Genomic DNA, 283563 nt, shown 5'->3' on the forward strand with positions numbered 1-283563 from the left:
CAACCATTAACCCTGCACCACCATTTTCACCTCTAAACCCCATCCCCAAGTGCCACATCTACACATTTTTGACTGCTTTGAGGGATGGGGCAGCCACAGCTTCTCTGGGCAACCTCACTACCCTCACAAGGAACAATTCCTTCCCAATATCCCATCCATCCCTGCCCTCTGGCAGTGGGAAGCCATTCCCCTTGTCCTGTCTCTCCAGGCTCTTGTCCCCAGTCCCTTTCCAGCTCTTCTGGAGTCCCTTTAGGCACTGGAAGGGGCTCTGAGGTCTTTCTGGATCCTTCTCTTCTCCAGGCTGAGGAGCAGACTCTGAGGAGACTTTATAGGAGCCTTCCAATGGTGGGATCCAGGATACTCAACCCTCCCCATCCACTGCCCTTCACAGGACACCATCCACCTGCAGATAAAAATACCCCTGGTGGGAGCAGGCAGGGATGGTCCTGGCCTGGGACAGATAATACTGGGATCAGAGCAATGTGCCCCAGCGAGTTTCGGGTTACACATTAACAAGAAAAGAGGGAGAGCAGCGGTGATGGTGACGCACGACCAGGCAGGGAATTTATGGCAGGAATGCACATGGGACAGCCCCATCCTGACGTGCTCAAAACAGCAGCAGGGCTCTGTCACCTGCAGACACTGAGACTTCTGGGAGCAGATCTGTCTCCATTAGGCCAGAGCCAATTTACAGTAGGATTTGTCAGTCTGATAAACTTCTACTTCCAAGGAAAGGGTGGGAAACCCCCAAATGTGGAGAAGTTCTCATAAAGTCTTTCAGTTCTTAAATGGGGACTATAAGAAAGATGGGGACAAACTTTTAGCAGGCCCTGTTGTGATAGTACAAGGGGTGATGGTTTTAAACAAAAAATGAAGAGACTTAGTTTAGATATGAGGCAGAAATTTTGTATAATGAGGGTGGCAAGGCTCTGGCACAGGTTGCTGATCCCTGGAAGTGTCCAAGGCCAGGCTGGGTGGGGCTTTACACCAACAGAGAGGCCACATCCACTTCAAAGCAGCAAGAAGCACCTGGATAGCCTTGGAAGCACAGCCACATTGGAACGGGACAAAGGGCAGACACCGAGTCCTGCTCCAGATGTCCAGATGCTGCTGCATGTTCACATCTGTCACATGCAACCAGAGAAAGAGCAGGAAGGCTGCCAGTTCCTGGAGGAAAACAAACTCCATAAACCTGCCAAGCATCCCTGCTCAGAGATATTTACACTTTCAACGTGTTCTCATGGAAATTAATCCCAGTCTCACCCCTGCAGGTATGGTAAACATTAGAAGTGAGGAATGGGGAGAGGCCAGGACAGCAGAGCAAGGGGAACAAAGCTGCTGGGTGTACCAGCCTTCCCCAAAATGTGGTGCAACAGGCCCAAGCAGGACGTGGCAGGGCTGCTCGGGCTCGTTTCAGCCCGACTGGACCTCCAGCCCCCCGTGGCCATCCTGGCTGCAGAACGAGTCCTTCCACCCCATTGTGACTGGGAGGAGGCTGATTCCATCCCCTGGGCTCCCCAAGAGCTCCTTTGAGATTTCCTCAAGCTGCACCAGGTCACAACAAGCCCTGCAGAGGGATTTTTAATTCCGCTGGGCAATGCCAAAGCACGCAAGAAGCAAGGAATTCTACTGATGGGGGGAAATGCATCACGCCCTGTGAAACTTATTTTCCCCCATCTGTATAATTCTGTGCTTCCTGCATCTTGTACTCCCCTATCCACATATTTCTTTCCTATTTTTCTTTATATTTTAATATTTCTTTTTCTTTTTCTTTCCTGGCAAAAAGCAATGAGCAGTGTGAGTTGCTGAGGTGTCACTGTCCCCTTCCTGTGGCTGCAGGACCGGTGTGATTCGCATCCATATGGCACCCCCACGTGGGGAAAGCCTGGAGGCTCCAGCCCCAGCCTGACGTTTTCCTTTTCATGGAAGAAAGGAATGCTGGAAACACCTGGTCGGTGCCACCATGGGCTTTGAAGCCCTGGAAGAAACACTCAGAACGGAATAATGGATGTCAGATAATCTCAAACCCAGATTCTGGCTTTATCTTCTCCTTGGAGATGTTGGAGATGTGGAGATGTCCACATTATAGACATTATGGCTAATTATTCCAGATAATTCTGTCCTTTCTTCCTTTTTTTCTTTTAAACTTTCATTTATTTTTTTCCTTTTAAGTTTTTTCATCCTTTCATTCTTATCTGTATACAATCTTAGGTGTATTTTCCAATAAAAATGAATTTATGATTCTCTGTCTCTCTCAATCATTATATCCATTCAGTTTTTAATACTTATATATTCATTTAAATATAAAATAAATTCCTATGCATGTATATGTGTCCACACACAATATAAAATAAATATGCCTATATGAGAGAGCTGGAGAGGGACTTTGGACAAGGGATGGAGTGACAGGACAAAGGGGAATGGCTTCTCACTTCATATTGGGAAGGAATTGTTCCCTGGGAGGGTGGTGACACCCTGGCACAGGCTGTCCAGAGCAGCTGTGGCTGCCCCTGGATCCCTAGAAGTGTCCAAGGCCAGGCTGGACAGGGCTTGGAGCAACCCGGCATAGTGGAAGATGTCCCTGCCCATGGCAGGGGGTGGAACGAGATATTTTTTAAGGTTCCTTCCAACTAAGCTATTCTGGGATTCCATGATATTCCTAAATATTCATATTTACTACAATTAAACATAATACATTCCATATAAAAAGCTGACTTCCCCGGAGGAAGCTCCTCAGAAGCCACTTTGCTGGCAGCCCCCTCCCTCCACAGATTCCACAGGCGAGCAAAGCCTTCTGCCAGGAGCCCTCTGCCAGGTCAGCAGGCAAAATCCGCGTTATCAGCAACGCCTTGGATTTGCTGCTGGAAAAGCTGCTCTGCCAGGGCTCTGGCAGCCGGAGCTGCCGCGTGCGTTAATCACGGGCCCAGCGCGTGTTCCAGCTCGCTGGATTCCGCTCGGAAGCGCATCCTCGCCATCCAAGGGCCCTCAAACACAGCATGTTTTTATACTTAAAAAGGTTTAAATCCCTGCAGGGATTACATTCAGATGTGAAGAATGAAGAGGCCCAATGGGACCTCCCAATGGGAGCCGGGATCCCAGGCAATGCCTTCGCCTGAGGATGGGAATCAAGGGAGCTCCGTTCCTTAAAATTCCTCTCCAAATTTTGCATTTATGGCTGAAATGTTTTTCCCTGGATGAGGGAATATGCTGCTGTTTTCAGCTGTAGGTTGTCACCATCAGCTGGAATGTGGTTCTCAGGATTTCCAACCTTTGTCTCATCTCTGTTGGGGTTCCCTGAGAGTTGCATGTTGCTCTGGGACTGTGTACTGCACCCTCCTTCATATAACATGAAATAAAGTTAAATGAAATGAAATCAAATGAAATAAAAAGCAAAGAAATTAAATAAAATAAAACCAAATTAAATTAAATTAAACAAAATAAAATAAAAGGTCAATAAAATATAGAATAATAACTGGTCTAGTGGAAGGTGTCCCTGCCCATGGCAGGGGATGAGACTGGATGATCCTTAAGGGTTCTTTCCAACCCAAACCATTCTGGAATTCCATGAGACTCAACTGCCTTCAAATCCTGCGATCAGAAAGGAGAAACCCAGGGGTAAAGGCAGAACTCAAATTACACTGTGAAAACAAGTATTTTGATAAAATATACAACATTTAGACACTTATGCTATTGACTTTTTTATAATCTTCTTTATTTCACATCCTTTTTCTCCCGTATCATGATTATCAGCAGCATTATTAAGATGTGGAAGAGCCAAGGGCAATTACAAGAGGCAACTCCATCAGGATTTACCATCCCAGATGCAAATTCCTCTGGGTCTCACATAGAATCTGCAGTACTCCATGAGTCAGGCTTCAGGGAATCTGTGGTCAAATAGATAAAATATAATTATTCATGGAAGAATACAAGCAAATAGTGGAAAAACAATTGCCTGATAAGGGAGGATGATGCATCTGCCTGCAGGCCTGGTACCTAAAACGCTTCTCAGTCCTGCATGCAAAAGTCTGGGCACAATTCTTTGAGCAACCTGGGCTACTGGAAGGTATCCCTGCCCATGGCAGGAGGGTGGAACTGGATGAGCCTTAAGGTCCCTTCCAGCCCAAACCATTCCATGACTCCCTGAAGTGCTGCACACACAGATCCCATCCCCTTGCAAGCCAAAGAGAGAGATGCAATGTATTTTCACAGCATCTGCTGATGCACCAAGTCTCACTAATCATTTCTCCTTTCCTGGGGAGAAAGAGTTAAGACTAATTAGCAGCACTAAATAAACTAATAGCTGGAGGGGAAAGGAGAATTCGAGTTGCATTTTAGTTTTAAAGGTGGTTAAAGCATCTTTAAAGGCAAGGGGTCATTTTCTGGGAGCTGGAGCAAAGTAGCTCATCAATAATGAAGGAATCAGTGATGGAGCAGCGGCAGCAATGCTGGAGCACTTGGGAAAATGCAATTATGGGAATTGCCTGACGCTCTGCAAACTGCCCCGGTAATTTGCTTAAGGGAAACAGCCAAATGCACTTTAATATTTCAAAGATTTTGTTGCAGCAGAACTAATAAGCAAAGGCCAGGATTTTCAGTGCTGGGGAGAGGGCATAAAACCCCAAAAGCACCTCTAATCAGGGGGTTTTAATTCACACCCAGCAACACATGACAGGGCTGGGAGCATCAGTTCTGCCTTCTGAGCTCTCCATGTCTGCAATGCTCTAGGGTTCAGCTTTATTTTCCTTTGGTTAAAACCACTCCCCCAGCAAAGGCTCGTGTCTGGGTGCTCTGCTCCCAGTGTGCTGCCCTTGGGATGCACCAGGATCTGGGTGCCAGCATCAGGGGCTTTCTCCAGATACTGTCTGGGGGCGACGGTCCCTCAGGTACTTAACTCCAGCCGAAGTCCAGCTCTTGCTGCCCAGAAAGTGCTGGAGGGAAGGGGATGGATGCTTTGTGCTGGGGAGCCTCGCTGGAGTGCCAGGAGCTGTGTCCTGCACCCCAGTCCCAGTGCCTGGATCCTGCAGTGGACTCATGCCTTGGAGCCTGGCCTCCCTGCACTCCTGGGCACCCCAACCATTCTTGGGGTATCCCCCCTTCACTGCCTCATGCACGCCCTGCACCCTCCCTGTGCAAACCCCTGCACACTCCTTGTGCAAACCCCTTGTGTTTGGGTGTTTGTTTTGTGGTGTTGTGTTTTTGTGGTGCACACTCCTTGTGCAAACCCCAAACCCTTCGTGTACCCCCTTGGGCAGTCCCTACACACCCCTGCACCCTTATCGTGCCCCATTGCGCTCTCTCCCCTGCACACCCCATACACCCCTATCATGCCCCATCGCGCTCTCTCCCCTGCACACCCCATACACCCCTATCGTGCCCCATTGCGCTCTCTCCCCTGCACACCCCATACACCCCTATCGTGCCCCATTGCGCTCTCTCCCCTGCACACACTCACACACACCCCATACACCCCTATCGTGCCCCATTGCGCTCTCTCCCCTGCACACACTCACACACACCCCTATCGTGCTCCATTGCGCTCTCTCCCCTGCACACCCCATACACCCCTATCGTGCCCCATCGCGCTCTCTCCCCTCACGCCGCCCCCGTGTCGCCCCCTGGCGGCCGCCGCGCGCCCCTGCAGCCCCCGCGCGCGCCGGGGGCGTTCCCGCCCCGCCCCTGCCCATGGCGGCTGCCGGGAGCGGCGCAGGGCCCGCGGCGGCCGCTAGGGGGCGCGCGCGGCCGCCGCCCGCCCCTCACGGCGTTGATTTCATGTTTATTTCCTCCCTCTCCTTTTATTTCCCCCCGTCTTTTCCCGAAGTCTCTCCCCGCGCTCCCTCCGCCGCCTGCTTTCCCTCGCCGCTCCCCAGCGCCGGGACGCTGCTCCGCCGCCCGTGAGCAGGAGGCGGCCTCCCCCCGCCATCCCTCCCCGCCTCCATCCCTCCCTCCCTCCTTCCCACCCTCCCTTCCTTCCCCGCTCCTCCCGCCGACCGGGACTCGCCCCGAACCGGGAGACGGTCGCTGCCCGCTCCTCCTCCTCCTCCTGCTCCTCCTCCTCCTCCTCCTGCAGCGGGGGCCGCATCCTGCTGCCGGGGGGGAGGGAATTGATGTGGATACCCAGCGCAGCACCACCATGCAGCCGCCGCCGAGGAAGGTGAGCCCCCCGCCCGGCGCAGGGGGGCTGTGCATGGAGGGGCCCGGGGGGCGGCTGAGGGTGGTTCTGGGGGGCTGCGGCGTGGGGTGGGGTGGGTTTGGGGTCCGGCTGGATGTGGGGGGCGCGGGGTGGGCTGCAGGAAGGTTTGGGGAGGGAGCGCGAGTGTTGGGAAGGGAGTGGGGGGTGCGGCGGCGAGTCGGGGGCTGAGAGGGCTTGGGCGAGGGTGGCCCTGCAAGGTGGGTCGTGGGGAATGTCGGGGGGAGTACGGAGGGGTGGGATGGCTTTGGGAGCGAGCTCTGCAGGCAGGACGGGGCAGGGATGGGGAAGCACTGGTGAGGATGGAGGAGCAGGGGGGCAGCGCTCGGTCAGGGACCCTCATCCCCAGGGAAGGCTCTCCGAGGGAAGGGCCGGGAGGGGGTCAGCGGCTGCGGAGGGCTTGGCTGCATGGAGGCGCTGGGGTTGTGCAGCTGGTGGGGTGCTGCCCTCGGAATTTTGGGGGCTCCTGCGGTGTGTCGGTGGCAGCAGCGAGGTGTTGGTTGTCTCGGGGAAGAAGGTCAGGTCTGGAGTTGATCCAGGGACGCAGACTATCCCGGCGTGTGCCAGGAGCAGCCAGGAGCAGGGCAGCAGGAGGTGTACAGCGTTTTCACACACGTTCCCATGTGCGATGGGAACAACCTGCAGCTGCGCCGGGGAGGCTCTCTGGTCACCCTGCGGTCCGTGGGAATGTGGGCTGCTGCCCATCGGGGGCATTGCTGTGGGAACGGAGGCAAGCAGGGACGGAAATTTGGGAAAAAGGCTGTGACCAGTGTGGTTTGCCTGGGTAGGCAGGTTGGTATCTGGGAGACCTGAGCTGTGGCGGGGTGTTGAGCTGGTGCGTGGGGATGTATGGGTTGGTTATTTTGGGGGTTGTGCGGAATGCTCGGGGTGTGGGGAGAAGGAAGAGCTGGAGAGGATGGAGATGCTGCTGTGCAGGCACCAGGGAAAGGAGTTCGGTGGGGTTGAGATCTGTGCCTGTTCTGTGCTGCTGACGCTGCCTGCTTTGGGCTGCTTTGGGCCGTAAAGGTTTGCAGCCCCATGGAGATTGCCGCTGTGCTGCTGGGATTTCTCAGCGGGGAGAGGAGATTGCAGGGGTTTGCCAGGTGGAGAGCTGGATAACAGTGACCAGGAGAGGAGGGAACATAAAAAGAATTCCCTTGTCATGCCCAGAGCTCCCCAGTAGCCCTGGCAGGCAGCTGCAGTGAAGGTCTCTCCTTGGCTCATTCCTGTCTCCCAACCTCTTATTTTAGGGGTGGACTCTACTTTTGCCAAACAAAACCAATTTAATTTCAATTATTTTAATTTTAATCCACATGTGGCGGTTTATTTATTTTACATGTGTGTTGTTCTTTGCCTAAATTATTTCATCTGAGATTATTTCCATTACCTGGGTTGTGCCGTGTGGGTTTATTTATTTTGAGTTGGGCTTTTTAAATATACCGATAAAACCAAAGATGCTGAAAGTTCACGTTAAAAATAGACACTTTTTCTGCTTAAAGTCCGGGGCTTACGTGTGATTTATCTTTTTGGTGGCATGTGAAAAACTTGTCTTTATGTGATGCTGTGATTAAAGGGTGCTTGTTGCTGGGGGATGGTTTTGAGTTAAAATAGAGAAGCTGATGAGATCCAGGGTTTTTTGGGGTTTTTTTGCCTGGCTAATGAAGAAGAGGGAGATGGGTGCCCTCTTCTCTGTGAATTTCTCATCCCTCTGCAGTAAGAGTTTGGCATTTCTGTCCTCATGAATGCATAATGTGTTCAGAGATATTGGTGATCATTTTTTAGGCCTATTCGCAGTGATCACTAGAGGGCTTAAATGCCAAGACCTCTTGTTTTATAAAAAACAAGAACAAAACAACTCCCAGGTTCCTTTCCAAAATCAAATTATTCTCAGTACCTGTGCCATTGGTGCTCTCTGCCAGTTACCAAGTAGGTTCCCAAAGTATTGGAATTTTAGCTGCAGGATCACAAGGCTCAAAGGAGAACTACACTAGTACTAAAAAATGTAAAGCCAACCTTCTGAAGCCTTTTGCAGTTTGTTTGTTTCTTTTCTTGTTGAAATGTGACAAACTACAGAAAATACAAGTGGTCTGTAGGTTTGTTTGTTTGCTTTTCTTTTTGAAATGTGACTTAAACTATAGAAAATATAAGTGGTGTGTGGGTTTGTTTGTTTTTTTTCTTGTTGAAATGTGACAAACTACAGAAAATATAAGTGGTCTTTGGGCTTGTTTGGTTTTTTTTTTTTGTAGGTGAAAGTTACACAAGAGCTGAAAAACATTCAGGTTGAGCAGATGACAAAACTTCAGGCCAAGCATCAGGCAGAATGTGACCTACTGGAAGATATCAGGTAAGGCTACAGAAAATGTTACCAAAATTCCTTTAAGGTCCAGTTTTTGGAAGAACATTTGAGTTACAAAATTCAGGAACTGACGATGGAATTTCCTCTTTGGATTTCCTGCTTTTAGGCTGTTAAAGTTTTGACACAGCTGGAAATTATAACTGGAGCTAACACAATGCAAACCATTTTTTCTTCTCTTCAATGGGGGAAACGTTAAAAGAAAGTCACAAACAACATACAAAAAAGCATTGGACTTTTCACCAATATTTCTTTATATAATGTACTGAGGCTTTGATTTACCAGTTGTATAAGGCTGCTAAAATTACTAAAGTATTTTAAAGCCACCAATGATTTATGTCTCACTAGGGATAGCTTTGAAAAGCACTTTCAAGCAGATTGCATTTTTTACCAGAAAGTTACAAGGAGATATTTACATTTATAATTTAAAACTCTGCACGTGTTCAAAACAATAGAGAAAATCCACACAACATCAGTTGTGGGGGTTTCATTATTCATTTTACCTAATGTGATTTGCTTCTCTTGAAATTAAAAGTTTGCTTTTAACAAAATATGGTGGGAGTGGGTACCTGGCATTATGTGGAGGATTAATCATTCAGTTTCCTGTAAAATATTCAGCAGTAAGTCCATTGCTGCCCTGCTCTTTTTGGCAGTGGCTAGTCCACATGTTAATTATTTAAATGAGATTTCTTGCTTGATGTTTGTATATTAAATGCAAGTGTTTGGCTTTGACAGATGGAGTTCTGTTTGTCTCACTATCAGTGTCCTCCATAAATCAGAATGTCAAGGCTTGAGCCTTTTCTCCCCCTTGGTTTTTTTTTGAGTGTTGAAACACTTTTTTGTATGGGAAAGATCACAGCGTTCATTTCTTCAGATTAAAATTATTCTGGGGAGTGTGTAACTTGCAAATGCTGACTAATAAGTAACACACTGATCCAAGGAATTTTCCCCCCTTAGATGAAAACTTATTTTTAGAAGATCTAGGCCGGGTTCCACTGCTGCTCTAGCCCAGGTTTTGTTAGCACTTGCTGTTTTTCAGGAGCTTATGATCACTTCAGTCTGTATTCTGCTGAAAGATGTCATAAGCTTGTGGATACAAACCCAGGAAAACGTGAAAATGCCGGCTTAAAATATTTTCCTTTAATGTAATTTAATTTCTGCAGTTAATTAAATTTCTGAATTTTAATGCTGGGGATTAGGAAGCCGGGTTAATATGTTTAATTCACTGCCATGGTCGCTGAGTGTGTTCAGCACTCTGGTTGCAGAACTGCTGCGTGGATTTACAGATTAAACATTCTTTCCATGTGGGATGATGAGATGGGGTATGACAGCCCCGTGGTGTCAGTGATTTGTTCAAATATCAGATAAGAGAATCAGAGAGAAGCAGGGAATTCGAGGTTAAAAGCATTTGCTGAACAAGCCCTGCTCTTGGTGTGTGATGCAGAGGCCTTTGGGTTGGGAGGAGGGAAAGCTCTGGGGGCTCCATGGTCTTGGTCAGGGCGTGATGCTCCTGTGAGAAGTTGGGTGTCAACCTCATCCTAATATCCCGTGTAATTTATGGCTGGATTCAGGACGTGCAACCACTGTGCTTCTGGAGCATTCTAGAAAGCTGGAACCACACACAGGATCTTTTTGTCTCTGGAAGGAAGGTTTATTTTGACAGAAAGCACCCTGCAGTTATCCAAAAGTATGGAATTTTAGCTGAGCGCCATTTATTTATCAAGACTCAGAAGAATTTGGGTCCTTTGGTGGCATTTTTGAAGCTTTTGGGCACTGCAGGAGCACAGCTTTGTATTCGGAATTCCAGAAACTGAAGGGCTGCAATGGCAACAGGAAACACTGAATCAGGGCTTGCAAACTGGTGATTAAAAATGCATGTTTGAAAAAGTTACTTTATTGTGAATAATTGCTTCGTTTGTTGGCACATAAACGCAAGCATTCAAATGACATTTTTTGTATCACTTTGGTTGGGTTTTGTGTGCAACTAAAGAGAAGTGATAAGAGGAAAAGATCAGAAAGTTCTCCAGCAGAATACATCCATTGTCTGGTGCATTAGCAGATGATTTTTGGCAGTCTACCAGACCATAAAGCATGCTTGCAGTTCCAGTAGCTTTGATATCTTTATGCAAAACTGGGGATTCTTGGTCAGGGTTGAGGTATATGTGTGCAACTACCTTTTTTTTGGATGACTTTTGACTCTGTGAAATTCTGCATTTATTTTAAAAAATACCAAATACCTATTTCATTCTTAACAAACTATGTTGTGTTGCTCTGTGGAAGCTCAGTAGCACTAGAGCTGAAGTCTCTTTCCGTGACTCGACAAGGCTCTAAAAAAAAAGTGTTTGAAATGTGTTGGAAAATAGATTTAAAAATACATTTCTGTGTTTATAATCTCTGTTTGGCTCTTTGTGTTACATTTCTTCTTGCTCAGTGACTGGGGAATTTGTGAAACAACTGATTCAGGATGCTTTTAGGGTCTTTGGCTTAGTTCTAGGCATGACATGTTTATCTTCTGTAGCTCACTAAAGCTGTCTCATCCCTTCATGTGAGAGATCTGTGTTGGCATTACCATAAAAAAATACTTGTCTCTCTGCCACTGGGGTGGAGAAAGAGGTTTTTTTCCTTGACAGGTAAACGTAGGGTTTGTTGCTGTGATCCAGAAACCCTTCAACATTTATGGCAAGGAGTTCCTTCACTCCATCCACACTGGCTGCTTTTAGGCAGTGAGTTAATTACTTTTTTTCTGGGTTATGAATGGCTGAATTTATCGGAGGTGTTAGCATTCTTCATGTATTTTATTTTGGTTTTAAGATCCCCTTATTTGACTGCTGGTAATAAATAAGTCACAGCCAGAGTCTGCAATTGCTCTTGGTTTGCTGGGACACAGGGGTACTTTCCTTTTGAGTGTGCCTGCAGAATTGTAAAGAACTCTGTGTGATCCACATTTTAATTCAGCTTGGCATTTCTGTGAGGTATTTATGTGCTACAGACTTTATAAACTCATTAAGTGATAGTTGCTTTACCTTAAACATTAGGTCCTGCTCTTTCAAAGGCTTGAGGTCTGCTTTTCCAAAGCACTTGTTATGCCTTTTCAGGTTTTGCTAAGGTATCCTAAAATGTCCTTTTTAAAAGCTTCTTCTTGTGTCTCTTTTAACTTTAGTCTGGACTCAAGATTAGGGCCAAGTCCAGTGGCCCAACTAATTCTGCTGCAGCGCAGGCTGGGTGAGTTCTGTGGATCAGGGAACTCAGCTACCTGAAATCAAATCTTCCCTGGGTTTTCTCCAGGTTTTTTGATAAATCCAGTCCCTGATCCAGGGACTGAGATCCTCCTGAGAGGGAGGAGGAATGATGAGTACCTGAGGACAGAGAAAAGCAAAGCTGTGCAGCAGCAGCCCAGGTTCACATGGGTTTAAAGTAACTATGTAACCCCAGCCTGATGCCCCTGCAGAAGGCACAGCTGCTGCTTTGTGAGTTACAGCTCTGGAAAATTCACCTTATTTAAGTCTTAACTCATTTTGGCTGTCTGGATGTGTTGATCTATGTTGCCTCATCCTTTTAAGTCAGTTGAAATGAGATGTAAAGATTGCCTGATTTCTGGCTGAGATGGAATAACAATACAGTCCTTTCATTTGTTGGATCCTGAATTTACTTTTTTCAGGGTTTTTTTCACAGTTTATGTTTAAAAGGAATTGCCAAAGTCACAGGCTCACAATTTACTTGTGCTGCTGATGTGGATGCAAATCTATGTACAAATACTTCCTTCTGTTTCCTTCCCTTTTCTGTCCTTGTGGTTTCTGCCTCCTGACTTTCTCTTTTTGGCAAAGCTACATTTCTCTGTCATTCACTTTTCTCCTGCTGCTGCCTTGCCTTTGTGGGGTGTCCTTGTGGGTCCCTTCCAGCTCAAAATACTCTGTGATTCTGTGATTTTCTATCTTCCACCTTCTCCTCCAAAGCTCTGCCGTCTGATGATTCCATCTCCCTTCTAATTTGTCAACTTCTTTTTTTTTTTGTTTGGTTTTTTTTTTTTTCCTTCCCAGGTGCTCATCTCTTCCCTTTCTTTATCCATTTCTGATCTTGTGGATTTCAATTAGTTCACTATTTCTGCAATTGTTTCCTATTTGATGTTCAGCAGAGGGACTGAGGGTGTGTTAAGCCAAGTGGGGAGATCTTGTGGCTCTTTACCAGTCTGAGCCCTTCCCTGTCTCGGATGCTGTTGCTGAGCTGTCTCTTCTGCAGGTTAGATGTGTGTAATTCCAAGGAGGATTTGTGTTTCTGTGCTCAGGATGAGGACAGAGAGCTCCTTCGATGCCTCAGCCTGTCATAACAAGCCAGAGCGAGCAGTGGAGATATTTAAAAAAAGAAAGTAAAAGTATGAATGAATTTACATCTGTAGCCAGCCAGTTCCTGCTCGTTTTAACATGTCATTTTCTGTGCTCAATTATGCTCCGTGGAAGCTTTTGCTGTTGGATATACTTTGTACTCCCTGGTGGAATTTGTGCTCCTGGAATCTGGCTGGCTGTGTTGGCAGATTCCTGATAAGGTTTATGGCAACTGGGACTGAGTCTGGAGTAGAGACCAGCAGCAGTTCCAGTTCTAAATACAGCAAATCTACACCATCCTTTAAAAGAGTCTGTGTTAGGGAAGAGCCTTGTGGTGCTGCAGACGGAGGAGCAGCTGAGATGGGAGCTGTAAAATAATATGTATTTATATGTGTGTGTAGCCATATGTATTAGAATTCCATAAGAGATTCTGAATAATTTTGAGAAATCTTTGCTTTTCCTGCCCCCAGGCACGGTGGTGGTGAGGAGTTTACCTTTCTTCCTGTTCTTTCTGGTCTCCAGCTGCAGGGAATGCAATTTATTTGGATATTTCTGAACATGGGATCCAGAGCATGTTTGCCTCTGGCTAGTGGCTGTCTGATAAAGCCCCTTTTTAAAAAATTCATCTCTCCACAAGGAGGTCCATCTCTTTTCTCCCTTTATGCTGCTGAGAAATGTGTCCTTCCTTTTTCCTTCAAGGTCATTCCCTGCATTCAGCAGATGCAATTCTTGCCTCTGGTGTTTGGGGCTTTATTTAAGCAGGAGCAGGGTGCTTTGCTGTGCTTACAGGTTCTGAAATCTGCAGCCTGCCAAAGTGGAAAGCAGCAGAAAAATCAGAAAAAACCCTGAAAATGATATGTAAAATGTTATTTTATTCTGGGTTTGACTTACACTTGAGGCTTTCCTTTGTGTGACTGGAATATTTATTTCTTTAAAACTTTCAATTTTCTTATGAGTTGGTGACGTTTCTTTCCTCCTGGGTTGGTCTTTCTCATCACTAGTGAGTATTGTGACATTATTTTGTACTTTTCTTTTCCCAGTCTCTGTTAATTAGTTGAGGACACACATTTCTTTGCTATAACACTAAATAGGCAGAAATCTTGAGAGAAGTTGTTACAGTTACTTCTGAATAATATTCCATATAAAGATACCACAGAATCTGTGGTCTGGGCACGTTACCTATAATTAGGCAGGGCTTTAATGAGATGCTCACATTCTTGACGGAATTAAAATCTGGTGATGTTTTGACTGGAACTGTTTGAGGGAAGCTTGGAATGTACTTTAAAAAAAGCTGTTGCCTACTGGCCGTGGAAATCCAAGTTCTGAGCAAAAAAAGAAGAGTTTTAGTATAAACATGGCCACAGTGTAATGATTCAGGCCTGTCTTGGCACAGTGGAATTGAGGAATGGATCACATTCCTTTTTTTTTTTTTTTTTATCCTTGGCATACAAAAATTAATGGAGCTCCTGTTTTAGTATTTCTAAGTACCTTTTCACTGATTAAAGTTAAATAATCAAAAGATTTTTTTTTTTTGTTTGCTTTTTTGTAGCAGAAATAATAGTGTAACAAACCAACAAACCATTTCTCACAACAGGATGAAAATTAATTTTTTTCCCCATTTTTTTTCTCTGAGCTTTTTCTTAAAGCAATTCCAACACATGCTCTGGAAGTCTGATTTTTAAAGACTTTCAGGAGAACCAGGGCTTGTCTTGTTAAGCTGTGGCTTTAGCGTGAGTTTGTCTTCCAAGACATAACAAGAGCATTTGGGCTCTGAGTACGACAACTCCTTGCCAAAAGTTACATTTTCACTTTTGACTCAATGCCCCCTTTTAAAAAACCAAGTCTTCAGTTTGCAGAAAGTTGTGTGAGTTTGATTTTTTTTTTCCTGAGTTTTACCCGACCATGGTTTTTCCTGGAGCTAACTCTCATTTTTCACCACGATGTTACTTGGCAGAGCTCTGGGAAACCAGCAGCTGCCATGAAGTCCTGTGAAGTTGTCTTTAGTGCAGATTTTTTATGGGGACAACTGCAATATATATTAAAATATATACCATGGGGTAGTTTTAAAAGAACAGAAAGCTCTTCGTTTGAGCCACTTGTTCAAACTCAAGCTGCTTCTTGGTTTTCTTTCTTCATCACATCACTTCTGTGATGAAGGCTTTCCCTCAAGGTTTTTAATCCCAGCTCTTACTTGGAAAACCCTGGATGTAAGGGGAATTGAAGGCACTGGGGACATCCCACAAACACCATGATAAGCTGTGGTGGAAAGAGGAAGAGCATTCTTCCCATTCCAGGCACAATTAGTGTAGCCTGGGTGGATTTCCTATGGTGGTGTGTTGTCACAGAGTCAGTCTGGAATATCCTGATGGAATGGACCCATCAGGACCCATCACTGGATCATTTGGTCCAACTCCTGTCCAAAGTTAGACTTGGTGCTTTCACTGTTCCCTGGGGAGCCTGTTCAGTGCCACCCTCTGGGGGAAGACCCTTTTCCCAATATCCAACCTGAGCCTTTTGTTCTGTTTAGTTTGGTGCCAAAAGTTTTATTTTGCGGGTTTTGCTGCCTTTGCTAATCTCCCATCAGGAGACCTCGGAAACTTTGTGCCTTTTCAATGCTAGCATCCTGTAAAATGAGGGGAATGGGATTATCAAATCGTACACCATGTAAATATTCCATGTAGGGGAGGCAGAGGTAAAAAGAGAGGTTGTGGTTTTGTTTTGTTGTTTTTTTTCTCAGAAAAGGGCTGATGTGCCATGGTTATCTTGGCTGCAGAGAACTCTGTGTCCTTTTCTTGTCCTTCCCAGCTGGTCCTTGAGCAGCCTCTCCTGCCCCCAGTGAACTTTTAACCCAACTAATATCTTATCTTACACGTGGTGATTTTGGTTTTCTGATGAATATGCATCTGAATTTTTGCTTTCTTTTTTTTTTTTTTTGTCTTAGTAAAATCAGTGACCTTGTTTAATCATCTTGATTGCTTGCTGCATATGAAAGCACACAGAAAAGGTGTTCTGCATTTGTACTTTAAAAAACTGGCTGTTGAAAAAAAGGGTAAAACCATCTCAAATCCAAGTTGCTCCAGTCAAGTATTTGCAGTAAATGAAACTGGTTTATAATGACTCAATGTAGTGCTTTTCTGATTGGTTTTTATAGTAGGTTTTAAAATTTTAATAACATTTTTCCAAAATGCATGGTAGGAACATGTTAAGTTGGAGGCTTGTTATTGACTTGTAGCTTGGAAGTGTTGGGTTGTGTTTATTTATGGAGTAAATGCAATATTTCCAATTAAAACTTGAGGAAAGAGAGTGAAAGTATTGAATTAATGGTTGTAAGTGCTGGGTTGTGTTTACTTAGGAAGTAAATGGAGCATTTCCAATTGAAACTCGAGGAAAGAGAGTAACTAAAAAAATAATCTATCGAAATCTAGCTTTCCCCCCCCCCATGTGTCACTGTAAGTGTGGAGATTCCATTCTCAGACTTTAAAAATTATTCATAAGCTCGGAGATGTTCCTTCGAAGAGCCTTTGGAGTTATTTTAAGCGTTCCTTTCTTTGTGGCACTGTGAGAACAGTTTGGGCCAATCCCCAGTGGCTCTGAGAAGGTTGTTCACACACTCCTCGCTCCTCCTGCGCCGTCTCCAGCAAACATCCTTTTAATGAGACAGACAAAACGCGCTGGTGTCTAATTTTATGAGCAGAGCTCAGCCATGCAGAAGACTTTCGAAGATTTATGGTGGTAAAGCCACTAAGTATAGTTATTTCTAGCCAGATGCAAGCCAGTGTTAGTGTGGAAAATGTTGGCACTTGTGACCATGTTTAAATACATACAATCCTGAGCATAAATAAGGGTTTTTTTGGGGGGGGCTCTGCTGTGTTCTGTTTGGATTTTTGAGGGAGTGGAAAAAAAAAAAGGGAGGAGGCAAAAACCAGACCAAGCCACAGTTTTTCGTGAGGGTGTTATACTCTGAGATGAGCTCAGATCAGAAGTTTGTTTAAAGATCTTTGAATGTAGGAATGAATCAGAGATCTGTAGAATGTTTTTGGGTTGGAAGGGGATGTTAAAGCTCATCCTGTCCCACCCCCTGCTATGGGCAGGGACACCTTCCACTAACCCAGGATGCTCCAAACCCTGTCCAACCTGGCCTGGGACACTTCCAGGGATCCAGGGGCAGCCACAGCTTCTCTGGGCACCCTGTGCCAGGGCCTCAGCACCCTCACAGCCAGGAATTCCTTCCTGATATCCCGTCTATCCCTGCCCTCTGGATGGCCCCATCTTTCGGTTGTGTCAACTGCACTGCTCAGCTTGGTGTTGTCTGCAGACTGGAAATTTGAGAAATCAGTTAACTGTATAAAAGGTGGAATGACTTTGCTTTTGTTTCAGGGTTTGAGAGTGACAGAGATGAGGGTCTGAAGTTCTTGAAAAATGAAGTAAAATTGACCCCAATTTTTCAGCCTTTCAGCAGGGAATAAAACAGTTGTAATCTCTTGACATAATTGCGAATTTCTGTCTTGAAACATTGCCCTGTGTTAGGCTGCTGAATTTCAGTTAATGTTTGACCTGAAAATCATTGTCTTTCCCTCCTAAAGCCAGGCAGAGACTGAAAAGAGTCTGGATTGCCTTGTGAATTAAAAAGAATATTCAGAAAAGCAATAATAGGCAGTGTTACGGTGTCTTGATTTCTAGCAGCTGCTTTTCATAGTCCTGGTGTGTTCCCAGCCTGATTTTAGCCTGTCTTATCTCTAAATGTTCTTTGCTCATTTTCAGCTGTGTTGCCACTGGTGAGAGAGGGCGTAGATGGCAGTGGCTTCCCATGTTATTTTAATGTGCTTGTTGTTTATGAAGTTTTCTTTCATGTTAATTGATTTTGTGTGATTGTTTCTAATTATCTCTCTGTGATCTGAGCTGGCTGAGTAAGAGGACAAGTAAATATCACTGCCTAGTAACACCTAATTAAGAAAGAGGTCCTGCTTTTGAATTTTCTCTTCTCATTCTGCCCCTGTTCTTCTCAACTCTCTCACACAATGCTGTGGCTGAAGAGACACAGGACAGGGAACTACTGGAGAGGATCCAGTAGTTCTTTAAAAGTTCAGTAGATTCTTTAAAAGTAGATTTGTGTCCAGTGCGCCCCTCAAAAGACCATCTGTCTCATCTCTACGCGGCAAAGGGAGCCAGGGTGAGGTTACCTCACACTCTGTGTCTTGAAAACCTCCACAGTGAGGACTCTACACATCCTGGGGAAGTTGTTCCAGAGACTGATGCTCTCTTTCTAAAATCTGGGGAGTTGGGAGCAAAAGATTCAAGGCTCATGATTTGATTTCCTCTAGATCTCTGAGCAATCTCATCTTTCCTTTGCAGTTAAAACAACATCAGTTCTCTGTGTAGCAAACAGTAGTATTTTTGGGGTACTTGTAAAACTAGTATCTTTGGGATTGTTGGTGTGAGCTGCAGCTATTCCTTGTATCCCACATTTCCCACCCAGTAAGAGCAGAGATGAAAGGAAAGCAATTTATGCAGTTGCAGTAAGACTGGTTTGTAGCTCCTCCTTAGCTCTTCTGTGTGTGTTTCAAATCGAAGCGAAAAGCTCAGAATTGTAACAGTGTGGGAGGTGTTGAGTCTCTCAAATCACTATAAATAGTGGCAGACTTGGGAAGCGCACTAGCTCTCTTGGGGAATCTCATTTTTTGCCCTGTGCTTGCTGTGTAAAAGGTGCAGTGGGTGATGTGTAGGCTTTCAGGGGAGCATCTGCCTAAAAACTTCTGATCTGCTGAAATGGATGTGAAGCTTGAATGATGTGCATTATGTTCAAATAGGTTAAAAAAATGCAAACAAACTTTTTCTAGACATTGTTCGTCCGTATTTGTACTAATTGATGTGAAAGCAGATTGTAGTTAATTGCTATGAGCTAATCAGCTGCCTAGAAAACAAAGAAGGCCCTATATTCTAGCTTTTCTAAGAATTTGAAGCTTAGGCTTTTCTGCTGAGGAGGTGAATGTAATCTTTGTGATTACAGAAGATTTTCATTTGGAAATTGCAGAATTTTGATTGTAGTATTCAAAGACTGGTTGAAGTTGGCGGTTTGGTCTGCCTGTTGCTGGGGAAAAGTGTCTGGACTTGATCCCTAATGGCAGAGGAATTGAATCCTCTGTTTGTCTGTTGGGCATTTGGTACTTGAGACATAGTTTTTTTAAACTGCATAAAGACTTTGATCGTCCTCTAATGTGTCACTGATGAAAATGTCCTTCTTTCTTCTACACGTGCTTCCTGTGTGCTCCCTCTTCTTTCGGTAAGAGGCTGCTCTCTTCCTTTTCATCTTAACAAAGAGCAGCCCAAGGAGGAGAGAAGGTATGTTTCTTTTCCCTGAAACTGAGCGTGGCCATGTTATTATTCCCGATTTCCTGGGGAGACTTGGACTTGTGACTTGTGTGTCCTGCAGCCAAGGTTTGCTGTTCCTGCGGGGCTCTGCTGTGCCGCAGGAATGCGGCCGTCACAGCGCTCTTTGTTCCGGGCTTTGGGGTGGTGTTTGAAACACCCTGGGCCCGGGTTATGAAGTGCCTCGAGCTTTGATCTGCCCTGAAAAGTTCGAGTTGGTGGGGGTGCTTTGATGTTCTGTGCTTGCTGGGTGCCAGGGCCTTCTGGTGGAGGTGCAGTGCAGAGATGTTGTCCAGTTGAGAGCCAAGACCGTGTCTCTCCACACATCCAACTGCTTCTTTATTCTCAGGGAGCAAATGGATCTCTCTGCTGGAGGAGTTTATCCATTGTAGTTTTGATTCTTTTCGTTCTAAATTTAGCAGGTTAGCTCGATACTGTGCTAGAGGAGGGCTGGGCCCTTTTGTTGACACAGCTCGCTGGATGTTTGAAATGCCTTTTGCCTTCTCTGCACCCAGCTGTGCTGCTGAACTGGCAGCTCAGAGGCAGCAGACAGGAAAGGCTGGGAGAATTGGGATTGTTCAGCTTGGAAAAGAGAAGCTTTGAAGTGACCTAACTGTCCTTTAAGAACTTGAAAGGAGCCCACCAGAAAGATGGAGAGGGACTTGGGACGAGGGCATGGACTGCCAGGACAAGGGGAATCACTGCAGACTGCTGAAGAGCAGAGGTCGTTGGGTTTTGGAGGGCAAGTTCTTTCTGTGGGGATGCTGAGGCCCTGGCACAGAGTGCCCAGAGAAGCTGTGGCTGCCCCTGGATCCCTGGAAGTGTCCAAGGTCAGATTGGACAGGGCTTGGTGCACCCTGGGCTAGTGGAAGGTGTCTCTGCCCATGGCAGAGCACTGGATGATCTTGAAAGTCCCTTCCCACCCAAACCACTCTGTGAGTCTGTGATTATGATGAACCTGTATTAACAGCCCTGTTCTGGTTTTACTGGAGCTCACAAAGAATGGTCTTAACTACATTGTGCTCGTGCTTCCCAAAAGTACTGTTTTTGCTAATGAATTTCCAGTTTATTTGTATTTCAAAGGTGATTCTTAGTTTCCAGTTAAGCCCCTGAGCTGTGTTTTCGCTTGGGGAAGATGATTCTCTGTTGGGTTTCCTGTGCCAGGTGTTTGGAGCAGCCAGTGCTGCTGCGGCTGGTAAGCAAGATCAATATTCTTGTCAGTGGCTAGAAGACGACTTGTCCCCTTTCACATATCTTCTCCATATCTTTTTTTTTAGTTGGCAATAGACTGAAGTTTCTCCTTTTGGGAAAAGGTTTGTAAGGAATTAATGTGTTCAGGGAATGACTGGATGTGGCATTCGGTGGTGCCAAGGTGGTGATTGGTCAAAACTTGGGCTCTATGATCTCAGAGATCTTTTCCAACCTAAATGATTCTGTGATTCTGAGATATATCCGCAGATAGATTTTAGAAATTGGCCCACATATTTTCATTGAACTGTTACATTTTACATTTTGCTGACTGAAAAAACAACAGTGCATGTACTATGTTCTTATAAAGCAGGCCAATTGTTCTTTGAGGAAAAAACCCATTATAGTAATTATTATTACCTGTAGAATCCATTAAAATACAGAATTTGACTTACGTCAGTGTTAGTGACAATGAAACCTTGTGAAGGGCATCATTTAAAATTGAAATCCTTGTATTAAGACTGTCGGAAAAGAAAGGAGAAAAGTCTTTGTAATAAACCTGGGTGGCACTGTCAAGATTCCTAAAATGTGACAGATAAGTAAAGTCAGGTCTCCAAGGTGGTTGTTGCCTGCTGCAAAACCTTTTGCAGATCCAGGATGAAATAAGAAGCATGAATGATGAAATGTGTCTTGGCTTCTTGCTGTTAAACAAATGGGGATCAAAGAAACTCCTCATATTCCTGTTTTCTAAAAGCTCCTGGTAGACAGTCTGAATTATAACATGCTAGGCTGCTTTTTTTCTGAAAGGGAAATGCCTTGGATATGATGAATCAGGTCTGGGGAAGCTATAGAAAAGCACCCTTGTATTTGTCTAAATTGCGTCTCTCCCTAACGTTTGCCTAGTTTCCCATTTTAAAGCAAAAACTCATTAGTGATCATTTTAAATACACTTAAGCTCTGAAACCAATCCTTGCATTTGTTGTGAATGTTAATGCTATAAAGAGGGCACGCTTTTATTTTGAAAGGGTGAATGAAATGCTCACACTCACCAGCAGCTTTCTGGCGGTTCCTTTTTGTTTTCTTTTTTATTCTACTGAAGGAAAAACTATTGTTTTAGCATTGTTTTGTGTCTGGATGTCATGTTCCTCTGATCACATGCTGGACTGCTAATACTTCTCTGAGACAAATTGCTGAAAACATTGGCTGCGTTTGAGGTTGCAAGAATTCTCTATATATAGTGACAGAATTGATTTTTTTTGGCTCTGTTGCTAGTGGCAACTCATCCTAATCCCAAACTGTACGGTAATGTGATTTATGGGGAGTACATTGCTCGCTGGTGAATGTTGTCTGGAATTTTTTCCTCTGTGCATTGCTAGAGGGTCACTGTTCAGGCATGAGGTAAAGATATTTCATGGTTTATCATAGGTTGTGTGGATTAGAACATTTAAAATGGTGAATAAAATCATAGCTCCAAAGCAGACTTGGGAAAAAACTGCTTTGTTGTTTCTGATAGGTTTTTAAAGGAGAAATTTCTCATTAATTGGGAGCTTGTGCTGATAAAAATCACAACTATCTCCTGTTTAAGCCCCAGTTTGCTGAGGGGTAGTTTCGCACCAAGCATTTTGCATATGTGTTAATATTTTTTTGTTCAAATCAAATAAATTTTACTCAGCATTACAAAGTTGCCAAGATACATGTTATATATGTTCTCATAAGTTCTCTGTGTTGTAAAGAGGACTTAGAATTGCACCCCTGGCCTGTGCCAGTTGTGATTGACCTCTAAATGTCCTGCTAAAAATTACAACTTTATAAAACATTGTGTGTGGAAGTTTTGGATTTGAAGTGCATCAGTTAAACTACGAGTAAGCAATACACTCTTGAAAATCAAAATGGGCTTTTTAGGAAGGGATATTTTTGTAACAGCAGGAAATCATTCGTGGTTGGTCATGATGATCTTCAAGATCTTTTCCCACCTGAACAATTCTTTATGTGAGAACTTGTGAAGTCAAGAAGTTCAAAGTTAGACTGTCTGGCTTTTGTTTTTCCAAGCAGGATGTCATTTATCTGCTCTCTGTGATCATGGAAGACAGAGTATTTTACTCCTTTGAGTGCAGTGGGGTTAGAAGAATGGTAGTGTTTTGAAGAATGGTAGTTGTTTGAGCGGATGGCAGGAGGATGATCCAGGTACTGAAAATTGTGTGAAAACTGGACTAAAAACAACTGTAGATGAATGCTGACAGGACAGGCAGAAGACTACTTTGGCCACAGAGATACCCTGCACACCTTTGATTCCTTGATCATCTAGTTTGCTATATCCTGATATATTGAAATATTGGTTGAAATGTTTTCAGCTTTAATACCTCTGTTTACATTCAGGAGAATTTTTCTTCTATGTGCTTTTATCTTAGTTGAGGATAAGTGGAGATTTAAAGAGTAAACATTGCAGAGGACAAATGGTAGCAAAGCTGTCGGAGCTGATTAGTTTTAGGTGTGAGATGAGCAGACTTCTAATTGCAGGGTGGAGATACAGAATCCAATGCAGTTGTGAGTTACTGTAAATCCTCTGTGCAGCAGAAAGACAGAGCAGGACTCCTCAGGGTGGTAAAATGTTCTGTAATAGCTGAATCAACAAGGGATTACTGTGTACTTGGCTATAAAAGGGATGGGGATGTTTGCTTGGGGAAAAACTGTTAGAAAATCGTGAGATGCGTTGTAGAAAGGAATTTGTAGAGGAGAGGAGCTCTGCTGTGGTACAGGATGTTTGAACTGCCAGTTACTCCCTTTCTGCAGGCATTTACGGAGCTCGATTTGCAAGAGCTATTTTAAGAGTACGACTAAAAAGGAGACAGTACAGAGTATGTATATTAAAGTCAAGTTTAAAAAAAGGCCACTCGTTTTTTCTTTTGTACTTGCCAGAGAACTGGAGCAGTGCACTGAGGTAAGCAGAACATGAGGGCTGACTTGCCAGCAAGCTGCAGGAAGGAGAGCCGAATTCCTTGACTCAGCAAGCAGAGAGTTTCCTGATGTTACAAATATTTGTGCTTCGCGAGTTGTAAAGATGCCCTTCGCACGTCTGCTGAGATCGGGCAGACCTCAAGTGGATCCACAAGCAGGAAGTGTCACTGGCTTCTCGTGCTGGGTCAGAGAACTCCACTGTCGGCAAAAATTTAGGCTGTGGGCAGCCTTGCCAGTTTGGTTTTGAGTTTGTTCTGCTGCCTCGTGTGCTTTCACAGCTGGTGCGACCTTGGCCTGCCCAGCAACGTTCTTGTTAAAAATCTTGGCCTGGAGGCCACGTTTGCACTGCGTTGGGATGTTTGTGGTGTGAGAACTCCAAGTTGTCCGTACTTGCCTTGGGAGGGGAGGCTGGTGTTCGCAATCCTGCCCGGACTGGTGGTGGCTTGGGCTTCTGGGACCACAAATTGCCTTCAGGACCTGGAGATGCGCTGTCACGAGAGGAGAATTCAGCTCCTTCACGCAGCTGGTGGGCAGAGTCTCCTGGGAAGCAGCCAGGATTGATGGGTTTAGCTTAGTTTTCCTGAGGAGGACTTCCAGAAAGCTAAGAGCGGAGCATCCTGTTGTGTGGGAAGGTCAGGAATTTCAGCAGAACCCCCCCAGGACTGAGCAAGGACAGCGTGCGAGGTCAGTAGGGAGGAGGATGAAAGCTTTGCTTGGCTGCTCAAGGGCAAGATCAGTGACACCTCCAGCAGCTCAGGGACGTGAGGAGCAGAAAGAGGGATGCTCTGGGAATGGGAACAGCAAGACATTTTCTGAGGCAGCCTAGTGATGGGCTCTAGGGAAAGGACTGCAGTACTCAGCAGTTTTATTCCCCCTCAATCTTTGCAGGGAAAATCATTCCATTTACTGATGTCTAAGAAAACCTTAACATATAATTTTGGGAGGAAGAGACAAGGTAATGCTCTGGTGTGGATGTTGATAAACATATTTATACAAGACCTGGGTGAAGAATTCCACGTGTGTATCTCTGTGCTGAAGGGCATGGATGTGATGTAATGTGGGAGGTAGCAAGTTTAACTGGAGACCAGGTAAATAAAGCCAGCTCAAAATCCAGGCAGCAGAACTGTGTTTGAACAGTGCTATTAAATGCCCAACACACTACAGTAACTTCTTGTGGAGTTTATTTAACAGGTGGTGCAAAGTCTTCAGCAGGAAAGGCAGTAGTAGCAGTGCTGATATTATTCAAGCCTGGCATGGAACTTTTGCCCCTTGATAAAAATGCTGTTGAATTGCCTATTTATATCACTAATATAAACCTGGCAGGTGACAGTATGCATATAAAAGAGTCATCTTTCTAGGAAGGGATCTGTTTAATTCAGATGGTATAAAACCATTGAACAAAAGAGAGTTTGTTATTTTAAAAACCAAACATAAGGGCTGTGATTTGCTGTAATGTGACCTCTGGTGATTTTTTTCCTTGGAGTGGCTGAAAGGGAACCTAAAGTAGTATTCTGTGCCAGTGAAGACTCTGGTCTCAAATGAAATGAAAGTGACTTTCTCCTTGCTTACAACTTCTTAATTTCTTTGCCTCTTTGCAAGAGCAAGGGCATGAGATCAAATCTTAGAGTCAGCACTAGTTTGACTGAAATTTGGGGATGTTTAAATCGAATACAATTAGCCAGAAGGTAGCTGGAGGCACCTGGATTCCATGGTGAGGTGTCTTTGACTGCTGATGATTTTCAGGTTGTCTGACAGTACCAAGAGTTGTAATAAAGGAGTTAATTCTTTTACATGTTGTGATTAAGGTGAAACTTGACTTGCCACATTTTGTCCAAGGTGAAATTTTTGATGTGTAAATAATAAATATCATTAATGCTGTTCAGTGATCAATGTTGGAGGAGTTTTGCTGGGAAAAAGGAAAGTCCCTCTACAAAAGTCTCTGAATTTGAAGTCTTGGGAACTTTGTGATAGGGTGGACAAGGGGTATGGATATGGATTAAAAGGAGAGTAGGTTTAGATTAGATACTAGGAGGAAGGATATTAGGAGGAAGTTCTTCCCTGTGAGGGTGCTGAGGCCGTGGCACAGGGTGCCCAGAGAGGCTGTGGCTGCCCCTGGATCCCTGGATGTGTCCAAGGCCATGTTGGACAGGACTTGGATCAACCTGGGACAGTGGAAGGTGTCCCTGCCCATGGCAGGGGTAGCACTGGGTGAACTTTAGGTCCCCTCTGACCATAACCATTCTGGGATTCAGTTAAGTATGTTCCACATTTTAATAACCTGGTGGTTGCACTGCCATGGTTTCTGCAGCCTGTGTACAGATAATTTCAGAAATCAGTGCTTTTCTGAAAAATTATTTACACTTCAGACACTCAGAATTTTATGCAAATCTTTAAAACATTTCAGTAGTGGTAATTCTGTTTAGAAAACCACGAAGATGAGCTTATTACATGCAGTGTTTGAGAGTCTTGTAGTGATGAATAATTCCTCTAGATTAATTATTGCTCCAGGTATGTTGTCTTTGTCTCTGCTGGACACGGGGAGGGAATATTAATGCAGTGTGTCCCTGCATACACGGGTGTTCCCAGAGTCCCTCATTAGCCATGCAGCTGCTGCTGTGTTACCTTATCTCAGCATTTACTGCCAACCCCTGCCCTGAACGGAGCCACGGGGATGATTTATGTTGGCTGGAGTATTTGGGATTCAGTTGTGCCTTTGTTAGTGACACACCTGTCCTTAAATTAAAAACCAGGTAACAGCACTTATTCGCTTGTATGATATTGATTGATTGTGATGCATTTTTCATGTTGCTGGGGAAAAGTGGGAAGAGGCATACAGATAAAAGTATTGAATTAAACCAAACAAGGACATTGGTATTCCTTAATAAAACCTGTTTTTCTTCGAGGGGGGAAAATGTTTCCCTCTGCTCAAGTATTTCACGGTTGCTCCCCTTTTGATTTGGTAGAGGGAGCTGACATTCCAAAGGATGTTTGAATTCAGTGTTGTGGTCTGGGGAAGGGGCTGGAGCGCCAGGAGAGGCTGAGGGAGCTGGGAAAGGAGCTTAGCCTGGAGCAAAGGAGGCTCAGGGGGACCTTGTGGCTCTGCACAACTGCTGACAGGAGGGGACAGCCAGAGGGTCAGGCTCCAGGGAACGGGGACAGGAGGAGAGGGAACTGGGCCGGATTGGACATCAGGAGGGACTTCTTAATGGAAGTGATTGTCCAGCCTTGGAAGGAGCTGCCCAGAGAGGTTTGGTGTCCCAGTCCCTGGAGGTGTCCAAGGAATGCCTGGATGTGGACTCAGTGCTCTGGGCTGGGTGACAAGGTGGGGATCAGGCACAGCTTGGACTCAGTGATCCCTTGAGATTTTTTCCAACATTAATGATTCTACGACTTACTAAGACAAATGCCATCATTTTGAACATCCCTTCTTCCTTCTTCTTCCCCCAGCTTTTATTGCTAAGCATGATGCTGTGTGGTCTGGGGTCACTTGGGGTCAGCTGTCCTGACTGGGTCCTCTCCCAGTTTCTTGCACACCCCCAGCCTACTCACTGGTGGGAACAGTTTGCACAGAGAAGCTGTGACTGCCCCTGGATCCCTGGAATTACCCAAGGCCAGGTTGGACTGGGCTTGGAGCAGCCTGGGCTAGTGGAAGGTGTCCCTGCCCATGCTGGGGGCTGGAATGAGATGGTTATTAGGGTCCCTCCCAGCCCAAACCATTCTGTGGTGTGAGGAGCAGGAAAAGCTTTGAGCTGTGTATGCACTGCTCAGCATTAACGGGAACATCCCTGAGTTATCTGTCCTCAGAACTTCGTGTTCTCAGCACAAATCCCAGCTACTGTGCAGAAAATTAACTCCATCCCGGCCAAGCCCAGCACTCTGAGCTGTGACCTGTTAAATGGGACTGGACATGCAGATGCGGCTGAAGAACCTGGAGCTTACTGGGACTCCAGAGGTGCAGTGGGACAGTTCCCTGTCACCTTGGAAAGGTTGTGGCAGTTGGGAGAGTTTCCTGGTGACTGGAGAAAGGTGGACCCATTATCTAAGACTGCTGGAAGGAGTATCTGGGGAATGTCAGGTGCTCATCTTTACCTTAATTCCGGGGAAAATTACAGAGCAAAATCTCCTAGAAATAATTTTTCAGGCTTCTTTTCCATTCCTTGAAAGGACACAAAGGTGATTTGGAGCAGCCAGCATTCCAAGGGCAAACGGTGCTTGATTGCCTTCTGGGAAAGCTGGCAGTGTGCGTGTTGTACGCGGTGGCTTCAGTGAGACCTTTCACACAGTCCTGTAGCACCTTTATAGCCACGTTGGAGACACATGGTCTGATAGCTGGGTGGAAAATTGGCTGGGCTTCCCAAATCTAAGTGGTGGGGAGCAGTGCCAAGTCCAGCTGGCAGCTGGCGATCCCTCAGAGGTCAGTGGATCAGTGCTGGTCCATGGCTTCAGTCACAACCTGGATGCTGGGATGGGGCTTTGGCAAGTTGAAGGAGACAAACTGGGGGAGAACACTAATAGGCTGACAGGAGGTGGGGCTGTGTCCAGTGTCACCTTGGGCTGCGGGTCACAGGGGCTGTCCAGGGACACTCCAGCCTTGAGCAGCAGGCCAGGCTGGAACTCCAGGCTGGAATTTCAATGCCATCCTGGATAGAAATACTTCACTGTGTGTCTTCACTGTTAAAGAGATTGGTCAGGAGTGATTTGTGGACAGTAATTCCTAAATACCAGCTCTATCCTGCCAGCATTAATGCAATGCACTTATTTATTCCCCTTGCCCCACTAAGAATTGTTCAAAACCATTGAAAGTCTCTGATGGTTTAAAGAGGAGATGAGAAAGAACAAATACAAAGAAATTCAACAGTATTTGGGGTTGATTTGAGCTGATGGAGTGTTTTTTGTCATTAGGACAGCATCTGCTGCTCACCCTTTTCTTTTTTATAATGAGAGCTCTCTGTTTTCATGTTTTTAATGGAAAATTTTGGAGTGAGTGTATACTAAAAAAAACCAGCCTAGTATTACTTTGGACATGATTGCACACTGAGTGTGTGTGTTCCCAGTGTGCATTATAAGCACAAGTTGTAAAGTCATAATTTTCCACTCGCATGGGATTTATCTGTCAGGAATTATCCTTGATCAACTTTCTGGGAAGCTGGAATTTTTTGGGTATTTCAGAATTCAATGATTCATCTTCTTGAGTGTTGGTGGATTGAGCCAAGTTTAACCCAGCTGCAGTGTGTGCTCTACAATTCCTAGGGAGATTTACTTCAGGAATTTTTGATGGGGTGAATTAATTTCAGGTCAGGATTAGTTAAAAGGTGTATTTCTTTAGCCTAATGGTTTTGGATGTTTAGGATGTGATCCTAGTTGGTGTGTTTTGTGGTACTTTGTGTAAATTGTAATGATTGTAAAATTTCATTAAAATTTTCAAACAATTTGTCTGAATGCTCATAGCCAAAAAGAATGTATTAACACAAACTGCTGGTGTTAGGTGAGTTGTATGAATTTGCCAGTTAATACATTGGTTTTTTGATCATTATTGTGATCTTGCACAAGGAGTTGTTCCAAATGGGATTCAGGCCTTGCGTGGTTTGTTGTTGAATTTCTCAGCCTTTAAATAGAAATACATTCACTGATGCAAATTTAGCCTCTTCTTTTATTCAAGAGCCCTGCACATGAAGTGTATGTTTACGTTTTTGCATAGCTCTGCATGGAGTTAAATTTTTACACAGTGAGTAATTCACTTTCTGATTTTCAGGGTGTCACTGGGTTTAACTTTCTGCTGTGCAAGCTGTGACTTTGATCTTTGGATTTGTACAACTGCACAATATTGGCAAATGTAGCATTGTCTCATAAAACACTAATGGATATTTTAATGTTCTTCTATTGATTTTTTCATGAAGGTGTGAGCTTTACACATTTCCAGCCCAAGTGGACATCCCTGAAATAATTAAGCCCATCTGTTTCTCCTGTTTCCCTGTAGGAAAACTTAATGAAATACCATTCTCCACTGACCTGACTCCTTAATTCACATTGTTAGGCTCTTTTGCAATGGGAATATGAAAAGATACCTCGATATTTCATAGCATCTGTTACCTTAAATTGATGTGGGTAATGGAAATACATGGCAGTGGCTGAAATTTGGGGTTGGGAACTTGCAGTGACAGTGAGGGCTCAGCGCTAGAAAAAGTGAGAGTAGCAAAATGGGGATGACAAGAAGGGAGGTTTTCTTTCTCCTGCTCCCTTAGAATTCCCTGGTCTCACAGAGCCTGAGGGAAAATGGGGCAAAGGGAATAAATGTATTGCATTAACATTGGCAGGATAAAGGTGATATTTAGGAATTACTGTCCACAAACTAAGATACTTTTTTGGGGTGTGCAATTCTGGTGTTTCCTGGATTTAACAGTTACTTTGAGAAGAAGTTTTAATAGCAGATATTAATGGTCCCTAGTTTAAAGAAACACTAAATAATATCCCTGCTTTCTTGCAGGCTCACTAATTCATGTCTTAAAAGTTACCAGTAGTTAAGAGAACATTTTATTAATTCATGGATTCAAATGTTTCCTTATATGAATGGATTTGAAAGTCCATCCTGAATGACAATAAGGTTAAGACTATCCCAGCTTTTCACATAAAATCAGGATACATGCGTCAAAGTTTTCACAATGTCCAAGTTAAGAAATGATGATGCATTTATTAGTCAGACTTTTCCTCTGCTCAAAATAATTTTCTCCTGGGAAATGTGTTGACTTCAGTCTCCTCTTTCATCATGTTTTGTAATCCATTCATAGTTGTCATAGAAGGATTCCTGTATAAACTGTCCCAAGGTTAAAAGCAGCTTTGTGTTGGAGCAAGGGAGGGAAGTGCAGTCCCAAAGCCGCAGGGAACACCGACTCCAAGGAATGCAGACGGCTGATCCCGATGGCCTTTCTGTGCTTAACTGTTTTCTTCATCCATCAAAACAAATTTAAATATTGGATAAATCATCTTGCCAACTATTTCACCATTTAAAATACACACCAAAATCTAAAACTACTCTAAAAAATTTATAAGGACATTCTGCAGTACACTCTATTCTCTTCCTGCTGCTAGAGCTTGCCGTTGATCCAGCTCCAAGATTTTAGTTGGTTTTGGGCGTAAATTTGATTTCCATGTTATTTTGTAATTCTACATGAGGACCAGTTGAATGCTTTCAGTTTTTTTTTCCTCTGGTGTAACACTTCTAATGTAGAAAGTTTTTTGAGATATCTCAGGCTTCCTGCTTCATTGACAGTCATTGTTTTGTAATTAGGTTATGTGGAGTTTGGTTTGAGTGGGGTGGGAAAAAAACCTCAGGTGAAATACACTACTCCATTTCCAGGTTTGGTATAATTGAACTCTGATTCTGTATTTTCAAATGCAGTTAGCTGAGAATTGGAAAATAACTTTGCCTAAAGTATTCCCAGATTTATGTTCCAAAGACAGCTGTTTGTTTTCTTCTACCTTTTCAGTATTGATAACACATTTCGGTTATTCCTTGTAGTTCTTTCTTCAGTTCTTCATACTTCTGATAGAAAAGTAAGTCCTTTTAGGAGGATATTGTGGTTTCTGGGTGTTTGCTAAACTGACTGGGATATTGGAACAGGAGATCCTAAAAGAAATTTGTTTGTAATATTATGCTTTACAAAGGAAGGTCATTTACAAGCATCTCAGACAACTTCACCTGTTTCTATCGAGGTGTTTCATATGGGAGTCACACAAGCCTTGGAATCCACCTGGGCTACATGAGGGGGATTTAGGAAGTTTAACTGTTGGAACTGGGATGTGGACAGATCTTTTGGGCTGTCATTAATCTGGGAAGAATTTTAAGCAATCATGATGCATTTAAACTTATTTGTTTTACATCCTGTTAGGGAAGCTGAGCCTGCAGCATGTGGATACTCTCCATAGGTAAAATGGAGTAGACAGGAAGAAAAAGAGCCTGTCCAGAGCTCCTTTTTATTGAGTTAACTTTATTAGAGGACGTTCCTGAGGATTTTTTTTATTGGTGTGTCACCAGAATTATTGTGTAACTGATTTAAATACAATTAGACTTTCCTTGTGCTGATGGTGTAGCCTTAAGCTCAGTAGTTTATGGTATAGCTTGAAGAAAATAACTCTGAACAAAAATAACTCTGAGGAAAATAAGTCTGTCTAGATACATAAAGCCAAATCCTGTTCTGTGCTCCCAAATTCCTCCCTCGGCTGTACCACTGGGAAGCTGATGAGCCTTTCATGAAGAAAATGCTATTTATGCCAGCAGTCCTGGGAACTGAGTTGGCCCAATAAAACTTGGAAGTTTGAGCATCACATATGTGAAGTCCACACACGGTCGTTGCTGGGCTACTGATGTGCGCTTGTCAAACCATTTCCCTTTTTTGTTGCTCTTTCACTCTACACACTGTCCAGCAGAAGCTCCTTTTAAAGTAAATTATTGAATTTGTAGAGTTTTGCTGTCTGTGTTAATGGATTTTGACTAAATTATTGAATTTGGAATGTTTTGCTTTATGTTCTAATGGTTCTAATGGAATTTTTTTTTCACTTTCTTTCAGAGTGTTCAGTCAGAAAAGAGCTGCAATTGAGAAAGAATATGCTCAGGTAGGTTCTTGAATAATTTTGATGACTGTGGCATCATTCTCTTGGGATAATTTGTTAATCAGCAAATTTCCAGTGTGTTTTTAATTTCTCTTTTCCATAAGTTACTTACTATGAAAATATGTTGAAGTTCTGAATCAGTTTCATCTGTACAGGACTTAGGCCCATTCTGTGTTTTCATGTATTTTGACTTGAAGTTCTTGAGTACAGAAAACATTTTTAACATTTTTTTCCCAATTGTTACAAAGTCAAACTCCTTGTGGTTTCCTCAGAAGTCAGTGTGAAACCTGAGTGAAAGGTAAAATCAGGTCAGTTAGAGGGAGAGGAAATGTTCTGGCTTACTCGGTCCAAAATAAATTTAAATTCACATTCTTCAGTAAGAGCAGCTTCCCATTCATCTGAAATAAAAGCGGATTTGGCCTCATGCTTGTGATAGCGAGTGGAATGAATTTTGATTTGTTTGTGAGAAAAGAGGGAGGATTGCTTTTTCTCCCCTGTTCCAAAATTAGAAAGCATCTAATAAGGGGCAGCTGCCTGTTTAATTTACAGTAAAGGCTCTTGGAGCTTAAGTCCAAGTACAACAGATTAAAAATACATTAATTTATTTTAAAATAGATTAAAGGTAGAATAAAATCCAAGTGAGTGAGCTCGTGGAGCTCAGTATGCCATAAATCCAACTGGAGATGTGCCTGACGTGGAATGTGAGAACACAAGCTGTCACCAGGCTGCTTCCAAGTGCAGTTTGTAGGATGTCATGTTAAACATCCTTTTAGTCCTCAGTGCTGCATCACCCCCAAAATAAACAGAGCAAACGTGTTCTGGGGGCCAGACTTCACTGTTAGTTGGGAAAAGATGATTTCTGTGCCTGCAATGCATGGCTTTTTAATGCTGGATTTTCTGAGTGTCTTCTCACCCTAAAACTCATCTGAAAACCCTTTCTAAATCCCATGGACTTTGTACTGAATTTGGCCCTCTTGCTGATGATAGTGATGTAAGTTATTGGTGCTCCAGTTCTTTCCCTGGACATGAATTTACCTTGGCATGTATCTATTCCATTGGCAGCTGAACTAAATTTGATTAAATACCTGCATTTTTCAATGGCAGCGTCTCCTGAAACTGTGGTTAAAAATGTGTATTCTTGAGTGATTTTTTAACTGATGTAGAAAATTTAACATCAGTTCTTAATACATTTATCCATTAGATACTGGAAATGTCTTTTACATGCAGAGACACAACAGTAGCTGCATTTAGGGAATAGTCATGATAAGTTGGAAAAATAATTACACTCTGCGCTTCGGAAAGCTCAGCCTTAACAACTGAGGCTTTCAGCTCCTTGGTTTTAAACCCCCAACTCTGCAGCAATGCAGCTGCAGCATTTGAGATTCACTGAATGGCTGTTTATATGAATGAAGTCTTGTGGGATCGCTTCCTTGGATTGCTGATAAGTGCACAGCTCCAAAACAACGTTGGATGCTTCTTCGAGGGCCTCTAAAAGGATTTCTGTTTTGGAGGTGGTAATAAAATGTCACATAAAGCCTTTTGGGGAGAGAAGTTGTGCTCCACATAAATGGGAAGTCACATTCATCAGCAGTGGGATATTCCTTTTAAGCCACTTATAAAGGGAGCTGGAAATGCTCAGTAGTTTATGAAGCCAGATTTCTAAACCTTTTCACAGACTTGCTCCAAATGCCTCTTGTCACCTAAGGGAATTTGGAATATTCTGACATCTGACTTTTTTTTGGCAAGTTAAAAGCAGTGGAAGGGTGGCCAGTGAAAATAAGTTTCCCAGAACTGAAGGCTTTGTTGGTTTAAAAAAAAAATTGTAGGTTGGTGCCCTGCACTTGGGTGCCAAGTTTCTAAACACAGAGTGCTTTTGTTGGGAGCAGGAGAACCTGTCCAAAGGCAAGTGAAACACCCCAGCTCAGTGTTTATAACTTGCCCCTAATTACACGGTAAGTGCTGCAAATGTATGTGATGAATTACAGGGCCTGTATTTAAATTTCCCTGCTCTTACTTTGGTGAGTTTTTTGGGGAGTGTTTGCACCCTGTTGTACCTGTTGCCTTTAAAGTTTTTTGGAGCTGTTTTTTTTCCTTATTGTCTATGTCCAGTGGGTTCTTTTTTGGCTGTTCTAGGCTGTGCCATGGTATAAATGGGAATAGTGTCCAATGTACTGGCAATTCTGCAGTTTTCTAGATCAATTGGGATTCTGCACTCAGCTCTTCCACTTGTATTTTCAGTGCTGCATTATTTAAAATTTGCTTAGAGGCTTACCTTAATATTCAGAAATGAGAGCTCAGAAAGGTTTGCATTTCCCACTAATAGTATGCCTGCTAATAGCATTTAAATTGCAATTTTATATTGTTACTATTAGCTATTCTCCATGATTAATAAGCTACCTGAAATCAGTGGCTGAGAATCGCTTGTGGTGAAAGAACAGTTTACTGAATGTGTGCTTTTGCTGCTACCTGCCAAAAAACTGTTTTACCTAGCATGTTAAATAGGTAAAATGTTGGGTTTTGGGGTTTTTCTTGAGACTGTAATTACATCTCTGGTGCACTTACTATTATTTCACACTTTTGACTGAAGAGACCAGTCTTTTACAGTCTGGGAACACACAGATGACCTTCCTTGTCATGTTTTGGTTTTGCTTGATGTTTCATTATCATTGTTTCAGAGTAAAACGTGACTCCAGGCAATCAGCATGGCCTGGCCCCTTGGAATTTGCAAGTAACCTCAAGGAGGTTGAGTTTCCCTGCATGCTAATGAGTTTCTAATTGTAGTACCTCAACTAAAGGCGCTGATGTTGTACAAAAAAGGTGGTAGAGCCCATTCCCTGAGCTACATTTGAAGTGAGGCACAAGTAAAAGTGTCTGTTCATTTTTCTGGTTTTTTTTTTTTTTTAAAGAGGCAGTAATTGTTAGGATTTTTTTCTCTTCTCTGTGTTTTCTAGAGGTCAAATTAACATTGGAGGAGCTGTGGGTGCTCAGTAAAACCAGCTTATCTGTCATCAGGAGGGGACAGGGCACTTGGTGTGGATTGCTGTGTCTGTGGCAGGGAGAAACTTCATGCATTTAAAATGTGGAGGAAATAAAACCGAATGAAGTTTGTAGCCACACAATTCCATTGGCATCTCTTCATGTCCATGATAATGGTCAGGAGAGGAGCCTTAAATAAGATGAAGTGGATGAGAAAGGGAAAAGCAGCTGGAGGTGGAGCGAGAGGAGCAGGAAAGGCAAGAGGAAAGGTGGGGAGGTGGATGTAAGCAGATACCATTCACCTTCACCCATTTTCCTCACCCTGTGTCTCATCAGACCTGGAAAACACACTCATTTCAAGACATCAGAATATATGCATACATATTCCCTAAAAAAATTCCAATATTCCTACAGCAGTTTTTGTCTGTATAATGTGTGCTTATGTATACATAATATATAAAGCAGATATTTAATAAATAAACGTAGCATGATTTATTTTATATGTAATTTAGTTATACATATTTGGCCAACTGTACTGGTTTTCCATTGTTTAAAATCAAAAATAGAAGCTGACCATTTCTTTTACCTCTGATAAGGGTGCCAAGCTGCTTTATGGAAGGTAGAGGGGCCTTTTGAACAATTTTTCAGTGGGTTACAATTGTAAGGGTTAAAATCAGAGATTTCCCACCAGTGGCTCATTTTTTTCCTTTGCTGTTTTTTATCGTGTAGTCCAACACTTTGTGAACATGAACTGATTTATCTTTATCCTGTGAACATTGGAAAGGTGATGGTATTTCCCTCATAAAGGAATGAGAGACATTGAGTGAATTTTAGCCAAAATAACATGAGTCTCTGTGATAGAATGGAAACTAAACTCTTTTGAAAATACACTGGTTTATTGCAGTGTTTCAATGTGACTCCAGGAGTGGGGGGATGGCAGATACTCCACAGGAACAGCTGGGAGACTTGGGAATGGTGCTGGAGAGCTCTGTAAATAGAACCCTGTCAGCATGGAACACCAGTCACCTGGGTTGATTCCTAAATCCCACATGACAAAACAGCTGCAGTGTGGCAAACACAACCTTACAACAGGTTTGGAGTACAAAAAAAAGTTCCACGGTGAAGCAAAGTCTTTCCTCTGCCTCCCAGCTACAGAACCCCTGGAGCGGCAGGAAAAAATAACTTGAGGTATCTGCCCTGCAAACCCAACGAGCAGCTTTCCATGAGATCATTCCCTGCAGTCTGGGCAGAGTGGGTTGGATGTTTTAATCCCAAAGGATCCAGGAGGTTGCTGTGGGAGAGCAGGAAGAGATTGTGGACTTTAAGGGTGGGTCCCCGACTTGGGGACAAACAAGGAGCAGCCGTGGGTTGACTGCTCAGGAGCTGTTTTGTTAACAGATGAACTTAAGTTACTTGTTTCTTCCTCTGAGCATGAATTTGGATTTACTGCAGTGCTAAACCTCCCTCTAGAGTATTTCTGTATTATTTAAGACATTTGTCTTGGTTTTGTTTTCTGGTGAAATTGATGACTTTTGTAATCAAGCAGCAATGTAAAACAACTTGGGAAATAATTTTTTTGTCTGAGTGTGTATGGAAAATGTGTTTTTAAGACTTAGGACACTTCATATTTTAGGGAATTGGGAGCTTTGACTTCTGTACTCCAGATTCTGTGAGCAAGGTTTACTTTGTAATTAGCTCACATACAAAAACTAGTTTGGTTTTTTTTTTTTTTTTTTAATCTCAGGCTTATCTTTTGAAGGAATTTTGCTGTCATTCCATGGTTTCTCTGCAGAGAGACTTTCACCTGTAGTAAAGGAGTGGACTTTGTAGAAATTTCCATCCTGGGTGTCCTGAGCTGAATGGCTGCTGTATCTGCATGTGTTTGATAGCAATTAATTTGAAAGACACCAAATTGCTTTGAAACCTGTCTGTGTATTTATTGTGTTTTCAAGCTTTCTGGAGGAAACATTAGGAAGAGCTCAGAGTGAAATCTTTTTCCATGAGTGAGCCTACTGAATGTCTGCAGGTGTTGGTTGGTGTATTTTAAAAGAAAGACAAAATATTACAAAAAAGCCCCAAAAAACCAACCCAAACCCAACCTGTACAAAGTGACGCTGGAGGCCTGAGGTGCTCCATGTGCACCACCTAAAAGTGTGGCAGAGCTCTGAGGTACCTTCTTTCTACTTCATTGGTAGTATAGCAGGCATTCAGTGTGTTTTTTTAACTGAATATGAAAATCATGATTTTTGTCCATCAGCACTGGGGAATGTTCTCCACCCAGCCTGGAGGAGACTTTGTGCTGGTCTTTATCCAGTTCCTTTTTTTCCTAGTGGTGGCTGTGTGAATGTGGCACCTCTTTGACTCAGCAGAGTTCATTTCTTACCTGTACAGAGAGAACAGCTACTGAAATCCTGTGATCCAAGGTCTGAACTGAATATTCTGCCTTTCCCATTGTAGGAATTTCTATAGGAGAAGGCAGCAGACCCATGGAAGCTTAGTGTGGTTCGTGTGTGTCTTCCTTTTGGTTGTTAGTCCCTGAAGCCTGGTTGGCACAGCTGCTTGGGGGAGGGGGAAAAGCTGTATCCGAGAAACCTCTGGGTCCAATAGCAAAAATGCCAGAGCCATTCAGGTCTATTCCTGCACAGAGTGATATTCCTTCATGTGTCCTTGAGGGCTGTGAGACTCCTCTGTTTGTCTTCTTTGGAATCTTGCTGTGGTTGATCCCATCTGTCATAGACGACCGTGTCAGACAGGTTTGTTTGTAAACATTCTGTGCTGCTTTCCATGGACTTCCTCCTGCTCTCTTATGGACCTGGAAATCAGGGAGGATGTGAAGCCTTCAGAAGGAGCTACTGCTTGCTTGGAGATAGTGTCTTTGGTTGACACCTTGGAATTGTTCCCTGGGAGGGTGGGGAGGCCCTGGCACAGGGTGCCCAGAGAAGCTGTGGCTGCCCCTGGATCCCTGGAAGTCCCTGCCCATGGCAGGGGGTGGGACTTGATCTTCAAGGTCCCTTCCAACCCAAACCGTTCTGGGATCTGTGATTTAATTTAGGATATTTCTTTTGGATAATCACTGGTGTTTTCTAAATAGCCTTTGGATGCATTAGGTAAAAAATCTCAGAGGAAGACCTGCATTTCAACCTGGATTATGATGAATCACTTTAAAAGCCTTTGTTCCATGGCATAACCCTGAAAAATCTCATGTTTAGTGTGGAATGCCTGTGATTTCAGATTTACCTGGAGCGTGGACTGTTTTGTTAGTTTGTTTTAAACCTCGGTGTGACAGACTTTCCATTTTTTGGGAGAGGATCCATAGCACTTCCCAGTCACTTCATGGCGTGGAGATCATGCATATTGATGGCCTGGTTTGCTCCTTTCAGCCACGATGGTGCACAATACATCAACAGAACTTACTGCTTCCAGAAAAACACCTGCCTGGTACTACCTTTGGATTATGTTCTCCATTCAAAGCACTGGGATATCCATAAGGGGGACAGGAAAATGAAGTGCAGGACTCTGTAGCTATTCAGGCCATTCTTCCTGACAAAGCATGGAGAATCAGTGGCCGTGAAGGCCACAAAGACTGATCTGCTCCATTTCATAAATGGTTAGGAACACTATTGTGAATTTTAGAATAACTTGTAGAGACAAGTTTGACAAATCAGGTGTTATAATGGGATTATTGATACTATTCTGCACTTGTCACAGTTCAACCTCTTAGTGCACGTTTCCCTTTTTTCCCCCAAACAAGAAGCTCTTTAGAATTCTCGATATTAAATGTCCGTTTACCATTTAATATAATATACTTTGCCTGGAACAAAGACTGTGGGTCTATGAGTGACATTCCAAACAATATTATCGTTGACCTTCTCTTTTTATGTAGATTTTGCATTCAGTTGTTCGTGTACTTTTCTGTCTCCAAGAAACACATGTCAGAACTTAAAGTGGGGGGAGAAAGTGGGATGTCTGATTTTGGTCTTGTCTCACTGAGTGCTCTGTTAGAAGAAAAATGAAAATGCCCTACACTGCAGTATTAGTCCATTTAAAAAGAATTTTAAAAGACAGCCTTTTAAAAATGCTAAGCTATCTGCTGCCGTTTTTACGGAATTCTTTAGGTTAAAATAATATTTCTCCAAGAACAGAGGAGGACTGTCAGCTTCTATTTTCAGTGAAAACATCTAGTTCCTTATAAAGAGGCTGCTAAGCTTAGAATTACTCTATTCCTACAAAGAAAGCCCTTCATAAAGAAACCCCATTTTTGCTGAACTGATGCAAGCAAGTTTCTCTGAGCCTGCTTTTAGCCGTTATTTTTCTTTCCGATTACTGCGCTCAGAAGCATCCAGGGCCTGGAATTTGGATCCTTGTAAGTGGTTCTGCTTGCAGATGAAAAGCTTTATTCTTCAGAGCTGCTCTTTGCTTGGCCATTGAGCTCCACCAGTGAGCCAGGCAGTAGAACCTGCAACCTGTGGAGTTACCGTGAGTTACTTCTGTAGGCATCGTTTTTTCTCTGCTGCCTCAGTTTTTCTCGAGCTGCCTCAGCGTCTCAGCTCTTTCCTAACACATTCAACTCAGTCATCCTTCCCAGCAGCTGCTTTGCTCTTTCCTGGGATTTAAGAGGGCAGGCGAGTCACACCTCAAGGCTTTAAAAATAAGCAAAGTGGAAACTTTGGGCCTCTGAAGTAGCAGCAACGCCAGCGCTGAGTCATGAGTCCGTGCCGGCCATACCCTGCCAAGGCTTCTCCACCTCCTCTCTTTGGGTTCCTTTTCCACATCTTCCCTTACATCTTGTCCTGGGAATGCAATACTCTTTCATTTCCTAGCTTTCCATACCTCATATACAACTCACATTTATCTTGGAGTTCTTTGGGTGCAAGGGAGTCCTGGGTGTCACCTGTTCCAACCTCCTGGTCAAAACTCTAGCTTGGTGATGCCCTCATCCATTTTACACTTGGAAAATCTGCAAGCATGTTGATTCTCAAGCTGGAAAGATGAGAAAGGAATCACATCAGGAAAGATGTGTCTTTGTTCTCAGGGCTGTTTGGCAGCCCAGGCCCTGCCCGAGCTGCCTCCTTGGCTGTTTTCCCTGCTCTGTTGCCCCTGGTAATGGTTGTGCCATGTTCTCCTCCCAGCTTTTGGATTGGTATCAGTTCCTCAGGAAATGCATCCTGGTTTGCTGACCACTGCTGGACATGGCTGTGCAGGGATATACAAGCTGTCAATATGCCCATGAATGCTCTGCACGTGTGTTTGGGGGTTTTTAAATCCCCAAAGCTTTTAGGTAACAAGGCAAATACTAGGTGGATGAGCATCACCCATTATCCTTTCCTTATATTTTCTAGCAGGCCACAAACAGGTCAAAAGCTGTTTATCCCTTAACTTTCTCTTGCCTTCTCTCTGCATTTCTGCACCTTCTCTGGTAGCCCTGCATTTGTTCTGGAGCCATCAGTTAAAAAAAAACTCCTTTGTATTCCAACATAACTCTGATTCTTTACCTAATCAGCACCTTCTCTGTTATAATCAAAAGACCATAACTTAGGGAAAACCAGCATTCACTGGTTTGCCTGAGAATGGGACTCAGGAGAGTGTAATTAAAAAGAAAATGTTGGTTTAAAAAAATAACCCGCCTAGAAATGAGGGTATGGAGAGTTTCATTCTCTGTATAGTTCAGTTGGTTAATTCAGATGATTAGATTTTCTGCAATTCAGCTGGTTCAGCTGGCTGTCAAATGTTGGGCACACAGAGGTAATTCATAAGAGTTGGTGTTCCTTTTTTTCTCTGGGACTTGAAAAAAATGTTGGATTGCACCTTCTGCACAGTAACTAAAGTGGTTTAGGGCTGTGTGACTCTGTATTTTAGGTTGTGATATTTCTGAAAAGTTTTTCTTTGTTTTCATGTTTCTCAAACCACATTACTTCAATTTTACTGTTGAAAGGGTCTCCATTGGCTAAATTAAAAAATAAAAAAAGGGAAGAGCTCATTTTATTCACTGTTCAATAATTAAGCACATAAACTTGTGTGCACACTGTAAAAAGGCTTGAACATGGGTTAGCAGGAGCAGCCTGTCATCCTTTGCATTTTAGAGCAATCTCTGACCCCAGGGATCCAGATTTCATGTTGGAACCTCAAGAGATCATTAGATGGATGTAAGGAAAACTGGGCAGAGCTTCTTGGCTACTGAAGCTGTTTGCATTAGAGGATTATTTAAAGGGTACAGTAGATGTGTTCTTAACTATTTTTAAAAACTATACTCCCTTCTTCCTCTTTCCAGCCTTGGAAGTTTGCTTTCAGACCTGGATAAACCAGGACGTGTTGACAGCTCAAAAAAAACCCCAACGGAGAATGTTTAAGTCAAATCTCCCCTAAATGATTATTCAGTGTCAGACCCTGCATACACAGTGGGTGACTTGTTCAGTTTTGTACAGATAAAGGCTTTCTACCAGCCTAGGCTCCAAAAAAAAAAAAAAAAGAAACTCATCAGCTTCTAGAACTCTGATTATTTCTCAGAGTTCACCAAACTGTTGCCTCAAACATTTATTTTTCTGTTTTCTGGTGTGTGTGTGGCCAGCAGTGAAGCTTTTCTCAGCTGGGTCATTCTCTTCCCCAGCATTTTAGGAGGAATGAATAGCAATACCTGAACAGCTTGGTGCTTGGGAATGAGGGGAAAATGCTTGTCCAGCTGGATTCTTGAAAAATACAAGTGGTTGGTATCCCATATAGATGATGGGCTTCACTTGATCACTGGATTGGTGCTATCCTATTTTAGGAGTGTTTGTATCCTGTTACTCATTAAGTTACTCATTAATCAGTTTCCAGTTTTTTCCATGGAAAATAAGTCAGTGTAACAAGCTTGATGTTGGGGAAATTCCATATATTTAAAAATAAATTAACTTCCTTTTTATTGCAAGAAAAAATTAAAATGAGGTTTGATGGGTGACATTATAATCATCATCAGTAAATACTCATGAGGAGAAAATCCAGTGTAGGTGTAGTGCAGGAAAAGAACCTTAACATTGATTTGCATTTTAATTTACAGATGGAAAGCATTCTTTTAAGTCACCAGAATTGTGTTGATGATTGTATAGAGTTATTCCTGCTATCGCTTTTCTAATTTTCAATATTATTCTGTATTTTCTGCTAGGCAGATACCCTGCCTGCTGCTCATTTCTCTAGCAATGTACTCTGCACTGCCTTTTGCAGTTTAAAGAGTAATTTGTCATATTTTCAACAAAAATAAAAGCATATTTCATACTGGTTGCAAACAGAAACTAATTGAGTAGGAGGAAGCCTACAGATTTATGAAAAAACATCACAGCACTGGTTTTCTTAGCTTTGCTTGTGTCCAAATATGGCTCAGGGCTTTTTTTTTTTTACCTTCACAAGCCATAAAGAGGTAATTTAATAAAAATACTAAGGGCTGGTCACATTTTTTTGAGATGTGAAATTTGTGAGCTCCTGGGTTTCCTGGATTTATTTCTCTTCAGGATGCCAGGTACATCTGTGTTTGCTTTTTGATTGTCTATCCAAATAGGCTGGCCAAAAATTTGCATTTTCCTATCACATGGGGTTTTCTTGTATTTATAGCAGCATCTTGAAAGATATTTTCTGTCTCGTGTTAGCTTTCTGGTTTTGTTTTGCCTGATAATTTATGTTCACTTAAGGTGGAGCAAAGCATCTCTATGAATGCCCTCCAGTAAATGTGGTTGGGGGTGGAATTTGTAAGCAGGATTTTTTTTTTCTGTGGTAATAAAAGTGAATAATGCAGATAATACACTATCTACCTTTCCAAAAAGAGTTTTTAATTATACAGCTGTTACCAGGTGTAATGATGCTAAAATTTTTTGCTTTTATAGAAGAATAATAATATAATCTGTTATATTTATATATATCTAGATAAGGCTATTTGGTGAAAATTGAGGGGGGAAAACAAATTTTTGGGTCGATGCACCCACTTTTAGGGCTTGGGTTTTGGAAAGATGCTTTAAATATGCACCTGCTGCTGAGAATGAGATAGAAAATCCTTCAAGGTCATAACTCACCTCTGACATCCAAAGTCTGGGAGGTGAAGACACTCCACAGCCATGACCAAGTTTGTCAGTTGTTCCTCAGAGTTGGAAGCAAAAGGTTTTCTCCCAAACGGTGGCCAAGGGAGGCTTCTCAGAAAATCCCAAAGTTCCTTTAAACACAACTTTCCATTTATTCCATCATGTTTCCCTTGAAATGAAAGGTGAGGAGGTCTCTGTTCAGCAGCTGCTTAACCCTTGCTGTCGCTTAAAAGGGGTCATGGAGAGTCAGAAACAGCTGGAATACATCAAAATGTTGATTTTTGATTATTCTTGTGGCCTGCAGGTCATGTGTTAGACCTTTAGGAAGCAAAATCCCCCTCACATAACAAAATGTGGAAATGTGATCCAAGGGGCAGGCAGCTTCTGGGAAGTCTCTTCTGGAAGGTTTTTGGTTGAGTATTCCACCAGGAGTTCTTAGAAATACTTGGAGGAAATACTAAGATGTTGCTAAAGACTATATCCTGTCACTTTTTTCCCCTGCAAAAATCTCTGTACCTGTTCTATAGAAAAAGAACAAAAAATATATGGAATATTTAATACCTGTGGTAGAAATATGTCTTCTTTTCTTCCAAATATCAAAGAACCTGAAGATCCTTGTGAGTCCCTTCCAACACAGAATATTCTGTGATTCAAGATTCAGAAATGATAATCAGCTTTCAAGTCAAGAATTTCCTCTGTAGCAATAATTACACACCAATAAATGATAAAAATTGTGGGATTGGGGTGGGTGGGTAGTGTTTATTCATTTTAGTAGTGGGTCTTGTCACCAGTTTTTCTCCAGGTCTTGTCACTAGCTTTATGGTGACCTTCACACTTGTGCTGTTTCTTTAAATATCTTTCTGGGGAAAAATCTATGAGAAAAAGGGTTTTTGCTGTGTGTTAGTAAATTGAGCTCTTCAATCTTGAAAAAAACCCGTCACACTATGTGTTTTGCAAGTTTATATGGCTTATCTACTGTTTTTGTTTGGGTTTTTCCCTTATGTGTGTCAGGCATTAAGGAATGAGGCAAAGAACTTGTAAAGGAGAAATGCTGAAAACAACCTCCTGGGAAATAATTTGAGTTCCTAAAACGTGTGTTCTTTTTGGGAAGCCACAGAGCTGAAGAAGTCAGGCTCAGCTTCCAAATGCAGATATTGAAAGTAGCTAAATTTGAGTCGTAGCGTTAAAAATAAAATACTCTCTGCTTCACAAAAATTTCTTTTCACTGGACAGCGATACTTTCCTCTCTAAGCCAGCTGCAAAATTCCACCAACTCTAGTCCTCCCAAAGTTGTATATAACAGGAATAAACAGATTTACTCTTTCAGCCACTTGCTGATGTCGTGTTTGACAGAGTCTCTCCCTGATTATTCTTACAGTTTATCCAGGTTCAGGAGCGTGAAATGTTTGCTGATTCATGGCAGGATTAGGACATGCTGAGGAAGCACTGCTGGAATTTAAGCCTTGGTGGGAGCAGGGATGTGGCCTGGCTGGCTGATGGAATCAGCCTGTGTGTTCAGCAGGGGTAGGGCATATGGGAATTCTGTTGTTCTAATATATTCCATGAATTTGGGGTGTTTTATGATTTTTTTTTTCCTCGCAGTATCTAAAGCTTTAAGTGTTCAGCACATTTTAAAAGCGTTTTCCAGCAAAAATAAGAGAACATCTGAGTGAGTGTGTGTCCAAGCCCATCCCATAATTCTGTCTGGTTTTCCTTTTCCTGAAAGCACAGTGGCAGCTCCTCTAGCGGTATCACCTGTATTGCTTCTCTTTGTGAGCTTGAAATTCACTTTTCTTCACCAGTTTCAGGGAAGAATCCTCAGGAACTCGTTTGGCTGCTGCACTGAGCCATTTGGAGGTGGTTTTGTGGGCTATAAATCCCACAGCACTCGGGCTATCTGGGAGGCCACTCATCGTTTTTGATATGTCAGGTGTTTAAATCCATAACCAGGGGCTCCTGATAGGATCAGAGATATTTTTCCACCCTTTAAAAAGGAGTTAACCCAGCCCAGAAATAAAAAGAGCTGGTGAATTCTTCAGCCAGCCTTTATTATTCAAGAAATCCCTGTACCTTCCACTGGTGTGTACCTGTATAGGATGTGTTTAATCAGCCCTCTTTTGAGTGCAGGTGTCCTTTTAATGAAAGATCTTTTTCTTTCTTTTTGAAATCAGGCCTCAGCACAGGAATTGATGAATTATTGAGGTATTGATACTAAATTAATACTAAATAATTATTCAGGTACTGGGGGAGGCCTTGCTCTCTTGCTGAAGAAAACACTTTGGTTTGCCAAGTGATAAACTTGAATAAATAGCATTTGTACAGCATCAATGTGCCCCATTGATTAGGGCTTTTTCTGTCTCAACTTTTTCAGTGTTTTCCCTCTAACTGCACTGCCAGCTGTCTCCCCGCTCCAAATTATACTGTCACCAGTTCTGTAAACACGAGAGAAAACCACTTTTATATGAAATTCCTTTCCCTGCGTAAACGGTCGATGGAGCTGGTAACCAAGTTACTAAAGATTCAAAAGCAGAGGAGCTTTTAATTAAATATAATTTGGCAAGGTGCCCAGAAATTTCCCTGTTGTGGGAGTAGGGAATGACAAACAAAATGAAAAGCTGCCACTGCTGCCTTTCAGAGTGTCTAGAAGATATATTTGCTTGGACGTGCAGATCCACTACCAAATAGTAATAAAAATAAAAATCCACCGAGCAGCTCTAGTGCCAAGGTGACCTTGTGCAAGTGTTTTTTGTAAGCTTGGGATGAGCTGTGATCAGATTTCACAGGAAGCAAAAGAATGGGATACAAACCAAAATCCTGCATGGTTTTAGCATATTGTTTAAAGGTGAGAAGCAATTCAGTGCCATGAATTGCCCCTCATTTACATCAATAGCACACGATGCCACATTATTTTATTATTATCCCTGCTTGCATGTGGGCTCATTAAATCATTCATATTCTGCTGCTGAGGTGGGTTTCTGTCTGTGTGTTTTTTAGGTTGTGGCTTTGTTTTTATGGTTCTTGATTTTTCAGAAAGCTTTGCCATAGGTGGCGCAGTTTTTGGTGATCCCTGACTTTTCTTGCTCACATATTGAATATCTCATTGATGATTTCAGTGAATCCTCTTTTGCTGTTGTGATTTCAGTCCCCTTGTGGGTAGATCTTGCCTGCCTTTAACCAGCACTATATTTGTTTTTAACTTCTAAATCTGCCTTTCTGTCTTCCTTTCCCAAACAAATTAGATTCTGATGTGGAAAAGAGTGAGATGTCATCTTTCTTAGTGATGATTTTTCATATTTCGAGTTTGTTTTGATTAATTTTTGCCTCTTTATTAGTGCCAAGATGTCTTTTTCAGTTGGCAAAGTACTAAAATCTCTTATGTAGCAAAGAAATGAATTGAACTAAAACTTCCTTTCACTATTTACGGAAATATTTGATACAGAGCATTTTTCTCTTTAGTTTTTTACACTTCTTGTTTGTGAAACTCTAAAGCACCAAGCCCTTGTGTATGAAGTTTCCACAAGGTTTTAATTCAGCTCTCTAAATCTCTTGCCTGTTTTGCTCTCAGTGTCACTGTTCTGTGCCCCAGATTTCTGCACCTGCCAGGTCACACCAAACTCTGATTTACCCTGGTTATTGGCGGGTTTTTTTGTGTTCCAAGTGCTTCCACGTAGGAAATCTGTTTCCTTCTGTGTTTGTGGAGCTCTATGGAAATTTGCAACAATATATAAATGTTTTCTGATGACCCAGCCCTGTGGAAGTTAATTAAGTCACATCAGAACTGAGCTTGATGTCTTGTGTTCAGAAGCACAGGGTTTATTTACAGAAAAACTGGTTAAAAAAAGGCTGGAGTGGAGAGATGAGCCCAGACTGCAAATTCGAAGCTTGCCCTGGGCTAAATAAAAGTTGTTTTTTAAAATCTATTATCTACTAATGCTGATTTAAATATGAATGCCGTTCACTTTGGTTCTGATTCTGTTTCAGATCTTTTAAAACCAGATTTCATTGGTTTTCCTTAGCAGAAATTTGCTCTTGATGTGTTTGCTTAAAACAAGACTTGAGAAAGCCCATCTGCATTCTCCAGGCTCTGTGTCAGCACTAGCTTCTTTTTGGCTTCAGGCATTCCTGTGAAGAGCATTTTCCTTTGCAAAACCATGGAATTTTAAACACACATTGGCCACTGTGTAAAATACAGTTCCAAATGAAGTTAGTTTTATTTTTTCTGAGTGATCTATTTAATTTCCCTGCTTGATCTCAGTTTTAAAGCTTTATTCACATCTTTGTGTCTGGGATTAATTTGACTTGGCACACTGCAGTGTCTCTGTCTCCCAGGAGCAGCTGATAATTTACAATGAATTTCTTTTTCCTCTTCTCCCTATGACTTGTAGCAAAGGTTTTTCTCTGCACAACTCTGAATAATATCCAGAGAGGAAAAATATTTTAAGAATGAATAACTGAGTTACCTGTGATGACTGGAAACTCAAACATGACTCACCTTGTAATGAGTCCAAAACTGTTATTTACCAGAACATCTTTGGTTTGCAGCAAAGAAACCTTTGAGTAATGAATGGTGGCTCTATCTGTGTAGCTGTACAGAAAATATTGGGCTGGAGGCCTACAGTGAAACAAGGAGCTGACAAACGTGGGTTAATTGTATGCTAAATTAATCATATAATTCTATGCCAAAGAAGGAGAAAATGTGTTTTCTTTTAGGTATAATAATGGTGTAAATAAGAAAAAGCAGTGATTTAGAAATGACTTTCGAAAGATAATTTGTTACAATGTTTTATTACTGCTTCTTTTTCTTCTCTTTTTTAAGAGCCTGTTAATTTTTGGAAAAGACTGAGGTTGATGTGAGTGCCTGTAAGAGCCTGTGTGTCACTGGAGCCAGGACATGTCCCTGGCTGTGTAAATCACCAAGTGTCCTTTAACCACATGGATTTGGCAAGGAATTGCAAAGGAGGAGTGAGAGGAGTGTCTGTGTTATCATAAAATTATGAAATCATGGAATGGTTTGGATTGGAAGCAACCTTAAAGCTCATGGGTAGGATTACCTTCCACTATCCCAGGTTGCTCCAAGCCTCACCTGGCCTGGAACAATTCCAGGGATGGGGCAGCTGTAATTTAGGGATGTGCTTCTGGTGATGTACCTGTGGGATGGTTGAACAAACACAGTTCTGAGAGGGAAATTGAAAGCAGCATTGTGGTAACTTGGCAGTGGGATTTCTGGTCATGGTTGTGGGAATTTTGGGTAGGAAAAATGGCATGGGGAGAAGGCTTTGGGTTGTACTCTACTAAAGCAGGCTGGATTTGTTCCTCCTTTAATAAACAGTATTGTCTCTGTCCACCTATTTATATCCTAAATTCTTTCTTTCCTTTTGTCAGTATTCTGTATACCTGGAACAAAAGACAGTAATAATTAGTCTCTAAAATCTACTAAATGAAAGAGCAGAACTTTGAGTAAAATCCAATTATGTACCATCATATATTAAGCTGGTAAAGGTATTCTCCTATGCCAAAATCAATGGCATGGCCTGCAGGCATGCTTTAATTGAAGTAGGAAATGTGTATATTATTTTAGCTGTGCTTGTGCTTCCCATTTCAACTCTCTCTGAAATTCCTGATTATTTTCCTGAGCGAGTATAAAGTTCAGGCTCTGAATAAACCCCATCTTCTAAAGGCTCAGTGAATTGCACCTGACAGTGAACAAGGACTGGCAATCCAGAGGGAGTTTGCAGTAAATCAGGGAATGTTCCTGGGGCTGTCGAAGGCTTCCTCTCTCCCAGAGTTACCTCCAGAGCTCGAGTGAGTGTTGGCAGCAGCAGAGCTGAGAGCAACCAAAAAAGTGTCAGGGATGAAGATCTACGATAAGCACAGATGGGAAGAGCCAGATAGAGGAAAGAAAACAAAGGAGCTGGGGGGTGGAATTCTGTCCCTGGTGAAAGAAGAAGTGAATGGTGAAGAGCTGTGGAACAGCATAAAAAATGAGATTATGGCAGTGGCTGATCAAGTTTTGTGTTACCAGGCCAAGACAAAGAAATAGAGGTGGGAAGTGTTAGAAATAGAAGGGGGAAAGAAAAAAGATTCAAGAGATGGACCAGACAGTTGGTGCTGAAAATGAAAATACAGAAATGCCTGGGTGGGGTAAGAATGGTCAGAAAAGTGAGTGGAGAAACACTGAGTTGTATGGCAAGGTAAGGGAAGTCTGAAGTGGAATATTGGAATCGAAGATAGTGCTGAAAGACAAATAATAATTGAGAGCACAAACACAGAGGGTGAAAGATACTTGGAAGATCTACAGAGTGGCCCAGAAGCCAATGGTAGGCTGATCGTGGAGGAGATTCCTACAGGAAAGAGGGAAAGAGAGCAGTGGAATTGCTGGAAATGCATGGCATTCGATATCTTGGGGAAAAAAGGGAGAATATGAATTCTGGGTGTCACAATAATCCTGGAGGAATTGCAGCCAGGCAGGAGAGATGATAAGGCTGTGTACATGTGATGAACACATGAGCAAGAGTCTTCACAATCTATTTGTAAATTCTGTTGAATGGGGAAAAGTAACAGTAAGATCACTGATGGAGGGAGAATTTGATTAAATCACTTTAAAACAATGTCAGAAACTGCCCAAGAAATAATTTTGAAGTTCTGTGTGAAGTGTGTGAAGTCTTTAATTTGTTGGGAACTGATTGGAAAAGAAGTGGTGCTGGAAGTAGAGCCAAATTTCCATCAACTGGGAAGACAAAGCGTGGGCTTTGGAAACTTGCTTCAAGGATTAGGGGATGTGGAGGTGAAGCAAAAAGAAGCATGAAAAATAAGTTCTGTAAAGCTATACCTGTAAAATTAAAAAAAAAAAAAAAAAAAGCCCAAAACCACAAACTGCCTCCTATATAAACTTCTATCTTTACTAAATCAGATTACAGGGCTGGAATAGGGTGAAAACCTGTGAGGCAAAGGAGTTGTTGGTCTTGTCATATGGATTATCCTTAACACTGCTCCTGTATATTCTATTCAACAAACTTTGAGGCTCACCTTAACTCTAACAGATGTCTTTTTTTGGGAATGAGGGAAGATTTTAATTTTATTTCATTTTTATTGGAGCAAGGCTCAGATGATTATTTCTTATTTTAGTCTCCTGATACCAGCTGTAGAAACCTGGTTCCTTTGGAACCAGAGTCACAGACTGGAACGGGTTGGAAGGAGCCTTGAAGATCATCCAGTGCCACCCCTGCCATCGGCAGGGACGCCTTCCACTAGCCCAGGCTGCTCCAAGCCCTGTCCAGCCTGGCCTTGGACACTGCCAGGGATCCAGGGACAGCCACAGCTTCTGCAATAATAGTAAGAATAAAGAATTCAGCTGTGGAATGGAATACTCAACCTGTGTAAAAGTCAGTGCTAAGGGCACAAGTTGTTTATCCATGACAACTTCTGCCCCGTTAATACTGCTCTGCTTCCATGTCATACCCAGTGCTCTGTGGGAAGGGACAGTCCTGCCCTTGGAATTATAATTAGTCATGCCTTACTTTTAATTAATAAAGTTGCAAGCTGCTGGTTAGTTGGATCACATTCATTCGCCTGTGGTCTTTTTTTGTCCTACTGAATCCTGGGATTCAGTGGGACAGCAGGAGAGCTGATTTATCTAGATGAGTACTTAGGTGGAATTTGGGAGAGGTGAAGAGCATTTGATGTAAAAATGGGTGATTCAAGCCATGGGCTTTGAAGAGCTTTGCTTGAAATACAAGAAACATTCTAGTAGTTTTTGAGGATAAATTTTACATCCTTTTTATCAGTGTATTTTAGTAAAATACATTAAATTAATAATCACTGGAGGACTGAAGTGAAGCAAATTCATTCTCTTAGATTCCACATTTGTTTTATAATTACTCTGTGACCAAGATGAGGAATTGGAAAAAACTCAGCTGAAATCCCAGATGACGTCCTGCCCATCTTCTTCCCCAAACTTCCCGCTTGTCTTAGTGCTCCCACTGGAGTGATGCATTCCAGCTGAAGGAGAGCTGCCATCTCTCAGCTGCTTTGTCCCGTGGCAGAATACAAGGCAAATGTAGAATAGTATGAAGAATACATTTCCTGGGCTCTGAACTCGGGCTCTGACCCCTGCTATCCGCGCTCCGCCAGGATCATTCCAGGCATCTCTCAGCTCGGCGCGGCCTGGCGAGGAGATGTGTTGCTATCTTCCGTTCACATTCCCTCCCTTCTTTCTCTTGGTTTGTTTTCCACATGACTGGGAAACAATTGCTTCTTCCACATGGAGCCCTTCTCCCATTCCTGGGAAAATAGCAGGGAATGGGGAGCATTTGCATAATCGTCTTTAGTGCTATTGTGGGCGGGCTTTGGATGCCGGCACGGAGTTGCAGACTGGCCACCTGTCCAGAACAAATGAACTTAGCTTTTGTATAACGTTATCTGCTTTTCCACAGTGTTATTTTTGTGTAATGAATAACTCGATTAAAATATTATAAAACCCCATCATTCAATAAATGTTTGCATTGGGTTTAAATCCCCCCTTGCAGGGGCGGGGAGTGGGACAGAGTTTCCTCTTTCTCTCTTAGCACAACTATATCTTCAAGCTGCCTCTGACATAGTTTTATAACTGCTTTTGTGAAATTATCCTCATGAATATTAATTAGGGGTGTGGGAAGGAAAAAAAAAAACCAACCCCAAACCTCAAAATGATTTTCATTCATCCTTGTATAAATGATAAATTAAGTGTTGTCTAATGTTTTCTAATGGTCCATTTCACCTATGTAAAACAATTAATTAAACAATTGGGCACTTAGGGAAGGAAGAAGAGGAGGGTGCTGAGGACACCACTCCTGCCAGGGCTTCAGCACGAGAATTAAGCTTGTTCACTATTCACATATTTGACTTTTGCAGGTCTCAGTGTTAGTCCTTGATCTTTTGTACCCTTGTGATGGAAATCATAAAAAACTAATACTAATTTCTGCTGTTAAAGGGAGAAAAGAGACAGTGTGTTCTTTCGTGTAGGTTTGGTTTTGCCAGTCAAGGTGTGGGAAGGACAAACTGTGGGTGCCACATTTTATTGCACCTCAACCTTTGCCCCAAGACTGTTTCGATTGCTGTGCTCTGAGAAAGCAAAACAAACCCTTCCATGCTTTCTTTTGCCATAAATAACATGGATGAGTTCATCTGGGCAGTACGATTGCTATATGGCCCATTTGACTTTCATATTTGTATCTTCTATTGCCCATATTAAAAAACAATGGGCCAAAGTTTGGCCAAGTAATCATTGCTAAGTTACAAAACAGAAGGGCACAGTTTTATTCTTCCCTTGCATTTTTCTTTCTAAGTGCAGTTAAAAGTAAGAGCTGCACTGACGCAAAGCTCATTATTATTATTATTATTTTCACTGTTTTGAGCCCTTTCTCAGCTCAGCAGTGGCCTTGGCATTTCTGATTTGCTCTTTGGTGGCAACAAATAAGAGGATGGGAGTTTCTGTCAGTCGGAAACTTCTCTTGCAATTACATCCTGAGAGAAGAACATCCACCACGGACATTGTCCTACCTGGTTTGGCTCCTCTCTTGTTCCTGGTGCTCGAATCCCATGGATTGGGTCCAGAGCTCCTCCTGCTCTTTTATTTCCCTTGCTTAGCAATCAGTTGGGAATGCTCTTGGTGAACGTTGTACATTACTATGATTGATTCACGTGTGAGTGGCATCAGCTTTGGAGTATTATCAGAATTATTACGGAATTTGATGTGGAAACTGTTCATGAAGATTGCTGAGGTGTCCCTCATGTAGCTGTCAGTCAGCAGAGCTGGTTTGAAACAAGCTGGCAATGTCTGCCAAAGAATCTGCCATGGATCTTTTGCTGGGGGAGAAAATGAAAATCAGGCAGTTGTGTTTTGCTGGAATAAAAAATAATTTCATTATAGGCAAGAAGGAATAAACATTGAATGTCTGTAAATTAAGTTTAAAGCCAAGTCTTCCTACTTCAGCAGTTAAAATTTCCACATCCCTTTTCATTTAGTGCAAATAGATGATTTGTGTATGTATTTGATAAAATTATGAGTGCTGTTACCATAACCCAGATAAAAAAGAGCTGTTTTGTTTGATTTACTACCCCCCTGCTAAGGTTTGTAAACCCTGAGCCATTAAAGATGTGGTTTCTCTGCCTGAAATGTGGTGGTTAAAAACCAACAAACCAGTGAATTAGAAAATGGGGGCGTGTTGATGAACTGGACATATTTTTTTAATCTATTACTGTTTTTTTTTCCTGCTTTGCCTATCTCTCCTGTAATAACTGGGAATTGATTTCACATTTTATACTCTTACCCACTGAGTGAAGACCTGAAAGCTCCCTAATTCATAGCCTGAGTTTTTGATTTACAGCCATGGATCAGAGCAGTGTTTATAGGAGCATTTCTGCAGATATGACTGAATTTGGAGGATTTAAAGTCAGACTGTCGAGTGCAATCCAATCCCTTTTGCCATCACTTATTGATGAGGTTTCCTAGGTTTTCCAGTTGTCAGCTCTCTGATGGAGCTCCAAGATTTAGGATGTTATGTGGGTATGGGAATCTCACTCTTTGTTTTCTGATTAGGAGCCTGACCTCTGGTACCTCATTTTAACATTAGAGCGGACTCTGGTGAATAATGGTCTGTGTTGAAAGTGCATCCAGCTGGAATTGCATCTTGGGATGGGGGTAGGGGGGATTGGAATCTTTGGATGCCATCATGAAGCAATTAGACAAGCTACTTAATAATTTATAGCTTGCTGTCTTAAGGGTTGGAAGCGTTTTGACTGAAGAGGGTTTTGTTTAACCTTTCAGGGCTCTCTGTGAGGCCGAGATTGAGCTTAGAAATTATTTTCCTTTGAAGAGCGGCCGAGAATCCAGAACCAGATGACTTTGTCATCTATTAATTAATGCTTTGTCTTGCTACCTAAATATAAGAGTTTGCTCAGATCTCTCAGAGCTTCAGTGTGTTGAGAATACAGAAAAACCTTTGGGAAGCAGAAAGCAAACACAGGATTCTTTTGCAAATCTTGTCATTGTTAAATTCTTTTATGTAGAATTTGCTTGTGACTTGGTGACTTTTTAGTGTTCTTTCACCTTAGATATAATATTTAAATACAATATTTACTGGGGAAAATGCAGTGTTGGAGAGAGAGTAAAGCAATTGCATATCTACTAGATTTCAGCAATTTTGGTGTAATTTCAGTCTATTTGGTATTAATATGAGCAACTTAGGAATTATAGACACCTTCCAGCGAAATAAAATTCAATATTTAACAAAATACCAATATTCTCAATCTTTGGCGTATCAAAGGAAGAAAAGCTCCCCTGGGTTTTCGGGTGCAGGAGAATGAGGGGCTGTTGGACCCACTTGCCTGGAGATGTGCAAAAGCCAAGAACCAGAACTAAAGTGCAGAGCTCCTGGAACAAAATCCTGTCTGTAGGAACTGGCTCCACTGGCCCTTCTAGAAATGTTACAAAACTAAAAAGTTAGGAGACATCTAATGATAGTCAGTCAAGCATCTGTCTGGAGAGAAAAATATTTTTAAATATGTTGCTGCTGGTATTCTTGGATGTGAGTGTTTAATCTCCAGTTGATGATCAGCTGCTATATACATATATATATATATATATATACACACATATATATACATACAGACACTGGGAGATATTTTGATGACCAGATTCAATGGCTTTTTTTTCTTATTCCAGTTGTTGTAAGGATATTTTTCAGGGTTTTGACCTGTATTTTCTGTCATACTGCTTTGAATTCGGTTGTGAAGTGTAGTGGCACAGTTTCCTGAATTACAGTGTGGATTCATTTTTCTCTGCATTATTCTGTCTGTTCCCTTTTTGTCATCAAACTCATCTGCTTTTCCAAGGACTCTTCCTTTGGGGGAGTTCCACTGCACAGTGTCTCTTGGAATATCAGTGTTAAATTTCATTGTTTTCTCCTTAAAACTTTCAGCCTTCCAACTCTGTTTATTCCTGCTCACCACACCTGGGTATGCTTAGTAAAACCCTTTGGATAATACTATTTTTACTTTAAGGACTGGAATATGCAGTTTTCTCCTCTCCCTCCAGCTCATCTGCATCATTTCTGAGAGGAGCAGTTTGTGGTTTACTAAGTTTGTGCAGAATTATTCCTGTTGGAATAACACTGTAGTAGTTGCTAATAGTTTTCCATGGAAGTTGCAGATTTCTTTTTCCCCCGTTGTATTTTTTTAGATACAAGGATGAAAATAGTATCTACTGATCTCTGCAATGTGAAAGTTGCTGCTTGATACAAAACAGGAATTCTCAGTATTCATCAGGGCTTGACTTTGAGTACCTAATGATACTCAATGTACTGCAGTATAAAACAGTGCAACTTCACGTAACTGCTGTGTAATGTTGGATGAAATTTAGGTGCTGGTATGCTGAGATCAGTGTGGTGGGGAGTAACATGGTCTCATTCCCTCCTGGGCTTGCTTAATTTACATTAGGGTAATATTTGCATGTAATTTTATGCCTCAAACTTGAGCTGTTGCTGTATTTGATTTTGGGAGGTTTTGAGCTCTGTCCTTTTGCCTGGCCTGATGTTACAGAATACTCAGGGCACCAGTGCTCCCAGAAACTGCAGTAGCCATGTAGAAAAATCTGCTGCAATCTGCATTTTCCAAATTTAATTTGCTGATCTGAAACTACAATCAAGAAGCTTCATTTATCATTGTAGCAAAACATTGTGCTAAACAAACTGGACAAAACCACCTGAGATGCTGTCTCTTAACACTCATGTGAAATACAAACCTGTTTCCAAGGAACTCATTTCAGTCCTGCACTTGGCTAATTTTATGTTAAAATATATTTGTTAACAGCATAGACTTTGAATTTCAGGCTTCTCTGGTTTATTTTATTGATACATGAATAAACCTGGGGCTCAAGAGCTTGTCTTGTAGCTGTTAGTAAATACACAAATAAAAGATAGGCTTTGCTGTTTTAAGAATAAGAACCCAGAGAACTTGGGTCCAAATAATCTTAGTTTGCTTTCACTGGAAGATTTCAGTCTTCCTTTTTTTTTTTTTTTTTAATCTGCCCTGGAAGTGGTTTGGGAATTTGCCATATCCAATTTTGACAAAAGAAGGACATTCAATTTCTCTGGTGAAAATTAGCCCTCGATCCACTCAGAAAGCAGTGAGAATTATCAACACACCAATCTGAAAAGGTGGCAGAGATTTTTGTATTTCTCCTCCCCGCTCACCCTCCTTCGGAATAACCCCCCACGAAGGACCCTGCGCTCCTCTGTGCCTTCATTTCCAGCACAACAAAGCTTCACACAAACCCCACAAGGGCTGGGAAGGTTCTGACACAAAGTGAGGGAAGCCAGAAAATGCCCAGTTCAGAGGAAATGCACCATATGCTTCCCAATCCTGAGCTGCCAAACTCAACTCCTTCCCTATTGTGTCGGCGCGGTAGAGACCAGATGGTTCCTTTCCCCCAGCGCCGGGCACTGGCTTTTCTCACTTGTTCTGTTTGTCTGATAAAACCAAATCCACGAGTTTCACGTGTGAAATAGATGGATAAATCTCTATTAAAAACTTCCTCTGGGTGGACCTGTGCTTAGCAAACATTGAGCCTGAATAAATCCATGTTTTAAGCTCCCAGAGACAAGCTTTCCTTCTCTGTCTGTGTTTTCTGAGCGGAGATTGGCTTGATGATTTTTTGTTTTTCTGAACTGTTCCTGTTAAATTCTTTCTTAAATGAGCAGGAAGAAATTTCTTTTTTACTTTTTTTTTTACTTTTTTTTTTCATGTGAACAAAGTCAAACTGAGTTGGACTCTGATGTTCTTGGCAGCTCTTGTGGAGTTGGCTTGCCTTCTAACTTCAGAGAAAAATTGCTTTCTAATAGACTGTTTTTCCCCTTAGTGAGTGCTTTGGCACCTGTATCCTGGGTTATGGAAGGGGTTATTTCTTTCTACAGATGTTTGAACATGAGCACAACCTTTAACATCTTTGCATTATTGCTGCCAGCTTTTCTGTCCTTTTGAAAATACATGTTTTTTTCCTAAAAAATTATATCCCTGATTTAAGGTAATACCATACATTGAAACAGGAAATTTACCCTATAAAATCTTAGTAAAGACACTTTGAGATTGCTAAAATCTTATTTAAAGTACTGTATTATTTGCCTGTGTTCTTCAGCCTTAAATTTTGCTTTGTATCTCTGCTGCTGTTTGATTTAAAAAGGACAAAACAAACCCGTGGCAAATCCCAGAAAATAGAAGCCAATACTTTAAAGTCCAGCTAAAGGAATGAGGCTGTTGCATCCTGTGTCCAATAGGATATATGAGGGCAGGTGTTAAGGAATGTGCTGTGCGCTAGGTAATATTGTTGTTAAATTATTTCTTCAGGGTTAATGTGCAGTCTTGGAAAGGTGGGAAGTTTTATAAGTAAATTAAGGGAATTACAAAGGCTGCGATCCCTGGAAATCACTGCTGCTTCTGAAAAGCTGGATGTGAGCTTTGGAGCCACCTTGCTTGGGAATGTTGGTATCAGTGATCCCCTTTAGACCCTGTTTAATTATTAACAGTGCTTCTGGTGTGCTGCAGTCACCTGGGATCTTCTCATGGCAAACTTCCTGTGGCTTCCCTGGTGCTGTGGGCATTGTTCACTTTTTCCTATGGAAAAATAGCCCTCAAAGAGTTTTAGGATTTTCAGGGACCTGAAATGGATTTGTTTGAATGGCTTCTTTCCAAAAGCAAAACAAAACAAGGCAATCTCAACAAAAGCCAAATCAGATTCTGTCCCTTGTGCTGGCACTGCTGAGGTACCTCCAACCCTGGGGGCAGTTTTGGGCTCCTCACTGTAGGAAGGACATGGAGGGGCTGGAGAGTGTCCAGGGAAGGGTCTGGAGCACCAGGAGAGGCTGAGGGAGCTGGGGAAGGAGCTCAGCCTGGAGCAAAGGAGGCTCAGGGGGACCTTGTGGCTCTGCACAGCTGCTGACAGGAGGGGACAGCTGGGGGTCAGGCTGTGCTCCCAGGGAACAGGGACAGGGCAAGGGGAAGTGGCCTCAAACTGCTGGAAAAAACCTGTTCTTGTTTGCATTTCTTCCTGGCAACTTTTTGAGCTTAGGAGTTTCTTCTGTATTTCCCTGCGGGACACAGTCCCACCATTTTTTATGCCCTTTTTTGAATGTGTATTCTTAAAAAAAACCACTTACCTGGAATTCCCCTCACCCAGAAACAAATCTATTTATTTTAAAATATTTATTCTTTGTTTTCTCCACTGAAATGATTGATTCTCCAGTCCCTTTTCCTGCATCAAGTTTCAAACTTTACTAACCAGAAGAAGAATGTGGCTTTGGTGTCTGCTGACCTCAAAGGCTGAAAATGTTAGGTACAACTGTGTTCTTTCTTTCTTCCTCCTCAAGCTGGCTGATCAATCCAGCTGTTAATTTAGGAAGTCCAAACCTTTGTTTTCCATAGCTAGATTGTGGTGCCAAAATTCCTTGGCGGATGGAAGTATGCACGCTTGTCTTTCTGATTTCCAGGGAGCACTTGGGTTGTTTGTTCAGCTGAAAGAGTTGTCCAGCCAAGGTGAATCATCTTCATTTGTTTTTTAGAAATTGAGGTCTCTTTGTCTTCTACTCTTGACATTTGTAACTGTACTTTTAGTGTAGATTTACTGGTTCAGAACAAACCCAAACTGTTAGGTGAGGAATTAAATTTCCTGGCTGTTGTACTGTTTGTGCTACGATTAATTATTTTACTGACGTGAGCATAACTAGGCAAGCAGTGGCAAACCTTTCCTCAAAAAATCAGGGTTGGAAGGACCTTAAAGCTCACTGGCATCAAGGACAAGTTTCTTGGAGAAGATGGAACTGTTTAAATCACTGGTGGCTGTGGGGCAGGTTGAGGCATCCTGGTGCTGTGGTGTGGGACCAGTGACACTTGGAATGTGTGACTGGAGCATCCCTGGATTTCTTTTCCATGCCAATATGTGTGTCCTGAGGTACTTGAGGAAAAGGCGCTTTGCTAATTAGTCTCAAACTACATAAGTTAATAAAGTTGTAGAAACAGATTGGCTGTGCACAGCTTTTATTATCATCATTTTCTGTTAGAGGGGTTGATTTCAACATGGCTAAAAGTGGACCTTTAGGGGTTAGTGTTTAACAAAAATATGAATTAAATATATTTAATTAATAAATAGTGAATTTTGAATAGTGATAATGCTTTCCAGAGCAAAATTTGTTCATGTGAACTTTGCCAAATAGACCAAATACCCAAGTGTACCAAATTTTTAAAAATATAGCATTGTGTTTTGAAGGTGATTTTTAGGTTTTCCCCATATTAATGATGTACACAATTAAATTTCTGCCAAAACCTAACTTAATTATGAGATCCATATTCTAAAGATACATCAAGCTCCGAAGCTAATTACCAAATGCAAAATTAATTTTAAAACGGCAACAGGATAAACTTCAGAGCAGTAACACTTCCATTGTCACAAACTGATCAATAAATATGTGAAGCACAACCAATTTCAGAGTTATGTGCAGCTGTTTTAGGGTGAAAAAAAAGTCAGATTTGTGCTCCATAGAGCAGGAGCTGTGTCAGTGCTTTGTAATCATGTGAACCTTTAATTAAGAAGTTCCCACAGCATAGGAAATGCCAACCTGCTGGAGACACTTCAGGGAGTAACATGGAGCAGCTTCAGTGGCAGCACTGTGGAGAATAAAACAAATTCAAAAAAGTAAATATTTAAAAATTGAATCCTCCTGAATGGCATTATTTGAAAACCCTACACATCCTATGGTTTATTAATTATGGCCAGTATTAATTATTGTTTATTATTATGGTCAGTGCCAAGTTCCACAGTGAGGATGAGAGAACATCAGTGTTGCAGCCCCAACTTGTTGGTCTTGAATACATTTTCTTGTAACTGACTCTGGAACAGGGCAAAGAGGTCACTCACCAGTCCCTGGTTTAGTCTGACTTTTCCTTTGTAGCTCTTCTAATGCTTCCCTCCTTTCTGAACTGGTTCAAAAGTTTTGAACTGTTTCCATGAGTTGATACGGATGGTTAATATGGATTTTTAATCTTCAGTTCAGGCTTTGCTTCTGAGATCCTATCCTGATCCTTCTGTTTAGTAGAGCAGTGGTTGCACAGTGTTCTCCAGCCAAAAAATACTGTGAAAGGTGAGGTTTTTGCCATACTTCCATCAGCCACCCAAGATGTGAATTACAGGAAATTTGGAATTTAATGCTACACCCCTCACACGTTACAAAACTGGGAAGTGTCTGGTTTTGGTCTCTCTCAGCAAAACAGAACTCGTGGAGGTAACAATTATGGGGAAGGTGAGAATTTGAGAAGCTACTCTTCTTATTTTTTGGTCCTAACTGGGGCTTTGCTTTTTCCCAAGGCTCCAGATCATGATCCTGTGGTCTGTCTTTCTGTCCAGCAGCAGAGTTCCCACTGGGCTGGGGAGGAGGAGCTTATCAGCATTCCAGGAGTCCTTAGAGTCAGTTTGATGCTTGTTGAAAGTGCTATTTCTCAGCAGTTCTAACAGAGAAGAAAAATCTCCGTGCCTGACAGCAGCACAGTTAAAACCCCACAGAAGTTCCTTCAGATGGGAACTTCAAAAGGGTGCTCTTGGCTGGGATTTCTTAAACCAGCAGGAAATGATGGTGAGGAGGTGACAGACATGTCTCCCTTCCCCTGCTTCAGCTGAGGTTTGTGGAGGGGCTGGTGTGGGACAGAGGAAGGATGTGGCATTGTTGTCCCCAAGCAGGGCAGACTGGTGGGGCCAGGCTGTGTGCAGGTGGTTCCTCTTCTGAGGGGATGGCAGAAGTGCTGGCTTGCCATCACTTCTGCATGTGGGATTTGGGTGGTATTTTGTGTTTGTGTCCTGAGAAATTTGACTTTGAATTAACCCTGGAAGTCAGAGCTGTACCTGAACAAAAGCAGGTGTTTTGCCTTGACTTCACTCCAGTCTTTTCGTATCAGGAAGGGATCTTAAAAATCACCTCATTCTAACTCCCTGCCATGTTCAGGGACACCTTCCGCTATTCTCGGTTGTCCATCCTGGCCTTGGACACTTCCAGGGATTGCACAGCCACAGCTTCTCTGGGCATCCTGAGCCAGAGCCTCCCCACCCTCACAGGGAGGAACAATTCCTTCCCCGTATCCCATCTCTCCGTGCCCTCTGGCAGTGGGAAGCCATTCCCTATGTCCTGTCAATGTGCAAGACCTTGCTCTTGGCCTTGTGGAACCTCACAAGTTTTCCTATTCTGAAGCCTTAGAAGACCTGTCTAAATATCAAGGTCCAAAGTTGTTAAAAATTTACCTAAAAGTTAAAAATTAACTCAGCCAAAAATTATATTGTCTAGTGCAGTACAGTGGAAAAGAAATCTGTTTTATAAGGAGCTTTGTGAAGCAGTGGTTCCCCATCTGAAATGTGATCCAGGACTTTGGTTTATCTATTAGGAATGGGATTTGCTCAGGAAACACAGACTTTTGAACCAAAAGACAAACAAACTTCTTCTCCAGAGCTGCTAATGTGCCTTTGGCTCCAGAGAGAAGTGATGTGGTGGAAACCTCTTGATATCTTGTAATACAACCTGAGGCTCTGCCCCTTCCTGAGGTTTTCTAACTGTTTCATAGGGATTTCAAGAAAGCCAGCTCTGAAAAAGAACTCTGAGTTTATGTGGAACAGTTTCACAATCTAGGAAAAGTTATTTCAAGGGTAAGAGTAATTTTACATGGTTTGAACAGGACCTACATGTATTTTGAAGACTAAAAGCAATCTTTAGCAGTTTCCTATCTTTCACGCTCAAAGATGGGGGAGTTTTGCTCAGACTTCTTCACTTGGTGCCAGGAAGGCTGGGGGATGTCTGTTTGCTTGGCATGTTGTACCTCCTCAGGGGTTGTGGAGCTAAAAATCATGAGAAGAGAGTCCCTAAACTTCATGCTGCCTGAAATACACTCGCTGTATATGTACTCACTGGATGGTGCAGTAAGAACATCAACGCAGACATTTTTTAAGGAGTCATTTAGCAAAATGACTTAAAAATAACCTGGAATGTTTCCAAATGGCAGCATATCCCTAGTGTAGCAATTTAAAGTGTGTAATTTAGAAAGTGAAAATAATTTCTCTACATGAATACTTAGCTTGGTTGGTGTAACTGGATTTGTTCTGGTTTGTAACCTACTCAGAGGTGGAAGTATCTGTGGTCAAGTATGGCCATTGTGCTGTGTCATGGAGATCACAATTAATTATTTCAGAGAACTAAAATCCTAAATTTTGGAAGCCAAAGACAGGAGAATTTGGAGAAAAAGCTTAGTAAAATGTGGTTTTGTTACTTTAAAATCTGTCAGGATACTCATAATAAGGGAGACTCATAATAAGGCAGAGAAAGAAACTCCCAACATTGGTTTTGTGCCAAGTAATACAGAATATGAATCCCTAGGTTAGCTATGGATCTTGGCCTGATGAAAGGTCAGGAATATAATAGGTTAGAGGATATTTTGATGAATAAATCTGAATTGGCTCTAGGTCTAGTCAGCTTGGCTGCAGTGGATTTATCCTCTGATCATTTCCTGTCTTAGCACTGTGAGTGTTGCCTTTGCAAACTGTGAAACCTTTGGAAAAAAGGGGCAAACTTAGTGCCAGGGCTTTTTTTTTTAAGGAGTGCTGAGCGGGGAAAAGTTCAATTATATCTCATTCAGGTTGTTTTGTAGAGAATTAAGATGCTGCAAATGAAGCAACAGTTTTAACAAATGAACAAAGTGAATGAGAAGAGCTTTGACATTTCCTTTGCTAAGCCTAATTGCAGGAGTGCCTCAGGTGATACTTAACTGCTGTACATGAATTTTTCAGCTTTCCACTTTGTTTCCTTTGCTTTCTTGTCATGCTTCAAATATCTGAAAATAAAAAGAGAAATGAAGCAGCTTGGAAAAAAAATTGTGAGTGAATGAAAGAATGAAACCCCATATTTTCTGGAACTGGAGTCATCTAATGGTAGGAGGGAATATCCCATCTTCAGGAAGGGGAAGCAGCATGGTCAGGGATGCAGCTTTACTTTAGATAACCAGCCTTTCTTAATGTTTCCAGGGAATTTTGCAATTGATGCTGCAGGCACAGGCAAACTTGTTTTATCTCTCATTTAACCGTGTTAAAGGCAGTGCAGATGAACAGTCAGGGCACCTTTTGGAAAGTACCAGGAGGTGGTGGAGGAGTCCATGTGCTGCTGTTGCAGGGATTGTTTTCATTTTCATTTGTGGTGCCTAAGGCCCTGTGTGAGCTCTGAGCAAAATCATTGTGTCTGACAGTGCTTGTGTTGACAGCTTGGGATGCAAATGGAGCCACGTCACATCCTGCCTGGAATCCCTGCCTGGAATCCCTGCCTGAGTCCCTTCATTCTCATTAAACCCTTACTGAATCTAGCTCTGGTAAATAAAATACCACGTGAAATAATCACTGTAATAACTAGCTTAGAATTTAGGACTGATACTGAATTGTTCTGCTCTATTCAGGAACCAAAGTCCTAACCTCATAGGCTGCATTGCATTTTCTGTTTCCTTCTCCCTGTCCAAATGTTTCCAAGAGATTGGGCAAGGGTGTAAAGTATGTTCCAAGGTACTCCTTAAGCTTGTGAGGAAAACATCTGTGTGATTGATAAAGCTGCCTCCTAAATTTTTGGCCCCAAGTATCTGTGTTTGAGTGAGTCAGGCTCCCTGAGCTCGCACAAGTCATGTCAGATCTCACTGATTAAAAAAAAAAAAAAGCTGAAGGCATTGGGGAAGTGCCTGAAATGTCCTTTTTTTAATATGTCTCATTTCTTCATTTTTGTAGAACTGTTCTTCAAAATGTAGACATTTTGCATTTTGGTTGTGTGTGGGTTTCTTCTCCTGTTTTTGAGGAGTCTCTCTGTATGGCAATTTCCCTTCATCCTCAGCCAGTCCTCACAGACAACTTCATTCATTTCACAGAATATTCTGAGCTGGAAGGGACCCACAAGGAGCTTCATGGAATGGCCCATACAGTCTTATTCTCCTACAACTACAAATATGGGTTTAAAAATATCTGGTATCAGTCAAAATGCTGTTTTTACAGAGGCAGGAGAGTCTTGGTGTAACTGTCAAATTTATTTAGGAAGAACCAGCCATACTGAAATAAAAGAGAGTTTTCCACAGTGCCTGCACCTCACGATAATGACAATGGTACAACATTGCCAACGCTTTTGTTCCCATTTAAAAGTAAAACAAAGCAAAGCTCTTGCACATAAGCAATGGATGGGTCTGATAATTAGAATTTATACATAATAAAACTGCGACTTTTTGTTGCTGCTAATGGAGAGTGTTAATTTGCAGCTGTTGATTAGTAAAAGTGGCTTCCACACTTCCATGAAGTCAGTTTAATTAGGAGTAACCTTGCTTTGCCCAGAGAACACGCCATGTAAAAAGAGATGCTAAAATCTCTCCCCTGTGGAGTGTTTGCCTGCCGGAAGAAGACTTAGCAAGCAAAATAATAATTTTAAAAAATCATGACAGAAAGCTGCTGTGATAAAGAGAAGGGATCAAAATGATGCAAGATACAGAAACCACCTGAATGAAAAGCAGCACTGAATTTGCCTGATTAGTAGTCCCAAAACTCAGTGTTACATCAGCTGTGTCTGTCATGCTTTCTGCAACCAAGAATAACTTTTTTTGGGCACCTGCTGTCATCAGCACCTCTCAATTATTATTACAGATAAAAACCTTATGACTGCTTTTAAAAGCATTGTTAATATGACTTTTTAAAAGTCTTCAAACAACGATCTTTTAATTTGGGATGTCTCCCTCTTTCCTTTTCTCGTGGTAATTCCTTTTGCTACTATTACACCAAGTATTTTAAAATTTTTTCCTCCCCCAATACCTGTCACAATAGGTCACAATAGCTTCATTTGAAAATATCAGTAAATGGTTAATCCTGCTGGGTTTGTAGTTTATTTGCTGACATCAGTGATAGGATTTCTGTGGGCAAGTATAGCTTTATTTATCCCTCTTGTGACTTTTTTTTATGTCTTTAGTTTTGGCACAGCTTGTCCTCAGCTGCCAGTGGGCTTTTTTTATGTTTGTGAATGTTTGTTCAGCATCTTGAGGCAGATCTTGTAGTGGAGTCTGAGGCAGAAGGGGTGGAAAACATGGAAGTAGCACAAGGTGGAGGTATCTCAAAAAACTCCAAATCTCATCCCAAATTGCTCTGCCAGGGTTAAAGGAAATGTTATTTTTCCTTTTATCTGGGATCTTTTTAACAGCTATCTAATGGAATTTGTGAATTTAAAAAAAAAATATGAGGGACCATGACTTTGCTACTAATGATCTATTAGCAACATTTAATTTTTCTATGTGAGCACATCAGTCAAATAATGGTTTGGTAATAAATTTTTACTATTGTGTGGGCTGGTGAGACATGAATATAATCTTGTGCTATTTGAGCTACTTCTGATATTTTTTTCTAGGAGTAATTAAAGGGTTGTTGTCTCTTAAACATGGTATGAAAACTGGAAATAAATGACTCTGGGCCATGTGTCTTGTTGAGGTGATGTGAAGGTGTCTCAGCCCAGGCTCTTCCAAAATACTCTTGTGGGGTTGATTCTTAGCTGGAAAGGGACTTCTCACCCAGCTCTTCCACTTCTTTGCTGTGTTGACTAACAGGCAGGAGCTGGAGGGTGTTTGTGTGGTGATGGTTCTTTGGAAGGGCCAGCAGGATCTTCAAGGTCATGGAGTCGAGCCATTGCCCCCAGCACTGCCACATCCACAGGGCTTTTAAATCCCTCCAGGGATGGGCTCTCCACCACTGTCCTGGGCAGCTGGGCTGTCCTTTTCCTTGTGGGGAAGGAATTTCTTGTAATACCTAAACTGAACCCCCCTGTGGCTGCCCCAGATCCTTTCCCAGCCCCTCTGTCCCAGCCTGGAGTGTACATCGTGTTTTCCAGTTGGTGGAACCCAATTCCAAGGGCATACATGGTGGAAAATGGGATCAGCAGCTCCCCTTCCCTGGGTGGTTACAAATGAAATCCTGCTGCTTGCTGACCTTGAATATGAAAATGTTGTTATTGATTTTCCGAGGCTGTGGAAAATGAAACGCAGAGACTGGCGGGTGCAATTAACATTAATAATTAAAGATGAGCCGCATTTGTCCATCTCTTGTCTGGTGTAATCCTCTGAGTAATGGGGCTCCTCCTGGGAGCAGCAGAGCTCCTGCAGCCTTGGATGATCCAAGCTGGGCATTTCAGCTTGGGCTCATAGATGGGCAGATATTTCCTGGGTGCTGGGAAACCCCTGTCCTCATTCAGTGAAATACAAATAAAAACTGGGACTCTCACAGCTGGGACAAGTTCAGCCCTTTTCCTTCCAACATTCCCACCTCTGATTCTGCCCCTACATATGCTGGAACTGTAGGTTGTTTGCTTCTTTGGGTTTTCATTTGTCTGACATAAGAGCAGAAATATTATTTTAATTACTTTTTTTTTTTTAACTTTTTTTCCCCTTCTTTTAACAGAGCATTCAGAAGCTGGCTAGCCAATACTTAAAGAAGGACTGGCTTGGAATAAGAGCTGAGGAACGAAGTGATTATAGGTAATTTGCCAGTTGGATATCTCAAAATAGCTGTATTTATCATTTCAATTTGTGTCATTATTTTACTTAACAATGAACCACAGCTTTTCTGTAGTTAATGGTTTGTTTTTTTCCTTTGTAGTAGAGCACTGCCAGTTAAAAAAGAAGCTTTGTTTTCCTGAGATTAGTCTTAAATAGATGTTTATGACTTGAATATTTAGGAAGATGGGCGAAACAAAAAGCTTGACAAGACAACAACTGTAATTTGCATCTGTTTGGTTATTAATGCTTGTATCTGAATATAGATTTTAGTAAATAGCTTTAAGGTTAGAGGGATAAGTGTATGGATTTTTTCATAGGAAAAGACAGGAACAGATTTCATTTTAAGAGACTGTTCTTTGTGAAGATCAAATCTGACAGCAGGGAGGAGGCAAAGCAAGAGACAGTTGTTTACAAAACTTTTTTTCATTAACATGAAAGGTGGATAAAACATGAAACCAGAAATAACTTAGTTGCTGAAAGCCTTTGAACAGCACCTCCTAAATGCTTGGAATAAGTTTTCAGATACTTTGTTTTAATGTCTTCTTTGTGTTCTCACAAGTTTTATTTCAAACAGGAAGAAATGGTTGACCTATTTGTGTTTGGGGCTTTCAGTGCCCTCACACCATTTGTGTGTTGAGGCAGAAATGTACATAAAACACTCCCATAACACCCAGCCCCTCCTCCGTGTGGTTTGTTCCCTTCCATGCCAGGAGATCCCACAGTGCCCAGAGGTCTTCTCCAAACCTCTCCCTATTGCCAAGTGCTGAACCCAAAATGTTTGGCAAAAAGTTGAATCACGAGACAGGAACTTTATTTTTGGTACAACTTCCATTACAATTTTTGTTAAAAGTGGAGATACTTGCTAGCTCAGCACAGAGAGTTGTGCTTTGGATTTATTTTTAAAAGCAGTCTTTGGAAAAATGTGTGCTGCTGTTTTATAAACCAACCCAAGAGCTGGATTCTGATCCTTGTGGGTCTCTTGCAGTTCAGGAGATTGTATGAATCTGAATTTTCAGTGGAACACCTGACCTCCCTTTCTTCCTTCCCACACCCTCTCTGTGTTTCATTATTTTAGGAGCATGTACTCCGTGTGGAAATCACTTTTAGAAGGCACCATGCAGGTGGCCCAGTCCCGACTCAATATCTGTGAGAACTATAAAAACTTAATTTCTGAACCAGCCAGGAGTGTCCGGTGCTTTAAGGAGCAACAGCTGAAGAAGGTATTCGTGCTTTAAGAATTCCTTTTAACTTCTGTCATTTTTATGGAGAAAAAAAATGGTTTCTAGAAATCTTTTAGTGTGGCACTTCTAAAACACAGATGTGCTGTTCATCTTATAGATGTACATACCCAGCTTGGTAGAGAGGGATCAAAATTCTGAGCTGTCATCCCAAATTATAACTGCTTGGAAATGAGTCTTTTAAAAATGTGTTCCTCAGTGGGTCAAATGCATCGCAGCAAATCTCACGTTGTGCTGTAGCAATTTGGTTGGATTGGGTTTGCAGTGATAATTGCAAGCGTTTTTTGTTGGAATAGATTCTGATTTTAAGAAAAGATCCATCTGAAACCTGAAGGAATGGTTTGAGCAGTCTCCACGATGGAGAGTGGAGATTGTCCAGCCACCTCCTGTAACAGTATCACAAAGAAGTGCTCCAAAAGCTGCTTTAATTATCTGTTTAATTATCTGTAATTATCCCTGCAGAGAAAATAGTGTAGTTCCAGTGAGCTGGATATTAATTTAATTGCTTGTTGCATTTGAAAGTCATTTATGAGTGTGGGGAGGCCCTGGCACAGGTTTCCCAGAGAAGCTGTAGCTGCCCCTGCATCCCTGGCAGTGTCCAAGGCCAGGCTGGATGGGGCTTGGAGCACCCTGGGACAGTGGAAGGTGTCTCTTGAATGACAAAAAAAAAAAAAACCAACCCAAACCACAAACATTTGAACTTTGCTTGTTAAAAAGTGACAACAGAGACCCAGTTATGTGTGTTCTAGAGTAGGATTTTGTAAAATACTTGGTCACAAGTTTAAATAGATACTTGTGTAATATGAACTCCCAGTTTCTGAACAAATTATTCTGCAGCTCTTAGAAACATGTGCATTGTCTGTTTGCTGAGGGGGAAAATGAACTCGGTAAATGCTGTTTGATTTTCCTGTGGAATTTTATTTCCATTAACTTACCAAAACAGTGCTGTGGCAATTTCATATCATTCTTACTGGGTAAATAGTCTTATTTTTCTGCAAGTGTTAATAATTCAGCGTTTATGAGTCAGCAGTAGAAATGGGATCTTGAAATGTTTAAAAATCATAGAAGTTATTTTTTTCCTGCACTTTTGAATCAGCAGAACATTAAATGATTAATAATATTACATTTATCAGGGCAGTACTTCTGGTTCAGTCTTCTAATATTCTAACAGTGATATGCTTTTCCTACAACATGGAATAATCATCCACTTGGTGATATTAATTTTCCTCCACAACCAGTTTATTGTTTTACACAGTGCAGTATCTCACCCTTCCCTTTGAATTCCCAAGCAGATAAATAATGGACAGAGAAATAATTGTTCTGACCTCCAGCCAGACAAAAGCTTACCGAAATTAAAATTCAGAGTCAGCAAAATACTTGTAAGGTTACGCTGGAATACCCATCTTAAAGGGGCATTCAGTTCCTGACAATTTTTTATCCTACAGGGATACAAACCAAGATTATTTAACTCTTCTAAAATGATCTTTTTAACTACTGAGGTTATTTGATGTTTTAATTTTTTGATGCTTGCAGGAGATTTTCGGGATCAAAATCCCCACTGATGTTGCAAAACCCACATTCTTCTCACAGGCTTTTAGGTCTTTGTCAGCTGTCCATTATATACAGATTTTTTACCTTTCATGTTTCAATCATGCATCCAAAATCCCAATCCTGCCTTCCACCACTCCCCAAACCAGCCTCCAGGGAATGCACCCTATGTAGCCTTTTGCTTTATTGGTCTGCACACATCAAATAGTGGCTTTAGTGTGAATTTCGCTGGTTTTTTCAGTGCTTTATAACAGCTTCAGGGAGAACAGAATTGTGTGGTGAGAAGAGCAATTCCTGTTGGCTGCAAGTTTGTTTTTTAGAGGTGGCTGAGTGTTATTTTTTAACAGTGGGATACTGGGAAGTCAATGTTACAATGTTGGGTTACAGCAGTGCTCCTAAAGGAGGCTGCATGCATTAATAATCAGTGTCATGAAGAAGCTGAGCTGTTTTGGAGGGATCTTCACCTGGAATGAAAGCAGGCAGGGCTGTTATGATGATGTGAAAAGAGGTGAGACCTTTGGGTGGTGTTTGAGGGACTCAAAAGCAAATGGGTTTCCTTGAACTCACCCCTGGGTATTGCTGGAGCCTCCACTGACCACATCCAGCCTGTGATGTGTATAATTAAATAGAAATCCACTGGACTATCAACCTCCTGTGTATTTAATCCAGTTTGGGTAAAAGAAAGTCTTTAGTAATCTCTTCTAAAGAGAATTTTAATTCTAGACATTGATGATTCACATTGGTTTTCTTACCTAGATCCTGCTTAGCACAGATCCTTTCCCTGTTTGTTGGGTTTTTTCTTAAGCTGGCAGGGTGTCTGAAGAATTGCTGAATATAATCATTCTTCCTCTTGTTCTGTGTTTTATGTGGCAGCTTTTGCCTCATGTTTTAAATTTTAAAGAAGGGAAGATTAATCATTTTTTTTTGTATCACTTCCAGTAGATTGCCTTTGGATTTTTCCCAGTTGTATTCCGATTACTTCAACTAATTACCTCATCCAGAGCTTTCAGAACTTTTATGTTTAATGTGTGGGTTATCATTGATTTTGAACAGTTTAAACAGCAGCAGAAAGAAAAGAAGAGAGAAGGTTTTATATTCTGATCAGTTTTAAAAGACCTGCATGAATAATTGACCAGGAGTGACTTGAAGACTGCATCCTTCCCTATAAAATGCCATAAAAAGCAATAAAACAATGATAACATTATTTGGATGCAAAAAGAAGTAATATTTTGTTTCCTGAATGCTTTTTTTCAGTGCGTGGACCAGCTGACAAGGATCCAAGCTGAATTACAGGAGACAGTCAAAGATTTAGCTAAAGGCAAAAAGAAATATTTTGAGACTGAACAGATGGCTCAGGCGGTGCGGGAGAAAGCTGATATTGAGGCCAAGTATGTTTTTATAATGGCATATGTAGAAATAATTGCAGCCCCAAAAAGCACATTTGTATTAGGTTTTGCACTTGATATTTGGCTTTGGATGAGCTTGTGCCAGGTTTTCTTTACTTTTTGCTTATATACATTTTTGTAGCTGTTTCAAGCACACCCTGAGAGGAAATTAGAACTTGTTTGTGTTGGTTTCTTTAGGAAGGAAGTTCAAGTAACAGCTTTAATTTGGCATTTTCTAAGGTGTGTGTCAGCTGGCACTTTTTTGATATTAAAGCCCCCTGACTTCCTTTTCTGTCCACACATCTCAAAATTGGTATCACTCCATTTAGAGGGGGAGAGGCAACAGGACACTGTTTTTCATTTTTCAAGATATGGTTTTGGGGCTTTAGGTTTTTTCCGTTCCATGATATCCTAAAGAGGGTGATTTCCTTCCTTCCAGGAAAACAAGTAACACATGTTCTGGTTTTGGAGTCTGGCCTGTCTTATGGGAGTTTGCCACACCCTTTTTTCTTTTTCTTTAATTTTTGTTTTTAGAAGCTACTCAGAATTTCTCACAGGGAGTGAAATTATGGTTCATTGGAGATCTTTTCTGTCTTTCACTTGCTGAGGGATGATGAAAAGAACTTTAATAAAATTACTTACAATACCTGAAGAAAGTAAACAAGTACACATAAACAACCAAAAATTTGAGCTTGGGAATTTTGGAGCAGGGTCATATATAATATGCAGGTGCATATATAACACTGCAGTATTATTCAGATTAAAATAGGTATTGACTTGATTTTGTTTTCTTATTTACTTTATAAACCACCATCCTTCAGACAGCTAAAAAATACTTTTGCAGAAGTGGTGTAAAGCAATAATTTAACTTGTTGTTTTCATTTCTGTTCCAGGTCCAAACTTAGTCTTTTTCAGTCAAGAATAAGCTTGCAGAAGGCAAGTGTAAAAGTAAGTATAAAACTTGGATTTTGCTGCTCATTTTGTGAGGCAAATGCCCCAAATTGTCTGGAATCCAGAGGAGAGGGACAGCTTAGAAGGGAAATTGGTGGGATGAGGGATGAGCTGAGAGCACTGTTTGGGCAGAGTGTAGAATTCTGTGTGGAATATACACAAGGAATTTTTTTTCTAATTAGAGTTAGAGCTGTTCTTTGAAGACCACATGTGAAATTCCAGGTGCAGGAGAGAAAAATGCACCAGAAATCCCCTCACCATTAGGAAAACTTTAAATCAATGAATGCCCTAAATTTTTCTCTGTATTAACACATATGCAGACAGTTAATTTCCTATTAATGTGTGTTTGGGCATTCAGATTCTCATGATGAGCTCTGTTTTAACTTGTTGCAGTTAAAAGCTCGCCGATCCGAGTGCAATTCCAAGGCTATCCATGCCAGGAATGACTATCTCCTCACTTTAGCTGCTGCCAATGCACACCAGGATCGCTACTATCAAACAGACCTAGTAAACATCATGAAGGTAAGGAGGCTGGATTGTGCCTGCCGTTGGAAATTGGGAAAATCTGGGAAGCAGAGGGAGGGAACAGAGTCCTGCTTTGACTTTTCCAGTGAGCTGCCATGGATGAGAGGGAAGGTAGAGCCTGCAGTGATGTCTAAAAAACTTGGAACCAGCTTTCAGTCCCAAAACTAAACTGTAACCTTAATTTTATCATTCACTTATTTTCTGAAAAACTCCCTTGGATAAAGGAATCAGGTTTGTCAAACTAAGCCCTGTATTTTCCTGTTGTAAGGAAACTGGAGATTTTTTAGTTCTTTAGTACCATATTCCAAAATCCTTTTTTTCCTGTATCTGATCAGAACACTTCTTTATGGTGTGATTAATGAACTAGAATTATTAAATATCTTGATTTCCAAACTATGGATTTTAGGGAACAGCAATCAGTGTTCCTGTTCTCACCTGTGGCAGTTTGCCAGGTCAAGGCAGGAGTAGATACTTGAACTCAGAGGAAATGACACACTTAAAAAGTTCAAATTTGATTGCTCACAGTTATTTTTGCTTAAATATCACCCTAGAATTAATTAAATGTTCACTATTTCTGTGGCTTTGAATTAGAGAGTTACAGATAAGTTGTAAAATCAGCTAATTCACATTTTATCTGTTTGCATTTCACATGTTGACATTTTTGAACTTTAATTTCCTCTTTACAAACTATTTCCAGGCAGGGTGATACAGAAGTCTGTCATTTGCATTTTAAATTGCTTTCTTGGAGAACTAGCATAGAGTTATGACAAATCCCTGTGTTATCAGCATTCCTTTGCATTTTGAGGAGGAAATACTGATGTGTTGATGTGAAAAGTGCATGAGATAAAAAATGAGAGCACCAAAGGCATCCTCCTGCTTTTCCCTCTGTGTGTGTGTGTGGTTGTGCTGTTCTGATAGTAAAACACGAGTGTTTGTGCTGACTGAATGTTTAGTGCATGGAAATGCTCATAAAGAATTTCCCTGTGGTGGTGGTGGAGATAAAATTACTAATTGATGCTTACATATGATAATTCCATACTTACATGCGTGGTTGGCTGTCATCACTTAATGCTCCTACTTGGAAGCAATTCCAGAAGTGAATTGAATATGCTCACAACAAAACAAACAAAAAGGGTGTTTGTAATAATTTTTAAAAATGAACAAATAGCCCTGGTATATTTTTTTTCAAGCCTCTCTCAAGCTGAACCTTTCTTCCATACAGAGAAAAACTTGTAACTTATCCTTTTATATAAATAGTTGTGGTTCACTGAAAGCCTAAGTGCTTTCATCCAGCCAAATTGCTCTGGAAGGAAAGGACAACACTCAGGGTTTATTTTTTTGCATCTCTCAGATATTTATAGCAGTTGAATCTCTTTGTCTGGTAAACAAAAGTGTGTTTTTAATGAAGAGCTGTAAATTTGGGTCTCTTGCACTGTTGGTCATGAGCTAAACTCTGTGGGAACAAACCCAGATGGCCTGAAAATGGGGTCATTATCTGGAGCAAGTCAAAGGCAAGGTCCCAAATTGATGTGGCTACTGGAGATTTTAGGAGAGAGGGGGAAAATCTTCAGGAAAACCGAGGATAATGCATCACTGGGCTCCAATTCCTTCATCCAGGAGCTCTAATGTAAATTCAAGTGTGACACTGCTTAAATATATAAATAAATACAATGGAAGCAGCACTTTGTAATATGGAAGGAGATTTGCTGGCAGAGTCCTGGTTTCTCCTGTCTCCTGCTGAAATGCATGGGGGAACCACACTCTATGAAGTACAGAAAAAATGATTATTTTATTTAGCAGAATGATTTAATTCAGATAGAGAAGGAGCTGGAAGAAAGCAGACCATTTGAAGGTGAAGAATCATCCAGTATAAGGAAATGTACAATGACTGAGAGATGGAGCAAGATCTTGCCAATTTTGGTTGACCAGGCAGAAAAGAGCATATGAAATTAATGTTAAAATAGAAATGCAGTAACTTGGGGAAAAAATCGCTTCCTAGAGAATAAAGAACTCTGAATAGCCATTAGCATTTTTGAAAGAGATGCTAGAACTGGAAAATGGAATGAAAGATAAAGAAATGGAGACATCTGTGAAATGTTTCTAATCTCCAGGTGACATCAGTGGGAAGGGAGGATTTTGGAAGCATATTCCACCCTTCCAGCACAGTTCTTGTTTCATTAGGTTGAGCGTTGGTTTGAGCCAGTATATGTTACATGCTATAATGCAGTTGTAGTATCTAAACTAAACATCTTTGCTAATGTGTTGTGATTAATATTCTAAAAATGTGTTTTATCTCAATATTAGTAAGTCCTTAGGTATTCCTGTAGTGCCACGTGATGTCTGTGTTTCCCCATTTAGCTGTCCTGGAGCTGATCTTTGATCTGCTCAGGGCTCTCCACATTTCTAAATCACATCAAGTATCTCCTCAAACTGTCCAGATTCTGGTCCCACTGCCTGTTTTTCTAGTTGTTACCCAAAGATGATAAAATCTTCAGAGATGGAACAAACACATGAAAACTTTCCAGCTGATCCTTGACTATATTACTGTATATAACATCTACAAATGTTTCAGAGATTTGGCTGCCTCTTCCCATCCTTATATTAAATTACCTTTTATGTCAGTAGGCTAAAAGCTGACTTACTTATTATAAAATAGGACCATGGAATGTTATGGGATGTGGACATCAAAGGGTGGTCCTGGCATCCTGTGTGAGTTGAGCTGGACACAGGCAGAGTCCTTGCCCACCTTGTCTTGCTGACAGGCTGGACAGTGGATCTTGAGTGGTTTTCAACAATAAAATCCAATAATGAAAGGCTGGTGTTAAGAGAAAGGAGGGGTGGAGGTGTTTTGCAGCCACAATGTTGGTTTATGCCTGCACGAGGTGTTTGCAAACTGTTGGGAAAGTATGACATGTGCTGGCCTGAGCCACCTTGGGCTGCTCCCAAGAGGAAGCTGCTGCTGGCTTTGTTCCTCTGTCTGGCTCTGGAATGTGCTGCCCCGTGACAAGTGAATCACAAATGCACCTTGTGGCCTTCTTTCATTTTCTGTCACAGGCAACAAAAGGACCTTTTCATAGCCAGGGTTCCTGGTACACACAGCTCCTGCTCATTTTCTGTGGTTTAGAGTATGTTACTTTATTTTGCAACATTTTTATGCAGAGAAGAAAAAGTGATGGCTCTGCTGTCTTTGTAACTGTGAAAGCCAAACAGGGATGCTTGAAAATACGAAATGCTTCCAACATTTTTAATGGAATGAAGAATTGTTCCTACTGTGCCATCCTAGTTTTCCAGTTACACCACTAAATAAGGAGTAAAGCCATTCTAGGTCTCCATTTAGAAAATATTTAAATCCTTTCTTTTTATCTGTCTTTTTATGTCCAGAATTTACATCTGGCCAACTTAGGTCACAGACCTGAGCTCTGCATTACAATCTCTGTAGTGAAATTAAAACTCCCCCAAAGCACAGACTAAATAAAGCTTGGCAATGTTTAATTCTTTGCCAGTTTCCTGACAAGCTGCTTAGGAAGAGTTGCCATCACCTGAGTGTGAAAGTACAGTCCACAAATCCTTTTTTTGTTGTTGACAACAAATAAGTTGTCTGCCAGGTGTTTAGGTTTTTACTTTAAACTGAGGTGAGAAGGAGGTCTAAGATAATGTCAATTCAGGGCTGTTTTGATACCCATCCTTTTATAAACATCATCATTTTGTAATGCTCTACTCTTAATTCTGTAAGTTACCCTCATCAACCACCTCAAGGAATGACTTTACACAGCAACTTATGATGAGGAAATGTTGGCATGAAAAGAAAAAGGCAGGTGTGCTGGACACTTTAAATAGTTCTGAGATTATCTAAAGAAAGAAAGAGGGAACAAAAACTTAGATTTCAGAATCACAGAACAGTTTGGATTGGAAGGGACCTTAAAGCCCATCTAGTCCCACTCCCATGGGCAGGGACACCTTCCACTGTCTCAGGTAACTCCAGCCTGGCCTGGAACAATTCCAGGGATCCAGGGGCAGCCACAGCTTCTCTGGGCAGCCTGTGCCAGAGCTGAGGAACTGGTTACAAGTACTGCTGCGTTTTTTATGAACACAGAAAATTTTTTTGTAAGGTAGTACCAGCAGGTATTTCTAAATTAGGCTCTTTTAAAAAAATAATTTCATATCATGGCTCGTGTGGGCTTTTGTGTTTGAGGGAGAACAGTGTCAAAAGCTGGTGTGCTTTGTCTTTGTGGTTTCAGTGGTTTCTTTTATCGTGTTGTGATTGTCAGGCTGCTTTTCTGGCTTTTTCTGTACTTTCCAGTTTGCTTGACACAAGGAAGTGGATTTGTGTAATTTGGCTCTTGTTCTTGATCAGAGTTCTTGTGATGTTTTGAATGAAAACTTTGTTACATCATTTCCCTGCAACAGCCCTGTGCTCACGTGTGGGTGACAGTAAGAGCACAAGTTACAGCAGTGCTTTGTTAATTTCAGAGGTTGATTTTTAAAATTACAGGTGAGGTGTGGCTTTTCCACATCCTTGCCTGTTTTTAAGGATTCTGATAGAGGAAGACATCTGGCTGACTTCCAAGTGATGAGCAACCTGATGTATCTGACCCTGCTCTGAGTGCAGAGGTTGAACCAATAACTCTCTTGCAAATCTGAATTATTCTGTCATTCCTTAAAACTACATTATTTGGTAGGAAGGTTCTCCTTGGCATTCCATGCCTTCTGCTTTCTGGGGTTTTCTTTCTGCTGTTAACTGGAGTAATTGCATGACCCAGCAGTGCTGGAACCTTCATGTTCTGGTGAGCCCTGGTTTTTATTTGTTAGAATGGTTGGGAGTTTTTGTGAAGCTGTGTTGACTTCTCTGTTTTCAGCATAGTCATCCATCACTTTTCCCTAGCACTTTCAATGATCATTTCAAACAAATGTAAATGCAGGCTCCAAACATGACTTGCACAAATGAGATTCAGCTGGAGCTGGCAGTGTTTATAAAAATGACCCCAAATTGAGGACTTGGTGGCTTTCAGTTAATAATTTGCTTTATGCCTTGAAATTATTAGGATGTGTGTGGCAAAGGGTTCTTTCCCCTGGTGGCTCTGTCTGAATTGAAAAATAAGTTGACATGGTAGCTGAAAGTCTTAAATTGGCTCAGGAACGTTGTCCCAGCGCTGCTGTGTCCTGTATAAATAAAAGGGTACCATTTGCATCAGCATGTATTTCTGTAGCCTCTGGAACAAGCAGAACCAATATTATCACTGGAAGAAATCAATTTACGTCCATGTTATTGTTTTAGACTTTCTGGAATGATTTTGAAGCACCCAGGGGATTCCTTCTTTAAAATGGAAAGTCTGCCCCTCAGTGAAAAAAACAGCATTAAGATAAAGTAATTCTGAAGTCACCAGAGATTGCCATTTGCTTCTATAAATCCCTTTTATTATTTCAGTGCTACCAATTCTTTCAAGATCCTGTAAAACTCCCTAAAAATGCAGCAGGGACTTGTGCAAGTGAAAGAACTATTGTTTCACTTCTGGTTCTTGTCAGCTGCAAGCCACAAATATTTTGTAATCCCAGTTAAGCCAGGCGTGGATGGCGTTATCTCCAGAATCAGATGGGCACTGGAGCTTTCCTTCCCAGGCAGATGAGAGTGCTTGGCTCCCTCATGTTCATTCCCACAAGGGAGGGTGGCTGAGGGGAGCATGCCCAGCACATGATCCCAGTGTTCCAGAAGATGCTCATTGTAGCCTCCACAGCAGCTGATCCTCATCCCACGCTGTTTTCCCATCCAGGGACATGGGGCTGTGTGCTGATGTGCACATAAAACCTGGGGGAAAAAATTCCAGGTTGTAGTGTGATCATGCATCCAACATGAATTATTGGATAATTAATACACAACCGTGCTGTCTTGTTCAGTGCTTTTCTTAAATGTTTATCTCTGTCATTCCTAGTTCGTACCTGAGCAGGGCCTTAGAGAATTTCAGCTCCTTCACAGTCTGTGGAATATGTGCTAAATAGAGTTTGGAGCACTTGGATTCCAGCTGACTGTGAGTTAAAGTTTGTAGGGAAGTGAAAAGAGGATTTGCAGTGAAAGTGCAATTTGTTGTGCTAATTTGGGTAAAATCACAGTCAGGGGAGGTTCACTGGCCTTAACAATAAGTGGTATTTTCACCATCAGCCATGGTATGTAAATGTCATAGAGTCACAGAATGGTTTGAGTGGGAAGGGATCTTAAAGCCCATCCAGTGCCACCTCTGCCATGGGCAGAGACACCTTCCACTGTCCCTGGTGTTCCAAGCCCTGTCCAGCCTGGCCTTGCACACTGCCAGGGATGCAGGGGCAGCCACAGCTTCTCTGGGCAACCTGTGCCAGGGCCTCCCCACCCTCCCAGGGGAGAATTCCTTCCCAATATCCCATTTAACCCTGCCCTCTAATTCTTATATTTCCATTTATATTTTAAATTTTTCTTAAACAGAATATGTGTTTTCAGTTTCAAATCCACCACTCACCCCCTGAAAAATTACATTGCTCACCACACAGCCTTTCATGCGACCTTGAGACACAGGAGTGGGTCTGAGTCACAACTATTTCTGTTGTAAAGATGAAAAAGTGTGATGGTCACATTGGCCTGGTGACAGTCAGTTTGTCCCACCTCGTGTTTTAATCACAATCCCTTGGTAAAGCATTTGACCCAAAGAAGCACATTTATTTCAGGGATCCAAGTGTTCATTCCGCCTTGGCAGGGGAGTGTAGTGTAAAGGCAGCATGGCAAAGTCTGATATGGAACTCAGGGAATTTAATTATCTTAAAACAGTGACCATTGTTTTATGGTGAAATAAATTATTTCTTGATCATGCTGCTGACTTTTCAGTGTGGTTTCCTTTGGTATTTTTTCAGAAATTACTTCAGAAGGGGGTTGATTATAAAAGTGCAGAGTGTGATTTTACAGATACTTAGGAGAGAAAGGTATTCCCCCTGGTCCTGTCCCTCCATCCCTTGTCCCCAGTCCCTCTCCAGCTCTCCTGGAGTCCCTTTAGGCCCTGGCAGGAGTCTAGTTGAGGAAGGTGGCAGAAAAGTTTAAAACAGTTTTTTTCCCATTTAAAGATTTTTATGTAGAAACTGTTTAGGATTTGAATGGGGCTTCAAGGTATTTTTGTCAGCTGTCGTAAACCCGCTCGCTCTGAGCAGGAAATGAAACTGCCATCTTGTTTCAAAGCCACACTGTAACACAATGAGAACAGTTCCCAAAATACCTCCCTGTGCCAGACAGCAGCCTTGGGGCTGCTCCGGAGGCATGGTCCAGCTCAGGAAGCACCTGGTCTGCTCCGTTTGGGAGGCAGGTGGGGCAACCAGGCTTTAACTAGAAACATGCAGCATTCCTGGGTTAGCATTGATGGAGACAGACATCCCAAACAGATCCTTCTGTGGGTTTTGTTTGCTTGAGGGCTTTGTTTTTAGCAACTCCTGATTCGCTGCAAGAATTGAAGAAGCAGGGGAAAGATCCTTTTTTCCTTCAGCGTTTTGTTTTTTTCCCCTACTGTTACTTGTAAGCGCTGAATGTTTCACTGATTTACCTGGAATGTTCCTGTTTCCATTGAAACTGGGGGAAAAACTCGTGGGTCATTCTTAAAATTGAATGTGTGGCACAGGTGTTGTCCTGTTAAATGAGATACTGAACTGATAATTGTCCTGTTAAATGAGATATTAAACTGCAATAGTTACTGAAAATGTGGAGGCCTTAGAGCCCCTTCCAGTGCCTAAAGGGGCTCCAAGAGAGCTGGAGAGGGACTTGGGACAAGGGATGGAGGGACAGGACACAGGGAACTGCTTCCCACTGCCAGAGGGCAGGGATGGATGGGATATTGGGAAGGAATTCCTGGCTTTGAGGGTAGTGAGGCCCTGGCACAGGGTGCCCAGAGAAGCTGTGGCTGCCCCTGGATCCCTGGAAGTGTCCAAGGCCAGGCTGGACAGGGCTTGGAGCAACCTGGGCTAGTGGAAGGTGTCCCTGCCCATGGTAGGGGTAGAATTAGATGCTTTTAAGGTCTTTCTCCACCCAAACCATCCTGGGATTCTGTGACTCATCTTCTGTCATCAGTTTCAGGACAAAACGTTTCTGAGTGACTTCACTAATGAAAGCAGTGGAAGAATTATAACAAGGAGATAAAGCCCAAAATAGCACAAGGCCAATAAGTGTGAGATAGAAAATGTCACACTGAATTGGAAGTTTAATTAAATCCTAAAAAAAGTTACAGGAAAAATGGTTTCTAATCTACAGTTTCCTTGCTGAGAGGGAGGCAAACCTGGAAAGTTTTCACAGAGCTTTGAGGGTTTCATAGAACCCAGCTGTCAAATTTGGAGGGGTTCTTTATGCTTTCAGCTTCCAGAGCTCTGCTATGTTGGGAGACAGTGCAGGTATTTTGAGATGGCTGGAGGTGAGGAGATGCTCATTCCCTGTGTGGACAAGGGTTATTTGAGCTCTGGTTTTTGCACAGTCTTTAGCAAACTTCCTTGCCTTGGAATCCCTTCCTGCAGCTGGAAATTCTTATTTAGCTTTTACAGATTGCTAAGGAGATAATGAATGGTAAAGCTGGCCCAGAAGCTCAGTCATGGGAAGAGGAGGAGTGGGAATGCTCCAGTGTGATTTGTCTACCTACCTGCAGGTTTGATCCCCAAAAATAAAACTGCCATCTGTTCAAGTTGTCATCTCTGCTAAAAAAGCTTTGCAGGCAGGATAGACCGCCCTGGTGTGGTGGGAAGCAAATATTCCCTGCCTTAGATCCATAACTCCTGGTGACTGACAAGCTGGAATGGTGTCGTTCAGCTGAACGAGGATATTATTTTATAATGTTTTACAAATTACCAAAGCCCTAAGGTAATTGCTTGTAGGAGTGGAATGCTAATTAAAGGAATTAATGTCTCTCTGGTATTCCCAGCATTGCTCATGGATAATGGGAAGAACCTTTTTCCATGCACTGCTTCATCCCAGCTCACTTCCCACTTGGCACCAGCATTGCCCAAGGCATCCTTCCATGAGGACCTTTTAAAAATCCTCATGGATTTTTAAAACTTCAGGAAAGTTTCAGTGCTTGGGTTCCAGGTTTTTAATCTCGCACAGAAGTCATGGGGAGCTGAAAATGATTCAAAATTAAAATTTTTTTAATTGTTTGAAAGAGTCGTGACAATATTCTGGTGTTTGGGTGCCTGAATTTTCTTGGAGAAACTTCTTTTGAATGAAGTGTTAAGCCAGGTATGTGGAGAAGGGTAGAATCAGGTTTCTAGTTCAAGCTCAAGAGTATTAGAAATCAAAGTTTTTAACTGCTTGTCTTAATCAAATAGTACAGTGTTTATTATATTAGACTTTAATTTAATGGTTGATAATTCAATTTAATAAAAGATATATTATAAAAAAGATACAGAATCCCAACAAAAAGCTGGTTAAAGAGAGGATGGCAAGTTTGAAAAATACCTTTTTTTTCTGTGTACAATCTTCACAAATGTTTGTGCCTCTGTGTATACCCAAATAAATCAACAACTTTTAATAGCTGATCCACTTCTGTCAGGCTTTGTTCTTCTCGCTGGACACTTCGTCCAGTTGGATTCAGTCTCAGTGTATTCAGTTGGATTATTGTAGTGTATTTTTATGATATTCATGTATGACTTTAGATACAAATCCCTGAATTCTGTGTCTCAGCATTCCCACTGAGCACAGACCCTTCTCTCTGGCTGGGTCTGGGATCCCCATTTCTAATTTAAAAGGGGATATTGGATCATTCAGTGAATTAACTTTGCTGAAAGGCTCAATTTGTTTAATAGCAAAGACTAAGCACTAAAGACAGCCTTGTATCAAAGAAATCCCAACCCTGCCAGATCCTTGGGATGTCTCTTCCTGTGTGATTTCCATCACTTGCTCTGCTCTGCCCACACAGTGTCAGGAGGGCCTCTGAGCAGTGGCACTGGGAAATTAAGTAGTTTTTAAACAGGTTTGAGCATTAATCCTACAGGGCTGAAAGAAGTTTGAAAAGAAGCTTAACTTTAATGCAGTTATGTTCAACAAATACTGTCAGGACAGTAAAATTATTTAGGTGTTCCCAGTCAGGCCACACTTCAGAAGTGATTTAATTAAAATATTTAACTGCACTAGATCCTATTTTTGTTCATTTTGGTGTTGACTTTGTTACCCATCATTATCTCCTATCAAGTAGAAGAAGGTTATAAAATCCTCTCAGCTTCTGGAGAAAATGGTGTGACTGCTGATTCCATCAGTCCATGTTCAGGAATACTGCTTGGAATACTGCTGGGAATGGGGATTCTGTGCCAGACTTCAGGATGGGGGTGAGGGGAATCTCTGTAAAAGGGAGAAACCTTTCACAGGATTTTAAATTACGGACTTCAGACTCAAATTATCTTTGTCCTCACCCACTGGTGCTTATAAGGAGTGCAGGCATAAATTGTTTGTGTGATTCCCCTGGGGATAATTGAGAATGGGCTTCTAAAAGTAATAAACCATAATTGGTACGTGGAATTCCCAAGTGGGGATTGGGAAACCTGGATTAATCTTCTCTGCTGCAAGGCAGCTGCCATACCTTTGGCATTGCCCCCACCATGTTGTTTCCTTTATTATGGGAGATAATTTCTTTCATTGTTCTGTGAGTCCATAATTGTTGCAGTAATCACAGTGCTGTGACTCTGGGCCGTTTTCCTTTTAAGAATGCATTTGTGTAGATTACAAAAATTCCTAAAAATAGTTTTGTTGGATTGGGTCCTTGTATTTTAGTGTGACTGGCAGAGTAATCCTTTTGTAGGGTGCCTGTTGAGGAACATGGGGTTCTCTATGTGAGATATACTCTGTCCTTTTCATATTGCTTAATTATTTCATCTATTAGCATAAAATCTAATTGAATTTGTAATTTGAATTGGAAAAATACCTGAATATTTTGAATATCCCAACAAGACCATTCATGCTTTGGATGAGACAGAGCAATGTTACATTTGTAGGACCACATCAAGCTGCAGGTTGTGTCTCTTTGGCATGATAAGAATCTGAAACGCTTGGGAATGTATTAAATTATTGAAATTTTTAATATTGGGATATTTCCATCTCTGAACCTACTCTGTGAGCAGCTTTTGAATAGCCTGTTCACTGAATACAGGTGACTTCAAACCCGCAGAGAGAAAACAAACAGATGGAAGTGATAAATCCAAGGAGCAGTTAGGAACAACAGCCTGTGTTGGGGCAGAAAAGGTTTTGTTGAAGATATTTATCTGAAGAAGTAAATGAAAATCACAGTGCACAAAAAAATTGCCTGGCGTTAAAATGATAATACAGAGATTGAATCAACTGAATTAAAACCTAAACCCAGCGAAATAGGTGGTTAAAAACTTGGAAGGGTGCAAAAGGGAAAACAAAAGCTCCTGAAGAATGTTTATGCTCAGTATCTGATTTTCTTTTTTACTCTTTTTTAGTGCGTTTTATCTGCCAAGAGTGTGTTTTTAGGAAAATACTCGTTTCTTAATTTTTTTAAGAATGTATTTTTAAAAAAACAATTTTAAGAAAATATTTTAAGGACAATATTTATTAAGAAACATTGGGATTTGGTGTGAAATGCATTTCCATGTGCATACTTATGTCAGTTTAAAGTTTCTCTCCCTTAGTTTGTGTTGTCATAATATAGAAAAGATTTGGATTTATCCAAGCTTGTGTCTGAGTCAAGGATGATTCACCTGCAGCATGAAAGCTCCTATGGAGACTTGCTGGTAAATCCACACCTTTGACACAGTGGAATTCTGTAAGGAAAAATTCCCAGAGCTTTCTTGGAGATGTTTCTCTGTGTGTGATTTGCTCTTCCAGGAGCTAAAACCCATCATGGCTCTGTCCTGTTCTTGAGCAAAGTTCATTTCTTTAACTTACCTTCCAAATCATATGAAAATACCAAACTATTTGCTCAGCTGAGCAGCAAAATAATTTATTGTTGGGTGAGAAGAAGAGAACAATACAGACAGAGTGCACACCTTACTGCTGTTCTACAAACTGTGATGACGATCTTGTGGTCAACAGAAGAATCTGTGAAGAGCAGAAATGGTGTCAAAGTGCTGAAGGATTTAAATGCACATTTTCCCATGTCAAGGAAGCCAATTATTACTGGCATGAGCAGTGCAGAGCCCTCTGTACTCTCCAGATGCAAAGATAAAATGATGGTGACAGCCCTGCCACAAAGTCATCTTCCAAGTGTTGGATTTGAGCCAGGACATTTTTTTTCCCTGAGGAGGAGGAAGTACAAGAGCAAAGATGCAGTTTATTAAAAATTCATCCTGTCAGAAGAAGAATCCCTTTGGGATTTATTCCAGAGCTGTGCAAAAAAAAAAGCATAATAGGTCCAAGAGCTTTTCGGAGATACTTTTGGGGAATGTATTTCTAGATATTCCTAGAATCTGTTTTCATCTTCCAGGGTTTTTTAAGCCTTGCATGGTAGAATTTGAAGAGCTGGTTTTCCATGCTTATGACAATGTCACATCAGGGTGTTCTCATGCATTTCAGTGGACTTATTCTTGAACACTGGAGAGTTAATTTAATGCTGTCTCCATCAGGGTACAGTCAGCCTTGTGGGAATTAAAAGGAATTATAAAGGAGATTTCCTTCCATGCCTGTGTTCACCTACCAGACCCTCATCCTAAAATGTGACAGCTACAGGGCACTGCCATGAGATGTGTGGAGGCAAATCTTGTTATTATCATTAATTTTGCTTATTCTTGTTTTAAAGGGGCATTTTCCTTGGACTGGGGGAGGGTGACAGGCGTCTGCTGGTGGCTGTTCCATATTTTTCTGTGCTCAGAGGAGGCTGCAGCGCCCCAACAACAAAGGTTTTGTCCGTAAAAACAATGACCCTCGCGAAATTGTAAAGGAACAAAATGATGTGCAGAACAATCATCAAGTGACTAATGAGAGCAAACAAAGAACTTGCAAACAAGCCCCAAACTCCTGACAGCAGAAAACACAAAGCTCTGGGGTAAGGGAAAGTGCAGAGTGTGTTCATGGGCACCCAGCTGAAAGGAACTTGGGGCTCTTGTGGTCTTCCAGTGTTCATTGTTCCCGTGTTAGCTGTGCTGAGAGCTCCTCCAGGGTGTGGGAGAAGAGGAAACTCCGAGCTTCATCCAGCCTGGTTGATTTAAAGGGGCACTTTATGTCTTACAGTTAGTTTCATCATGTTGTCTTTCTGCCTCTTGGTCTGCTGTGTTTATTCCCAGTTTTTCATGTATCTCTGCTCCTCAGCAGGGTGGGCATGTCACTGGAATATTATCTGTTTCCTTGTTGAGAGCTGGCTTTACAAATGCAATCCTGAGTAACACATGGTCATGCAGGATGTGGATTTAAGGACAAGAGAGCAAAAAGAAGCAGGAGAAATTAATTAGCCTGGTAGCCACAGGACAGTGAGACAGTTGTGAAAATTCCTTAAAATTACTTTCTGTGGAAATGCAAGAAGGAGCAGAAGCTGGTGAGGATCTTTTTTGCAGGATCTCTTAAAGCCTTCTTCACTCAGGCCTGTTGGCATCTTTGTGGCCTCCTCTGGACCTGCTGTAACAGGTCCTTGTCCTTCCTGTGCTAAAGGCTCTGGATCTGGATGCAGTGTTCCAGCTGGGAGATCTCCCTGAATTTCAGAGATTCCCAGACACAGCTAGGTAGTGATACTTCAATAATGAGTTGGATCTGAACCTCACTAAAGCAGACTCATCAATACACCATTGGGATATGTAAGATTATCCTGGAATACAGATAATTTTGTGGCTTTGGATTAGCCCTGCTTTGCTTTGGATGCAGTCTATGTCTGTTCTTCTGTTAAACTGAAATGCTGATTTTACAGAGCTAAAACTTAGGTGCTTCTTTCTCCCTGTAGGCTGAGGAAGTCCAGCACCCACTTTTTGATCCAGGGAAGAGGGTTGGGTTTTGCCCTCAGCTTTCCTTAGCAGCTTTCTCTTTTTGCGCAACTTCGCAGAGAAATGGGAATTTTTCCTAAAGAGGGAGCCTGCAAAGGGCAGGCTGGGCAGCAGCTTCCTGTCATTTGGAAGTCAGACTGCAGCCTTCAAATCTATGATGGGTGTGGACATGGTGCAGTTGTTCCTCTGGGATCTCTAGGAATGCTGGAGCCTGATGTCAGCAGATCCACGTAGCTCCAGGCAGGTTGTTCAGGGACACTGCTGGGGCTTTGATCTGGGCTTTGTTGGGAATTTTGATACAGATGTCATGTTTTGTTGACAAACACAGCCCTGATTTTCTTTTATGTTGGGGGGTCTTGATGGAGAGGAGGGGATTTCAGCAGTGGCAAATGGAAGAGTTTAAAAGGAAGAATAAGCAGCTTTTCTTGTGTATTAGGAGAAACTAATGCCAGGAATCTGCATTTTTAAAGGAAAATCACTGTGGAATGGAACTGTTACCCAGAAAGGATGGGTTTTCCTGACCTTCCTTCCTTCTTCTCCTTATGTCCTTGGGAAATGCTGTTACATTTCACTGCTCTGAATTGTGCTGAGTTTGGCAAATCCAGCTGATCCGGGCTTTTGACTTTGTTCTGAGTTTTAGATGAGTTTTTAAAACACTTTGCCCTTCACAGTCACATAAAAGGAGATTTGTTGCTCTGTTTGGGCTAAAATACAGAGACTTCTCTTTACACCCTAGAAAGAAGGAGGTTGATGCCTTAATTCTAGGAATACCTGTTAACAAATTATTATTGTCCAAACCCCGACCTTTCCTTTTTATATTAATTTTCTTTCTTTTTTCTGTCACATAAAAATTAAAACCCTCAGTGGAATCTTATTTACCAAAACCATTCAACTGAAAATTTCCAGACTGTACCATCCATGAGATCACTCTGTTTATTTAGTGGATTGGAGGCACGAGTTTGAAGCACAGACACTCAAAAAGCTTCACTCAGCATGTTTATTCTGTAATTCAGATTGTTGAATGGTAAGTAAGGTAAAGTTTTGAGTAATATTACAGAAAATAAAGGATGAAAACTCAAGTCCCTCTTCTTGGTGGATTCCAAGTGGTTTTCAAAGCAAAGCAGATCAGGGACAGATAAAACAGGGGGGTTAATGCTAATAAGATTAAGGTGGCAAAATAATTTAATTTTCATTTAAATATAAATATATTAATATATAAAATTGTTGGAATATAAATACAAAGGGTGGAATCTATGATACAGATCTCCCCTTTAGATCTGGGGGTTTGATTCCTGAACAGGAAAATAAGTCACATTACCAGGATGCAATCCCATTGACTCCATAGAAAAGTTACCACTCCACAAACACAATGATTTTTGTTCAGTTCATTTCTTTCCCTTATCTTTCTGTTTTCAGGCTGCAGCCCAGGCAGGGGAGGGTCAGCTCTAATTCTGTGCTGTTCCCTCCACCCATGTAAGGAAATTCCTTGCCTTCCACATCAGTTCTATTGTTTCCGGCTGAGCGGTGGCAGCTTAGGGAGCATTTGCCAAGGATTTCAATGGCAAAATTAGCCCACAGAAACTGTTGGGTTGCATCAGCTCAGGGAAGGATGCATGTTTTGAAATGAAAACTTCGTTTCACAGAGCCAAAGCATGGTTTGGGCTGGAAGGGACCTTAAAGATCATCTCATTCCACCACCCCCAGATCGATCACGATGGTTGTCTTATCTCAAGTGTGGGGTTATAAAAGGCATAAAAATATAAATGTGCCTTTGGAAATACCAAGTTATTTCTAGGCAGTGATGATTCAGACTGACTGGTGTGAATTAGTCAGTGAAACCCACGTGGCTTTACAAGTGTGCCTTTAATTGTGGGGTTTTTAACCTAGTACTGGTTTTGGTGCTGGTGGTGAAATGAGAGGTTTCCTTTGAACACCTGAGTTTAAACTGTATTATTACCCAGAGCTGCAGCACAGCTTTTAGGAGTTTCTGTGCCAGGCAAACATGAACAGAATACCAGGAATATTTCAGAAATAAATGGAATAACAGGGAAGACTCACCTTGGTGGCTTTTCACACTTCCGGTCGGTGTTATGTGTGGGGCAGATAGTTTCCATTTTTAATTTCTGTTTGCTTTTAAAATGAAAAATACAGGGTAGTTTAGCTTGTTCTCTGTCTTCTCCAAGAAGCTGAAATGGTAATTTTTAAATGGAGTGTGGCTGAGACTTGTCAATGTTTTAGTAAAGAGACCTCACAGTCACATAAATGAAGGTGGAAATTCAACACAGGGTCTCTTCTACGTTGTGTGTTATTTTAAATAAGTAACAACTTCCCAAAGGCAACCAAATGTCCTAATAATTGCTAAAATACTTTCATTTACATATTTGCTTCTGAGGGAATTTTCATAGAGTATAAAATGATTAAAGCCAACGCATCCAGATTCCCAAAATGTTTGGTATCATGTCTTGAAAAAAAAAACCTCCTGAAAATTATGATCTGAACTGGGACTGAAGTTTTGTTTCTGGGAAAAACTCTGTGAAGTTTTCTGGGAAAAACTCTGTGCTGAAATCAGAACAATGTTTTTGTCACATTCCTGCTGCATGTAATTCTATTGGTTTGAGTTATGGATAGATTTCTTCTAAAAACAGGCTTTTATTTGGTTGTGTGGCCATTGCCTTTGTTAACAGGCTCAGTTCTTCTCAGCCCTAATTCCAGCCTTTAACTTTTCAAGCTTGGACACAGGGAGAGGTAGTTCTGCACCTTTAGGATGGCAATTCTGCTGTAAAGAAATGGTTTCTGAAAAAACACTGACTTTTTTCTATCCTTGGAAATTGTAATTTTGTGCTACTTAACTTCGTATTATCTTGGGTTTGATGCCAGATTTGTTTTTTTATTAAAAAACCCCTTGATTTCCTTTTGAAGTTGACAAAAAGACAGGTTTTTCAGTGGGATTGTAATACAGTAAGTGATTTAGTGCTCTCTGGAGAGTCAGAAAGAGAACAAAAGCCATTGTAGAGGAATAATGGGTGTTGGGTTTTTGATTTTCTTTTTTTTTTCCCAGTTTCCCCTTCAAGTTGTGTGATGAGAAATTTTGAAAAGACTTTTCCTTTCAAAACCTGTGATGTTCAGTGGTTTGGGTCAGGGTGTTTGTAAGTGAATGAGATTCAGCTGATAAAACCCCATGTGAATGTTAATTTATATCACACAGTTCAGCAAGTCAGGACTTTTGTTTTAGTATGAACACATCCCAGCTTGATGTAATAATTACCTTTTTGTAGAATGGATAAATCCATTATTATTGAAAGCTGGAACCAACCAGCTCTCTGATCCTGTGGCTGATGGGATGTCACCTTTTCTGTGCCACAAGGAGGTTTTTAGCCTGTGTTGGAGCTGCTTTCTGAGCCTTGCCTGTGTGATACTGCAGTGACTTTCAGAACTTCACTTCTGGCAGCTCTCATCAGTGTTTAAGAACTTCACCATATTGAAACTGCTTGTAATTAATGAAAGGAGCCAGGCTGTAATGCAGTTCTCACACGCTGGCAGACCTGTGTGCTCCCAAATGTTTTGCCACACTTTGCTTTGATGTTCTTTCTGCAATATCTCTCTTTTCTATCTCCATATCACGCCGAGGGGGTTTCTGGCATCTCAGCAGAGCTGTGGTCATTGCAAGAGGAGGGGGGAAATAATGAAGTTAATTTTTTAATATTCTTTGAACTGCAGAATGCAGCTGGACATGAATGAATTCCCAGTGCTCCGTGGATGATAACTGGAGGGAATAACCACGTGTGGGGCTGGGCTGTGTGTGCCTGACGTGGCTGTGTGAGCTAATTGTGAGGCACTATTTACGGTCACTGAAGAGGAATAGGCCCTTGGCATCCTGCCTTTCAGCTGACCTATTTTAGCCATCTATCTTGGAGAGGGATCAATCACAACACACAAGCACCAACTTCTCTCCACTGGCTCTGCAAAGCACCCAGAGTGTCAAATCTCAGCATAGATCTCAGCATTTAACACTTAAATCTAATGACACAAACCCCTCATGTGGGGTTTGACATAAAAACAACATTTGGGTTTGATAGGAAGCTCTGAAATACTCGTTTATGGCATCGTGGGATGAAAAAAATGACAGCTGCTTTGCAAACTGAACATTTAGAATTGCTCTGCCAAATTGAAATTATTTATTTACATTTCTTAGCAGAGTTGCATTCCAGCCCTGGTGTTTGAGCTGAAAAGCTTAAGGAGCAGATAAAAGTCAGCAATTCCAATTTGGGGGAGTTTCAGTCTTCCTGTGATCCCCCAGGGAGAGCACAGGCAGTCTTGGCAATTTATTCCATCATTTGTATTCTCTGTGAGCACAGGGCTGAGCTGCTGTTGGGGCTGCCTGTATTTAATGTGAAAATGAGTGCCCTTGGAATGAGATGGTGACTCCAGGGCTCCTGTGACACCAAGGGCTCGTCCCTTCAGGGGTGACAGCACAGGGAATGTTCAACTCCTAGGATTGAGCTTCCTGAACCCCAGCAAAGCTGTGTCCACATCAGGACATGCAAGAACTGCACCTGTGTCTGTGAATGGCTGCCTGCTTTCTGTGGATTTGCTGCTGGGAATTTCCTGATGTTTTCCTCAGTGGAGCATCCCGGCTCTAAGCTCATGCTACTTAATTCTTTTAGTAAGAATTTTTTAAAATTTCTATTGAACAGAGTGTTTGGTGGAGCTGACATCCCTCCCAGGAGCCTGGAGCAGTTATCCTATAGCTCTTTCCCAGCTGTACTGGGCAGTCCTTCCTGTGGCAGGGGCCTCCAGGAGCTGCCCTGGCTGCTGACCCCTCGAGCCTGGCCTTTGATCAGCTGAATGAGCCAGCTACAGGGTGGGGGCTTGGAAGAAATTCCCAGTTTGCCACTGGTTTGGCATAATGGCTTTCTGATGGCCATAGAAGCATTAAGTTCAAAGTAGGTTTAATGTGTGAGGTTGAAGGAAACAATCAGCCTCTGATAAAAAATCCTTTACATTTGGTAGGTGGAGGGTGAAGAAAACGGTGTGGTGTGGATTTGGGATATCAGAGTTTGGACATGAGAATTCCAGTCACACAAGTGGATTTTCTCCTCTGAGGATGGCTGTGTGCTGAGTTAAAATTGCATGTGGTGGAGGCTGTACCTAGGAAAACTTTGCAGAAGGAAAAATCTCTTCTGTTCTTCCTAAGTTCTGAGTGATTTTATAAAACCATGGAGTGATTTGGGTTGGAAGGGACCTAAAAGCTCATCCAGTTCCACTTTCCGCCATGGGGCAGGGACACCTTCCACCAGACCAGGTTGTTCCAAGCCTCATCCAGTGTGGCCTTGGACACTTCCATGACTTGTGTTTGATTTATTGTGTCCACCTCACCTTAAATGTTGGGCTTGATTTTTGGGTGGCAGAAACTATTTCTTAAGTCTTGCACAATTTCACTCTTTTCCCCTCCTCTCAGATTTTCAAAACTATTTAAATAATCAAATACAATTTTCTACAGAAACACATTCTTGAGTCCATTGAAATGGAGTGAACACTATTCCATGAATTCACTGTTTAAATGGATATCTGTGAAATATGACCTATTTAAAAATCTATATCATATATATTTAAATACATCCTGAGTTCAACATTTAAATGACATTGTCAGTCACTTGCAGAGTCATATTTAACACAGAACTTGTGTAACCTGCACCGTGTGATGTGATTTTACAGCTCTGGTTACAAAAGAGCTTTGGGGTTGAACTTTGCTGTCACTGCTACGTTTAGGATTAATTTTTGTTACTTATTTGGTATTTCTGTGCACAAAAGAAAGTGAAGTGGCAGCTGTTGCTCAGCTTTGTACATGCTGAGCATTGCTGTGTATATGTCACATCCAGGTGGTGAGTGTATTGGCACCGTCCTCCTTCCTTGAGGAATTCTCTGGTTGGCAGCACTCCGTGGCCTTGCAGTTCCTGGGTGTCTTCCATGGCCTCAGTGACATCTCCCTGAACAATTCCCTTCTCCAGAGCTGCCCTTGCTGTTCTGCTCCTGGAAACAACTGGATGGAAATGCCTGGGATGTTGTTGCAGTGCTGTGTGCTGCCATCTAATGGGAGCCAAGCACCGTCATTCCTGTGCCAGGAATGAGGGATGGCCACTGGCTCTGGCCACTCTACACAGGTGTATATCTGCTAAACAAGATGCTGTCAGCATCTTGCAAATCCAAACATCAGTACTGATAAATTGTATACAGAGCTGCTTCCTGCTTTTCTTAACATTCCTCAATTCTTTCCCCCATGCAGGCTCTTGATGGAAATATATATGATCACCTTAAGGATTATTTAATGGCATTCAGCAGGACTGAACTAGAGACATGCCAAGCTGTACAGAACACATTCCAGTTTTTACTGGAGACTTCCAGCAGGGTAAGTTTGAACTGAATGATGCTTTGTAACTGAATCCTTACAGGACAGACAAATCCCCAGGCTTAAGATTTGCTTCCTAAAATCATGACAAAACTGAAGGCTTGTTATTTTTGGTTACTCCTGAGTGGTATTACGTTAAAAGACACCAGACAGTTTTCTTGGGGAGAATTTTTCTTCTAGCACCCAGATTGCCTTCCCCTGAGTGCATTTGTATCCAGAGATGCTCAGCTCTCCTCACCCTATGCTTTTGGGAGGGGAGATTGCAGCTGAGGGTTCTGCACGGTGTAATCTGGAGCTGCTTTGGTCACCCATCACAGCAAAGCCCTGGGAAACTGCTTGGATCATTTCTTCATAATTGTCTGTCAGCTTAAAATCCAAAATATTACTCTGTTTTCTCCCTGGAATTAGGAGTGGAAAACACAGCAAACAAATTAGAGCCTTGTCACAGACGTGGTTTGTTTGCTTTGTCAAGCAGCCAGACTCGGAGAGGCGTGATCGCTTCCAGGGTAATTTTGATACTTAAATAATTCATCTGCTGGGCTAAAAAAAAAAAAATTGCCATTGAGCTCAGAAAAGCTGCTTTGGTGCAGTCATAATATTCCTTTATACATTTACCTTCCCCACCCACCCAGAAAGAGAGCTCATTCACACAGAGTTGTGGAGCAAAAGCTTTTTTAACATGTTCCTTATTTTCCTCCAAGCAAGTGATCTCACACTTTCAGAGATCTGAAGTGAGGCCATGAAAAGTGGGCTTCACCTTCAGCTTTGAATTTACTTGGCAGCAACTGTAAAAATAATCAAAATACCATTTTCTCTTCTGTTGCAGAAAGACTTTCAATAATTTACCTTGGGGTGTATCATTCAGCTTGGCTTCAAGTACCTTCCCCAAAAATGCTGGCTTGGAATCTTTTAGTAAATAAGCTTCTGTATAATGTCTGCATAATTAATTTCTCACTGTTGTATCAGATCCTTTGTGTTCAAAATACTTGGAGAGCTGCCTGGCTGGGACTTCCATCCAACTCTGAACTGTCATATCCAAACAGCTCCTTGGAATAGGAATCCTTTCCTTGGATATTTGTGTGCACTGAGCTCCCAGTAGTTTGTGTTACCAAGGCCAGAGAGCTCCAGGTCTGGTTTATTTGACACAAACACAAAGTCACACTGTGTGTGTAAGGGAAACAGTTGTGTTTCTGCTTTACTCTGTGGGTACAATGCCTGGAGAAAGGACAGAAATGTAAATCCAGCTGGCAGGTCTCAACAGGGCTTTTACAACTGCTTTTTACAACTCGATTTGCTTCTCTCCTTGTGGCTCAGGAATGCAGAGAAGAAAAATTTGTGTTGCTTTGCTACTGAAAATGTTTTTGCACTGAATATATTAACTGGTAGGTTTTTCCACAGGCTTTGCTTATCCTTCCTTTCCATAACAGGTCTAGGTTGCAGTAATCAGCCCAAAAAAAGAAGAGGTGAATCCAGAAAAAAAAAAACCATTTTCCCTCCACCAAAACCCATCTGTGTTTTTCAAAAGCTGCTTGAGTTGTTAACATGTAATAAATTTGTTAGCAATTTAGAATAAACCTGTCATCAAAGCAGGGGTTTTAAATATTTATTGGGGGTTTTGAATGCTTCACCTAGCCTTTGTTAGTTTTCAGTACAAGCTTGGCAAGCTCTGCTTAGAAGAGACACTTCAGGTCATTGGGAGAAACACTTTTGCTGTTCCATCTGAGCTATATTTCTGTTTGCAGGATGGAATTAAATTGTATTTGCTGTAGAAGGATGCAAGTTGCTTCCCAGAAGTGCCAGGGATGGCTCCTTGGATGGGCAGGGCTGCCTGTCACCTCACGTAATGCAGATTGAGGGAAAACAGTCTTTTAGCTGTTTTTTATACTGTTTTTATACAGATTTTCTGTATAAAATGAAGGTTTTTCATAGTTTTATTATAGCATTGTTTGTTGGAGCTTTGGAGGTTTTATTACTCCTGGGTCAGGGTGGCCTTTTTCATTCCTCAGCAACTGGAATGGGAACACTGGCCCCAAAGAGGGCAGGGATAGATGGGATATTAGGGTTGATTCTGTGAAAAAGCAATTTAAGTGCCTTTTCACTTGAAGAGTCTTATTCAAGACTTGTAGCTCTTGCACTTCTCTTTTGGAAAAAAGCTGATTTTCTTTGGAAGATTGTCTGAAATTGCATTTGCTGTTTTGAGTAACATTGCTGTGAAGTTTCTGGTAAGAGGGCAAATAATTTCCTTGATGCACATCTCTGACTGTGCCTTGTTTCTGCATATGGGATATATTTAATGTTTGTTTTCAGGTCTGTTTTAACCTGTCAGTTGACATTGACTTCAGAAAGAAACCATGTAAGAGCATTGATTTAATTCCTGCATAACAGGAAATCTGTTTGGAAAAGTTGGAGTTTAATCCCAAGGATACAGTGTTGCTTTGGAGTCTTTTTATTTTCTTTTTATCAATTGCCCAATATTTTGTGCAAATGCAGGATTTCATTTGCTGGGCTTGCACATTCTCCCTAGTCTCCTGTTCTGATAACAGTTGTTTTCATTTTTAACCACTTATTGTGTCTCTGAGGGGAAATCTCTTAGGAGTGCTGTTGGGAAAATGAGTTTTCTGCTTTGAAGAACTGAGTTGTTTGGGAGTCAGATTTCTGTGGGGAAAGGACATTAAAATATCTGTGTAGGTTTTCACGCCCTCAGTAACTTTATTTTGTTTGGTTTTTTCCTAGTTGAAGTTAAAATAGTTCCACATACTTGGCATGGCCCAGGGTTGGGTGCTATGGTCAGCGTTCACACGGATCTAAAGGACAATTTATTGGAATCACTGTTAAAATTAAATTATTTTGATGCCAGATCAGTGCTGAGCATCCTCTGAAGCTGCAGATGTTTCCTTCTTTAGCATTTTCTGAATTTCTATTTCTGGGAATTCGTGATGCAGATCCCTGTCTGTTTGCTCCCCATTTGAATGTGTTTATGTTCAACTGCTCAAATTAGAGCAGTAATTATGTACTTTTCTGGTTTAGATGAGTGTATTATTGGCCCTGGAGGACTATTTACTTTCTTTAACTGGAGATTAATTTTTTACAGTTCAGTATTTCAGCAACACAAGCATCAACATTTTGCTGCATTAGAGAACAAGTTTTATTTCCCATTGTCCACCCAGCACACAGTTCTTGGTCATGCACAATGCTGCTATTTCTGGATAAATACCATCTTTATTATCTCTTTTGTACATGAAAACCCTCAGTTTGGTAATAGATTGATATAATTTTGATGCATTTTCATCAATTGAGGCAGTGAATGCTCTGTAAGAGTTCTTCAACCAGTGATCCTATTTTTTTAACTTGCAATCACTGGGTATTTCTTTGTAAATCTGTGTAAATTGTGACATAAGAGGTTTGTTTAGGGATCTGTGTCATGCTGCCTGAAACGTATCATTAAACAAATTTAGGAGCTGAAGGAGTTTTGCTTCAGCAAAATGCAAGCTTGGAGAGTTTTCTCTGAAAGCAATTTAATAAAGAAAGATGAAGTCTGTAACTGATTTTGGATGCATTATTCCAAATAGTCTTTTCAGCTCCCACAACTAACAATTTCTGCCAAGTTAAGACTTCTCAGCTTAAGAAAGAGCAGTGCACAGGAAATTACCCACAAGAGGAAAGAAAAATATTTATGGCAGTGACACCACAGATTGTCTATTTAATAGTTGGCTTTTCCCCCCCAAACTGTAGGTGAATGGCAGAGATATTTTAGGGCCTTGTCACCCAGTGTGTGTCCTGGCAGTTCAGTTCCTCTGAACAGCTCAGGTCCTCAATTCCCTCCTGGTGCACCCAAGCTCTTGCAGGTTTAATCTCAGTTTGAATCTGTGTTGGTTTTACTCTTGGGCTGTTTTTCAGTTCACAAAACGAGGAGTCTAAATAAATCCTTTTCTTTCCTCAGGTGGTGCGGGATTACAATCTCCAGCTGTTTTTACAGGAGAACTCTGTGTTCCACAAACCTCAGCCTTTCCAGTTCCAGCCAAGTGACAGTGACACTGTAAGAGCCCTGTGAATCCCTGCAGTTACTTGGTCTTGCTCTATTTTAAAGCAGATTGTTATAAATGGGGAGGAGAATCACTGGTATCCCTGTCTGGTTAACCTCGTGCTGTATTTTTGGGGAAGAAAGGGAGAGTGGCCTGGTTGCAGGAGGTGGGTGATGGTAAAAAAAGCATCAAACAGGCTCTACATCATCCACAAAAAAGCAGAATCTTTTTTTGGCTTCCAGATTGTGACTAACACTTCTGTGTTTCACTGCTTTCCACCTAATTCCTACTAAATTTTGTTGCCTTTTTATCCTGCTGGTGAGGTTCTCATGATATTCACTAATACTGGGTTACAACTGTGCCAGATAAAGTGTTCTTACAAACCTAAATTACTCAAGGAATACTTAGAGATACATCTAGAGAGTTACTAAAAATAATACTGTTAAAACACTGCATTCCAAAATAATATCCAGCAATCTTATCTTGGTTTCTGTGTTGCTTCCAAAGCAATAATTAATGACATTAAAATGGAGTGAATCAGAGCATATAAGTACATTTCCAAACAGCACCTTGATTCAAGTGGGTTCTTGATGTCCCATTGACATTACGCATGTTATTTTAAGAAACAGCTGTTTAAAATAAGTTTGGATCTTTAAAACATGTAAACTTTTTCTTACTTGAATTCATTATTGAACTGAATTCATTAGTGGACAGTCCTGAGCTGCAGTTCAGGTGATTCAGTTCAAGAGCCCTGTTACTGCATAAGACTGATTTTCCCAGTCACCCTGACATCTCTGACAGGGTTTCCTTTGTATTTCCCTTTTAGGAAACCCTGATTTTGATTTTTAGAAAGAGTCAGATATTCCCATAAACAAGCCTGTGCACAATGCTCTTGGGGGGGATTGTTGGGGTATCTGTGCAGGGTCAGGAGTTGGACTTGATGCTGCTGGATCCCTTCCAGCTCAGGATATTCTGTGATAAAGTTTCAGGTTGTTCTTGATAATATTGAGCTGAATCTTTTTGAGTGTCTTTGTACTGCTTCTCTAACCTCTGCTGCCGTGTGTTCTCATCCCTGTGCACTCCCTGCATCCAGAGTTTTAATGCAGTTCAGCTGGTGGAGATTGAGCCCTCACCTGTCAGTGCTATGAGAATGACCATAGCAGAGGTACCTGGGGGTGTTTCTGGTCAGCCTTGTGTTATCCATGTGCATGTGGGATGCTGAATTTACACTCTGGAGAGGTGGCAACAGAATGCGCAATCTATATATATAAAAAAAACAGAAAAAGCAAAAAAAAAAAGCTTTTTTCACAATGAGACTTCAGGGAGGAAAAATCAATTTAAGGGTGTTATTTGTGGGAGGCACAGCTTCACACTTCTCCTGTGCCCTTGGACAGCGTTTGTAATTGATATTTGAATCTTTTGGGGGCATGAATTGAAATTTCAGAGCTCAAGACTGTGCTGTGTGTAATTGGTTGCTGCTCCACTGTGAGAGGGGAAGCTTGTCTGACAACTGCAGGCTCTTAGTGTGCATTGATGAAATGAAGCCCTATTGCTAATTTAATTTGGCTCTTTTTCCAGAGGGCCATCCCCATGGCCAGCAGAGCTGTAATTCACCCCCATTAAACTCTTCAGCGTGAGGAATGCCAGGATTCTGTGCCATGGCACTTGTGTGGGCTCACGGGGTCCATGTGTGCTGCTGGTGCAGCTTCCTCACTCCAGGAATTTTTAGGAAGCGATGAATGGGTCGTTCATGTCTCAGTTCCTCACATGCAGCGACTCCTTTGCTTGGTTAACCCACTTGGGCTGCAGAATTCCTGCATTTCCTCAGTGCACTGCAGCTATAAAGCTTCAGCTGCTTGGGCTGTGACCAGTTTTTCCCAAAATAATTAAATTATGCTTTTTGTGATCCATATAATTCTGCTCAGCTAACAGGATCCTACCTGGGCAAACCCATTTTTAATCAATAAGTACAAAAGAATGAAGGCTCTTGCTCAGGCTTTTGAATGGGTCACAAGTTGGCTTGTTTCTAGCTGATGGAGCAACATTTAATTGCAGAAGAACAATTCCCAAGCATTCTTTTGCCACGTGTTCTCTTTGTAGATGTTCTGCAGAGATTTATCAGTTGGCTTTTGCTTTCTGTGGGTTGTGCATGATAATTTTCACACCAAGGACTGAAAGAAATGAGTAGAGTCATGAACACATCTCACCAAAAATGTAATATTAACATTTTCCAAGAACAAGTTGTGGGCTCTCTTCATGCTGATCCACTGGGACTGGGCTCAATATTTGGAGTATTTAAGTATTATTGGAATGGAGTTGCGAGTATTGTGGGTAGGAAGAATGTTATAAAGAATATGGGTGTGGAGCTGTGAATGGAGAGCTCTGAATTCTGGTGTAAATTCCAGTGTTACCAGGATTTCTGTGCAGTCATTCAGTCAGGTACAGCTCCGTTTGCTTTCAGAGTGATCCCAGTGTGCACAGTCAGAGCCTCCAAAGGGGTCTGTTCCTAAGAAAAGAAGGAATTAAACAGTTTTCCATCAATTTCCAGGATTTTTGCTCTCCAACATCCCAGTTGCACTAGGTAAAACCTCCACTCTTCAGTGCCCACAAAGAGAAACCCACTACAAAATGTTTTACATCAATCAGGTGTTTTCCATCTAAAAAATTATTTTAAAAATGGGTTTGAGCTTGAATTATATCAGTTGTTCATGTTACTGAATTATTTAGATTGTGTCAGTGTCTTGGTTCATTTTGATGGACAAAAATTCCTATTTTTATAAAATGACATTTAGGAAAAAACCTAAAACAAACCACTTACCCTTAAAGAAACTGTTTGTTTTAAAAATATTCAGAAAGAAACGATTGATCAGTTCCTAACAAGCTTTAATCCTCTCCAGAAATGAATTCCCAACATGGATTTATAGACAGCAAAGTAGAGAGTGGAAAAGAGTCTTTTGAAATACCTTTATCTTCCCAAGGAAACTCAGTCAGCACATCTTGGCCTTCCACAGAGGCTGCTGTGATACTCCACAGTTTAATCATGCCCTATCCTCCCACGAGGAAAGGGATATTTATTAATTCCCCAAAAATCCAGTGTGTGGAAAACACGCTGTCCCCGTGCTCGCAGATAAGCCACAGGAACAGGGCGCAAGAGAAAGGAAATTCGCCAGCTTTTCTCTGTTTCCTGTTTGGAAAAGCTGCTTTTTCCTTGATCCCGGGGTTATCACGTGAGAAGAGGAGCCAGGTGACACCAAAGTGTCCCTGGAGCGGGAAGAGAAGAGCCCTGAAAAGCTGACACTCCATTTTGGGGTCTTTTTCCTGTTTTTCATTCACCGTTTCCTCGGAGTACGTGAGGGAAAGCTGTGGCCCAGCTGATTTGTCCCACGGCTTCTTGACATGAAAATAATCCTTTTTTTCCCTTCTTCATTTGCACAAAAACACCTCAGGAAGTTCAGTGGAAAGTTGTGCAGTTCCCCGCCACACGTAACTTGGCTCTTTTATGGATAGATTGTGAAAATAAGGATGAATTTCCCTTCATTGTCAGAATAGTTTAGAATTTCTGAGCATCTTCTGTGAAGGAATTTCATGTAAGTTCCATAAACAAATACAAAAAGGGTCCATATTTCTGTATTTGTAGTGGTCTGTGCTTTTAAAAGCAGAATAGACTGAGTTTAAGTATAACTTTCTTGAAGCTAAATATATTTTAAAAAAATTTTGAAGTTATTATTTAATTTTAGCAATCTTCTAATATAAGAACAGACTGCCTTTAATTATAAACTTTTTGAGGCTAAGTACATATTAAAAATGAGTGATTATTTAATTTTATACAGTATTAAGAATTCTTTTTGAGGAGAATTACAGCCGTGCAGGTAAAGAAATGATCAGTGGGTGCAAGTGGGCAAAGCTCTGCCTTCCCTGTTGACTTGACCCATCTTGTGCCCATCTAAAACTGATTTTATTTAATCCCTCCCACCCCAGCTGTGCTGAAAGAAAGGTCTGAGATCTAATATTAATATTTGAAGTTGATACTGAAGAAAATAAAAGTTTTGGGGACCTAGGTTGAATGTGAAGAACATTTCTGATTTTCTCTAAGTACAATGAGCTGAAATCGCCTCCCAACCTAATGGGTTTTATTTAATTTCTGTGCCTAGTTGATTTTATTTTCATTTTCACCACCTAATTTTAATTTAGAGACCACACTGTTAGAATTCTTGGGTTTTTGCTCTCAGGAAGCACAGTTTAAGAAAAGCTCTGGATAATTTCTGACTGTAACATCAGAAGGCAGAAGTTACACTTGAAAGAAGTGGCCATTTAAGAACTAAAACTTTGTTTATATTGCATTGAAAGTATCTGCAAAATCAATTTTTTCTGTGTCAAACTTGATTCTAAAAGTCCTTTTTTTGCCTTTGGTTACCTAATGAGGACAATTTTTCCTCGCTTCTAGTTCTAATAGATAGAGGAAAAGTTGGCTGGGAATGCAGCTGCTGTGGGGCTGAGGCAAACAAAGATAATTATGAGGGTGAGAATGGAAGTAAATTAACAAAAATACACTGCACTCTAATTTCAGTATTAATTTCAGTGACAACAGAAAAAACCTTTAAAAATAAATCAGATTCAAATGAATTTTTAAAAGTATTTGTGGCTTTTTATCCTTTGTATATAACAGAAGTTCTTAATACAGAAACATCAAAGCCTAGGAATAACAACGTTTTGTTGATCAGTGATATTTAATAAAAATCAATACTTTTAAGATTCTAGACTTTAAAAAAAAAAAAGAAAACACACCTGAAACAAACAAAAAACCCCCCAAAGCCAAACTAAAACAAATAAAACCCAAACAAAAAGAAACTAAACAAACCAAAACATCCCTGCCCAGTCAGATGTTCCTTTTCCTTCTGCAGCCCCCTCACCACTTCATTTATTAGATTAATATAATATTGTTTATTTATTAATAATAGATTATTATTTGTTAGCTCAAAAAGCAGAATGGAGTCCTATAAAGCAGCAGTAGGAGGTTAATTTGGATTCAGCCTTGTTGTAACATATAGTTTATAATAATAATAGTGGATATAAGTTCTTTTTTATTCTGAGTGGAAAAAAAAATATGTATGCAAAAAATCGTAATTTTTAAAGATGAGGAGTGTCCTGTTTAAAATGTGGAAAATTGACTGAGATATGAGTCAGCCCCAGCTCACTCTTGGCTAAATTAAAATTAAATGAGTTCAGCAATAACAGACTAAAAGGAGCCCCAAACTTGGCTCATGATTTTCTCAGAACTGCTGAGTTTAGCAGTGAGTTGTGTGAAAAATGTCATGTGTGTTCCTTCCTCCTCCCCAGAGTGTTGCTCTGCAGCATTGGCATGGAAACTTCTTGTTTTCACCTCTTTTTCAAAGAAATGCCTGGTTTTTAGACATGTTTTATGTCGGTGCTTTGCATGCAGTAAATGTTCCCTGCTTTTTTCCTTGGTTGAAGTGAACTTTTTTAGGCCTCAGCTACAAAAATAAGGAACTTTGAGGCTGGAGAGCCAATGAGGTTTTGCTTTGAGGACAGTGCCATGCCATCTGCATCCAGATATAGCTGGATAAATAAGAATACAGGCTGAGTTTGGCCCTGTTGGGAGGCAAATCCTGCACCTGCACCAACATTTCAGACCAAAATGGAGAAGTGACATTGTCTGCAGCCTGAATGCTTTTGTTAATTTAGGAAAAAGCATTGCTGCCCATAAGCTTTTTAGCTGCTTGGAGCCACCCAGAACTTTCTGTTGGTTTACAGATTGAATTTTTAGCACTAAACACTGTTTTCATTGTAATCCAAGCTCTGGGAGAGCAGCAGAGTGTCCATCTATGTTTAGCTCAGGTTTTTTGGCTCTCCCTTCATTCCTTGGCCATGCAGAGTGGGTTTGGTTTCCCTCTCTTTTTGGAAGAGGTTAAATTGAGTCACTGGACGTCTTGGCACCACCAAGTTCCAGTCCTGAACACGCTTCAGCAAATTCTTCATGGAGTAAATCAGGTCAGGACCAGACCCTTCAGTTCCTCCACCTTCTTCCCTGCAATTTGGATTTTGATGTCCACAGCAGACAAGTCGGGTTTAGCTCCTTTCTTCTCAACTGTCTTAATGGCAGCTGGGTTTTCATTTCTTGCTTAATGTTCCTCTCTTTACCTGAGGGTGCAGAATTAAGGCTTTTCATTTCCCTATTTTTATTTTATTTTTAGACCTTTAAGCAAGGGTGAGGTTTGCCTGGGTGCAATACTGCTTTATAAATAACTAATACAAGTCTGGTCCAACAAAATTCCTTTATTTTTCAGTAGGCCCTTCAGAGTAGCCACAAAGTCTGCAGTCATTTTTCTGATCAAGTGCTTTTGACAAATAGACTAAAACCCAAAATCACACTTGGGATAATGCAGAAGATTATCAAGTGACTGAAAAGTCTAGGTTCTTTCCTTGTGAAAAGGAGCTGCTCAGTAGGAGCAAGACCAGTGGGAACATGGAAAATATGTTATGGGATGTTTTCACTCTGAGATGTTTCATAGAAAAGAGGGAATGTCAGAGATTCTGCTCAGGTGAAGACTCAGTTGGAAGCTGTGGAAGAAGCTATGTGATAAGCTGAGAAAAAACTGAGGTGAAATGTTGCCTTAAGGATTGGCTGTGCCTAAATAAATCCATGTGTTGTCCTCTTTTAATTTACAGTGGAGTAGCTTAACAGGTAATTCAAGAGGTCAGCAATGAAGGAATGTGATTCTCCAAGTACACCTCAATAATTCCTTTTGCTTGGAAAATAACACTGACATGGGCTTTGTGGTTCTGTCCCACACACACTAAGAATAAAGGCCAGATTCAGTTTTGATGGAAAGGAGCATAACTGAAAAAAGTAAAGAGCTGAATCAATTTTGCCTCTTTTTCAATTATATCCCCTGGATAGGATGTCGACCTAAGATAGTATTTTTTGCTTCTTCCATGAGGACAGTGTAATCTAAAGGGCAGAAAAATCTTGTTTTCAAAATGACTTCAGTTAGCCTCCTGGTGTCTCTTGATTTTGTCTGTGCCAAATGCTGGTGTAGATGATTAAACTGTTATCTTTCCTTGACACAAATCATTCCACTTGTCCTGCTAAAATACCTGATAACAGCATCTCTTCTTCTGCAACAGCTGGAGGCTTCCCAGCTACCCTGAAAATAATTCCTTGTCTTTCTGCTTTCTTACCCTTTCCTGATGGCTAACCTTGGATTTCTCTTGCCTAAACAACCTTTTCATCCTTGTGGGGTCTCCTCTGGTTTCAGGCACCACCTGATGAAGAAAACTTATCTTCTGAACCATACAGAGTGAGAAATTTGTGACACAGGCGTTTCTTTCACACTTCAGCAGTTCCAGATTCTGTTCTTGAGTCATAGTTTACAAGGGAATTTTTTTGGTTGATCTCAAAGGCTGTGCAGCATTGTCAGGACTTGTGATAAATAGGAGCGTGAGGTGGTTGTGGATTGCAGTGACTGACTCAGGAAAAAAAAAAACATAGAGCCAGAGGCTGGTTGAAGTTTGAAGAGATCTCTGAAGGTTGTCTGCTCCAGAACTGTTTGTCCAGGACTGTAATCAGGTGGCTTTTGGATATCTTCAAGGACAGAACCCAGCCCAAATGATTCTGTGATTCTGTTACAAATGGAAATGATAGACAGATTGGGAATGATTTCAGTAATTCCATGGTGGGAAATATGTCTGTTCTGTTCAGTCTGTCGACAGCAGAGAACTACTTCATATTGCTTTAACTGGAATTTCTTGAGGGGGAGAATTTTATTTTTTGTCATTGACACTACAAAAGCAGGAATAAGATGGAACAGTATCAAAAACGTGATTTGAAATTTCAGTCTCCGTTTTGCAAACAAACATTTTTGGACAGAAATTGCCATGCTGTGCTAAAATATTTGATGGGTTTGTGGTTTGATCACAATTTGCAAAGAATGAGCCCTTTGGCACACTAAACCTTTTATCTTTAGGAAGGAATTCCTCCCTGTGAGGATAGTGAGGCTCTGGCACAGGGTGCCCAGAGAAGCTGTGGCTGGCCCTGGATCTGTGGCAGTGTCCAAGGCCAGGCTGGACATTGGGGCTCGGAGCAACCGGGCTAGTGGAAGGTGTCCCTGCCCGTGGCAGGGGTGGGACTGGATGATTTTAAGTTTCTTTCCAACCCAAACCATTCCATGATTCCATAATCTTTGCTTCCTATAAAGCCTGTTTATTTTTGGAATTGAATTCTTGAGAACTTTTGGCTCTTGGAGTTGGCTTCCCACAACCTTGCACCATCCCAAAGTTCACAACGAAGTCCTTGTCATACCTTCCTTGTTTCATAAGAAACAAGATCCTGGGCTGATAAATGTCCTGCAGAGTTTCCCTGTCAGTAAACCCAGAGGTGTAGCCCCAGGTCTGGGCCAGGACTCACTGCCTTGTTCCCTATTGCAGAGCCGACAGCTGGAATCGGAGACTGGAACGACTGAGGAGCACAGCCTCAACAAGGAGGCGCGCAAATGGGCGACCCGCGTGGCCCGGGAGCACAAGAACATCGTGCACAGCCAGCGGGTACGTCTGGGAACAGCTCATTCCTGTCACAGCTCCCCACTGCACGGCACAGGAGCTGCTCCAGGGAGTCCTTAGAGTCCCTTCCAGTGCCTGAAGGGGCTTCAGGAGAGCTGGAGAGGGACTGAGGACAGGGGATGGAGTGCCAGAACAAGGGGGAATGGCTTCCCATTGCCAGAGGACAGGGTTAGAATCATCACCTTTTTTTCCTGGGATGGACCTGTGTTGCTCAACCCCAACATCCAGTCAAACAGTAATTTCCCTGATTGTCATAAATATTTGTTTTGCTGGCATTCACTGCATCTGTGGTGTGTTTCCTCATTCCTGGCAGACCCTGGAAGAGCTGGAATGCCACGGGCCTGTGATGTCTGAGCAAACCCGAGTGGAATTGGAGCAGAAAATAGACGAGGCCAGGGAGAGCATTCGCAAGGCTGAGGTAAGGAGGAAATTCTTTTGGCATTTTCACTTCCTTCCCACAGGTGGATCTTTGTTACAGCTGTTCCATTTTGGTGGTGGAAACGTCTATTTTTAGCATCAAAAATCAGGAAATTTTAAGTTGTCATTTCTTTTTCTTTTGTTTCGTATTTGTCAAATCACTGAATGAACTTCATGAAACTCCAGAAGAGTGATGTTAAAAACACCTCCTGATGAAGAGTGAGTCTTCTTGCTGCTTTTTCCACTGTCAAAGGCTCCCTATATTTAGGGGTTTTATCTGAAACAGATTGAAAAACAATCTCAGGTCTACTAATTTCCTTCTGCTTGAAGGAATTAATACCAGAAAATGGTGGTTTTATCTCTGTCTTCGTATTTTTAGGTTCTAGAAGCAACTGCCACGTGCTGTTGTATTGGGTTTTGATGCACAAACTGGTTCTGGCTGGTGATGGGAATACGTTGGAAATAATCCTTGTATCTCTAATTTACTGTGAGGTGCTTTTAGAGGGTTATGGAGGTTTATGAGACCTGTTGTGGGTTAAGACTCATGAAAAAATTAACTTCCTTCTTGGCTGCCAGCATTGGGTTAAAGTGAAAAGTGAACTGTTTTTGTGGCCACTGACTGAAAAACCCTATTGCAGGCAGCACGAACTGATCTGCTGGGTTTTGGATGAGTGGGTTGCTTAATTAAAACTGTAGAACAAACCTAATTGTTTCAGTGAAGTGCTTCTCATACCTCAGAGTACCTGATGTAATTACGAATGTGATTTACAGGTGAAGGGGTTAGAGAAAAATTATTCCTCCTCCTGGTGGGAGAACTGTCAGGCTCCCTTTCTAAAGCAAATGCAGGACATGGTTTTTTGAAACCTAAATCTAACAGAAAGTGGTCTAAAAACCTGTTTTGAGTAAATTATTTCCAACAGACCATACTCCAAAATACTTGTCTATGTGCATACACAGTTAATGATTAAATCTGCAAGGATAAAAGATAAAAGCAGCAGCAGCAAGAAATAAAATCAGGATAAGAAATTGCCAGGGAGAAAGTTCTTGCAGCAAAATATTATAAAATTAAAATCAATTACAAATTAAATCAGTCTGGAACTTAAGTGGCCGAGGATGGAGGGAAAGTGCCAAGAAGAGAAAGCTTTATGTACATATAAACACAAATTATTTTCTCCAAGATGCATTTTAGCTAATCCAAATAGTGTATTTTCTTGGTTTTCCAGTGTATTGGAGTTAAACCATCCCTTATCTTTTAATATTTAACACATGCCCTGTTTTACAACAGAACATGATGCCAATACCAAGTACTTGAGGATGAGCCTCAGAGGTTGGGAGGTTTTTACCAACTTACTGGTCTTGCAATGCAAGTTTTCTTCTGCATATTTTAAAGACAAGAAGCTATCCCTGAGTTGTTGGAATGGTGTGGAAACCACTTTTTGGGACTTCACTGTGTTGCCAGCAAAGTTATTTATAGTGTAGCATTGATTATTGTTTTAAGATAAGCCAGTAGTGAATTCAGAGAGCTTTTTTATTTCCACTTAGAAATGGATTTTTCTTTCAGCCCTGTTAGTCCTCACTCCTCTAAGACTGGGCTCAAGACCATTGATTAGACAAGAGATTTTTGCACACATAAAATCCTGGAGAAGAGCAGGAGCTAAGACCTTTTCTTTGGGAATGCAATTATAACTCCTTCCAGTGTGTGAAAACCAAACATTCCTGCATATTTAAGTGCAACTGATTGAGTTGGAATTACTGAGGGTTGGGTTGGGGAGTGGTATTTATGCAAAAAGTTATTTAGGCTGTAGGGAGGCTGTGGAGTTTGTTCTGGTGCCACATCTGAAGGTGAGCATGTGTGAGGATGACACAGAGAGTTTATTTTATTTTTATTTTATTTTTCTCTTGAAATGCTTGTTGTTTTAATGGAAGTTTTTATGCCTCTTCTATCCCATTTTGGCTTCCTGATTCACTCCTTTTTGTTTGCAAATCCACTCTTTTCCTCCTAGTCTGTCCTCATCGTTCCTGAAGGGGAAGACAACTTCACAAACACATTTGGATTATTTTTTTCTGATTTGGTCATCTTCCAGTTTCCTGTTTCTCCTTGGGGAATTTTATACCCTTGACAGATTGCTCAAGTTCCATCTGTTGCAGGATGAGCTGACTCAGGACCTTTTAGAGAGGATTTTTATTGGTAAAGGGGTTTTTCCAGGGTGTTTTGGGCATAGATGAGCTCATCTCACTGCCCTCTTCCTTGGACACCCTGAATCCAGGGAAATCTAAGCCCTGGGAGGAACTGAGGAGCTGTTTCCTGTGGATAACTGGATTTAACAAGCACAGGGATGTGGAAACAGGTGTAATTTGAAAGTACAGCAAAGGAATCGAGTGAAAATGTGCTCAGGATCAGGAAATATTGGAGAATCCCAAGATTTTTTGTCTTTTACAAGATGAATATAACCCTTAGATTGGCACATCCACAGCTCAGTGGGTTATTTCTGATCTTTTTCTCCCAGGGATAACAGCTATTTGTCCTTGTGATGTTTTCAGGGAGCAAACTCCTTGATAAAAGCTGGGGGAAAATTAGGAATTCCAGCAGAGTGCTGCTGTGCAGGTGATACATGGCAGATACAGATCAGTTCTGTAACTGATAACCAGAATGCACATTTTTATGTTAAAAATGGGAAACTTGGGGTTTGTTAAAGTTGTGGTGTTTTGGTTTTTGTTCGGGTTTTTTTGTGGTGGTTTTTTTTTGGGTTTTTTTTTTTTTGTTAGCTTGTTTTTAAGGAAATGTTAGAATAATGTTAGATTTTGAGTAATAATGGCCCTGGCACTGGCAAAGAAGTAAAATTGAGTGTAGTTAGTAACACACTGTGGAGTTTAGATCCAGAGGGATTCCATCCTTGTTCCAGCAGCATTGAACCACTTTGATGAAAGACAAGCCCTGAGAGCACAAGGTGCTCCTTCAAATTGAAGGTGGCACAATTCAAGCATCAGCTGTAGAGGAGACCAATGAAAAAATGGAAAATTTATATTGAAAATTGATAATTTGTGAAAATGAACCATTCTTAGAACTCCTTTGTACTCACTCAGCCAACTCAGGTAACCAAAGTAGAACTTCTGTGTTTTAAGCTTTGATTTCTGTAACAGCAGGGAGGAAAAAAGGAATTGAGCTTTCCATTTTTCCACTGCCTGTATCCCTTTATCTTTCAATGACTGCAGATGAAAATGTACTGTCTCCACTGATCTGTGCTGCAGAAACAAGGGAAAACCAAAGTTGAAGCTTGGCTTCTAGAATCCTTTCCAGCCTGGACCCTGAGGCTGGGATCCTTGGATTCATAGAATCACTAAGGTTGGAAAAGTCCTCCAAGCCCATCGAGTTCAACCATTCCCCAGCAAAGGCCACCACTGCCCCATGTCCCCAAGTGCCACATCCACAAGTCTTTTAAATCCCCCCAGGGATAGGGATTTCACCACTGCTCTGGGCAGCTGTGCCAGGGCTGGGCAGCCCTTTCCATGAGGGAATTTTGCCTGTATCCAGTCTAACCCTCCCCTGGCCCAGCCTGAGGCTGTTCCCTCTCCTGCTGTCCCTGTTCCCTGGAGCACAGCCTGACCCCCCAGCTGTCCCCTCCTGTCAGCAGTTGTGCAGACCCACAAGGTCCCCCTGAGCCTCCTTTGCTCCAGGCTCAGCTCCTTTCCAAGCTCCCTCAGCCTCTCCTGGTGCTCCTGACCCTTCCCAGCTCTGTTCCCTGCCCTGGACACTCTCCAGCCCCTCCATGTCCTTCTTGTCCTGAGGAGCCCAAAACTGGACACAGCACTGGAGGTGCCTCAGCAGTGCCAGCACAGGGTACTCCTTTTATTTTTCCTCTCTCAGACCAAAGACTCCAGTGTGGGTCTCCCCAGGCAGTTGAGTTGTCCTAGGGCTGATACAATCTTTCTTCAGGATGGTGGGAGGTTTCCCAGTTGCTCTCAGGTCTTTGGGCCTCCACAGCAATTAATCCTGTTCCCACTTAATTATAGGGTGATGCATTTTGTCTCATCATCAGCATATCTGCAGCTCTTCAGAGTGTTTGTACCACATTAGATCTGGTTAAGGCTCAGTGTGGTGGTGTTTACTTGGTTTGATCAGCTGAGAGGTGTAGGGCCATTTTTAATTGTACATGGAGGGCTGATTTCTCCCTCTCCTTGTATTGGGCTGTGGATAGTTATTGCTGTGTTGTGTCACAGTGGGAACAAAGCAAATTCCATCTGCTTCAGGAAAATTAATGAAATGGAATCGCATAATCACTATAATCACAGAATAATTTGGGTTGGAAGGGACCTTCAGGATCATTTAGTCCCAACCCCTGCCATGGACAGGGACATCTTCCACTATCCCAGGTTGCTCCAAGCCCTGTCCAACCTGGCCTTGGACACTTCCAGGAAATAAGTCTCCTAATCCAAAGCAAAGGTGAATTTGTAAAATGCCATTTGCTGCCATCTCTGGTTGAGCTCAGGAGGCAAAGGCTGGGCGAGCAGTGCAGGTGACCAGGTGCCTTCTCTGCAGGACGTGTGTAGGAGTTGTTGGTCTTTCCAGGTCGGCAGATTGAGGACTGGCATGGAAAGTGCCAGTGACATCCACAGAGCAGGAATTTCAAACTCCCTTGGTGAAAAGCATTTTTGTGAGGGGGAGTGACTTTTACGTGGCAGATGGTGCCAGGACAAGGGGAATGGCTTTCCCACTGCCAGAGGGCAGGGATAGATGGGATATTGGGAAGGAATTGTTCCCTGGGAGGGTGGGGAGGTCCTGGCACAGGGTGCCCAGAGAAGCTGTGGCTGCCCCTGGATCCCTGGCAGTGTGCAAGGCCAGGCTGGACAGGGCTTGGAGCAACCTGGGGTAGTGGAAAGTGATGGGCTTTGGGGTGTTTTTAGTTCAGCCTCTGAACTAGTTCAATCTCTGCCTAACTCTGCCTAAATCTAAAACTGAATGTTTCGGCTCTGCAATGTCCATAACATTTTTCACTGTATGAAGAGCCAGTGTTCATCCCCAGGACCACAGAGAAATGTGTTAATAAAGGTTTGCATTCATTTATTTGATATATTCTTATTTATTCACTTACAGAATTTGGGTGATTTCCATTCAGCTCCGTTCTCAGCAGCCTGGGAACCACGTCTTAAACCCCTACAAATTCAACACTTGGGGATCTTTAATGTATGATGTGCTTGGGAAAAATCCATGTGCCAGTTGGGCTGGAGCTGTGCAGGTGGACTCTTCTCCATGAGTAGCTTCCCCTCTGTTTCCTTAACCTTGGATTTCCCTTGGTGTTATCTGTGCCAGTGCCTCATTTCCTGCTTGCTTCACCCCAGCAGCCTCGTTGGATTTCTCTCCATGCAGATTATTTAGCATATAAATTAGCTTCTGGGAGAGCTGTAGAGACCTCTCGCCCGTGCTCCCACTTAAGAAAAACCCACTCAGTGTTGTGTTGGAAAATGTCATTTATGACCTAATTCCCCACCTGGTGAAGAAAAAGGATCCAGATTTTAGGTGAGTTGTGTTGGACAGGATTTATCTGTTTGTTTGGGATGGTTTTGCCACAGCTGCCTTTCCAGCCCAAACCCCAGCAGGGCAATGAAAGTTGAATTTTTTGGTTTATTTCCTCATAAACCTCCTACTTTAACAGCAGTGGGCTGGGATTGAAAACTGAATTGCATGGAATAAGACTCACTCTGGGTTTTGAGAAGTTTAGGGCATTCCAGGACTTGATTATAAATAAAATTGATTTAATAGTCACGTATACTTGTTGCTGTATAATAATTCCGGTGGCCCAAAATTTAATTTCTCATTAAGACAGTTACTTCATTTTCATACCTTTTTCAATTAAAAAGCCTAGAATTTCAATAAAAATGTTTCTAAATGAGGACAGAAATAAAGATAATGGCTTTCCAGAATGTTTTACCAAAATCTTTCCGCATTGATTTCTTCCTGGCTAAAACAGTTTGCCAAATGAGAGTGTCCAACCACTTGGAGACATGGGATAGTGGTGGCCTTGGCAGTGCTAGGGAAATGGTTGGACTCCATGATCTTAGAGGGATTTTCCACCCTAAATTATTCCAGGATTCTATGATTTTGTTCCTGCCACTAAAAAAAATGTTGTAGTGGAATAAAATATTTCTCACAAAAGATGGTTTAGGTCCCCTCATAATCTTAATTTAATCTGATTTTAGTGTCTGATCAAGTTGCTAAGTGCAACATTTGTGTAAAAGAGAGAATTCTGAATTCTTCAGGAGAAAAAAAAGCTGGGCAAGGCATTGGCTTTGTTCTGCATCCTGAGAAAACATGGCAGATAATGCAGCTCTGCTTTCAGGAAAATCCATGTAAAACTGGTTTTAACAGTCCTAAACCAGAATATTGAAGGGGTCACCCTGGATCATCTTTGCTGCACTTGTTTGGCTTTTACCCCAACACCTTTATAAATGGCTTTGAAGGACTTGGTGTTTGTGGGATATAAAGGGACTCCTTTCTGGCCCTTTTCCTCCTGGGAACAGGGAACAGCTCTGTAATGTTCCTGCTGGGTTTCATTTCCATGCCTTGCAGAGCTGTTGTGTATCTTCATCTTGAGTAAGCTGTGGGTCCAAAGCCTTGGCTTAATTAAGACTGGAACAGTAAATAAACAAAACTATTCCATCTCCCATGTGGAGCAACGTCAGGTATGTGAGGCATAGATAACAGTGTTTATGTTTTGAAAAACTTGGGTGGTTTTGCCTTTCATCTTCTTAGAGCCTCCCAGCAGAAAGAACAGCTCAGAGAAGCAGGAACCCCCCAGAAGAGTTTGTACATTTTGTGGGTGGCTGATGGTTTTTTAATCAGTGTCCAAATATCCCAGTGCTGAGCCATTAACCAGCAGTTGGTGACTGGTAACTGCAAACAGCAGTTCCACTGTTGCACAGGAAAATGTTTGTCCTGCAGTGAGGCTTCATAACAATGAGATTTGGGCAGCACCCAGATTTCAGACCCAGCGCTGGATTCCAGCATTCCTGGGCTTTGGAAGCTCAGCTGCCTTCCTGGAGATGCTCAGTGTTGCTGGGAATGCCAGTGGTCACTGGATTGAGGATATTTTCAAGTCTGTGGGTGTCTGTCAGTGGAGGTCACTCGGTCAGGGGGCACAGCACGAATGTCCCCTGCGGACCATCTGGTGGGAGAGAGGAAAAACCCGTGTTTAAAGCTTTATTTAGTTTTAAAGGTGATGATCTTTTCAAGGGAGCAAGGCTTTCAGAATGTGACATGATGTGGTGCTGGTGAAATCACCGGTATTTCCCTGTTTCCTTCTTACTTAACATTTAGTTCTGGCATGATGAAAGCATCAAACCCCAGCTAATTTAGATGTAGTGATATTTGAATGAAATGTTTGTAGCTTTATGGAATCATTGAGGTTGGAAAAGCCCTCCAAGATCATCAAGTCCAACCCAGCAGTGCCAAGGCCACCACTAAAGCTTAAATGTGTAGCAGTTCCCGTGTGAGAAGCAGAATGAAGTTATAATCCTGAGTGGTATTTTATTTTTCCTATAGGTAGGAAGCTGTTAATTCTGGTCTACCAGCATAATTATTTCGGTAAAAACATAATCTCAGCTTGTAAATAGCTTTCAAGTGCAGGCCTGACCTAATGCTCTTGTACTTTTATGGCTTGTCTGCAGTGGAATGAAACTCAAAACATTTGTGGTTTGGAACAAACATTTGTTGACTGTTAAGGCTCCTGGGTGTAAATAGGGAGGGGGAACTCCGTTGGAGTTGCTGGGTACGTTGAATTAAAACCTCTTGTTGAGTACACTCAAGGACTTTGGAGCAGCTTGTTTATTTTAGCTCACAATTTGTACAAACAAACTACAGCAGAGAGAGGACTAACATCAACTGCAGATGTTTGTAGCAGCCTGGACCAGTGTTTATTGCTGTACATAACTCAGCCTAATTGGAAGTTGCATAACGAGGTAAACAGCAGAACAACTGGGCTGAGCAATTCCTTGGTTGAGGCAATGGGAAAGTCCTCATAAATTGGTGTCAGGATATAAAGACAAACTAGGGGAAAGCTTCTTCACAAGTATATGTATGTTTGAAATTACATAAATTTATATATTCAAGGCCAGGTTGGACAGGGCTTGGAGCAACCTGGGATAGTGGGAGGTGCCCTTCCTCGTGGCAGGGGGTAGGACTGGATGGACTTTTAAGGTCTTTCCAACCCAAACCGTTCTGGGATTCTGTGAATTAGTTGCCATTGACAAGGCTGTTCTCCCTTCCCATGTCTGCCCTGTGCAGCTGCAAGGTTGAAGTGTGTTTGTTCAAAGTCTTGAATGCTTAGGAGCAGCAGAGAGGGGATGCACATTATTGTATTTTGAGGTTTCCTCTTTTTCTCAGCTTTGGGAACACTATTTACAGACCTGTTAATCATTCACCTGGAAACCCCTTGCAAGGGAAGGTTTCCCTTGAAGTGGAAACTTCCCTTAACTCAGTGGCTTTGGCTTTTCCCGTGGGAAACACCTCTCAGAGTTGTCCCATTCTCCTTTGTCCATCCCTGATTGTGGGGGAGAGAGTGTGCATGCAGCTGTAACCACATGAAGATACATTTGGCATCCTAAATTCTTGTCTTACAACCCACCTACTCTTTAAAAATCACATTTCTTCTAAGCAGAATTTAAAATTATGCTCTCAACAGTGACAGGTTTAAAGTCACTTTCACAAATAAAGTGAAAAGGGAGACACGTTTAGGGGTTCAGCTTAATAAAGTTACAGTCATTTCTTTTCTGGTTTATTTTCTTAGTAGAAAGATATTCTCTGATTCTGTAAGTGTAGCAGCATGGCAAAAATTAGAAAAATAGCAGTATCTCTTCAGCTGAACACAAAACCTTGTACAGAATAAGGATTTGTGTAAGAGATAAAAACCTGCATGGCACCAATTGGCGTTTTAATTCACTGTACACTTATTCTTCATAGTCTGTTGTGCTCCAGCCCCTACTGGAAAGGGAATTTCCCTCTAATTTTTGCCTGGATCCATCTGCTTTTGCTGGTCTTGCTTGGATTCCCAGTGCTGCTGAGAGCTTGGTGTGTCAGGGATGCTGCAGTGAGGTGCTTCTGATGCCTGTGGGAAGGGTTGGAAGGGAGAGAAAGGAGATGAAACTTTGCTTCTTGCACAGTAACATGGTAAAAATGACCAATGCTGTGAAAGGCAATGCAGGAAAAATTCCAGGGTGGTTCAGTGGGTTTCTGTTGTTGCCTCCATCAGTGACTCACTGAAGGATTTTTGGGAAATCACTTGGTTTTGGTTCCTCTGCTGAGCAAGTGCAGCAGGAGGGTGTTGAGAGGGCTGGACTGGACATAAATATTCTCGATTTTATTCCCAGGTTTGCCCTTCACTTCTTGATGCAAATCTGCTTTGCTTGAAATCCTGAATTTCTTCATCTGCTCTTCCCATCCCTCCTGTTTAGACTGTGAACTGATTTGGATTGGGATGGTGGTTTGCCATGAATCTGTTAAATCCTTGGCTCCATCGGCCAGCGAGTGTGCCAGGATGCTGATGTGAACCCAGCTGTCAGAAAACCTCTATTTTCATGCTGGAGACAAAAATCCTGAAACTGTTTGTTGGAGTGCGATACTTACTTAATTTTGGGATTATTAACATACTCTGCTTCCGTAACAAATGAGTTTCCTGTGATCTCTGGCACGTGCTGGTGGAAAAGAGCCCCTTTTGGGCATTGGTGGGTTGGTGTGTGTGTTTGGAATGGGATTTATTTCTGTTTCACGTCCAGTGTAGTCACCACCTGGAATGTGGTGGAATATCCACCACTGTGGATATTCCTAATTTTAAAAATCCTGGGAAGCACTGGGTTGTTGCATTTTCAAGCTACACTGAACCACTCAAGTGTATGAGTAGAGAGTGAGGTGTTATTTTAAAAACACCAACTGGAGAGACTGCCTGGGCCTCCAGAAAACCATTCCCTGTGCCTTGGCTCCCACCACATTCCTCCAGGCAAGGAAATGAGGAACGAGACTCATTTCCACAGGCAGCAGCTTTGGGAGCCACTGGGGTCATTCCTGGATCAGAAAACCCCTTGGGCCGAGGGGGAGCACCGCGGGAGTTGTGCCCTGTGTGTGTTTGTGTCCCCAGATGGCGGGAGTTGTGCCCTGTGTGTGTTTGTGTCCCCAGATGGCGGGAGTTGTGCCCTGTGTGTGTTTGTGTCCCCAGATGGCGGGAGTTGTGACCTGTGTGTGTTTGTGTCCCCAGATGGCGGGAGTTGTGCCCTGTGTGTGTGTCCCCAGATGGCGGGAGTTGTGCCCTGTGTGTGTTTGTGTCCCCAGATGGCGGGAGTTGTGCCCTGTGTGTGTTTGTGTCCCCAGATGGCGGGAGCTGTGACCTGTGTGTGTTTGTGTCCCCAGATCGTGAAGCTGAAGGCGGAGGCGCGGCTGGAGCTGCTGAAGCAGATCGGGGTGTCTGTGGACACCTGGCTGAAGAGCGCCATGAACCAGGTGATGGAGGAGCTGGAGAACGAGCGCTGGGCCAACCTGCCCTCCGTCACCAACAACGGCTCCTCGCACCTGGTACGGATTGCACGGGGTAACCTCTCCCCAGGGGCTGCTCCTGACCTGCTGTTGGATTACAAATGATCCAGGGAATGCCGTGGAGATGCTCCAGGGCTGGAGCACCTCTGCTCTGGAGCCAGGCTGGGAGAGCTGGGGGTGTTCACCTGAAGAGGGTGGGGAGGCCCTGGCACAGGGTGCCCAGAGAAGCTGTGGCTGCCCCTGGATCCCTGGAAGTGTCCAAGGCCAGGCTGGACAGGGCTTGGGGTAGCCTGGGATAGTGGAAGGTGTCCCTGCCCATGGCAGGGGTGGCACTGGGTGATATTGAAGGTCCCTTCCAACCCAGACTTTCCTATAAAACAAAATTGATAATGTGTGGTTGGTTGTTGACCAAGTGGGGAAATCTTACGATTTTACCTGGCTGAATTTACTGCAAAGAAAAAAAAATTGTACTCTCCCATCTCCCTCCCCCAAAAAGGATTTTTAGCTTTTTTTGCTAAGCTTACTTTAAAATTATTTTTCTGACCTTGGGTAAGTGCTATAGGATTTATTTGCCATTTCCTGAGAAGGAAATGTCTGTGTGTTTCTTTAAAGTTTCATTAATAGTTTAGGTTGTTATCTTGAGATCACTGAATTAGAGGATTTATTCTTCCAAATGAAGTCTTTATTCTTCCTTAGAAAACTAAGTTCTACATCATCCCTTAAAGAGTCATTTATGTAGAGATTGTGGATAAAGTCATCAGGAGACCAAAGCCTGTTTTCCAAATTGATTCGGATGTTTTGAGGTGAAAATTTAATTCATCAAAAAATCAGTGTGTGGCTTTTGAAAACAGACTTTCCATTCCTGTGACCAGGGTTAGATGTTTTCCCTCAAAGATTTTTCATGGATTTTTTAAGATAGAGTAAACAGTGCTGGGGAATGGTTGGACTCAGAGACCTTGGTAGGTTTTCCCAGCCTCAATGGTGCTGTGATTCCAAGCTAACTCTTCGGAAAATTTTATCCAATATACCCAAAACTGATATAAAAAGCGACTTTGATCAGTGGAAGGTTGGTAATGATTTTTTAATTGAGTTGTACATAACACTAATTGCATTTCTAAAGTCTATGCAGTTGTTTAGCTTGGGAGACAGCACGTTTTTATGTAATTCAAGGAAATATTAAAAGCAAACTCCCATTTGCCTCCCCTCTTCCCCAGGAAGAATGAAATATTTCAAAATAATAGTGATGGCTGAATCAAAGAAGCCCTGTTCAGAGAAGAGGAACTGCTAAAAGAGCTTTTGGTGCCTGGGGTTTTTTGCTCACTCCCATGTTTCTTCGTGCTTTTCCCATGTTTTTTCCCCATGTTTTCTCCTTTTTTTTTTTTTTTTTAAATATGTTTTCTTGGTAGTGGTAGCAAATCCTTAGAGGGAGAGGGTTTTTTTGAAGGTACAGATACTTCCCTCTGTGGCAACTTTAGTTTTGAGAACAGAGCACTGAATGGAGTCACAGCAAATACTTCCCAAATCCCCTCCTTGCTTCCTTTGGGCTATTGGGATATTCTCAGATGTCACACCCAGCTCATGGTGATGATTTGCAGTGAAGGTTGTTGCAGGTTTTATTCCCATCATTAATGTAATTCGGAGTTGAAGTTGGAGTGTGCAGATCTAGTGTCAGCCTTCAAAGGAATTCTGTGCTGGGTTTCACTTCAGATCCTCTCTGGTCACAATAGGTGAGGATTTGTTTCATAGCTGTGTTAAACAGTGTTTTATTCCAGTTTTTCTTGTACTCCACCTCCTTTAACTTCCCTCTGTGCCTCTTGGGTTGCTCCCAAGCCCTGATTCCCAGTCTCCCCAGACATGGCACAATTGGAACCCCCTGTGCTGGTCCCAGGCAATGCCACAGCCTGGGAGGTTCAGCTCTGACTCTCATTTTCCCCTTTGACACTTACGTAGGCTCCTGTATTTAAAAAAGGCTCTGTTGACTTTGGCAGGCCAGGCAGGGACAGCCTAGAGATGGAATTCTTGGAGCTGGGACCAAAATTATGCCAAAAGTTAGAGGAGTTACTGCAGTTTGTAACAAGCAGCACTTTCATTTCAGCCCGGAGGAGTGGGCAGTGTTTAACAGAGCTGGGAAGGGTCAGGAGCACCAGGAGAGGCTGAGGGAGCTGGGAAAGGAGCTCAGCGTGGAGCAAAGGAGGCTCAGGGGGACCTTGTGGCTCTGCACAACTGCTGACAGGAGGGGACAGCCAGGGGGTCAGGCTGTGATCCCAGGGAACAGGGACAGGACTCTTCTTTTTATATATAGATACATTTCCATAGCTTTTTTCATGTATATAACCCACTTTTCTCACCACCTCCCCTGCGTTTCTTCCTGTGTTTGCTGCCTGTCCCACACCTTCAGTGTCATTCTGTCCCATGCATGTATTCCTTGCTGCTGTCAGCTTTCATCCCAGGCTCTGCAGAAGGATGAGCTTTATCAAGCCAACCTCTCACTTTCCTGTTTTCCCTCTCCATGCCTGCTTCCCAAGTGATTCCAGCCGGGGAGTTCAGAGCAGCCCACGCGCTGAAAATGAAGGCGTGTTTTTCCTCCTCGTGTTAGAAAACCAGGAGCAGATGTTGCCCAGACTTTCTAGACATGATTTGCTGATTTCCATGATGTCCCAGCTGGATCTCAGCCCTGGCTGCTGGGACCATGCACAGCAAAAGGCAGAAACAGGAGGGGAAACCTCAAATCTGCCACAATTTAGTTGGTTGCTCATCTCTCAAAACATTACCCAGGTGTAGGACGATTTTTTGATTATCCCAACATCCATGAACACTCAGAAGAAGAGATGGAAGCAAACCGCTCTTCAGTGCGAATTAGTGGGCAAAAAAAAATCACCAGAATTGCAAGGAAACAGCATAAAAATTAATTAAGTCAGAACATGATGGAACTTTGTGCTCTTCTACTAGAGGCCTAGAAGAGCAAAGCTGTCAGTGACCTGGTTTAGGGAAGCTGCACAGTGACTCTGTAGGCTCAGCTTAACTTCTGTTGATTTATCAGCCTCTCTGTTTCCACAGGGAGCACCAAATTCACTCCCAAATTAACAGGAATAAACATAGGGAAGATGGAACTACATAACAGTGTTGCCTTTAATTCAAAGATCTGTTTTCTCAGAATAATTCATCATTTTCACATGAGATAAAGTGTTTATCCAAAATGTAACTTAGGCATGACGCCAAAGCACAGCTCATGGCAGAGTTGCCCAAACTTGTATTTTTCCAGCATATTGACTTCAGGTTTTATTTAAGCTTTTATAGCAAGTTTTTACAAATCTTTCTTTCTTTAAGTATTTTTCGTGATAAACTGTAGTAAATCTGTTGTGCATAAAATACCAGCTAGAAGGTTGATTTGGGGGTTTATTTTTTTCAACTTTAAATATTTCCACTGTGGACTTATTTTACAACTCCTGATCACAGGTACATTCATCTTTTAGTAGCATAAATTCTCTTTTTTCCATTAAACTGTTTGTTGTGCCTTTGAAATGGCATCTCCAAAGTATTTTAGTCCCAGCCTACTTGAAAAATGGATTTTATAACTGCCCAGCAGTTGAATTGGAGCTTCCAAAATCTTCTACAGTTCTTTTTAAAGTCCACGTGGTTGTGCTTGAACAAAGAAATCCTGCTGAGTTACTTCCAAAAACATTAAGTAACAAAAACCACACACTGAAAAATATTAGCAAGCTCATTTTTATTGTTATTTCTTCACCAATTTTTATCAGCTGCTGTAATGCCAACTGCAATTTGTTTTACCAGGTCAATGCTGATGCAGAAAAGGAAGAAGGTGAAGAGTTTGAAGACAGCATGGATGTTTTTGATGACAGCAGTTCTAGTCCTTCTGGTACTCTCAGAAATTACCCTCTCACCTGCAAAGTTGTTTATTCCTATAAGGTTAGTGATTTAAAAAAAAAAATTAATTAGAAAAATGAATGATACAAAAGACAAAGGATAAATGTGTCTATGTCTGTCTGGGAGCTCGAGGTTTGCTTTGCTGACGGGGTGAGATTCAGGGAGTTTCCATCTGTTCTGAGGGAGAAAGGCTCTTGTCAATGGCAGAACCCTTACTGTGATGTTTTAAACTATGTTAAAAGTTTCAGTGTTTTACAAAACCATCAGTTTTAATAAAAGTCTAGATAGGAATGTTTTTTCTACTGCCCATGCCTTCCCTTTAAAGCCACTTTTCCATCCCTCCTGTTCTACATTCCAGGCTTCTCAGCCAGATGAACTGACCATAGAGGAACACGAGGTGTTGGAGGTCATTGAAGATGGAGATATGGAAGACTGGGTAAAGGTACTACTTTCCTGAGCTTGTTTTCACTAATCCTTTTAGCAGTGGAAGCTGGGATGGGTGTAAATGCTGGGATTTTTCCCAGAGCAGTGTTCACAAGCAGAGAATCTCTCTGTTGTTCATTCACAGGCACGGAACAAAGCAGGACAGGTGGGATATGTGCCAGAGAAGTACCTGCAGTTCCCAACCTCCAGCAGCCTCCTGAGCATGCTGCAGTCCCTGGCTGCTCTGGACACTCGATCCCACACCTCCAACAACTCCACGGAGGCTGATCTGGTGCCAGGCACCCTCAACGGAGACTCCAGTGGTAAATTCCAGTTAAAAATACGTGGGATATTGAGGTGGCTCTGGAAAACACTCTGGACATCAAGTCTGGGAGATTTTCCCAGATTTCATGGAGTCATAGAATCATTAAGGTTGGAAACCTCCAAGGTGATGAAATCCAGCCTTTGACCAAATCCCACCCTGTTGCCAAGTGCCACATCTGCTCATTTTTTAACACTTCCAGGCATGGGAAATCTACCATTTCCCAGCCTGTTCCAATGTTTAACCACTATTCCAGGGAAAAAGTTTTCCCTAATCTAACCTGAACCTCCCCTGGTGCAATTTAAGGTCATTTCCTCTTGTTTTATCTCTGGTTTCCTGGGAGAAAAGGCTGCACCTAGCCACCATCTCCTTTCAGGGAGTTGCAGAGAGAGACTGACCTGCATTTGAGCACAGTAATTATCTCAGTAATTTCCTCTCTCATATCAAACTGCATAATTCACCTCTATAGCTCGTACTGCTGAGATTAGAATTAAGAAAAACCAAACTAATTTGTCTCAGCAATAATAGAATCCTTTAGACTGGAAAACAACTTTAAAACCATCAATTCCAGGCCTTCCCACTGGTTTGATTTCTTCCTTTCCCGTTTTTTTCCAGTCTGTTTTGTAAAAGCACTTTATGATTACGAGGGGCAGACGGATGACGAGCTGTCCTTCCCGGAGGGAGCAATCATCCGCATCCTGAACAAGGAAAACCAGGATGATGATGGATTTTGGGAAGGGGAATTCAACGGCCGCATCGGCGTCTTCCCCTCCGTGTTGGTTGAAGAGCTCATGGCCTCAGAGAATGGAGAGACTCAGTGGATTGGAGATATCCAGGTATGGAAACAGGTGTTGGCTTGATTTATCAGGTGGGGCAGTTTGCAAAGATCTGCCACTTCTTCAGGGGAAAAAAAAATCAACCAGTTTAAGTAAAAAAGTCAGAAACCATTTAAGAAAATATATGAACTACTTTAAGGAAAAAACCCCCCCAAGCCCTGAGTGCTTGCATTTTAGTTTCTTACTCAGCCTGATAATTATCAACTGATACATTTGTGCAAATGGAACAGATTTGTGAATAAAGGGAAATAATTTGGGTAGAAAGGAATCAAAGGAGAAAATTCACAGTTTACTTCCTGTCATTAATTTGTAAAAGACTGGGATGTGAAACACAACCAAAAAGAGAATTACAGGCTCTTTCAGCCCTAATTTAATGTTTTCATACTTAAATCTGTTCTGTATCCTCTCATTTTTGAGGGGCAGGATACTGCCAAGTATTGGCTTACAGTAATTTTAGCAAAAATATCCTCATTTCTGTAGTGTAGTTCTATAATCCTTGTATCGTGTTAGAAAATCAGCCACATTCCCCTGTGGAGCTGTGGTGTTAGAAACTGGACTTCATGTTTTCTACAGAGGAACATTTTAGTATTTTTATTCTTTGATTTAAGAAGACCATGAAAATGAACATTTAAATGCATTTGGATGGGGATAAAACTTTTGTGTCAATCCCACATGGCCAAGTGACCTTTTTGTTTCAAATAACTTTCAGAAAGCCTCTCTGAGTTACCCAAGAGAGGCTGAAAATTTCTGCTCAGTGGCAACCTATGATTTAAAAAAATTGAATCCCTGTTGGATACCCTGCCTTTCCTTCCCAAACTTTCCTGCCAGCTGGCTTTCCTCCGGAGGGAAGTTGCTGGTGTAGGGATGGGATGGAAAACTGGTGTGTGTGTCAGACATGCTGAGGAGGATTTGCTGCAGCCTCTCCCTCTTTTTGGCACAGGTGTCCCCAACTCCAAAGGCCAACAACTCCCTGCCACCACTGCCTCTGTACGACCAGCCTCCCACCAGTCCCTATCCCAGCCCGGATAAAAGAGGATCCATGTTTTTCCCCAGATCTCCATCGACAAACGGTGAGAAATTCAGCAATGTTTGGGGTAAAAGGCTTCATTTAGAACCTTCCCCTTTCAGATTTGGAAAAAAGAAAAAACAGCATTTTTGCAACATATATTCAGCAGTGCTGAGGGGCTTCTTTGTGATGGGGTTTTGCTTATTCCTTCAGAAAACAGCTTTGGTTCAGAGTCCCCTGGATTCTCCCAACCTCCACGAATTCCTCCAGAAAGTTCCTATGGCAAACTGCGGCCTGTAAGTGACCAGCAAATCCCATTGTTTTTATTGATGTTACAAGGGGTAACAACCCCTAAACAGAGCTGAAAAAGAGGTGGGGACTAAATGCCAGACAAGGGCAGTCCTATGGTTTATACAATTCCTGCTTTCCAGCAGTTTTCTGCACATTTGGAGTTATATTTATTTCCAGTCCCTTTGATTCAAGGCACTCATGATTCTTAATGATGAGAATTTTGTGTTGTCTTTGGTGCCTAGAAAAAGGAATTTTAGCAGAAAAGGAAAGGAAGAATTTAATAACTTAGAACTTGATAAAATTTGCATACCTATGATTAACTGATTTAGAAATACTGGGCAGTTTGGTGCAGGATTGCTCCACAGTTCATGTTTCCCATAGCAAGTCTGGTGTATTCTGAAATGGTGTCTTAAAAACCCCATTGGCACTAAAGGTGCTCTCTGTCAGGAGCAAGAATAAGTTGACTGATGTGGCAGAGTTAGAAAACAACATCAGATTTTGGGTGTGTATTGTTGAGGTCAGCGATTAATGAAGTATCAGTGAGTCAAATGCAGCAAAGCATCCTGGTAGTTCCCACTCCACAGAAATTCCAGGCAAAAGCACCATCAGATTCAGCATGTGATGAGTCTTTCCTAGTTTTACATCCGGGCTTATCCATGGACACAGGCAGAATAGATGTGAGATTGCACTCTGGAGAGAATCTCTGACAGGTCATAAGGAAAATCACTGATGGCTGAACTGGGGAGCACTGGAGCTGAATCCAGCCGGATGCACAACCTGTTGGTTGGAATCATCATGAGGGGTGAGCCTGAAGGTCTGTGCAGGAAATGTGAGAGTTTTCTGATGAAATGTGGCCATTTTGGGGTAGTCACAGGCTGGTTCTGGCTGTTGCAGGTGCGAGCAGCTCCACCCCCTCCAACACAGCACCACCGCCGGCCCACGGAGAAGATCGAGGACGTGGAAATCACTCTGGTGTAACGAGGGGACTGGCTGATTAGTAGTGCTACAATCAAGGCCAAACACAGCTTTTGGTCAATCTCGTTTTTAGGCACCTTTGCATGATGAAGACTTGGACTAGAGCGAGTGATAGGGAGGATTTTATGTGGCAGTGACCTGGCGGATTCCTTCCCACAGTCATGAATATTTTGTGCCTTTTGTTTTCTCGTTTGTTTGTTTGGATTTCTCTACATCATTCTTCCTCTCTTAGCACAAACCAAGACAAGCCAAAATTGGCTATTTTTCTTGGCTGAAGATGCTCCATTTTTATGTGGAGACAAAGAAAGAGCCTCGTTCATGCAGCTTAGTCTTAGCATCCTTTGCTCCTGTGCATTAGTACAGTATATTACTGTTGCCATAGGAATGTGTTAAAGATTGTGGATCCTTCCAGTAGCATCACCTGCCTGATCAGGTATTCATCAGATGAATGAAAAAGGGAACGGAAAAAGAAGTCTAAAGGAGAGGCTGGCTCCTCTTGAATCCCCCTGCAGAAGGGAAAAAACGGGAAAATGATCTCCTGGAGAAGCAAAGTGTTCGTTCCATGGGTGCTCCCCTTGTCAGTGATTCACAGCTGAACATTCTGCCTTTGGATTTTTGTGTTTACTCAGTGCATTTACTCATAGAGGATCTAACATGGAGGTGCTGAACCAGCAGCAACATCTTCTTCCACAGCAGAAACCAACGGGTAGAAAAGCAAAAAGCAAGTGAGATTTTGTCTAGATCTGGAAATTGAGCTGCTTTTTTTTTTTTCCTTAGCAGATTTTGGGGATTTTGGTTTTTTTGTTGGGTTTGTTTTCTTTTTTTAAAGCATTTGGGTCACTCTTACCCCAGATATTGCCATGTACTTTATTATCCAACGTTAGTAGTGTATCTTTGTCATCAAACCACCTGAGTTCTAGAGTTAGAAGTTCCAGTTAGAGTATTTACATGCCTTTAGTTGTTGCATTGGATGGTCCTGTAGCCTTTCCCCACCCCAATCCCATTAACCAGCCAAAGCCAGGGAGCCAGGAGCAGCTCCAGGTTCTGCCTTCACACCACCTTCGTGCCCAAGATGTGCCCAGCTCCTCCCAGGAAAGAAACCGAGAGGAAGAGTTTCACATTTCCCTCAGAGAGCTCTGAAAAGGGAGCTTGGATTTCAGCTTTTTGAAAGAAAAGGGCAAAGAATATTCTGAGGTTGAACGTGGAGTGGAATGGTTGGAGGAGAGGGAAAAACTGGATGAAAACAGGCATTTCCTTTGGGTACTGACTAAAATATTGCCAGCGTTCTCCATCAGATGAAAACCTGGGATCAAAGGCATGCCGAGGTTGGGTTTGGAGCTGTTTGTGGGTTCTCTTGTGTCTTCATGGTTTTTTTTCAAAGCCAGTAAGTTTTCTACCTTTAGTTTACTAACAAGGGCTATTTTTTGAGGCTGCATTTACAACAAAAACCCAACGACCCATCTAACAAACAAGATTTTATCATAAACTTTGCACATACTTGTGAATCCCAACCCAGGCTGGGTCTGAGACATCCAGTGCTTGCCAGTCTCCTTTCCCAGTGGGATCCTTAACCAAGAGTGGGGCTGTCTGAGGACAATTCATGGATCAGTTATGGAATCAGTGACTGTCCAATGAAGTCTTTTCCATATTATTCCTTCTTTTGCACCTCTTGTCCTGTTGATCTGTTTGAGGTCTTATTATGTGTTTATCAAACTTATTCTTAAGTTTAAAAAGAAAAGTTTAAAAAAAAAAAAAAGATTTAACTGTTTGCAAATATTTTGAGATCTTCACAACGCAGAAGAAAACCAAGTTTTTGCCATAATGTTCATGTTCAATTCCTTTGGCCAGTTTTTCTGTGTCCTTCATACCCGGACTTTCAAAAATCCAGAAAATTTTTATTTAAAAGTCTCTTTAGTTGTATTTTAAAATATTTTCTGTAAGAGCTGCTAATTTTATTTAAAAAACAAAAGTGAAAAAAAGCAAAAAAAAAAAAGGCAAAAAAAAAAAAGGAAGAAAAGTTGTAAAAAGATGCCTCCTTTTTAACTATGATTTCTTCATACAGGGCATGTATCGGCCATTGCATCGTGTACAGCTCAGTACACCCTGAAAGCATCAGTGCAAATGCTTTCTTTATATTGGCTGTAAAAAGTTTGTATTTATTATGTATAAAAAGTTGAATAATAAAAAAGTGGAACTAAATCCCTGGTGCCCTGGGAGATGTGGGGGGATATTGAGGGAGAACCCCAGGATAAACTTGGTGGGTTTTTGAGCGGGATTTTGTGCTTTTACATGGAAATTTGAATCTTGTGCTCAGGAAAAGCACATCCTTAAAGTCAGCTTTAAACATCTTTTGGAGGTGGCATTTATGCGAGGAGCAAAACATTGCCAAAAATGAAGAGCCGGCAACAAAGCTGCAGTTATCAAAATAATTGCTTAATAGCCTTGATGCAATTAGGATAATTGCCTAAAGAAAGCGAGGGGAGTGATTGATAACAGCCCTTCAGAGTGATTGTCCTTTAATAGGCTCGATTTGCCTAATTGTGCCAGGAATATTCCCCCTGCATCCCGAGCCTCTCCAGCGTTGGGATCCCTCTGTGGGCTGCGTTTCCATGTTGGATTTTCTTCCAGCACTCAGAAGCTGCCCGCTGGTGACCACCTCCTTGCTGGGCTGATCCCAGTGTCCTACAGGTGGTAGGTGCCAAATGATCCATCATTTCCATGTTCTCCCTGGTTTTAGAGACTGTTTTTCCCTCACGGAGCACAGGACCTTGCTGTGGGGTTGGATCTTTTTGCCGTTCGACTCTTCCCACGGAGTTGTTGCACAGGCCTTCACTTTCTTATCCCTGAGCTCCTGCAGCCTCTTCCTTTGAGAAATCCCATCTTCCCTGCTTTTCTTATGGATTCACGGTGCTGCTCTAAAAATTATGATCCTGCCTTGCCGTTTTGACAGCTTTGTCTTTTTCTTTTCACTTCTTGGTTGTTGCTTGGGTTTCTTTTCGCCACCGCTATGACTTGATGTGAGCAGCACGTTAGAGCCAGGGTTTCCTCTGATAGCTCTGGTTCCCAGATTCTGGAATTTCTTTTAACTGAAATAATGGAGTGGGTATTAGGAAGGAATTATTCCCTGTGAGGGTGGTCAGGCCCTGGCCCTGGGTGCCCAGAGAAGCTGTGGCTGCCCCTGGATCCCTGGCAGTGTCCAAGGCCAGGTTGGACAGGGCTTGGAGCAGCCTGGGATAGTGGAAGGTGTCTCTGCCCATGGCAGGGGTGGAATGAGATGATCCAAGGTCTCTTCCATCCCAAACCATCCTGGGATTCAGTGGTTTTCAAAAGGGATAATGGAAGGATTGGGCAGAAGGCATGCGGGTGAACAATGTGATGTTTACTACAAATCGTGCCAGGGTTGCTTCTTGTTTTAGGGAAACACTAAAAGAAACCAAAGCATGTGAGCAAATTCTCTTTCCTATCTAGCACAGATATCTCTCACTGCTGATAGTAATTAAAAAGGAAAACAAAAACGGCACCATCTTCTCTTAAGAAAGCATCTTCTGCTTGCTCTGCAGCTTGCACTGTTTTCCTGCTTGCTTTTCCAGCTTTTCCTATAATTAATAACTTGCTTTTCCTATAATTAATAACTTGAAAATCCCGGCATGGCAGGGGCAAGATTAGCATGGAATCTACTTCAATCAGCCTTTTTCTCCCAGGAAGGAGAGGATGCTATTTCTAAGAGAAGAGTTTTGTCTCCCCACATTTTTTCCATTTGCAGATCTGTTGTCCTGCATGAAAATCATGGGATGGATGGGATTAAATGTGCTGTCCCCTTCTATCCTACACCTGGCTGGCTATCTCCAAGAGGGGGGAGCTCAGGGACATTGAGACCTCAGTTGAAGGCACAGGGGGAGGCCAGAGAAAGTGAGGGATGAAAAAGAAAACTTAACTGAAGTCAGGGATGCAGCAGAGGAGACAATAAAAAATGCAGCTAGGAAAATGCTGACGTGCTTGCCATGCCAAGTGGTTTCCTACTCCAGGCATTCCCTGGGGGGATTGAGGATTACAGATCTGGCAGCAGGATCAGTGCAGCAAGTGAGCCTCTGCATTGCAGGTCATTTCAGCCAGAAAATGAAAGAAAGCACTGCAGTGATACCAGAATGGAGAGGTGGGAAATCCCTCTGGTTGGTGGAGCAGCACGGAGAGGAGGAGGGGAATGAGTCTGACAGGAACCTGTGTATCTCCTCGGATCCTGGCACTGCTGGGAAGAGCCTGGCTCCATTCTCTTGGCATCTTCCCTTCCAGTATTGCTGCTCATCAATGAGTTCCCTCCCTGCCTTCTCCTCTCCAGGTGAAAACGTAGAGAATCCTGGAATAGACTCATAGGACATGAGGAAATGGCCTCAAGTTGTGCCAGGGGAGGTTTAGGTTGGATATTAGGGAAAAATTCTTTTCCAAAAGGTGATCAGGCATTGGCACAGGTTGCTCAGGGCAGTGCTGAGTCCCCCTCCCTGGAGGGATTTAAAGCTGTGTGGATGTGACACTTGGGGACATGGGGCAGTGGTGGCCCTGGCAGTGCTGGAGGAATTACTGGACTCCATGGTCCTGAAGGATTTTTCCTGAATGATTCTGTGACAGGGAGAACCTCTGTGCTGAATTGTGTTGGGCTGGGCACTGTGCAGTGGCCACAGAGACTCAGGAATGGGGTTCCAGGATCAAGGCTTCAGGCTGTACCTCCTTAAGGATCCAGAGAAAAACCAACATTCTGCCATGGCCTTGTTTCTGTTCCCAGAAATCCTTTGGAATAAAACATGTGCTGTAGCAAATGGCAGCTTTGTGTGTTGGAAATGGCTTGTGGAGACTTTCAAACCCTGAGTCCAGCCCCAGGGAGTGAGGCCTGTGGTGGTGTCTGCCACATCCATCTGCAGCCCTATCCCATTCCTCCTGCTCGTCCCACTTCAGGTTTTCTCCCTGCAGTCCATTTGCCAGCTTGTCTTGAGTGTGTTAAGCAGCTGTTCTTCCACTGCTTTGTTTAAAATTCCCTTTTGCTGTCTGCTGGATTTCACAGCTGGTATCCAAAGGGAGCAGGAACCAGGCCTGGCAGGACAGCCAGCTCTGGGGATCAGGAATTGCCTCTCAGAACCTATCACTGCCCCTTGCCAGCCTGGACCACAGCCAGGGATTAAATGAGCTTCTCAGAAGGCTTTGGATTCTCTCACATCATTTCACCCAAAGATGTGAATATCCCTGGAGCGTTCTGGGTCAGGCAGGGATGGCTGTGAAGATCAGGAAACAGGGATAAGTTTGCCTTTGGAGTGCTTTGGAAGCTGTTCAACCACGAGTGTGCAAGTTGAGCTCCACAAGGATCCCAGGACATTCTGAGCTGGAAGGAACCCCCAAGGATCATGGAGTCCAGCTCGTGAGGATCTAACCCCAGACCTTGGCATTATTAACACCATGCTGCAGTTCTGGCAGCTAAATACATCTTCCCAAATGCAGCTGGTTGTGAGGTGAACATGGAATGAGCTCCACTGAGGAGGAGCTGGGAGCTCTTTTCTTCCCCCCACTCCAGCATCTCCCCTGGACAAATCCCTGTGTCCTGTTTGCTGAGCACTGGCAGCATCACCTGAAGGTTTCACTTCACAAAGACCAATCTGTGCCCTGCTGAAATGCCCCTTCTGTTTTGAAATTGCTTCTATGGCACTCCCAGATTTTCACCTTTTTTTGATGGAGTGGTCTTGGGGTTGGATTTTTCTTTTTGAATGCAGATTGAAGTGTGAGTGCTGTGAGCTGTGCTTCAGCTCCACTGTAATTAGTTTTGTCTACTGTAATTGCTTCTCCTTTTTCCATTGTTTAGTGAAAGACGAATGAATTTCCAGGTCTGGTTGCATTGGGAATGCTGACAGCAGCTTTTTAAAATCCCACAGCACAGCTATTTGTCTTTTTTATTCAGCTGAATCCTGCAGAGTGGGACAAATTCGGCTTCTCCTCTGTGTCCCAGGCAAATTACTGCTCTAATTAATTTCTCTAAGACTGGGGCCTCCTTGCTTAGAGTAGGGCAGGGATGGAGGGAGGGAGGGCACTGTCTGGAAAACAGCAACAACCCTGGATTAACTCCCAGAATAAACTTTTATGAAGAGACATGAGAAGCTGATGGTTTAAAAATTTAAAAAAAAAAAAAGGATATTCAGGTATTAATCCCATATCTCCTTCATAAGAACATCTTGGTTTCTGAGGAGGGAGCTTTGACCCATCACACTGTTCATGCTCCCAGGATTTCTTGCTGCAGGTAGTGATGAGGGAGGGAGCAGAGTGGGGCTTAAAACAGAAGAATTGGTATTTTTCTTGGGGATTAGATGGCAGAAATGATTGCTGCTCCTTAAAGGAGGAAGGGGTGCTCTGTGTGGCAGCAAGAGAAGGGACCAAGAGGGAACTGTGGCTGAAGGACTTGTGTGGTTCTGAGAATATCAGTGACAGTGGGAGGTGACAAACCATGGCAGGGATGGCAGGAGAGGGACCTCCAGAGGGAGGCTCTTTTTGGCAGAGGTTTGGGATAGAGATGGGGAAGCAGTGAGTGCTTCGGTTTCCCAGGAATTTCTGTGAAAGGATCTGAGCACTTTTGGGGTGCTTGGGGTGTCAGAGCTGAGGCTGAGCCAGGAATAAAAGTGGCAGGAAGGAAAACCAAAATTGAATGTTTTTTTAAAAAGAAGTGGATTTTTTTTTCTTTTTTGGCCAGAGAAACAGGTAGGGTTTTCATTTTTTCCATTTTTTCCTCCTCTTTCCAAACATAAATTTAATTCCAAATATTAAATACAGATAGTACTGATATTAAAACATAATATTAATACTATCTGTATTAATAAATACAGATAGTAATAAATACAGCCATCCCTATTCCCAGACTGCCACAAAGTATTGTTGAGGTCAGTGCAAATTATTCCCCAAGGACACTGTTGGAGTGGGATTGCTCTGGGATAGCAAGGGACCTTGTATTAATTCTGATGGCAGAGATGCTCTGCCTAACAGTGGGGAACTGCTGCTGCTGCTTTCAAAATTACCTGACTGAGCTAATCTGAGGGTGAGGAGACAATTTATTGACTTGGAGTCCTAGCCAGGCATAGATGGAGATAATTCTGGGATGTTAGTGGTATTATTCCTACAGAAAAGCAGGCTGGGAAAAGATTTTCAGGTTTTTATTAGCTCCTGCCAAACAATTGGGCTGCATTGCAGCTTGAATGTTTAATTTGGGATGTGAATAGCAGAGATACCAAAAATCAGAGCTCTCTTGGTGGTGGTCACTGGGTATTTCTGCTGAAACTGCTCATTTTCTAAAGCCAACAGCCCCTCACACCGCTTTGAGCTCCCCCTCTAGAGCTATTTTTAACGGATAAGGGGGAAAGAAAGCCAAAAAAGGTGTTAAGTTTGCAGCTCTGCTTTTGCATTCTGCTCAGGTGTCCTCTTGCTCTTCATGGCTTCCCTGCAAGCTGGCATCGAGGATTCTGCTTAATGTCCTAGAAAATAACCTTGTGCCTGGACCAGCAGCCAGTTTATCACTGCTGCTCCCTGCCTGTGTCTCCGGGGTGGAGAGGACATGGGAAAGCAGGGAAAGCAGGGAGCTGGGAATTGCCAGGCTGCTCCTGGACCAGCAGCTCCCCTCCTGATCCCTGCTGCAGCACCTGGGATCAGCTTGGCAAAGCAGTTCTGCTTCCCTTTATCCAACCAGGGAGCTGAAATCCTGGGAGCTCTGGCATTGGTGGTCTGGGATTTGAGACCTGAGCCCTGCTGGATCCTGCTGCAGCCTTAGCAAGTCCTTTCACTGCTACTTGCCTCCAGTGCTCTCCAGCTGTGTTGAAGGTGTCATTCTCCCACATGGATGGCTCCAAGAAAAAGTGCACTGTCTCAGAGACCTGGGAAATGCTGCTGATTGCTGTCCTTTTCAGCCTTTCTGAGGTTTTGCTCCCCACCTGGAGTCTTCCACCTTTATGGCAGCCAGGCTGGGATCATGCTCCTCTCTCATTTCCTCATTTCCATCTCTCACTGTAGGGAAAATCCTACATCCTCCAAGTCCTTAGACTTGCAGAGAAACCCCCAGATGTCCCTCACTGCAGCACAGCAGGTCTCACCTTCTCCAGCAGTGTGTCCTCTAGAAAGTGGCAACACACCTTCCCCAGTGACAAGGACAGCACTGAGTGGAGGTTGCATTGTACAGGGACCAAACTGGCAGTGAAATCGTTTGAATCTGCCAATTTAGTGTCACCAGGCCTCAGTGGCTGCTGATTTTTGGGCTCCTTGCACACCACGGCTCTGGTTTTATTCAGAGGTTTGTCACTTGGCTGTGAGAGAGTGAAAATAAGATTCACAAGCCCTTGGCCAGCAAGGACTTCCCAGGTGTGTCAGCAATCCTGATGTTGTCAGCAATCCCAGTGGTTGGGCCTCAGGATTCTTAGGACACATTTGCTGGCAGGAGGAAAAGCCAGGGCCTCACCACCTCACAGGGAATCTTCCCAATATCCCATATATCCCTGCCCTCTGGCAGTGGGAAGCCATTTCCCCTTGTCCTGTCCCTCCAGGCCCATCCTCCTGTGTCATGTGAGCACTTTCACCATGAACTGCCCTTCATGGAACAGCAGGGAATGGCCTTTGTCACCAGCCTTATCTCAGTGCACCTGTAAGTAATCACAAAATGTGATGCAGGGGCAGAACAGCCCCTCCTGCCCTCTGCCTGTTTCCTGGGCCTTGAAAACTGATTAAGAATCACTTGCCTATGCTGCTGGGTCTCAGGTGACAGTGAGAACTCAGGTGACAGGGCAAACTGTTCTCCTGGAAATGCCCATTTAAGTTTCAATTTACAATCCCTCACCCAGAGCCGTGGGGCCGGGTGTGAGCTGCTGGAATGACCTCTGCCAGCAGCCACTCGGTTCATTAAATAGTAATGAGCCAAATGATTCCCAGCTAAATAGCACACCGAGCATCCTTCTTCCATTTCCTGTTTTTAAAGGAAGTATGAATTATTTACGAATCTGCTTAAAGTCCTCTAAGTGAATCCAGGCAGCAAAGCAAAATCTTGTTTAGTGGGGCAGATGCCCAAAGGAAAGTGTTGCAGTGATGTTTGGGAAAAGCCACTAAAACACTGCCAACAATTTATCAAAGGGATTGGAGGTAACAGGCTGGGATTACAATTGAGTTGGCAGCTGGGTCAGCTTCACTAGCACCTTGCTAAATGCTGCAATTCCTGGATTAAATCCAGAGGATTTCTGGTGCACAGCTTCTGTTTTGCCCTTTTGGCAGTTGGTTTTCCAGTTTACACGTGTTGCAGAGGTGTGAGTTCTGGAGGTTCACACCTTTCCAGAGCAGTTACTCATCCTTAGCCTGGAGCTGAGCTGGTGCTGCGCCAGTTTCAATCCTGCTCTTCCAGCTGCAGGGAAGGGGATGAGATTGGGGCAGTTGAAAGCACCAAACATGATGCCCTTTCCCATCCCTGTCCTGAAGGATTGTTCCACCTTCCCCTGCCTGTGGAAGATTTGCTGGACTTAATCCCTCATGTCCTTGCGAAGCTAAAACCAGTAAATCCTCCTGGGTGTGAAATGTTTACAAAAGGCCTGTAAATGTGGCCCTGAGTCCTGCTTCTCCAGCCCTGTTCCCACTCCATCTCTCCCCACTCCATGTGGGAAGGCAGAACATGTTTCTCAGAAAGTTTTCCAGAGAGTGGTGAGTAACTCAGGGGTTTATGCAACTTGGGCAGTAGCAGCTGCTCCAACTGCAGCCATAAACTGTAATTCTGCAGCTCTTGCAGTAAAATACCTGTCTGAGTCAGACTTTACAAATGCTTTACACCTGGTGCTTGCAATTCATCTTCTCTCTGCTGGAATTACCTTGCAGGACCCATCTCCATTCATTTAATACAGACTATCTCATCTTGTCCATCTCTACCCTGGGTTTCATTTTCCACAGCTACTCCCTGGGAAAATTCATTAGCTCTGCAGTGCCTCTGATGGTTGTAGGGAAGGTGATTTGGGTGGTTTTCTTTCCTAGGCTGCTGGTTCCTGCACAAAAAGGTGTGGGATGTAGGTTGGGATGGGGCTGTCCAAATCCCCAAGGACTGCACCGTGGCTTGTGTTTGCAGGAGAGAAATAATCATCCTGTAAGGGAGATTCCTGAATTCCTCAGGCACAGCCAGAGAGGTGATGGGGCCTGGCATGAGCAGGATCCCAATGTGTCATCCCAAATCCTGCAGGTATCTGAGCTGGAAGGACCACAGTGGAACAGGCAGACCCTGTGCTTCTGCCTGTACCAGTTTGTCCAGGTGTATTTTTGATGACCCCAGAGCTGCTGCTTGATCTTTCCTTCCTTTGCAAAGCCAGCACAGTCTGAGGTGCCTGCAGTATCTCCCTTGTTTTGGGAGCAGCTGGGGACTTTCCCAGGAGTACTCTGCCAATGCCACCTTTTGTCATTGCCCACAGGAAGCAGGGGGATATCCCAAAATCCAGCGTGCCTGCAAGCTGGGAAAGCTGCTGGCTGTCCTGGCCCCTTCCCTGCAAAGGGCTGCCAGCCCCTCCTGCCTGCTCTGAACAGGAGCCAGCTTCCCGGGGAGAAAACGCTGGGATACTGGATTAATTGAGCCCCTGCAATGGCCTCCAGCCGCCATAAACCATGTTGCTGTCTGGGCAGTGAATGGAGCTGGGGGAGGCAGGGCAGCTCCCGATTCCCAAAGCTGCTCCGAGCCGCAATCCCCCACTGCGAGGAAAGCAGGCACCACCTCCCGGCACCTGCCGGGGCCTCCCTGCGGGCACGGGGGGTTCCTGCTGCTGCCAAGTGCCGCGGCTGGAGGGAACATCCCTCCTGTGCATCCCTGACTTTGCTCCCGGCTGTGGCTGCACAGCCCAGGGGGAGATCTGGGGCTGCAGCCTCAGGTTTAGTGCCAGCTGGGGACAGTGGGGTGGCAGGGGTGCCCATCGTGTGCCCAGAGCCAGGGAGGGTCATGGCTGGAGCCAGAGCCAGCAGCTCCATCCCTGTGGCAGCCTGTGGAGACCAATCCCAGCTCCCGGGCAGTGCAGCAAGGTCAGGTTCTGCAGCAGAGCTGGCATCACGGGCAGATTCCTCAGCACCCCGGGTTATCCCAGGAGACTGCCTGGTGCTCCCAGAGGAGGAGGGAGGGAGCCACGAGGTGGGTCAGGAATGATGCTCTGGGGAGCTTTTGCTGCAGCAACCCCAAAGTTTATTTCCATCCCCTGGATGTCCTTTGGAGACAAAGGGAGCTCCTGTTCTCGTGGTGGGCTGCAGGCTGAAGTGGGAAATGGGGAACAGCAGGGGTGCAGTCCCTGAGGGTGGGGAGCCAGAAACCTGAGTAGCAGTCACCCATGATGGGATTTATGGATAATCCCAGACCTACTGCCCATCCAAGCCACTACTGGGACTGGGAAGCCGCTGGGACCTGCTGGGCCACACCTGAGCTCTCTGAGGAGAGGGGTGCAGGCGTGTCACTGCTTTTTGGGGTGTTGCCAGCCTCCATTTCAGCAGGGAAGAGTAGAGATGAATTCACAGAATGGCTCGGGTTGGAAGGGACCTTTAAAGGTCATCTAATCCAACCCTCCTGCAGTGAGCAGGGACATCTCAATTAGCCCAGAATCCATTCCCAGCACCTGGGAGCATCGGCCAGGGCTGCCTTGGGCTGCAGCTGGGGCTGGCCGGAGCTGAGGGAGGAATCCCACGTTGCTATTTGGGGAAGGGACTGAAATGTTCCCGGCTGTGAAGGCCACGGCTCGGAGCCTGCTGGCTTAGCCAGGCCATGTCTGGGGGGACAGGGGACATTCCCTTGGTGCCAGACACCCCCTTGGGCCCTGCTTGGTGCCCAGCTCCAGCCCTCGGTGCTGACCCTGAAATGCTGACACAACACATAGTTCGTCCTTAATAGGGCATGGGAAAGGGGACACGTGGCAGGGTCAGGCTTTTTGCTCATGTTGTGTCTTTCCCTGTACTTGTATGATCCAGAAAGACCCTGGGTGAGCCCCTCCTGGGGAAGCTCAGCCTAAAAAAAAGGTGATCTTGGGCAGGTTTTTCCTGCTCTGGAAGTATGGTGGTCCCACGTTGGAAACCAGCAGAGTGGGGTTTGTGCAGGTTGGGAGGGTCTTTATTTGAGGCCCCGGTTAATAGGGATCAAATCCCTGCACGGAGACATCCCCAGCTGCAGGACACTTCCCTGGTGTTCTGTACGGGACAGGGAATCTTGGACAGGCTCAGGGAGAGCAGAGGGAGCTGGCTGAGGGAAGGGCAGCATGGCTGGACACACCAGAAGAGAGACAAAGGTGTTTGGGGACAGGAGGGGACACGATCCCTCACCGCCACCTGTGTCTGCCGTGCAGCGTGGGATGCTCCGCCGTCCCTCGAGCTCTGGATAAATGAATCCCTGGGAAGGAGGCTTTTCCCACTCTGGAAACCGTCTGCACTGACATCTAGTGGTGATCCTGGCTTTTCCCTGGAAAAGGGGAGAGCGGGATCCTCCTGTGCTGGGTGGGAGGTGCTTTACTGGTCCTGCTGGTGTTCCTGCTGTGGTCCTAGTCAGTGGCACAGGAGACCTGTGGGCATTTTCAGAGAACCATTTGGGTTGGAAAAGACCCTTAGGATCATCAAATCCAACTGCAAACCATAATATCCATGATAAAATGCAGTTTAAATCTCCACTTCCCATAGGCTGTGCATCAACTCTACCCATTATTGTTATTATTGTTATAATCCCCTACAATCCCTAAACCATTTTTAAAAATTGTGTTCTGACAGGACAACGGGGAGTGGCTTCCCAGTGCCAGAGGGCAGGGATGGATGGGATTTTGGGAAGGAATTCCTGGCTGGGAGGTTGTTGACATTTTGTCACAGGTTGCCCAGAGAAGCTGTGGCTGCCCGTGGATCCCTCGAAGTTTCTAAGGCCAGGGGCTTGGAGCACCCTGGGATAGCGGAAGGTGTCCCTGGCCATGGCAGGGGGTGGAAGGGGATAAGCCTTACGGTCACTTCCCAAGCAAGCCATGCTGTGATTCCTGGATAACAGCAGAGCATCCTCTGACAGCAACGACTGGGCAGAGCAGGTCTCCAGGTGTAAACCTGGCGTGAATTATCATTGATCTGTTTGATTACATGCACTGCTGGCTCTGGCGTCCGATCCACGGGGTTTAGAGCGCAGGGAGCGCTGCTTTGGGACATACAGAGGCTCAGCCCTCCCCAACATGGCGGCGTCGCAAAGACTACATCTCCCATCGGGCCTCGCTCCCCTCCCCACCTGACACACCTGACAGCGGCGAGCCAATGGGGCGCGGCGGAAGGCGGATATAGCGCCGCCCGCGGGGCCAGCTCCCTCCTTTCCGCCGGGCCGCGGCTCAACATGGCGGTGCAGATCTCCAAGAAGCGCAAGGTGAGCGCGGCCGGCACGGATCGCCCGCGATCGCGGGGCGCTGCCGCATCGCCCGGGGCGGCCCCGGCAGCCGGCGGGCGGCGGCAGGGCGGGGAGCGGCGCCGGAGGCGGGAGGATGGCGGCGGATTCGCGCGGGGCCCGGCAGGGAACATGGCGGCGGGATGGAGGGAGCGCTTCCCCAGAGCCGCGCGGGGCTGCGCTGAGGGGCGCGGAGCGGCGCGGGGAGCCGGGATTTGAGGGGTTTTCCCTTCGCTGGTCAGTGGGGAGAGCTGGCGGTCAGTGGCTACCCCGCTGCGCGGGCGCGGGGCGCTGCCTGTCATGGGAGGGAAGAGGTTTGGGCTGTCAGCAGGCCCAGCAGCAGCTGCCTGTGGGGCTGGGAAGGGGATTGATTCCCTTAAGTTGATTCCCTTAAATTACTAATGAATTATAGCAGAGAGCTGTGATCCCAGCGAGAACGGTGGCTGTGGCCAGGCAGTAGTTGTGTAGGCTCCTGGTAGGAGTGAATTATTTCTGGGAACTTCAGGGGAGATGCTTCCATTTTTCCCGACTGCTGCACCCTGAGGTTGGCTCAGTTGAGCAGAGCACAGTGCTAATAACGCCAGGCTTTTGGTTCAGTCCTTGGGCTGTTCACGTAGAAGTTGGACTTGGTGTTCCTTGTGAATCTCTTCCAACTCAAAATATTCTGTGATTCCTCCCAGAGTGGGGTGATGCTGTGGGGAGAGACTGTCAGGCTGCAGGATGAATTTGGGTGAATGGCACCCAAACTCAGAGTGTGACAGGAGCTTGACTTAGTCCATTTGTCTTTTAGTTTGTCGCTGATGGAATCTTCAAAGCTGAGCTGAATGAGTTCCTGACTCGGGAGCTGGCTGAGGATGGGTACTCTGGAGTTGAAGTTCGGGTCACTCCGACCAGGACTGAGATTATTATCCTTGCCACCAGGTAACTCAGCCTTCCTGAGCTGAGATGCTCTGGAAGCTCTTTGGGATGGTTCCAGTGTCACTCCTGGGGACAGTTTTCTCAGTTGTCCTGTACTTGTTTTCCCCCAGAACTCAGAATGTCCTGGGCGAGAAGGGACGCCGGATCCGGGAGCTGACAGCTGTGGTGCAGAAGAGGTTTGGATTCCCCGAGGGAAGCGTGGAGGTAAAACTGCCTCAGGAGCTGGGAGGTGCAGTTGGATTTGTGGTGGCAGGATGGTGTCTGCTGAAAAGTGGTGTCAAGATAACTTGGGCCATGTGTTACCTGTTCTCAAAAATATTCTTGTACTGAAATACAAAATAATTTACGCAGAAACCCTTCTGGTGCAGAAGGTTTTTGGAGAAATAGAAAGAAAGTTAAGTGACACACCAGTAAGTTTTGATACTTAATGTTTGGGATGTTTTCCCAGGAGAAGGTTGTACTAGGTGTCTTTTAAAGGGTCCATGCGAGCCAAAGGATTCTGTGGTTCTATTCCATGAAATCTGCTGCTCTTACTAGTTCCTTACTCTAAAATAAATTAGGGAGGGAGGCAGAATCTGCGTTCTGGGGTGGTGCTGATTTATTCCAGCTTGGCTGGTGCTGCTGGATCACATTATACAGTTAAAGGAGTGTAGGATAAAGGTGAACGTATTAACTTGGCTGAATGTAGAGGACTGAACATAGAGCAGAATGAAGCTCCTGTGTTCTGCTAAAGTAAAGGTTAAATTTGCAGTCAGGGTGGGGAGGCACTGGCACAGGGTGCCCAGAGAAGCTGTGGCTGCCCCTGGATCCCTGGCAGTGTCCAAGGCCAGGATGGACAGGGCTTGGAGCAGCCTGGGATAATGGAAGGTGTTCCTGCCCATGGCAGGGGTGGGAACTGGATGATCCTTCCGACCCAAACCATGCTGTGATTGTATGATTGACTTGGAAAAGAGCCCTGTTGTGAGTGTGCCTCTGTCCTGTGCAGCTCTACGCCGAGAAGGTGGCCACGAGGGGTCTGTGTGCCATTGCCCAGGCCGAGTCCCTGCGCTACAAGCTCCTGGGAGGGCTGGCTGTGCGCAGGTGAGTACAGCAGCCTGGGTGTGGGGGAGGTGTGGATTCCAGTACCATTCCCAAGAAACAACTCCTCTGCAGTTTAAAGATTTAACTTGATAAGGCTGCACTGAAACTTTCTTGATCAGTACACAGTTACTTCTGAAGTCTTGCAGTAGGACAGATTGCAGGTTGTCTGTCTGGCATGAAGCTGCACGTGTTCCTTTGGGAATAAATGGGTGGAGGAGTGAAGCAAACACCATTCAGGCCTTGTGGGTCAGGTGGCAGTGGCCCTGCTCTGCCATCCCCTCGGTGATGAGACGATGACGAGTCAGAAGCGGGTGGCTCTGGTGATGGTGCCTCTGCAGTGTCATGTTCTGTGGTGCTGCGGGAGGTCCTCCACCAGCAGCCTCCTGTCACCAGTGAATGATCTAGAGGCATTTGTCTGAGAAGGGATGGGGAGCTGCACTCCTGACACACAAAAGTGAAATTGGAATTGTAAAAATTGGTAAAATCCCTCTAGGGAGCCCTGTGGGTGTGGCAGAGTGGGCTCATGGCGTGGCTGTCCTCTCCCTGCAGAGCCTGCTACGGTGTGCTCCGCTTCATCATGGAGAGCGGGGCCAAGGGCTGTGAGGTCGTTGTGTCCGGCAAACTCCGAGGTCAGCGGGCCAAATCCATGAAGTTTGTGGATGGCTTGATGATCCACAGTGGGGACCCAGTGAATTACTACGTGGACACAGCCGTGCGTCACGTCCTACTCCGGCAGGGTGAGTGCCTGGCATGCAAATCCCTTTGCAGCTCCTTGGAGCTTCAGAGACAAAAAGTCTCAACTCCTGGCATCCCATTCCTGCAGGTTGGAGGTTTCCTGCAGGCACCTGTGGGGTGAAACTCACATGGTTTTGATGCACCGCTGATCTTGCAGAGTGGCTCAGTTGTGCTGCTGTGGATGTTCAGATGTTGTTTTCTTGGGCTTTTGCAACTGAACTCTCACTGTGGGATTTGAACATTACATCTAAAGTAGAAGTGCATTTGAGAATGGGAAGTGAAGGGGCATTCAGCAGCCAGTGTGGTCATACTGGGTCATCTGCTTCTCTGCTGGTGGGATTTGAATGTTTCCAGTTGGGAATGAGGCTGTAGATTTTCCAGACACTCTCACTTGTGTCCTGGGGCCTTCCAGATGAAGTGCCTGTTGGCAGGGTTTGGGAACTGTTGGCAGTTGGGATTCTGGTTTTCCTGACTCCTCAGGATGGGCAGAGAACAGGGGTGCTACAAGTGTCAGACAGTCTTCCCAGCTAAACCTGCTTGCACCTGTCTTCCTTCCTGGTAAAACACAAATGACTTGTGTGTCTTAACTGGCTTAGGGTTAATTAATTGCAGAATTCCTGGTGTAGGGACACCAAGTCAGCCAAAGCTGTTCTCCACCTTCCCTTCGGTGATGATACGATGACGAGTCAGAAGGGACATCCTTGTGTCATTGCAGCCTGCCCTGTGCCACGTTCTGTGGTGCTGTGCTAAGGCTGCCTTGGCCAGGATGTCCTGCTCATTGGATGATTTAGAGGCATTTGTCTGAGAAGGGATGCAGAAAACCAGCGGAATTTCCTAGGAAAATGAGCTGAGGAAGAGGACAGAGTCGAAAACCAGGCTTAGAATGAGTTGAGGGTAGAACTGCAGTCCCAGGCTGCAGTCAGCAAAGACAGTGAGTTAGAAAACTGGATATCCAGCTTTAAATTGCATGAAATTACAACACTGATGTAAATTCACAATAATTGAATTTTTAATCTATAGCATGTCTGTGTTACAGTGTCATCAGCAAATCTTTTTGTGTGCAGAGAGATACTTTGTAACCTTGGTGCTTGATCTGTTTTGTGTCCTTGTTGTCCTGTCACTCTGCAGGAGTACTGGGAATCAAAGTAAAGATTATGTTGCCTTGGGACCCCAGTGGAAAGATTGGCCCCAAAAAGCCTCTGCCAGACCACGTCAGCATCGTGGAACCCAAAGAAGAGATTTTGCCCACCACCCCCATTTCAGAGCAGAAAGGTGGCAAACCAGAACAGCCAGCCATGCCTCAGCCAGTGCCCACTGCCTGAGGGGTAAGTGCCTGGGAGCAGTGGGAGGGAGGTGTGCTGAAGATCCATGTGGGAAAGGAGCCAGGCAGCTGGGATTTTGGAAGACAAGCTGCTGCCTTGTACCCAGCGCAGTGACCAGGGTTGGGTTTGAGCACTGAGGAAGGAGCCAGGGTTCAAGGCATGTGGCAGAGCAGCTCAGAACAGTGGATCTGAAAGGGAATATCCCTGTCCACATGCCCTGTTCCATGTTGTGTTTACAGCATGGATTTAGGGACCTTGGATCACTAAGTTGGAGTGACTTTAAGAGACTTGCTTGAGAAGGGTTGGGTGCCTTGGATGAGTTAGCATTGTACCAGCTGACAGCACAGGGAATGTATTTCTCATTTTTCTATCCTATGTCCCCCCTGCCCCAGGATGCAGTTTTGGATAGTCTTAGAAGCCACTTGAGAACAATTTGTAGGCTACTTTTGTAAGGAAGTAATCACAACTTGAAGCTCTGTCAAGGAATCTGAGTGGCAAGAACTGCCTCAGTGGGAAAGAGGGGGATCGTTGGCCAAAAAGCAGGAAGTGAGAGATGCAGTTTATTGAAAAGCTTGGTTTGTTCTTTGTTTGGGGTAGGAGAATGGTTGTGGAAAAGAGTTTGCCCCCAGCTCACTGAGTGTTTTGTTTTTCGTTGTAGGGTTTGTGACAACTGCAACCAGAAGCTTGTCTGTCCTGAAAACATCTCTTAATAAAATCACAAAAGACAGTGTTTGTGAAGGTGCTTTTTCTTTTTTTTTCCCTTTTGGTTTCCTTTTTATTTTCTCAAAACATACTCCAGGAAGACCTTTTTCTCCCACCTTTGGTATGGAAGGAATTCTGTTGCTGTGTTCCCCTTCTGGAGTGAACTTGGGTCCAGACAAATTGATACCCATGTAGAGCTGGAGCAGCAATCCCCTATTAGAGGGTCATGAATAACATACTGGTGGCTATTCCCTACATCCCAGTCCTTTATCCCAGGTGTCCAGAAGGGGGAGCTTTTTTGGCAATATCCAGGCAAATGCAGCTCTTGTTAAAGTCAAGTAACTTAAGGTGTTGATTTGTGGGGTGAGACCAGAAATGACACTCTGGATTTCAAACCTTCTGTCCTAAGCTGTGAGGTGGAAACATCTGGTGGAAGTCTGTTGCAGGAATGGGAAGAGACAGGCACATCATAGGAGACTATCTATGTGCAGGATCAAGGGATTCACATCCTGAGGAGTTCAAAGCCTATTTATTGCTGCAAACGTTGTTCAGGAATAGCTTTCACATCCACATTTCCATTTTCAGGAGGTTTCTCTGCAGAATCTAGGCTGGCAGCTTAGGAACTGGAATTTCAAAGTGGTAGTGTCAGGAACTGGTCTGTCTAGGGAACCTTAGCCTTCCTGCTCCCAGGTTCTCTGGCACGCCTGGGAATCTGGTTGAGTTTCAGAAACAAGATTTGCCTTCTCAGGGTGTTGGTCTGATCTGAGGTTTCTGTGCACATCAGTGAGTGCGAAGGTTTTTAATAGTTCATATAAATATTAGACTAATGCCAACATTAGTTTTTTAATACAAATTTGAATTTAGGAATAATCTGAAAATGCAGAAGATGGCAGGAACAGCTCTGTCAGATCATAGGAGCAGGAACTGTGTGAAAGTGGCAAAGATCTCAAGCAATAGAGTCACAGCTTTGCATGTTGTCTAAATTCTTTAAACATTCCAGTGTGCTAGATGGTGATGGTTAGAAATTTCTCCTGCTGCCTCCCCGGGAGGGCTGGATTTCCTGGAGATTGCTCTGCTTTTTCCTGGTTAAAAGCCCACAACCTTGTCCATTATCCTGTTAATCTCAGTGGTGATCACTGGTAGAATCAAAAGATGTGAAAGTAGTGGGGAGAAGGCTTTAGGACAGCTGGAGAGGAACTTGGGACAGGACACAGAATGGCTTCCCACTGCCAGGGGACAGGGATAGATGGGATATTTGGAAGAAATTCTTCCCTGTGATGCCCTGGCACAGGTTGGCTGGAGAAGCTGTGGCTGCCCCTGGATCCCTGGCAGTGTCCAAGGTCAGGCTGGACAGGGCTTGGAGCAAACTGGGATAGTGGAAAGTGTCTCTACCCGTGGCAGGGGGTGGCACTGGATGAGCTTTAAGGTCCCTCACAACCCAAACCAGTCTGAGCACATTTAAACACCTTTTCAATGTGCCTTGGTTGGAGTTTTCCACCACCCTGAGCTCTTTGAAGAAGCTCCAGAGGAGGAGGGAGCTTGTTCAGTTCTCTGTATTTTTTTGGTTTTTCCCTTGGACAAAAGCCAAGGAAGATGTGCTAGAAGTGGGATGAGCTCAGGAACTCTGGAAAGCTTTTAACTTATTTTCAATATTGCTGTTCCAGGCTGATGATGTTCCTGCTGTGGTTGGTGCTGGAGATGGCTTCACTAATTCCCATTTAGTGAAAGACAGGAAGCACCTGGTGCTCTTCCAGTCTGGGAGGAGTTCCATAGGGATGTGTGTGCTTGCCCAGCCCAGGCACAGGGCAAAGGGGACATGTCTGTGCCTTTAGTTTTGCTTGTGATGAGTGGCAGAAGGTTCATCCCTTTCCAGCAGGGTCTGACACTACTGGATTTTCCACCTGGGAAAGGCATCTTTATCTCAACGGCCACACCTATGGTGCAAGTGCCTGTAGTTTCTTTTGTTCCTCTATTTCCCTAGAGTGGGTCCCACCTGGAGGAATTTTGGTTTGGAGGGTCAGAAAGGCTGGTCCATGTGGCTGACAGCTGACTTTTCCTACTGCTAAATGGCACTGTAGGACAGGGCAGTTGGTCCTTTACCTGTGGAGCATTAAAGGTTTTGGATATTTGGAGTTTCAGGATGAAAAAATGAAAGGAAAAGCTGCTAAGAGTTCCTTTCTCATGATTGACATGCCACAGGAATTAATCTCTTACTGTGTTTTAGGTGTAATTGTTGTCTGTAATTGTCACATTAAGGTGTCGTGGATTGAAGGATAGCAAGGAGCCTCCCTAAGTTTTAGTCTGGGAGTGACTCTGGCTTTTTCATTGAAAAAGTTTTATTGCAAAATTAAACTGTCATTATGTGGTACAAGAACAGACAATAAAAGCCACCAGACATCTGCATCCACATGATGCAAATTATTCACAATATCCCACAGTGTGTTCTTGCCTTGCCCACCCCCCAGCCCAGCCTCCAGAATGTTCTGTGTGTGGGTTCAGTGTGCTGGTTCACCGGGGAATGTCCCACATTTGGGGACATCCCTGGGATTGCCTCCTGCCTCCCAGCACCTGGGAATATGCAGTATTGGGCTTCTATGTCAGCAAGGAAAATTGGCAGGGAGATAAAGCAAAGCCGTGTAGTTGCTCCATGCTGGCCTCAGAGAACTGGCAATTCCATTGGGATGCAGAGATTTTCCTCATTTCAATAATCTCATTATTTGCCTTGTGGTGTCTCTCAGTGCGTGGCAAGTGCTGCAATGCTCCTGGGATAACATCAGCTACTTCTTTAAATACTATTAACCTGATGATATCCCATGAATAGAAGTTAGGAATAGCCTGGATCAGGCTGTGAAACTTGCTAATTACCAGATATAAATATAACTATAAATACCTTTGTTTTTCAGGATGCCCTTATCCAGGTCAGCAGACAGGGAGCTAAAGTACCATGGAGCTTCAGCACAGCATAATTAGGAAGTCAGGTAATGGCAGCGCTAAAGCTTTGTGTTTAATTAAGCAAGAAAGTGGAGGTGAACCTGCTCCATCTCTATGTGAGAAGCCAGCCAGGAGTGCCTTGGGTCAGTTCCAAAAGGAGCTGATCAGAACCAGCTCTGGTCCAAACTGGGAGAGCCCTGGCAGTGGGAATGGAGTCTTTCCCAGCCCTAGAGGCTGATGCAGAGCTCTTCCGAGAGAAGTGATTTCTCTGCCTGGTACAATTGCCTGTTTACAGGTATTAGCCCCTCAGTGATCTCAAGGGGTGGAGTGTTGAAGGGACCTCAGGTTTCCCTTTCTGGAAGCCCCAGCTGCCCTTTGGCCTCTCCCTGACACCCCTAAGTCCCTTAATTCTCCATAAAGTGTTGATCCAAGCTGCTCTTGGCTTTGATGCTCTACCTAAGGAGCTCCTGTGTTTGAAGCATCCAGCGCAGTGTACAGGAATAGGCACAACAGAAGGGCACAGCTCCATATAATCTCCATTCTCCCATGCTGCCTCCTGCTCTGCTCTAGGGCCCTGGAGTGCACAGCTGGCCCTTGGTGCTCTAACACACCCCTAGAGAGAGAAGAGAGAAGCAGGGAGCAGCTCTGGAGTGGTGCCACAGGGCATCCAAGCAGGAGCAAAGCAGCAGTGCTAAGCGTGCAGTGGGATGGAAGCTTTTGGGATGGGAGGGTGGTGCCTTGGCAAGGCTGGTGGAGCAGCAAGGAACTGAACAGGAAGCTTAACTAGTGCAGGGAGGAGATCAGCTGCAACCTGGCCACCTCAGCTGACTGCTGGTGACCCTCTGGTGCCAGGCTCCCCTGCCCCTCTCTGGAGGTGGGTTTGTGCAATCCGGATTTTGGGGTGAGGTAAAGTGTATGCTGGTTTCTCCTCACAATGCACCCTGGTCTGAATAGCACCCATGGTTCGAGAAGGATACAAAATAGTGTTTCCCATTTGTCAAAATCCCCCCCTAAAAACACACACAAACCAAAGCTCTGGGAAAAAAAAACCCCAACCAAACCAAACCCAGCTACAACTCATCGCGCATCTTGTCGCCTTTGGGCCTCACAAGCCTGCCAATGAAGAGGATGGAGTTGGTTTTAGTGTCCTTGATCATGAAGATGAAGGGGTGGTCAGCATAGAAGAGCTTGGGGTTCCTCATCTCCTCTCGGCCGTAGATGTCAGCGTCGTAGGGGTTCCCGTCCGTGTCCCATTCCAGAGCCGCCGCGTGGAACACGTTGGACAGGTAAAGGTCTTTCTTGCCAGAGATCTTGGACAAGTCAGCCTTGGTTTTGTCAATGGCTTCTGTCAGGCCCAGACCACCCAAGTGTTTCTAGGAGGAGAAAAGAGGTCAGCAATCCTCCCAGAGATGGCACAGTGCAAGAGGGAAGAGGGACAGCAGGCATGGATAACCCATCACCCACTGTCTTCCCTCCCATCCCAAAGGCCCAACTGTTTTAGGACCTTCTTTACCTGAAGGTCATGGCTGACTTCCAGGACAACTTTTGGCAGCGAGATGGCCACTGATCTCTTCTTCATCTTGCTAGCCCAGGTCTTCAGCTGCTCCTTGTTCAGCAGTTTCTCTACCCTCTCCAGTGGTTCCACGTGGTTTGGCATGATGAAGATCATGCTGGAGAGCTTGTGAGCAAGTGGCATCTCTACCACCTGGAGCTTCTCTGTCTCATCGTCGTAGTAATTGTAGAGACCTAGAAACCAGAAGTAGGAAATGGTGAGATGTGGCGCAGAGGCAAAGTGAATTCAGCCTAGGATTTCCCTGAGCAGGAGGAGAAGTGAGTCTGAACACCCTTTCGGGAACTGGCCCAGCGTTACCAGAGTTGGCTGTGGCTCTCATTTGTGTGATGAGCCAGGATTTGGTCCCAACAGCCAAGCACCCCATGGTAAACATGGATTCTCTCTGTTCTCAGAGAGACTAAAGCAGCAGAACAAACACTTCCCTGCTTTGTTCTCTCCCATGAGGCAGAATAATCTTTGAAGTAGCTGGTGGAAATCTGGGTAATGGAGAACAACAATCCCAACTCCAGCAGGTCTTGGCTGGGGATGAGGTTTCCCACTCACCTGTGCGGTGCATCATGGGCACTCCCACGGTGTAGGAACGGGTCACCATGAAGCCACGGTTGTCCACCATCTTATGATGGAACTTCTCATCCCAGTGAGCTGCAGGAGGGAGAGAAAAACACAGCTTGTAAGAAAAGGGAATGGGTGGTAATTCCATGCACAGTTCCCAGCCACTGACAAAGAGCTGCCTCCAGTGGACCTAGGATTTGTCCACCTTCCCTTTGGGCTGTTAGATGATCTATAAAGCCCCTCCCAACCCAAACCATTCCACAATTCTTTTTATTGGCTCAGGGGAGATTTTGGGTCACTCATACCAAGAACTGAAAGTACAACTTACGCTTGAAGAACATGGCATTGACAATGAGGGCCCCGTCAGTTTTCTCCACATCTTTGGTGACCTCCGGGAGCTTCCCATCCGTGGTCTGGGCTGCCCACTCGTTGATGGACTTGAGGGCGCTCCTCTTGTCTCGGAAGTTGATCTTGGAGTGCTCGTAGTTGTAGTGCTTCTTGCTGTTCTTGACGAAGTCCTCGGCGAAGGTGATGGAGGCCGGGCCGTAGAGGCGGTTGCCGATCTTCCAGGTGACGTTGCGGGCGGTGCTGTTGCTGACCTCGCTGAGGAGCTCGGACAGCCCGCTGTGCACGTAGTCGTCATTCAGCTTGTCGGCGCTCAGCACCGCCTTGGCCTGCGAGGCCGTTGTGGCCTTGCCCCCGAGGGACACCAGCCCCAGGGAGGAGGCCACGACCACGGGGGACAGCAGGATGTTCTCCATGTCCTTGTCTTTGGCCATGGCATGGTAGAGGTTGAAGGCCAGCGTGGTGCTGCGCTCGGCCAGCGTGGTGGCTTTGTCGCTCAGCTTCCTGTCCTCTGAGGGCACGGCTGCAGCGAGGCCCAGGAGGGCCAGCCCCAGGATAATCCACATGGCTTCAGCAGCACCCGGTGCCTCCCAGGACCTGCTGGGCAAGAAAACTCCCCATCAGCACGATTCCAACCCTTCCTGGAGTGCTCACAGATCCCAGGGGCTCTTGCAGAGAAACCAGCTGCTTGGCTCCAGTGACAGTGACATTGCACCAGCGCTTCATCGGAGTGCAGCCATCCCAAGTCCACCCTGAGCAACAGTGAATCTTTAGGAGTGCAGGCTGCACCCTGGCAATCAGAGCCTGTGCATTTGGAATGACAGCTTCCTTCCTCAGCAGCTTCCCTATATTGCAATGTTAATGTACAGTGAATGATTCAAAGAGGGGCCAGGCAATGTAGCAACAGATATTTCTGATGTGATCTCAACAGGACAAGGGGGAATGGCTTGAAACTGAAAGAAGACAGGGTTAGATTGGATATTGGGAAGAAATTATTCCCTGTGAGGGTGGGGAGGCCCTGGCACAGGGTGCCCAGAGAAGCTGTGGCTGCCCCTGGATCCCTGAAAGTGTCCCAGGCCAGTTTGAATGAGGCTTGGAGCAAATTGGGATAGTGGAAGGTGTCTCTACCCATGGCAGGGGGTGGTACTGGGTGGGCTTTAAGTTCCCTTCCAAGCCAAGCCATTCCATGACTCTGTCCCCAGAGCAGGATAAAGCTCTGCTCAGACCAGGAAAAGCTGAAAACAGGATATTTGTGCTGCCCAGGAGCCACACAGCACAGTGTTGTCCCTTGATCCAAAGGCTATTGCAGGCACTGTAAGGCAAGGACTGTCCTCTCTGGGGACCCCAGCCCGGGCCCCAAATCCTCAGCTTCTTTGGCACTAGATGGAGCACGTGAGCTTCCATCAAGTAAAGCCAGAGGCACCCCTGGAGAAGATCCTACACTGTCTGATCGGCTCTGTTTGACTTGGTTTTGCCTGTCCAGCCCTGCTGGGGAGGTACCGAGGGGGAGGGAGCTGGGGTACCCTCATTTTCCCCAGCACAGCCTTCAGTTCATGCCTTAGGTGGATGGATCTCATCCTAACGTAGGTGAACGCATCCCCAGCAAGGGCTCTGAGCCCCCAGCTCTGGCAAACATGCAGACTAATCAATCCTAAGTGCCTGGAAGCCCTTTGGAGCTCATCCCGCCTTCCCTCCCTCCTGCCTTCACATCAGCAAACCTTCCTGCTGGCAGATCCTCGGGCCTTAAATTCCACCTCCAGCTTTTGGGGCTGTGTTTTGTTCCTTGGTGGTCCTCTCCTCCCACCCTGCTCCTGCCCAGCCTCAGGGGCTGCCCCTGGCATGGGGAGGCCGGGCAAGGCTGGGAAAGGCTGCTGCGGGGTTAAAGTATTGCCGGCAGGAAGCGAAGGGCCCGCTGGGATTACATATGGAAGGAAACACGCAGCACGTAGCCCCAGGCCAAGAGAGTGCGCAGTTCCACCGGGACCCTTTGCCAGAGTGGGAATTACGTAGCCTCAGAGAGGGAGGTGATTTAGAACCTAAAATCCTTTATGGGAGCAAGGCTTCTGTTAAAGGAAAGAACCATTCCGGCTGCCTGAAGTGCAAAGATTTGTGCAACAGGCTCAAAACTGCCCTCGACACTCTTTTAAAAAGTGCAGCCAGGGTGACAAACATTGAAAATCTTAGGGATCTCCTTCTGGTTTTCTATTTCCCGTTTATTTCTAAGGATACCTTGAAACTGTTTCATAGTGAGGTCAACGTTTGCCTTTTTCTTTCTGAAAGAAAACAGATACATGGAGTAGTTCTCTTGTGACCAGGGGGTGGCCTGCACCTCTTCATCCTCAGCTTAAAAAAAGGTTCATTACTTCAGGGCTGGGCGGCAGATTTGGGCTGTGCTGAGTCACGCAGCCCAAGACACAGAAATCTTGCCCATTCTTGGATTACGGCGGCGATTATTGGTGAATTCATAACCCAGGGTGTAAATGGAGGGAATGTGGGGAATGCACAGCCAGCAACATCCTCTCCTGTGCTCCCACAACGAGGGGACGCCCAGTGCCAGCGTGGCATTCCACAGGCTTCTCTGGGGCTGCCGGGGACCCGCTCTCCTGGCAGGATTTGGCTGTGCACCCCTCCGAGGGCTGGATTCCTCCCAGGAGCAGGACAAAGCTGCAGGGCGGAGGCACGCAAACAAAAGGCCACTTCCATGCCACCAGAGGGATGTGACACTTGGTTAAGGCAGCAGAAGGAGGGGTCAGATTGTCCTGTTGCAGGAGGCTGCAGGGAGAGCTCTCATTCCTGTGTTGGGATGGTGCCCAGGGTCCTGGAGGCTCCCAGGGTTGGAGGATTTCACTCACACCAAGCTAAAGTTTCGCTTTTCTTTTCCCTTTTTTCCATCACCCTCTGAAAGCTTCTCCTGCAGCTTCACTGCGACCACCTCTTGCAAACTGGAGGTGATGGGGGGGATTTTTTTAATATCTTTTCTCAAAAACCCAAGCCAGCTCATGGGACAGCCCGTACCCCTTTCCCTCACTTCTGCCCACCCCAGAGCAGCCTACCCTCCACGCACCCCCTTTTCCCATGCCATATCCCTCCCCCCAAAATTCCCACCCAGCCAGGAGGATGCAGGGGCTCCAAGTCCCCCCACCCTGCTGCAATCTCAGCTCGGTCACTCCCCTGCCAGCCCGGGTCCCCCGGCTGCCTCCCTCTTACCTGCGGGCTCGGGACACAGCTTTGCTCAGCTCCCTGTGCACCTCCGGGTCCCGTGAAGGGGTATATAAGGGGCCGGGGAGAAACTTCTGGAAAGTTGGGAAAACCCTCTCAAAATGCTTGGGGAGGGAGAGGAAGGGGAGGATCCGTCGCGCTCTTTCCCGGCCCGCCACCAATGGCAGGGAATGCCGGCCCCGCGCCGCCGAAGGGGGGTCAGGATGGCTGGGGGGACGTGCTCCCTCCTCCTGCTGCCGGCTGGAGCTGCCCCTGCCTGTCCCCAGCCTTGCAGCAGCAATGTGGGGAGCTATTCCCTGCCCAAACCGTGCTTTTGCCTTTGTACAGGGCTCAGGTCCATCGCATTTCCATCCTCTCCCTGCCCCGGCATCTCCTGCAGCTGGATGGTTGTTGGCACCAAAGGCAGGTAGTGATGTGTTTATTTTTGTGTTTCTGGGCTGTCACCCTCCATGAAGTCAAGGGTCGTGGAGAGGCCTTCAGCCACAGCCAGAGCAGTCACAGACAGTCAGTGCTAAACATCTGTCTCATCCTGTCACCCTGATTGGTGACATCCAAGAGACAACAGAAAGCTCCAGGGAGAGCTCAGAGCCCCTTCCAGTGCCTGAAGGGGCTCCAGGAGAGCTGGAGAGGGACTTGGGCAAGGGATGGAGTAACAGGACAAGAGGGAGTGGCTTTGCACTGCCAGAGGGCAGGGTTAGATGCTGTGTTGGGAAGGAATTCCTGGCTGTAAGGATGGTAAGGCCCTGGCACAGATTGCCCAGAGGAGCTGTGCCATGGAGAGGTTTCTGCTGAATCACAAGTGTTGAAGCTCAGATTCAACCCTGCCACATCTTAAGCAAGCATGGTATTGTTTACATGGCAATCTGGGATACAGGGATATTCTAGGTGCCACCCAGCTCATGGATGGTTACATGTGCAGAAGGATGCTGCATCCTTGCGTTGTTTAACTGATGTGTGTCTCCCTTTCAATCACACTGTAATTTCATTTTTCCCCCTGATTTTGCCTCTGCAAGTTTTTCCACGTCCCTCTGAGGATGGGAGTCTCAGCCTCTTGTTGCTGCTGTAGAAAACAGCATCTGATTTCTTTCTTCTGGCTTTGAATATTCTGGTTGTCTTGGAAGCTCCTTGCTTTGGAATCATCTCTTTCCATTCACCTTCACAGCCCACCAATTGTGGAAGATGGCATCAAAAAGTGACATTTTTCTTCCGTCTGAACAGTTCAGATGGTGCCACATGAGTAGATATTCCACACCTCAAACAAAGAGAGATCTCTGAGTCGTTGCTGTAAAAAAAATCTCCACCAGCTGCAACAAACCTGGCGCTCAGTGATGTTTAGAGATCTGGTCCCTTCAGGGAAGGATTCAGTGGGAAAAAGACCTTTGGAATACCTTAAGCAAGCTGTTTTTATACACTAGTGTATTTTGGTGCAGTTAGCTTTGCTTTTTGTCTGCATAAATGATCAACAATGGGGTCCCAGGGTTTTTATAGCACAATTTTAGAATTTGCTGATATCAAACCATCAGTACTGAGGTAAATGTTACAGGTCTGTACCATCAGCCTGTGCCAGCTGAGAAATGAGAAAAGCTCCTTTAAACTCCTACTGTCAGCTGCTTTTCACTGCCAAACTCTGAATTGCTCCACCTTCAAACCTTTCTGTGTAATTACTTCCCATGTAAGATTTTTCATCCCTTCCTAGTGAAATCTAAAGTCTAAAATTTTAATCTTGATTTCTTTCATTGCCTCCCAACACCAAAGTCCTTTGACATTCTGGGGACTCTGTCCTTCAGTCCTTTGAAATGGCTATGCCTCAATAACAGGGATTTGGAGTAGAATAAAAACAGTTCTTTGTGTTTGAGGGTTGGCAGCTCAGCGTAAAGATATTTCAGATTTTTCCTGATTTTTAAGCTTGTATTTCAACCTATTCCTGCTGTCTCTACAATACAACTTGGTAAGAGCCACAAAAAAACCTGCAGAGCTTTAGGACGTGAATATGCAGAAAATGAGTAAATTCTACCAAAAATACCAGCAAACAGCTTCATCTTGACTGTGAACAGTTTTTTCCAGGGCTAAAGTTCTGGGAATCAGGCTGCTCTGCATTGCTGGGGAAGATTCCTGCTGCTCTCCAGCTTTCCAAGTGTGCTGAGGCTGTGCAGGCACTCCCAGCCCCCACAGTGCCACGTCGGAGCTCCTCCAGCGGTGGGATGGGGACTGGGGAGGGGGAGCCAAACTGGGAGTTGCCGTCTTCCGTCTCCTCCGCTTCTGTAATGAGCAGTTCCAGCTGCCACAAAGCCACATCCACTCCTCCAAACAGCTCCTCCCCTCCAAACCGCACTTGCGCGGGGCAAAACTCGAGTTTCTTTTGTCTGGAGTTATTTCCAGCATGGGTTTACTTCGTGGGTTTAGGGCAGTGCAGATCCACTGAACCTTAGATTAAAAACCATACAGAGTTTTTGTGAGATGGGTGTATCCCACTGCCCCTGAGAAAGCAGAGGGAGATTGCCAGTTTTCCAGGCTGTTCTTGCAGTGCTTGGGACGAGTGTGGAGGAGCTGCTGGGGTGGAGAGCAGTGAAATCTGACTGTACCAGGAGTCCAGCTCCCACTTCTGTGGCAAACAATCCATGCCCAGCCATAAAACCTCCAGATTGGTGCTGCCCTTGTTGTTTGGCTTCTTGTTTCAAGCAGTGTTACTAATTCACTTGATTATCTATTGAAGGAGTGTTTGACTTCTACGAAAGCAGACACTCTGTGTTCTTTGGACAGGACTTTTAAAATATAAACTCCAGCAGGTTTGCATTTTCACCTTACAGTGACCCAGGAGACTCATCCTGTTTTCCTGTGTCGGAGACAGTCTGTCATCTTCTAAGCTGCTGTGAGGCTGTGCTGGTGAAGGATTTCTGCTTTCCAGGATCATGGCTGAGGAGGGCAGGGATGCTTGGAGTCAGCACTGAAAAGCCTTAAAATCATCCAGTTCCACCCCTTGCCACTGGGAGGGAGACCTTCCACTGTCCCAGGTTGCTCCAAGCCCTGTCCAGCCTGGCCTTGGACATTGCCAGGGATCCAGGGGCAGCCACAGCTTCTCTGGGCAACCTGTGCCAGGGTGTCATCACTCACACAGGGAATAATTCCTTCCCAGTATCTCCCTGGCAGTGGGAAGCCATTCCTCCTTGTCCTGTCACTTTCTGCCCTTACAAAAAAATCCCTGTTTTTTTTTTTCATAAGCCCCCTTTAGGCACTGGAAGGGGCCCTAAGCTCTCACTGGATCCTTCTCTGCTCCAGAGCTAGTCAGGGCTTGCCTGCTCCTCCTCAGCAGGGACCCTCCAGGGGACCTCCAGGTTCCCACACTCAAAGCTTTTGGGGGAATTCTGCTTCCTGGCTCAGTTCAAGGACAAGTTTGGGATCAGCGCTTTAATTTCCCCCCGCACATCCTCCTTTGGCACTGTGAGCTCATTCGTGCAGCCCCAGGCATCCCAGAGCCATGGCTTTGCTGGCAGCCCCCCAGTGAATTCCCAGCCCTTTTCCCCCTCTCTGGCTCTCAGCCGTGCCCAGGTCTGGCTTGGCTGGAGCTGGGAGGGTCCAGCTTTGTGTGAGCAGACTGCACACAAAGGATGGCAGTGGAGCTGAAAGGCTGCATCCCGTGGATCCCTGCCCTGGCCTGTCTGGAGTGCAGCAGGGAGAGCCAAAGTGCCCTGTGCCAGCCTGCTGTGCCCAGAGCTAGCCATGAGGTCACTGGGTTTATGTGTCCTAAAGGCGTAAATTCTGTGGATCCTCTGCAAACACTGATTGCCTTTTGCTTCTTCAGCAGGTGTGGCGAAGGAGGAAAAGGAAGAGGAAAAGACCTAATTGCCATGGAGGCAGCAAATTCCCCATCCCTGGCATCACACAGGTATGTCGTGGTGCACAAACAAGGGAGGACAGGCTAGAGAGGCTGCAGCTGCAGCTTTCCCACAGGGCACAGCGGAGAGAGAGTCCCTTGATCCCAGTTTGTAATCCCTGTTTAATACTCCCAGAGAAAAGTTCAAAATCCACAGGGTTTCCAGCCAACACAGCGAGGCAGGGGGGCAGAATTCCTCTGGTGCTTTTGGGTGGAAAAAATGACATCTGTGTGGCCTCAGCAGAAGGCCAGCACGGGTGATGGCAGGTTGGATTGTGAGCCCCTGCATCCCACAGCTTCCTGGGAGCTGGGCTGGGGCAGGAGGAGATGGAATCCTTGTGGATGTGGCAGGAGGGATTTGGCATCCCTGGGGATGATCCACAGGTCTGTGGGGTCATGTGCTCTTCTACACTGATGCAGGAACTCTGGTTTGGGGTCTTGGCAAGCCAAGAGGACTCCAGGATGCCCTTTCCAGGCTAATGTTTGGACTCAGTGATCCTAGAGGTCTTTTCCAACCTTAAATTCTAAGATGAGGCACCTTGCACTGGTGATGTGCCCTCCTTACCCCTCCCTTCTGCCTCGTGGTGGCTGGGACTGGCTGGATCCTCCCAAAAAACAGCCAGAAGGAAAAGCATGTGGTTGGTTTGTCAGCCACGTCAGCTCCACCAGGCCATCTCAAGGGCAGGCTGTGAGAGCACCAGGGCTTTGGGATGCTGCAGCTTCAGTTCCCTCACTGGAAGCAGGCAGCAAGGAATGTGCCAAGTCCAGGTTTTCAGCCTTTATTACAACATATAAGCAGAGAAGGCCCAGCTGGTCGATCTGCTTTGGACAGTGTGGAGCTCTGGTGGGGAATCTTTGAAGTCTTGTTAAGAGCTAAGTTCACTCTGCTGCAATGAGCTCTCCCTCATCCCTTCCTGGCATTTTCCAGGATGGGAATGTGAAAAGTCTGGGCTCTGGCTCTCCTTCACATTTGGGGGAAGCTGAGAGGAGGCTCAGCCCCACACACTCCCCCCTCAGCACAGCAGCGTTTCAGCCTCTCCTGAGGAAACTGGGATGTAAAAGGAAACCGTTTATTCTGGAGCCAGCAGAGAGAACAGAAACGCCCCTAAACCCAGCCCTGGCTTGGAGAGAGATCCTCAGCCAGCCAATCTTCTGCTTCCAGCACAGCACTGCTCAGGGCTGGGAGGCGGGGTGGGCTCAGCGTGTGCTCGTGGGTGCAAGCGTGTCACACAGCTGCCTGTCTCCCCAACCCTACTGCTGTCCCTAAAAGTCGTTTCCTTGTTGGGAATCAGGATCCCAACAAGCCAAGCCCCAAAACTGCCACTGTTGACACCAGAGGGATGAGGGGGCTGAGTGCAGGACAGGGCTGGAGCTGCTGGGTTTGCTGCCTTGTGCACTTTGCGGGGTTGGTGCAGCAGTTTTAAGGCAGGAAAGAAGGAGGGGACAGGTGAATGCCAGGAAGGACATGCTGGGCTCAGCACTGGGCAGTGGCCCAGCAGGAACAAACAGCATGTGCACTTCTCCTCAGCCACGTGCTGGGGATATGTAAGCAAAGGGATGCTTAGGAAGGGACTTGGCAGCCTCTTTGTCTTCTCTGCTCTTCCAGAGGCAGCAGAAAAGCTGCCCGGAGAGATACAGCAGGAATCACAGAATCCCAGAATGGTCTAGGTTGGGAGGTATCTTAAATCATCCAGTTCCACCCCTGCCATAGGTAGGGACACCTTCCACTATCCCAGGCTGCTCCAAGCCCCAATGTCCAACCTGGCCTTGGACACTGCCAGGGATCCAGGGGCAGCCACAGCTTCTCTGGGCACCCTGTGCCAGGGCCTGCCCACCCTCACAGGGAACAATTTCTTGCCAATATCTAATCTAAATCTCTCCTCCTTTAGTGTAAAACCAAACAGGAGAAGGGGCCTCATCCTTCCCGGTTTTCCAAGGACCTTGGGGACATTAGACTGATCTGGTGGGACCAAACCAGTTTGTGTCCAGATCTGAGCTGCTGCAGCTTTGCTTGGGATGACAAAATGCACCCACCTGGGAGGCAAATGTCCTTTCCCATAGGTTCAGATTGGGTCAGGGGCTTATCCCATAACCCCTAACATGGCACTTTTGGATGTGTCTGCAAGAGACCAGGATGTATCTCCAGGATGTATCTCCAAGGCCAGGGACCCTTAGGAATCCGTCTTCCCTGTGTCCTCATATCAAACCCCCCAAGCTACACTTAGCCTGAATACTCCTGCCTTCAAATATGCCAGCAGAAAATTGCAGTGTGTTTTTCCCAGCTACTGTGTAGATTCCCCATAAAATCCTGGCAGGGAAGAGGTGGCAGATTTCTGGAAAATTCAAGGAGCCCACGTGATGCAATCCTGCTGCATTCTTGCAGAGCAGCGCCTGCTCTCGGGAGCTGCAGAAGGAGCCTCTCACATTTAATTCCAGCTCCCAACAGGCTGCATCCACACATTAAAGACTTTTCCAGGGTCACATCGCTGTCCTGCCAGAGCTCCTGGTACTGCAGAGCCACATTCCTCAGTCAGGGAGAGTTATGTTAATTTTAGAAGCCAAACCCACTCTTAGTTTTTCGTTTTTCTTTCAGGGAGGAAAGTTGTGGATCGACCAGTGAACTTTTCTGTTTCCCATTTCAGAATGAAGCTAGAAAGACTTTTTCCTGGTCTTCCCAAATGGGTCTAGAAACTCGCAGGCATGTTTAGTTTTGGGAATAGTCAAGCACTTGGCACTAAGAACAGCAAATACAGATCCTGGAGCAAGGGAAGCTCCGTGGCTGTTGGGTGGGATCTGCCAGCTGAGTCACACAGGGCAGACTCATCAGATCTGCATCTGCAGATGTCCTAGCATTTTATAAAGCTGGGCAAGGCTGATTGTCCTCCTTAAGAGCTGGGTAAACTGAAGTATAGAAGGTGAGTTTGGGGCAGAATCAGAGCCAGGCTGGTTTGTGCTGCTTTCCTTCTCTACAGGGATGCTGAGGACTTGATAGGGAGTCCCAGAGGCATCTTCTCCCTCCCTGCACTGACAATGTGCTGAGGGCTGGGACCCCAGGATGTGGAGCTGCTGTGTATGGGATTATCCCAGCTCCAGTCTCATCCAACAGAGATGGATCTCTTGGCCAGAAGGTCCTCAGAGCCACAGAGCAGCTTCTGTATTCCTTGTCTTCCCTCCCTGCTCCTGGTTAGCCTGCTGTAAACTCCAGGCAGAAACAGGCTGTGCTTTGTGTTTGTGTAGCCCATGGGACCACAATCGATGCCATTCTCCAGTGTGGATGCCCAAATTATGCTTCCCACAGTGGGAAGAGATGAAGAAGCCTCCTCTTTGCCTCCTGTCCAGGCAGCACAATCCAAGCTCCTGGCCCAGCACTCAGCACATTGAACATCTCTTGCACAGTCCCTGAATCTGTCAGGCTGCTCCCAACCCTGGAGGAGGCATCAGTGCTGCTGGATTTGGCTCTGCACAGAAGGTCTCTTGTTCAGCCTGGGGCAGAGGTGCTTGGGAGATGTGGGGTAGGAGGTTTAGATGAATGAGGATCCTTGTTTCACTCCTGATTCCCTTCAGGAGGGTGCTGGATGTTTCCCAGCCATGTACAAACAGCTTGGATTCAGTCTTTGAAATCTTCTGGACTCTGTTGGTTTTGACGTCAATACCTGAATCCCCCTGGGATCACTCCTGGTTTGGGACTCAAGGGATGCTGTGGTTACAAAGACAGGTGTGAATCAAACCTCTTACAGCTGCCTTCCTCCTGTCCTGCATGGATCTGGCTTAGCCCCATCCAGTTGGGAATTATTCCAAGCTCCTTTGCTGCCTGAACACAGAGAAGCAGCAGCAAAGAATTGAAGGCAGCTCCTCAGTTTTGAACAGTTCAGGGTGCAAGTCAGGGCTGCATTTTAGTGAGAGGGAAACACTCAAATCCTGAACTTCCAAGGGTTTCTGTTGGAATACCCAGTTCTGGTTATTGTAGTTTCCAATGACAAAGCTGTGGGCTGGACACACAAAATAATGGAGAAGCTGCAATTTGTACATTTGTGGAATTGTCTTCATTTTCCAAAGACTCCCCAAATTCAGAAATATCTGCAGTGACTGTGATGGTACCTGTCTTGATGAATTAACAATTTAACTATGATTTTCTCCCTAATTCCAGCTAATATAATAATTGGATCTGCTGGAGGCAAGTTCATCAAATGTGGGATGCACAGTGAATCCACTCTGAGCTCTGTCACTGATTCAGCACGTGCCGTGATTCCAGCAATTCACCACTGCCTGGAGCTTTCCTGACTTCCCTGGCATTTGCAGGAAGGTCCTGGTCACCCCATGGAAGCAGGTATGATGTGGCAGATGGGGCAGGATGGGGGGACACCCAAAAAGCCTTGCAGGAATCTTGGGCACCACGGGGCTGATGGAGAGTCAGTACAGACAAATCCTTATGGGCATGAGAAGCTTGGGTTCATGGCACTGTGCACTCTAGAGATCCTTTAGGGTCTCATCACCTGTGTTGTCCCATTAGCTGGAAAATCCCAGTGCTCTGGCTTCAGATAAACAGATTTTTGAGTGCCTTGATTCCAGCCCAGCATCCCTGGGGCAGCAGGGCCACTGTCCTTGGGGGTGGATCAGGGAGAAAAACACCTCCCAGCCTTCACTGCCACCAGGTCTTCTGTCTCTGGTCCCAGTTCCAATCCCACGCCCTGAATCCTGCACTGGGAATACACTTCTGGCTCTGTGTGGCTGTGGCCAAGAATTTCCCATGCTTCAGAAAGTGCCATAAACCCACAGTAAACAGCACAGCCCCTGCACTGCTGTCCCTGAGCTCCCCTGGTCCCCAGTGCAGCTGGTGCTTAAACACTTGGGAGAAGAAGCATATCTAGGAGGCTTTCTGGCTGCAGAAGTGTCAGTGTGGAAAAGGCTGCACCAGAGCAGGAGAGACCAGCGGAAATAGATGGATTTAAAAATAGCAGACAGAGAGGCTGGCTGGGGTTCAGGAGCCAGGGAGTGCTGGGAGCACACAGATCCAACCAGGGCGCTGCAGGGTTCATTTGGAACTTGCTCCCATCCACACCAGCCCTGGGCATGGCTTTCCCCTGCAGACACTCCCTGGTGCCCCTGGCACTCTCCCCTTTCCCAAGGTTCCCCAGGGAGCAGTGCCCAGCTCCATGACATCCCTTCTGTGCATCACCAAAGCCCCCAAACCCACCCCTGAGCCCCTCTGTAGGGCTGGGCACTGGCAGGACCCCAGCTCTTGTCCCCCAGGGAAGCTCTCCTGAGCCTGGGAAGCTGCTGCTGTCCCGGGCAGGGACATTCTGTCCTCTTAGTCCATGTCCCATGTCCCGTGTCCTGGTCTCACTGCTCCCCCCTCTGCCCAGCTCCTGCACCATCCCAGGCTGGCTCCAGCATTCCTGCTGGAAGGAGAAAAGCAGAGCCAAGAGGAGAAACAAGGCTGGCAGGGGCCAGGAGGGAAAAAGTGAAGCAAAGGTGGGTGTAGAAACGACTGGGAGTTTTGCTTGTTTGTTGTTTTTGCTTTTTCTTGTTATGGATTGGAAAGGAACTCAAGGATCATCCAGTCTGACCCTTCCACTAGCCCAGGGACACCTTCCACTAGCCCAGATTGCTCCAAGCCCGTGCAAACTGGCCTGGAAGGGGAACTTAAATTATTTCTGACTCTGTCAATTATTATTTAAAATGTGATTTTATAGAGTTATCACTAGAAATAAGATGATGATGGTATAGATAACCCCACATCCCCAAACTGTGGCAGCATTGCCTGAGTGCCTGAGCAGCACGCAGCATGCCAGGAGATTCCATATGTCTTTCCAGGTTTCAATTTCAAAGATGCTGTTCTGCTAGGGAGCAGAGAGAGGGAGTCCTTCTCCTTCTTTTTGAGGGATCTGCAGGATCCTCTTCTGAAGTGTGTTGCCCAGGCTGTCCAAATACCAACTGCCATGAGGATTATCTGAAATGGTCTTCTCTTTCCCATGCAGGGGAGAAAAGAGAGAGACAAGATCTGCAGGAGAATCTTGTCAGAAAGACTGTAGGGAGTGGCTTAGAGCAGCTCTCATATAAAATCATAGAAATACAATGGCACTGAATGGTTTGTGTGGGAAAGGACCTTAGATCTTATCCAGTGCCACCCCCTGCCCTGGGCAGGGACACTTCCACTATCCCAGGTTACTCCAAGCCCTGTCCGACCTGGTCTGGAAGGGGAGCTTAAATTATTTCCTCTGTTCTTGAACATTATCAAATCATCAGAGACTTCATCATTCAGAGATCTATTTTTGCTATTTTACTACTCTACCAATGCCCTCTCTGTGCCCACCTTGCAGCCTGTTTCTGTCAGGTCTCCTGGAGGAAGAGCACCCCCTCACTGCCCCATAAAGCCAGGGACAGCCCCTTGGGAAGTTTCAGGGCCAGGTGTTCTCTAGGTGTGCCAAGGTGCTTCAGAATTGGTGGCTGTACTGAGAAATGCCCTCCCTTGCTGTTAGGTGTCAGTCAGTGCTCCATGAGGTTCCAGATCTCCTCTTCCTGGGGCATGTCCGTGTGTCCTGGAGGGACCCAAGTAGCAGGGGATGGCAAACATGGGAAGGGCTGGCTCCCTACAAGTCAAAAGGCTGGAGCCACCAGAGGGGGTTTGCAGTGATACCCTTCAGGTCTCCCACTCAGCTCTGGTCCAGAACTGCAGCCTCCCATTAAACAACACTCTGAAAAGGGGGTTTGGCTTGTAGGGAAGTGTTTTATTTCCCTTTATTAACTCGATCTGAACTGGATGGAGCCCAAGCCTGTTCTCAGTCACCAGCAAGCCCCGAGCTGTGCATGATCAGAGCTGACAGCCCCAGTGGTGCTGGTGCAAATGCCAGCAAACCCCACTGATCGACCTCAGAAACCCCTACAGGTCTGACATGAAACATTCATGCTCAGGGGATGGATATTTGAAATGAAACCTCAGCAGCAGCTCCTGCTCAGATCCCTCCTCTCTTGACTTTGCAATTGCCAGCAGTGAGGAAAATCCCTGCAGAGTAACTCAGGGATTGCTAACAGCCCCTTGCATTGGAATAACCAAATGAAGCAGCAAGTTCTACCTATTGAGGAGAGGGAAATTAAAGCCTGTCAGGATTCTTACAGCCTGGCTGGGGTGATTTACCAGGCATCTGAGTGCCTGCCACACAGCTCCAGATGCCTTCCGCTCGCCTTCCTTAAGGACACGCTGCCTCCTGCAGGGAGCTGCTGGATGAAGGGGGAATTAAAGGCATTTGTTATTCCCTGACACAGTCCATCACCAGGCTGCCTTCCCGAGGAGCTGCAGCTCAGGGGCTTGCCTTGGAGGGAGGAGCTGCTTTATCATGGCATGGCAGCTCGCCCAGGAAAGGGCTGGGCGACAGCTGGGATTTATTCCACAGCCGGAATTTGCTCCTGTGGGGAGAGCAAGGGTTGAGAGATGAGCCAGGCTGCAGCAGGAGGCAGGGAGGTGGTTTCACACTCCTGTAAGCACTCCAGCACTGCATCCCCCACCCAGCCTGGGGAGCAGGTCCCAGCCCCAGTGCTCTTATCCCAGTTCCAGAGCTCAGTGCCTTTCCCTGACCTCAGCTCATCATGGTGATACTCCATCAGCTCCATCCATGCCTGATCCATGCTTGCTGCCCACCCTCTGCACCCCCACGTGTTTCCCCTGGGGAGTCCTGCTCTGTCTCCAAACCCCTTGGCCTTCTGCTTCCAAAGGACTTATTTCCACACTCCCAGCTCCCCTCTCCGTCCTATAAACGGAAAGGCTTAGGTAGACACTGCTGCACATTTAGAGCTGTGTGACCATGAGATTTGCTGCAGCCAGCCCAGTCAGCTGATCCAGCCACACTCATTCAAGGAATCATTTTCCACTGACGTCCAAGCTGTGGCTGCCCAGGGTGGGGGGAAAGAAAGGGTGAGTTGGTGTGTTTGGGATAAGTGGTGAATGAAAAGCACACCAGGAGAGGGAGCACATCTCTGCCATTCCTGTATCCTGAGCTGCTGCATCTCTGTCAGGGTGAGCAGTGGTAGGTTGAGATTATAAACCAAAAGAGGGTGGATATAGATGGGAGAGTGGGAAGGAATTCCTGGCTGTGAAGGTGGTGAGGCTCTGGCACAAGTTGCCCAGAGAAGCTGTGGCTGCCCCTGGATCCCTGGAAGTGTCCAAGGCCAGGTTGGACAGGGCTTGGAGCAGCCTGGGATAGTGGAAGGTGTCCCTGCCCATGGCCGGGGGTGGGACTAGATGAGCTTTAAGGTCGCTTCCAACCAAAACCATTCCATGATTCTAAGATCCTCTGTTATTTTTCTGAAAATGAGAGGCTCACCTGGACTCTTTCCATTCCACCTTCAGCTTACCAAGATCTCATTCCAGGTTCTGCACCTTGAGAAATCAAGGTGTGGCCCCAAGGCTACCCTGGACCCACTAAATCCCACAGGGTTGGATCCATTGCTGTGGTGTGGAACTGAATTAAGGTCTCGTGTCACAGCAGCAGCTGTTGCAGCACCAGCCCTGGCAGCTGCTGCTGCTGTGGTCTGTGGGACCAGGACGTGCTTGGTGGCCATGGCAAGAGGCACCTTCTGCTCCTGTGGCTTTGCTGCTTGGCCTGCAGGAGAACTGGAGGCAGAGGGTGGGAGACTGCAGCTTCAGCAGATGGTTATGCCATGAATCATGGGCTACCTGGCTGTGTGGTCATCCCTGGATGGCTCCTGCTGGACCTGTTTGTGCACATGCAGCTGAGCTGAGGTTTCCTGGGAGGGCTGAGCTCCCTCACGTGCCCTGCCCAGCCCTGGTTGCACCTCGAGGCCACCAAGGGACAATTGGCACATGAGATGTCTTCCTTTTGATGCCCAGTCCCTCCCGCCCTCGTGGTGAGGCAGCTTGGCCCAGTATTCCAGAACTCCCCTCCCCTCCTTCCCAAACCACACAGCTGGGAGGGAGTGGGGACCTCAGGGCTTCTCAGACACGTCCCTGCACAGCTGCTGACTGATGAAATTTCAGGGATTCAGGGAAGCTCTTTGCTTCTTGGCTGATCTGACAGCTGCCCTCACCCCTTGTTGCTTTTGGGAGAGAATCTCCAGGCAGAGAGAGGGGCTGGATCTCCCTCAGAGGGGATGGGTGAGAGGGAAATTCCTGCCAGGAATGAGTCACCCCCACATGGTATGTGGAAAAATCAACCCCTGGGGACTGCTCTCATCCTGCTGTGGTGCTGGGGGAGAAGGGATCACTCATTCCTTTGGGATCCCTTCAGGGACAGCCTTTCTATTTTCCTGCTTTAAGATAAATTAGGATGGAGTTTCACCCAACTTAGGGAGAAGCAGCAGAGCCAGGTATTGAATCCCAAATGACTTCCCAATTCCTGGCTGGTGAGACACAAAGCACAGGGTGACTTTGGTTTACCCACATCCTTTGTGTCATTTTAAATTGAAAGGGGACAGATTTTAGATTAGATATTGGGAAGAAATTCCTCCCTGTGAGGGTGGGGAGGCTCTGGCACAGCATGCCCAGAGAAGCTGTGGCTGCCCCTGGATCCCTGCAAGTGTCCAAGGCTGGACAGGGCTTGGAGCAACCTGGGATAGTGGAAGGTGTCCCTGCCCATAGGAGGGGTGGCACTGGGTGATCTTTGAGATCTTTTCCTACCCAAAACAAGAAGAAAAAACATGTATTTCTGCTTTCCACCTTGCTTAACATTACATTTTCTGAAAGATTCTCTTGCACAGGAGCCTCCTCCTGAGCAACACAGAATTTGTAGGAACCATTCTCTGCTTGTGCAAAAAGCCAAAACTGTCCTGCTTAAAAAACTATTTCTAATCAGGGAATACTGGAGATGATTGGAATACTGGAGATGGTAGGAATGCTGGAGATGGTTTAGGCAGGGAGAGAGCAGCACTAAACCAGCTTTGAGCATGGCTTTTGGGCCTGCACAGCATAATCCAAGCTTAACTTTGCTGGGTGCAGGATTCATGCTATGGGGGAATCACAAACCACCCCCCAGGCTGAATCTGGGACTCATGGCTGGAATTTGAGGAAATCCTGTGAGTTTCTAATCTTAGGCTGCTTTTCCCTGGGTAGTTTATTCCTTTAAATAGAAAGGCTTAAATGGGATTGACTCCTCCAATCCTTCTGCCCTGGATGGGCTGTAATCTTTAATGGCCAGGGATGTCACATCACACATCCCTTCTGCTTCTGCTGTGAGGGGAAAACACTCAGGAGCCCTCACTTTCTGCTCCTTTGTCCCATCCAGCTCACTTTTGGAGCCAATTTGAGTCACACTTGATGGGCACTGGCTTAGTGACAGCTTGGTGACACTGGGCAGGCAGAGGAGAGTTTTAAATGAGCCACAGGGGGAAGGCTTGAATATGAGCACAGCCCTTCATGAGATGCCAGAGAATCCACAGGGCAGAAATCCTCTGTGGCCACAGCCTGGCCTGAGTTGGACTCAGTTGTGCCCAGAGCATTCTTCACCCTACAATAGTCCCAGGATGTCCAAAACACAAGGAGTTCCATGGTGGAAGAAGGAAGATCCAGGGATGCTGTTGAAGGGATGCTTAAACATGGGGAAACCTAGGGGCTTGACACTCTAGATTTCCTAATTGGGTCATTAATTCAGAAGAGTGTAATTAACAGAGTAATTTGACCAGGCATGAAAGCCAAAGGCAGGAAGGTCAATAAGTGGCTGGGAATCCCACTGCTGAACTCCCCCACTGTTGGCCAGCTGGTGTTGGCAGCCCAGGTTTGGTGCTGGTGTCACCTGGAGATCTATCCCAGCTCCATCCTGCCCCCTTGGAATGGCAGGGAAAGGATCCTGGTGTCTGGCAGGACCCAGGCAATGGCTGGAGCTGTGTCTGGGGAGGTTTAGGTTGGAGATCAGGCAAAGGTTGTTCCCCCAGAGGGTGCTGGCACTGCCCAGGCTCCCCAGGGAATGGGCACAGCCCCAAGAGCTCCAGGAGCATTTGGACAGCACTGCCAGGGATGCACAGGGTGGCATTGTTGGGGTGTCTGGGCAGGGACAGCAGCTGGACTCAACCATTTCCCAGGACTCAGGGAGCAGAAAAGGCAAGTGTGGTGCTCTGACTCACATACAAAACAGGTCAGGGAGCTTTGTCCCTCACAGTGTGCCATGGAATGAGGGAACAGCTCTTTTAGGATGACCAGTTTTGTATCTGAATGTCCATTTAAATTTCAGATCTCCAGAAGAACTATCCACCTCATCTCTGGCAAGCAGATCCAGGTTCCTCCTCAGTTTTCCAGCAGGATTTGCAGTGGGTGGTCACAGACTTGAGAGCTTGGCAGCTTTTTCAGTGGTGGTGTTTGCTGCAGAAACCACATATTTTTATCCTTGTATGGAATAATCCTGTCCTGCTGTCTGAGCCAAAATCCAGGATTTGTGCAGCCTGGATGACTTTAAAAGTGCCACCACCCTTTGCAGATTCCAAGACACCAACCCTGGCTCTCTCCATCCTCTTCCTCAGCTCTTCAAATCCTTCTTCCTAAACCAATCCTGAGCCAGAAGAGCATGTCCTGAAGGACAGATCCCAGTCCATTTTTCCCCTGCTGGGCAGCAGGTCCCACACCAGATCACCTTATCTTTGTACATCCCTGTCCAGAGGGTCCTTGGGTGCCCCAGCCTGCCCTGATTTCCCCACCCTGCTGATGCATCTGCAATCCTCCCTGACGTGTCCTGAGGGCACAGGGGAGGCCGAATGGAGCCTTTCCTTTCTCCCACCACCCTGTCTTGGAGTCTTGGAGTGCGTGGGAAGCTCAATGCTCCTGGGAGGTTGTGATGAGTCAGTGTTTGCACGTCCTGAGTCACTCCAGGGAGTTGCCAGAGGGAAGGGGGGATGCCCAGCCTCATCTGGGGGTGTAGATGTCCCAGGAAGATCTGTGTGGAAGAAAATTCCTACTAATGAGACCCACTGAGAGGTCACCACCTTGTAAGGCTGCTTCCAGCAGGGCCACCATCATGGACCAGAAGTGTCACTCCATGAGAAAAAGTTATTTCCTGGCCCTGCCTCCATGTGGATCCTCTCAGATGGCCCACAGCTGATCATTTGGGAGGGGTGCCACCTCCCTAACCCATGGCTGTCCTTGGAAACCTTTCCTGGGATACACCAAGCAGTTCCGCTTGGCAGCTCCATCACCAGTTTGGGGAACCATGGCATCCAACATGCCATGGAGGAATGACTGGCAGGTTCTCAAAGCAGAGTTTTTGTGTTATCTTTTGTGTATAATTAATTCCCAGTCCTCCCACTGATTGCAGTTTTTATCTCCATTTGGGGGTTTTTGGAGCTAAAGATGCTCCTGAGCTCATGTGATGGCTTTGGGTGTGGAGTGGCTCAGGAGTTCATCCCTGATGCTCAAAGCAGATTTAAGGTTTAAAGGGGAGAGTGGACACCCTTGCTGACACTCCCACAGACACTTGGATGTCCTCTGTCCCTTAATGAGCAGCCCAGAGAACACCAGAGGATACTTCAAATACACACCCGGGCTTTAGATTTTCACCTCCATTTCCAGCTTGAATGGGACAAATTGCCAGGTCGAGAAGAGCTGGAAGAACCACCCCTGGATTTTTTGTTCTCAGCCCCTGCCTTGAACACGAACTACATTTTCTGTGGTTACTCAGAGCAGAGGCTGAGCAGGGAGTGAAGCCAGAAAAACAGGGGGTCATGTCGGACTTTCTTTTTTTCTCCTCTTAACACTGAAATAAAAATACATCCCGAGCTTGTTTTGGGATTAACAAGAAAAAATTCCTCTTGATGGGAACCATCTGTGGCCGGGAGATGCTGGCTGCTCTCTGCTTCCCACCCTCACACAGACGCTGTCATTCGGGGTGTGTTCCTCTCCCAAATATTATTCCTCTCATCCCTGTGCTGGTGGGAAGTTATTTAAGGAGGCTTTTCTCCCAGCATTTCAAAGCAGCAGCAGCTCATGACACCTATGTAGGATAATATTTGCTCTCCTCATTACAGCCCCAGTGCCCAGCACAGCTTGCTGGTGGCTGCTGGGCTCGGAAGGTAAACACTGGAAGTGTCTTTGTTGTGACCTTTCCACCCCAGATGTCACCTCAGGGTCAAAGCAAAGATCTTGAGGCCTCTCTGACCCATCCCACAATCCAGGAGGGGAAATCTGCCCCAAGGAGAGGAGATTCCCTGGCTGTGCCTCGGCTGTGCTGCTGGAAACGAGGGGTTTGCTGCTGGTCCCTTCATGGTGTTGAAGAATGAGGTGATTTCTGGGGTGGCCCCTGACCCCCCATGAGGTTTGGGGTGTGAAATGCAATTCTGGTCTGGATTGGCAACAGGAGGATGAAGAGGAGCATCTGCAGCATGAGAAATTCCAGGGATTCGAAGCAGGGAGAAGCCTCCCAGGCCAGGAAGAGGAGAGGAGATTTCTGGGTGAATCCAGCAGAAGCCAGGGCAGGTCTGGCCTCGGGAGGAAAGGCTGGATGTGTTTCTCTGCTCTCTCCATGCAGCTGAGGAGGCTGCCTGGCTGAAATGCCTCATCTGGGACCAGCTCCTGGCAGGTTGAGCAGGAAGCTGGGAGCAAGACGAGCCCAACAGGTTCTGGGCTGCCAGAGCCTCCTGGATGGCAGCACATCCCTGGCCTGGGATCCACCCTCTGCCCAAGAGCTGTGCTGAAATGGGCCCAGATGAGCACCTTGGAGGCCTTCCCAAACCTGCTTGGAAGAAGGATTTTTGTGTGGGCTGTGACATCTTCAGAGTGATCCAGACCTGGCTTGGGAGGGAGTTTGGATTCATTTGGATAAAGGATGGCAGGACATTTAGGTCTTGCTTACCCTGCCCTCCTGCATGTCCCCCAGTGTGGGGGCCAAAATGGGCCAAAAATGCCCCAAAATGCCACTCCAGCTTTAGCAGAGAAGGGTGTTATGCATAATTACTGATGCTTGGAAAGCTAAATGCAGGTGCTGTGTTTTACCCATCAAAAAGCAATTTAAATTAAATTAATATAAATTTATATGAACTACTGGAACAGCATCATGTAGAAAGATATTATACTGTAAAAGGAAGAAAATTTGCTGTTCTTTTATTAGAAATAAAGGGAAAGAGATTCACATAACATTTTTGAGTGAGGTTTTAAAGTCTGGGAGTTTCATTTCAGCTGTGTTTGTGCACATACACTCCATCCCAGGCAGGCTGAGCCACAGGCTGGGATGGGTTTTTCATCCCAGATAAAGCTCCTGTGATTGGGTCAAACCCTGCATCTCCATCCCAGAAAACTCCAGGATGGAGAGGATCAGAAAACTCACGTTCCCCTTTGCCTGGCTGAATAACAGAGGCTTTGTTCAGGGATCCAGGTCACGGATTTTATTTCAGTACCTGGAAAGAAGCTATGAGAAGAATGCAGCAGGTTCCTCCCGGCCTGGAGAAATGCAGAGATATCTCCAAAGGTGTTTAATATTAACAGGAGCAGGGCACATCGCTGAAGGGTTTGAGTGTGAGCTTATCAGTGTTTATATCCAATATCACCTCCAAATCCATGCTAACGTGGCTGGAGCTGGAGCAGGTGAAAGTCCTCCTGGGGGGAGCTGGATCGATGACGAGTTTGTCAATAAAGATCATCCCGTGCTGGCACCAGGAATGTGATCCAGGAGCCCAGACCTTGCTGTGCAGGCACAGAACAAAGGCCTCAGCCAAAAGCCTCTGATGAATGTGTTGGTGAGGAGAAAAGGGGTGGCTGGGCAGGGAGCAGAAGGGAACAAAGCAGCCCTGTTTGCACGGGGCAGCCAGGAAGCGGCTCCTGGGAGAAAGCTGGGATTTGCTTTCCAGGCTGGATGTGAGGAGCTCCTCCTCAAAAACCCTCTGGGATTTCGATGCAAAATCCTTCACACTTGTCCTCTCTGACTCTTCTGGCCAGGTGGTATCAGAAGCAGTTTTTGGGTAAGGTCCTCACAGGAGAGGAAAATCTTGCACCACATGATGATAAATATGTTTTCCTTCCTTGCTGTTCAGCTGTGTGTGTTTATTAAGTGGGCTGCACTAGAAAATGCTGTTAAACGGAGTTTAATTTAAAACCAGTTAGTTCAGAGATGGCTTTACCTGCATGCCCTGATGTTCTCCCAGTGTATCTGGAATCATGGAAGACTTGTGTTTATCTTAAGCTCAATACTGAGAGCAGGAGCTGGAGGTATTATTGTTATGACTGAGCCATGCCTATTTTCTTCCCCACACTGCAAGACTTCAGTGCAGTGCTGGGACCTGATTCACCTGCTCCAATAATTCCTGCCAGTGACTTTCCTCCAATTCCTGTAAATCCCTCTTACCTCCTGCAAGGGGTTGCTGGTTAACCTTCCCCCAGAGCAGGCAAACACAGCTATTGTGCAGTGTTTCCTGACTTGGTGGACATCTTCATTTCTAGTTGCTGGGTAGCATCAAGTATTCCCATTTTCACCCTCAGTGATCTCTTCAGGGCTCACCAGCTCACCATGGCTTCTGCAGGGAAGGAGACCTTGCATGGGCTTGTGGGAGCAGAATGAGGAGAAAAAAAGGTGAAAGAGAGGATGAAATACAGAGGATGTAACAGGAAAACAGCTCTGCAAGTCCTCCCTGTAAATGCTATTATGGTAAAATAATTATGCCTGAGGGGACACTTAAAATCAACACCCTCCTTGCACTTATTAGAGGCACAAAGGCCTTGGAGAAAGAGGTAGGAAAAAGGACCTTAATGAAAATATTCTCAGCACAAACACAGGAAAGCGCCGAGCTCCCTCCTGTTTGCCCTGCATTCCCCAAGATGTGGAGCTGGCAGAACAATGGTGTGTCCCTCTGCACGCTTCCTTCCCCTGCCTGGGGCAGCCACAGCAGGGATTTGCCTCCCAGAGCTCCTCTGCACAGGCAGAGACACAGACACAGCTTGGCTCCACTCCTGCCAGACATCCCCCAGGAAATCCAGCCTCGCTTTTTTCAGCCTTCATTTTCTCTCTCTGCGCAAAAGAGGGATACTGAAATCACCCAGCCTTGCTCAGTACCACCATCCAGACAGGGCAGCAGGTACATCCACCTGTGAGGAGGAAGAGGAGCTTTCCCCTGCCTGCAGAGGGGATGGAAGTGCCCTTTGTCTTGGAGGAGGCTGGTGCTGTGTTTAAGGATTGATCACTCCCTTCCTCCTGATCCCACTCTTGTAGGGAACTGCAGCATCTCCTTCACCATCCATCCCCACCAAAGACCAGAGCAGTCATGCCTCTGAGGCTTTGCCTTGGTGCCCTCCTGGGCTGCCAGCCTCGTATTTCCCTGCCAGGAAACACAAATGTCCCTCCTGGAGGAATTTTCCCCTTCCATAAGCACATAATAAAACTCTTCCAGGATGTGGTGTGAAATCCTGCAACTCAGCCCTGGTTTAGAGCCGAGCCAGGTCCTAAAGGAGCAGCTTAAAAAGGGATCACAGGCTGTGGGTGTCACAGGGGTCCAGAAGGTTTTAAGGAGGGCTTTAGAGGGGCATCCTTTGGAAGTGAATGTGGCTGGGAATATGGTGAGGAATGAGCACAGCAGAAATCCTCCCCATGCCAAAGGGAGATATTTAAAGTAGCTTTGAGTATTCAAGGCTCTCAGCACGGGATAAGGAGCTTTTAAATCTGCAACCAACCTTCCCTGTCCAAAATTGCATCTATTTTCCTAGAGACTGCCTCGAAATTCATGTTATATTTCTTCCCATTGGCTGCTCTGTGACTTTTCTTTGACATTGCATGGCCTTTAGCAGCCATAGTGCTGCTTTCAGGGGGCAAAGATGGTCCTTCAGCTCATTTTCTCTCCTCACAGCTGCTTGGAGGTGGCTGGAGAGCAAATCCTTCCCCAGCCCTGCATCCTGGTAATATCCTGTGTCAGATTCAACTGACAATTTCAAGACACACAAATATTCTGAAAATGAGCAAACTCTTTTTAATAAATGTGTTATTTACAGAGGCATTCTCCTCAGCAAATGGATGCTGTAAAGAACTGACTGGCTGGTGCTGGGAGCAGCTGTAGGATTTCTGGAACCTCCTGAGGTTGAAGAATATTTCCTCTTGGTGCCAGAAGAAAATCTTTTTCCCTTGATCTTTCAACAGGCTGAACTCTTTCTGCTGAAGTTAAAAGGAGACAATCCTTAGGCACAAACCCAAGGATGTTTAAAGTTTGGCAAAGGCACCAGACTTCGTTATGTGCCTTGAAATAGCTGCATCTGTCCTGTCCCCTTGTGCACATCCACCCCCAAGCCTGCAGGGAAACACATCCTAAAGCTCTGCCATGGACCAACAGCCAGGCAGCAAATAAAACACTCCCACAGGACAGATTTTCATCAGGATTTGAGGTAATCATGGCTTTCAGAGGTTTGTGATTCTGCAGTGTCTGCTGGCAGCAGTGCTGGAAGGAGAAGCACTTGGCAAAGAGCTGCCAGGACTGCTGCCTGTACCTCGACCCCACAGCTCCTCTGCTGTGGCCAGGGCTCATTGCTTGGATCACACTCTAAATCTGGTTATTCACCTCCATTCTTTCCCTGCTGCTCTGTGCAGAGGATTATTTCTGCTTCTCCAAGGAAGAGAGCCAGCTGCCAGCGACCTCTCAGCTTAGTCTGCCTCAGTAAAGAGGAGTCTGGCATCTGGCTTGTGCTTGCTTGCTATTTTGACAGCACAGCCCTTCCTTTTGCACTTCTTGGATCAGTCTCTACTTCAGGGCTGGGCCAGAGAAAGTGGAAAATAGCCAATTTGAAGGAAAAAAGAAAGAATCTATTGCTCTCAGCCAAGTGTTTTGTCACCTTCCATCAAGAAGGGCAAAAGATTGGCTGCCAGGACACAGCTGAGTTTTGGCCACGGTGCTGGGCAGGCCTGGGCATCCTTCTCATCCCAAATAACCTCTGCTGCTGCAGTGTGAGGAAAACAAGCCCTGAGCATGGAACAAAACACTCATCCTTCCCCCAAAATGCCACGACTCAAGGTCCCTGCAGCAGGATGGCCTCAGTGTGCAGATCAGGTCCACCTACACACCTGGGAGTTCAGGACCCAATTTAGGACCAGGTGCAGGTGATAAAGGAGGGGGTGGAAAAAATGAAGGGTGAGTGGGAAAGGGTGGGAGAAACCAGGAGGCTGCAAAGCCCAGACCTGCACCTGACCCTTGTTATCCACCCAGCTGGGAACACAAAACGTTCCTCCTACCCCAAGCTGTGGCTGACCCATCCCTGGAAGTGCCCAAGGCTAGGCTGGCCGGGGCTTGGAGCAGCCTGGGGTGGTGGAAGAGGGGCTGGAATGAGATGATCCTTAAGATCCCTTCCACCCCAACCCTTTCTGTGATTCCCAGGTGCTCACTGCTCTTTAGGGGCTCAGCATTCCCAAACCCCCATGGCTTTTCCCTTTGCCCCCTAATCCTGACCCCTCGGGGGGTTCGCTCGCAGCCGAGGACACCCCAAAGAGCAGAGCTCCCCGCGTTCGGGCGCAGCTTCCTTTTCTTCTCCTCCTCCCGGCTCTGGCTGCTCTCCTCCTCCCTCGCTGCCCGGGGCGGAGCCGCCCGCCCAGCGCCGCCCCGCTCCCGAGCCGAGCCGTGCCGTGCCGGGCTGGGCTGCGGGGACGGGCAAGGGGCCGCGGCCGTGCCACCTCCGTGCCTGCGCCCTTCCTTCCCTGCCCGCCCCGGCGCTCTCCGCTGCCGGCGGGGCCGGGCTGCCCCTCGCCCGGAGCTCGGGAACCTGGCGGATCTCCCGGCGGCAGCAGGTAAAGGGGCGGGCGGGTGGGCTGGGGGCTGCTGCCATCCCCCGAGCCGGGCGAGGGGTGCGGGTGGCCCCGGGCTGCTGGGGGGTGACAGCCGTGCCGGCTTGGACCCCCGGAAGGTGCTCCGCTGTTCGAACCCGCGGTCCTTTGCCCCGAAAGGTGTTTCTTTCCCATCCCCGAAAGGTGTTCCTTCGCCCTCCGTGCCCCCCGTGGGTGGCTCCGCTGGCCGCCAGCATCCCGAGCAAAGTTGGGATGTGCCGGGGTGTTCCCACCTGCAGGGGGATGGGGATGTGGGTGGGTACCCACCTGGGGAGAGGTGCCGGGGTACCCCTCTGCTCTCCGAGAGCCCCCCGAACTGCCCGGGTGTGGATCTGGACACTGCTTTCCCCTTCAGGCCCTGCTTGTTTCACAGGGAACGCTTCGTTTTGATATAAAATAATGGCATCTGCAGTGTCCCGCGGTTCCAGGGCTTCACACTGGTGGTGTCCGGAGCTGTAAAATCCTGAGGCAGCAGAATCCCAAGAGGGATTTATTGATTGTTGCTGGTCCAGCTGGAGGAGCGCTCAGTGCCCATCCAGCACTGAGGATGCTCAGGGATGTCTTGGATGGCTCTTGGTGACATTCCCTGGCAGCAAAGCCGCTGGTAAAGACCCTAAATTTCCAGCGAGCACTGAGCAGAGAGGGTGAAAAAAGGTGAATGTAAGAGGGTGTTACTTTGTCTTGATGCTTGGCAAAGAAACTGAGGCAAAAAAAGGGTAATTCAGGAAAAAGAGGGGGGAAAAATCATCTAGTTGCTGTTTTATTGAAGCCCTCACCCACGTCCTGTCTGTTCCCCACCCGGAAAGCCGGGCACTGAGGAGTTGCAGTCAACATGTGAGCCTTGCTCTGGAAAAGGGCTGCTGGAGCAATTCCTGGTGTGGAAGCTGTGAAATTTCACCCCTGGCGAGATGGAAATGGGGGTTCTCCAGCCAGGAAAAACCTGGATGTGTTGAACTTGCTGTGCTTTGGGATTTTAGGGGTGGGTCCTTACAGCCACTCTTGTTACGTGTAATCATGTTGGCTTAAGGGTTATTTTGGGGCTGGAAAGGGATTAGGGATAGATAATAGGAATAGGCAAGGCCATGCTGCATGTGAAATTAAAAAATTAATGAATTATGATTCTCTTTGCTGGCTCTTTGTCCCGGTGGGAAGGAGCCCATACAGATTTTTCCCCATTAGAAAGTTCCGCCGTGCACGGAGAATGTTAAATCCAACTGTGCTGTTGGGATGCTGGATTCTGCTCGGGATGCTCCAGCTGCCAGGAAATTTAGATTGCTCTAACTTTTACTCGCTAATCAGGAGCAGTGCTGCTACTTCAAGTGCTTTTTTGGGGTTTGGAGCGTACAGCCGTGCAGGATAACAGCCTTCTCCCTTCTTTCCCCCTTCTAAATCGCCAGCTTCCACTTGGCAGGTGTGGCTAGGGAAAAGCTGAGGTAAATGGATTTCCTGCCTTGCATTTTGTCTGGCTTGTCTATGTTCCTCATCAGATTGCTATGGAAAATGGTCCATTAATTTATTATCCTGCCTTTATCCACCTGAGGAGTGATGCATCCTGAATCCTGAAAGCCTGTTACTTTAACATTCCCCTCTGCCAAGCTTTGAAGCATCTTCATGCTGATATCCCAGCAAAGTGGAGCTGCAGAATATTTCTCTGTGATTTAGGAGGTGCTTCTTCAGTGGCAAATACAAGCTCTGCTTTGATGGCAGAGTTAATTTTAGAGTGGGTGTCTCTGTCAGGCTGTACCTTTTTATTAAAAGAGTATGTTCTGCTTGTTACACTTTTTCCCTGCGATGAATTCGGTGAAGCACGACTGGTGTTTGTCTTGGAAGGAAAATGAGTCCTGGTCTGATCAATTGATTTGGTGTCAGGTTGGAGATTCAGAAATTGCTGGCTTGGAATTAATGATAAAAGGTTTGCCTTTAGCAAGGCAACAAATTGCTTTATAAAGCAGAAAGGTTATAGAGACACAGAACCAGCTGTGAGGGTACAACCCTTTGTTGTGCTTTTAGCCATTAACTGTATTCGGGTGTATTTGATCTCCAGTAACTACCTTAAAATCACCATGCCAAAGTCAGTATATTTAGGGGGGTTTTGAATGTTTTTAACGTGTGGGTTGGAGTAACTCACAGGTGCAAGTGATGTTGCAGGTGAAGGTCAAAGATGCCGGGAGCAGGTGGCTCCTTCCCCCTGATTGTTGTTGGAGGTGCTTTGATGCTCACAGGTGGTACAAGTTAGGGCTGAGTGCCCCTTAACGAGACACACCTGGGGGCAATATCGTCCTTTAACTCGCTCTGGGAGCCTTCCGAGGGTGAAGATAAAAGGGAATGGATGCACCTTTGAAATGCTCCTGCTGCTGGGCGGTGCAGCTCCGGGCTTGCGTGGGAAGGTGTGGCAGTCACTGAGGTAGGGTTGGACACGGCTGGGCACTCAGGGCTCCTCCTGAGAGCAGCTTTCCTACAAACGTGGGGAGGTTGGAATTTGCTTTGCCTGCAGTCTGTAATGCTGGTTTTGAGCTCCTTTTCTTGAGATGATGCACCTGTAGAGGCTGTGCTCCTGTCCCTGAGATGCTTTGCACCTTCACGCTGATATTCCTGGATTGGTTTGGGTTGGAAGGGACCTTAGAGCTCATCCAGTTCCACCCCCTGAGATGAAGAGATGAGATGCACCTGGCAGCCACTCTGGTTCGTTAGGCTGCAGCTGCTGCTAATTAGGCTCCAAAGAGCTCAAATAGGGATATTTCACTCTAGTTCTGAAATGCTGCTGGTGCGAGATAGCTGTGGCTGCTGTGGGCTCTGCTGGTGCCAAGTGGAGCTGCTGTGGGGTGAGTGGTATCTCAGCTTCTCCATTTATTGCAGGGTGTTTGCTCAGGGCTCCCCAAAATCCTTGTGGAGGGCTGGGAGTGAGGCTGAGCAGTTCCCTGTGCTCAGGAGAGGGCAGTGTCACACCAACGAGCTCGTTCCTTATCCATGCTGAGGAACTCCTGGAGCTCACACCCTGCCTCCCTCGGGTCCAGGAGGGTCTCACAGGGTTCTGCAGTGGGGTGGTTTAGGACACAGGCACTTCATCCCCCTCCCTTCTGTCCCAAACCAAATATTCCCCTCCAACTCTGCTTAACAGCCCTCTTCAGGATTATTCTGAGTGTGATGCTGGGAACAGGGATTTAAAAGATTGTTTATAGCAGTTGCTTTTGCCTGCCAGCCCCTCTATAAATACTGATGAGATACAGCTACTTTAATGCACGTCTTGACTTTAATTAAAAAAAAAAAAAAAGGCTGCACATTGGTATTTGGCTTTGCTGCTTTTTCCTCTTTAGCAAACCACTGTGTTCTCCCCACTTCCTCCAAAAGTACCCACAGATACTGGCAGGACAACTGCCTGAATATTTAGCGCAATCATCTGTCATTGCTCAATAGCCTGACAAACAACAAACAAAAAAGCCTTATTTTTTATATGCAATTAAATATTTGTAGAATATTTCTGCCAAGGAGTGGCTTCAAGGTACAGAGTGTTCCCCTGCAGGGTGTTCAAACAAGGAGCTTCTGGGGTGGCAGTTGGGAAGTTTTTTGTGCCTGTGCCTCGATGCCTTCCGTGTTTTCACATAGAGAATCCATTTCTGTAATTTCTTGGAATTGAGTTTTGTCCTCCTGTTCTTTGGGCAGGATCAGTCCTGATGATGAAAAATGAAATATGTTTCTTTTTATTACTTTTTGTGTATGTGTGTGTGTGTGTATGTGTGGCTCTTGATCTGTTTTTTTATTTATTTAATTTTTTTCCCTGCTGGATGAAGGGTGACCTAGGGATAGGAGGGGGGAAAGTTGCACTTTTCCTGGGGTGCTGCAGAAATCTGGGCACCAGCTCTGTCCCCAGGCTCCCCCATCTGTGCAGAGCCCTGCTGGTTGTTAATCTCTTCCTTGGAAAGAGCCTGTGCTGGTTTAATGTAATTCCTTAGTCATGACAAACCTGAATCCTCCTGCCCTTTCTGCACCGTGTCCACTCTGTTGGAGCCACGCTTTCCATGAGGAGCTTGGGGTCCAGGCTGCTGGATCCTGGAGGACTTGGAGGTGATGGACTGTAAGTTTATTCTCTTCTTGTCTGGGAATGCTCAGAAGGATCTGTTTCACTTTCAGAGTTACCATGTGGCACTGTGCCAAAGCGGCTTTTTATCTCCCACTTTCCCCCTTAGATGCCAGCTTGCCTTTAATTTTTATTTATTTATTTATAAGCCTGCTTCTCTTAAAATGCTCCTGCAACTTGTAAAACCTCTTCATAAATGTCTGCCCTCTGTGTTTTGCTTCCCTTTCCTCCTCGCTGAGGTGAAATGAAACTTGTCCCTCCCCCCAGCCCGAGGTTAAATGCACAGAGCAGAAATATTTTGGTCCTTGGCTGTTTTTAGCTGTGCTGAGTTTCAGGCTCACGTTTGCCCAGGGAAAGCAGGCAATTGCATCTGACTGAAATAGTCCAAGGTGAAACCCAGAGTTTCCTCTAATAGGTATTTTTGGGTGTAGCCTTAAAAAAGATGTAATGGACTGGTTGTACCCTTCCAAATCCACGTGTCCTCCTGAGCCACTCTAAGAGATTATATGTGGGCCACTTAGCTTGTATTGATGAATCTCTTGAGCTGACAGTCACCTAATCATAAATCAAGTCAGTGTTCTTTGGAATTGCAGCAAAACTAATAAAATGCATTAAATTTTCTGACTTGGAGCTGGCCCCAGCCTGTGCCAAGCGGTTGGGAATTGGCTCCTTCCTGAAGGTGACAGGGGATGCTCAGGGTGTTCCACAAGATTCTTGGGAAGCAGGGCTAATCCTGAGCAGGGCACTTAAGAGCTTGGAGAGGATTTGAGGCTCAAGTCTCTGCTTGCTGTCCTGTGAAATTGCCCTGGACCTTGCTAGGAGGGAGGGACCTGGCATGGCCCTTGGGAGGTGTCCCTTATGTGTGACAGTGACACCATCTCAACTCCCTGTGATCACTGCAGAGCTCTTGCCCCAGTCAAACCTTGGAGAATGGGGATAAACTGGGATATATATCCCAGGTCATGCCTCAGGTCATGCCTCAGGTCTCCTCGCTGTGCCCCGTGCTTTCCCACTGTGCTTCCAAGGGCCAGTTTGGGGCTGGAGGCTTCCCAGGTTATGGCTTAAACCCAGTCCCTGGGATGGATAGAGAGGGCTTAGGTTTGTTTACAGGGATTTACCACAGCGCTGAGGTCACTCTGTCATATTTGGGTGGATTTTGGTGGCGGGGGGGGTTGTCTGGATTTGCTTTTATTTTTTGGCCAAGAGGTAATTAATGCTTTCCTTGGAATTAAAATATTTCCTGCATGTCTCAGCTGCTGGTGTAGGAAAGAGTCACGCAACCCCTTGACCTTTCTCAGAGGAAAAAAAAGGCTCTTTTGGAGAAGGTGGGAAGTGTATGTTCAAACCAGGATGTATCTCTCTTCCCAGCTACTCTGAGCAACCTAGGCTAGTGGAAGGTGTCCCTGCCCATGGAAAAGGTGATTTTTAAGGCCACTTCCAACCCAAACCTTCCTATGATGAATCTAATTCTCTCTTCTTGCATGAACTAACCCCATAAAGAAATTCCTCAAGGCTGTCATGTAGGTGATGTTTTGTAGGCAGCTGCCTGATCCAGCAGCGATTGTTTGCAGGTATTGTGGGAATTTTGGTATCAATCTGCCTACTAATTATTCAGGAATCTTGTCAGTGAGACTTTAAACTGTCAGTCAATCCTACTGCAGTTTGAAACCCAGCAAAGAAGCAGCTCCTGTGTCCTGGTCTGGGCGTCCAGGCATGATTTGCTCTGTTTCTCTCAAGCTTTCTGGATTGTGATTTCTCCATCCGTGGCTGTGGTTGGTTGACCTTAGAGATTTGCGCAGTAATAGTGCCTGGACAGTCCTTGAAATCTGTGGGTTTGGGATATTTGGGAGCCCTGGAATTCATCAAGCCAAGAGGTGAAGTGAGACCTTCTCAAACATCTATTTTTAGATACGTTCCTGTTCACATGCAAATTATGTTCATCATCCAGGATTGCTCTGCACTTGGGACACTGGATTTGTAATCCCTGTTTTCCAGCTCTTAGATACCAAAATGCCTCCCAAAAACATAGACACTGCTGTCTCCTTTTTCCCTGTACCCTTGAGCTGGGGACTGTGAGCTCCCACCTCACTTGCTGTGCCACATTTGATGCGTTGTGAATACAGAGTGACGGCAGGCTCTTATTTTCGGGGTGATTTACCCTCCCTGCATGGGCTGTGGCATTAGCTGGTGGTGTCTGACAGCTTGCAAGATCATCTCCTGCTTTCCTGCTCCTGCCTGGAACCTGGAGGCAGGATCTGCTTTCAGAATGAAGCAGCTCAGCTCCTCTTTAGCTGTGAGTTAATCACCCAAACGCAGAGTGCTTGCAGTCCTCATTAAAAGCCTGATTTAAAGTGCAAGGTTGACAGCTCGGCTGGAGATACTTTCCCTTATCACAACTGTTTCCTAATCCGTCTCCTCTGCGTAGGGATGTGTTTGTTTTGGGGTTTTTTCGATTTGGATCTCCAGGCTCCTGCTCTGGGAGAGCTGTATATTAATGGAATGTGGTGTAAGACAGCTGTCGACGTTAAAATGTTAATGTGGTGGGAATTAGCGTGCTCTGGTGTCTCTGATGCTGGCAGGGACAAACCTTTGTGCCTCCCAAGGTCACTGGGCTGCGTGGCTGTGCGTTCCCGAAGCACAAACCCTGCCAGGGCTCCTGGGACAGTTTTGCTTTGCCAAGAGAAATAAAGCTGCTTGTGGGATTAGAGGGATGGAGCTGCTGTCCCTGAAGCACGGGCAGGAGCAGTGTAGGAGGGGATTGGCCTTCCCTGAGTTTGTACCCGGGCAGGGTTTTTAGCTACCAGGGGTTAACATGGAGCCCAAACCTCGCCCTGTGCTTTGCTGACCCTCAAGAGCTGCATGGAATCCTCCTGCAGTGGTTCTGTGCAGGGACTCTGCCTTTGTGGTGCTGCAGACCTGTCCCAGTGCCCCTGGAGCAGGGGGATCCCTCTGGATGGTCCCTTCGGGTGACATGGGTGAGGGAAAGGTTGGCTTGTGAGCAGCAAGATTGGATTTGACCTGAAAGCCAAGCCTCCTGCTGGGCTGAAAAGCCCTCCTGGGGTTGATCTGCTTGATATGTTAAACACCCCTGTGTTCAGCGGGAATGTGGGTGGCTGGGCAGGAGGGAAGCCCGGGGTTTGTTGTGAAGCTGTAACCTGGTGTCCTAACAGCAGAAGAAGTTCAAATTTGGGGGTCCTCTATATTTCTAAAAGGGTCAGGTCATTCTGTTAAACCCCTTCTGTCACGAGAGTCCCTAAATCCAAGCTTCTGGGGTAATTGGTTATATTGAGCTCTGTTGGACCCATGAGAAAATCACTTTGCTCTCTTGGCTTCTTCTCTCCCAGCTCAGAGGAAATAATGGCTTTTCCCCTATGTCCCTGAACTGTGCAGCTCATCTGCAGTGTTCCCTGGAGGAACAGATCTGAAGGACTGACTTGAAGGACTCTGCTCCTCCCCTGGAGCAGTTTGGGGTGGGTGTGGGGCTGTGGGGGGAACATGGGGTGAGGAACAGGGAGCCCTTGAGGTCACGAGCTGGGGCAGATGAGGGCAAAAGAGTCAAACTCCAAAGTGTCTGCTGCAGCTTCTGCACCTTCCCAGGCATTACGTGCCTCTGCTTATCTCTGCTGATATTTGCAGTGCTGATAAGAGAGGGTCTGTAACAAGTGTGCTCTGCCACAGATAAAACCTACAGTGCGTAAGAGCTGTTCCAGCTCGGGCTTATCAGCTCTATTAAACCTCAATATCAGCAGGGCTTCAGGGATGAGGCTGCTCTGGGTCCCTCAGCACAGAACATCCAACCAGGAATTGTGCTGGGAGTGCTGCTGCTCTGTAAGTCCCTCTCCAATGTGCTCCTTTTTTAAAAATTTTTATTTAAAGGAAGCGGACGGTTTTGGGATCAAGGTTTGTGAACTGCATGAGTGTTTGAAATGCAGCTGCCTGGTTGTTGTGTGCTTTTTGTGTGTGAAATGAGGTGGTGGCTGCTCTGAGCACGGATTGAACAGGCTGGAAGTGCTCAGTCTTCAAAAAGAGGTGTAGATGTGGTGCCTGGGGACATGGTTTAGTGCTGGACCTGGCAGAGTCAGCTTACTGGTTGGACTTGAAGATCTTAGAGGCATTTTCCAAACTTAATGATCATGTGAGTTAAATTTAGGGATTCTTGCATCTCCCCAGGCTGCTCTTTGCTTGGAGAAAGAAATCCTGGAGCTTTTGTGCAACCATTGAACACCAGGTCAGGGAGCACAGATTTCCTGCATCATCTCGGTGCTCCTGCATCCAAAGAAAATCAGCCCTGGCTGGGCTGCAGATGACTGGAGCTGTTGGAGGAGATGGCTTTGAGCAAAAGTGGGAGCAAATGCTGGTTGCTGTTCCCTGCTGCTGTGCCCAAGGTCAGCCTGACTGTGGAGTTCCCAAATTGTTCCCAATTTTTCCAGCCAACAGTTGCTGCTGCTCAGCTGTGTGAGCAGCTAATGGGGTTTATCAGCCTCAGGTGCTTCTAACTGGGCTTTGTCAGAACAACCTAATCCCAAAGTGCCAGAGCTAAACTAAGTGGGAATAGGAGTTCTGGGGTTATCAAATTCCAGTGCTTTGTGTGGCAAAGCCATCTGATTTCTCCCATAATTTATATGCTGATTGTTATATCTGAGTTGACTGTAAAGCTGGAGAGAAAGAGCATCGTTGATGCTTCTTACAGCTCCAATCCCTCCTGCTTAAGGCACTGTCAGATTTCTCTGGTTTAAAAGCCACAGTCAGGAATCATAACCAAGCCTTTGGAGGGGAGGGGGTGGCAGTGACTTCAAATCCCTTTTTAACACGGAGAGCTGCAAACTAGATCCCTAATCCAGTTCCTCTTTAGAAGGAGTTTTCTGCTTCAAGCTGGAAGTGAAATACAGCTGTGGTGCAGCCTGGAGTCTTGTCTTCTCCTGGCTTTTGCCTAGCCACCCTAAAACTCATGTTTTAGGGTGAGATGTTTTGCTCCCAAATTGGCCATACTTGATGACTGATCCCATATGTTTAATTCCAAAAGTCTGTTAAGTTTGTTGTTGTTGTGGTATGTTGGTTTTTGTTGGTTTTTTTTTCCTGCGAAGGAAAGGTATGAAATAAATACTGCCTAAAAGACTGGTGGCTGTCAGCTCTACTGAGGTAGCTCCTGGACAGGGCTGTGAGTAAAACCCTGTTCTGTCTCATGCCCCATCAGGTTTAATGTTTGCTAAATGGCAGAGCTGTCGAGAACAAGCTTTGGGCTGAGGCACTGGAGCTGGTATTAAAAAAATAAATATTGCTGCAAGTGGCTGAGCTTGGAAATAAATTATGCTGTGAGTGGATATACAGGGAGTGCTGAGGTGTCTGGATTCCCCCTCAGGGCTCACTGCCAGGTGGGAGGCTTGGGAATTTGGGAAGGCATCCTGTGGGGAAAGTCCTGTGTCCCAGCAGTAATAAATCCTCTCCCTGCCATGCAACATGAGGGCTGTATTTAAATATTTTTCTTCCTCTAGAGCTGAAACCAACTGCAGAGTCTGATCTTTTCATTTTACCCATCATTTACAATGTGACAAGAAAAAACAGGGTTTGCCACTGGTCTGGCTTTTAGAGAACTCTAAAATGGTGAAAAATCTATTTTAGATTAGTGAAGACCTGCATGCCATGGTCATCCTGGAGCTCTGAGGGTTTAGCTCTTGCTTGTGCCATCTCCCTCCTGTTTCTCCATGGGAACAGTGAAGGACTGAGCTCTTTATCGTGCCTTTTAAATGGAGAAACACTGGAGCACCACAAATAACCGCCAGAAGTAACTTGTTGGTTGGTTGTCCTCAGATAATGTGACATAATGATGTCTGATGATCACTGTGAAAGGAAGGGTGTCAGATATTGGGGTGATTTGGGATCATCCTTCTTTTCCTTGCAGACATCAGTGCTTTTGGCCAAGAAAATAAGTGTATTTTCCAGTGACTGCAAAATGAAGGATGTGGCACTGCCTCAGTGGGGCAAGATGAGGGTGTGAACACTTGGATGCTGTAGAAAGGCAGCCAAACATGGGGATTGATTTCTTCCTTGAGGTCTGTTCCCATTAATCCTCCTTTGTGGGTGTTGCTCTTTGCCTTGTGGCACAACCTCTCTGCTGGTGAGATTTTTAGGGGGCGATGCAGGCTGAGGTGAGAGAGAGGGTCTGGAAAATGCTGTGTGGGAGCCTTTGTCTGGCTCCAGCATTTACTAAAATGTACGTCATTTTTGCTCTGTTTTAATTGTAACCTCAGCTTAATGTCACTCTTTGCCATGAGCAGTGACACAGGGACAATGGAACCTGCAGCAGTTTTTCACCTTCCCTTTTCCTTTCTAGCAGCTTTTCTCCAGTGCAAAAGCCAAAGGATGAACCCTTGGTTTGTGATTATTTATTATTTCCCCTCCATGATGGACATTAACCAGCTACCAGAAATACCTTCAGCTTTAGATGCAAGCTGCCCAAAATAGCTGTGGAAGTTGTGCATGGGGAGGCATTTGGCAAAGGGCTCTACCCTATTTATCCTGAGCCAGCAATCCCAGCTCACAGAGCATCTTTGGAACCACCAGGGTGTGAAGGTGGCAACGGGAAAATATTCCTGCTGCTGCAGCAGTGACACAGGGAGTGTTGCAGCACCTCGTGGGTTGCTCACCTGGGGTGTTTTGCAAATGAAAACAACGCCCAGGAAAGGGTTTTTATTCATCCTGATGTCTGAGTGCACTTTGGTGCCCTGGGGTTGACCTGGGAATGTAACAGAGCTCTCCAAACCCCCACAGCTCCTGGCTGGTAGTGATGGAGGTGTGTGGAGGAGGCATTTATCCCATGGATAAATGGGAGAGGAGTAAAACCCCGCTGGTGTGGGGCTGGTTAGAGAGCTCTGAGCTATTTTTGGCCACGTTTCCCTGAGAGCCATTGGCATGTGGAAGTGTCTGGCAGCTGAACCTGCCTCTGCTGCTCCCCCAGCCCTGGTTCCAAGACTCTGGGGGTGGCTCTGGGAGTGATTTGGGAGGAGAGCAGCAGGGAATGTGTTGGCTCCTCGCGTTCCATATGGAAGTGGCGCTTTCCCCCGAGGGGGTGGCAGTGAGGGAGGATGCTGAGCAGGGTGGATGGAGGATGCTTGTTCACATGGAATAACCTCCCCTCCGGAGGTGGGAGCAGCACGGGGGTTGCTTCCAACAGCATCACTCAGCTGCTTGAAATACTGTTGGCAAAAATGTGGTTTTTCAGACTGAACGTGGGTCTTCTTAGGACAACCTATGAGCTGTTTTGGGTAAAAAAAACATAGACTAGAGGGAAAACTGGTGGGATCAGGTTTGAGGCTGCTCTGTCTGTGCTCTCACCCTGGCCAAGGCTGGTGGGTCCAATTCCTAAGGGAGTATCCATAGTTCCCAAAAGGTGAGAATAAAGTAAATTTTCTGACATGTCATGTCACACCACTTCCCTGTGGTGTGAGTTTGTTTGCTGCTAAGCTGGGGACAGCAGTGACAGAACTCTCTGTTACTCTGGTGTGTGTTTTTCTGGCAATACAGGAACTTGCACTGCTGGTCCAGTGAGACTCTGACCTCAGCTCAGACCTCAACCCTGCCCTCTGGCAGTGGGAAGCCATTCCCTGTGTCCTGTCCCTCCATCCCTTGTCCCCAGTCCCTCTCCAGCTCTCCTGGAGCTCCTTTAGGCACTGGCAGGAGCTCTGAGCTCTCCCTGGACCTTCTCTTCTCCAGTGAACAACCCCAGTTCTCCCAGCCCAGCTCTGTGGCAGAGGTGAGGATTCTCTCCAGCCCACAGACCACAGGCAGTTCATGGCTGGGTGGCTCCCCACGTGGGGCTGGTGACAGCTTTTCTAGAAATGTCAGTGGTTATTTGGGCTCTGAAGGAACTGAGGCTGCAGCAGAACTTCTCACACAGCGTTTGCCTGGTCAGGCAGGACTGAGGAAGGTGCAGTGCTGTGACAGTGACACGTCACATCCGAGCTGTCACTCAGTGCAGTGACTCTGCAGGAAGTCCTTGACCTCCTGGTGCTGGTTTTGGCCATGGGCGAGCTTGGCTTGGCTCTCTTTATTTATCCAGCACAAATGGATTTGTCACCCAGGCGCTTGATTGCTTGTAATTATATCATTGGAGCAAATCCCATGCCTGATTCCCTGCCTGCCCACCTGCTGTGCTGCTGCTTGGCTTCCTCTGCTCCTCCAGCTCACCAGGACTTGATGAAACCTCTCTGCTTTGAGAAATACTGATAGTTGTGTTCTTTTCACCCTGTTTCTTGTTGGGTGCAGAGATAATGCTGCAGTGGTGCTTGCTTTCCTGTCCTGCTGTTGCACCTCATGATAATTTTTAAAATAGTTTAATTTAAAACAAGCTCTGAATTAAATTATGTGGATGGGATGCTTCTCTGACTCTGCTGCAACTTGTGGAACTTCCATGTGGCAGAAAATGGCTTGGAAAGAGCTGTCACCTGTGGAGTTTTTCCTGGAATGGTTGTGTTTTCCTCTTTACTCCAGACTGTAAGACTCCCTGTGTACTGATGCTGTGCATAGCACTAGTCTGAGCACTCAAAAAGCACGAATATCCTGCCTTGCACCCAGCCCAGAATAAACCCTGAGCTGTGCAGGCACTGATTTTTGGCATCCCACACCTCCCTGCTCCCGGTGTGGGAGAGCTGAGCTGGGAGCCATGGCAGCAACGTCACGGGTACTCAGCAGAGCAACCTCAGAGGAACCTTTATCTTGGTGGAAACAGATGGAGTTTGACTTGGTGTCAATTCTGAGCCCAGAATAACTCAATTTTACGGCAGGAAAGTGGAAAGGTACGGTGCTGCCACAGCCTGGATTCTGACAGGCAGGAATTGAGCTCTGTGGAGAGCTTGGGTTGTGGTTCTCCATCCCTCCATGCCCTTGGGGCTGTGGATTAAAGAGCTTTTCCAAGGGAGCAGGGAGCATCCCCATCCTCTTTGGGATGAGATGCAGCACCCTGTGTGAGGGCTGTGGTTTCCCTGGCAGCTTCTGGGCTCCATGAGCTCTTCTCAAACTGCTGAAGAGCTGCTGTGTCTGTCCCACAGGCCTCTGTGGGAAGGCTGGAGGTGATCCTGGCACTTTTCCTTGAGTGTTTGGGGTAGAGCTGCTCACCAACTTTGTGAGTGGCTTGCAGTTAAATTTGTATGGCTGCTTAAATTAATACCAATGTGAGGACCTCACATCCCCTAAAGTGAAACTGTGGAACTACTCCTGGGAAGGAAGGAGGGCCAAGATATTCCTAAAGGCATTGAGCTGAAATGCTTGCCCTGGTCTGTGGCCTTTGTGGTGACTTAGACACCAAAAAAAGTGTGGCTTCAGAACCTGTCTCCCTCAAACCTGTCCCAAAGCCTTAATTGCATTTATCAGCTGGTTTAATTCAGTTGGGGCAGGGATTAGATTCAGCATTGGCTGGAGCTGTCCCTGACCTGGGTGTGTCTCATTTACAGCCCTTTTCTTAGTGGTCCAAGCTCTCCCTGGAGTGGGAGCAAATCTTGAACCACAGAATGGTTTTGGTTGGAATGGACCTTAAAGATGAGCTCACCTCATCATCCAGGTTCCTTCAAGCCCTGTCCAACCTGGCCTTGGACACTGCCAGGGATCCAGGGGCAGCCACAGCTTCTCTGGGCACCCTGTGCCAGGGCCTGACCACCCTCACAGGGAACAATTTCTTCCCAATATCCCTCTGGCAGTGGGAAGCCATTCCCTGTGTCCTGTCCCTCCATCCCTTGTCCCCAGTCCCTCTCCAGCTCTCCTGGAGCCCTTTAGGCTCTGGAAGGGGCACTGAAAAACATGTTAAAGCTGTGGATTGGGGTTTGTTGTGCAATAATTAAAGGTTAACCCCAGTAGTCCTTGCTAATGTTTGCCTTTTGCTTTAGAGGAAGGAAATGGGATCCTAATCTTTAGCTCAAATGCCATCTGTATTTCCATTGACAAAAGTAAATTTATAATGTGCTTAATGAAGCCTAGGAAGATGTCTCAGATAATGGACAGAAAATATCTGCCCTTTGAAGACTTCTGCCTCCCAAAGTTATTGCAGGGCTTCCTATTATAGTTACTAAAGTGAGGGCTTGTTTGTTTGGGGGTGTTTTTGGTTTGGTTGGTGCTTTTAATTGTGAGTTTTCAGAGGAGAAAGCCCCCTTGGAAAGCAGATGGCAGAGTTGAAGCACGTGCAGCTTCCCTTAACATTTGGTTGGAAAATGTTCCCTGGAAACCAGGCTCTGGCTCTGTGGGGATGCCAATGAAAACTGCAGGGAAGGAAGTGGGGAGAATTTCAGAAATGTGATTTTGCTGTTCAGAGTTTGGCTGTCAAGCTCCCTAACCTGAGACCCGGGGAGTGTGCAGAAGTGGGAATGGAGTTGGGTGACATCTGTGCTTCAGGCATGGCCCTCTCCTTGATGCTGCCAGGACAGCCCAAATAAATCTGCTCAGCTGGTGTCTGTTGGAGGAAAGCTCACTTCCAGAGCATCTCTGGGAACTTGTGAGGAGACTTCATGAAGGAAGGAGTGTGGGCTGCCCTGATATTGCTGCTGTAGCATTGAAACACAGGTATTTGTAGGGTGATGGCTAAAGATAATGGGGCTTGTGCTTGATAAGCAGATGTGTCCACTTTCCTTTGGGAAGAGGTGCAAAGATGTGATGTTTCCAGCAGTAAAAAAAGCAGGTGAAGAAGAATTTGGAGACTCCTGCAGCATTTGAGATCCATTAAAGTACTGTACTGTGAGGAATTGGGAATTATAGAATCACAGACTGGTTTAGGTTGAAGAGACCTTAAAGCTCATCCAGTGCCACCCCTGCCATGGCAGGGACACCTTCCACTGTCCCAGGTTGCTCCAAGCCCTGTCCAACCTGGCCTGGAACACTATCAGGGATGGAACATGAAGGATCTGAGGTGGGAAAGCTGCTCTGCTGGATGATGGGATAGAGCAGAGCACAGAGCTGAGATCCAGCAGTGAAGGGCTGGGGAGCTTTGGGATTAGCACTAAATCTGTGCACAGAAAGAAGCCTTGAGGCTTCAGATGTCTTGGATGTCTCACATCTGAAGGACTTTGTCTCTGGTAAGGTTTTTGCTGAGCCTGCCAGTGAAAATCCCCAGTATGTCACAGTTATTGCATGAGAGTTACGCACTAATAGGATTTAATTTCTGCAGAGCTTCTGATGAGAGGAAGAACTACCTCAAAGGAGCACAGGTATTTTGGGAAAGGCTTAAGCTGAATAAAATTCAGCTGCAGTCATGTTACAGCAGGAAGGCTTGGAGACAAGTGAGGCAGAGCAATGTGTTTCACCATTTTCACATAGGATGTGCTCAGCCTGGTCTCCCACCTGTCCCTGGGGTCTTCCCTGCTGGAAAAAGAGAGATCATCTCAGTGAAAGGGTTGTGTTGGGTCTGCCTGCTTTCCCATGAAAGCTCCTGCAAAGCTTGCAGAGGTCCTGCTGTCCCAGGCTGGATTGGAGTTGATGGCTCAGTGGGGAGCTGCTGCATTTTGCTCCTGTTTCCTTGTGCTGTCTGGGCTCCTGGGGAGGTGGAATGAGGAGCCAGGGTCAGCCTTTGGAAATTGGAGGGGAAGGGGAGTGTGGAAAGTTTCCTTCCTGGGGAAAAGGGCTGGTAATGCACCTTGGGGGGGAAAAAATCAAACAAAGCAGCTTCTCTTCCCTTCTGGCTCCGAGTTGGGGGTGTGATGTCAAGGTGGAGCTGAGTCTTCCCAAAGACTATGGGAATGTTTTTGCTTTCCTTTTTTTCAGGGATGGGGGATTGGTTTATATGCTTTTTTGTTAAATCTCTCATCTCAAACAATGCTGCTTCCCCTTCCTTGGAGCAATTGTTCCCCGTGGCTGACTCTCTTCCTTCCCCTTCCTCCCCATCGTGGGAAGAACTCTCCTGATGATGATGGATGAGCTCAGATTTAGTCTCTGCTTTACCTTCCTTTGTCCTGCTCAGCTCTCTTGTTTTTCTTTATAATTTCTGCCTGGATCCTCATCGCAGGGTGGACAAAAACAGATGTTTTGGTGCTGATGGAGGGAATTAAGTGTCCGAGCAGCTTCTACCTTCTCCTTTGAACTTGGCAGGGCTGGGTTAATGACTCCATGATCCTGGAGGTCTTTGCCAACCTCAGCAATTCCTGGTTCTGCTGCCAGAGACATGGGACTGCAAAGTCTGACAGACTATAGGTTTCATCACTTGAGTCCATGTCCTGTTGGGAGAGCCAGTTTCTTCCTTAGGGAAAAAAAAAATGGTCTTTTTGTGGCCAGCCTAATCTCAAACCTTTTCAAATGCATCCATTTTGGGGTGCAAGTTGGTTGGTTGGTTTTTTATTTTTCAATGCCCAAGAATCCCAAGACAGTGGTTGGGCCCTGGCACAGGTTGCCCAAAGACACTGTGGCTGCCCCATTCCTGGAAGTCATCAAGAGATAAGGTTGGATTTGCTCTTCAGGAGCATTTCCAAGGAAAATCTGTCATAAAGCAGGCCTAGAGAGAGCACCATGGGAGAGATGCTGATCTGTCCACTTAAATCTCACTGTGAGCATATGAATTGAATTGGGACTGAACAATTCCATGTGCCACATGGAGGAATAATAAACCATTGGATATTCCAGGCTGAAGGATGTAAGTAACCACCTAACTCTGCAGGAACTCCACTATGACCTACTTCTTTTGGAAGATATCCCCCAGACTCCAGATAAGAACTTCCAGGTCCTTCCAGCATTTATCAGAGGAGCTTCCTGCAGGGAGCTGTTGGTGATTTGTGCCGGGGAGGAAGAGGAAAGGCAGCTGGTTGAGTGTTCCATGATAGGCTTTGCATGGCTCCTGCAGTGAGCTGGGAAAGGCAGCAGCAGACTGGGGGGTTCTGCCCTCTCCGGTTAGGTGGAAATCACGTGCTCTAATTAAACAACAGTTGATGAGAACATGATTTGAGGGATTATATCGTGCTTCAGCAGAGCCAGGACATTCATCCTGCTAAGGCCAACGCCCACTGTAAACACAGTCATTAACAGTCTGGACTTGTGAGGGGTGCTCTGATGGAAACCTGGGACTTCAGGATAAAAAAGAAGCCTGGAGAAACCTGTGGTGGATATTGAAAGCCTAGTTCCCTTGGACAGTGGTAAAGAACCTTCTTGCATAGAAGTCTGCAAAAACTCCTTTCTGTGCCCTTTTCACAGCCCGTGGTTAGGAATTGCAGGTAATCCCCTGAAATGATTATTGACTGGAGAGCTGCCTGGAAATGCTGCTGTTTGCTGACTTGACAGATCTGAGCTGTTCCTAAGCATCTGTCCTTGCTGCATCACTGTCACCCAGGCTTTACCTGCATCTGGTCCAAAGCCAGCTGTATTTTTAGCCAGTGTTTGAATATGCAGTGTCCAAAGTGTTCAGTGCTGGCTCAGGGAGACAAGGGTAGCACAGAGGACTTTTTGTACTGAGAGCTCATTGTGGGATGCACAGGAGAGATGGGGATGCTGTGGGAATTGGGACTGTGGTGGCTGCTGCAGCAGTACTGTTGGGTTGTTCTCTGTGATTTCTTATTGTTGCTTTTAGTTAAGATAATAAATTGGTTCTGGGAGTGGTTTTAAAGGAGATTTGGAGGAAATGGTGAGTCTCTCTTTAGCAGGGGCCAAACACTGAAGTGGTGACCTGGTGCTGGTCAGGCAGAGGGTTTGGGGCTCAAGACACCTCTGGGAAGCAGGCTGGGATTGCTCTTCCTTCCTCTTGGGAGACCATAACTCCCATAGTGATGTTCCCTATGGCATTCCTTGCTGGAGGAAGATGGAAGAAATTTGGGAGAAGTCCTGTGGAGTATTGGGTGTGCCTTTCTAAGCCCTGCACCTACAGATCTGCTTTTGTCCAAGGGACAAAACATCACTGGAAATGGCCAGAAGTGGCAAATCTGCAAGCCAAGCTCCTGTACAATCTGCAGCAGCCCTTGGATTGCTGGAGCCTGTTTTGGATCAGCAATGCTCCATGGATCCAGCTGTAGCAGTGTTGTTTTTCTCAAGCACTGATCCTTTTCCTTCCTTTCCAATTCTTCAAAAGAAAACAAATCCATTGATTTAGGTGCCAGAACACGCTGCTGACTCGGCAGAAGTTGTTTGCTCTTCTCTTGCATCCTTTTTTCAGTTGCCCCAGAGTCTGGGCCCCAGGGAAGGGCTTTCTGGAAAGTCTTCAATGCAGAGCTGATCCAGAGGGGTAGGAAAGAGCAGAGGAACAGAGTTAACAGATAAATATCTCCAGCCTCCAGTTGCTTGGAGACCTCTTGCATTGGCTGTGTGAAACTTGTGTCCCAAACATAACAAGTGACAGGATGGGAGGAAGTGCTGGGGGAAGTTTAGGTTGGATGTGAGGAAGAGTTCCTTCCCTGGAGTCGTCAGGCATTGAAGCAGGCTCAACAGGGGAATGGTGGGATCAGAGCCCCTGAAGTGCTGAGAAGTGTGTGGATGTGTGGTACATGGGAACACTGTGGTGCAGGTTAATAGCTGGACTCAATCTTAGGAGGCTTTTCTAACCTTAATGATGCCATGATTCTGTCTAGATACAACTTTTTCTTTTTGCCATAAATCTGGGTATATGCTTTTAAGAGCGAATTCCACCCATTAAAAGTCTAGGAAGCTTTGTCTTCCCAGTGTTCCCAGTGTGAAATCATTTAGGCTTTAAGAGATTGGATGTCTATCAAGATTGATGCCTGGGAGCTGTGTGGGGGCTGTGTTGGCCCTGATGCTCTCAGGGAACCACATGCATACTCCAGGAGGCTCCTTGCCTCTGGTGGGGAGTTTTTGGCTGCTGTGCCAAACCTGGTCCCAGACAGAGCCTGCCCAGAGCTGCCAGCCTCAGCTCGGTGCTGCAGGAAGCTATGCAGAACTTTAGTGTCATGTCCCTTGGGATGGGCACTGAACTCCATGGATGGGGAGGCCTGTGGGGCTGCAGGGATTGTGGGTCAGCTCCTGTTTGTTCAGGCTGCCCTTGGCCCTCTGGATAACCTCGTTTAATCCCTGGACTTACTCAAAAGCAGTGTCACCTGAGAGTGTCTGAGCAGAGATTAGCCACGGGTGAATGCGGCCGCCTGCGAAAGCGCCGGGGGAAAACTGAAATCTTTCTGTGGCTAAAAACGACCCCAAATTCTTACTTGTGTTTCACTTTTAAATTTTTTTTTAGCTTTGTGTTCTGAACCGGCTCCTGAAGTTCCTAGAGAGCTGCTTGAGGGCTGTAATGCCAAGGGTACCTCATGCAAAGGCCCTTTATCCCAGATGATACCATCCCTGTTCTCTGCTGTCCCCTGCAGAGTGCCCTCGAGGGGACAGCTGGGGCTGGCCTGGCTTCTGCACTGTAGGATTTCAGCAGAGCTGCTGATCCTGCGTGCTTTTCCCATGGTGATCCCTGTATTGCACCAGTGGATGGATGGAGGAGCAGAAACTATTTTCTTGTGCAGGATGAGATGGTTCAGCCTCTGTTTGTGTGTAAAGGGCCATGGATAGGCAGCTCCAGCACCCGGTGCCACACCTGGAATACTCAACCCCTCAACATCAGCTCTCCACTCTTAAGGTCATCTGCTTGTTAAGTGTTTACAGCTCAAAAAGCAGCCTGGGAACCCTGACTCTGCTCTTTCAGTGTCCCTGCCTCCTGGTTGTGAATTTAACATGAAACAGGGTTTTTCACATGTTTTGAAAGCTGCCTACAGAAAGGCTGTGAAGAAAGCTAATGTGAGGGCACAGTTCCTGGGAGAATGTTTGTTTGCTTTTCCTTTGAAGAGGAAAGGCTCAGAGTGTGTCTATAAAACTGTATATTGGTTCAGTTCACTAGCAGAATCAGGTATCTCCTGGACTGGTGGGATCTGCACTCCTCTGAGGAATTTAGATTAAAAGAACAAAAATATGTTTGGGAGGATTACAGCAAGAAAAGACATTTAACGAATGTTTGTCAGGAATAACTTCCTTGGTGCAGTTGTCTCTGTGTTATCTCATTGTGCCTCGGGAGGAATGCTGTCCTGGAGCAGCAGAAGGTCATGGTGACATGAGCTATTCTGCCATTGTTGGCTGCCTTGCTCTCACCCTGGCAGCCCTTGTAGACTGCTGCCTGAGGGGTCCTTTTTGTTCAATATCTCACTGAGCAGTGAGGCTCTTGTGGCAGAGGAAACTTGGAAAGTGTTTAAGAATCTTGTGATGAGTAGAAGCATCACATTCTGTGGATTAGAATTGGTTCAGGGACCAGAGGATAATAGAACAGTTTAGGTTGGAGCTTTAAACATCACCCAGTGTTTGCCATAGCAGGGACACCTTCCACTGTCCCAGGCTGCTCCAAGCCCCATCCAGCCTGGCCTTGGACGCTGCCAGGGAAGGGACTGCAGTGGCTCTGCCAGACATGGCACATGTGCAACCACCAGGGCACTGCTTGAGCTGCAAATGCCTGAGGTGGCTGTGGGTCAGGTGAGGGCACTGTTTACATCCTGTAATTAACAGTTGTGAGTTAATCGCCGGGGCTGGCACAGGCAGAGACGCTGGATTGGAGTCACCCTGTCGCTGCAGTTGGATCCCTGTCCCAGAGGTGACAATAGCAAAGATGTGTCAGCTTGGGCTGTAGGTGCTTATTTATCCTCCTCCCCTGTCCAGTTTTTGTTTGAAGCATCAAACTTTTTGGCCTCTTGGAAAACCTGTTTTGTGTAACTGTGCAGTTTTTCTTTAGAACACATAGAAAGGTTTGGGTTGGGACAGACCTTAAAAGCTCATCCAGTTCCATGGGCAGGGACACCTTCCACTATTCCAGGTTGTTCCAAACCCCGTCCAGCCTGGCCTTGGACACTGCCAGGGATCCAGGGGCAGCCACAGCTTCTCTGGGCACCCTGTGCCAGGGCCTCAGCACCCTCACAGGGGAGAATTTAATCTGATTCTTTTCTTCTGAACCTCTGGGGCAGATTAAAGAAAACTCAGCAAAGGCAGAGCCTTGACCACAGCATTTCTGGTGCTCAGTGGGACATCAGAGCTGCTCACAGAAGGGCAACCCGAGACCTTTAGTGGGTTTCACTCTATTTCATTAACTCTTGGAGAGTTGGGTGTCTGAATTACCGCTCAGTGCAAGTGAAAATGTAATGTTTGCCTGGTAACTGCTCTGGAATATGTTCATAGGTTGCTGGAGGGATTAAACCTGCAAAGCAGGGGATGTTTGTTCTGTATTGATTCCCCACTACCACTGTCTCTTGTTTGGTGAATGCCATTCTTGTTAGGGTTGCAAAAAAGGTTGTTTGACCTCCCTGGTTTCATGAAAATTTAAGAGGATGGAAGTAGTTTGTTACCAAAGGATGCAGAATGGGAAATGGGGATGGTGACTTAATCTCCTCCTCCATTTGTGGCCATAGCACAGCATTTTGCTCTAAGCTATGTGAAAAGACTGTAATTCTGAGTCTAAAAAGGCTGGAGGTGGTGAGGAACAAAATCCAGCTTTTTTGGTAGAAGTGACCTTCTTGTTAAATCCTGAGGCAGTCAAGTCTCCTAAAACTGCTAGGTCTGTAGGAGACACAGTTAATTAACATTTAGGCAAATATGCTGGGGAGTTAATTTACATCCTTATCTCCTTAAAAATGCTATGGAAAGGTTGATGTGCCTTTGTCTCCCACAGTGGTGAGGGAGGTCAATGTCTTCTCCCAGGTAACAAATAATAGAACAAGAGGAAACAGCCTCCATTTGTGCCAGGGGAGGTTTAAATTGGAGATCAGAAAAAATTTCGTTATGGAAAAGGCTGTCCAGTCCTGGCACAGGCTGTGAAAAGTCCCAAAGGTAGCCTGTGTGCATTAGTGCCTGAATTCAAATATACCAGTGCATCAGTAAAAGTCCTTTGGAAAAGGCTGGGAAAATATCCCAGCTGAGTTGTGGGGAATTTGGAGAAAAGGAAGGATGGTTATTAAGCCTTATTTCCCTGCAAACTAGTTACATTCCCTGGCTGAAAGAGAGGCCAGGGGTAATATGGAAGAAGGGACAAGTGTCTAGCCTTTTGAGGCACACTGTGATGGGCTTGTAGCTTTGATTTCCAACTCTTTTTCAATCTGATGGGTGGCTGTTGGGATTTCCTGGAATCCAGTTTGAATTCCACAGCAGCTGGAGAATTCTGCCTTCAGTCAAAGCTTTGCCTTCAGTTATGGAGAGAAGCTGCAGACACGAGTAGGGCAGAATGACCCAGGCTTCTGGCAGTGCTTGCTCCAGCAGGCACTAAATTTCCTGCATAAAAATTGCTGTGTCTTCCCTAGAACAGTAATTGCCACGTTTTCATGGAGCAGGATCAGGGTGATCTTGGTTTTGCCTGCCATCCTTCCCTGGCTGTTCTGAGCTGTGCTGTTGTACTCCTGCTGCAGCTGTTGTTACAAGAAAAGAACTCCTTTTAAGTGATTAGGGTGTGATTGTCTCTACTTTTCTCTCAGTGCATCTGCCACCATCTCCTTAGAAATGGAGACACTTGATTCCTTATGGAACACTTGTTTTCCCTCCTGGTCTTTGTACACAAGTTGGGTGTCTTAAACTCCTCCAACCCAAAGAATATCCATGTGGAGTTAAATACCTTCATTGTCCAAGTGTCTGGTGGGGACAGATCTCCTCGGGAGCTCTTCTGAGCCTCCACTTGGTTCTAACCCCAAAGCAACAGGGGCTTGAAGTGCTTGGGGACTCCATCCTGGAGCTGAGAGCTCCCTTGCTCTTGGGTTCTGTAGGAATGCAGGTGAGGGACTGGGCAGGAAGCTCCCCTGGGATGTGGGAGGAAGAAAACAGGTTTGAAAGTCTCTTCCACATCCCAGGTACTTGTCTAAAGCCTTGGGCTGTTTACAGTCTGGGTTTGGTGGGGAAGATGAAGTCTTTTATTTGATATTCCAGCTCTTTTTTCTGCAGGGTGAGGGAGGTTTTTGTAATCTGCACCCCATGGAGCTGGAGAAAGTTTCCCTGCCTGCAGCTGTACAGAAGAGGCAAGGACAGGGAGTTACCCAGGAGGTGCTGGAATGTTCCAAACCTTGGGGAAGAGGCCAGAGAGAAATGAGGAATCACCTGGCAAGGTGTGCTTTGGGTGTCTTCATAGGTGGTGATGAGCAGGATTCCACATCCTGTGCCTGCTGCAGGATTTCTTGGATGTTTGGGAGGCTGGAAGAAACCCAAATGCTGTGGATGTGTTTCTTGTTTATTTAAACATGAAAATTATACCACAAATGCCTCCAGAGCCCTCTAGGAATGATGGAGGAGAACTTTTAAGCCTTGTAGTGATTCCCTGCTCTCCTTTGGGATAAAGCAAATCTTTCCTTAACCAATGCTGATAAACAGACTTCAAATTGAAACTTCCTTATTCCTTGTAATTTTTTTCCCTGATTTTTTAATTTTCTCGCAGTACAATCCTGGAACAGCCTTTAAATCTGAGCCACATTTTTCTGCTCAGTGCCCCTGTGGTGCTGATAATTCTTCTCTCCTTGCCATTCTTTCATCCCTGGGTATTTACGTGTGTATAAACAGAGGAGCAACAATTTTCACTTGCCATCCCAGGCCTCTGTGACCATTTCAAACATAAACTCAGCATAGATCTCAGTTCTGTCTTTCCACATAATAAATTACCAGCATTTATTGGTCTTTTGACATAGAGGTTTCCTAAGGGAAAAGAAGGAGACTGGCTGAACAAAGCCTTCTTTATAATCAGAGTTTGCAGGAGGCTTTGGGCAGAAATTGCAATTCCTGGCCAGTGCAGCAAGGGTTTTATGACTCTATCTATAATTGCATTTATGCCAAGCAGGAGGTTTGGGGGATGCTATACCTTAGACTGCATCATTAAGAGATGAATGTGTATAATATATTATAGGAATTTCATGCCAAGAGCTGATGAAGACTCAGCGTTCTTCTGGAAATTCATCACTGGAGACGGTTTTAGAGCCATGCAATGATTTGGGTTGGGAGGGACCCTAAAGCCCATCTCATTCCATCCCCTGCAATGGGCAGGGACACCTTCCACAAGCCCAGGTTGTTCCAAGATGGAGAGGAGTGGGAAATGAGCTGGATCTCTGGTTGGGGTGACATTGATGCCTCTTCTTCTTGGCTGCTTTTATTCTCCATCACCTTGTGCTGAAACAGCTCAGTGCTTTAGTAGAAACCTTTTGCAGTGGCACATCTTGGACTCTCTAACCTAAGATGGGGGTTAAACTGGTCAGCTCCTGTCCTGAGGGAGATCAGATTGATTTCTTTTACATCTGAAAGGCTTCCTCCTCTGGAAAATTCTGTGTTGGGAGGAAGACTTCTCGTGGCTCCTGAAGCTCGCTCTGATTTTGGGAGTGTACAGAAAACTTGACCCTCCTGAGATGGAAAGATTCACCTGGGTGAATCTTGCCCCTGGTTCCAGCTGGGATCAGGAACTGGGCTGACTGACCTCCATCCTGAGGGTGAGCAGTAGCTGAAGGACATGACTGTCCTGCAGGCTGACCTTGAAGAAGGTCAGTGGCTCCTGAGTAGGCAGCTCCTGAAGGTGTGGTTGAGAACCTTAGTGTGGATAATAAAACCCAGAATCTGCCTCTGCTGGAGGGGCTGCTGAGCCAGACTTCCTCTTCTGGCTCCTGTTCCTCCCCTCTGGAATTTTCCTTGCCCTAGGACAGTGGATGGCCCTTGGCTTTCAGTAGATGTCCAGCTGGCATTGCACTCAAGCCAACATGTCCAACCCCTCCGTGGCTTTGTCCCTGTCCCCTTCCCATCATGGGGGCAGGTTTGGGGTGAGGCTCTGGGAAGGTCCCAGACCTCCCACCTCCCTGGAAGGTGCTGCTGGGGGTTGTGGCCTTGTTCCCTGGGCAGGAGGACAGTGGCCTTCACCTTCCTGCATCCAAAAGAGGCATCACTGCAGCAATTTTGGCAGAGCTCCTGCTCCTCTCCCGAGCTTGCAGAGCAGCAGTAGCAGCTGCCTCATGCCCTCTCCCAGCCAGGAGGGAGAAGTAGGTCAGAATTTGCATTCTTTGCCAGGATTCTCTGCATAACTTGAACATTTTTTCTTTCTTTCTTTCCCCCCCTTTCTTTTTAAACGCCCTGTTCCTGTGTTTGCCTGTTCCTCGGGCTCCCCTGAATCACAGGGTGAAGACTCAAACTCAGATGTATAATTGGGTTTTAATACCTGTCTTCCTTCCAATAACATTTTCAGGAGACTCCTCACATTCTGACAGACCAATCCCAGCATGTAAAAATCTGACAGAAAACGCCTGGGGCAGCGTCTTCATTTTTGGCTGTTGTGTTGTCTGGATCAGGAGTTAAATTTTCTCCTGTAGTTCTCCTTTTTTGCATGACAAGAGCGAGTAATTGGGGTGAAATCATCTGTGCTGCAGACTGCGATGGTGAGATTTCTTTTCAGTGCTTCTCTGGATGATTTCTTTTGGTTGTTTTTTTTCTTCTGGTTAGCAATGCCCTGGTTGGGTGGGGGAGGAGAGACTGAGCACAGAAGGATTTGTAGCAACCAGAGAAGGATCCAAGCGTTGCTGCAGGGCAGTCAAGGGAGATTTTGGCTCGGTTTTGTGCCCTGGGAGAAAAAAGGGCTTTGCTGTGATGAGCCAGATGAGGTCTGATATGATGGGACAGGAAAGTTGTGGTTGTCCCTGTGTCCCTGGAAGTGTCCAAGGCCAGGTTGGACAGGGCTTGGAGCAACCTGGGACAGTGGAAGGTGTCCCTGCCCATGGCAGGGGTGGCACTGGATGAGCTTTAAGATCTCTCCCCACCCAAACAATTCTGTGATGATTCACGTGTGATTCAGCATCTCTGGCAGATTTTTCAGTAATCTGGCAAAAAAGGGGAATGTAACATCCTGAGATTGGGTGATTTTCCAGAGAGTGATGCAAAGAGACACCTGCTGCACGATTCTGGTCTTTCTCCATCTGTGGAGGTGATTTTTGATTTGGGCTTTTGCCCAAATTTGCCTTATTGGCAGTCTGAAAGAAAGCAGATTGTGTGATCTGAAGGCAGGTGGATGGGTAAGAGTGAAGAAACCATGTGACACAATCATTATTTTAATGGATTTTCATTATATTTTTAAGGTAATATTTTTAAAGTATTTTTAGATTTTGCTTTTTATTCACTGCGATTTTGCTTTGTATTTCTTACCGCATGTACACATTTCTAGCCAAAACCTCTTCTCTTCCTAAGGAGGTTTCAGGCTGTTTCAGCCATGTCTGCTTCATGCTGGTGAAGCCACAACCTGGATCTGTCCAAGGCTCGTGCAAAGAGCAGGAATTGTCATGTCTGTTCCCTCTTGTGCCCCCTTGAGCTGCCAAAAAGTGTCAGCAGCTCTGAGTGGGTTCTGCATGGGGAGGATCTTTTGGGAGTTGAGTTTTCCCCCATCCTGCCTTTGCTGTTTGATCTCTCCTTGGGGCTTTGGCGTCTTCAAGCCTTGACAGTTGGAAGGCTGAATAAAAGTAAACAGAAAGGCTGAGTCTTTTCCTAGCTAAATCCAAATTTTTGCACTTAACTTCTGAGTTAAATCCCACTTCTAAGTTGGATGAACTTTATTGGACGGTAGATATGGGAATTGCAGTGAAATCACTTTTGATTTCTTTGTTCCCTTTTGTACCTGTTGTTTGCATTAATCCCTGTGGATGTCCTATTGTTCCACTCAGATTTTAAGCTGCAATATTCCTCCTCCGTTGTCTATTCCTGTTTTCAGCAAACAAAAGGGGGAATTGAGTGTTGATTTTGGAAATGTGGGATGTGCCTGGAATCTCTGGATCATGCTGTGGTCAAACCAGAGTGCTGCAAAAGTCTTGTTATCCTTCAGTCCACATTCCTGTCCCTATACACTGCACTGTGACTTAAAGCAAAAATTCAGGACTGTCAAAATACCAAGACAGGGATGAACCTGAACACAATTTATGGATCCTGAAAACAACTCATGGCTGCCAAGGTAAAAATAAAGAACTCAGTAGTGAGAAACTCTTTTGGAGGGGATTTACCCTATGAAGGAGGAGAAGAGGTGCTGAGAGCTCCTGGGTTTGGGAGTCCAGTGCTTCAGCCTCCCCAGCTGGTACAAAGCATGACTGTGAATTAAACAACTAAAATCTCAGGCTTGTTGTTGAGGCTGGGATCGTCTGGTGGGTGTTGGCATTGGTTCTGTTGGAGATGATCCTGTACCTGCATTTGTTTTTTGTTCTTTGAGGTGGTTCTTTGGTTTTTTTGCTCTTTTCACGTGATTTAGGTTTTCTTTTGGGGCAAAAGAGATGACCTGGTTGGCTCCTCAACATGATATGAGAGAGTAGTGGGAAGACTTAGTGATTTTTGTCTCATTTGTGCTCTGCTCCTTCCTCCAGTGATATCCCTGGATTCTGGCAGGGGTTTGGTACTGAAGCTCTGAGGATGTTGCTGTTTGTATATTTTGCTCATACTAAAGTGATGTCAGTAACAGGAGGAAGCTCTGAAAATTAGGGATATTGGCTTTTGCAAGGATATTATTTATATATCCTTGCAAATATATATAAGGATATATTATAATTAGGGATATTGGCTTAGCTCACACCTCTTAAAAACAGTAAAAAGGAAACAGTATAAATAAAAATATTAATAAAATCCTGGATCTCCCTTCTTCTCCCCCTCTCTTGACAAAGGATCCCATTACTCTGCATCTTGTGCAGCTCCTGAAGTCTCTGACCAAGGAACCAGGAGCTGGGGAAGCTGAGGTGAAAGCTGGTGCCACAGGGTTGGGCTTTTCCAGCTGAGGGTCAGATCAGCTCTTTTGATCTTACTACAGAAGAAAGCAAAACTCTTTCACTGGCACAACCCCTGGCAGTTCCTGTCTGGAAGCTGAGCAGCCTTTTATTTTTGGATGCTTTCCCAGAGATAAACATGGAGCCCGTGGTTTGTGGTGTGGAGAGCCTAAGCCAGGGTTGGAAGCTTTAAACACATTCCCAGAATGGTTTGGGCTGGAAGGGACCTTCAAGATCACCTCATTCCACCCCTGCCATGGGCAGGGACACTTTCCATTGTCCCAGGCTGCTCCAAGCCCTGTCCAACCTGGCCTTGGACACTGCCAGGGATCCAGGGAAGCTACAGCTTCTCTGGCACCCTGTGCCAGGGCCTCCCCACCCTCACAGCCAGGAATTCCTTCCCAGTATCCCATCTCTCCCTGCTCTGTGGCAGTGGGAAGCCATTCCCTGTGTCCTGTCATTCCATGCCACTGAAATCCCCACAAAACCTGAGCTCTACCTGCTGCAGGGAGAGGGCTCTGGAGCTTGGGTGAGCTGTGGCTTCACACCTGCAGGCTGAACAGGTGTTGGGTGGCAAAGATGCTTCTGGTGTGGGGGAGAAAATGTCCTTAAGCTGTGAAAAAACCTCTCGAGAGACAGAGTGAGACGAGACACGGAGCTGCCTCCGCATCCTCACTCTGTGGGGGTTTTGTGAAGCCCAACAGATTTGGGGACCCAAGAGTGGGTGGTGTGTGAGGAAAGCACTTGTGTCATGTCCCTGCAATAGAAACTTGGGCCTGCTGCTGGAGCAGGTGGTGTCAGCTGTCTGCCAAAAAAATAAAAGGGAAGATTTTTGGGGCTTCAGTCAGTCCATACAAACTGGTACCAAAAAAAATAGGAGAAAAGTTGAAGTTGTCAAGGGCTTGGCAGAAGATTGAACAGTAAATAACGCCATCTGAGAATACCTGGAATTCAAGTGGATTTCGGTAGAAATACTGGGACAGGGTGTTTGTTTTTATCTCAGGGAACATGTTCTCACCCTCTTTTAAGTACTGCTGAGGATGATCCAGGCTGAGGGATGATGAGGACTTGAGCTGAAGCTCACAGTCACCTCGGTGGTTTGCAGTTGCTAAAGAGAGAAATGAACATTCTTGGAAAGCAGCGTGGCCCAAAGCCCCAGCTTGCTGGAAGAAGTAAAACTGCTTAGGAAGCTGGAAGTGAATAGCCAGGATTAAAGAGGGAGAAGATGATGACTTGCAGCACTTTGGCCAACATTGCTGGCTTGAGGGATTTCTGCTGGAAAAAGGATATTTTCAACCTAAACAGCATCACTCTGTTGGAGTTTATATATCAGCTGTAATCCTCAGGTTATTTGAAAACTTGATAAAAGGCTTAGTTTCTCTAAGGAAGAAAAGGGGTAAAATACAAAATTCCTTTTGAGTCCCCTTTCCAATAATTTCAGAACATTTTTTTTCCCAGGCCCCTGGGCTGTGCTCTCCCTGGCAGGAAGCAGAGATACCTCTGCAAAACGTCTTTCCTGCACGGAAACTAAGCACTGACTTCCTTGCATCTCCATAATGAGTGTGTGGGAATAAAATTGGCAGGGGCCATGTTCCCCTCTCGTTTATTGTCAAGCAATTCCCAAAAATTTATTGGAATGCAAAGCTGGGGGTTTAGGGCTGAGCCTTACATTCCTTGAAGAAAGTGAATCCTGCAAATAAACACAAAATCACAGAATAAATAGTTCAGCCTGGGAGGGAGCTCAGGAGTCCATGCACCTGCTCAGATCAGATGTGGAATTCCATGAAGAGCTAGTTGATGGACTCACCTTGGCAGCTGGATCCTGTGGATTGCCAGGGCCTGCTGTGACACTGAAGGATGTTCAGGCTGACCCCTAAAACACTGGATGGAGGGTGGGCAGGAACCACCACAACCCCACTCTGTATCAATGGAGTGTGAGCCAAGAGATTGGAGTCTGTGGGTTTTGTTTTTGTTTCTTTTATTTTGACTAATTCCAACAGAATTCATAAAAATACACACAATTAAATCAAGAATTGGTTAAAAAAGTGTCTTCTAGCAGTTGCTTAGTTTTCTTTTCTCCCCTTGTGAGATAAAAATAATAAAATCAGTGTCTCAGCTGGAGAGGACGGGGAGAACATGCAAAATTTGATTCACATCTCACTCAACACCTGTGGGCTTAGAGCCAAAGAAAGCAACCAATTTAACCCAATTGGTGCAGAGATCAGAGTTCCTTTTTTTCCATGAGTGAGGTATGTTCTGTCTCATCCATCCTTAGGATTTACTGGCCTCATTCTTGCTGCCTTGAGGATCCATGGATTTGCTTCTTCCCAGCTTTCTTGGCTGGAGAGCTGTACTGGACAAAGCAAGACTGTGCCTCAGGTGGTGCTTCCATTCAGTGCCTTTCCAGGAGAGACAATCACAGCCTGCTGAGGAAAGTGCACTGTGACCTAATGCCTCAAATACTGAATTTGGAAGGCAAAGTGGTTTGGTTTCTGTCTCTGAAATAAGGAGTTTCAGCAAGGCTGGGGTTGGGAAAGGTCTGGAAGAGGTGCTGGTAATGCCAGGATTGAGGTCAGGGAAGAAAGTGCTTCCTTCCCCTTGTAACCCTGGAGGACTCTTACATAACTGTTCTAAACCAGCTTAAGGGAGAGCTGAGATGGGGAGGGGAAAAAAAACCAACCAGTAGTGAATGATTGCTGATAAGCCCAGAGAATCCAAAAATAGGATCAGGCTCCAGGGAATGAAGGAGAACCTGCTGGAGGTAATAATTTGCTGGAGATTGACAGAGAAATTCAAGGGACTCACATGAGCCCTGAGCCAGACAGACCTGAGTCAGATGGATCCTAATCTTGATGTGAGGATGTCTGTGCTGTTTATAAATTGTGTCCTGGCTGGGGAGGACAGAAGAAAAATTCTTTCTTGTTGAAATTTCCCATTTGCAGCAATCTTTTTCAAATACTTGGTGCTTTCTCTTAATTTGATGATTATCCCAGTATTTTTCAGGACCTTTTCAGTCTGTTTCAAACAGTGGCAGCAACTGGCTTGGCCAGCAAATTATTCAGTGTGAAGTCAATTATTTAATGCTCTCAGTGTTTTACTAAACCAAAAAATATTGACTCCACAGCAAGTGAAGTCTGGTTTCTTTGGGACTTATTTCTAATCTTTAATCTTCCCACTTCCATGCTTTCTTCTCTCCAGCTGTACTTGCAGATTAGTCTTTGACAACAGGCTGGGCTAGAATTGCTCTTCCTTTGAGGGGAGGTTTATTTGATCTTTTCCCACCCAGCAGCAAATCCTGGAGAGTGTTCCAGCTGGGTTGGAAGAGACTGAAGCTCCAGGGAAATGCTGCCTGGAGAGGGAAGGAAAGGTAGGAGAGAGCAAAGAACAGGAGCAGAGACACTTATGCAATCACACTGTGTGTGCTTTGGTAGGAAAATAAGCTGGAAATACAGATATTTTGGCTTGTGGAAGAAAAGCTGCTTGTCTACTACCCAGACAGTAGTTCCTCTCAAGGCAGGCTCTTAATCTGACTGGATTTAGGATGAAAACCCAGAGTGGCTTTCTGTGGAAGCAGGATAAAAGCCATTTAATCCTGCAAACGCTGTGTTTGTGCACAGCTGGCTTGCCCTTTCAAGTTCCATGGGCTAATTTTCCTGGGAATCTCTTAAATAAATGCGTATGATGATCATATGAATAATAATGTTAATATTATTATTGATAATAATAATAGATTTTCTGTGGGAGTTCTGTGCTCTGGAAAGCCCTTCTCTGCTTTCCTGGGATGTGGCTGCTTTTAGGTCTCCATTCCACATGGGAGATGCCTGACCCACCTGGGCAGGGAGTTCTGTCTTCAGAGCAGGGTTAGCCTTGAAAATGGCACTTTTCTTATGTTTGCCTAGGGCTGGCTCATCAAAAGATGTGCAGGAATTATTTTTCTTGTGTTTTTTGCTTATCTGGTACTCAAAGGTCTGCCTTGAGCAGTGCCCTGGTCTCTTGGTGCTATGGCTGTGTTTCTAGGATGGAAAGGGAAGGTCATCCTGGTGAATGGACTCGTTCCCTGTGGTCAGTCTCACTGGTTCAGGGATGTTTGCATAGCTGCTGTTCAGTCTGTACTGCTGAGCACTTTCCCTCCTCCAAATCTCTTGGGTATTTTTGTTTTCTTTTTACTCCTCCAATGTCACAGAGCTACTTAAAAAAAAAGTGAACTTTCAACCTGTCCTTTTTCTGAGGCCTTTTCCTAGAAAGCTCAGAATGGTGCAGAGGAGGGGAGAGAAATGCTGTTGCATCCTGGCCTTTGGGCTCCTGTGGGATTTAGCTGCTCCAGATGTTTGGATAAACTGCCCTGGGCTGGAAGCAATTCCCACCAAACTGCTGTGTATTAAAGGACCCTTTTGGGGTCCTGCCTTGGGATTGTGTTTTCTGGAGCCACGGGGCTCAGGGTCATAAATAATGACCTAAATGGGATTAGTGTTTTGAGGAATCCCACATGGAGAGAGCTTTGTGCCAGCATCTCCACTCCCCCTGGCTCATCCAAACCCCCCAAAGGCTTGTTCTGGATACCTTTGATATCAGTCCTAGAATTGCTTGGGTTGGAAGGACCTTAAAGCTCATTCTGCTCATTTTCTGGGCAGGGACACCTCCCACTGTCCCAGGATGCTCCAGGCCCTGTCCAGCCTTGGACAGTTCCAAGGATGGGGCAGCCACAGCTTCTCTGGGCACCCTGTGAGGGAAGATGATCCTCTCACTTTGAAGTCACTTTGCTGCAGATGTCCCTGTTTCACTCTGATGCTGATTATATTGAAAATACTATTTTGCTGATAATGTGTCAGCAGTGACCCTCTGGAAGAATGTCACTGGTGCTGGAAAGGGCCTTGGGACACAGTGGGTTAATGCTCAGGGAATCAATGCTCATCCTATTAAAAGTTCTCAAAAATGATTGAAAGCACTTGGACTAATAGGCCTTGGGTTTGCATCAGTAAATGAATTTATGAATCCCTCATGACTGGGCCTTTCCATAAGGAAAGCAAGATAGGAGCTGATGTAAGTGGCAGATGGAGCCTTGTTTTTATGTTTTTATTAGAGCAGGACTCTCCAGGCAGGAGCTGGAAATGTCTGTGATGCTCCTCTGTTGACTCTGGGAGTCACCCTGCGGATGGAGGGGTGGTTCCCTTCCTGACTTCACCCTCTCTCCCCATCCCTTGATGTGTCACAGTGACCTTAGCCAGCACTTGGAGATGCTTTTTGGAAAGCAAGCAGCATTTAAGACTGATGCAACTGCTTGCCAGGTCAATTGAGAAAATTCCTTTCTCCTGAAAGGTTTATGCTGCAGCGAACAGTAAAATCCCTTTGCCCTGATTCACATCTTCCCAGAGATCAACACCCACCTTTGACAGGATACAGGAATCAGTCAAGGCAGGTATTTACCTGGAGCTGAGTGACTCTGGAATGGGGGGTTATAAGCTGTCTCCCATTACCCATTTGTTTCCTTGGATGCAATTTTCCTTTCCCTCATGACAGGGAAACTCTGCTGTCTGTCTCCTTGTGTTGAACAGGGACTGATTTGTACAGAACTGGAGAAAAATACAATAATGACTGGAAGGAGGCTTTAGGATCATGAGACAAACCTCTGCTTCATTGGAACAGAAGAGGGATAAAGTGGATGTTAACCTTTCTTCTGGCAGAAATCAAATATCTTCTGTGCTATAGGGGTAAGGAGGGGGTGGGGGATGCATCCATCTCATTTTTCCAATATTATTTTAGTTTCCGCGTTTTTCAAACGATCACAAAGCAGTAGTGGAGGTGATGAAAGACTGACTTTTCTTCTTGATCCTCTCTTGGGCTTCATCAGTTACCTCACAGACCTTAAAACTCACCCAGCTGCACTCCCTGCGACAGGCAGGGACACCTTCCACTACCCCAGGCTGCTCAGGAAGGGAAAGCAAGTTTTGCTCCTTTGTTTATTAAGCTCCTCTGCTGCTAAAGAACCTTTCTTTTCTTGAATAACGTCTCTTGCAGCCACATGGAAGGAATCAATCATAGGAAATAAAGAGCTTGTAATCCATTTAACTAGGACTTTCCACCTCTCATTAAGCCAGAGACATTCATGCCTAATTCTCTGGGTAGCAGTTGCACAGCAGATGTGCAGAGTATCGATTGGAAAATGAGTCTTGCTGGGTTTGTTTTGCTTTCTTTCCCCCTCCCTTACCGTTTCCATTAAAGTGCATGCAGTGGGTGTGGAGGCATTTGGCTCCCTCTCAGATGAGTGTTGCTGTTGTTCGTGCAGTTTTCTTTTCCCGCTGGCAGGAGCCAGGTTTGCAGCAGGGAGTGTGTCTGAGGAAAAGCAGGGTGTGGGACAGCCCTCTGCTCCAGCTGCTGGCACCTTCCAGGGAAGGTGAAACACACAGCTCATGTGGGATCATGGTGAACTGACTGTGTTTGGAAAGAGAGAACCAGGAGAGTGAGGAATGCTTGTGTGAAGAGGAAACTGCTTGTCAGGGTGTGCGTGTTCAAACCCAGCTCTGTTCCCACTGAATTCCTCTGCAAAAACATGCTGCTCATGGGTAAGGCTTGGTGCACACTTCTGGTTTGCAGCTTGGTGAGGATGGCAAAGCTCTTAGAGTCTGTGGACAGGAGGAAAAACATAGTGCAGCCTTTTCAATTCCTTAAATATTCTTTAATTCCTTGTTGGTGCGTGAGTTTTCTTTAGCATCCAGCTGTGCTTTCCTGGCTTATTTTCTCATTCTCCTACTGATGGTTTTCCTCTCTTTTGTCCCCTGGGCTGTCTCTGCTCAGCCCTGCTGATGTGGTGTCATCACCCAGACCATACCAACATCACAGGACAGTCTCTGGCAGATGATCTTCAGACAGCAGAGGTTGAACGTGGGGTCTCTTACTCAAGACACAACCTCCCTCCCTTCCCTTCTCACTTCTCCCAGACCTGTTTGGTGTTTTCCTGCATTTATCTTTGGATTTGTGGCTGAGATTCCCTGCACTTCAGCCAAGATCAGCAGCACTGTCTGGTTCCTGGTGTTGCCTCACCTCACCTTAGCTGCTATTTTCCGTTTTCAGCCGTTGAACTGCTGTGTTCTTGTGCTGCTCTGAATGTTTCTGGAATGCTGTCCCAGTGCTCCACCAGACATAGACTTGGAAAGGTTTGAATTTCTCTGCCAAAAATGTGATTTCACACACTTTGGGCTGCTTCTAAGAGCCAAGAACCTCACTGGAATTAAAGGTATGAGGAATTAATGAGCTGTTGCCCATCTCTCCACCAGCCCCCAGAAGATGAAGCCCTTTTTATACTCAGGTTGTCACAAATTCCTTGGCAGAGAGGACCTGAAGTATCCTGTGTTTTTCTTAATGAAAACTCCTTGTGTCCCACTTGTGCTTTATCTGCTGCTTGGAGTTACTTCAAAGCCTGCTTGTGGATTCACCTGATATTTTTGGGGTTTTCAAAGCTGTGCCAACACCTCGACCTGCAAGGTTTGTGCAGAAGGCAGAGATTGCGTTTAATTATTGCTCTGCCAGAAGTTTATGCAGGTTTTTCCGGTGCCCTGTTCCTCTTCTTCCACCCTTTCAAAATTCCAGGCACCCATTCCTGCCTCAGTTTGTGGAAAACATTAAGAAGCTCTGTTGCAGAGGGCGTTAGTCCGTCCTGTGCTTATTTATTTAGGGAGATTAAAGTCTAAGTTTTTCTTTTGTAATCCCTTTGAAGTGTTTATCTTTTGAAGTCTGAATTTTCATTAACTGGAAGTATACAACCCCCAAACTACATGCTGCCCTAGTTTCAAAGCAGTAATTTTTTTTTGTAGAAAACATTTAAGAACAATAAACAACAGGTCAAACCCATAGGGCTCCACGTCAGCCAGATCCTATTTGGGATGTGTCTGTTTGGGTCATCCCTTGCCACTTTTGGGAATCAAAGTGGCTCTGCAGGCTGTCTCCCTGGATTGGGATGTAGCCATGGATTTCTGGGATCTCAGGGAGACAGTGATGTTCCCTTTGTGAGTGTTCTGCTAGACCAACACGTGGCCTGTAGATCTCTTTTTCCTTTTTTAAATTTGGTTTTTCCCCCCCTCACTCTTATTTCCTGTCAGTGAGGCAGCAGCACTTGGCTTTTAGGACAAGAATGTTGTGCTTTCTTGCCTCAGTTCTCATCCAAGAGATTCCATATATCCACGTGCATGTGGCAAGGAACACTTTGCTGCAGTTCATCTTTTTTGTTTGTTTGCCGGGGGAAAAATAATAGATGCTGACTGGTGTTTTGACATATCTGCTGCTTTTATTTGTGCAGTATTAGCAGTGTAAAAATGAATGTTTATAGCCTGGAAAAAGTGGGTGGGAGGCCTCTGACCTCACCTAATTTCCAGAGTGGGGAATAACAATGTGCTGGGAAGAATAACCCTGCTGGGGTCATTGCCTGGGCGTCTTCCCCCACCCAGATGAACCACCTGAGGCTGTTTTATGGCTTTGGGGTGTCCCATTCCTGCCTTGAAATGAAATCTTGGATCTTGCAAGTTGAGATGCTTTGGGTTTGTGCCAACAAAATGCGGAAAATGCTGCTCAGTGTGTGTGTGCATCTCGATTTCCTCCCCTGGGAGTGGCCAGAGCAAACAGCCCTCAGTAATAGCTTGTTATTAAACAGATGGGGATATTGACCCTCTTCCATTTCCATTTTCCAAGTCGGGGAAAATGAAATTGCATTACTTTGGCTTGGATGAGGACAGTGTATTAATAAAAAAAGTGCATGAAAACCAATGAAGGATCCATGAAAATCACAATAATTGAGATAGTTTATAGAATTTTGGCCCTGGCTGGGCAATAGAGATTTCTCTTTTTTTTTTTTTTTTTTTCTTTTTTTTGTGCAGAACTGGAGAGTTTGCTCTGGAACAGCTTAATTTGTTTAGAAAGTATTTAAGGAAAATAGGGATTTTCCAGTATAATTAGGGAAACGACTGACAAGAAGGCTTACAAGCATATCAATAGGGCTAATTGATTATCAGGGATGTTCTCACCTAATTGGCATAGGAAATTATTTGCTTAACAAGGTTTTAAGCATAATTAGATTGATACAAGTTTTAGTAGAAATGGAGATGTTGAATTTACAGCGATTCTTGATAAACAGTGATCCCAGGAGTCACCAGCAAGAGGAAAACCACTTCTTTTAATGTGGAAATCAGCAGAATCTGTCCAAGCTCTTTTTAAAATGAGTTAAAAAATTAATCTCAAACACCCCAGGAGTCTCTGTTTTTAATGTTTATTTGCATTGCAAGTGAGGTGAGTTTCCTTGGGCCTGAATTTTGGGAGATGAGAGGCTGTGTGCTTAGGGTGTGCTTTGATTTTTCATATCCCAGTGCCTCTCCAGATATGAGGGCAGCACATGGTTCTTCCCCTCATTTTCCCCACAGTTTTGCCTCTCTGAAACCATGGCAGCCTCCTTGTGGAAGGTTTTCCATTTGATGAGTCTTCCCAGCTGTGCCTTGGCAGATGGAGATGCTGTGGGAGACCACGGGTGTCTCCCACATCTGGATGGGTGGAGTTATTGGAGAAGAACGTGTGTTCCTCTTTCCAGATGCTTGGCTTTGCTCCCATGTCTCCTGAGCCCTCAGCATTCCAGGGTCAGTGGTGGGATAATGCCTGGCTCTTGTTATCTCAGAGGGCTTTTCCAGCCTTGGTGATTCTATGATTTCATTATTCATAAGGCTGTATCACAGCATCCTGGGGTGTGTTTTAGGTTTTTTTTCTTGGATGTGCTGATCCAAACCATCCTGAGCAAACCGTGGGGGAGGGCTTGGGCTGCAGCAAGCCTTGGGAAAGGCTGTTAAACCTGCTCCTCTGGAGCTTCATTCCCATTATTTACCCAGTGCACTTCAGGACTGGTGCAGTTGCTCTTCCCTTCACTAAAATGAGGGCACTGAGATGCTTGGTGATTGGTCTTGATTGCTGCCTTCCCTCTGCACTCCAGGTTTCTGAATATTGCCCCAAGACTACAGGGATGGAGGAGTTAACTCAGACAAAAATCAAAAATTTTAGGCCAAATTTCCCCAGAGAGCTTAACTTTTAAGTTTGCAACTCCAATTCTCCCTTCTTTTTTTTCCCTCTGAAGCTGTTTGGAAAGGAATAATGTGTAACAGATACCTCCACTTCAGTATCTCAGAAGTGCAGTGTGTGCTAATTAGGCATCCTGGAGCCTTTGGAAAATGCTTCCATTGTATTTGCAGATGGAATCTACCCTGCTCCCCCTTTTTGGACAAGCAAGCTGGTTTTTCAGCTCTGAGAAGTTCATAGCCATTGGCACATGATGCATCTTTAAAGTCAAGGTTGAGAACGTGTGTGGGTTTGCTTTTTCTATTTTATTTCTTTTTTTTCCCCCCTGCCTCCTGGTGCACGTTGCTGAATTTGAATAATTAATGCCTGTTGTCTTGCTTCCTGTTTTCATTTCTGTATGTAATGCTAACCAGCAGTGGGCTGAATCATTCATAGGCTGCTTTCTCCACCTCGACAGCTGGAGATGTCATGGGAACAGTGATTGGGAGGTGGTGCAGACTTTCTGCTGCTCCCTTAAATCAATTGCTGGAAGCAGGAGCAGTAAGTATTGAGTCCATGCTCTTGGCCAAGCAAGGCTGTCTGGGCAGATGGTATCAGTGTGGTTTCTCTTCCTGCAGCTCCTGTTACTGCTCAGGTGTCTGTGTGTGTGTGTGCTGGGGAGGGTGGGGGCTGTGTTTTGTCCTTTCCCATCTATTTTGGGGTTTCATGAATCTCTTTGTGGTGCTCATGGAGAAGAGGGAATGATTTTAGGCTTGTTGGTTGTGCCTCATGCAATTACACTGCATTTAGGAATGACTTTTTTAAAACTCATCTTGGGTTTCTTCTTGCTGTGCGTTTCCTGAGTCCTTTTCTGGAGAGCAGCTTGGAATTTTGGGCTCCCACAGTGCCTGCCTGTGCCGTGACAGGAACCAGGGTGGGAACTTCACTTGGTGCCTTACAGAGCCTTTTCAGCTGTGTTTTTCCTCATTTGCAATTTTTGTCCTCTTGATTGCTTACAGTGGATTCTGCTGCTCTTCAAACCTTCCAGCAGTGCCTTTTGGGGGTTGTGCTGGGGCCAGGTGTGCTTTGGGCTGTCCTGTTGTGTGGAAGATGCTTGTGTCCCACCTGAGCTCTGCCTGGAGATTTTATCCAGTCGTTTTGGATATTCATCCTGAGAGGGATGTTTGGATCTTGGACAGGTCGAATCAGGGATGATGGGGACGGCCCTGAGATGAGAGCTCTCCATAGGTTGAACTCTCTCTGCCATGGCAGGGACACCTTTCATTATCCCAAGCTGCTCCAAGCCCTGTCCAGCCTGGCCTTGGACACTGCCAGGGATCCAGGGGCAGCCACAGCTTCTCTGGGCACCCTGTGCCAGGGCCTCACTATCCTCACAGGGAGGAACTTCTCCCTAACATCAAATCAGGACAATTCTTGCAAGTGATCAGATAAAATACTCAGTCAAAGCTTTTGTAGATGAGGTGACCTGTCTGCCTTCATGCCTTGTATGACTAAAGCAGGAAGAGGTGTAAATCAGGAGAGATGCTGTCCTTTGGATGTTAATTTGTTCAGGATTGACTTGGAACAACTGTAGCCTTCTAGGTTTTCAGGGTGGAATAAGAGGTTTAGCAGGGGAGTTGTTAATAGGCTGTGAATGATTTTTACATCTTGCACAGATCCCCCAGTGTCTTGTACATCACTCCATGCTTGGCATCTTCAGGGTGGAGAGGCTGGTTTTGCCCAAGACCTTTAAATAGCATCTAATACTGCATGTCCTCAGTTTCTGTCCCAGTCTGACAATTTTTCTGCCTGTGGTGGGCAGGCAGAGGGGGAGACTCATTTCCTAGGGATGGTCTTGAAGCTGAGGATAGGAGGCAACTTGAGCAGTGACTAATGCTGAGCTTTATAAATAGCAGGGGAGAGCTGAACTGTGGGCAGGGAGGTGACCTCGAGCAGAGGCCACGGAGGTGGCACAGCAGCTGGGCTGGGAGGGCACGGGGGGAGGTGATGAGCAAACAGCTCTGGTGTCAGGCTGGCTGTGCCTCTGTCCTGCTTGTCACCCCGAGGGGATGAGCTGAGCCACGTGGGGAGCTGGGCTGGCCACACACTGATGTGAGTTGTGCCCACCTTGTGTCCCTGCTCGGGGCAGCACAGAGAGCACAAAGCTGCCCCTGTGTCTGCTGAGAGGAAGGGACAGGGGCTGTGGGCTCTGGGGACAGCATGGGGACAGTCTGGCTCCTGCCTGTGGGATGCTGAGCCCTGAACAGAGTCAGGACAAGGCTGTCCTGGGCTGTCAGCACAGAGCACAGGGTGTAAATGGACACAGACACAGGCAGGAGCTGGCAGGGTTGAGCTGGCTGTGTCCTTCCTTGCTGGCATTTCTAGACTCCACCATTGCATCTACAGTGCCTGCAGCATCTCCTTGTGCATCAGCTGTATTGAAAAATGTAGTCATCCCTGCTTTTGGAGGCTTCCTTGCATGGCATGTGTCAATAAAAAGGTTTTAGGTGGCAGGTTTATCTCCCTGAGCCCAGCCACACTTTGCTGATGCCAGTGAGGATGTTGCTACTCAGCTGTCAACAGCTTTTCCCAAGACCTGAACCCTGGGAATCTTACGTGTAAGGAAACAAAGCATTTCCCCTGGAGAGGGTAGGATTTACTGCCCACACACCCTGCACTCAACTCTGCACTCTCTGGAAAGGTGGGCAAGCACTCTGCAAGCTCAGCTGCTGTCAAACTGCACTCCCAGCCCTCAGATTATCCCCACAGCAGCAGTGTGGGGGGCTGTGGGTGCACAGCTGTGCTCCAGGAACCTGTGGAATACCTGTGGGGTAGGATCCAGCCCAGCATCCGGCTCTGCATCCCTGTGAGTGCTGCAGAGGTGTGTAAAGAGAGAGGGCAGGATCAATGATACTGTGTATTTTATGTGCATTCACACACTGTATTCTGTATTCTTGGGGTTGTCCTGTGCAGGGCCAGAAGTTGGACTTGGATCTTTGTTGGATCCCTTCCAGCTCAGGATAGTCCATGATTCTGTGATGTCCCTTCTGCAGGAGGCATGGAAGTGTTCATTCTTCATCTGGGAGGGTTTTGCAGGCTCCAAAGGATGCTGGAGATAAACTGCTTTGGCTTATCTGGGTTTCAGCTTTGTGGAGGTCTCTGAATCAATTTTCAGGTTGTTCTTGCAGGGGCTCTGGCTCTTTACACTTCAATCATTCATAAAAACCCAATCATCTGGGCTGCAGAGAATCATCCTCCTGCTGTTGTCCTCGCGTGGCTTTCCCTACCGATAACTCCTACGAACACATTTGCTTTTGGTGGTGTGGGAGAAGCTGCACAAGGAAATAAAACTTGCAAACTAATTAAACTTCTTGGTCTTGTTGAGTGGGAGACGTTGGCAGGGCTGGGAATAGATCTGATTATCATCCCTCCTCTCAGTAGCCAGAGGACATGGTTAATTATTAAATTGCTTGTTAATGTATTGAAATATCGCCGGGGATTTTAATTTCCTTTTTTTGTTGTTTTCTCTCCTTTGCCCCAGGGCTCTCTCAGGAGCTGATGGATCTGTGGTAGCTGGCTCCGCAGGGGCTGGAAGGAGCATGGTTAAACACCAACCCCTGCAGTACTACGAGCCCCAGCTATGTCTGTCCTGTCTGACCGGGATCTACGGCTGCCGCTGGAAACGGTACCAGCGGTCACATGATGACACCACCAAGGTCAGTCGGTGACAGCAGCTGGCTGCCATCTCTTCCCTGCCATGTTGGGTTCAAGGTCTTTGTTGAATGTATTCAATATTTGATTTTTTTCCTTATTTATTGCTCGGATGTTTGATGGGAATCATGACCCCGCAGCAGGAGGTCTGTGAGAGGTCCTTCCGGTGTGGCTGATGTAGAGATTGGTCATGGTGCTCCAGGGTATTGAATCTGCCCAAATCTGTCCATACTGTGGTGCTGAGGAACACTTCCCTTGTGTTTTTTTAATCCTTGCTCTGTGTCTTGCTGGTGCTTGCAGCACCCTTGGCTGGATCTGTAGGAGTTGTGTTTCTGCAGCATCTCTGCCTTTCGTGGTGTGGCTTTAGTGGGCATGGTGGTATTTGGTCCCAGAAGGGACCTGATGACCTCAGAGGTCTTTCCCAATTTGATTCTGTTCTTGCATGTGAAAATATGTATGTAGGGGAACAGGTTGTCCAGAGCAGCTGTGGCTGCCACTGCATCCCTGGCAGTGTCCAAGGCCAGGTTGGACACTGGGGCTTGGAGCAACCTGGGATAGTGGAAGGTGTCCCTGCCCATGGCAGGGGTGACAGTGGATGAGCTTTAAGGTTCCTTCCAACTTAAACCCTTCCGGGGTTTGATGAAAGGCAGCAGAAGGTGAGAACAAGCTGGGGTTAAATGGGAAAGCTGGTAAAGGTAGCTCTTCCCTCACCTGGATAAATACAGATTCTAAGAGCTCTGGCAGAGGGAGTCCAGGCAGTGAGGCTTGACTTGCACCTTCCCTCTTGTTCTGGGCTGTGAGATGAGGTCATGTGAGACCTGGTGTGTTGATAGGAAAAGTGTAAAAACATTGCTGTCAAAGCCACCCTATTTCACCTTCTGGGTGAGGATTTTGTATTACTATTCTCCTGTACTCCATGTTGCCTGGGATATTTTTTTTAAGTGTGCTTACTAGTTAAATTGTGGGGTTTTTTTCTTCTTTAAATCTTGTTTCATCTGGCAGTGCTCCCAGGAGACCCTTTGGTTGCCTTTGGAATGCTTGATTTTGCTCTGCTATCGCTTGGCTCCTCCGTTCTGTTTTTAAGTCTATAACCAGGGATCTTCCTGGCTCTGGAGTGCTTTTCCTCTTGGAAAAGAAGCTGTGAAGGAGCAAACACGGCTGCGTGGCAGATCCTGTGCCAGAAATGCTCCTGGTTGTGAATTGCAGCCATTGTTGGTGGTGCAGCTGTGAATTGGAAAGTCACAGTTTGAGTTTGTGCAGCCGAAAACAAATTTCCTTTTGCAAAGTAGGAATGTTGGTGCTGTTTTCCCTCTGCTGCTTTCAGCCTGGCCAGCTTGGGCTCAGTGACCACTTCTGAGCCAGCAGGACATTACACTTCTTAGCTAAAAATTTACAGAAAAATTGCCATGAATTTTTCAGTGAAATTTGGCTCTGCTTGCTTGACCAAAAAATATCGGTGTCAGCTTTCCAATTCTACTTGGAAATTCTAGTTGTTCTTTTCTAGTGCTGGAAAGGAATTAGCTGTGTTTAAAGGTAGCTGATCCAGGCTTAAAAATATGTCCAGTCTTAGCTGGTCTTTTTAAAGTCTCTGTGAGGCCTCAACTTCCACTTTGGTAGATGAGGAATGCAGAGAACAGCCAGGAGTAGGAGAAGAAAGCCTAACATGAGCTGCAAAACAGAGCAGCTGTGGCTGCCCCTGGATCCCTGGCAGTGTCCAAGGCCAGGTTGGATGGGGCTTGGAGCAGCCTGGGACAGTGGAAAGTGTCCCTGCCCATGGCAGGGGGTGGCACTGGATGGGCTTTATCATCCCTTTCCAACCCAAACCATTCTGGGATTTTTTTTTTTTTTTAATTGATCTACATGTAAAGAATGAACCAGGAAAACACCACAACTTGGGAGCCTTTTTACTTTACACAAGGGCAGTGGCACACTGATAATACCTCTTGCATTGCCTCATCTCTGACCTTGCATCACCTCAGCCTCTGTAAACCCAGCAACTGCTGTATAATCCACATTTTCCTGAGCATGGTTTCTATAAAAATGACTGTGGCACTCCAGAGAGTTCTCCAGAGGTTCCCAAGACTTGCAAAAATCCAGAGCTACCTGGAAAGGAAGGAATAGGACATGCACAAGTTATTTTTCTGCTTTTTAATTATCAGCAGGCAAGTGATTTTTTCAAAGAGGAGTTTTTTAGTGTAGGCCACAGCGTGGTTATCTGCTTTCTTTTAAAACATCAAACTCCCCCAAATAAAAGGCTTTCACCCAAATTTGGGTCACAACCCAGCCTTGCCTCCATGGGATCTTCAGCTGATGCCTGTGAATGTTTGTTGTCTGAACTGTGATGCACCTCAACAGCCAGAATTTTAATGATTGCTCTCCTTTTCCTTCAAATGTATGCACATCAAGCTCTCTACTCCGCATTAAAAATTTGCATGAAAATGAGAATTTTAATTGGACACCTGAGTTCTAGTTTTTCTGAGAGGCAGTTTGTAGCTTCCTGGAATTGTCATTATCCTTTGCTTTACTCTGACCTTTGAGAATGGAAGAGGGAGGCTGGAGGCACACAACCAACATACTCTGATCTCCTTTTTAAATTTTAAACATTTGCAAAATCCTTTTTTCTATTGTGGGGCCTCTGCTTTAATGACAGGACCTCCTTTCATGGTTTTTTTTTGTTTTTTTTTTTTAATTTTTAATGCTTTTTTGAAGGAAAGACATACAAAGGAGGAGAAATGGTCTTGCTGAGATTCAGATCATTATAATCTCCATAGCATTGTGAGGGAGGATTTTCTGATCTAACCACAGCTTGTTCATCACATATTCCACCAAGGAAGGTATTATGAAGTCAGTGCATGGAAGCTTTTTTTTTGGTTGTTTCCAAACCCCTGTTGTTTGTACACAGCAAACATCAGACCTAGGAAATCATCCTGGGTGAGAGAGGGGAAAGAGAGATCCTGCTAAAGGAAATGGCAGTGATAATTTATTTTTTTTTATCTATCCAGTAAAAAGGAGTCATTTCTATTGACTGGCTGGGCTGAGCTATCAAAGCATGGTCTTTCTTCACATCACAAATCTCCTAATCCTCTTCTTAATTGCAAACTGTCTGAACTATGTGGAAGTGGGCGGGGAGATGAGGGGAAATACCCAAGAAAGCTTCTCCCTGCCCTTGTCTGCTGCTGCTCACGTAGCTGCAAATCTGTAAATGAGATATCAAACCCTGCCTGTGAATTGAGCAGTCACTGTCAGGATTTATGCCCTTCAAGTGAAATGTGTGTGATTCAAGATAGTCCATTTGGTGAAATGCACTCAGACTGAGGCTTCTGATGGCTTTTTGGGGTCCTTTCCTGCAAAGATAAATGAGGAGCTGTGATCCATCAGCATAATGAATTGCAGTGCTGTGTCTGGGCTGCGTGTATTAATTCACTCTCTGGTGAAATACTCTTGTAATTCCCGCTTGGCCAGAGCTGTGAAATGACCTGAACAGATGATCTAAGCCACGGGCTTTGGAGCTGGGACTTTGTCAGTGCTAATTCCCAAATGGCCAAAGGTCACTGGTCACAGAAATTGCTTGCTTTGCTGAAATCTGCTATTAGAGGATGGGTTAATTTGCCCTTTTCCGTGTGTTTTTCAATTTGGGAGTGTTCCAGACCGTAGGCCTGAGGGCACAGGAGCTTTTGAGGGAAAGAAGCTCTTTCAAGGTTGTTTGATTTGAGGCTGGGCACTGAAGCATTGGATGCTGCATGCTGGATGTCACCAGTGATTCAGAGCTGAGTCCCCATGAATGGATGTGTCCACTCATGTTGGCTTGATGGGCTAAATGCAGGAAAATGCAGTCATTCCATTAAATATCCATGTGTTTTTTCCTTGTTGTTCCTGAAGGTGTTGTTAGAGGGGGTTGGACTAGATGACCTTTAAAGGTTCCTTTCAACCCAAACTATTCTGATTCTGTGATTCTCTTATTTTTCCCCTTGATGCTTGGAAATGAAAGCAAAGCCAGGCCGTGTTCAGGGTTTTACACATCACTGAAACATCCTTTAAAACTCACCTTTGAGCCCTTCATTTTACAGGGAGGCTGTGAGGTGGGTGATTGTCCAGGGAAGCTGTTTGGGATGCTCTCAGATCCATGTGTCAGCTGAGCCAGGCAGGAATTGCATTTGCTGTGCATGATGCCATCAGACCAGACTGGTTTGAACTGGGAATAGCAGAATTTGGCCTTCATGAAGGAGCAAAGCTTCTCTGAGGCTGGGCAGGATCCTGTGGTGGATTGGCCAGGAGCAGAGAGGTGTTCCAGCCTCAGGAACTGGGATTAACCTGCCAGGAGCTTGCTTACCATCGATTTCCACACCCTCAGACAGCTCCCAGAAAGGTTGGGATGAACCTGCTTGTTCTGTGTCCGAGAGGTTCCCTATTTCAGCAGTGCTGGTTTGAAGGATGGGAAATCCCAAATCCTTGAAACCCCAGGAAAGCCAGAGTGTTGGAGCCTAATCCTGTGGTGCAGCCTAAATATTGTCAGGGTGAGGATGTTTGACTAATGCTGAATTTCTGGCTAGGTCCTGATGTAGGCAGAATGCCTGTGGGGGAGAGTCTGCAAAACCCATTGATTGTGGGGCCTGGGTTGGGATTATGGGCTCAGACTGGGTGATTAATGTGCCCTGGGATTTATAAAGCTTTAGAGGTGTCAAAGGTTTTTACTGCAGAGCATCTGCAAAATGTGGGTTTGGGCTCTCGACAGCCAGCTCTGAACTGAGCTGGATCTGGGGAAAGGGGGAAGAAGAGAGGGGAAGGAGGGATTTTTGGGCCATGGTCCCTTAGAGCCAGCTCTGTGTTTAGCTGGCAGGTCTGTCCCTGGGTTTTTACAGGGATTTCTTGCCCCTGGACACGTGGGTACAGCAATGCTCCTCTGGTCTAAGGACAGTGGTGCAGCTACTCCTGTAAAATCCTGGCTGGTTTGAAGGATGCCCAGTCAACTCCTGGTTTAACCCATGTGGGAAAACCTCTCCAGGCTTCTCCCTGGGAGTTCCCTGTACTGGTTTTGACTGGGATACAGTTAATTTTCCACACAGCAGCTGCTATGGTGCTAAATTTTGGGTTTCTGACCAAAACAGTGTTACAGCTGTTGTGGAAGATTGTTTACACAGCATCAAGGTACAATATTTTCTGAATCCCCTCTGAAAAGGGGAAAAAAATTGGTGGTTTTTCTGCTTGTTTTCCTTAACTAATGTTTTCCCTCTTGGCTGTGTAGTTGTTGTTATAGTTAGACTTTTAAAATTGAATTGGATAACTCCATTTTCCAAAGAGGCAATGGGAACTGGTGATGTAACATCTAAGGTTAATTTGTTGTGTCTCTCTGTACTCAGATACTTAGTCCTTTCCCATGTGTGGAGCCATGAGTGTGAATTCTGAGGAGAGAAAATGAGACAAGTGAAATGGCATTAACATCACAGAAGTTTGACTTGTGGGAGTCTTAATGCCAGAAGTTCTCTCCCTGATCTTGACAGAATAGTGACAAATTGTGGCTGTTTTCCAGAGGAGACTGGATTTTCCTCACCCAGAGGGAAGTGAGGGTGACCTGGCTGCCCTTCAGTTTGACTCGAGTGCTTTCCTTTACATTTGGGCTGGAATTTGCCAAGCTCCTGCTTCACCAGCTCTGCCTTTCCAGCCTCTCCCATGAATTCCCAGGTGTCCTGGAAGAGATCCAAGGACAGTTGGGCTGTGACAGAGCAGAAAATGTTGGAGAGCAGCTTTGCAGCGAGTCCTTCCTGGGTGGCTGAATGCACTGGGAGAGTGCAGGGGCCAATGGAAAAGGCTTCTTTTCCCCTTTCTTTTTTTCCTATGCAAGTGGAAGGCATTTTTTCCTGTCTCTCCTAAAAGCAGACTTTGTGGAAGTACCTCAAGGATGCTTGTGGTTCCAAAATGACCACAAAAACTAACTAGATAAGAAGGGAACCTGTCCCCAGTGGGAGTAAATGAATGAAATGGAGGGAATAGGAAGGAGCAGGATTACCTTGTGGTGATGATCCTTGAGAAGGGTGTGCAGAGGAAGAGGTGGAAGTTGGGAAAGGAACAGTCTCAGAGTAGATCATGGAATGGTTTGGGTTGGAAAGGACCTTAAAGACCACCTAATTCCACCTTCCACTAGCCCAGGTTGCTCCAAGCCCTGTCCAGCCTGGCCTTGGACACTTCCAGGGATTGCACAGCCACAGCTTCTCTGGGCACCCTGTGCCAGGGCCTGACCATCCTCACAGGGAACAATTCCTTCCCAATATCCCATCTAACCCTGCCCTTTGTCAGTTTAAAGCCATTCCCCCTTGTCCTGGCATTCCAGGCCCTTGTCAAATGTCCCTTTCTGAAATAATGGTCAGCGGGGAAGAACTTGAAAATATGTGCTGGTGTGGCTTTCCTGGCACTCATGACAAGACATTTCAGTCATCTGCCAGTTTGTTGTTTTGGAGAGGACTTGGCTGCCTGTGGGGTCTGGGTGGGGATCCAAAGTGCTTGGGTTCCAGGAATGCTTGTGGTTTTATGAAGTGGGAACCTCTGTGCTGCTGACATGTCTCATTAACAAAATTGATTAGCAAAGCTGGAAAATGTAATGACTCTTCTTTGTTGGCTGTGAAGCTGATTTGTGATTGTTATCTGCATTTAGTGTCTCGTGAGCTCCTCTGGGAGAGGGAACTTGGATTTAGGGGGGTTTGAGTGCAGATTTAAGCTTTTTCTCCAGGTTGTTTCCAGGAGAGCTATGGCCAAGCTCCAAAGTGGGATTTCAAGTGTATAACAGCAGCTGGAAATGTGCTTGTCTGTGGCCAGAGGCTTTAATTGTTTTTTGGTTGTTACTCTTTGTAGCTCATCTCAACCTTGAAAATTATTATCTTTTTTTTTTTTTTTTTGCCTTTGTGCCATGTCTGCAGTGAGTTGTTAGAGAGAGAAGCTGATGAACTGGACTGGACCCATCATTTCCACTTCACGTGCAGTTCTGAGCCTTTATTTGGCAGATGCTTATTTGCAGATGATGTCAGCAAGCACTTGAGAGTCAATTGACTTCAGTGAAATCAAATGAGGCCCTTTTCCAGGGAGAATTATGGAACAAAAAGTGAAACAACTGAGGCTTTGTTTGAAGTCTGCACTTGCAGCCTCTGACTCTTAGAAACTGAATCAACTTCTTGTGAGCTCTCCTGAAGCTGGCTGTGAAGTCAAGGTTGACTTTTGGGTGACAAAAAGAGGTTCCAATTCCCAACAAGTAAAGGTTGGGTGGCTGTTCAGATCATGCTGCATGTGCCAAAAAAGGCTCTCAGCCCAAGGAGAGCAGCTCTGGCCTCCCTGCCCATCAGCTGGGTGTCTGAGGCTGCTGGGCAGCGACCAGGCTGGGATAGCTCTTGGTGTGAGGCTGATGTGAACAGCAGAGATCTGGTGACTGTGACATCCTCTTTATGCAAAAGTGTCCTTGCTGGACTGCAATTCCCAACCATTTCAATAGGATCAAATCAGCTGAATGCTTGCCAGAGGGGGAGGGGAGAGACAGCTCCCTTCTGGTAGGAACCAACCCTTCCCTTGATTGTAATCACAGAATGGTTTGGGTGGCAAGGGGGACCTTAAAGATGATGAGGTTCCAACTCTGACACCTCCCACTATCACAGGCTGCTCCAAGCCCTGTCCAGCCTGGCCTTGGACACTGCCAGGGATCCAGGGGCAGCCACAGCTTCTCTGGGCACCCTGTGCCAGGGCCTGACCATCCTCACAGGGAACAATTCCTTCCCCATATCCCATGTGATGATGCTTGGGGGACAGATGAACATTTTTGGTGTTGGTGTGTTGGCTCTTCTGCTCCCCCAGACTGCTCCTTTCACCACAAAGCTCTTTCATTCTTGCTCACTGCTGTCCCTTCACGTTTGACATTTTTTGGCAGAGCTGTCGTGGCTTTTCTGCTAAAACACCTCCTGGTTCCTGTAGCAGAGAACTCGCTGTGGTGCCTTACTGGAGGCTTTGCTCACCACGCCTGGTTTGTCACCACTCAAACCACCCCACATCCTGAGCAAACCACCCTTCTGGGCCTCCTGGTCTGGGTGTTTTCCTTCCCCAAAACGCTCAAGAGCCTCAGGCTGGATCAGGAGTGGGGGTGTAGCTTTTAGCTGAGCAATATCTGGAAAGGATCTCTCATTTCACTGCTTTTTTTCCTTCTTGAGGCTGATGCAGAATTACTCTGTGTGGGTTTGCAGGATTTAGCTGTGTGTTCAAGTCTGACCAAAGTGTTTTGCTGCTGTTGCCTGCAGCCATCAGGCTTTCCTGCTTCTCCAGGCAGAACTGAGGGATAAACAGCACATGGCAAAGGGGAACCTGCTGTAGGATGGACCCAGGTCTGTCTTGTGCTGGGCTTGAAATACCCCAGTTCTTGTGTGACGAGCCAACTCCATTTAAATTACTCCCATGATGGCTGATTGTTTATTTTCTTTCCCCAGCGCTTCACCCTTGAGATTTAAAAGTTAGTAGTAAATAAATAAGCCAAGCTTCTGCCTGCCTGCTCTCCAGAGGGATGCTGGCTTTGGACACTCAGCTGCTGCTGGGGCTTGTGGCTTCATTTGGTTCCCCACTGGCAGTGCACTGAACCCATTAAAATCTCTTTTAGGGAAAAATAGGTAAATCCCTTCCATATGTCAGGCAGTAGAAAAATACATGGTTTCTCTGACTTGCACAAAGCATCCCCTTGTCTGGCAGATACAGGAACAAGTGCACCCTTGTTTCTGGGAAGCCAAGCCCTAACCTCATGCTGGTAAATCTGACATGTCCACTGTTTCAGACAGTCTCTGTTCATGTCAGCTGGGCCTGTGGAGGCTGGGGAACACCCTGATTTTATCAATTTTCCCCTTGAAAGAGAGGCACTTCAGTTTTTCCTTGCTCTAATTCTTTTTTTATTCTAGGCCTTCAGGTCACTGGGTTGCCACCAAAGCTGGGGCAGAAAGCCTTTGGCACATTAGCCCATTCAATGGCTTTTGTTCCCAGATGTGTCTTTGCCCTCTGGACCATCCTGTGGGATAAATAAGTCTGTGTTTTGATGGGGCAGCACTTGGTGGAGCAGAGCAGGAGCACTCAGGATTTGCCAGCTGGGTCAGACTGGAGGTCGTCCTGCCCGACATCCTGTCTGTGCCTGACACAGGGACAGCGTTTGGGGGGAGCAGGAGATCAGCCTGCTGTGCTCTGGGCTCCTCTCTTCCCCTCCTGCCTTGGGGCAGGCAAGGACTGAGTAAAAATTGGATATTGGGAAGGAATTCTGCCCTGTAAGGATGCTGAGGCCCTGGCACAGGGTGCTCAGAGAAGCTGTGGCTGCCCCTGAATCCCTGGCAGTGTCCAAGGCCAGGCTGGACAGGGCTTGGAGCAGTCTGGGATAGTGGAAGGTGTCCCTGCCCATGGCAGGGGTGGAACTGGATGAGTTTTAAGGTCTCTTCCAACACAAACCATTCTGGGATTCTGTGAAAGAGGACTGTGGAAAACCTAAGATACAGCCTAGGGAGGATGAAGGGCAAGGAAATAAAACAGTCCAGTGGTTGGATCCAATCTGATCCAGTATTTGTCTGCTCTTCTTGATTTTAATTATCTGATGTCCATGAACTTGAGTGAGTGGAGAAACCTTTCCAGTTTAATAGATAACATTTGACAGGTATCTTAACTGGAATAAAAAGATATTTTCTAGTGAGGTTGCAGTTGGGTGGACACATGGACTTCTTAGAGTGATAAAAAGGCATTGCAGTTATTTCTGAGTACATTCCCTCTGAGAAATGGAGAACTGGAGATGGTCCCAGGATCCTCCTTCCAATAATGTATTTTCACATGCTTTTTCATTTAGGATATTGTTCAGCTGCTCTGAGCCTTTCCTATGCTGTAGGACTCAGGCAGAGCTTACCTGCTTGGGAGTAGAAACTAATTCAGAATCATCCCCTTTTTAGCTGTATTTTTGCTGGATTTCTGCTGTTGTTGCTTAAAGATTTTTTTGTTTGTTGGTTGTTTCTGTTTATTTTATGACCTTGCCCCAGCTGGTTGAAATTTTGGCTCTTATAGCTGAATAGTTCCCTGATAGCAGAAACACATTTAGGAGAGACATGAGCAGTGTCTGCCAGCCTGGGTCCTCTTTGTAATGCTTGTCTTGAAAAGCAGCCCAGGGCACCATTTATCCTCCACCAAACATGTGAGGTGGGAAACTTGGCTCCTCTGGGAGCAAACATTCCTTCAAAAGTCACAGAGTTATTCCTCTTCTGTTTAATCTCTGTTGCTGAGTCAGAAATACAACTCTAAGTCTCTCTTTAAAACTTCCAGCCAATCTGGGAAATGGTGATTATTTTTTCCTTCCCATTTTCCCTCCCTTTGAGCATCTCCCTGCTCAGTATGTCACTGGATATTCTTTCTGGGTTTTCTTTCATCACCTCTAGTACTGCTTCCTCACCAGGAGCCTGTCACTGTTTCCATAATAAACCACAATATTTATAAATCTGTGAAAAGTTTGGGGGGTTTTTTGAGGTTTTTTTTTGCATATGTAGGAGCCTTCAAGCAGAGATCTTGGAAGAATTTTATGTATTCAGTTGTTTAAGGTGGAACTTTATATTGTTCTTATTTCAGGATAAGTAAAAGATTTGCTTTACTTTGCTTTCTTTGAGTTGGACAGTTTATGATTGTGGAATGTGGGAATTATCTTGAAAGAAAAGTGAAGTTACAGTTAATTTTCACCAGCAGCTGTTGAAAACTGGGGTTGCCACTACTTCAAACTTTATTACTGTTCTTGTGATGGGAGGATTTAGGGACAGGGCCAGTCTGCCCTGTGCAAATATGTTAGACCAAAGAGGAGGTGGCTTGGTGTATTGTATAAGAGCAAACTGAGAAAATAAAATAAAAATAATCCTTCTGCCCACCCTGGCCTGAAATGGCAGCCAAAAAATTTAAAGGAACCTCTGCTTTTATTTTGGCATCTTAGGACCAATTTCACTGGGATGAGCCCAGAGGGTTGAACAGAGGAATAGCTGGAAAATTAATTTCTTTGGGATTGAAGACAAATTCTGCTCAGAGTTGTCTTTTAAAGAGTCACTCAGTGCAGCTGGAGTGAGCCTCTTGTTATGCTTAAGGGTTTTAATTGTCTTCAGTGGGAATAGCTAATGAATAGATTGATGTGAGTGTGGTATTTGCTTTCACAAGTTTTAGATTTGCAACAGTTCTTAATTACAAAACAATACCTCAAGGGGCTCCAGGAGAGCTGGAGAGGGACTTGGGATAAGGGCCTGGAGTGCCAGGACACAGGGAATGGCTTCCCACTGCCAGAGGGAAGGGATAGATGGGATATTGGGAAAGAATTCCTGGCTGTGAGGGTGGGGAGGCTCTGGCACAGGGTGCCCAGATTAGAAATTAGCATTAGAAATTCTGTAAGTAACTGCTATAGGAGCCCATCAGTCACCAGTGAAAAGGTCAGCCCTGCTCAGGTGCTGCTTGGAATGTTATCCAGAGCCTGGATTTGAAGGCAAACCAGCTACAGGTGCAGAGAGCACCCTGCAGCCCCCCAGGTTAGCTGTGCTTGCTGGTGGCATCATCCCCATGCCACACTCCTGGCCTCCAAACCAACGGGCAGCTGTCAGGAAGTTCCAGGGAGAAGGATGATCCCAGGGATTCAGAATTCATCACTGGTGACCACCAGCAAGGTCTCTTCCATCCCAACCCATTCTATGGTTCTGTGACATGGTAATCTCAAGGTATTTTTGTTTTCCTTCATATTTTCCCCTTGCTGTCATTTTCCCTCTCCCCTCCTTTCCTGCTGATCAGATGTAAATCCTGTTCCAATCTCAGACCTGCTGACAGAGCAGCCCAGACTGACCTGAGCTAGGGGAACTGGCAGAAGAAGGAACTGGGAGCTGTTTTCTGGCCTGTTGAACATCTTTGCAGAAACCTTCCTGAGTCAGGGCACTCCATCTCATTTCCAGCTAGAGCAGAGCTGGTTCACTGGGGTCAGAGGAGCTAACAAGGGGTGTTTCCCTTGGGATTCTGTGCCAGAACTCCATCCTTGGAGATAAATGTGTGCTGGGGAAAGGGGGTTGTAATTCAGCAGGTGCTGAATGCCAGCCTGGGTGCCTCTTGAGGGCATCATAATTCAGGCAGCAAAGCTCTCAGGGTGCTTTGCCTTTCCTCTCCCCACTTCTGGAATGTGGGCAGAGCTGGTGCAATGGATTTGTTGTGATTTCAACCCCCAAGGGCTGATTTGGGTGTAGGATAATTCTCTTAAATTCAGCAACCCACATGCTGAAGTGTTACCACTTCTTGGGTGATATGAAACCAAATGTTTGCATTTGGTGGTTCCTTTCAACCCAAATTCCTTATTCAATTTTCTGTGTGGGTTTGAGATTTGCTGCTGTGTGCTGCTTTTTGTAATATTTGGTATTCCTCTGGGCTTTTTTTTTTTTAATTGTAATAAAAACCCCTGAATGATGGATATGATAAGATGAATTGAACATAGGCTTGGGGTCTGGCCCTTACCTCACCAATCTCTGGCTTTAAAGGTGTTAATTTCATGTTTCTTCTTCCTGTCAATGAAGTGGAATTGGACACTTTCAGTCCCTTTCCAGTGCCTAAAGAAGCTCCAAAAGAGCTGGAGGTGGACTTGGGACAAGGGATGGAGGGACAGGAAAAGGGACAATGGCTTCCCTCTGCCAGAGGGCAGGGATAGGTGGGATACTGAGAAGGAATTTGTTCCTTAAAATCAGTTCATTGTAAGAGCATTAAAGCAGCTGCAGCTGGGGAAATGTGATGGAGAAGTAAGCCAGGCTACACAGACCTGTCAGGATGTTTGAAGGTATTAAATCAACTGCCAACTGCTGCTAAACAATTATATTTTGCAACAGGGTTAAAGTTGAGCAGTTCTTTGCCCTCTCTGTCTGGGTGTGATTCACGAGTTAATACACTGCCTGTGCTCCCAAATTGTTTTCCTTATCAATTACCACTTTTTCTCCAGCCTGTCATTTTAGGGAAGCTGGCCACAGTGCTGTCCCAAGGGAATGGTTTGCCTCTGAGGCTGCCAGCAGTGATGGATGGGCTCACCTCGAGTCAGGTGCTGCCTAGAAATGCTCCTGTCACTCCCTTCCAAATGATGCTGGGCAAGCACAGCAGACCTGATGGATGGGGCAGTCTGGCACTGCAGGGGATGATTTGCTGGAGGGAATTTCTGGTTGCTTTTCTGGGCTGTTTTTGGGGTTTATTTCTCTGCTGTGCACAAGATGCTCTTGGATCTGTTTTATTCACAAGGCTTGCACCCCTTCTAATTAGTTAGGGCTTGTAAAGCACTACAGAACATCTTTGGAGATGAAGACTTGTCTTCCTCTCCTCATTTCTGACTAATTTCCTAACAGGAATAGGCATTTTACCTTCAGATGCTGTTCTTACCTGTGCTTTGTAAATGGATCCAGCACCAACCTGGATGTCACACCCCAGGGAGAATCTGGGAAGCATCTGCTGGTGTTGCCACATTAACTGGTTTATGAGCACTAAAACAGCTTTATGAGAAGCCAGCACTCAGCTTCTTATTAGTCCAGTGCCTCTGTGGCTTGAAAACAAATTAAATCTGAGATTTTCGACACTTGCAACCAATGTTTAAAGCTATTAGAGAGGTAAAAGAAGCTGAAATGGCTCTAAAGCCTCCATTGTAATTTCACCACTGATTGAAGGGTTTTTCAGAGGTGGCAATAATGACTTTTTAAAGCAACTTCTGGGCTTGCCTTCTTCAGAAGCCTGCAGTGCAGTTGGGGGTGGTGAATGTGGTCCTGGGAGAAAGTTCTCCTGTCCCTGGTGCTGAGATGCTCTGTAGGGATGGCCATGGGTGAGGGGACAATGCCTGTGAAGCCTCCAGGGTGTTTGAGGTCAGAAAAAGCAACTGGGGGAAAAGAAACTCTCCAGTTTCTCCATTTCTGCATTGCTTCCACCAGCATGGGCTTGTTCAACAGCTAATCTTGCCCTGAGTGAAAGTTTTTCTTCCCTTTTTTTCCCCATTTCTTGGCAGTAAGATGATTCATGTCGCTTTCTGGGTTTTATTTAATTAGTGCACACCTCTTTCCCTGCCTTTTTAACCTGTTCAGGTTTTCTTCCTCTTTCTGTGATCTCCTTTTTTGTTAAATTTGCTTGAAAGGAGAGAAATAGCCAAAATCTCTTTCCTAAGAGCTGCAGTGACACCAGACTGCTCAAAGGCAACTCTCTTTTAACTCAGATATCTCATTTGCACCGAGCTGGCTGAGGACAAGGAGTTCTTGTCCTCTTGTTCCTGATGGTGCTGATTTAAAGACAACACCAGACTAAGAGATTTTTTTTGTGTGTGTTTTACCCTGCTCTGAGATCTATAAGGGAAGGATCTGGGTGACATTCGTGGTGCTTCTCAGAAACAGGCAGCGTGTGTTCCTTCTGCTATTCATGTTTTTCTGGGTTTTTTTCCTGTTTTACTTTTTCAGGACTGACTTGCTCAGAGGCTGCTGGGTGCTAAAAACGGGTGGGAACTCCTGGTGGAGAACAGAAAATCAAAATTTGAGATATCATTGTTTCCTCTGGATGTGTTTGTGTCCTTGTTGGAGCAACTTAAAGCTTGAGGATGCCTTCAAAATCAGGAGATGCATTAAATGCCACCCAGTTACCTCTGGAAAGTCATTTCCTAGGTGGAAAATTGATATTTTTCTGAAGGATGGGAACCTTGGTGCCTTTGTAATGGAGGCCTTGATCTTGGGAGGCTCCACCTTCTACAAACACTTGAAAAGGTGACCAGGAAGGGATTAGTAAGGGGAGAAAAAATAAATATGTGGACATACTTTGGGTGACAATCATTCAATTAATGCCCAATCACTGCCCAGTTTTTGAACTCTTGCTTTGCTTGTGGGGTTGGGATGAAGTGCTTTTTGCATTGGTGGAAAAGAGGCTCTGAGTTTAATAATTCATGTATGGACATCTTGAGCTTTGTTTAAACACTTTTGTCTGTCATCACAGCGCTGCCTTGAAATGGGATTAGGGTTTGTTTTCCTTGGCTTCCTGAAATTTTGCTTAAGGAGGACTTCAGCTCTATTATTAAGCCATGTTTACTATGTAGGGACACTGACACTGGTGAGGGAAGCTTGTGAAATAAATCATGTGCTCCTTGTGTGTTTGGCTGCTGCTTTTTTATTTGTTAGAACTTTCTACTGTGGATTTGCTTTCATATAATTTGGTGGAAGGAGGGTGATTTAAATACGAATCTAATTATTTCCAGTGGTAGGAAAGGAGTCCTCTGTAGCTGTGTGCTGTCACTGCTGCCTGCAAAATTGCAGCTATTTATCCTCCTCGGGGTCCTGTTGCAGTCAAACTCCAGATGTCAGAGTTTGCTGGGGTTTAAAAATGATTTTCATTTTCTCAGAGGTCTGGAGAGGGTGTCAGGATTGATTCGCTGTCTGTGAATAGAGGCTTTGGGTTTGTGGGCTCTCAGCAGGAAAGACAAACTCAGGGTCCCTGTTTATCTCTTCATGGGCTTTGTGAATATTGAAAACCAACTTATCCAGATCAGTCTTCTCCTGGAAATGCTGCTTTTCCTGTAGGGACAATGAGAAGGCTAGTGGGGAAAATGGCATGGGTTGGGTTATCCTGATGCAGTTGCTTTTGTTTGTAAGAAGTGCAGGACCCTGTGATGGCCTCAGTGTGAGCAGGAAATATTTTTAATTGTTTTCAGGGCTTACAAAGAGCATTGTACCTTTTATAGGCAGAGAGATGGCTGTGGACCCCAGAAGAATTCAAGATTTAATCTCTTGTTTCTTATTTCTCAACTGCACGATAGGAGTAAAAATAAAATATAGAGATATGCTTAGATGTTGTGTGAAGTTGTTGATTGTTATGATTCCTCTGGAAAAGCTTTCTGGCAGTAGTTTTTAGGGAAAATCCCAGTGTTTTACTGGCAGGTTGGTTCTCCCTGGCCTCACACGTGCCCAGGGATGTTCAATCTGGTTGTTTCCAGGATGCTCCTTGAGCCTTGATAGAGATCTGTTGGTTCCTGTGACTTTCCCTCTGGATCATCTGATGATGGTTTGTTCATTTTTGGGAAAGGCAGATCTGGACAGGCTGGATCCATGGACTGAGGCCAATGTTGAACCTCATCAAGTCCAGGTGCCCTTGGGTCACCACAGTGCTCCAGGACTGGGATGAGTGGCTGGGAAGCTGCTGGACCTGGGGGTGCTGGTCCTGGTGTTCTCAGCCAGCAGAGAACAATAATTTGGTTTAAAGATGCTGTTGGAGGGAAGATTCACAAGCTCAGGATTCTTGTAAAATTAAAGCACAGCCTCACTGCAATGAAGAATAAAAGAAAGGAGGTGCAATGTGTCACTATTTATGGCATTATGGTAATTCTGCTTCCAAAGCAGATCTTTAATTTGTGCCCTGCTCAAGTTGTTGACTCTAATTTATAATCCAATAAACCTATAGATTGTTGCTCAAGGCAGGCCAGGGATATTACATCAGGCCAGACCTAATAATTTAGGAGCAGTTTATTAAGCTCAATAGCATCCAAGGTGCAATTGCTTTGCTGGGCTGGTTTATCCCATTTGGCACCTCCTGGTTTGTTCCCAGGGTGCTGCTGTGTCCTGAATCCATGGCTACAACCCAGAAATAGCTTCTCTGATTGCTCTGGGTGGGGGAATTGAGCTGTCAGTGGTGACATGACTTGTTTTCCAACACCTTTGCCCCATGGCAGGGGTTTGGAGCTGAATTTTCCAAACCATTCTGTGATTCTGTGTGAGCTCTGCTGATTATGAGTCTGGAACTGCTGTTTGTTGAATTTGGCTTGTGGGGTTTTTAGGTTTCTGTTTAGGTGGTTTGGTTTTTTGTTTTTTGTTTCTTTGTTTTGGGGTTTGCTTAGTTGTTTTTAGAAGCATTTTTTTGGTGTGCCACAGGCCATAGTTTTGACAAGGTCCTTTGATAAGGATTATTGGCTTTTTAAAATACCTGCCAGCAGAAAGCAGAGTTCAGCCTTCTCTGAGCTACTGTTTGATTGTGTCAGATTTATTTGATATTCCTGCATGACCCCAGGCAGCTGCCAGGTCTGTCTGGTGGTTTCCCACATGCATCAGCTGTGTGAACTGGGAGCACTGCATGTTAATAACTCAGTTTTGTGCTCGGTATGGAGCACATCAAGAAGAAAAAGACTTGGCCACAGAAACAAATCTACCAGTTCTTCTGAAGCCCAGATTTTCTGCTGGAGACCTTCTAATGCAGGGGGTGTGTGAGGAGAAAGCATCAGGCTGTCTGATGGGCACAGCCCAAACTTCTGGGTAAGATTCTCCAGACAAAACCCCCAGAGAGCTTAAAGGTTCCTCTGAGCCTCCTTTGCTCCAGGCTGAGCTCCTTTCCCAGCTCCCTCAGCCTCTCCTGGTGCTCCATCCCTTCCCTGGATGTGCTCCAAAATGAGATTTTTTTTTTTAATGGATCACATAAGGGACCTAAGCTCGATCTGCTCATTTAAATGGTGCAGATCTGTTCTACTGGAGACTTGGCCAGACTGGGTGGTTTTCTGCCTGCCTCTGGCAGCACTTCTCCTGCTGGGAATTCCAACATCCATATGCAGTTCTCCCTGTGGCTTCCTAATTTGGGGTTGGGGGAGGTCATATTGCACATTTTTCCTGCCTCCTGCGAGTTCAGCTGTAAATCAGGTTGGGCTGTGGTCACAGTGTGCTTCCAGGCTGCTGCCAGGAGATTTATTGACACTACTTTTATTTATTTTTTTTTTCACTCTGGCATAGTGCAGTCATTGCTTCAGGCAGGACTTTTTGGAGGGGTGGGCCTAGGCTGGAGAAAATCAGTTCTGATGTTGTTTCCTCCATGGATTTACAACTGGTAGGAAAGCTTTGCTCATCAGAGATTTGTGGGGTGGAAAAAAGAACGTTTCTAATGTCAGGCCTCCCTGGTTTTGTCCTCTCCATCCTTTGTGATGCTCCCAGAGCTGCTGGGCACAGCCAGAGATGCTCTGGGAAATGCCCCCAGTGATGAGACAGGTAATGGAAAATCAGCCCCGTTTGGGTATTAAATGCAACAAGAGATGTAAAAGATCACATCCCTCAGGCAGTCTGCTCCTGCCTGGCTTTAGGGCTGCTGCTTTACCTTTTTTCCTGGTTCTTCTGAGAGCTGCAGCCTGTTTGGTGCTGGAGGAAATCCAAGGTGAGGTTCCTCTGGAGCTTGTGGGCTGAAGCAGCAGATGCACCTCCTACTCTGAACTTCCTGGGCTGCTTTTGGAGAGGAAGGAACAGAGAGTCCTTATGGATCTCTGTGAAATACTCCTGATACTCTCTCAGCAGATCTGGAGCAATAATAACCAGACTGCTGAAGAGTCTATAAAAAAAATCGGAAATATGGCTTAGCATGTGCTAAATTTAGACATTCCATCAGTCCCACTGAAATGGGAGCTGCAGTGCCGTGGATAATTCTGATATTTCCTGTGACAAACTATTGGATTTTCTGGGGTGGGTGTCCTGCAGGCATAGTTGACACCTTTGTGTTTTGGCAGTGGCTTTGTAAATCAGTTTTTATTTTTCCTGTGCTTTGTGTAGACGATGCTGGCTGCATTTTCACTTTGAAAAATAAGCAGGCTGTAAACAGGTGTCTTATACCAAATGTGCCTTGATATATTTAGTCATAATAACCATGACTGCTTTAACTACTGATTGAAAAATTAGGCGTTTTTCTCACCAGCTGCTTCTCACTGAAGCAATTTGGATGCTCTGAGATGCACTGAAGAATCCCAGCCCAGCCAAAGGCAGAACAATGTTCAAGGCCATTCCTCCCCAGAATTCCCTTTCTCAATGGTACAAATTTCTGCTTAAGGATTGTGATGACAAAGCTCACAGAGGGGACAATGACTTTGCAGTGACTCTGCAGTTGACTTCCCTGCCGTGGGTTTTGCTGCACAATCAGTTTTACCCTTGCAGGAAGAAGGAGAGAAATGGGCTGAAAAGCTTGCTTTGCACGGGAGGTAAAAATTAAATTGTTGTAAAATCAATTTTTTTTTTCCTTGCTATGCATTTATCTTACATTCCTTCAGGTCCAAGATGTTTGTAATGATCTGAACAGAGCAGAAAGAGAAAACATTTGTTCTGAGTGTGGTCAGCAGCCCTTAGATCATTTTGATATCTGCCAAGGTTCACTTCCAAGTAGTAGACTGAAGAGCTGCTTTGCTCCATGAGAAAGGTGGTGAAGGATCATTGAATGTGTTACACCTTGGTGTGACACAGGTTGTACCTAATTCTGGGCCATATTCTCTTTCTTGTGTGGCTGGGATAAAAGTTTCTTTTGGGATGGCACTGTTGATACCCTGGGCATGATCTGTTCCTGTGCTTGGAAATATTTTTGATTAGCACCTGTCCTGGATGTGAAGCCAAAAGCCATGTTTTCCATGGCCTGTAAAATTCCAGGCTGTAAACCAGTGGTGCTTTGGAAATTCTTTCCCTGCATCCTTCCTGGAGCTGATATCTGTCTGGTCCATCCATCCCCTGGCCACCACAGGGGCTTTATCTCCAGCTTGCTGAATTCCACGTTGGGTTGTGCAGAGATGGTTTGAAAGCAGTTTGCTCATCCAAAATGTCCAGAGTCATGTGGGAGAGCTGCAGGATTAGCACTTTTTTCCTGGCATGTTTTACAATCAGTGAGTGATGTGGTAGGAAAAATCTTGAGCTTTGGGTTATTTTCAGTACAAGGTTTTTTTGAACTTGCTGAAAGTTTCCTCTCCAGGTTGTCCTCTGAAAGGAGGGTGGAAAGTCAGGGTGGCTGTGATGGTGTTTGAAAAACTCTGGAGTGCAGCAAGGTGCAGGAGCAGCAGTTTGGCAGATTTGCTATTTCTGTGCCACCTTCCATGGGAGGCGCTTTAATCAGTGTGCAGCTCCTGATGAGAGGGATAATTATCCCATTTCCACCGAGTTGAGAATATGAGCCAGATTAAAATGCCATTTCTGGAATTGCAAATGATTGTGTGGCAAGGAAATGAACTGAGTCTTCTCTCCAAAGAGCAGCCAGCCGGGGTGCTGCTTTGCTTCCAAGGGCACACGCTGGGCATCCCAGCAGAGATTCCTGGGCTGATCCCCCAGTGTGGGCAGCAGGACAGAGGGGTTTCCACTGCACTTGGGTGAGACCAACCTGCAGAGCTGCCCCAGCCCTGGGGAACAACAGCACAAGGACCTGGAGCTGCTGGAGAGTCCAGAGGAGGCCATGGAGCTGCTCCAGGGCTAGAGCCAGGCTGGGTTAAGAGCTGGGGGTGTTCACTGGAGAAGGGAAGGATCCAGGGAGAGCTCAGAGCTCCTGCCAGTGCCTAAAGGGGCTGCAGGAGAGCTGGAGAGGGACTGGGGACAAGGGATGGAGGGACAGGACACAGGGATTGGCTTCCCACTCCCAGAAGGCAGGGAGAGATGGGATATTGGGAAGGAATTGTTCCCTGTGAGGGTGGGGAGGTCCTGGCACAGGGTGCCCAGAGAAGCTGTGGCTGCCCCTGGATCCCTGGAAGTGTCCAAGGCCAGGCTGGATGGGGCTTGGAGCAACCTGGGATAGTGGAAGGTGTCTCTGTCCATGGGCTGTTCCAACCCAAACCACTCTCTGATTCTGTGATTCTATGAAACATTAAATTTGCCCAGATTCTGGAAAGGTGACTCAGGAATGTCCCTCCCCTGGGAGCTCCTCATCCCCCCTGGCCATGTCTCTCACTCAAAGCCTGTCTTTGTGCTTTTGCTGCAAATGCTTCAACTTCAAATGAAGAGCAATAGAACAGATTCAGTTTGGCACAGCCACTGCTTTGGGCCTGGCACATTGAGGTTCTGCTCTGCCCTGGAAAGCAGCAGGAGGTGAAGCAGGCACAGGACCTTTTCCAGCACATGCTGGGAGGCACTGCAGGTTCTCAGCAGAGCACCGAGGCTCTTGCTCCTGCTCAGAACAGGATGGTAACAACTTGTTTCTCTCGTCTGCAAGTTGGCTGCTCTCCTTTTAGCCCTGGTGATGGGCACTGAGAGGAAATAGCTGCAGGGGAACCTCCTGGCTCCTGTCTAGACACGCACGGCAGAGTTGTTGTTACATAATTCAACTTTGCCATGCCAGAATTTATAAACATCACAGAAAATGCCCACTTGCAACACCAGTGATGTGAGTGTGATGTGTCAGTGCTGCTGGGAAGTGGGAAGGGGACCTTGTGTAAGTCAGATCTTTCATTTCTTTGCTGCAGCTTTCATTAGCCTGTAAATTTTGCTTATTTTAGGTCTCGTTTTTGTGCCTCCCAGTGGTTTCTGAATAACACAAGCATTTGGACGCCTACTGCTTTAGCATTTTCCTTGCTGCTGTCCTCAGCTGGAGACCAGCTGACCCTTCAGGCAGAATAGCTGGATGATCAACCCTTGCAAATGCTTTTTAAAGATGTCATTGCCTGTCACTTGTGCCACCAGTGGAGAGAGAAGAAAGAGCCTGTGTGGGTTTGCACGTGGGGAAATGTTCTGGTTTGCCTGTTGGTGTTGATGCTCCTGGTTTAGCTTTGTCCTTCTGCACATGCTGGTGTGGGCACCCTGCAGCCACACCAAAGTGACCACTGTGACACAAGGGGGGCTTTGAGGAGGGCAGATGTCACCTGCTGTGCAGGTACCACAGGCTGCTGTTTGTTGGTCATACAGGGCAGGGAGCTGAGCAAGGCTTTCCTAGAGCCAAACTGGGTCTAATCTGGGCTGTAATCCAGGCAAAGTGGATATTCATACCAAGAATGTCACCCGCTGCCTCTTTTCCTGTTCAGAATTTTGTCTTCCAGCACTGGCTGGTGATGTTCTTGCCCTTTCAACCAGCACAGAAATCCCTGATTTGTTTTTGTTTATTTTGTGCCAAGCATCATGACAAAATAGTATTTTTAGAACTTGTCTTGCAGACATTTGCTGCCAAGGGTAAGATGCAAGGGAAAATTGTCCAAGGAATTAACTTACTGTCTGTTTCTTTTCCCAGTCCAATAATTTGCCCTTGGATCTATTTGACATCTCTATCAGATTATTTGGGATATTTTAGAGAGCATTTTGCAACGGAACTCCTGTAAATGCTTCTGAAATAGTAATTCTCTTTAAATAGGGATAAATATTCAGCATTTTTCTAATCTACTGTTCTTCCCATATGGAAGCTGTGCTTACTAAACTCATAGACACCCAACAGGAGGGAGCTGGAGGCACATCTGAGCCTGAGCTGCACAAATGGCAGAAGCATTTGGGGCCAGGACAGAAATAGGAGCAGCAAAGGCAAACGTGGAGCTGTTTCCCCTGTCATTGAGTGATCCATTGAGGTGCAGGGAAGTTGGGTCACAGCTTTGCTGAGGGTGACTGAGGTTTTTATGACTGCAATCTTTTCCAGGCCTGGTATAGGGCCCAAATGTCCTATTTCCTACCAGAGCCAGGAGCTGACCATTAAGGAAACACTTCCCAAAATCCCCAAGCTATGCACAAAATATTCCTCCTGCTGATAATAATTTTCTTCTGAGATTTCTGGAGTAAAATGTAATACTGAAGCCATTACATTTAACAGCCTTAGTTAACTCATATAGTCTTTTTTTCTTTTTTCTTAAATTGAGCCTGCTTTTATTAAACCTGTTTTTAATGCTAAACCCCATTGCCCCAGGATTCTGGTGCTTTAATTAAAGTGAACCATCAGCTGAATGCGAGTCGACAACGTCATGTGCCTTTGCAAAGGACTGTCAGGAGGCTGGGATGAGTTAGCAGGAATAACACTCTCAGGAGGCACTGAGGATGAAATCCTCCTGCTGCTTGATGCTGATGAGAGCTCAGCAGGGATGCTGTGCCCAGCAAGGTGCCCCACTTCAGCCAAGGCTTGGACTTCGTCCAGTTGGGCTCTGCAAGAACCATGGGCTGTATTTTTTTTGTCTTCCCTAGATGAGCCTCATCAGTAGAGGTTGAAAAATCTGGACCTATTTAGTTTGGGAAAAAATAGCTGTCTCCCCTTGGCCTCTGAATATGCAAAGAATTGATAAAATAGAGGTTACAGAGCATTGCTAACATCAGGAGCAGGCTTGGAATACTTGGGTCATTCCATTAGTTTGTCCAGAAGCGCTGGTTATGTTGGCTGGGCAGCATCCAGTAGGTTAAAAACACGTTATCAGGAGCTGTGGAAATAGAGTAAATCATGCTGTGTGGGATGGATTGGGGGTTCCCTATCACTCTGTCCTGTTTCCTTATGAGTCAGAAGCTCCCTCAGGGATTTTTGTTTACCTCCGTGATGAATGAAAGAGGGAGGATGTAATTGCAGGAGGCAGAGCTGCTCCAGGACACTATTATTGCTGCAGAGAGTCCCCTGGGGCCACTGATAGCCAGAAAGAGCCCTGGCTCCAGCTGTGTGTGAGTCTGGAACAGCACAGGAATTCCCATCTCAGTGCCATCGAGGGTTGCCAGGGTTTTTTGTGATGAATGCTGGGGATGCAGTGAAATTCTGCCTCTGTTGAGTGATGGACACCTAGAGAGAAACTGATCCACTGGCAGAATGTGTGGGGAGGGAGGGGCAGGCAGGTGTGCATTATCCCTCAGTTTGGATCCCTTTATCCCTCTCCTTGCTGTTTAGGCAAGGAGAACTGCCTGATTGCTCCCAGCTTTGCAAGCCCTGGAGCCTGGAGGGAATCAGCCCTACCCATTCTGGTTGTGTTCCTGGAGGCTGGGAGCTCGAGGTGTTTCGCAAAGTGTAACAATGATATTTTTAGAGATTTGGCTGTCTTCTGGTTGCATCTGTTGAGCTGCAGTTCAGCTCCAGCAGCCCCAGCAGGAACACGTCTTTCAAGAATATGTTCTCCGCCACTTTCTGTGACCTGCTAAATGGAATTGTAAATGGAGCATGTCACAGCTCAGAAATCTCATTCATGGCCCTCTCTAACAAGGTGTGCAGAGAGCCATTAGGCCAGTCTTTGCAATAATCAAACAAGATGTGCCTGAGATGTGCAGTGGCTTTAGGAAGCATCTGGTTAAGTACTGAAGCCTCAGCAGCCAGAGCAGCAGGGTTTTCTTTTCTTTGCTCCTTACTTCAGGCCCATTGTCTGTCAGACCCAATTTCGTCCTTTTTCTTCCCATTTCTATAACAATTGGCAGGTGCCTGTTATGCAAGACCACAGTGTGTTACCAAGGAGTAGTGAATCAGCCAAAACCTTGGCAGTGTTCATGAAGTGACCAGACTGGCTCAGATTGATTGTGCTGATAAATTCTTCCCTCTGGTCAGTCCATCTCCAGCCTGGAGAGGGCTGTAGCAAAGGGGGAAAGACCCATTTCTTGTGAAATTTGAAGTACTAAGCAAAGACTGGGGGAAGGCAGAAAGTTGAGGATAAGGAATGAAAAGCAAGAGGTGGAGGATGTGTTCAAGCAGAGCTTTGCACTAAATGGTTGTGGTTGTTGGATGGAGAGAAGACGAAGCCTTTGAGCAAGTGACAAAGTCCTGTGGGAGCTGCCTGATGCACTGTGGAGTCCTGCAGGCTCCTCCTGCTCTCTTGGGCTCCTGAATCCAAGAGAGGGATGAAAGGCTGATCCCTCTGCAGCCTGTCAGGGTGAGGGAATTTCAGCCCAGGTGCCTTGGTTCTGCTCTGGATGTGCATAATGTCTGTTAGGCCAACATTTGCTACTCAAGTGTATTGATCTGCTCACTTAAATGCTTCCAATCCTTGAAGTGCAAGGTGCTTTCCATTAGTTCTATCCCTCTGCATTAGGAGACTGAGCTGCTGGATGTGCTTTTGGCAGTGAAGGCTGATTGCATCCTGGGCTGTAGCTGTGACAGTGCAGTGGGATGTGGGTTTTCCTCTCCAGGGAGACTTGGGAGAGCACATCTGAGCAATGAGGGCTCCCTGTAACCATGGCAGGCACATAACAGACAGAAGTGAGCCCGTGGGGCCACCAGAGTGTTTGGAACAGGAGCCAGGGACAGAGGAGGAGGGGCTGAGAGCTGGGATTCTGCTGCTGGAGGTGGGAAGAGGGGATTTTGCTGCTCTCAGCAACTGAGTGACTGTAGAGAAGGTCACAGTCATAGATTTGTTTGCTCTGGAAGGAATCATTCCACCCCCTGCCGTGGCAGGGACACCTTCCACTAGCCCAGGTTGCTCCAAGCTGGCCTTGAAGACTTGAGTCAGGAAGGCCCTTGGCAAGAGGCAACAGGCACAACCTGCATCAAGGGAAATTCCAGTCAGACAGTAGGAAAGTTTCTCCCCATGAGGGTGGTGGTGAAACCCTGGAGCAGAATCCAGAGGAGGGTGGGAATTCAGATCAAACCACTGCTTGAAGGACTGTGCATTCACATACTGAGAGTTAACAGTGACGTTTGTAACTTCTCTGTAGGAACTGTTGTTCCTGTTGACAGAATGCTCCAGCTGACACTGTTCTTGGTGATCCTTAGTTGCTGGTTCTCCTGGGAGATGGAGTCATCTTTCATTTTCAGAGAGATGATTTAATAACTTGTTTCAAGAAAATTGTTTGTTTGGACGAGGTCCGGTTGGGTAATCCCGAAATGAAGAATTGCACCATCAGTTTTTCCTTTGTGTTCGCTGGATAAATGTTAGCTCTCCTTCTTTCCTCTCCCAGCTAATACTGGTAAATGCCTGCAGGAAATTGATTCTTGAAAATGTCAGAATACAGCAGAGTGTGGACTCCTTAATAAACTCTTTGTTGTATCAAGGAGTGAATTAAAATGATCTGAAAACACTTGAGTGATGGTGATGCTCCAGTCTGAGTCCAGCTCTTGCATTTGCTCCTGAGGTAGGGAGCAATTATTTAGGACTGCGTGGCCTTGACCCCTGAAAAAACCCCATTTATTTGCTGAAGGCAGGTGCCTGGGCTGGTGCATATTTAGGGACACAAGGATGGTGTGCTCTGCAGGGAGATAAAGCACCTTTAAGGTCTTGTTTGCATTTCCAAGTTCGAGGGCCTGGTTGTATTGGGTATCTCTGAATGTTGCACACAAATCTTTCAGAATGCAGATTTACAGTGTGGAACTGGAGAAAGATTCCCACATTGAATTTTGTTTGTCTCTGTGGTCAGATCCATGTACTGTTCTCCATCTGCTTGTGCATGTCCTGTCCATTGTGCTGCCAGATTTTTGGGAGGGCTCAATCTTCTTCCAGTTTCCTCTCAGCAGAAATTCCATCCTTGAGCCAAGATGCCCTTCAGCAAGAAATTGCTTTTAAAATATTATATTTCCTATAAAAGGCTTCTGTTTTTCAAAACTGGAATTTTTCTGATTAAGAAAAAAAAAAAGGGTAAGGGGGAGAGGAAGGGGAAGACATTGTTAAAAAGCTTCTTCCTGTACTAGTTTGATTTTTATTTAGTTATTTAATTATTTTTAATGAATGAACAGGAGGTTCACTGTGCTCAGGAGACAGAGGATGGGTAGGGTCCTGCACAGGGACTGAAAGCCATGAATTCCCAGAGGCACTTTGGCTTGAATAAGAGCCTTCTTTGTGGTGGATGAATGGCAGCTCCACAAACAAGAGGGTCAGCTTCCTCCTCCCCATTTCCACCCCCTGTTTTTTCCCTTTTTTCTTTTTCTTTTCCCGTTTTTCCCCCTTTGTTACATTCCCCCCCCCTCTTCTTTTCCTTTTTTCCAAACAAAAAGGGTGCTCCAATTGCTGCATTCATCTGACTTCAACTTCTGCACACCAGTAGGTTGTTTCCTCTGCCCAGTCTCAGTGGTGGCTCCTCATAAAGTTCATATAACCATGGAATGGTTTGGGTTGGAAGAGACTTTAGGGATTTGGATTTTTGGATCCAATGGTTTGGATTGGAAGAGACTTTAGGGATAAGAGACAAGGAAGAGACTTGTTCTACCCCTTGCCATGGGCAGAGACACCTTCCACCAGACCAGGTTGCTCCAAGCTGTTGCTGTTCTTTGATTTTCAGTCTTTCACAGAAAATATCTTTTAATGAGGAAAATCCATCTGCTCTGTGGTGGCTCTCCTCAGTTCCAAGCACCCCACAGCCTCCTCCCTGTATTTGAGGTGGAATCTTTAGGTGAAGTGTCTCTGTGGTTTCAGCTGCTCTGGGAGAGCTTTGGGCACAGCAGGTTTGACGTGAGCACAGTGCAATCCTCACACTTGGATGGGAATCCAGGAGGAAATGTAAAATCCACCTGTTCTGTCTGAGCTGTACTGGGATGAACTGGAGCATGCTCCAGCAGCATCACAGCAGAGACATTTGAGTCTCTTCACAGGAAAGCTCCTGTGGATGCACATGTTGGAAAGGACCCAGCTGCACCCACGTTGATGGAATGTTTGCTGTGAGCTCATCCGTGTGGGAATGGAGCCCTAATCCCTCCAGCACTGACATTTCCTCAGACCCACTCCCAGTTCAAAGCAGGCTTCTCTCTTTCCAGCTCTGTTTGAAACCCTATGTGGCTTCTGGGTGTCAGGGAGGATGCTGGAGGTGTGAGTTTACTGAGGAGAGGCTTCTGCACATTCATCCCAAGGCTGGGAGATGTGGGTGGATCTCAGGGATACTCATCCTGCTTTGGATGAGCTGACAAGGACTTCAGAAGCCAGCACAGGTGCAGGATGGCATTTCAGGACTGGTGTCAACTGGGGTGACTCCAGCAGCTTCAGTGAAGCAAAATCCTTCTGCTCTGTTTGCTCCATGGGCTGTCAGGGAATCAGCTGGCTCTGGCCTTGGATTTTTTTGGCTTTCATGGAGCAGAGCTTGAGCCAAGAGTATTGTGCTGCCCCTGCTTCTCCAGCTGGGTCCAAAGGAAGTGTGAGGGGGCAGCTGAGCTTATGGTGCAGCATTTCAGCAACCTTGGGGAATATTTGTGGTAGTAAAGAAGGAATTTATTATGGTCTCACATGTCGTACCCTCTGTTTTGCCTGCAGGCCCCAGGCAGGGTTTGGGACATGCTTCTGATAGAGCCAGCTTAATTATGTAATTTAAATCAATGTTAATTATAAATATATTGAACTTATTTCTTTGACTATATAAATATTAATTCTATTACTCTTAATATATAATATGAAAAATATTAAGTATATCATATGGTTGAACTTGATGATCTTAGAGTTGTTTTCCAACCTTTCTAATTCTATGATTAATAATCCTATTAAAATATTTAAACCTCGGGAAGAGGGGCACATGTAATTGCAGTGATAACCACTTCAGATCAATGCAGTCTCACCCTGAGCAATCTTGATTTTTAAGATCTTAAATGTTGCTTCTCTGTTCTAAGTCCAAATCACACTCTGAATCCTGATACTGTTTTGATCTGCTTTATGGGAAGATAATGGGCAGTTTGGTGATTTAAAGGCTTGATAAAGGTTCATCAAGTAGATATCAAGTAGATATCATGTGGACAAGAGTGTGGCTTCTCTTGAATTCTGCAGAATTGTGTTGTGTTCAGCAGGGAATTCAGCCATAATTCAGCTGAGAATAGGTCTGGCAGACAAATACATAGATTTGCAAATGGTTTGGGCTGGAAGGGACCTTAAAGCTCACCCAGTGCCATGGGCAGGGACACCTTCCACTATCCCAGGTTGCTCCAAGCCCTGTCCAGCCTGGCCTTGGACACTGCCAGGGATCCAGGGGCAGCCACAGCTTCTCTGGGCACTCTGTGCCAGGACCTCAGCACCCTCCCAGGGAACAATTCCTTCCCAATATCCCATCCCTCTGCCCTCTGGCAGTGGGAAGCCATTCCCTGTGTCCTGTCACTCCATCCCTTGTCCCCAGTCCCTCTCCAGCTCTCCTGGAGCCCCTCTAGGCACTGGCAGGAGCTCTGAGCTCTCCCTGGATCCTTCCCTTCTCCAGTGAACATTCTCAGCTCTCCCAGCCTGGCTCCAGCCCTGCAGCAGTTCCAGGTCCTTGTGCTGTTGTTCCCCAGGGCTGGGGCAGCTCTGCAGGTTGGTCTCACCTGGGCAGGGCAGATTCTAAACCTGCATTGGCTCTGCAGGCTGGTTGTGGCAAAGGATCAATTTCTAGGAAACCTCCTCTCAATAAACTCTTCTTTAGAAAGCCTGGGTTTCCTGGTCAAAGGATTGCTTTGGTTTATAAATGGTACCATGCTGGGAGGTGTCTCTCAGCATATGTGTGATCATCTGGAATGAAATAGGTGAGAAATTCCTTGCTTCTAATATCGGAAGTTTTACTAAATTGAGAAAGTCCTTGTAGGAGGGGTTGATGGGAGTGTGTGTATAGTTAAACTTCAGAATATCTCCTACAGATCTTGCAATAAATAAAATAAACTTCCTGAGCTTCTCTGCCTTCCTGTGCCACTGCAGTAAGTAATGCTTTGTCTGGGCTGGGGAGTTGCAGCAAAAGAGGCTGGCATAGACTTCAGTTAGCCAAAACTAATCCCTAAATTGGAAAATCTGTCCCCTGTGATATGAATTTCAGTGCTGTTAAAAACAAGATTAAATCTTCCAGCACAAGAGCAGGTAAAATCCATGAGCCAGCATCACAGATAAATCACACATTGGCTTTTCTGTGGCAAATTCCTTTAATGTGTGGGGTTTTTCCCCCAAAATCCCTTAACTTGGAGTTGGTTTTATTCACACTTGGCATAGGGTGGGGATTGGGGATGTGCAGAAGGCATAGAGAATGTGTATGAAACGATTGATTGATTGATTGATTGATTTATTACTAAGGATTCCATGATTTTCACAAAAATTTAAAAAATCTGGCAAACTGCAAGTGGTAGGATGTCTCTGTCCTTATTAATATCATTTCGGGGCTCTGCTGATTGTGTCTGTTGATCACTGGATCAGAGAATGCTTGGTAAGAACCTTAAGGATCAAATGTTCTGTGTTCTTCTGAAAGCCCACCCATGCCTGGGCCTGAGCTCACTGGAGGATGCCTCAGGACAGAAGGATTTGACTGGGTTTTCACAAAACCAGCAAGGCATGGCAAGGGCACCCTCAAGGACACACTAAAAATAGCTGCTGGAGAGCTTGCCACAAGCTCTGCTGCTTGCATGTCAATAAGGGGGGGAAATGATATTTATATATATATGGCAGGGAAAAAGCTCAAAGGTTTTGAAATGTTTCCCTTGGCTTGTTTTTCAAATCAGTGTCATCCAGTGCATGAATATCAGCAAAGCTCAGCCCAGAGTGACCTTTAGAGAGCTGGAGGGTGGGATTTTTGTGGCAAAGTTGATCTTCAGCATAAAAGGTACATAAAACCTTGCTTTCTTTGGAAAACCCCAAATATTTATGGGAATATAACCCATATTTAACTTAGATGTTCAAGGAGGTGTTAGACCCAAATGGAGAGGGGGAAAACACCAAGATATAGCAGGGAAGGTGATATTTGAAGTTGTGGAGATTGGAAGGCATCCAGAAGGAGGGGAATGGTTTGGGTGGGAAGGGACTTTGAAACCCATCCAGTTCCACCCTGTGCCATGTGCAGGGACACCTTCCACTATCCCAGATTGCTCCAAGCCCTGTCCAACCTTTGGAACACTTCAGGGATGAGGCAGCCGCAGCTTCTCTGGGCAAAATCAGGTGTCTTGATTTGGGTGTCTTGATACAGCCAAGAATTTGGAATTTCTAGCAGAAAACATCACTTTTTGGCACGGCAAAAAATGAAATCATTCCAACCCTTTTTATTGCTTTCTTTTTCTTTTGCCTCGTTTTTATATGATAGAGAATACAAGGAGGAGCTGTATCACAGAATTGGTATCCAGGGTGATGCATGATGAAAAATAGTTAACACACAGTTAAGTAAATAACTCCAGCCCTTAGCATGGAAAAGGAGGCAAAAATTAGTAGTTTTTAGTGTTTCTATTGTCGCGATATTGATTACATCGTTTTCCATAATCAAAAAGCCAGGAGACAGCTCACCAAGGAAAGGAGTATTTGCCAAAAAGATCAATGTGTGCTCAGGCTCTAGAAGGGAATTGGAGTGGTAGAGTTGCTCATGGTCTTTTCCAGTTTTCATCCTTCCTTGCTCATTGTGAGAAGAGAAAAATCATTTGAATATTTTCTGTAAATAATTTATTTCAGTGTTTTCCTCGTTGAAGTGAAAACACTCCTGGACTATTTAAGGCCAAGGACTAAAGGCAACCAGGAGCACATGGAAATGGTGTTGGTGAGGGACAGTTTGAAGGCAACAGATTGATGTCCTTGTGGTTTAGGATTTTAGCCATAGTATTGGAGCAGGGCACTGAACAGATCTATTTGAGGGATGTATTTTTTGTGAGTTGAGTAGAATTTGAAATGTTCACGAAAGGTGAGTGTTGGTGCTGGTGTGGTCTGTTGGCAAAACACTTAAAATTGGTGGTGGTGGTGGGAATAAATGTTGTGGGTGTGTGGTTTGGCTCTGCAGGATCTGAGTGCTCTGGGGAAGGAGTAAGGAGTGGGAACATCCCTAGTCAGCTGTGTAATCTTCACCATGTGAAATTTGCCCTTGGAAATGCCTGTTTACTCCATTCCATCTCAACAGCTTCTGCATGGGGTGTGGGAGAGGATGGAGCACTGACCCTGGAGTTGTGTTAACACTGATTAATTAACATTAATCTCTTTTCATCCGCAGTGGGAGCGCCTCTGGTTCCTCATCCTCACCTCATCCTTCTTCCTCACCCTCGTCTGGTTTTACTTCTGGTGGGAAGTTCACAATGACTACAATGAAATCAACTGGTGAGTAGAGTTTCCCTGAGGAAATTTGGTTGCCATCAGGCACCTGCTTGATGCAGCTGTGGATTCCTTTGGATCCTTTTTATGGACTTGTTAACAGTGATAAAAGGAAAAGAAACTCAAGGAGAGCTGCTACTGCCTGATCCATGTGTAGATGTAACGTGGCCTCACATCTCCACTGTGTTGCTGGATTTTTTTGTTTGTTTATCTCTCTGTATGGTTGGCTGGTTTTTGGAAGTGGCTGAGTAATTTGGCTGCAGCTATTCCACAAAATATCCATGGCACAAAATCAGCCTGAAGCACATGGGTGTGGAAAATATTACAAAGTTGGAAGGAGCTGAAAAGGAGCTTTGCAGTGGGATGTGCTGGAATTTAGGGTGTTGCCAGCTGCCTTCAATGCTGGAAATTATTCTCCCTTTTATTATCAGCAGCATCCTAAAACATTTTGACAGCACCTTGGGCTGTCTTCTAGCCAAACTGTTTTGACATCATCTTCTTGTCAAACATGAGATGTAAAGTGCATTTTAAAACACAGTGGGGAGCTGATCCCTTAAATAAATCATCTGCTCTAGATGCTGGAGTTGTGTGAGGGAGAGTGTTTACCAACGTGGTGATGTGGGCTGGCTCCTCCCAGGAGGAAATGGTTTTTTTCTCTTTGCTCACACCCACACTGCCAGAAGTGAAACCATCACCGTGGTTCTGGATTATTTGTAACAGCAGCATGATAAAAATGCCCTTTTTTAAAGTGTATTTTGGGACCCCTTTCTTCTCCAGTTTATACCTTCAGAAAGGATGTGAATGCTCCTCGTCCACCCCAGTGCAAAACCAGCTCTGTCTGAGCTCAAAGTTGTGAATGGGCTAAAACCAATCCTGCAGAAATGAAGGGAAGCCCTGGGAATGCTGTAAATGGGCACTACAGCTGTGGTGCTGCCAAGTTTTGGGTGCCCAAATATTCCTGCAGGAATGGGAGGAGATTTGCAGGTGTGCTCTGGGTGCCAGAGATGTTTGGGGTTAAGCACATCTGGATGGTGCACAGCACTGGAAAAGATTCCCTCTTGGGCACCACAGTCCTGGAAGAGGCTCTCAGGAAGGAGAGCAGCATTTCAGGCACTGCCATTCAGCACTGAAAATGGGTTGGTGCTCTGTGTGTGCTGTAGCCCCAACGAGATCCCTGCTCCTCCTACCAGCACCAGAGGTCGAGCAGGGTTTCTGGAAAACAGCTGTGGAAAGGCTGGGAAGGAGGAGGAGAACATGGAGTGAAGTTTTAATTACAGTCATGCCAGTTCCAGGCGGGGGGGCAATAATTTCCATGGGGTCTGTGCAGGCTGAGCCTGGCCCTCTTCTCTTCCAGCACAGCTGTGTGGGCTCTGTGAAAACAGAGCAGTCTGGGGCCAGACAGGGTGTGAAGGAGTTGAAAGCATCATTTGATTCCCAGCAGGGCTGTGAACCTGTTGCTAATGAGGCACAGGGAGGTCCTGGTGGTGTTTTCAAACACCACCTTTGCTGTTCCTCTGCGGTTGTCACTTCTGGGTTGTGTTTTTGGCCAAGGTTTCTTTGCTGCTTGTTCCTGCTGCCTTCCTCTCTGCTCCACTGGTTTATTGGCAAGCTGGGAGCTCCCCCCGAGGAGAGGAAGGCTCTTTGGGGCAAACAGCATCTCGACAGAGGGCATGGCACACTGAGCTACTGCCAGGGCCTTCCAGAGGAGCTGGGAGAAGGGAATTGCTGTGAAACTGGTGTGAGGAGCTGCTGAGCTCCTGCCCTCCAGAGGTCATCCCTGGGAGCTCTCCTGTCTCATGTCACATGCAGGCAGCAACCCTGAACTCCTCCAGCCTGTCCCACCAGGTGAACAAAGACTGGAAGTGTCTGTCCCAGCAGCCCCTCAAGGAGGACTATTGCCAGCAGCAAATCAGGCTTAAGACTGGATGAAGACTTCCCAACTCTGGGATTTGTTCCAGCACTGCACCACCCTCTAGGAGGAGATTTTTCAACCCAGACCTCTAAGGGCCTTTTCCCTCTGCCACCCTTGAGGAGGTTTTTCATCTCTTTAGCTGTCTGTCAGGCAGCTTGGGCAGCAGTTAGGTCATTTCAACTTGTAAGGACATGATCTTACTGTTAAAGGGACTATTCTGGGATTGAAATGGGCTTTAGAAGCACGAGGCAAAATTGTAGCCCAGCATGTATTGCTTCAGGCTTTTAACCTTTTTTTTCCTTGAGGCAGAATATCAGTGAGGTCCTTGTTAGTGAAAGTGCTTTGGGCCTCTTAAGTAATTTTTTTTTAATTTATTGCTTCTGGCATTTCCTTTTTTGGTGTCTACACTTAATTGCATTATAGTTCAGATCTGTACTGTACCTGTACTGGCTCAGGCAGGCTGTGGGGGATGCTGTAAGTGGTGAACCTGGCTGTGTTCTCCGTGGAACAGGACCACAAATGCAAGTCTGTAGCAAATGTGTTCCTTCTTAGTTCTGAGGAAAGCTCCTCTGCGTCTTAGCTACCATGGACCCAGCATTTTAAAACAGTCATTTGCACATCAAGGGAAGACCTGGTGCTGTCAGAGGAGCATTGAAGGGACATCAGAGCAAAAACTTAAATGGACTGAGAGCTAAGGAAGCTCTGGGTGGTGGCATCAGCAAAGACTTCAGAGGAGCCCTCTTTCCTCTCTTCCCTCTTTCTTCCTAACAGCATGTGTGGATCCCTGCAGATCCCTGGTTTTGTGCTTTTTGACTCCCTGAGCAGAACCTGGACATGGGCCATGCCTGTTGAGCCCAAGGATTTGCTTTCCAGATCCCACAAGGGAGCTTTACTCCTGGACAGAATTAGAATCAGAGAATATCCTGAATTATGTCATGGAGTCCAGCTCCTGGCTCTGCACAGAACAGCCCCAAAAATCACACCAGAGTTTGTCCAAACAGACCAGAGGTTCTGGCTGATGAATGATTCTGAATTTGAGTGCTGGGGAGGAGCTTGAGTCTTTGACCTGCATTTATGTAATGCAGCATTTCTTCTGTTGTAACAAATAAAAAAAGGCAATAAAAGAACTCAGTCAGGTCATTGAATTAGCTGATTCCACCCCATAGCCATCTTGCCCGAGTTGTGCCAAAGGCTTTCCATGGAGATGTCAACCCTAATCCAAGCCAAATTAGGGATGCTGGGGTTTTTTCCTAAAAATTGAGTGGAAAAACTTTAATCCGGGTCAGGTCTGAACTCTCTGAAGATGCAAGAAAAGTTTTGGTGTTTCTCTGCCTCCCTCCTGGTGTGGTGGGTCCTGGGTGTCCTTGTTTCTGCTCAGAGAAGGCTGAGCCTTTCTTGTGGCTTTGCTGTAATGTGCTTCACCACCCTCACAGGGAAGAATTTCATGGAATAGATTGGATGTGTTGGGTAGGCAAACACCACCACACATGGAGATACTTTTCTTGTGTTTGTAGGGAGTATTTTTCAGAAAACTCAAGCTGTGGTCTTTAATGATTTTTTTTCCCAACCTAAAGTTGTTGCTGTTTTTGACACAATTGTCCAATTCCTTTGTGCAGAGTTAATTTCTTTAAGGGATCAAAGCACAAACACTGGGTTTTGTTTCAGAGTCACTTGTGCTTTTTGCTGCCTATCTCTTTTCTTCAAAGATCCATTTTCTAAAGTCTTGTCTAATCCTAGTGAAGCTGTTCTGGTGTTGAATGCCTTCTTAATCTGTCCTTCCCACTTCTCTTCCAGGTTTTTATATAACCGAATGGGATATTGGAGTGACTGGTCCATTCCAATCCTTGTTACAACTGCTGCTGGCTTTACCTACATTACAGTGTTGTTGGTGAGTAGAGTGAAATCCCATTTCTTAGAGGTTTGTGTGTTTGCCCTGGAAAGGCCATGAGCTTCTCAGACCATCTACAAGTTGAGCAATTTTCCCTCAGAAGTGCTTTCTTTCTCATTCTCTTTCTCTAAGCCTTCAGTTGCATAAATGAAGTGAAAAATTGATGGTCTTTGATGTCAGCTGATCAAAACTAGAAGACCAGTATCCTCAGAGGAGGATTACAGCTCTTGTTTCCCAGAGTATGGCTCAGTTTGCACTTCCAGGCACAAGTGGAAGTTGTTTCTCTTCATCCCAGGGTGTTGGTGACCTTAAGGTGGTGTCCATTCAGGTGGCCACACACCAGCACTGCTTCCTTCAGCCCTGGAGGCTGTGCACCCCTGGGCCAGGCTCTCAATTCCCCGTACCTTGGAGGGCAGAGCCTTCTCCTCCACATCCTTGTATTTGGAGAGGATCTGCTGAGCCATCCTCCCTCCATTCCTGCTGGCTGCCCTGGCTCGTGTGGTTGTCCCCTTGGATGGTGACTTGTCCCTGTGTGCCCAAACACTTCAGGGTGGTGATGTGCCTCTGCCTGACTCTTGGTTTCTCCCTCCCAGATCCTGGCACTGTGTCACATAGCTGTGGGACAGCAGATGAACCTGCACTGGCTGCACAAGGTAAATCTCAGCCTCAAAGGGAGCAGAACTTGGGAATGCAGGAGCCTGAGGGGCAGGCTGAGTGTGGCACTCGCTGTCACTGTGTCTCTGGGAAGAGCATGAAATGTCTGTGGAATGTGTGGCCTCATGAGCAAACTGCTCAGAGGGGCTGTCAAAGCCTGGGCACAAGAATTTGGTGGCTTTTGGCCCTTGCTGATGGAGGGGCCACCTGTGGAGATGGAGAAACACCCATAGTTAGAGCAGCCTGATTCAATCCCAGCTCAGGTGCTCCATGAACCTCTGTGGGGCTCCTTTCTGTGCTGAACCCAGCGCTGGAGAGGGGCTGAGCAGACATGAGGCTGTGCTTGAGGAACCAGCTGGAAAAGCCTTGGGAGAAGATCTGGGTGTTAAAACTGGGGGTGTGCAACGTGCAGCGTGAGGTTTGCTGGGCCCAAGGAGATTTGTGTGTAGAGCAGTTTGAAAAACACTGCTGTGAAACAGGAGAGAAGATGTTTGGAGCACAGAAGGGGAGAGGAAGGGTGTGTAGGGAGAGAAAACGGGTTGGCAGGATCCCATTGTGGCTGGCAGTCTGCTGATTGGAAATGGAGGCACAGGTCCTGAGTCTGCCAATACACAGCTCCTCCTACAGTTCTGCATGTGATGAGGTCTTGTAGGATCAGAGCCTGAAAACCTCCCAGGGAGAACAGAGGCCTCCCCACCCTCCCTTTTTCTCTTACTTTTTTTTTTTTTCCTTTCCTTAGAGATGATAGAAATTATGCTTCCTCAGGGGAAGAGGATGCAATCAGAGAGGGGGCAGGGACTGTCAGACTGTTGCTCCAAAATAAATTATCAGTTCTTGAGTCTGACATATGTTTCTTCATCAGGGATAGTGGTGTTTTTCAGACATGCTGGTGGGTTTAGATGAGTAAGTCCAGAAGAGGGCTGTGTTGGTGGCAATCAGTTCTACCCTATGGATTCCAACCTTTCCTTTGCTTGTTCCAAAGAACCCCACTTTCCATCACTGCTCAGATGTGTTGCTCTGTCTCTTCCCTTCCCCACACCTCCCTCAGCTTCCTAAGGAGGTTGAGATACAAGACTGGAATAAGTTAATGTTTTTTCTCTGAACTATACTGAATGAACTTCAAATATAGATTAAAGTGTGTGGGAAAGACTGATATGTGCAAACCACACAGCTCCTTCCAGTTTTCTCCTGTAATTCTGTGCAAAGAGCTGAGGGTTGTACTCCAAGTTGAAGATGGCTGTGAGGGGAGGAGAAGAAGCAGTAAATTAAAGCTGATGTGAGGAGGAAAGGCTTTGTGTCCTGACACCTCTGTGCCACACAGAACTGCCACATCAAGGGGAATTAGGGCTGTAGAAGGAAGAATCCTGTCTATGTGTACCAAAGTGGTTCCTGTAAATGCTGGGAATGTGGGATTTTATTTGCTGGTCTGAGGTATGAAGTAAACCTGAAGTTGCCCTAGAGGTGTCCTGTGTAACCGAGAGGATGAGTTCAGTTCTGGGGATCAATTTCCTGCCAAGCTCTCCCACACACATTCTGGATCTGCAGCAGCATCCTTTGACTCTGGCTGATCAGCAGAGAGTGGGGAATTATTTTTAGACAGACAGCCCAGATTTTTACCCTTTACAGCTGGCGTTATTTCTGGGACACTTTTGGATGGTTTGAACTTTTTACCTTCACCATGGAGGTCACGTTTTCATTTTGACTGCTTTGCTCAGACCTCTGAGTGCTTCCACGTGAGAGGGAGGCTGGGGGAGGTCCTGATGGGCTGGATCTTGGTCTGTCACCTCAATGCCACCACTGTCCTCTCCAGAGTCTCTTCTCAAGCCCCAGTTTCTAGCAGGTTACAAATGACAGCACGTGAGCCTAAACTCTTTCCCCATGGGTCTTCATGCTGGTTGTTTTAGGCTTTTTATTACATGCAAAGGTTTCCTCTCTCCATTTCCCCATCTATAAAATTTTTATGATAACCACAGCCTCCAGCCTGTAAATACCCTCTGATTTGTTGCAGATTGGCCTGGTGACAACCTTGATAACTACTGTGGTGACCATGTCATCGATAGCACAGCTTTGGGACGACGAGTGGGACATGGTATTTATTTCACTGCAGGTCAGTTGTCTGCAAGGATGCTTGCCTGGGAGAAGAGGGGTCAGTGCAGCTGAATTCCGTAGGGTTTATGAATTTCTGTAGGATGAAGCTCTGTCTTGATGTTTGTCACTCCCCAAATTGAAATCTTGGCAATGAGAAAATTGTTTAAAGAAAGACTTGTGGTATCCTGCAGGGCTGTAGAAATAGCAGAGGAAAATACTGACAAAAATGTTAATTTCTTGCTAGAGCTGCCCTCTTCCTCAAAAAAGAGTCCAAAAATATTTTGCCCATTTTGCTCAGGAGGTGATCACTGACGTGCATTTGGGAGTATGCAAATCCATGCAAATGCAGGGGGTGGAAATGGCATTCACACAAGTGACTAACATTTCTCAGAAGTGCTTTATTTTATTGGGGTTTTTTTTAAGATTTATGCAGGGAATTGGAGAGCAGAAGCATGACTCAGATGATACATCTCCAACTTTGTGTCATGGTGATGCACCCTGGTGATAAACAGTCCAGTGTGTTCAGAGAATTCTAGAAGAGTTTGAGTTGGAAGGCACCTTACACATCATCCAATTCCCACCCCTGCCATGGCCAGGGACATCTTCCACTATCCCAGGCTGCTCCAAGCTCTGTCCAGCCTGGCCTTGGACACTGTCAGGGATCCAGGGACATCCACAGCTTCTCTGGGCACCCTGTGCCAGTGTTTCACCATCCTCATCATAATTTTTTCCATTATATTTAGTCTGAAGCTACACCATTCCAGTTTAAACCATTCCCCCATGTCCTGCTGCAGCTGGCCCTAATAAAGCCTGTCCACAATTTTCTTACAGACTCCCTTTAAGTCCTGGAAAGCCACAATAAGTTGTCCCTGGAGCCTTCTGGACACCTCCGGTGCTCTGTCTCCAGCAGCCCTTTACCCAGTTATCTGTGTTATTCAGAGAGCTGTTCCCCTGTAAGACAGTTAGAGCATTCCTCCTTTCCCTTCAGATTGGCCTCAATGCCAAAGGCAACAGCAGGATTTGCAGGAAGCAATGGTCAAAGCAGCTGCAGGAGGCTGATGTAGGGATGGTGCAGAACCCAACTGGAAATGGAACCTGTGAGATCAATGAATTTGCAAGGTGCTGGGGTGTTTTTAATCATATCTGCTTCTCCTTTTGTTGTGCCCTGCAGGCCACAGCCCCTTTCTTGCATATAGGAGCCTTGGCAGCAGTGACAGCACTGTCGTGGTTGGTGGCAGGGCAGTTTGCACGGACAGAGAAAGCCAGTGAGTACCTCCTGGATCCTCTTGTTTCCTTTTTCCTTTTTTATTTTTTTAATAAGCCAAGAAGCTCTTTTCCTTCTCTCTTTTTGTTCCTGGATTGTTCTGTTTGTTTTTTTTAAAAAAAACATTAATATCTCCTGATCTTAAGATTATTTCAGACTCATTTTACTTGTGGAAGGCATATTACCTGGAAGTGTTTTCAGGCTTTTTGGTGCAGACATGGTGGTGTTAAAAATAGAAGAGAAGAACCAAAACCTGTGTGGGAACCTACAGTGACTTTTAATGGAAAATAGGATTTCAGTCTTTTGGAAATATCAGGTGCAGCTGCAGGCCTTGCTGCAAGCTTGTTCTTGCCATTTCTTCGTGGCATTTCAGCTTTTTTCCTGAGAAAATATCTATGGGGTTTTTTGATTTGATTTTCAGAGCCTGGTTGGTGTGTGGTGCTCCTGGGGTGAGCAGGAGCTGGGTCAGGATCAAATCCCATGTCTGCCTGGAGGTTTGGGTGCTGGAGACACCTTTGGGGTTCAGGACACAGCATGAGCTCCCTTAGCAAGGTGCCACTGAGTTCCTTGAGTGCTCTGTGAGTGATTGACAGCCCTGGCAGAGTTCCTAGAGTTACTTCTGGCTTGTGGGAACATGTGTGAATGAGCCTATTAGATGCTGGAAGCAAAAAGTAGTCTATTTATGAGTGAAACCAGATCAGTTGTGGCCAGGAGCAGAGCTGGGCTGTTCTGTCCTTCCCTTGAAAAAAGCCCACTTTCTCTATCTTGCATCCATTGCAAATATTTATTTTAAAGGGTTTGGGTTGGGGGTTTTTTGGATTTTTTTTTTCTTTTTGGAGGCTATCCCTTGAGTTCCAAAACCTTATTAAGGAGCTTGTAAAATATGAGTTTGGCCCCAAGCACTGCAGCACCATCACAACCCAGGGATTTACTTAAACACCTCCAACTTCATAAGTAAAACATAATTGCAGGTGAACTCAGTTCTGGCTGGCACAAACCTAAAGGCAGGAGCAGCTGAAGTGGCTTTGCCCTGGCTGAAGTGGGTGGTGTTGGTAAACTACCAATATAAACTTTAAATGCACCAGTGTGGCTTTTTGGCTTATTTTTAGCTCTGTGTGACTGATGAATTATTTCTGTTGCCAGGCAAGGCAAAATTTGGTGCTGTCCCACCCAAAGGGTGGAAAAGCCAGCAGTGTTTTGGGTTGCATTTCTGGGGGTTTAAGCAATTCACTTAACTTACTGTTTCCCCAATACAAACTGGAGTGAAAACCTCCTTCAGGACTTGATTTTTTTTTAATAGAAGATGTTTTTCCCTAAACACAGAGCTCTGCTCTTCTAGTAGAGGCTCTGACAGCAGATCAGTCTCTCCTCTGGAGGAAGACAGAGGTGTCCTGCCATTGCTCCTGTGGCAGGGGGAGGTCAGGGCCAGCTTTTTAACCAGCTCTTTGTCTCTGTTTGCATCCCAGCTTCCCAGATGCTGATGTTCACTGCATACCTGGCAGTTGTAGTTGCACTTTACCTCGTTCCCCTCACCATCTCCTCCCCCTGCATCATGGAGAAGAAGGCTCTGGGACCCAAGCCAGCCATCCTAGGGCACCGTGGGGCACCAATGGTGAGTAGTGATCAGAGCCTTTCTGCACAGAATCATAGAAACCTTCCTTTTCTCTTCTCTTAGGTGCCAAAACAATGCCACCATCGTTGGGGTGGCTTTTGCTTTCCCCAGGGCTCTGAAGAGCTTTGGTTTGTGCTGCCTGTGCAGGTGAAATAAAGAATCATTTGCTTTGCTACACAACTTCTTTTTATATTAAAAATAAGGGCAGTTAACCTGGCTGCTGGCCTGATTGAGAGCAACAAACACTCACAATAAACATCTTCTGTCAGAGCAGTGGAAAAGCTTTTGTGGGAAATAAATCTGTGTCAGGTCAGGTCGTCTTTCATTAAATCAAGCTTCAGCTTTCTTGTGTGGGCAGTGCAATAATGAGGTCTCATCTCCTGTATCTAGTTATTAAATCTCTAATGGCTTTTGCTTATAAGTTTATCCTCTTGTCCATGGCAGAGTTGTTTGTTTTTTTTCCTGTTTGTTTTGTGCTTTTTCACTTCCTTTCAGTCTGGTTGAGAAATTTCCTGAAAAGTTAGATTATGGATTCCCAGGTTTGGATGGGAAGGGACCTTAAAGCCCATTGAGTTGCAAGCCCTTGCCATGGGCAGGGTTGATTGTGGATGCTTTCCAAAATATGAGGATTAAAGCTATGCTTTATTTTATGTTTTAAACAGAACTGTTACTGCCTTGGCATGTTACTCACCTGGCATGATGGGACACTAATGCTGAAATCCAATGGGCTGGCAGATCCATGCTAAGCTCCACACAGGGAACTTCCAAAGGGCATTGCTTTTACACAAAAGGAAATTCCATTTTTTAGATATCCCTTTAATCCTGCCTTGTGTGTTTTTTTGTCCAGTTCTTGGTTCACAAGGAGATTAATACTGGAAAGGAGAGATAAGAGAGGAAAAATTAATTAGAAAAAAGCCCTAAAATGATGGCTGTATATCTAAAAGGACAAAAAAATACCCTTAAATCTTGTTGATGAAACAAGAGATCAGATATTTTCATGCATAATCACAGAGTCCCAGAATGTTTTGGGCTGAAAGGGACCTTAAAGACCACCTTGTTCCAAACCCCTGCCGTGGGCAGTGATATTTTCCCCAGACTTGCCAGAGGTTTGCAGTGACTGCAATTAATTTGGAATAAAATTTGGTTCTTCTGCTCAAGCTTCTTCATTAACCTCCCAAACAAACGATGCCATGAGTTTCTTTTTTAAGCCCTGGCTGCTAATTAAGGGAAAGACACAAAGTGGTGATGTCCAGCTGCAGCAAGGTTGTGCTGCTCTAACACAGTTTCATAATCTTCTTTAAGGAAGGTCCCCAAAGAGCTCCTGCCTCTGAATGCATTTGCAATGGATTTCTAAGCACAAAAATAACCAAAATGAGTTAATTCACTGTAATTTTCTAGAAATTACTTGCTGTGTCTCTGCAGCAGGAAGAAATGAATAGTAGCCTGATTTTTGCAGGGGATGAGGCTCTCAAAGCAAGCACAGAGAGGAGGAAGAACGTCTAGAAATGCTGTGCTGGGTCTGTCTGGCTCTCAGTGATGTGGGCATGGTTTATAAAAGAGAAGAGGTTTGGAAATTGTGTTGCTTTATGCTTTTTTCTTTAAGAAAATGGTTGCAACCATTGTTGCAAACCTGGATTTAGGTTTTAAACATAACATACACCTGAATATATTGTACCAATGAAGTATCCCATAAAAAAAAACCTGGAGGGAGACAGAGAGAAATACAAGCACAAAGACTGTGCATTTATTTAATTCTTGCAGTTTGGCTGTAAAGCCCTTTTTAAAAAATAACATTTATCTCAGAAATTAACTCCTGTAACAGCAGCTGTCCCACTTGGATGCATCTTTGCCTTAAACATGCTTAATTTAGGGCTTCAGCTCCATCTTTCTTGGAGGAATAGACAGGCTGGGAGGATGGAAATCTCTGTATCTCAGATTTTCCTTTCTCACAAAAACCATCACATTTCAGGGTTTATAAATCCCTGGTACAGAGCAATCCTGCCTCCAGAGTGGTGCCACCTCTGGGAAGAGGCAGCATCTGATTTTAGTGTGAAAGGTTAAATCTGCTTTCCTGGCTTTTCCTGAGCTATGCCATCAGTGTAGGGCTTGTGCAGCTCCCTCTGGGCTTGGATGGACCGAGGGCTGCGGGAATGGGCAGGGCAGCTTTGGATCAGTGATGGACTCACTGGGAGAGGCAATTACTGATGTGAGGGTGGCAGCTTGGGGACTCACCACCTGCTCACAGGAGATCTGTCTTTGCCTGAATGAAGGGTTGTAATCACAGAATCCAAGGATGGTTTGGTTTGGAAGGAACCTTGAAGATTATCTCATTCCTCTGCTCTGCCATGGGCAGGGCCATGTTCTGCTATTCCAGGTTGCTCCAAGCCCTGTCCAGCCTGGCCTTGGACACTTCCAGGGATCAAGGGGCAGCCACAGCTTCTTTGGGCAACCTGTGCCAGGGCCTCAGCACCCTCACAGCCAAGAATTCCATCCTAATATCCCATCTCTCCCTGCCCTCTGGCAGTTTAAAGCCATTCCCTGTGTCCTGTCACTATTTGCCTGTGTAAAAAGTGCTCTTTAAATACTGTAAGGCTGCAATGAGTTCCCCTTGGAGCCTCTTCAGGTACTGGGAGGTTCTGTGAGATCTCCCCAGAGCCTTTTCCAGGCTGAACAATCTCTGATCTCCCACCCTGTCTTTGTAGGAGAGGTTTTTATAGGGGGGTGGGTGCAAAAAGCAAATATTGAGCCCTGTACTGTAGAGAGAGCATCGCCTTGCAGGGTTATCCTGCAGAAACCAGAGATGGTGAGAGCAATCCCAGGCGATCTGAGCAAGTGTGGCTGGGATTCTGCAGATCCTTGTGGCTGCTGCTCTCTGCTGACAGCTCTGGGAATGGGTGCAGAGCTGCTCTTGGAGCTCGACCTTGGGTGACCCAGCGCTGGGCTGTGTGCTGGGGCTGTCGCCTCTGCCTTCGCCTAAACAAGTCTGGCTTTGACTGGGAGCTGTTTTAGGGAGATAATGTGCCTCTGTGCTGCCTTTGTTGAGCAAACATAAAAATGAACTTGTATTGATGTGTGGCTGGAGCCAGAGGAATTCAGGGCTGAGATACCGGGGCTGGGTGAAGGTTAGTGCTGACATTTGCTCTGATTGTTTTACCCTAAAGCTTTGCTGGCCTGAGGCTGTGAAGTGATCAGAAAACAAATGTCTCTTAGAGACACTCTAAATGCTTTAGCAAGTTTTTATTTTTATTATTTTATTGTATTTTGCTTGCATGTTGCAATTAGGCCTCTGCCCTTAATTATTCCTCTTTCCAACCCCTGAGTAAATCATGGGTTGTGAATGCTCATTGTGTGCTGATGGAACTGATACTGGTGGTGGAAAAACAGGGTGTTACAGGTGCTCTAAACCTGGAAAAAAATGGGGGAAAAGGTAATTTATTTTTCAAAAATAACTAAATTTTGATCTGCTTGTGATTCAGTGCAGAAAACCTGCCAGATTTTCTCTCTGTAGTTGTATTTTTTTTTTTCTGGTCTGCTTGTTGTTTTTCCATGGGTGTTTTGGGAGTAGCTACACTGTACTGCTTTTGTGGAAAAGCAAAGTGTTTGTCTTCACACCATTTTTATTTTAAACAAACCCTAATTCTGTCACCATCTGCTCCATTCAACAGGAAAGAATTTCAAATAAAATCTGACTCCTTATCTCCAAGAGCCACAGGGATAAATTTTGTAGGTTTAAGGCTGTTTTTTAATTGTTAAAACTAACTAGAACACTTGTTATTAAAGAAACTGATTTTTAGATTAATAGATGGCTTATGGAATGAGCAGATGTGGGAGTAAAATGTGTCTTAAAAAAAGTGGTGTTGAGTTGTTCTTCATGGTATGAAAGAGACAGGAATTTTTGGGCACAGATAGGTGTGGAATAATAACATTTTGGCTTACTGAGGGCACCCTGGTATCTCCAAACCCTTCTCCAGCATTCTTACTGATGTTGCTTTGTAAACTTCCCTCATGCTACTGATCTCTCATTGCTTTTTTTTTGGTTTTTCCTAATAGTTGGCACCAGAAAACACTCTGATGTCCTTCCAGAAGGCAGTGGAGCAGAAGGTGTATGGAGTCCAGGCTGATGTGGTATTGAGGTAAATCAGTCTAGTTTGGGACTGTCTGTGGATAATCCAGCCAGGAATGGTCCAGCATATCCCATGTGTCTGATCGTTGCAGCTTCTTCCCACTGGAAAGGGCTGTGCTGGTGAATTTGTCCAGTAACTCCTGTCTGTCTCCATTTGTAACCCACAGAATCTGTTGATTATTTCACTGAGGTGATGGGGAGAGGTGGAGTTGTCCAGGTGGGGGAACCTGGATCCCTTTGGCATCTTCATTTGCAAGAAGGCTGTAGTTTATCCCAGAGCCTGTTTTATTGCAGTGAAACACAGCCTGGCCTTGGGAAGAGCAGAGCTGTTAAATGTGATTTTTTTCTGGGATAATCCTGGTGCAGACAGAGCAGAGATCCCAAATTGACTTTGTTGCACAGGAGGGTCTTTACCAACCTTGAAAAACCATCCCAGGAATGCACCAGAAGGAAGCCCTTCCTCCTCCTTCTCCTCCCTCACATGGCATCAGTGCTGGGGAAGGAGGAACCTGGTGACTGTCAGAAAGTCACTCCTTGCTGGCAAATGTTGAGCTGAGTTGACAAGACCAATTAAAAGGCAACTTAGGATTATTTCAAGAGCCGTGCTTTGTTCCAGGAGTTTGGTATTCCTTAATATTCCTGCTCCCAGTTTGTCCCAGTTCCACTTACAAACATAAGAAAGACTCAAAGCAGATATTTTATTTTTTCCCTGACTACTTGGGAGGTTCATGTTGATGGACAGATATTTTTGCCTGGTGGAAGGAAGTTGAATTGTTACTTGCTTTCTTTATACTTTGCATATCTTTTTTGAGAGAAAATGATCTGAAAACTGAAGGAATTTCTTCCCCCTGGTGAATGGAAGGTCACTGTGGAAGGATGAAGTATGAATTGGGATGTATGTTACACAATTCTGGTTTTTTCCAAAATTAGTTCATCAGCTGCTGTGAGGGGACAAGTGCTTGACTGCCCAGCTCCCAGATGAGCACATGGCTCATGTGGCTGAATCCATTAACACTGGCCAAGGAGAAAGGTGGGCTTAGGGAGGAGGAGAGCTGGAAAAGCTCCAAGATCTCTCCCCATTGCCACTCCTCAGCCATCCCAGAGGAGCACTCCAGGCATGAACAATGCCCTAGATGGCTCAGTTTCCTGAGCCCTCTCCAGGAGACCCAAGTGTCTTCAGAAGAAGAGGATTTCATTGACTTTCAGACTGAAAAGGGGGATATTGGTGCAGCTGGCAGCACCCTTGGGAAGGGTCTGCAGCGCAACACCCATAGCTGCCCTTGTCCCTCAGAAAGATCCTCTTGTGCCTGTGGCTGGATGGATCCATCCCTCCTGGAATATTTCCATGTTCTTCTAGGCATGTATCAGCATGGGTGGGCAGCTTGGACATGCAGTCAGAGCCAGAAGAACCTGCTCCATACCCATTCCACATCCCAAACCAGTTTAAAGCCAGCTTTGCTCCAAGCAGCAGGAGCCTGGAATTGCTGCATTTTCCTCTCTCTCTTCTACCCCCTCCCACATCTGTTCTTCTAAAGCTCTGATTTTCCTCTCTGAATTATTGCTTCAAACGTGGGCCTGCCAAGACATTGTGGTTAGCCCTGAGTGGTGATGGGTGACTCCATGAGGGGAAGGATTGGAAAGGAGGGAGCAAATGTCAAGTGCCCTATAGGATTTCTGCACTGTGGTTAACGCTTAGCAGTTCTCTGCTCTTCTATGAGATGTTAAACTCAAGCTGCTGTCTCTAAACACTTCGTTCTGCAGTTGCTTGGCATTTTTTCTTTTTTCTTTTTTCTTTTTTTATTTTTAACTGTATTTATTAAACTCCTTCCGACTGCAGCAGCGTGGGATTGCCACGTCAGCGGGTTGCTTTGGGCTGGGGGGGAAGGAGTTGGCACAGCACAGGCCAGAAATAGCAAATAAAGATGCCAGTGACCTTTGTGAGAAGGGACTTCTGAGGGCAGTGGTAAAGCTGAGGCAACGTTTGCTCCATCATCTAAAATTGGGTTTTGTTTTCCCTCTGGGAACCAGCTCTGGGTTGTCTCCTAATTCAAATGGGATTTGTCATTTCACCCCATCTCCTTTTCAGACTTTATCCGAGTCTCCTGTTAGGAAGATGGGCTCCTTGCTTTGGAAAATATCATTGTTATCAGGCTGGCTGCTCTGGGTTTGTCCTGATTTCTGGTCACAGAAAATGGAGTGATTACCACTGATCTGGTCACAGAAAATGGAGTGGAAGAAAGTTTAAAGAGTGTTTTATAATTTTCCAGAACCATTATTCTGTAATTTCTTGATGACTTAAAAGCCCCAGGGCATGCATATGGCTGTTTCATCTGAGAGGTGTGTTTTTTGTTTTTGAATGCATGAACTTAAATCATGTGGGCATGGAACCAGTTTTCAATTGGAGAAGGCAATTTCAGAGCATTTTTGGTAGGTTGGAACCCTTGCATCTTGCTGAAAGCCTGATGTTCACATATAGTCTGAGAAGCTTTGAAAATCTGCCTCATCATCTGCTGTGAACAGTTTGAGGAGAATTTGTTAGTGTTTGTGCACCAGGGAAACCTGTGATGTTTTTGGGAGCTGCAGAAGCTTTGATGAGCATTCAGGGTGCTCTTGTCCAAGCAATCTGAGTTGGAAATTTTTGAGGGGTAAAGGGGAAGAGAGAGGGAGAGATGGATGAGGCATGGACAGGGTTATGTCAGTGTAGGAATGACTGCCAACATCTGCAGGTATCTAAGAGATATTTGCCTCTTGAGGAGGCTGGGGATTTCTAAGGCTGGTTGAAACCTTCCTAAGGATTTTGGTGAGAGAGGCTGGAGTGGGAAGGGGAATTTCTCTTCTCCACCTGTAACAGGGCCTGTCTTTGCAGCTATGATGGGGTGCCCTTTCTGATGCATGACAAGACTCTCAGGAGAACAACAAACGTGGAGGAAGTGTTTCCAGAGCGAGCCTACGAGCACTGCTCCATGTTCAACTGGACTGACCTGGAGAAGCTCAATGCTGGAGAGTGGTTCCTGCAGGTGGGTTCTGTGGAGACATGGCACGACAGTCTGTGCCCAGGTCCTCTTTGAGGGGGAAGGGTGTAGATCCATCTCCTTGGTGATGTGGTGCAGCTGGACCACACTTAGTTCTGTCTCTACTAAACTTAGATTTGGTCTAAACTGTGTTTTCTGTGCCTTTTCTGCCACCTGGAAGAAGAGGCCTTAAGGCAGCGTGTAATACACTGATATTTTCTTTTTTCTTTTTTTTTTTTAATTTACTTTTGGGATAATCATCTTCACAAAGAAAAAGAAGAAATTCAGCCTTTGCACTGGGGGGGTCTGGACTTTGTGGCAGTAATCCTGGGATGTGCTATGCTTTCAGAATGACCCTTTCTGGACAGCAGGGTCTCTCTCAAGGGCTGACTACTTGGAGGCTGCCAACCAGTCAGTCTGCAGGCTGGAAGATATGCTGGAGGTGATCAAGGACAACACATCCCTCATCCTGAACTTCCAGGACCTTCCAGCAGCTCATCCCTACTACAGCACTTACATCAACATCACCCTGGAAACCATCCTGGCATCAGGAATTCGGCAGCAGGCTGTGAGTTCTGTGGGGTTGGGGATGTTTCCAAAACTGGCCTCCTTATGGTTTCCATGAATCCCTGGGTGTCTCCAGTTGGGCATCAACGCCTGAGTGATTCACTTGGGTTTGAAATGCCACTCAGTGCCAGGAAGTCATGCTGGGCACTATGCCAGCAGTCCCAGAGGCTGGAATGGATCACCTGGTGCAGCTCAGGAGAGGTTCTCTCAGGGTGTAAGGAAACTGGTTCTCCCTCTTCTCTTTTTTTTTTTTTTTTTTTTTTAAGCCCCCTCTAAGTCCACAATGGAAATGAAGAGCAAGAGAAAAATAGTTGAAACATAGATGTGGGGGTGTGAAGTGGGATTACTCCCTCAGGTTTTTGGTTCCCTGTTGGAAATCCATGTGGCTGCTTCTGTGCTGCTCTGATGCTTTGGTAGATGAGTGTCACTGAGTTATTAAGACCAGACTGGAGCAGCCTGGTCTAAAGCAAAGAGTTGGAATGGCAAGGGGTTGGAATGAAATGACTTTAAAGGTCCCTTTCTACCCAGAGCACTCTGTGATTCCATGATCCACTTTACCTCTGGCAGCTGAGCATGAGCTATTGATGTAACCCACTTTGGAAGTGTGGTATGATCTTAGGGAATTCCATGACCTGGGCTGGAGTGTTCCCAGATTTGGGAACCACCTTTGCCATAACCTGTGCCCTGTCTCACTCCCTCCTCAGGTGATGTGGCTGCCAGACACAGAGAGACAGCTGGTCAGACAGGTTGCTCCAGGTTTCCAGCAGACTTCTGGCCTCAAGCTGGATGCAGAGCGCCTGAGGGAGAAGGGCATCGTGAAGCTCAACCTGCGGTACACCAAGGTCACCAACGAAGATGTCAGGTACAGCCCTGTGGGAGAGCCCACTGCATCCTCTCCTGAGCATCCCAGCCTGTCCTGCCTGCACAGAGGCATCTGTTCAGATGGATTTCCTCTTGCAAGCTTGAGCTGGGCAAGCTTTTCCCTCCCCATCATCCAGAATTCAGGCTGTTTCTGCGAGCACACAGCTGCCTCTGACATCTCTACGTGCTATCCCAGGATATGATGATCCTCTTTGAAATACAAATGTATGAATTGGCTGATCCTTATTGCACTCACAGCTCTGGGAAAAAGTGAAGGCCTTTCACACTGAGTTCCCTCTGAGTGCTGCTTCATCCTCATTAGCAGCTGCCCTTTGCTTCCGTTCCTCTGCTCCAGAGCTGCTACCATGGAATTTTGATTAATCCAAAGTCTGGATATGCTTTCAGAAATTTCTTTGCAGAAAGAGTAATTCCTGTCCTGTATCTTCTATTCAGACTGATCAGCTCTTCTCTGTAATGACCCTGGTACAGCAAGGGTTTCCTGCCCTTCTGCTCGAGCCTCTATTTGAACTGTGTGGTGTTTTAGCTCTCGGCTTTGCCCCCTTTCTCAGGGAGGGCAGATTGTTTCTAGTAGAGCTTTTCTGGTTTTTTAAGTTTAAATTAAACACGTTTGCAGAGGAGAAATGTCTCCAAAGGAGCTGTCTTGCTGCATGTTAGAGCTGGAAGCAGGGAAGAGCTGAGCCTACAGCTGTTTGAGTGGCCCTGTTCAGGGTGATCCAGCTGTCTTTCCATGGCTGCCAGCAGTCAGTCAAGCTCCCCACCCTTAAAACTAAGTCTGTGCTTTACCTGCAGAATAATTCCTGCTTATTTTCCCCCTTACCTATTTGCTCTATCCCATGGAAAGGGCCCTGTGCCAGCTCACTCATCTATCCCAGTTCATCAGCCCCAGTCTCCCATCAGTCCCACCTCAGCTGGCTCCAAAATCAGAGCTGTCACCTGAATGTTCCTGGAGCCCTGTGATGGCCAGTCAAATGTGGCTGCAGTCCTGGTTTAACACAGTTCTCTCAATTCTCCCCAAAACCAGCACTTGGATGCAACCTTGCTGCACCACCCCTGCCCTAGAGCACCCCTTTGGAGCAGCTTGATCCTGGTGTGAGCTTGGAGATGTCCACACCTTGTACTGTGGCCTTCCACCTCAGAATGTCAGTATTAAATTGCAGGGATTAATTGGTGCTGCCCATGTGAGGGAGATTGATTATTGATGCTTCTGCTTCACAGAGAAGGAAACAGAGCAATTTATACAAATTAGCTGGGTAGCAGTGCTTGGTTTGCTGCTGGCAGCTCCTGGACCCAAGCTTGCTGTTTTAGCTGCTTGGAAAATAACCTCAGGAGGCTGGAAGGTGTAACTCTGCAACTGTCCCCAAACAAGGGCATAGAAGTTGTAGGAATTGATGTTGGAGACAGGTCTGTCAGTGTTTAATTAAGCAAATTGCTCCTGAAGTGTTACAGGCGTCTGAGGCAGATGCTAATTTTGCATCAGCATGATGAGATGGTGGTTCCAGAAACACACCATGTCCATCATTCCTGGGGAAGCATCTGAGATGGTCCATGGCCTGTGCCAGACAGCAGCCAAGAGGTGAGGAAAGCTGTCAGGATCAAACCATTGGCTTGCAGTGCCCTTGGGTTGCTCATGAAGTGACCCCACCCTAATAAAAACCCGATTTCACGCAATTCAAACCCGATAACCTGCGATTGCAGTTGGTGGCAAGAGCTCTCCTCTTGGAGGTGACAGTCTGAGGTTTGTGGGGGTCCTGCATGTCACTCTGTGTGTCCCCTGGCAGGGACTACGCCATGGCCAACCTGAGTGTGAACCTGTACACGGTGAACGAGCCCTGGCTGTTCTCCATCCTGTGGTGTGCCGGCGTCCCCTCGGTCACGTCCGACAGCTCCCACCTCCTCCGCAAGGTGCCTTTCCCCATCTGGCTCATGGTAAGCACCACCTTGGGAAGGGGCTGGGAAGCTCCTGGGAGAAGGAAATGCTGTGAGAGGTGTTGAGCACAGCGCTGTGTCCACTGGGATTTTCCAGGGAGGTGTGGTTGGGCTTGAGGGTTTTCCCTCTCTGTACAGCTGAGGTGGTAACAGGTCAGTGCTCCTCCTGCACAATCCCTTTGGATGGCCTTGTCTCTCCCCATACAGTTTGGGTGGGATCCTTGGAGATTGCAGTGCCTTCCCTATTTAACCCACGTGATTTTTCCAGTTTTCCTCTGAGGGAAAAGCAGCTTTGCAGACCTGCTGAGCATGTCAGAGTTGCAGGATAAGGAGGCACAGTGGTGAACCAGCAAACCAGGCCTCTGTGTTCTGGCCAAGTTGCAAAGTTAGGTTTTTGCCTGTTCTAAATCCCAAACTGAGGGCAAGTTTTACTTCTGGCTGTCACATTGTTGGACAAAGAACAGGTAGAGACCCAGCGATGATGGTTCAGCTGGGCATAGCTGGTGAGATGACCACTTAGATTGGCACCTGGAACCAGACCTACCAGTGCCTGAAAGGACAGAAATTGCACTTACAGCATGGGGGCTGTGCCTAAAAGCTCCCATCTGCACTTAAACCAGCCCCTGCATGTCTCACAGGGATTTATTTCCATTTCCCCCCCAACCTGGATTGCCAAACAGCACTTTGCCATCACCCCAAGGTACAGCTGAGGTAGGAAACTTCCAGCCTACAGAGCTCTGAGAAGATGTCAGTACACAAAAGGAGGGAGAGTTTTGAATTGTTCCTGTTGTCAGTTTTCCCTGATAGTTTTGGATGACAGCCTGGCATTAGGAAGGTCATAAATGTTGTGATTTACACCAGACCCCTGCAGCTCTGTGCTTTTCTTGCTCCTTGGTGGTAACTTCAGCCATGTGTGGTCTCCCTGTGATTGCACAAACCCAAATGTTTAAGGTCTGCTTCTGTTTTGTGTCTTGCAGCCTCCAGACGAGTACCACCTAATCTGGATCACGTCTGATCTCATTTCATTTCTCATAATTGTAGGAGTTTTTATATTCCAGAAGTAAGTTTGTTACAGCTCTGCTCTTGTGTGTTTGTGATCTGTGTTTTTGTTCAGATTGTTGGGTGGAGATGGGAGAGAGGAGCACCCTGACCCTCAGTTGTTTGATTGAAATACCAGGGGAAATATTTATTAAAAAGTCCTTGCAAACAAGAATTCCACTCCCTTGACGGGATGTAGAATTGGATGCACCTTTTGAGAAGAGTGAGAGATCACAAATTAGTAGTGTCAGATGCCTTGCTTTGCTCCTAAAATGTGTGGAAGAGAAACTGTAAATGCTTTAGGGAAATGGATGTTCAGAAAGATATCAAAATGCTTTAAAGGAAGAAGAGGAGAGGAGTTTTGAGATTCCGCCATTATAGTGTTCAAAAAGAGCATGTTACAGTTTTCTTAAATCAGTTTGTTCCTGTTTGGATGAAGAAGGAATAGAAATATTATGGAATCATGGAAAGATTTGGGTTGGAAGTGACCTTAAAGATCATTTAGTTCCAACCCCCCTGCCATAGGCAGGGAATTATTGTGGGAAACATCATGGTACAGCAAATCAAATCAGTTGCTTAGTTAGAAAGAAGAAGGAGAAACTCTGCTGCCAGAAGTTGGACTTTTTCTGCAGCAAAAGGCTTGTTCTTCCAAGAGCCTTGTGCAGGACAGACCCATTTCCCTGATGTTCCAGTTTCTCCACCACATGAAAGAATTGGTGGGAGGGTTGAGGATATAGCAAAACCAAATCAGGGCACAATTGCCTAACTGTCACCTGCTGATGTGATTCAGCTCTGGGAGACGGGGCTTGGTATTTGGTCTGTGGTGTCACAGTTGATTTTTCTGGTGGGTTTTTTTGTTTGTTTATTTGTTTGGTCAGTTTGGTTTGTTTGTTTGTTTTTTTCCCCAAGTTCTTTTTGGGGCAAACCAGAACTTCTTCCTTCACGTGAGGATGAGGGGGTGGGTGGGAGCAGAGGCACTGCTTTGTTCTCGTCGTCTCTCCTCTGCATGGCTTCTCTCTCCTCTGTAGCCATGGGTAGGGATTGCTCCCACTCTGCTGCTCCAGCCTCCTGACAGGATCGTGGCAGCCCCTGCAGAGGGAAATACCCACTGTGATGACTTCTAACTAATCTCTTTTTGCCTCTTTGCCTTGTTTATTTTCTTACTGCTCTGACTGTTGTGCATGTTCCTCCTCTTTCTCTCTCTGCTGCATTCTGGCATCTCACAGCTATCACATGATCAGGTAATTCTGGTGCTTTCCTCCTCTTTCTCTTTTTCATTCAGCCTTCCTTTCTCTCTTTCTCCCTCTCTGCTATGGCTTCACTGCAGATGGACAGGGTAGGATGCAGCTTTTCCTGATGCTTTCCCCCATCTGGCTTCAGGAAGGGGGACCATGAGGGTTTGAACATTGCCTAGTCCATAGCCATGGGCACCATGGAAGTCTGATGCTGAAGCCAGTGGATGTTTTGAAGGCAATCTGATCTTATCTTACAACGATCTAAGTCACAGCCTTTTAAAACAGCACAGTTCTGAGGTCCTGGGACACGTGGTAATTGGGAGATTCCCAGAGGATGTAATGCTTTCTCAGTGGAAATAATCCCACACAAAACAGCCCCTTCCTCTTTGTATTTACCAGAGGTGTTTGAGACCAACCTCTTCTAAATTGGCTGATTCTAATGAAAATCATGGAACCTGTTCAGTTATATAAAGTAATGTCTCTCCAATTCTCTGAATGAGTGGTGCTGATAGCTGGAAAGGTTTGGCTCATCAGTTGGTGTCCTCAGTGCTTGGGATCTTCCCAAGTTACACCACTGTGAAACTGGAAATGCTGGAAAGGCAGTGTGAAAATACAGAGCACTGCACTTGGGGAGGGAATGATCCTGGGGCGCTGGGTTTGAAGCACCATCAATCAGAATCCAGGATTTCTCCTGGCACTGCCTATTCCCATTCCCTTGGAGGGAAGCACTGTCACTTGTCTGCAGTAAAGCCTTCACTGCCTCTCTGTTTGGACCAAACTCTCCATGTTTTCCCTTCTCCATTGCTCCTGCTCTGTGCCATGGGGTTGTATTCCTGAGGATTTGGTTGTCCCACTGCCTCGGGGTCGGGGTTGGCTCCTGCAGGTGTCCATGAGGTGCCTTGGATCACGGTGTTAGGCATCTCCCCAAAATCTGCCTGGCTGTGGGGCTAGGCTGAGCCCTCCTGTGGGTGCAGGGAGGTTGGGTGTTGTCCCCTTCTCACCTCCCCCTTGCTCGTGGATGAGGAGAAGGCAGGGAGGAGGAGCTGGGCAGGCTTTAGGCAGGAGCAGGCACAGGATGGGGACTCTGCAGCTGGCTTGGCTCTGTGCTCGCTCCATCGTACCACCTCAGTGCTGATCAACCCCATTTTTTCCTCGACCTGCCCCTCTCCCACCGCCTCTCCATGGCATTGAGCATCTGCCCTCCCACCCCAGGGTCTGGCCATGACCCTAACCCAGTCTATGCTGTCTCTGTGTTGTTGTCCCAGTATTTTTTAGTCTGTTCCCACCCCGTGTCCGTCTGGTCTGCTCTGACGCCAACCTCCCAGAACAGGACCTTCCTGCTGTCTCTCTGGCCTTTTTGCACGCTGCTGTCCCAAACCTGGTCCATCACAACAGAGTCCAAGGGGGTAGGAGAGGTGCTCTTTTCTATTCAACCAGCTTTTTGGAGTCCCCAAGGCTACTGAGCACAGCACAGATGGTGGTGGTTGGAGTTGGATCGTGGTTAAATGTACTGGTGGCTCTTCTAGGAGGACATTTCAAAGCACCCCTGAAAGATGGGGTTACCCTCTCCTGACTCTGTCAGAGCAATGCACCCCTGTGAGAGGAGCCATCGTCTCCTTGTGCATGTTTTACCATCCTGGCTCTGCCCACAGCCACCACAGGAGATGCAGAGCAAAGGCAGGAGGAGAAAAGCCCTTGGTCCCTGCACCCCTTTGAGGCTGGGCTCTCTGTGCCTCAGAATGACCTGTGTCCTCCATGGGATGGCTGGGATCTGTGGGGAAAAGGTTACTTTTGTCCAAACAGCCCAGCCTGATGCTGAAAATCCTGGTGTGGTGGGCAAAGAAAAGGCTTCTTGTTGTACCAATGTGTTTTGGTCCTGATTTAAGTTTAAGGAGGGTCTTAATCCTGTGAGATCTTACAACCATGTTGGCCTTAGTGGGATCTGTCTACAGGGGACTAAGGCCAAAAATTATATTCTTCCAGGTAGGAGTGGCTCAGTTTAGATGATGATGATGATAGAAGATTTTTTTTTTATTTTGTTTTATACTTTAATGTCTTTGCCTCTTTGTGCTTCCTCTGCATTGCTTCTGTCCATGGGTCTGTGAGTTGTGTCGTGTTGCCATCCCACCCCTTCTTTTCTGTGTAGCCTTCATCTGCACCCTGGTCAAAGCCTGATGGTCACCATCCAGTGTCAACCACTGGGAGTTGGAAAGGGGGTGGAAACTCCACAAAACTGACACCAGCTAGATTTTCCTGGAAAAAAAAGTTGCAGAACCTCTTTTGTGGGTATTGATTTGTCAGGCTGATGCTGTAGATGCAGGCTGGAGATTTGTGGGCTCCTCATATCTTCTGCTCCTGGGGCTGGGTAGGGGGTTAGAAATTGAAGAGAAGGTGATTGTCAGTTGTAAATGAATAAATAATCACCTTCTCTTGTGTGGGTGAGCCACTAGATGGTGCCAGCAGATCAGAAACTTCACAAGCCACCCTAAAACCCTGCTGCTTCTTTATCAAATAGTTTTAGGGCATCCCTGGCAGTGCAGGGAAAGTGGGATTTCCTGGTGGGTCAGTGGGGTGTGGGCTATGAAAGCCTGGATGAAACACCACCCTTTTGTGGTGGGATCTTGGGTACAGCTGCCTTGGCTGAGCCCACCAAGCCATGTTTTCCCCCATTCCAGCAGCCCATCTTTTCCTCCTAATGAGGGGCTGCTGCTCTCCATGTCCCCAAGTGCCACATCCACATGGCTGTTAAATCCCTCCAGAGATGGGGACTCCACCACTGCTCCCAGCAGCCTGTGCCAGGTCTGGACAGTCCTTTTGGGGAAAAAGTATTTCCTAATATCAAATCTGAATCTCCCTGGCACAATCTGAGGCCATTTCCTTGCTGTGTCTCAGGTTTGAGACTTTAAATTGCCTGAGCTCTCTTCTCCCACAAGCCTTACCATGGCACTCGGTGAGGGAAAGGTTGTGGTTTCTTTACTTGCCTTGTTCTCCTGTTCTGTTCCCTCGAAGTTAAAATACCTCTGTCTCCTTTGAACCACTGTAGAGGGCTTTAGGACAGCTGCAAATTAGTTCTTGGGTCTGTGAGCCCATGTGGCTAATTCCTGGGTGGAATTAGGGTGCTCAAGGTGGTTAAAGATGCCTGAGGTAACACTCTCATCTCTGAACATCCTCCTACCACATGGGGTTGTGTAGGTGCAAGGGAGCAAAGGGACTTGGTGGTGGCCACTTGTGTGGAGGCTGATCCTGTGTCTGGAGAGAGCAGTCCCTGAAGCTGTGCTCCTGTCTTGCAGGTGGCGCCTGGGAAGCATCAGGACCTACAACCCGGAGCAGATCATGCTCAGCGCTGCCGTGCGCCGCTCCAGCCAGGATGTCAAAGTCATGAAGGAGAAGCTGATCTTCTCAGGTAGGGATGGGGCTGCTGAGGGAGGAGGTGGTCTTGATTCAGGGGTCTTTTCCTGCTGTGGGTCAGGGGCACTGGACTGACCTTGCTGCAGTGCACTTGTGGGATATGGGCATGGCTCATGGGGCTTGGAATGAGATTATCCTTAAGGTCCTTTCCAACCTGAACCATTCTGTGATTCTGTGATCCATCCCAAGCTGGCTCAGGTCTGAGCACTGATATGCTCAGAAATCCTGCATTTAGCCTCCCAAATTGTCCCATCTTACACTGTCCCACATCTTTTCTACTCTGCTTTGTCAAAAGCCATAAAACTAAATAATGGCATATGTGACCACAAATATGGTGATGAGTTTGAGGTGGACCTGGAATTCACTGGCATTAGAGATTGAGGGGTTCCTGATATCCTTGTGCTCCTCCCAGAGTTCATTTCTGTTGGGACACATTGGTAATGTGTCCATCACATGCCACCTCTAAGAAAGATCTCAAAAATTTGAGCAAAGATGGAGATGTTTAGCTTTAAAAGGTTAAATGTGGTGCATGAAGCTGGAAAACTCACTTTGAAGGAATGTGAATATAATCCTTCCACCCCCTGAGCTTTGTTATGGGTTTTCTTTTTTTGTATTTAGGGTCTGGAGAGGCCCAGCAGGGATCAGGGTTTAGTGCACTGGGCACAGACACAGCAAAAAGGCAACTTTGCTTATTGTGTGAAATGCCAGCCAGAGGTGGTGAAAATCAGGTGTAAATCCAGGGAACCCAGACAAGGAAGCAGTTGGGCACTGCAGAATTGAGCTTCCCCACCATGTCCTAGACATAAAACATCCCAGACATAAAATATCCTTAGAGCTGGGCATGCAGATTGAAGATTTGTGCCTCTGAAATGACTGTTCTTGCCTAGGGTGGGTGTTTGCCATTAAAACAGTGGTGCGTGCAGGTTTTTCCCAGTGAAACCAGTGACTGGAGTCAGTCCTTTTTCAGAATGGCCATTTGGGAAGGGATTGGGTTCCAGTGCTCTGTACCATTCTCCCACAGGTGACTTGCTCAACCTGTGACAATGACATCAGGTGTGGGGGAGATCCAGCTCTGCCTCTGGTGGTGGCAGGATGGTGAAGGGCTGAAATGTAGAGCTGAGCTCCCAAGTGGAGGCAGATCTGCTCAGAACTGGTTATAGAGTGCAGTGTTCCTAATTCCCCATAGGATCAGATGGGTCCCATGTGCTGGGATTGCTGCTCAGTGCCTCAGTTTCCCCATCCAGGGGGGATGCTCCTGTGACCACCCTGTGGTGACATCCCTGCTTTCTGTGCCCTTCCCAGAGATCAACAACGGCGTGGAGACCACGGACGAGCTGTCCTTCTGCTCCGAGAACGGCTATGCCAACGAGCTGGTGACACCCACGGATCACCGGGACACCAAGCTGCGGCTCAGCTGAGGGCTCTGCCGCGCCCTGCGGCAGCGAGAGCCGTGCTCTCCTGCTTCCCGGGGGATGGCAACCTCTGAGGAACTGCTGGTCGGGCAGAAACCCCGTCCCACTCCCCACCACTGGCTGCTCCACCTCCCTGGTTGTGAGGCTGGGGGGCTTATTTTTGTAAATATGTAGAAAATCTGAATTTTTTTGTCTTTTTTTTGTTTGTTTGTTTTTTGAGTGTATAATTTTTCCAGGGCATGAGTGGAAATACCATGTTCATTAAATCCTCAACCTTATGGCTGAAGTTCTTTGAATCTTGATGTGAGAGCCTGAGTCCCCCTGGGGGTTCTGGGAGCAACACGTTGGACGTGTGTCCCTTTCTCCTCCTTTCCCTAATCCAGTCCTTCCCTTGGTGCAGCGACTGTGTAGCTGAATGTTGTGATGTTCTTGTGAAGTGTTGATTTTGTTATGGTTTCTATTTTTTTGTTCCCCCTTCATTCTCCCTTTTCCTGGACAATGAAATTGTAGTTCTGATGCCACAGGAGGCTGTTGGGAGAAGAGAAGCTTTCCTAGGAGAGGAATTCACGCTGCTCTTCCCTGCTGAAGTTCAAAGCCAGGAAAGGGGTTGCACTGGCTCAGTGCAACTTCTCCTTGTCCCACCCTCCTTCCCCAAAGCCTGGATGCTCGATGGGGAATGGCCTTCTTGGAATGTCCTGCCAGAGTTTTGAAGGCAAAACCTGAGCATTTTGCTTTAGATTGGTTTCTGCTGGCAGCAGTTTTTGATTTTTTTTCCCCTTTTTTTCTCTCTTCTCCCTAAGGTGGGCTCTGCTGGGAGCCTGGGTGGCTTTGGAGAAGCAATGCCATGGGCACCATCACTGCTGGGGTCTGGCTGAAGTGCCTGCCACTCCAAGTGGCATTTGCAGTCACTCCTTGCTTCCCTTCTGGAAGAGGAGGTGGTGGTGCAGTGGGAGCTTCCCCTCTCTGGGCCAAGGAGATGCCTGGGGGTGCAGAAGCTGTAAATAGTTTGGCAGGCGGAGCAGCCCCGGGATATAATTTATTCCTGCAAGGAGACCTTTGCTCCTTGCTGTAAAAGCAGGATCTTTAAAGCTGCACATTCATGTCCTCCAAAGGAGCGATGGTCTTGCAGCAGATGCTGACGAGCTCATGAAGGTAGGAGCTCCCATCAGCAAGTTTCCAATGCAAAAGGCTTTAAACCAAAAGCTTAGACCACAGGTTAAAAGTTTAAAATTATTTTAAAAAAAGGAGAGGAGAAGACAGTTTGGAGGATGCTGATACACATCATGTTCCACATGCAAAGGCACAAGAGAAATAGCCCTGAGAAGTTTGTTCTTGTTTTGGAACTGCTCTTTCCTTTTGAGCTGAAATCCAGTGGCATTTTGAAAACCTGAAGTTTGGGGCTTAGTGTGTAAGAGTTGGGGGCAAAAGTGGCTAACTTATCTATGTAAAAGAAAAGAAAATTATAATGAAAATGTGAATGTTGATGCTCTAAAAAGCACCACCGAAAAATCAAGACTTTAATTCCTTTGCATCTCCCCTGGATTTTTATGAATGTAAGTGAAATAAGCCCCTGGTCCACACTCCCTCTTACCTTCCCCAAACACTGTCCTTCTCGATGGTACTCTCAAGCCTGTGAAATAAAGTGTGTCATGTTCTGCAGAACTGCAAGATTTTGGTGGATTTGAAGGTATTTTGAGAACTAAGTTGCTTCTCCCTTTGATGTGGTGCTGTATGGAAACATTCCTGGTGGATTGTCATTGCCAAGTGAGAGATGTTGTTAAATCTCAGCATCTGTTGGTGATCACCTGCATGTTCTGTTTTTATCCTTGGAGATGACTTTATTGAGAGGTTAAGTGCTTAAAAGCTTGGAAGTGTTAAAAGCAATCCAACAAAGAGTTGTTTTCACAATTAACATTTTTTCCTTTTTTTTTTTTTTTAATGACAAGACCCAAATTTCATGCATAATGCACTGACTGTTATTGTCCTGAATATTTGCTACCTTTTTGGTTTTTTTGGAAAAAAAAGAGGATGATACTTTTTTGATGAGAATAGAGCTAGACCAAAATAAACTCTGCAATGCTCTGTGAAATAAACTGTCAGTATTTCCCTGCCAGTCTAATGTTGTTTTGTGTTATGGCACTAAAGAGAGACTGCACTGCCCAATCCAGAGAGTTTTTCCCATTATTTTCTGTTGTGCTCATTACAACCCCACAGGTTGAAACTCCCCTAAGAGCAGTTGGCATCAGGGCAAATCACACAAAAGCCCAGCTGGGAGAAAAGATGAGATGTTTCAGAGATTTACTTTTCCCAGTGCATTTTTAATTTAACTCAGAACCCCTCTCTTCCCCTTAGAGCCCCTATCTTTTAATTTTGGGTTTCTCTCAAAAAGAATTCCCCCCCTAGGCTGCTAAAAAAATTCCAAATTATTGAGAATACTCTAGGGCTCTGTCACATGCTCTTAGTTGGTCACTTGGAGCCCTTGTCAAGAAATGCATCATCTCCTGTGCGCATTGAGAAGCTCAACGTGAACATAAAGGAATAAATAATAAATTAATTAACGAAACTCCCCAAACCGGCTGCAGTTCCGCCCGTGCCCACAGGAGGGCGCCACTCTGCACCGCCGCTGCGTGTCCGCCAGAGGGCGCCTCTCTGCACCGCCGCTGCGTGTCCGCCAGAGGGCGCCCGCGGCGCTGTTTGGGTACCGGGGCGCCGCCCGATCCCAGCCGCGGTACCGGTACCGATCCCGATCCCGATCCCGGGTCCCGATCCCAATCCCGGCTCCCGATCCCGATCCCGGCTCGGTTCCGCGGGCCCGAGACCCTCACCCCGCCCCGCCAAGCCCGGCAGGACCCGACCCGAGGCCCCGGCCCAGCCCGGAGCGATGCTCCCGCCGCATCCCGGGATGCACAGAGCGGGGCGGGCGCGGCTCTGCGGGAACTGCGGGTTTTTCAGTTTCAAACCTTCACATTCCAGCACCTCTTCCCATATAAAAGGTACTAGCGGAAGAATCCACGCCTGGTGTCCCCTTGCCCCTTGTAAAGCACACCAGACACACCGCTGCGCTGTGAACTTCCCTGCTCAGCTGCACGTAATATTCCTCAAATCGCAGAGTCTAAAGCTAAACAGAATCGTTTCCAGCTAAAAACTCGACAAGGAAAACGTGCCAGCAGGGAAAGCTGTCGCTGACCTTCCTTCCCCCTTACAGCTGATAACTCGAAAAGTTTCCAGCCACGTCTTGCAGAGATAAACGAGGACAATAAGTTTGCTCAGCCCTTGCCCCTGGTATTTGGAAACCTGTATTCTCTCCACAATCCAATGCCAATTTTCTTCCCTTTACAACCTGCACACACCCCATGGAGCTCTGCACAGCTTTTCTGGCTGTGCACCAACACTTTCAGCCTCCCAGAGCATCACACACTTCTCACACACCTTCCCTCTCTGCTCCATCTCCATTCCACCTCCAAAATTCAACACAGCCAAGGATTGCTGCCACACAAAAGCCGCCAGGACCAACATCAGAATTCAACAATATTTAAGGTCCCTTCCAATCCAAACCATTCCATGATTCTATGATGATTCTATGAAGCATTTATAGGGTTTTTTGCAGTAGCCATCAAGGACAATATAGTTCTACAATAGGATATGTTTGCTTTCTCTTTGCATATAATTTAGATCCTTAGTACCCAAGTGAGACAGAAAATAATCAGAAGGGAGTTGAAAGCAGAGGTTTTAAGAAATTGAGGTGGAGCCTGAAATGCAGCTGTAACAAAAGTACATGAAGAAGGCTGGAGTAAGAAAATGAGCAAGAAATAAAAAATAATCACAGCAGGAATGAAAAATGTAAGGAAAAAGAAAAGGAAAGGTGAGGTGGAGAAAGCTGGATGGTATATAAAATTAAATACCCTCTTAATCCTTGAGGCTTTCCTTTCAGGTCAGCATAGAAACATCCCAGCACAAAACAAATTAACACTTGTGCCTTTTCAGATGTCACTGAGGAAAGAAGCTCCTGCATTGCTTTAGCAACCTTTTTGAACACCAGATCTACCTCAAAACATTTTCCCTGCCCCTGTCACTCGGGTACCCACCTGCAGCTCCAGAGGATGTGTGGCTCCACCACCCTGGTGACCTGCCAGACCAAACTGCCCTTCTGAGGAGGCAAAAGCTGAAATACCTTCAGGGTTGGGTATTTAAGCAACTGAAACTCAGCCCAGGTGTTTAGAATACACATTTTATCCAGGATCAGCTGCAGGCAATGAGGAGAACTGTGTCTTCAGCAGGTGATTAATTTAACTCATCAGCTCTCTAACAGCCTGCAGGTGTTTGTTAATTTAGGAGCTGAGACTTAGTTTAAACAAAGCATATTATCAAAGAGATGTGCAAATACCTTGTGCTGCTACAAATGTCAGGAAATTTTGTATTTGTCTGCCTTAAAGATAATAGCAAGAAAAAAAAAAAGTAGTAATAAAAAAAGCAGAATAAAAAAGCCTAAGTAAAAAAATCTCAGACCTTGAAAAAGCAGCTCATAGTTTCTGTTCAGATAATATTTTTTTATAGGCAGTATTGTTCTTTTTCTAGCAAAGTATTAGAGTCGGAGAACACTTAACAGCACAGGCAACATGACTTATATAACTTCTATTTGTTTTCTTGTTTGCTTTCATGGCACCAGGGTGAGTTGCCCCCTGCATAAAGGTCATTTCAGTGGCCTGAAAAAATACCAACAACAAACCAAAACCAAAGTGGCAAATTGACAGTGGCCTGAACAAAAGGCAGGAAGCAATTATTCTGCTACCATGTATCAAATGATGTTTTTGTTATCATGCATCCCTGCGTAGCTAAACATCAAATTTTGTGGAGAATTTCATGCAAAGAAATGAAAAAAAAACCAAAAAACCTCTATTTGCTTGGTGTGTAAATATACCTATATATACCAGAATTAAAGAAAGAAAAAAACCACTGTGTACAGCGGGACTACTAAGAAACACACACTATTAAAGAAATAGCTATAACAAATAACTGCATATTCCCAGATGATCAACAGACTATTACATGCTATCATTTAACCCAGTCAATATCCAAATTTAATATACACTAGGACTGCACTAATAATATTAATTAATCACCATTTTTACACCCGCTGAGCTAAAAAAATAGCAACCAATCCTTTTTGGGGTCTTTTCCCCCCAAGTTTCCGAAGGGAAGCTGCTTTGGGCTCATTTCTGCTTTTTGGAGTTTAAAGCAGAAATGAGCACAGCGGTGCTGCCCTCTGGCGGCCGAACCGGGGAACTGCCCATGCGCACCTGAGCTCATTAACATTTAGTTAGCACAGCTGCCCGAGACACCCTCCGCGCCTAGCAGCACACCTGAGCTCATTAGCCTGTAATTAACATGTAATTAGCCACTGGCTGTGGGAAAGAACCGCGGGACACCCGCGCTGCAATCCCGGATTTTTTCCTGCAGTGACACTGTGCATCTGCTCTGCTGCCACTGGGCAAAAAGCAGTTGGATTATTAAACTCAAGTTTAGTTTAAATGTGTTTTCTGTGCGTGTTAATGCTGTATTTCTGTATTTATTTATCACAGCTTATTAATTTGATACCTTGTCCAGGCCTGGGCTCCTCGGGACACGGAGCTCCCGGAGCTGGTCCAGCAGAGGGATGCAGAGATGCTGAAGGGACCAGAGCATCTCCCTGCCCAGGAAAGGTGGAGGGAGCTGGGGCTGCTCAGCTCTTTGTGCAGCCATTCAAGCAAACAATTCCGATTTCAGTGCAGAGGAACCTCTGGCTTTATTTATAGCTTTACAAATCATGCAGGAGCTCTTATTTTCAATAAACACCGGATGCTGATGCTTACCAAATATCCTGTATTCAGATTGTTTTGCTAAAAATAGCTTCAGAGAAAGCATGTCCATCACTGGTAGTGATTATTCTGACCAACCCCTGGCTTGGCTGCAGCAGAGCATCCTTTCTGAAGCTGCAAACCTCTCCCAGCAGCTCTGTCACTATTAGCTGCACCCCAGTGCTGCTCAGTCAGGTGCTACACATTAATAATTAACTCACCCTTTTCCCCACCTTTCTCTCTCAAAAAGAGAACAGGGCTGACTTTGGTTTGCTTTGATGTGTAAGTATCTAGAGCTACAAAATGAAGAACCCAGAGTATCTGCTCCAAAACTTGTCTTCTGTATCTTCCCATTAAAAAATCCCAAACAAGAAAAACACCACAACACATTCAGTGCTGCTCTCAATGTCCTGCTCTGTGTCACATCCAAAATAATACCCATGTTGTTACACAAGATGGGTATTTAGCTGTAAAGAGTAATAAATAGAAATCAAGAAGTGTATAATATTACTTATATGTACATAAAGAACCATAGTGATCTATAAGGACAGGAAAGGCTTATTGAGGGAGATCATATCTTTTACTAGAACAATAGAGAGCTGGAAAAAAACCCACATGGGCTTTTCTTCAGCCTTGAAGAAGTTGGCAAATTTTACTAGCAAGTGTTTAGAAATGCAGTTTTAGGGCAGACAAAACCCTTTGCCAAATCTGAAGTACTCACCACGAGTTAGAGCCAAGAAGAGAAAGAGCTAGAATATCAAAAGGATTTATCTTATTTTTTCTGAAATGGAAACAGTGACTGCAGTCCTAAACAAAAGGGCTGTCACAGACAGACACATGCAAACAGCTCTGGTTCCATTCACAAACCAGCAGGCTACACTCCATGAGCTAAAGCAGGGCAGCCACGAGCTTTGGGCTCAAGTGTCCCTCTCACTTTTGGGACAGCTGATTTTTCCACAGACAGCATGCTGACTGTCTTTGGACTGTCCTGAGGTGCAGTTTTGCTGCCTGCACTGTCAAACTGCATGATATTTAAACCTCTCTAGTGAAAGGGTCAAACTCAGATTTTGTGTGACCATGTCCAAGAGTTGGGGGTAGGAAAAGTGAAAAGGGATAAAACACCCAAACTCATTGCAATTCCATGCCACAGCTTTTAAAAAGATCATTTGGATTTAAAAATAATAGTAATGATAAGAAGAAATTTCTTTTTTTACTTCAACTCTTAATAAGAAATATTTTTTAACTTCAGTTCTTAACTCCCTTATGTTCAAAATGTTTCAACATTGTGTTCTAATATATGTGCAACCAAACACCCACATGCAGCAGCATTTCATGTGGAATCTTGTAGAATTAAATAGAGATTTAGCTTTGAAAAGTGTCCATTTTCAAGCCACGAGTTGCAGCATTTTCATGTGATTGGAATCAGCAGAGACCAAGGTGAACCAAAAAACAGCATAAGCAAAATAGATGTTTAGATGACATAACATTAAATGAGACTGATTTACTTTTGCAATTTAATTAAAGGGAAACGATCCTGACAACAGCATTGCAAATCTTGATTTCTGGTACATTTTTAACCTCAAGAGATAAATGCTGTACAAAATTAACTCTTGGGCTATCCCACCTCTAACACTGATGGGGTCTAGAAGGGATGAAATGCTCAGGAACACAGATACAAACCTGCCTCATGGTTTTCCCTGGGAAAACAGCAGGAGGAAGTGCCAGGGATATTCTCCACAGCTCAGAGGGTGGAACTGGGAGCCTCTTGCTCGGCAAGGACAGTGCCAGACCCACTCAGGACAGGGTTTATGACCTGGCAGGAGTTCCTAAGGCACACAGAGGTGGAGCTGAGCCCTCCCCACCATCCCAATCCATAGCTGAACCTATTTAACACCACAGTTTCCAAATCTGTCTCCCTAAGAATTAGTATTTCTGAGTTTGTGATGCATGTTTTCCTCCAGGTTAAACCCTTCAGCCACAACAGGAGCACAGGGTGCTGTCAGCTAACAGAGAGGGGAGCTTCACCCCAGAATATTCTTCTTGGGCTCCAAGCAGCTCATTTTCAGAAGGAGAGCAATGACACAGCAGTGATGTCTTGTTCTCAACACCTCCAGCACACATCAGATGGGGAAATCAGCTTGCAACCAGCAGAAGTATTTCCTGACCCAGATTCAGGCACTTTATGAACTTTGAGCCTCTTTCCAGCTACAGAGATAAAATGCTGTGCTGAAAGTAAGCAACAGTGATAGCTGTCAGAAGCAAAGGTCTTTGCCCTCCCTCACTGAATGTGGTTAAGGAAATTTATGTGGCATTTCACAACAGAAATTAATGCATTTTTCAGTCCCGAGAGCCAAAAAACGATTTGTTCCATTGTTTCTGCTGGGCAGCTCAGCACCGCCTGCAAAGCTGAGCTGCAGTGCAAAATGTTACACAACGAGGGTTTGCTGAGTGCTCCAGCAGGGACACCTGAGCAGAGAGGTGGCATCCTCCCAAGTGACACGTCCTCCTGCAGGAGCTGCCTGCTGCCTCCAGGCTTTCCAGGAGGATCCTGCCCTGTTCCAGCCTCTGGGCACGCTGTGCAGCTGGGAGGTCACAGAGAGCAAGGCAGAGATTAACACCCAGAACACCGAAGTAGGAAAGATGAAGGAGTGTTTGAAAGATGAATTTGAGGGTTTAATTAAAACCAAATTAATCTGAGTTAAATAATCCCCATTTAAAGCCAGGTAACACACTCTGCAGACAGCAAAAATAGAATTTACACTGGACTGTTGTGCTTTATTTTGAAGCTAGGGAATACATTTCATTCTATTGTATTCAAAAATTTCCTAATGTTTTCCTCTAAGCACAGATGTCCAATTTTCTGAAGAAGGCATTGTGATCCATTATTTGCCCCATTCACTGCCCATAACAAGAGGGTCTTTATACACAGCTACACCACGAATGCTAATTGACACTTGGGGGGGAAACTGTATGGAATTGCTTCAGAGATTTTTTTTTTTAGTTAATCAAGTGTTCTATATTTATTCCTTCTAAATTAAAATGATTTATTACAAAATTCTGATGGTACTGGCGTGTCATTTTACAATCAGGGTTGCAAGGCCATCTGGCATGCTGAATTTTTCCTGTCATTGCTAAACTGAAATGCACCCTATTATCTCAGCCAACGTGAATGATAAAGTTTGGGTTCCCACTTCCATATCCTGAATCCTTTTCCTATTTCCTGTTGGAATTCCTCCACTGCCCATCCCTGGGTGGGATGAGCCCCACACTCCCTGTCTGGCTGGGGGGAGCTGCCTCTGTCTGCCCTGACTGTGGTTTCCAAAGGAAAAAAAACATATCTGAGCTAGGAGGGTCTCTGGAGCAGAGCTGGGAGCCAGCAGGGTGAAAACTGCCCTTGCATTCCCCATGGCAGGGCTGTGTTTTTTAATAAATTCAGTAAAAACCCCAAAGAACCAAAAATGCAGCTGAAAATGACCCAGCTGAGAGAGTATAATTGGATTTGGAGAGGGGAAGGCCTGTTTCAAAAGAAAATTCCTGGGATGCTTGTTTTAAAGGGGTAGCAGCAACCTCAGGAAAACAGCAAAGCAGCTGCTGGAAAATGAAGGGCAGAGTGATGTCTGACCTCGGGACTCACCCTGGTGTGGCTCTGCAAATCTCTCACATCCCCAAAAGCAAAATCATCCTCGGCACAGCAGAACTCAGGTGAATCCCTCCAGACACTGCTGAGAGCACCACACTCCCTCTGAGGTCAAAAGGGCAAGTGCAGAACAGGACAGGAAGAGACCTTTCAGCCACCCAAGGCAGGCAACATTTTTGGGGCAATATTTAATATGATTTTTGAGATGCTTGTGATGTAACCAAGTTCCAGTGCTGCCCAAAGCAGGTGGTTTGCAGTTGCAGTGCACAGCTGAAGGAGCAGGGCTCTATTTGTGCAACAATTCTGTGGAACTACCACGCTGAACACACTACAGAACAAATCCTACAAAAAATTACATATCTGAAAAGCAAGACAGGCAAAAAAAGTATTACCATTCATGCTTAGTCTGCAGAGCAAGAGGCTGTGACAGAGCCTGCCTTGAATCTAAATTAAAAAGCTTCCAGGAGACTGCATAGTTTTGTGCAGAGAGAAATTGGGTGAGCCAAACTTGGAGGCAAATTAAGAGATGGCAAAATGCTGAATGTCTCTATTACCAAAGCATTTTCTTCAGGGGGCCGAATTATTTCTAGCCTAGGGGGATTGGGTCTTCTCTACAGCATCCATATTTCGTACAGGAAAGCCACAGTTAAAAGCTGCTTCACTGAGGGATTCATGAATGCTTCTGCAGAGCAGTTAGGTTTTTTTAAATTTGCTTTTTTTATCTGTTGATTTGTTTTCACATGGTAACTGCAGAGGGTTTTTTTACTGTAAGAACTTACATGGAAACACACAGAGGAAAAATTTCATTGCTATTTGGC

The 283563-nt window shown here is 45.4% G+C and overlaps 4 protein-coding genes and 2 non-coding genes across 16 annotated transcripts; 5 read left to right on the top strand and 1 right to left on the bottom strand.

The window, feature by feature from the left end:
* Nucleotides 1-5721: 5721 nt before the first annotated feature.
* Nucleotides 5722-126030, top strand: FCHSD2 (FCH and double SH3 domains 2). Of its 4 annotated transcripts, none has more exons than XM_085078044.1 (21): nucleotides 5722-6151; nucleotides 8434-8531; nucleotides 31933-31978; nucleotides 66506-66582; nucleotides 67679-67823; nucleotides 70644-70777; nucleotides 71668-71722; nucleotides 72119-72247; nucleotides 92439-92561; nucleotides 96502-96597; nucleotides 97677-97748; nucleotides 105029-105145; nucleotides 105474-105578; nucleotides 115971-116132; nucleotides 119886-120020; nucleotides 120337-120420; nucleotides 120547-120724; nucleotides 121339-121559; nucleotides 122500-122629; nucleotides 122779-122861; nucleotides 123751-126030. In XM_085078044.1, exons 1-21 carry the CDS (start codon nucleotides 6131-6133, stop codon nucleotides 123832-123834), a joined length of 2295 nt encoding a protein of 764 aa, XP_084934170.1. In that variant the 5' UTR covers nucleotides 5722-6130; the 3' UTR covers nucleotides 123835-126030. The 4 variants fall into 4 exon arrangements, with proteins under 4 accessions (XP_084934170.1, XP_084934175.1, XP_084934152.1 ...); XM_085078026.1 differs by lacking the exon at nucleotides 5722-6151 and adding an exon at nucleotides 6669-6979; XM_085078049.1 differs by lacking the exon at nucleotides 97677-97748 and having other exon boundaries at nucleotides 5724-6151.
* Nucleotides 126031-137081: 11051 nt separating this feature from the next.
* RPS3 (ribosomal protein S3) lies at nucleotides 137082-142015 on the top strand. The gene is made up of 7 exons (XM_085078133.1): nucleotides 137082-137215; nucleotides 138024-138154; nucleotides 138262-138355; nucleotides 139137-139231; nucleotides 139781-139968; nucleotides 141095-141291; nucleotides 141947-142015. Exons 1-6 carry the CDS (start codon nucleotides 137186-137188, stop codon nucleotides 141286-141288), a joined length of 732 nt encoding a protein of 243 aa, XP_084934259.1. The 5' UTR covers nucleotides 137082-137185; the 3' UTR covers nucleotides 141289-141291; nucleotides 141947-142015.
* On the top strand, nucleotides 139509-139655 carry LOC146445643 (small nucleolar RNA SNORD15). Its single transcript, XR_014855810.1, has one exon. It is a non-coding gene; the product is annotated as a small nucleolar RNA SNORD15 (small nucleolar RNA).
* On the top strand, nucleotides 140629-140776 carry LOC146445644 (small nucleolar RNA SNORD15). The gene has a single exon (XR_014855792.1). It is a non-coding gene; the product is annotated as a small nucleolar RNA SNORD15 (small nucleolar RNA).
* A 2293-nt stretch (nucleotides 142016-144308) lies between the features above and the next one.
* Nucleotides 144309-150754, bottom strand: SERPINH1 (serpin family H member 1). 3 transcript variants are annotated; one of them, XM_085078100.1, is made up of 5 exons: nucleotides 150599-150754; nucleotides 147375-147988; nucleotides 147038-147136; nucleotides 146435-146667; nucleotides 144309-146294 (listed from the first exon to the last, which is right to left on the bottom strand). In XM_085078100.1, the coding sequence occupies exons 2-5, from the start codon at nucleotides 147955-147957 to the stop codon at nucleotides 145992-145994; spliced, it is 1218 nt and encodes a 405-aa protein (XP_084934226.1). In that variant the 5' UTR covers nucleotides 147958-147988; nucleotides 150599-150754; the 3' UTR covers nucleotides 144309-145991. The 3 variants fall into 3 exon arrangements, with proteins under 3 accessions (XP_084934226.1, XP_084934234.1, XP_084934244.1); XM_085078108.1 differs by having other exon boundaries at nucleotides 147375-147991; nucleotides 150599-150742; XM_085078118.1 differs by lacking the exon at nucleotides 150599-150754 and adding an exon at nucleotides 149110-149259.
* Nucleotides 150755-172955: 22201 nt separating this feature from the next.
* On the top strand, nucleotides 172956-273552 carry GDPD5 (glycerophosphodiester phosphodiesterase domain containing 5). 6 transcript variants are annotated; one of them, XM_085078055.1, is made up of 17 exons: nucleotides 172956-173161; nucleotides 214494-214668; nucleotides 246157-246260; nucleotides 249961-250054; nucleotides 250648-250707; nucleotides 252717-252815; nucleotides 253968-254061; nucleotides 255527-255672; nucleotides 259723-259805; nucleotides 262662-262812; nucleotides 263156-263374; nucleotides 264078-264235; nucleotides 266034-266181; nucleotides 267159-267241; nucleotides 268446-268460; nucleotides 271745-271857; nucleotides 273165-273552. In XM_085078055.1, the coding sequence occupies exons 2-17, from the start codon at nucleotides 214552-214554 to the stop codon at nucleotides 273278-273280; spliced, it is 1800 nt and encodes a 599-aa protein (XP_084934181.1). In that variant the 5' UTR covers nucleotides 172956-173161; nucleotides 214494-214551; the 3' UTR covers nucleotides 273281-273552. The 6 variants fall into 6 exon arrangements, with proteins under 6 accessions (XP_084934181.1, XP_084934212.1, XP_084934196.1 ...); XM_085078070.1 differs by lacking the exon at nucleotides 172956-173161 and adding an exon at nucleotides 175944-176019; XM_085078056.1 differs by lacking the exon at nucleotides 172956-173161 and adding an exon at nucleotides 180992-181100.
* The last annotated feature ends 10011 nt before the right edge of the window (nucleotides 273553-283563 follow it).

The sequence above is a fragment of the Lichenostomus cassidix genome, chromosome 1 (genome assembly GCF_008360975.1).
Source record: "Lichenostomus cassidix isolate B80296 chromosome 1, HeHo_3.0, whole genome shotgun sequence".
Taxonomy (NCBI): Eukaryota; Metazoa; Chordata; class Aves; order Passeriformes; family Meliphagidae; genus Lichenostomus; species Lichenostomus cassidix.

What these genes read in the sequence shown, in the direction of transcription:
- SERPINH1 (XM_085078100.1), bottom strand. Translation starts at nt 147,957, where the DNA reads ATGTGGATTATCCTGGGGCTGGCCCTCCTGGGCCTCGCTGCAGCCGTG. An exon ending in GCCCATGATGCACCGCACAG is followed by an intron (nt 146,668 to 147,037) that starts GTGAGTGGGAAA and finishes TCTGGTTTCTAG; the next exon opens with GTCTCTACAATTACTACGAC. An exon ending in AAGTCAGCCATGACCTTCAG is followed by an intron (nt 146,295 to 146,434) that starts GTAAAGAAGGTC and finishes TTCTCCTCCTAG; the next exon opens with AAACACTTGGGTGGTCTGGG.
- GDPD5 (XM_085078055.1), top strand. Translation starts at nt 214,552, where the DNA reads ATGGTTAAACACCAACCCCTGCAGTACTACGAGCCCCAGCTATGTCTG. An exon ending in CCTACATTACAGTGTTGTTG is followed by an intron (nt 250,055 to 250,647) that starts GTGAGTAGAGTG and finishes TCTCCCTCCCAG; the next exon opens with ATCCTGGCACTGTGTCACAT. An exon ending in GTCACCAACGAAGATGTCAG is followed by an intron (nt 264,236 to 266,033) that starts GTACAGCCCTGT and finishes GTCCCCTGGCAG; the next exon opens with GGACTACGCCATGGCCAACC.
- FCHSD2 (XM_085078026.1), top strand. Translation starts at nt 6,809, where the DNA reads ATGTGCGATGGGAACAACCTGCAGCTGCGCCGGGGAGGCTCTCTGGTC. An exon ending in ACAACGGCTCCTCGCACCTG is followed by an intron (nt 116,133 to 119,885) that starts GTACGGATTGCA and finishes TTGTTTTACCAG; the next exon opens with GTCAATGCTGATGCAGAAAA. An exon ending in CCTATGGCAAACTGCGGCCT is followed by an intron (nt 122,862 to 123,750) that starts GTAAGTGACCAG and finishes TGGCTGTTGCAG; the next exon opens with GTGCGAGCAGCTCCACCCCC.
- RPS3 (XM_085078133.1), top strand. Translation starts at nt 137,186, where the DNA reads ATGGCGGTGCAGATCTCCAAGAAGCGCAAG. An exon ending in AGATCTCCAAGAAGCGCAAG is followed by an intron (nt 137,216 to 138,023) that starts GTGAGCGCGGCC and finishes TTTGTCTTTTAG; the next exon opens with TTTGTCGCTGATGGAATCTT. An exon ending in TCACGTCCTACTCCGGCAGG is followed by an intron (nt 139,969 to 141,094) that starts GTGAGTGCCTGG and finishes GTCACTCTGCAG; the next exon opens with GAGTACTGGGAATCAAAGTA.